Here is a 288358-nt window from a genome sequence, read left to right on the forward strand (position 1 = left end):
AGGAACAAAATAACTATTTGAGTGAAGATGTTACAGCAAAGAGCTCTGAGGCTGAAGATTTATTGCCAGGACTGGTTTGCCGGACAGAGTAAAGATTTATGCTGTGGTTTCTGCCAGCCGTTATCTTGTAAGACTTCTTTCCGTTTGATTTAATTGTGAAATGGCTGCTTTCTGTTTTGTTCGTTTGAATTACGAAGGGGAGTCATAACAGTTTGCTATATTGCAAACTGTCAGGTAATTTTCTTTTTGGAACATATGATGTTCATTTCTGAAAAACCCCTTTCTGCTTCTGCTGAACTTACAGCAATTGTTCTGACAATGTTTTTAGCTTTTTGAATACTGTCAGGAATTGCATATTTATTGGAATCTTTTAAAATATTTTCTAAAAAATCTCGAGAATTATTAATATTAATTTCGTAGTCCATTCCATGCCAAGAGTCCTTCTTTTAAGTAATGCAGTCCATGGTCCAGAAAACCAAAGTTTTCTTGGTGACACCAACCCTTTAGGCAGTGGTTTATTTCTAGATATTATTTCTAGTCCTGCTCAAGCTGGAGACCTTAGAAGAACTTCAGACAAACGGTTTTCCAGACTTTTTAAAAAAGCTTCCAACTTCTCAAGACAAGCGATTCCACTGGTTTATTGTTCTGTCAGAAATTGCTCCTTAGATCTAGGAGAACTAATTATTAATTAATTAGATAACAAGAGAAGAATCAATAGATGGAAACTGTTAGATCTGGGAGGATGGTTCAGAAATGGTGGCAAGACTCAGATAACAACAACAGCTCTTTATTTGTGACTTCAGATCTGAGCAAAGAGTCCCAGCCGCAGCAGCCCCTTATAAAGGGCTGGCTGCAGCTAGGCAGCCAATTAAGGCGATTTGAGTTTGCCGTTCTTGGCAGGGCCAATCGCGGCAGCCCGTTTACTAGCCAATCGGATCTGCGGTCTGCGGTGACCAATCACGATCTGCTATTTGCAGGCCAATCAGAGTTGAAGGCTTTCGAGCCTGCTAGTCCGGAACACCCCTCCCCTCTCGGTTCCGTTTAAGGGGTGGAGTTATATAGTCTCGCAGGTAGGCAGGTCTTCGCACCTGTCTACCTGACTTACGCAATTCCAATTGTCCATGTTCAAATTCGGGTTCAGATGGACTGTTTGCTGGATCTAGCAGGAACGGTGAACCGGTGCCATGGTTGGGGCTCTCCTCTGATGCACCCAGGGTGATAGTGTCCTCAGCTTCATTGCTACTGCTATGGCTCCCCGGGCTCACTGAACCTGCTTGGCTGCTGCTTCTTGGTGAAGTGTACGTCTGCCCAGGTTCAACTACAGCTGGTGAGTATTGCAAGCTATGGTGTGGTGATCTCGGTGTTAGTTCAGAATAAACAGGTGTAGGTTCTATTTCCGGGCTCACGGCTTCCCCTCCCCCCCTGGTGTCAAGGCTGGGGTCAGGGATGGAAGTTGTGGTCAGTCTGGAGGGGAGCTGGTCAATATGGCGTTTCCACGCTCTGCCATCAGTGGTGAGTAGACGGTAGGAGCGGGGACCCGTGACTTGAGTTACTTGAGCAGGAATCCAGAGGAGATCCCCAGAAAATTTTTTTTGCAAATATGAGGTCTCCTACCTTAAAGGCGCGATGCTTGCTGCTGGAACCCAGGGGCTTTTCCAGGGTGTAGGCAGGGTGCAAGTGGTCTAGAGGCGATCTGAGTTTCCTGGCCATCAGGAGTTCAGCTGGGCTCTTGTTAGTCGTGCTGTTAGGTGTGATGTGTTGAAGAAGCGGCATTCTAGTGACTTTATCGTGGATATTACCTTGTTCCATTTTCTGTAGGGTTTTCTTTGTGAACTGAACCATTCGTTCAGCCCTACCATTTGCCGCTGGATCAGCCGGCGATGTGAGTGCGTGTCGGATGCCCCGTTCAGCTAGGTATTGTTCAAAGGCTAAGGCAGTAAATTGGGGCCCATTGTCAGAAACCAGGACATCAGGTAGGCCGTGTGTGGCAAAGAGTCTGTTCAATTTTTTGATGACTGCCTCAGTAGTGGTTGTTTTCATTTTATTGACCTCAAGCCAGTTAGAATACGCATCTACAGTTATTAGGAAAGTGTGGCCTCTAGTAGGTCCCGCAAAGTCAATATGAATGCGTGACCAGGGATCCCTGGGTGTTTCCCATTCTGCTGGTGGAGCTTTTGGTGGGGCTGAGTGGTTTTCCTGGCATCTGTTACACGAGGCGACCCAGGTTTCAATTTGTTTGTCCATACCTGGCCACCAGGCGTAACTTCTTGCCAGCGCTTTCATACGCATGATGCCCGGGTGTCCATCGTGTAGCATTTGCAAGACTTTTTTTTGTAGTTTAGTTGGTATGACAACTCGGTCTCCCCATAAAACGCACCCTCTTTGTGAGAAAAGCTCTGTCTGTTTTTGAATGGCTTAAAGGTTTCCTTGGGTCGTATTCTGGCCATCCCCTCTCCACCCAGCCAAGAACTCATGCCAAACAAGAGTCTCTTTTGATTTCAAAGGCGATGTCCTGGGCCGTTAGTGGAGGTGAGGGAATTGTCTCGATTTGTAGTACTGGGAGCATGGGAGCTGGGTCTTCTTGTGGCTTGGGTAGTGGTGAGCGGCTCAAGGCATCTGCGTGAGGAATAGATTTCCCCGGGCGATATTTTAGTTGATAGTCATAGGCAACTAGGAATTCCGACCATCGCGTCATTCTGGGGGAGAGAATGTGTGGGGTAGGTTTGTCGCCCACCAGAATGCCAAGTAATGGCTTATGATCCGTGATAATAGAAAATGGTCTCCCATATACATATTCATGAAACCTTTTAATCGCAGAGACAATAGCAAGGGCTTCCTTATCTAAGTGGCTATAGTTTCTTTCTGTTTTTGATAGAGTTCTTGAAAAAAATGCAATTGGTGCCTCTGAGCCATTTGGTAGAACGTGGCTCAGGATGGCCCCCACCCCAAATGGTGAGGCATCACAAGTAACAGTCAAGGGGAGTGTCTCGTTATATTGAATTAGCACTGCATCAGAGGTAAGGAGGTCTTTTACTTGCTGGAAGGCATGTTCTTCCCGCCGTCCCCAAATCCAGGAGGCCCTTTTATCGAGTAGTCTATGAAGGGGCTCTGCAACAGTCACCTTCTGGGGTAGGAAAATGTTATAAAAGTTAATAAGTCCCAGAAAGGCTTGGAGGTCAGTTTTGTTTTTAGGTCTTGGGGCATTTTTGATAGCTGCCAATTTCTTTTCTGTAGGGTGGATTCCTTGTTTGTCAAGAAGGTAGCCAAGAAACTCTACCCTTTCTGTGCATAGCTGGCACTTTTCCTTCTTAACCTTGAGGCAGGCATCTTTGAACCTTTGTAGGACTGTTCTGAGGCATTTCTCTAATTGACTTTTTGTTGGGGCTGCTATTAGTACGTCATCAAAATAGGGCACGACCCCTTTTATACCTTGTAATAGTCTCTCCATCAGGCTTTGAGAGATGCCTGGGGCTAGGCTTACTCCAAACTGGAGCCTGTTGCATTTGAATGCACCACAATGTGTGACTATAGTTTGGGCTTCTGCAGTCTCGGAATCAACTGGCAGCTGTTGATACGCTTGGGCCAGATCTAATTTTGCGAATATTCTGCCACCCCCAAGTGAATGCAGGAGATGCTGAATGACTGGTACTGGATAGGCGCTCTGCTGTAGCGCGTGATTGAGGGTGGCCTTGTAGTCACCACAGATTCTCAAGGACCCATCAGGCTTTATGGGGGTGACAATTGGTGTCTCCCATCGGGCATGGTCAATGGGCTCTAACACGCCTTGTGCAATTAATTTGTTCAGTTGCTCATCAATTTTGGGTTTGAGAGCAAAGGGAACTCGGCGTGGCTTTAGGCGAATGGGTGCAATGTCGGGGCGAAGATTAAATGAAATAGGGGACCCCTTGTACTTGCCGAAGTTTTCGCCGAACACTTCTCGGAAATCGTGGACGAGGGCTGCCTCCTAGTCATTGTCTTCAGTATGATGGATGCCAGCCAATCCGATTCCTAATGGCGCGAACCACTGAAGGCCCAATAGACTTGGCCGGTCTCTGTCTATGATGGTGAGTGGTAGAATTGCTTTATGTCTCTTGAAAGAGACCTGGAAATGGCGGGTACCTGCGACTGGAATCCGGTTGCCTTGATAATCTTTCAGTATGAGTCTCTGACCGCTGAGGTCTTGGCGTCGGATGTTGGGAATCAGTTGCTTAAGCGTTTTCCAGGATACCATGGATAGTGAGGACCCAGAGTCGATTTCCATGATGCATGGTTTATTTTCAATGGTGACCTTTACACGGATTTTTTTAGCGTCAAGCGATGAAGTGTGGCCGATGGTGATGGTTTGATGAGTCTCTTCTCGTCTGGGTGTGCTGTTAAACCTTCGGGGTCTGCTGTACTGGTTCCACTGGTTGCTAGGGCAGTCCCTCTGTGTGGTGGAGTTGCCATCATTCCTTTTTGGGCTGCTCCCTCTCCGTCTGGGGCTGGAATTTTTTTGTTTCTGCATACTTTCACAATATGCCCTCGTTTTTCGCAAAAATGACACATGGCGTCTAAGAATCTGCATTCGGATCGTGGATGGTTTCCCCCACATCCGGCGCATTGGTAGTTGGGTTTACGACCCCTCTGGTCTCATTGCTCACATTCTGACCAGAGTCTGTGGACTTCCTCCTCCTCGCTGTCTGAGGATGACTCGACATCTTCATGATGGGTCGTTGATGTGTACTTGTCTGAAGGTTTCCCAGCATCATTGGTGGGTTGGCAGTTGGTTCCGCTGGTTCAGCGCATTCGTGCTGCTGATTTATGAGTGGCTTCAGCTGCGGTGGCGTCTGCTATGGAATCTGCAAGAGAGATGTCTTCCTTGGCCATGATCTTGCTCTGGACAGTTGGATCTCTAAGGCCAAGGACGATTCGGTCTCTCATGGCTTCTTCGAGATTGGCGAAGCCACATAAACCGCCCAGGTTCCTCAGGTCTGCCCAACGCTCTCACCTTCATGCTGGTCCCTCTGATAGAACTCGTGTCTGCGAATGAGAGTTGGCACTGCTGGGGCGTAATGGTTGCGCAGGATGGGAGCGAGGGTGTCCCAATCCATAGTTTTAACTTCAGCTGGTTTCGCTAAGGCTTTAGCCATCTTAAAAACGGCTGGTCCACAATGGGTTAGAAAAACGGGTCGTTTCTTGCTGGGCGTGGCATCTTTGAGGTTGTTGGACTCTAGGAACATTTGAAATCTGTCCATATATGAGTCCCAGTCCTCGCTAGCTGGATCAAATGGGGCGGGTGGTATAGCGCTGCTGGCCATGTTGCCATCGTTGCGCTCTGTCAGCCACGTGCTCCTTCAGCTAGCTCAGTTCTCATAGACTTCGTTGCCTCTGCATCACATCCTCGTCGCCAGTGTTAGATCTGGGGGGATGGTTCAGAAATGGAGGCAAGACTCAGATAACAACAACAGCTCTTTATTAGTGACTTCAGATCTGAGCAAAGAGTCCCAGCCGCAGCAGCCCCTTAAATAAGGCTGGCTGTGGCTAGCCAGCCAATGAAAGCGATTTGAGTTTGCCGCTCTTGGCAGGGCCAATCGCGGCAGCCCATTTATTAGCCAATCGGATCAGTCTGCAGTGACCAATCACGATCTGCTATTCGCGGGCCAATCAGAGTTGCAGGCTTTCGAGCCTGCTAGTCCGGAACAGAAACTAATCAAAGAGAGGAGCAACCTAGAACTAAGGAGAAATTTCCTAACAGTGAGAACAATCAACCAGCCTTGCCTTCATAAGTTGTGGGTGCCCCATTGTTGGAGGTTTTCAAGAAGAGACTAGACAGCCACTTGTCTGAAATGTCTGAGAGAGAATGGCAGAATCTCATGTGGACAAGTAAAGTTTGAAAATGGAAGGTTCCAGCCTTTTAAAAAAGACAAACCAATATGGAATCCTGTAGATTTACAATCTTTTTAGATTCCAGCCTGGATAAACTGTTAATAGACTGACAGAAAGATTTTTCTAGCTCATAACAGCTATAACAGTAACTCTTATTATTACCACAGATTTGGGAGCCTTAGGTTATCAATGGTGTAAACAATCTCCCCCCCACTCATTATTCTTGTTTTCTCTGGAGATATTCTGCATCTGCTAGAGTTGAACTGAATGCATGAAGTTCAAGTGGATTGTGGAGTTTATTTACACCCAATGCCTGTCTCTTAAATTAATGTTGCCCTTCTCCCAAATGCCATCGAGTGCATGTCTGAGTAATCCAATACCTCCATTATTTTTACAGCACTACTATGTCAACAACGTGTGGCCTTTACCCAGACACCCTACTTTCCTTACTATCTTCAACATTTGTAGTACCTTAGCTAAGAGAAAATGGTTAACTTGTAAGTTAGAAGGCTTTATGATTTTGTGCCACATTCAACCCAATCATAAAAATAAAGATCTTTTACGGCTATCAGATTTGGCATGCAAACATCCAGGAGAATAGAACTCAGTGTAAGCGTGTTCATGTTTTTTTCTGTATCTCTATAATAGAATAGCAGAGTTGAAAGGGACCTTGGAGGTCTTCTAGTCCAGCCCTCTGCTCAAGCATGAAACCCAATACCATTTCAGAGAAATGGTTGTCCAATCTCTTCTTAAAACCCTCCATGTCGGAACACCCACAACTTACGGAGGTAGATCATTCTAACTGTCAGGAAATTTCTTCTTAGTTCTAAATTGGATCTCTCCTAGATTAGTTTCCATCCGTTGCTTCTTGTCCTGCCTTCAGGTGCAACTGACACCCTATTCTTTGTGGCAGCCCCTCAGATACTGGAACACGGCTATCAAGTCACTCCTAGTTCTTCTTTTTGTTCAAGTAGACATGCCCAATTCTTGTGATCGTTCTTCATATGTTTTAGCCTACAGTCCCCTAACAATAATTGTTGCTCTTCTCTGCATTCTGTCTCGAGTCTCAATATCTTTTTATAGTGTAGCAACAAAAACTGGGTACAATATTCCAAGCGTACTCTGAGATGCATTAAAAGACAGATGTAAAATACAATTTGCTAAGAAAATTGTAAGAAAAACAAAGAACTGTCAACTGAAGGCACATAACAGAAATGTAAATCCTAATGCAATATTCCTGGTTCAACAATTTATTCACCTTTTGCAGAAATAGAAGATTTCCTGAAACAAAGCTATCCTTCCTTTCAAGGTTTTTGGATTGTTCCAGTTTGGGATTCAAACTTTTTTCAGAGGCAGTTGGAGAGATAAGAGACTTTATTTCATATCCAATCTCTTCCCTCAACTTCACTAGCCTTGGTTTAAAAGCCAAATATTTTTTCTATTTTCAGCAACATTAAAAAGTATAAGTGTTTGATTTTCTGCATGACCTCCAGTCTGGCATGCAATTTACCTTCATAATAGCCCCCTACTCCAGTAGCTAGATTGATTGGGTTATTTTTCTAGGCTAAATGGATTTAAGAATAAATAAGCCAGAAGGACATTACAGTGCCAAATTTAGGGTGCTGAATATGCCTATTCCAAACGTTATTTAAGCACTCAATCATGGAAGTAATAGTTCAAATTTTTAATTTATTTATTATCCAGCATTGAATAATATCCTGTTTTACTGTGAAATGTATCAGTACCCAAAACAATGGTTTGTTTTAAGCATGTTTTCTGGTACAAACTAGAGTAATTTTTGTAGACAAGTAATCCTGATTTTGATCCATTCATCTTTGTTTTAGCTGAAGACAGTTCTGGTCAGCCATTAACAAACTATAGCTGTGAATTGATTACTGATGTTAAACAACTACTGCATTATACCAAAAACAAACAAAGCACATTGTAGTTTAACATATTACGTGACAGAGATAATATATATTTTCAGATGAAGAAATGAAGGATAAAAGTTTTTCAAATGTTAACTAAATTGTGGAGTCCCTGGTGCTGCCTGAGCTTGGTTGTTTGCTTTCAGAGTTCAGTTATCCAATTGGGAACATCATCAATAATATGACAATTGTAGCCCAGGCATCAGAAAAATAAGCAGTAAGGAGTAAGAAGTGAGACTAAGGAGGAAAATCTGCCTGGTCTTTTCTGCTCAAACTTTAAAAATAGAAGCAATCAAGTAGAAGGATGGCAGACAAAGCTAAATAAAGAGAAAAGCAGGAGGGCAGGAACCCAATTTGCACAGAGGCTGTCAAAGTGGTTAAACGTGCTTCTCTATCTCTGCATTCCATATCCAAATTCTTTATTGCTTTGAATGTCCTCCCTTTGAAACTTGAAATTTGTTACTACCAGTGAGACACCCTAACTACTTTCTATTGAGATGTGCAAAGGCGAAATTCAAGACAGCAGCTTGGACTTTGATTGGGCCCGTTTTGACTACCCAAATAGCCCTCCATCAAAACAGGATAGTTCAGGCTGCTAAAATTGAAAGCCCCTAATGCTGGCAGTGAATCTTCCCCTAGCATGAATTCCCTACTGAGAGCTTCTGTAGGGAATAGTCTCAAGCAGTCAGCCATCTATCTCTGAAAATCAGTGTCGGTTAAACAAAATTTTCATTTCATTCTAAAATTTCAACTTATCTCCAAGGTTATGGGATTTTATTTAATTTTTGGTGTAGGATAGTGGTCAGTGATAATAACCTGCGAGACTCTTAGCCATATGTAAGCATTATTATGACTCATGTATTTTAAAGTGAAAGATAACTAATGAGCAACTTACTAACTTTACAAGTGAAACCACATATACAAAATTGGCCTCTTGTATTTTACTGCTGGGTGTGTGAGGTTAGGTTGGGGGCAGTTTGAAAAGTCAGGCTGTGAGTGTGATTAAAGTACAACCCCTTTTTAATGTGTGCCCCTATTTTCTATTTTAGTTTATCTTCTACAAAGATTTTTTTTCTTTTTCAAAAAACTGTTCATTTATCTACTGTGCATACATACAGTACATTTCTCCATTGCTTTGGGTCTTGTGGCCCTTAAACAGTCATTCTCAACCTGATTTCCTCCTGATGAGTTCAAAGATTCTTATAATCTTGCTTCTTTCACACCTGCAGGCTGAAAATGTTAGCTGAACCCATCTGGAGGGCATTGGGTTGGGCAAGGCTAATTTAATCTATAAAAAGGGTTGCTAATGTCCAACTTGCACATTATGCCAGTAAGATTTCAACAAAAATTGTTGTTAGTCATGAAGTCATGTCTGAATCCTGAGAGACTTTAATCACACTGAATCCTTTGTTTTGCTTTAGGTACTCTAATCTTATGCCACTCAGACAGTGGTGGCAGAGGTGGTATACAGCAGGTTCTGACCAGTTCTGGAGAACCGGTAGCGGAAATTTTGAGTAGTTCAGCGAACCAGCAAATACCACCTCTGACTGGAGATTTTACAGTATCCTTCCCCTGCCACGCCCACCAAGCCATACCCACAGAACCGGTAGTAAAAAATTTTTTTCCAGTGTCCCATAAAAATGCGTGCCATCCCCTCTGTAAATCATGGCCTTCTAAAAATAAGATCCTTTTATTCGACAGATTACCCACTCTTTCAACCAAAGTAAGGAGGCTGCACTATAGTATAATTCCCAACTTGGGAGTGCCATACCTCCCTGCTCTTCATATCTTGCGTTGCCTTTAGGTTTGTCCTCGTTTTTTTCCCTTGCCAGATAAATTTGGTAATTATCTTGTTAAGTTCCATGAAGTAATTTTTATGTATTTTTATTGGTATTGTTTGGAATAAGTAAATAAATTTGGGCAGAATATTTATTTTTATAGTGGCAATCCTCCCTAATAAGAAGATTTGCAATTTAACCCATATCTCAAAATCTTTTTTGACTTGCTGTAATAATTTATTACAATTATTTTCCATTAGAGTATTGCATTGAGCCGTCAACCAAATTCCTAAGTATTTAACTTGTTTTTACTATTTGTAATCCCATTATTCTTTCCAATTTTAGTTTTTGTTTTTCTGTTAAATTTTTAATTATTAATTTCATTTTTTCCCTATTAATATTAAGTCCTGCAACTTCCCCAAATTGATCTAACTCTTTCAGTAATTCTTGACCTATTTCAATTGGTTCCTCTATGAAAAATACCATATCATCCGCAAATGACTGGAGTTTATATTCTTCTTTTTTAATTTTTAGTCCTTTTATTCCTGGGTTCTGTCTAATTCGTGTAAGCAATGTTTCGAAAGATAATATGAAGAGCAGCGGGGATAATGGACATCCCTGCCTGACTCCTTTCTCTATTTTTATTGAGTGCGTGTACTCTCCATTAATTATAATATTCGCCTTTTGTGAATCATAAATTGTAGTCACAATGTTTTCAAATTTAGTGCCTAAATTCATATTGTAAATTTGTTGAATTAGGAATTGCCAATTTAGATTGTCAAAGGCCTCCTGTGCATCCAAGAATACAAGGGCTATTTGTTTTTCTGGATGGGCTTTGTATTATTTCAAAACATTTAATACTATTCTTAAATTGTTCCTAATTTGTCTATTAGGAAGAAATCCATTTTGATCTTTATGTATATATTCATTCAATATTTTTTTCAATCTATTTGCTATAATTGTGGTAAGTATTTTATAATCAGGGAAATTGGTCTATAATTTTATATATGTCGTAAATCTGAATCTTCTTTCGGAATCAACGATATCAGTGACTCCTTCCATGAATCCGGCATTCTTGCTGTTAATAGGACCTCATTATATACTTCCACCATGAGAGGTCCTATTTGTCCTATTTTTTTATAAAGTTCCCCTGGTATCCTGTCGGGTCCTGGGGTTTTATTGTTCATTTGGTTTTCTATTGCTGCTTTTAATTCGGGCCATGTAATATCTCTAATTAACATTTCCTTCATCTCCTCCTTGATTATTTTATCTTTAGTAATACCCAAATAGTTTCTTATCATATCCTCATTTACCTCCTTCTTTTTATAAAGATCTTCAAAAAATTTACATGCAATTTCTTTTTTCTGTTCTATCCCTTGTTGGGCATCCCCATTCTCATCTATTAATTGGTAGATCAATCTTTTTTGTTTTTCTTTTTTAAGTTTATAGGCCAACCACCTTCCTGGTTTATTAGCTGGTTCAAAAAATATCTGTCTGGCTGTATTTAACTTTGAAATCATTCCTTCTTGTTCGATTAAATTTAATTTATGTTTAGTTATTATCATCTGTTTTTTCAATTTGCAATCTTTTGGGGTGTTTTGCAGCTGAATTTCTAATTCTTTGATTCTTTGTTCTAATTTATTTTGTTGGGCATATTTTTGTTTATGTCTTTTAGCAGTGTATGATATCGTTGTGCCTCTTATTATTGCCTTCATTGTATCCCAAATATTCTGTTTTGTAGTTGCCTCATTATTATTTTCTTTAAAAAAATAGTCTAATTCCTCGTCAAGTTTATTCATAAATTCTTTCTCTTTAATTAGCTGTGTATTTAAGGTCCACCTTTTCTTTGGTTTCTTCCTGCCTTTTCACACTATCTGAATCAGGTTGTGATCTGCCCATTCGTTTGGTAAAATTTCAATCTCTTTTAATTCATTTACTAATTCACCATTCATCCACACCATATCGATTCGTGTCCATGATTGGTGAGGGTTGGAGTAAAATGTAAATTGCTTTTTCTCGGGGTTTAATTTCCTCCACATGTCTATCAAATTTAGTTCAATCATCATTTCTTCACATGTTTTGGGTAGTTCTCTTTTTTTCTCCTTCTTCAACTCTTAGGTGAAGAGGAAGGGAATTCCACAAAGTTCTTTAGAGATGATTGCAGTTATAATTTGGGGATGGAGGCATCCTTTAAAAACAAGGGGACTTTAGAGGGGATTGCTTAAAATGTTGGACTCCGTTAAAGGATGACTGTAGCTGGAGAGGCATGGCACCCTACTGTCATGTCATCTGAAATCTATCTGACCACAGTGGTACACTAACATTACCATGTGGACCACCAGTTGAGGCTCTTTTGTCTTGCCAAGCTGAACAAAAGAACTTTACAGAATATAATTTTGAAAGGGAGAAAAAAAGGAGAGATAGTATTGAACAGATGTGTACAATATGCATGCAATAGTGTGTTAAACTTCCATGAACCAATATGCAATTATTACTAAAGGGTATCTGGTTTCTAATTAAAAAAAACACACCTGTCTACACCTGATCCACAGAACCAATTTAAGGGGCTAAAAATGGGGAACTTTTCCTCTGCCTCATCCTGGTAGTCCTCTTCACATTGGGGTGCTAATCCTCCCTCCAATTCCAGCTGCCTTTTGTGATCCTTTCCCCACGTATCTTACGTTGACTTGGTGGATGCCTGCTAATCTCTCCCATTTTTGTACACCTGGAGCTTTCCTGGACACCTCCCCTTTTATTCTTTCTTTATTTTATTTGTCAAGCATGTATTAGATAACAGATATAATTAGAAGATGATTATGATTATCTGAATGGGTATGAATTAAAGGGGACATTAGGACAGGAACGGTAGGCACGTTGGTGTGCTTTTGCATGCTCCTTACAGATCTCTTAGGAATGGGGTGAGGTCAACAGTAGACAATCTAAGGTTAAAGTTTTGGGGGTTTGGGGAAGAAAACACAGAGTTAGGTAGTGCATTCCAGGCATTGTTAACTGCGCTGCTGAAGTTGTATTTTCTGCAATTGAGTTTGGACCTTAAGTTTGTATCTATTGTGTGCTCTGTATTGTTGTGGTTGAAGCTGAAGTAGTCATTGACAGGTAAGACATTGTAACAGATAATTTTTTGTACTACACTTAAGTCAGACCAAAGGCGGCATAGTTCTAAGTTGTCTAAGCCCAAAATCCATCCCATCCCTGAAAGGACCTAATGGTAAAGACTGCAATGATGACACTATTAAAGCCAACCTCTTTAACACATACTTTGGCTCAGTATTTGTAAACAGCAATGGATCATGCCCAGTATTTCCTAGTCAAACCACAGACAACTACAATGATCTAATACATATTGATTTTACAGTAGACAATGTTGAAAAAAAGGCATTAAGAGTTGTTAACCTAAACTTACGTAGCTTTTTCTCTGGTAATATTACACTACTAACTAGAGCATACAAAACATTTGTTAGACCACTACTCGAATACAGCTCATCAGTCTGGAACCCACATTACGTATCTGATATTAACACAGTTGAGAAAGTCCAGAAATATTTCACAAGAAGAGTTCTCCACTCCTCTACTCCTTGCAGAATACCTTATGCCACCAGACTTGAAATTCTAGACCTAGAAAACCTTGAATTACGCCATCTTCGGTCCGATCTAAGTATGGTATATAAAATCATACATTGCAAATGTCCTACCTGTCAATGAATACTTCAGCTTCAACCATAACAATACAAGAGCACACAATAGATATAAACACAAGTTTAACTGCACCAGACTTGATTGCAGGAAAAACGACTTTAGCAACAGAGTGGTCAATGTCTGGAATACTCTACCTAACTCGGTGGTTTCTTCCCCAAACCCCAAAAACTGTAACCTTAAACTGTCTACTATTGACCTCACCCCTTTCCTAAGAGGTCTGTAGGGGGCGTGCATAAGTGCACCAACTTGCCTACCGTCCCTGTCCTATTGTTTCTTTTATTTTTCTGATATTATCCATGTATTCATAACTATGACTTTACTTATACCTATTATCTTGTAAGCAATTGACAAACCAAATAAAATAAAATAAATAAAATTTGAAGTCTCGTGGTATAAGGTATTCTGTTGTGAGCAGAAGAGAGGAGGACTCTTCTCGTGAAATATCTTCGAACTCTCTCAATTGTATTAATGTCTGATATGCAGTGTGGATTCCATATGGATGAAGTGTATTCAAGAATTGGTCTAGCAAATGTTTTGTATGCTCTAGTTCAGGGGTCACCAACCTTTTGGACCTCAGAGACCACCAAACTCATAATTTTAGATCCCAGGGACCACTAACTGGTTCTGTGGGTGTGGCCTAATTTGTGGGTGTGGCTTGATGGTCATGTGACTGGCTGGCCTTGTCTTTTATGTAAATATTATAAATATTTATATAAATATTGAATTTTTTATAAAAAAGAGCAACTTTTATCAAAAATCAGGTAAAGCAGGTAGGCAGATTGAGTTGCTCACAGAATCACAGATTCATTCAGAAATCTATCTATCTGCCATTGGCTAGCTCAGTCTGTCACATAAAATTTACTTGCAAGCAAACTCATAAAATTAACTCACAACACACCATGCATGTAAATATTGAATTTTTTATTTTTTAAAAAGAGCAACTTTTATCCAAAATCAGGCAAAGCAGGCAGTTTGAATTGCTCACAGAATCATTCAGTGATCTATCTAGCTGCCATCGGCTAGCTCAGTCTCTCAAATTTGCTTGCTGTCCATCTGCAAGAAATCCAACCATTTCCTGCTTCCTAGATAATCTAAGTCACCCAGCACAGCAGAACAGGTGATGGTCAGAAAAAGGAAAAATAGCAACTTAGCAGACAAGTTTGCCGGGTAAGGAGTGAGTGGGCAGGGAGGGTTTCCACGGGCCATGTGGGCTGAGCAGCCTTGCGTTCCTGTGCAGCCTGGATTAATTGCTTTGGGAGGGTGCTCTGGGGGTGAGATTTTTCTGCGGCCCACCAAAATTTTATCATGGCCCACCAGTGTGCCGCGGCCCACCTGTTGGCAACCGCTGCTCTAGTTAGCAGTGCAATATTACCAGAGAAGAAGCTACACAAAATTAGGTTAACAACTCTTAATGCTTTTTTGGCAATGTTGTTACGGTGGGCTCTGGCACTTAGATAATTAGAGATGAGTAGTCCAATATCCTTGACAGAATGAGGGTTGTCCACAAGGTTGTGTCCATCCAGTTTGTATTTTATGTTCTGTTTTTTTTTGCCAATGTGTAAGACAGAGCATTTTTTGGTTGAAATTTGAAGTTGCCACTTGTTTGATCATTCTGACACATAGTCAAGGTCTTTTTGAAGGGTAGCAGTGTTTTCAGTGGTGTTGAATAGTTTTACATCATCAGCAAAGAGAACACAGTTGCTTTTAATATGATCGCAAAGGTCATTTATGTAAAGTATAAAGAGTGTTGATCCTAAAACTCTGCCTTGGGGGACTCCACTGTTAACAGGTACAGGATTTGATAGTGCACTCCCAATTTTGACCACATTGCCTGTTTGACAGGAATGCAGCTATCCAGTGATGCAGGGGTCCAGCAATGCCATAAGATTTTAGTTTTAGAAGTAGTTTGTCATGTACCACTGAATCAAAGGCTTTACAGAAGTCTATGTAAATTCTGTCTATTTTTTTTGCCCTGATCGAGATATGTAGTCCATATGTTTTTGCAATGTAGGAGTTGAAGATTATAGGATAACTTTTTTCTGAAACCAAATTAGAAAGTAGGTTATTTGTCTCTAAGTAGAGGGTAATTGGTTGGCTAATGATGGATTCCATGACTTTGCAGGTGACACAACATAAAGAAATTGGTCTGCAATTTTCAACTAGGCTGGGGTCTCCCGTTTTGAAAATAGGGATGACTGTGGCTAATGACCATAGGTTGGGCAAAGAACTGGTCCTGAAAAGTTTTTCAAAGATTATGCATATAGTTCTGCTATGTCAGTGGAAAGCTTTCTTAAGAAGTAGGCACATAGTCCAATGGGTAGAGATGGTTTTAGATTGCGTAGTGCCTTTTCAACATTGTGTTCTGTGAAATCGATGTTCATTAGATCATTGTGATTATTTGTGGTATGAGTAGGAAATATTGGGCATGAGCATTGCTATTTACAAAGACTGAGCTGAAGAATGTGTTAAAGAGGTCGACTTTGATTTGACGGTTTCATCATTACAGTCTTTATTGTTAGGTCCTTTTAGGGGTGGGATGGATCTTGCATCTTTAAGTTTGTTGTTTACAAAATTATGGAAGGCACGGATGGATTTCGTGCATAGAAGGTTTTATTCGTTTAATGTGATAATTGGTGCATTCATTCTTTATCTGGTGACATAAGTTTTTGTAGCGGCTTTTAAAGTTAGGTGCGTAGCCAGTTTTGTTTTTTTGCCAAAGGGAAATTTTTTTAGGATTGGAATTTCCTTATTGTTATGGGTAATTTGTTTTTATGGGTAGTTTTTATGGTAATTTTATGGGTAATTTTTATGGTAATTTTATGGGTAACTTGTTGCTTCAAAAGGTCTGTCCGGAAGGTTGCTGTAGCACTAAAGACAAGCTTGTGTGGTATAAAAAGGGGCTGGGGTTGCAGCTGAAACCTAGCAGATGTTAAGAAGAAGAAAGGGAGAGAGACTGAGAGAGGAAGTGAGGGAGAGAAGAGGGAGAACTCTTGTTGCAGCAACAGGTAAGTAACACTCTTGCCTTGCCTGTACTTTAATTCTTCAGACACTGGTCCCGTAAGTTTATTTCTGAAAGGATGGCAAGGCTTGCTTTATTCATTTTCTTTCAAGTGTAGGTGAAGAAGCATTGAGTTTAAAGTTCTGTGGTGCAAATCTCAGCTGACAACTATTAAGAAGAGAAAAACTCAGACCAGGGCAGACCAGGAGGTAGCTTTGAAGGCAATGAAGCAAGTTGCCATCCATGGCATATCTCATTTCTTTCTATCATATCGCAGATAGCAATATTTACAAGGGATCTGATCCACTTTTATTTGCTTCTTTCCCAGCCTAGTGAAGAGTGGTAGGCAAGAGCTTATTCCACATACATAGTTTTTCTTGCTCTTTTTGTAGACAACTTCTTCTCTCTGCTTAATTGTTCAGGAGTTCTGCCTGCATAGACAGTTGCGAAGGCAATATCCTAAGCGGGTTGAATAATTAGAGGACAGAAACTAAAGCCTTCTGAGAAAGATGACATTGTAGTTATGACACTCTTCAAGAATAAAATCCATTTGTGTCTTTCTTTAAAAGTTTTTCTTTACCAATCCTTTCTCCTAGCTTAAAATCCATATTTAAGAATGTATAAGCTCTGGGGATGACAGTTCTATTAATTTTTGATAGACTACTAGAACTGTTGTTCTTTTAAAGTTGTAGCAACGTTTCGGCAGAATCTCATCTGCCATCATCAGGTTTCTGTATTGCATTCGTCTGTGAGTCAGACTTTTACAGTGGTTTCAGTTTTAAATTTGGGGCTAGCCTACTGCTGTACCAGAATGGTTTTTTCTTCATCCTGATTGGTTGGGAGTCTTGGTCTGTGTTTATTGGTCTTGGAGTTTGCTGTGTTCTGCTTGATTGGTGTTTCTAATATCTTCTGTCTGTTTTGTGGCTTTTTTTGTGTCTTGATTGGCTGGCAACATTGTGTTTTAGTGCAGCTTGGCTCCGAGTAAATGGGCGGCTATAATTTGTTAGGAAGCTAGGTTTCATCTGGGTGCCTGGTTGGGGTGTGTTTGAGCTGGAGGTATCAGGGGGGATCTGTTTGTGCACAGGTGCTTGCCTGGTTAGTGGTGTGGAGATTTTTTTGTTTGTGAGTGCAGGCTTCCAAATGATTGACAGTCTGGTGGAATCATCTCTTCTATTCATGCTTTCAGGTCTTTTATCAATCTCTATGGCTTCTCTGATAATTCTGTGGCTGGGGTTTTCTATAGTGGCTAGGATTTTGGTGCCATTGAAGTTGACGCTATGACCTGTGGCCACTTATCCTAACCCTAACCCTAACCCTTAAAGTGGAAAAAAACACTACAGGCTGATCCAACTTTGATGTAATGTCCTTAAAACAAGTCAAAATGAGGCTCAGTAGTGTGTGTGGCCTCCACGTGCCTGTATGACCTCCCTACAATGCCTGGGCATGCTCCTGATGAGGTGGCAGATGGTCTCCTGAGGGATCTCCTCCCACACCTGGGCTAAAGCATCCCCCAACTCCTGGACAGTCTGTGGTGCAATGTGGCGTTGGTGGATGGAGCGAGACATGATGTCCCAGATGTGCTCAATTGGATTCAGGTCTGGGGAAGAGAGATGATTCCAATACTATTTACACCAGGGGTCTCCAACCTTGGTGACTTTAAGCCTGGTGGACTTCAACTCCCAGAATTCTGGGAGTTGAAGTCCACCAGGCTTAAAGTCACCAAGGTTGGAGACCCCTGATTTACACACTTGGCTTTTAGTCTGTTTTGTTTGTTTTTGTATTAATATTTTTATTATTCTATAAGCCACCCAGAATTCCTTAGACAGTGAGATGAATGACAGATAGATTTAATAAATATATATTTTTTTAAATGAGCACCTGCAGGCTGGCCTGCATTTATCAGGAAGCTTGATATATTGCAGGGGCTTCTGAGGAGTGTCATGTATGTTTGTGTGTTATACAAGTTATGATGATGACCACAACCACACAGTCAAAACCATATCTTTTTAACATATAAGAAAAAGGAGTGAGACTTCAATTACACTCTTTATTCTCAATATGATGTCAGCGGAGGTGAAGACAAGCATGATTCATTTTCAAATTCACTTGCTTTTGAAGTTTTGGGCAATGGAAATGACGATGTGAAGTATTCTAAGACAGGGGTCGTCAGCCTTTTGGACCTCAGGGACCACTAAACTCATAATTTTAAATCTCATGGACCACTAATAAAGCTGGCTGGGGAGTTCTGGGAGTTGAAGTCCGCCAGGCTTAAAGTTGCCAAGGTTGGAGACCCTTGGTCTGAATGATGGTCGATATAGTCAAATTTCTGAACTTCACTTAAACACCGATTTTACCAGCTCAGAACCCCTGCCTTTTCAGATTTAGGGAGGAGGAGGAGGACATGTTCTCCGGATACATACAACTACCAGGCTTGCAACCGAAGCCACGCCTGAGTTCCCAGGAAAGTGAAACTGGAGTGGAGAAAGAAAGAGGGAGGAAAAAGCAATGAAGCAGTGTCTCCAGCTGAACTAGCCATGCCTTCTTTGTTGACGCAGGGGTAGGCATTTGGAGAGGATCCCTAACTTGGGCTGAGAGGTAGAGCGTGTGTGTATGTGACCAGATCAATCCAGGCTCAGCGGCGGAGCGAGCACTGGGCTGCTCAACAGTGGTGGCGGCGCTCTCTGGAAGCAAGAATGAAGAAGCAGCAGCAGTGGCAGAGGGTAGGAATTTGCCCACCTGTCCAGCAGCTGTGACACACTGCCTGGGTGCTTTGCACGGTTGTTTTTCCTTATTCCGTCGCCTCGCCCCTTGCGGACAGCTGCTGGTAAAAGCTGGGCTTACCAGCTCTCTCTCTGCCATTCCAAGTTGCCTTCTTCCCTGGGGAGTCATTCCCCCCACACTTTGGTGTCTTTTCTCCTCCCCTTTTCTTTAGGGCTCAATCCTTCCTCTTTTCTGCCATTTCCTTGCTGGCTTCTGGTATGGCAGAAAAATTCTCCACCCCATTTTCCTACCAATTGATCATTATTTGGGATCGCAGGATACCGTCTCCAGCTCCGTTCTCAGGGGGAGGGAGGGGGGGGAAGAGAGAGAGACTTTTGGCTTCATGCAAGGAAAGCAACAGAAACAGCAGAAGTCTTTCTTTTTCTCCCCCAAACTCTGCCAGAAATGAATATTTGCCGGCGCAGCCTCTTGGAGCAGGATGCCTTGCAGGGTCCCAAAAACTCATTTCTGGTGGAGTTTGGGGGAGAGAAAGAAAGACTTTTGCTGCTTTCCTTGCATGCAGCTAAAAGCAGAAGTGGAAAGAAGCAGCCCAGTGGCCAGGCGAGGCATGGGGAAAGTTCCCCCCCTCCCCCCTTCTCCCCTTCCCTCACTACCTCACGTTGTTCACAATGCAAGCAATGCAAGCCTTGTGTTCCCGTGGGCCAGGTGGGTGGCAAGCCTTGTGTTCCCAGGCAGCCTGGATTAATTGCTTTGGAGGGTGTTTTGAGGGTGACATTTCTTTGCAGACCACCAAAATTTTCCCACGGACCACCAGTGGGCTGCAGCCCACCAGTTGGCGACCACTTTTCTAAGATAACATGGAATAGCAGAGGAGCAACCAGGAAAGCTTGGAAAATTATGCTAACTTCAGTGGTGGGATTCAAAATTTTTTACTACTGGTTCTGTGGGTGTGGCAGGGAAAGGATACTGTAAAATCTCCCTTCCCTCCCCACCCCACTAACCTGCTTTCTCCTGTGCAGAGCAACAAAAGAAGACCCAGATGATCAGCTGGGATTCAGGAGGCAGAGAATAGATGGGGGTTGGTGATATTTGCTGGTACTCTGAACTACTCAAAATTTCAGCTACCAGTTCTCCAGAACTGGTCAGAACCTGCTGAATATCACCTCTGGGTAGCAACCTCATTAGTGTACTTTCTGGTAAATGGTTATTTTGACCCTCCTTTGGAAGCCATTAGTGTCCCACAGGGATGGGATCCGACTGGTGTAATTACCGGTTCTGTCCATTAGCATCACACGAGTGCAATTTACAATCCGCTGAGCTGCCCCGACAGCTGAGCAGCGCTGTGTGCAAGTGGGCCAAAACAGCAGCAGACATAGAACCGGTTCTATGTCTGCTGCTCTTTGGAGCAACCAGTTCGACAGAGGTGTACAGAACTGGTAGAAACCCACCCCTGGTGTCCCAGCAAAAGACCAACAGCTTGATGGTCCAGAAATATTGTTAAGCCTGTCTTAAATGAATGCTACAATGCTACAAGAAATGGAGGCATGTACTGACTTTGCAAAGAGAGGACTCCCTTGAGTCAGGTTTGACTTCTGATTGATTACCTAAACACATCTTTGTAGCTGTGGCAGTAATAAGAAAGTGGTTGTCACTGCTGTCTTCTTCCATCGGGTTTTTTTTTTTGATTCCCCAGTCCAGCCTAAACCTGAGTCTTCCTGTAGTCTCTCATCCAAGTATTAACTAAGTATGATGCCACTGTAATGACACTGTTCAAAAAAATAAAGGGAACACAAAAATAAGACATCCTAGATCTGAATGAATGAAATATTCTTATTAAATACTTTGTTCATTACATAGTTGAATGTGCTGACAACAAAATCACACAAAAATTATCAATGGAAATCAAATTTAGCAACCCACGGAGGTCTGGATTTGGAGTTACACTCAAAATTAAAGTGGAAAAAAACACTACAGGCAGATCCAACTTTGATGTAATGTCCTTAAAACAAGTCAAAATGAGGCTCAGTAGTGTGTGTGGCCTCCAAGTGCCTGTATGACCTCCCTACAATGCCTGGGCATGCTCCTGATGAGGTGGCAGATGGTCTCCTAAGGGATCTCCTCCCACACCTGGGCTAAAGCATCCCCCAACTCCTGGACAGTCTGTGGTGCTACATGGCGTTGGTGGATGGAGCAAGACATGATGTCCCAGATGTGCTCAATTGGATTCAGGTCTGAGGAACGGGCAGGCCAGTCCATAGCATCAATGCCTTCGTCTTGCAGGAACTGCTGACACACTCCAGCCACATGAGGTCTAGCATTGTCATGCATTAGGAGGAATCCAGGGCCAACCGCACCAGCATATGGTCTCACAAGGGGTCTGAGGATCTAATCTCGGTACCTAATGGCAGTCAGGCTACCACTGGCAAGTACACGGAGGGCTGTGCGGCCCCCTAAAGAAATGCCACCCCATACCATTACTGACCCACTGCCAAACCGGTCATGCTGGAGGATGTTGCAGGCAGCAGAACATTCTCCACGGTGTCTCCAGACCCTGTCACATCTGTCACATGTGCTCAGTGTGAACCTGCTTTCATCTGTGAAGAGCACAGAGCACCAGTGGTAAATTTGCCAATATTGGTGTTCTTTGGCAAATGCCAAACGTCCTGCATGGTGTTGGGCTGTAAGCATAACCCCCACCTGTGGACGTTGGGCCCTCATACCACCCTCATGGAGTCTGTTTCTGACCATTTGAGCAGCCACATGCACACTTGTGGCCTGCTGGAGGTCATTTTGCAGGGCTCTGGCAGTGCTCCTCCTGTCCCTCCTTGCACAAAGGCAGAGGTAGCGGTCCTGATGCTGGGTTGTTGCCCTCCTACGGCCTCCTCCATGTCTCCTGATGTACTGGCCTGTCTCCTGGTAGTGCCTCCATGCTCTGGACACTACGCTGACAGACACAGCAAACGTTCTTGCCACAGCTCGCATTGATGTGCCATCCTGGATGAGCTGCACTACCTGAGCCACTTGTGTGGGTTGTAGACTCTGTCTCATGCTACCACTAGAGTGAAAGCACTGCCAGCATTCAAAAGTGACCAAACCATCAGCCAGAAAGCATAGGAACTGAGAAGTGGTCTGTGGTTACCACATGTAGAACCACTCCTTTATTGGGGATGTCTCGCTAACTGCCTCTGCTTTCCACCTGTTGTCTATTCCATTTGCACAACAGCATGTGAAATTGATTGTCAATCAGTGTTGCTACCTAAGTGGACAGCTTGATTTCACAGAAGTGTGATTGACTTGGAATTACAGTGTGTTGTTTAAGTGTTCCCTTTATTTTTTTTTTGAGCAGTGTATTTTCAGGTTAGCTAAGTTGGTAAGGTGTAGCGGTCAAGTTGGCTGTCCTTTTTAAAGTGAAATTTGGCAGTTCTTTGTCAAGTCAAATGTTCATGTGCAGAAAGATACTCTTTATTTTCTAGGGAAGGCTCCAGTGGTGGGATTCAAAAATTTTTACCACTGGTTTGGTAGGCATGGTTTGGTGAGCACGCTTTATATGTGTGCACGCACTTTGCGTGCGTGCCTGCACCAAACATGCACTTTGTGCAGATGCAGAGGTGTTCCAACTCACCTCCTGCAAGCCTGCACTCTCTCGGTTGCTTCAGCAGCTGCCGCGCAACACTCTGCTGTGCCTTGCAAAGCAGCTGTGCTTCAAAAGCAGGGGATAAAGGTGAGTATGGGAGCCCAGACGGGTGGGTGGGCCCAACAGCAGAACTGTGGAAGGAACCGGTTCGGTCTCCACTGCTCATCGGCACTACCGGCTCGGCAGAACCGGGTCGAACCAGTAGAATACCATCACTGGAAGATTTCTCATGTGTTCCTCCAGGTTAGCAAAATGAAGCAGCAGCTTGCTGAAAGATAGGAACAAACTCAAGCAGAAGTGAAATTCACACAGAAACAGGTGGTATTCAGCAGGTTCTGACCAGTTCTGGAGAACTGGTAGCGGAAATTTTGAGTAGTTTGGAGGACTGGCAAATACCATCTCTGACTGCCCCTGCCCCCATCTATTGTCTGCCTCCCGAATCCCAGCTGATTGGCTGGGTCTTCTTTTGTTGCTCTGCACAGGAGAACAGAGCTGGAGAGCAGGTTAGTGAGGTGGAGAGGGAATGGAGATTTTACAGTATCCTTCCCCTGCCACCAAGACATGCTCACCAAGCGATGTCCACAGAACCGTAGTAAATTTTTTAAAATCCCACCACTGCACAGAAGACATTCCTGATTCCTGACTCAGTTGCAAATGTTATTTTACTCCAGTAAGAGGAAAAAACAACAACAGAACTCTACCGTCTTAATCTCTGAATTGCATTTAAAACAATAAAGAATTTTGAGTAACTGTAACTGTAAATATTATGGCAAAATATTTAGATGAAGGTTTTTTAGGCTGGTAGGTATCTAGACATAAGATTTGGTGCCCCCAAGGAAATAAAATACAAGACCTAGGACAGTAACATTAAATCTTCCATACAGATAAACTAAGTAGTGTGGCCATTCAGGAAGGATCATATTTCGTTTTCTTTTTCCTTGAATCTCATGCTTTAAATATTTTTAAGCTTTACTCTCTTAATATTTAATATTTATTTGAAAAGAGCACCCAGATAACTTTATTCAAAAATAAACAAACTCTGTCCTTATCTATAAATGACCTTTGGGAAGATCAACAGTGAAACAGCTTCAGCTAATATCTAATGCAATCTGCTCCACCATATAAAATGCATAGTGTGTACCTTAAATACCACAATTACAAAATCTATGCTATTTCAAGCTTTCTAGGATCTACCATAAAAACAGAATGAAATATTATCTAACTTGGAAATGTTCCACCTGTTCCTAGTGCAGAGTCATACTTTACCTTGAAGCAGTGGGCTATATCTCAACAAATGGTTGGGAATTAAATATGCCTAAATATATAAATGCAATTTCAGTGGATAGCAGATTTCAATTATTTATTCAGCAGTATAAATTGCTCAATGGTTGAATTCCCCATTAAATCTTCTGGTAATATCAGCAGGGGTGGGATTCTACCAGTTCGCACCTATTTGTTTGAACTGGTTGTTAACATTCTAAGCCGTTTGGAGAACCGGTTGTTAGAAGAAATTACTGGCCTAACCCTGTAAGGCAGGAAAGAAACATTCTGGTGTTGCTTACAGAAAATGCCACTCTGTTAACCCTTATTACATTCTTGGCAGGACTAGACTTCCTGTCTCTGGAACTTCTCTGGAGTTTTTCTTCCCTACTTTGCTAGTACTTTGCTTGTGTGGAGTGACCATTCAAAGTTACAATGGCACTGAAAAAAGTGACATGACCGTTTTTCACACTTATGACTGTTGCAGCTTCCCCACAGTCATGAGGCCAGGCAAGGAGATGGTGCCTCGATGTGAGTGATATTGAGTTGGCTATGACCAGCCAATAACATGACCACCAAGCCACGTCCACGAACTAAGCCATACCCACAGAACCGGTTGTTAAAAAAATTGAATCCCACCCCTGAATATCAGTATTATCAGAATGAACATTACTTTTAAGATTAATGTATATGCTAAGAGGGATTTCAATATTAATTCCTATTAGTTATCTATGTAATAGATAAGTTAATGAGAAAACCTTTATTGCAGGACCTTTGAATATCCTTGGCCAAACTGAGGTTATTACATGATGATGCAGGTTTTAACATGCTAGTTTTTCAACGATATCATTGGGTCTTCATTTTAACATTTTTTGAACCAGTTGTTTTATGATTATTCCCCTCATTGGGCCTTTTTGGAGAATGAATGTGTAACACTTCTGAAACCTTGACAAGCTTAGGGCCCAGGTGTACTAAACTGGGATCTTTGTTTTAAACTTTAAAAAGTAGTAGGCATTCTTGCTTATTTGTAAGGTTACATTTCATTTCTGAATCACATGAGAAACTGTGGGATAACCCAAATTTGAAAATATAGTATGAAAGATGTTTCACTGGAATGTTTGGGATAACCAAGGGATCAGCACCTTTTAGATCACTTGATTTCTAACAGTTATCTGAGAGACTGAGAATTGAATGTGACTTATCTACAATATTTATTTGGCAATATATGTAAGTAAAGTATGGAGTCTTCGCTGGTTGATTGCCAATGTTTTATTACCCAACGAAGTGGTACCACCTGTGCAAGTATGGGATTTGCTCACAGTTTATAGCCAGTGTTGTTGGGGGTGTGTGTGTGTTGTTTTCTCAGTGTGTCCTTAATTAGTCTGGGAAAATGTGAGCACCCTAGACCAAAACAAACACACACTAGGGAATTCCTAAAGGTTTGGTATTCAGATAAATCATCTATCAATAAGCACATAAAATAAGCCATATTTACACATCATTCAAGAGACAATTAAAAAAGCTAAAAACAAAACAAAAAGGCCAGAATGTATCCTCTCCAGCAACCAACACCCAGATGAAGAAGGGATTAACATCAGACCAGCATCAATAATCAAGCAACCCTATAACAATGAAGTAGCATACAGTAGTCCTTGCAGTGCCTACTCTTGACCTGGCTTAGCTAAAAGGGTTAATATACCCTGGTTAATGAAGCGGTGAACTGGGTAACTTTACTAGCTGTTGTCACTTTTCCAGGTGCAACCATGGCAAATAGTCACATAGAAATCTTCCATAGTCGATGTGATGGCTACTGAAGCAGATCCATAGCTCCATAACAGCAACATATTTTAATGCTATTTCACAATTAACTGAATCCCCACAGTATATCGCCCAATATTACAATTATAAAAGGCTGATCCTGAAAACTTCTTAGTCTTAGGATAAGAAACATCTAGTCCTTTGGATGTTATGACATCCTTCACCACTGACCTGCTGGCTTAGGGTTGTGGGGAGCTATAATTTAGTAGGATATGTTTTTTATCATTTCTAACCTGCTTGTTTAAATGAGTTTTATGCTTAGTCTGCAGAACTATAGATGAAAGACTGCCCCTGGTCCAGATTTTGTCTTCAGTCTACAAATACATCCTTTCCTTATATTTTTAAGGTAGGATTTCCACATCACTGGACGTGATGGCTGAGGCTGATGGAATTTGGAATTTATCTCAAACATGGCAACAGGCCACTTTTTCTTGTTTTTAAGATAGTCAATTAAAACCAGATGACTGAAGAAGAAACTGCCATGTTGCAACAAATAGCACCATCTTCTATATGTTCTTTATCTACATAAGTTCTTCTAACTCAGGAAAAACTTATGGGCTTTTTTAGTAAATAAAAATGATGGCTATTTACAGCCTAGCAGCCCCCCCAAAATCTGTAAGGGTAAATTTGGCTGGTATTCTGGAAAAACTAGAGAGATTAGAAGAGAGCCTTCTAGGAAATGATTGCTCTAAAATCTTAAGCAGAACACAAACTTTTTATAGATGGTAACAGTCAAGAATTGACCTGGGAACTTGTGTATGGGCATTATTATTGGATTCCATCATTACATTTTGGCACAAGCTCAATTTACATTTCTGTATTTGAAATTGAAATTGTTATTATAGGAAATCTGGCAAGTTTGTACCAAATTGCTTTGATGTTTCAGACCAAGAAATAACTTTTCAAGGGATGGAAAATATTTCCTGAGGATCTAAAAATTCACTTTTCTTTATCTTTATCTCTGAGGGAACCTCCAGGCTTTTGGTCACAGAATGAACAGAGTGACATTATAACAGCAATAGACTTATATACTGCTTTATAGTATTTTACAGCCCTCTCTAAGCAGTTTACAGATTCAGCATATTGCCCCCAACAATTTGGGTCCTCATTTTACCCACCTCAGAAAGATGGAAGGCTGAGTCAACCTTAAGCCTGGTGGGATTTGAACTGCCAAATTGTAGGCAGCTGGCTGCAGCAGAAATAGCTTGCAGTACTGCACTCTAACCACTGTGGCAGCCAGGCAGATTTACTGTGTGCAAATATCATAGCAGGCAGGTAAAGCTAACTTGGAATCAGGACTATAGGGGACTGCAGGAGAGGGCATGGAAACAAGCAGTGAAATATGGATTATAATGTTGTGATGCAAATTCTGCTGTCTGTACTTGCAATACTAATATGAAACATCACAATATAGATTTCACAGTTTTTGTGTAATCTTGGTTAGGAATACATTCCCGTTAACAGGGCAATAATTCCTGGTCATCTGCAACTTCTACTCCTTCAGAGAAACCACAAGACTGGAAGGAACATTTTTCTCCATATGGATGATCATCTTTGCAGCAAAAAAAAAAAAAAAAAGCCTCCTATAGTTTTAAAAAGTTGATATTTTTTGCCAAAGCTGAACATTTAACGAGCAGCACATTTCCTGCAGCTCCTCCCTGTGGTTTGCTTTCTCTTTGTTCCTCCCAAACAATATGCGTCAGTGTTTTCTTTTTCATTAGAGTGGAACAGTTTTCTGCACATTTTAAAAATTAGAAAAGGGCAACTAGAGGTCCCACGATTGTATGCAGGCCCTCAATCCTGCTTCCCTCCATTAAATAGCATGTGGAACTTCAACAAATAGTCAGGATGGAACCTGCAGGAGTGCAGCTGTAAAAAGGATGATGGGTTTAAGAAAAGGAGCCGTACGTCTATTGCAACTATCATCTTGGTTTATTTAAAAAACTCCTCTACCTTGCTCAAAACCCTTCCTGCCATTATGAGGTTTGACACATGTTAATGGAAGAAGAGCACTAAATACTCTTAATGTTGCTAAAAGAATACATCTCACGTCTACCAATGCGGCATGGCCTTGTACCAGCAGGTTCTCCAAAAGATTAAGTACACACCTGGGCAGCAAAAATTGCCCTTGCTTTCATTAGAACATTTGAAATGAAGTGTAAAATTTCAGTTATGAGGAGAGGAAAGAAGAGGAAATGAAAAAAGTCCAGGGGAATTACTCTGAACAAGGAAGCACACATATAAATGAGACAGACCCACAGAGAATAAATTCATTTTATGTAATGGATTATCAACACACGCTTTTACCAGAGAGAGGAAACATTCAATTCTTCAACACTATTAAAACAGCTTCTAGAAAAAGGAAGCAAAAGAAATTGCCACCTTTTCCCACAGTCTATAAAAAGCTCTGGGGATGCACTTTGTGGCTTTTGCCATGACTGAATAAAGGTTGAGCACAAAGAAGGGAGAGAAACCAAGTACAAGTGAGTGGACTCTAAGGGAAGTATCCAACCCTCTTGCTTGAAAGGGATGTTGAATGGTGGCTCCCTGGCCCCAGGAGCTCCCTGCAGCTCACAAAGGCAGCATGATAGCATTCAGCATGGCCCAGGAGGATCTGTTGCTCAGCTTCGTCTTGGCATGCAGTCTGGCCCTCAGTAGACACACAGATCCGGGAACTTCATCTCATACACCGGGATGGAGTGGCTCTGAGGCTGGCCATAAGCAGCTGTGATGGTTCCAGAGGGACTAGGAGGGGGTCTGCAATGGAAGGAGACAGGAAGACAGGACAACAAGTGTGTAGGGACAGTCAGGCACAAAACATCTAAGAGCGCAAGAAAAAGAAAACAGCAACTGTCCCAAAAACTAAACTACAGGATAAGGTGGGAAACTTTGTTCCGCCAACTGGGAAGGAAGAGCAAGCAGCAAGAGCAGTAAATAATTATTTGAGGAAAGCTTTCCTATCTATAATCCACATAGATTATGAACCATACCAACCTGCTGGTCAAGGGAAAAGTCTGAAAAGTTGGCTTCTTGGGGCTGTGATCTCTACAATGAAAAAACCTTTGGGGAACTAATGCTTATTTGCAGAAGCTTGAGTACTTGGTGGAACTCATTGCTACTAGAAGCTACAAAGAGCAAAAAAAAAAAGAAGAAATTTTCCTTGAGCTACTTAGTTGCTGTAGGATCCCATAAAAGACAAGTGTTCTTTAGGAAGAAGCCAATTGGTTCAAGAGGACTCCTACAGAGTGATCTAAAGGATCCTTCCTTACTTCAGATCTATTCAGGTCCTTTATTGCCAATCTTGCTGTCTTTACGAACCACTAACACTGCTATTTCTCCTAACAATCTGCTGCCTGGATATCCCTAAAAAGAAAGTTGCGTCACCTTCCCTTACCGTATTGTGATCTCAAAAATCTGGTTGAGCTTGCTTTGTAGTAGAGTTGCCTGCAATAAGAATATCACATTGGTTTTAAGTACTGCCAGGTGGAAAAACAAAGGGTTTTTTTTCATAAGAGTTTGCATCAAGTTTTACTTATTTTTTTATGGCACTATAACAAAATAAATTAAATTAAATACAATTGCACCCCCCAACCTAGAGTGGATCCCTTTTCACGAGTAGCTCTGCAATTCCAGTGGCACTGGTGGTATCCTATTTCAGACTAAGTAGGAGCATTTTGGAGAAATCTTTTATTTTATTCATCTTAGGCATTGTAACTTTTAGGATAGTGGTGATTTATGGCACCAAAATAACAATCCATTGTTATGATCAACAACATGGGCAATTAAAAAAGTTGCAAGTTAAAGATACTCATATACCTTCCAGTTTGAGTATGGAAAAAAGGATCTCCACAAACATTCCTGAGAACTGCAACTCAAAATCTTGGCTGCGCTGAGCACATCAGATCCCATGAAGAATAAAATGTTTATTTAACCAACATCTTGACCTTAACACTAATTTGATGAACAGAGGAAGCTGCTAACACCAGATCAGACACTTAATGTCTCTGGCTAAGAATCTATCTGGAAAGGCAGCAGCTCTTTTGGGTGCCAGACAGCAAGATATTTTTCTCCCCTTTTTTCTCTCAACACAGGTCCACAAGCCACTTTTATGGCAAAATCATCTGCTTTGTGCCTCTTCACCTCCTCAAAATGATGTGTGGTTCTTGGCCATCATAACCCCCATCCAATTAGCTGTAGAGAAAAATGCTGCATTGCCAGGGATTACAGTTTAGTTGCTCTACATAATCAATGCAAAAGAGTTAACACTGAACTATGGGATTCCCCCATTCTAACAATGGGGTTCGACAAGTTGCCTGCTTGTTATGACTTCATTTTCTGACTTCTTTTGTCTCCCTAGACAAAATCCAGCACATTTATCAACAATGCAGCTTGATCAGAAGCTGGAATTTGCTCAGGACCTATTGGCCAATTCACACTCCTCTGGGTACACACACAAAGACATCAAGTGACATATCACTACGTTTTTCCCCCTTGAGTGAGTGTGGCCCATGCGTGATGCATCCTGCCTGTGAGCCTCTAGTGTGATACCACTGGCATAGATTGTCTATGCTAACCTAGCACAAAAAAAACCACTTCCATTCTAGAATACCTAAAACTATTTCAGCTTGTCTTAGCAGTGGACTATAATGGGACTGAGGTGACTTCATGATTGAGGAAACGTGAAGATGTTTCACTTCGGGACATGACCTGTAAAACATTGTTACTGATCTGACCAAGCAAGCAAAATAAGAAAAATAATCTTATTTAGCTTTTATAAAGCTGAATCAACACATAAAGAAGCACAAATGAAACACACTTCTCTTCTATTGCCATGTGGCATGATTTCATTATTCAATCTCCTATTTATTTTCAAGATATTCTATCCTCCGTACAAGGATTAAGTGTCTGATCTGGTGTTAGCAGCTTCCTCTGTTCATCAAATTATGTGAACCAAGGGAAACAATGTAGGCAGGCAGAGCAGGAGAGAAGGGACACAACAGGAAAACCTGATACTTACTCGGGCCCCACAATGAGCTGCAATTTCTTCAAAAGGAGCTTTCTGGAATTTTTCAACCACCTGCCGTCTCCTTTCCCTCTCTTGTTCTTCTACAGCTACGCTGTCGACTAACAAGAAAGCAAGGTAAATTAATGATTGGGGAGGAGTAGGATTAAAATCCTGCCCATTTACGAACTTGAGTTCAGCTTCCTCGCTTAGGCTGAAAGCAGAATTTGTCTTAATTTTTAAAGATTCCTCCAGCTGGTTCAAATTGCCGTGCTATTATTCTGGGAAGCTTATATAGAATAGGAGAAGGATGGAAGGCGTTAGTTAGATTAGAGATTTTCAAAATCCCCCCCCCCCCCAGTCAATCTAGTTTTAGCAGAAATAGTATGCAGAGACTGCCATAAAGAGACTTACCAATTGCTTTCTTGAGGGTTTCATAAGTGATCTCTTCAGCTGGTGCTCTCTTTGGGGGATTGATGGGAAGAACACAACAGGCAATGGTAGAGAAAGAGTATGTTAGAAATTAGGTATGTTAAAATCTGATAGAACTACCTCATCAAATGAATCATCTGTATATTACCCTAAGAATATAAACAAATGATAAATCCCCTTTTCCATATTCTTGTCTGCTTTCCACCCCTCTAGCTAAACCTCTCTTCTAAACAATTCGGCCACTTGCCCCAAACACTCCTCTTTGCTGCATGCCAAACTTCTAGGTGGCCCAAGGCATTGGAGACACTCAGCTATCTTATTAGGGAATCCCTGCTTCATACATTTGGTTAGGATTTGGTAAGCAGTCCATTATTTTCTTGTCTTAAATTGTACTATGGAGGTTTGTTTAATGAACGAAAAGCCTTTGTTTTAAAAGATTTGTTCTCATACTTCTATGTACTGTCTTGTAGCTAAGAACAAAGAAGTATGACAGATTCAGAACAAAAACAGAGGGAGAAGCACAAGATCAATAATGTGAAAGTATATTACCCTCATTTTTACATGCCAGAATAAAAAACATATGGCATTTCATAATTACCCAGAGTGGGCTTCTGACCAGTTTGAAGGAAGGAAAAAAAAATCATTGAGCGTTATCTTGAATGAAAAGTTCTTATCTTCGACCTACCATAAAATCAAAAGCAATGTGGCAGCACCTTTCTGCATCTGATGAAATGAGTTGCAACTCATAAACACTTATGCCTTTTATTAAAATCTGTGAGTCAGAAAAGGTGCTGCCAGACCCCTGATTTATTGCTACTATAAATATGGATTTTCACTTAGATTAACTTTCCATCAAATCACAGAATTGAAAAAGCCATTTAGACCATTCAGCCCAATTTGTTATCTGTGCAAGAATCCTAATTAAAGCATCCACAGCAGGGTATTCAGTTTCTATATGAACACCTTCAACAACTGGTGCTCATCATCTCTTTGGAGAACTGATTCCACTGATCAATTCCTTCTACCACCAGGATTTTTCTCTACTATTCAACTGGAATCTATCTTTCTCTAAATTAAAATGTTTATTCCATATTCTGCATTCTGGGATAATAGAGAATGATCTTGGCCTTTAGTGTGATATCCATAGTTGAACAAAGTTAGTGCATCTTCCCACTGTCATTTTTCTCAAGGATACATATAACCATTTCCCTCAGCACCTCATTGAAAGCATTTCCAGGACTCTGATTCTTCTGGATTAATCATCCACAAAGATAATCAGGGCACTGGAGACTACAACATATGAAGAACAGTTGCAGGAATTGGGTATGTCTAGTTTAATGAAAAGAAGGACTAGCGGTGATATAATAGTAGTGGTTGAAGGGGCTGGTCAGAAGAGGGGGGTCAACCTGGTTTCCAAAGACAGAACAAGAAGCAATGGATGGATCTTAATCAAGGAGAGAACCAACCTACAACTAGGGAGAAATTTCCTGACAATTAGAACAATCGATCAGTGGAACAACTTGCCTCCAGAAGTTGTGGATGTTCCAATACTGGAGATTTTAAAGAAGAAACTGGACACCATTTGCCTGAAATCATAGTGTTTCCTGCTTGAGCTGGGCGTTAGACTAGAAGACTTTCAAGACCCATTCCACCGCTATTATTCTGTTATTCCTTACTACTTCCTCTGTAATTGTACTAGTTGTTTCTGAATATTTCTTAAAACATGTCATTCAGAAAGGGGAAGGGTACTCAACATTGGGTTGAAATAATGAAGAATACAGTGGAACTTTCTTCCTATGATTTAAAAAGGACACTGTAGTTAATGAAGTGTAATTCAATAGCACATCACACTGCTGTTTCAAAAGCCTTTTCAACAGGCACATCACAGTGCTGATTCAAATTCAACTTGTGGTCAACTGTAATATCCAGATCCCTTTACCATATAATATTACTATACTAGATTTATGTAAAATCCAATAGTTTCATCGGGATGACAAAACAAGTGTTGTGATGTTACAAGATAAGATCTGCCTTTATGAATGTGCAGTAATATGGCATACATACACAAAAGGCATGGAGGGCGTCATGATACATGGCAATGCTCATTTTGACTTTTGTGCAACCTCTTAGAATGTCCACCTGAATCCACTTGTGCATTTGAGTTTGAGTGCATTCTTTCCTTAAGGAAGTGAAAAATTCTGTGTGTTTATCAATTAAATTTTATTCAATTCTCTTCCTTAGCCTTTTTAAATAATTTTGAATGTTGTTTCTGTCTTCTGAAATATCAGGCATTCCACCAAGTTTTCACTAATCTACAAACTAAGCAAGTTATTAATGAAACTATGAAGAATACTATAAGAGTAGTGGAAGCCCTGATGAGCAATACAATATTTGAGCAAAGAAATGAACTCAAGATATACTATATTATGTCCACAGTGTTCTCACACTATGAATATTACTTTACAAAAAACTATAATTGACAATGCTTATTGTTATAAGCAATGCATATTCAGGTTAATTTCTTGTAAACACTGCACTTTTTTCAAGATCCTTACAGACTTAATCTCTTATAGACTATGATCTGTTTTAGAGTTTTCCCAGGTTGCTCCTCTGCCAAAGATAGGAACATAGGTCCCTCTTGTAATCATCCTATATTCTCCAGAATTTCCAAAGATAATAAATAGAGATTTACCAACACTGTCTATGTTCCTTTGGTACCTGGGATGCAATTCATATTGCCTTAAAAATTTGAACTTGGAAATGTAATTCAACATAGCATAGACTAGAACACAACAGAACTAACCAATAAACAAATATATGGGATGAAGTAAACAGTTTCCCAATCAAGGTCCTACTACAAATGATCTGTTTTAAAGTGCTCCATTTCTTATTGTTTGGGCAAATTAATCCAATAAACCAGTATATAATGACGTTAGGTCCTTAAAAAACTGCTCCATGGTAGATATAAAATAAAAAAACATCTCAAAAAGTATGATGTTGGGAAGAGAAGCTCAGAATAAAGCAAAGAGAACCTCACAGCACTGGTAACAAGTTCCCAACCACTCATTTCTCATCCAATGGATGCTTGCTGAACCTAGCCAAAAAAGGGTCCATTGAGAATGGCATACCTCTTCTTTCTCGGGGCTATTTCTGGATTCCACTTCAACTTGTAGGGAGATGGTCTCCCCAATACTCCTCCTCTTAGACAGTCTGTCTTCATCTAAAAGGAGAAAGGGAAATAAAATCATTTTCTTTCCCGGCTGGAAAGGTTATGTGTCTAGCATTTTGTAGGGAATTATAAAGTGAGAGGAATTATTTGGCCCTGGTTTCCTTCCTCAAATAGTCCTGTAACAGTGATTGATAAATAAACACATGCTGCCTTAGAGAGGCTGGATTTCTACAACATGCGAAACTCTTAATAGGAGTTAACAAAACACAATTGGTGTGTTTCTTTGAACATCTATATGCAATAGCACAAACCATATTACGACTCAACACAATAGCCCATCTCACACAAGATACTAAGATAATGAATCCCCTTCAATGGGTTGAATCATTTAACCCAATTTTTGCTTAATTTGGCATGTTGCTTGAATCCAATCAAGGAGTTGCATACTGATTTCTCTTAATCCAGCTTCCTAGATCTGCTATCTTTGAGACTGGCTACAGTTGCAGCCAAAATAGTTATAGTGAAGGGGCTGCTATCACTTAAATTGTGGAACGTGCATTTCCAAGACAAAGAGATGTTGCTTTAATTTCCTAGCCCTTTTGCTTGTAATCTTTTAATTCAAAGATACTGTGACATGTTCTTTGTATTACCGAGACCATTCAGAGGACTGTTGAAAGGTGCCATAGTTTTGCATTTCTAATAAATATGTGCTTTACTTTAGGGAATTAGTTATGATTACAAAGTTCTCAATTTTCCTTGAAGTTTTCAAGCATACCTTGCTTTCAGAATGGCTTATCTTTTGGCAAAACCACAACCCCCTGGGGCTATTTCCCCCCAAATCTGAACCAATGTTTACATAAGAACAAGTGTGACTATGCAAAGCAACCATGAACAGTGCTTCTAAACTAGTATGTGCTGGATGAATCCAAAGGGACAATGACTTTTCAATCCTTGCCTATTCTCAGATCTGTGCCCCTCCCAGTCAGATACATATCACACTTTAAAGCAACAACACATAGTTATTGAGGTTGATGGACCATACAACTTTGTTTCACTTTTTTTTCTGTTTGGGTGAGAGACCCACAGGGTTTAGAAAAGTATAAGAGGAAAATTGCAAATGTTCAGTTAAATGTGGGTAAGAAAGAATGGCAATGGGTACCCTGTAAATGTAAGAGTTAAAAATAAAGCAATGTTGCTGTGCAACTCAAATGCTGCACAATAAATAACACTGGATGAAGCAAAATGAACACATTGCATAATTCATCCAAAATTGCTGGTCTGCATAAGTTATTTCTGGTTTTTGCTAGTCCTGAAGTGCTCTATTATACTGTATATAGAAGGAGGAGAGTTTGTTTTCCTTAACTGCAGTTTTTCAAGTAGGCCGCTAATTGAATTCTATGCCTTCAAAAACATTTTCTGGAATGCTTCTAAGTCTTAAGCAGGAAAAGACAACCTTTGTTTTATTGTACTAGCTAAAAAGCCTCTCGTCATCTCTGCAGATGTTGGGCAAATGCAAGGAATTTAATTCAGCTCACTAATTCCATCAAGAAGCCGTGGTTGATAGAGTGGGCTGTGTAAATACACAGATGATTTCTAGACCTGGAGACTAGTCTGGAAATCTAGAAGGCTTGAAGATCTCTAAGGTCCCTTCCAATATTCTTATTCTGTTATTATAGCAGACTTATATACCACTTCACAGTGCATTACAGCCCTCTCTAAGCGGTTTACAGAGTCAGCCTATTGCCCCCAACAATCTGGCTCCTCATTTTACCGACCTTGGAAGGATGCAAGGCTGAGTCGACCTTGAGCCTGGTGGGATTCGAACTGTCAAATTGCAGGCAGCCGGCAGGCATTAGATATAGTCTTTAGTACTGCATTCCAACCACTGTGCCACCGCAGCTCATTATAAGAACTCTGGTTCTTATTCTTGAAGAACCAGAGCTACAGAAAGAAAGCAATCTTCATTGTTGTGTTCTCTGGGCTTCACACAGGTGTGGGTGGGGGTAGAAAGAGGCCACTCCCTGGGTCCCTCCTTTGCAGGTTACCGCAGGGCAATTCTTTCTCTTTTATTCAAAATGTACAGGGACTGGCTGGGTTGAAATGATATGCCAGTCTGACATTTCATTAATTATATGTGCCAATGTTAGGTTGGCCAAGTGAGGCTGTTGAGGTTCTATTCTAATATTTGGAGGTTATGTGGGCCTGGCTGGAAAGGAACTGTCTCTGATTCAGTCCTATCAAGATCAAGTAGCTGAAGATGCCAGGGCCTCTTAGATTTGGAGATAGCAGAAGGCTATTCCTTCAGTGAGTACATTAAAGTCGAGAGGGATAAATGAAACACAATGCTGAGTGCAAAGCCCAGCATTATGAAACACGAAGACCACAATGAAGATCAGTTTGGCTCTTTCAAAAACTTTTAAGCCAAAACACAAACAGAAATTGACTCTAAAAATAATGATAAAATTCTCGATTAGACAAAATATATGACCCATTGCCCTCATACCTGTCAGCTGAGGGATGTAAGGTGTGCTGAGCCTATCTGAATTGTAGCCACTCCCTCCCAGCACTTCGCTGATCTTGCTCTGCCGGAACAGGATCTCGGGGCCAAGGTGATCCAGGTTCCGTGACAGCCTTTGGGTCAAAGCAAGAGAAACAACATGTGACTGTCCCAATGACTCCCCAGGTATCCATATTATGCAGCAATTGGTTTCCAGGGAAGGAAGGACACATGTGAAAAACAGAGCTGAAGGCAAATGATGGAATAATTAAGCTGGTTGAAAAGCCCATTTGTTCAAAGCCAGCATAGCTATTTGAGGAATTCTGGGAGTTAAAGTCCACAAGTCTTAAAGTTGCCAAGTTTGGAGACCTCTGATCTAAACTAAGGTTTCTCAATCTTATTGATGTGGTGCAGACCCTCTCTCAGAATTCCCCCCAGCCACCATGTCAACTCTGGAAGCTGAAGTCCTTTCATCTTAAAACAGCTGAGGTTGAAAAGCACTGATCTAAATTACAGTCGGGATATAATCAACGTATTTTAAGCTAACAACAGCTCTCATACCTGGGCTTCTCTACAAAGACACCTTCAGGGAGCAAGTAGGGAGCCTCCTTTTTCCTCATCTCTATAACCTGGAAAGAAGAAAAATGCAAGATTGTTTTTTTTTTTACCAACTTGGTGTGGTCAGTTCCCATTGTAAAAAAATACCAGATTTTATCTGATCAGATATCAGTATTATATTTGGATGCTCTGTCTGGCAGCACTAATAAGCTCCCCTGCTCTGGGTTGCTCAAGAGCTATGGCCCTGCTAAATATGAGCAGGTATTGTGACATAACCACCAAGTACAACTGCTTCTGATGTCATCAACGTTAGTCTCTAAGGTTTGTCTAAATATTACTGGATGCCATCATTGCTCCAGTGCAAGACTAAGAGATGCACAGAATGAATTAGAATTTGGAGAGCACTGCTATTCAGGAATCTCTTGATTAGTACTACTGGGTTAGCAAATTGAGTTCTCGGGATATCAAATCTGGGAGTCTGGTAACAATTTCCAATAGGCAGTTGTTGATAAAGCCACCTGTATACCCAGTCCTTAATCACATCTAGCTGAAAGTTGATAAAAAGTTGGTCCTTCAGAATCTTTCTTCCATATGAGATAGGCAATGATGCAATGCAATGACAGGAAACCACTTCGTGTGATGATTCTGCATCATAATATATTGAGAAGAGATACAGAAAAAAAGACAATCACGCTTTTCAGGAAATGTTCAGTGAGGCTTTGGGGTGGATGGGTTTAGTCCAGAAATGTCTCTCATACATGTGAGTACTTTGAGGCTGTAGGTTAATTCATCAAACATGGCTGGGCAAGTCCTGTTTGTGGGTTCCCTAAACATCCCACTGGTTTTTACAGGGTATGGAGTGCTGTGACTTCATATTCTTATGACTCTGTGTGTTCCAAGTAACTCCTAGAATTGTCAACCAATCTATTTGGACCAAGCTGAAGGAAATTTCCTGGTAGAAAACAACAACAATGGGTAAAGAAAGGAAAGAAAATCAAAGGTAAGGCCAAGTGGTAGACCTCATGAATATGCTGGCAAAAGGCAGGCACAGTGGTCAGTTGGCTGATCAGGTTCAGGTAGGCAGCTCCAAGGGCATACAGGGCACAGCGGCTGTACAACGGCAGGTTATCCTCGTTCACCTGGGCCAGTTCCTGTCAATAGGACAGCAGCATTGTAGTGAAAGGACAAACAAGCCAACAACCCCCACATTCAACGACAGCCAGACACGTCTTGAGTTTCAGTCTACATTCACTCATCTTGGACATGGAATCCGTATCAGCATCAGAGCCTGAAGGTATATAATCATCCAAATTCCACCAGAGAGAAAGGAAAAAAAATACATTTTTTTTAAAAAAAAACCAAGAGAGTATTAGGAATGGCTTCAGAATTAACTGGCCTAAATCCTGGAGGGTCCGAGAAGAATGGAGGAAAATCTGTTCTAGGAAAAATGCTACCTTTGAAAGGATGGATAAAAATTAGATGGAAGTATTGCATAACACCGCTTTTCATATGACATGCGTATTTAAATTTAATTCTGATTCTACTTATTATTTGGATTGATCTTTCTTTCGGTATCGTTTTTTTAAATTAATTTATCAGAAAAAGATTTTTTGCCTTTAAGGTTGAAGAATTTGAAAGAGTATGGTGAATTTTGGTAACATAAATGATGATAGTCTATAAAGCTTGGTAAGCGCAAACAGAAATATATACTATTTTCCACAGCAAGAAAAAAAGTAGAGATGGTCAAACCGATTGCTTTATTTAAAGAACAGAACACATCTAATTTTGTTTTCATTTGGAAACCACTTCTGGATTTTGTGCTTGTGATGGGATTGATTTCTCTTTCAAAGCAAAGGGGCCGGGTTCCCCAGGTACCCACAGGGGTAGGAGCGGTGCTATAAAATCTATTTCTTTTTTATTACAGGTAGTCCTCATTTAGTGACTGCTCATAGTTATTTTGGTAAAGAAAAAGTAACCTTTTGACCAGTCAGTCCTTGCATTTATGATCCTTGCAAGTCTGTAAAGGAAAGGAAAGTTGAAGTAAGGTCATAAGCCCAGTCATTGTTTCAAATAGTGACTGCTTTGCTTAATTATACTGCCGGTCACAATTGTGGTCACAAAACAAGGAGTTCCTGTAATATATCATTTGTTTTGTTTTGTTTTTACTTTCCAGTAAGGCTAAAGGACTCTGGATCCCTAGCTCACACATGAGGATTAATTAGGGGGAGGACACAAGGAGTCCTCTTCTAGTAGACAAGTTATGACAACACTAAGGAGCTAGGGTGTGTAGACCCAGAAGAGAAGGGTGACTGAGGCCCCTACAAGTCTAGCTCTGTGGGTACAACAGGGGTGAAATTCAACCACCTTGGCCCACCTTGGCAGAGGTGGTAGGGAAGATGTGAATTGGTAAAAAATCCCCCCGGTTGCTCCTGGTTGCTATTACTATTATATTAAGCCACAGAGCTGATAGGGAAAATTTTTGAATTTCACCCCTGGGGTACAGTCATTATTGAGCCTGAACATGCATTAGATTAATGCCTTCCTCAACTTTATTTTAACAGATCAAAATTGCCCCAACTACTCTGATTTATGAATCAAGATTTTCTTTTTTTGAAATTCATATGCTTTTTATTTATGGTTCAAATTAAATTACATTGTAAACATTCAAGAGCATTTTTCAATAATCGTCAGGAGTTGTATAACAGATCCAACTCCTTAGATAAAGTACAGGCAAGAAACTCTTGCAAATTGCTTCTTCAAGGAATCTAATGAATCCAAGAAGGGTTAAAAAATAAAACATACATACTTGACCTCTTCCCACATTGGATGCATTGGATGTTTCTTTTTAAAATTTCCCTACTTTTTTTAAAAAAGGACGCCGTCCAGAGTCATATGGATTCAGGCAGCCTCTAAATTTTATTAAATTGCATTAAATAAATAAATCTCTTACAACCAGGTGGAGTCTAAGTACAATGTGAAGAAGAGTAAATATGGGTGTGTGGCATATGGGAGAGTTACATATTTATTGATTTAAAAGATTTGTATAGCCGCCCATCTTCTAACCAATTCTGAGTGGCTCTCCATCAAAAGTTAAAGCCACATGTAAAACCATATTAAAGCTATAAAACTAAACACACTGAAATATTAAAAACAACAAAAACCTGGTGCCAAGTCAAACTTCTAATGTGCAGTCATTCAATCTTATCCCAGTGCTTAGGAGAAAAGCCAAGTCTTCAAAACCTAATGGAAGGCTAGGAGGATAGAAACCTGATGAACCTCAGGGGGTAGAGTATTCCATAGGTTAGGGGCTGCCACGGAAAAGGTACATTTCTTAATTCCCATCAGATGGTAATATTTCGGGGAAGGACCTAGGAATGTGCCACCCTACCTAGCACCTTGAGTTGCCTGTGGAAAGAAAGTGGAAGCCAGTGTAGCTTGCACAAAAAGGGTTACTTAGGCAAAACTAGGGGTAGCCATTATTGTGTGTGTTGCTTCATGCTGGACCAGCTGAAGTTGCTCGATGGTCTTCAAGGGTAGCTCCATATAGAGTGTACTGCAGTAATCCAAATGGGAATTGACCAAGGCACGAATGACCATGAGCAAAGCCTTCTGGTCCAGGAAAGGATGCAATTGATGCACTAGACATATCTGTGCAAAAGCCTCCGTAGCCATGGCTGCTGCCTGCTCTATTTCTAATTCACTTGTCACGCTGCCATACCAGTTGACTTCCATGCCAAAACTCCCATGTGCAAAAGGAGGAGATGGGGATGGTAATAAGGATCTGCAGTGTATTTTGGAACATACTGTATGTCAGAGAGGACTGTGTACCACTTTGGATTCAAAGGCAAAAAGTTGTTGGGAAATCTCAAGAAAAGGCATATTTATTTAAGGAATTGCAGAGAGGTAATATATTTGTGTCCCTATGACCTCTGAAATGCATTTCACCTTTAGATCCAATAGGCTAAAAAGTATAATAGTTAACAAATTGTAAAACACAGGTTCACCACCTTTTTTGCCCTCCAGATGTGTAAGGCTGAAACCAGGACATGAATTGCAGTTTCAATGTATTTGGCAGGGGAAGCCTTTTTTTTTTTTTTTTGAAGGGAATTCATTATTTTTTGAAGGGAATTCATTATTTAGAATTCATTCATGCCAATTTCTCCAGGAACATACTTAAAGATGTTCAGTCAAAACATGTATCAGAGTTATCAGGACTTATTTTCTTTGCTCGGATTTGTTGCAGCACATCAACAAAAGTCCATTACAACACATGCTGCATTTTTGCAATCAATACAATTGATTAGGGCAAATTAAGGGAAGTCTGGGCAGGAACAAATTGTAAAAGAAATATAAATTGTTTTGCTGATCTCAGTGTCACGGTTAGCATTTGAAGATGAATAGTTTTCATTGTTTAAAAATTCTGGAACAGCTTTTTAACGCTATTAGCACTAGTATTTACACTTATATACTGCTCCAAAGTGTTTTACAGCACTCCCTGAGTGGTTTACAATGTTAGCATATTGCCCCCAATGATCTGGGTCCTCGTTTAATGACCTCAGAAGATGGAAGGTTGAGTCAACCTTGAGCCGGTTAGGATCGAACTCCTGACAGTGGGCAGAGTTAGGCTGCAATACTGCATTCTAACCACTGCACCACCACTCACTATTGCTAGTGAAAGGACTGGCTTCTAACCTATTGCTAATAAATTTCATAGGTATCTCCAAAACAGAGTCACTTTTCAAATCTAAGGTTAGCAGTGACCCTTATAAACTGGTTTGTGATTTTCCACCTGAGATATAATCTTGTCTTCCTTGGAGGTTCCTTTCTATCCTCCCTGCTAGTGAGTTGGAAGATTCTTCAGCCCAGACATACCTGAATGGCCAAAACCAACCGGATGAGGTCCACTACCACCTCTTCATTGGCCAGTTCAATGCTGATGAGTGCCAGTAGACTGTAGACAGCCTCATAGTGAGTACGACCATTATTGTCTTCCTTGCAAGTGAAATACATGTGTCGATACAGCTGCTGGGAGTGCTGTGAACAAATACAATATCGCTTTTTATGAGGAGGTTGCCATTTCATTGAAGTCAATGCTTTTATATTACTGATCAACAAGATACGTTTTTGCATATTTATCATATACTGCTAGCGACTACAACCAATCAACCCCTATTTATTTTTTTTTAGAATAGAATAGAATTATTTTATTGGCCAAGTGTGATTGGACACACAAGGAATTTGTCTTGGGGTAAATGCTCTCAGTGTACACAAAAGAAAAGATACATTCGTCAAGAATCGAGAATCGTTAGGTACAACACTTAACGAAGTGTTTGGCAAGTCCTCAATACCTTTTTCATGAAGACAGTATCTTGACGTGAACATTTGTCCACTTTCAGCTTCAGGATGGAGATATCACTGATAGTGCTGTGCAGAAACAAAAATGATAAAATTAAACAGGTTTGTGTACATGGAAGCAGGCCATAACAAAGGAAGATTGTCCATCTTCCTCCTTTTTAGCAACTCATAGGATATTTCAAGGAGCGGTGGAATTACATTTTTATGTATAATTTTTTCATCAAAGAAAATTTAACCAGAATAGGAACAATATAAATTTTGAAAGATAAAAGGATGAACCGTAGTTATTAAAAGTAAATAAAGTACTAAAAGTAAGAAAAGTAGTTACTGAAAAAAAGAAGAAAGAAATAGAGAAATGAAAGGAATAGAATGAAAAACTTATAAAGAAGTAGCTTCCAGTCTCCTTAATGTGAAAATTCATTTATATTTTACCTTCTCTAATGCTACTTCATTTTTTTTTTCTTTACATAATCTACCCTTTCTAATCATGAATGGTAAAATTACAGCTTTTATCAATTTATCAAAACCGTCAGCAATCAATTTTTATCAATTTATCAAAACTGTTATCAATCAAAGAAAATTTCCAGGAAATTATATCATAAACCTTGTGAAGGAAGGGTACGTATATTTCAAAATAAGTCATAGCCTAAATCCTTCACAAATTTTAATTCAGAACAACAACTGCAAAACAGTTCTGATCAATAGGTAACTGGGATAAATATGTCTGGTGCTCTCCACACCATCATCATCATGTAAGACAACCTGGAAGAATGACAGCATGTAGTCACAATGTTGTTATGTTTATTAATGCGATTACCAATTGACAGCATTGTTCACTTGGCCAATCATGATGAAAAAGCATTCAAGGGAAATTCTACCACTGAGCAATATTAGAGGAAAAGAAAAAAACCTTCGAGTATAAATATTCTTTCCATATATTTCTACTCTTTCTGATACAGCTGCATTTAATCTGTGCATTCAGAATTGCTGAATGAAACTTTGGTTCAAATAAATGCCATGATCATTAGACTTCCTGGAAGGCCATTACAACAGCGAACAGGAAAACATGTAGTTTCTACTTAGGAAGACAGAAGAAGAGCAATATGTATTCACATGGTTTGTAGCAAAAATATCTATAATACTTTCCCATCTCATATAACACCTCCTCTCTAGCACAAGAAAAAAATGGACTGCAAACCTGATTGTCTGGAATTTGTGCTTATTCCCATGGCGGTCAATGAAGCTGATGAGAATCTGCAGAACAAAAAGGCGAATCTCTGCATCCTCCATTAATGTAGCTGATAAGAGTCTGTCCAGGAAGGAGCTGGGAAGGGCTGTGAGCATGTTACTGCACTGGAAACCAGTGGAAACCTGCAGGTTCCATAGAGAGTCTCTCCATTAATCAACACTCAGCAGTTTGTTTGCAATGCACGCAACAATAATGACAGCTAGAGCAGCCAAGATATTGCTAAAACAACATTCTCCCATTCTTCCTGATTTCTTTTTCAAAGTCTTAATTTTTTAGATTTAATTTGTGCTTCAGAGATATAGTGGTTGATTTCACATGTTAAATCTAGGTTAAAATGGCATGGGTTGATTTGTAGTTCAGCATGCAGGATAGAAGTGGTAGGCACAGCAAGTCGTAGAAATACAGCAACTGCCTTCTGTTAACCAGAGTTTAGTTTTTATTGTGTTATTAGACAAGCCATGACTCTTTGGGTCATTGTTTCAGTGATATTTCCTTACTAGATTCCTCGATGCCTTCAACAATGGCAGAGCTTCTAATGTACTGGAAACATTCTTTAAAATTCAGGGAGATAATTCAGAGATGTATTGGAAGTACCTCATGCTGAACTGGGTAGCAGTCAAACATCAAGAATTGACCACAGTAATTATTTTATGACATTTTGTACTATGCTATAAAATGCTTTATGATGATTCTTATGCCATAAGTATTGTATAAAACCCCTGAAATTTCAATTGCATGGGAGTCAGAGGTCCTGGATTTTGGACTTATTCAGTAAGTTAGCTCATTTGAGGTTCCTTGGTTCAAAAGGTTTTGTCCCATGATGCACCGTTTTGCCCAGTTAAAGGTTACAGACACATGAATTTTAGTAGGCCAAAAGGTACATTATTTCCTACACAAATGCGGTATCTATTTTTCTCTGCAAACCTCACATGAAAATGAAACGTCTCTTTCACATACCTGTAGGAGAGATTTTAGCAACATGATCTGCGTCAATCGATTCCTGTTCTCCCTAAAAAAAAAGATTTAAAAAAGATAAACACTCAAGATTGAAGCTGCATGGAAAAAAGACAGCCTACAAAAGTAAAGGCCAACCAAAATTAGGACAAGATAAATGAGAAAATCATCAGCTGGGAATGAAATTGTGTATGAAACATAACCAAAAAGACATAACCTTTTATAAGGATGTATCATTAGGCAGCAAAATAACATTCCTCCAGCCACAGGGTGGGGAAAATCTGAACCTTGCTGCGGTTATGTGGGTGAAGCAAGCAGACGGAGGAAAGGGTCACCAAAGCAGATGTGCTAATGGGAGTGGAGTATGGGGAGGAATGCTGTCATACCAACTGGTCCTTCCCACCAATTTCAATGTTTTGAAAGAACAGGGAGTTTGTACCCTTGATTTCCAGCAGTTCTAGACTAGAGTTTCCTCTAACTCCATGGGTTATAGAAAAGGGGATGTGGGAACGACAGATTGCCTATCATACAGCAAAACATTCTAATAGTTATTGCTACAACTTCTCTCATGTCATATACCTGTGCAAAAAGATTATTACTGCTTCTTCTGACCAATTGTCTATGACCCATTGCCAATTCTTCTTCAACTAATTGCTTTTTACATTATTGAGTAATAGAATCATAAGCACTATGGATAAATTCTGAAAAAGTTAATATTGGTCAGAATCATTTCCCTTACCCTTCCCTCTGCAACCCAACCCCAAGAAAGAAAAACATCTTGACCTAAAGAGCCAGAATGTTCTAATTGGATGGATAAACTATTCACAACATTGATTTCTAATGTGCCAGTAGATATGGGACAAACATTCTACTATGAACTGGCATATCTAAACCAGCTTTTTCATCAAGCTATTCCCACACGAATCTCTTTCAACATCTCCATGTAAGAATCTATTTAGAAATGAGTTGATGCTTACTGTATTTTTTAATGTTTCCTATTCCCCAACCCCAAAGAATTCACAATTCTCTGTCAAGACACATTACACAGAAAGGTGGCCTATGATTAGCCAATAACAGAAATAACTCTTCTGGTCAAAAATTAAATATTTATTTAGGGTTGGAAGATGCAATACTTAATTAACTTTGGTTTAATCCCAGCAATCCAAGCCTGGATAGTAGAATAGACCTGGTTAATAATGATATGGGAAACTATCAAAAAATGCCAGGATTATAGAGTAGACAGGAAAATTGAAAACAATTTTAGAAGAGGGCAAAGATGACCTCTTTCCATATTGCTGCCAAGACAACTATTTGGACATACTGATACATTAGTCAGGAGACAAGTTCAAATTGAAGGAGTCTTTACTTTTATTAGTCTTGTGGGAAATAATCAACAAATGTCCAATAATAATAATCAACTCTCCTGTAATCAATTATCTTCTGCATGTCAGTGCCCACAAGTAGATCAATAATAGCAAGAGCAGCAATAGTTAACTCATCATGCTAACTGTAAAGCCACTCACGTCCCCATAAACCTCCAATACCATCTATCTATACCACTTGCTAGAATGATCTTCCTAAATTCATTTACCCTCTTTACACTGCTTATGACAGCTTTCCAGGTTGTTAAGCAGAACTGATTCCTAGTTTTTGACTTAAATGATATTGACAATCTCTGAATCTGGCCACTGAATTTTCTAGGCAAAATTCCTGCTCTGTTGACTGAATATTAAGTTATCTTCTTCAGAAAATGTTAATAGACATTAATAATCCTGTCTGGGGTGACACAAGAGTAAAGAAAATTGTGTTTTGGCTTAAGATCCAATTAATGGATAGTTCTATGTTTGGCTTATATCCCTTTCTGACTACAATAGAAATTATATAACTTATCATTGTTTCATATTTAGAGAAAGCTAACAAGGATTCATATCAATGTTTCTCAGCCTTGGTCACTTGAAGATGTGAGAGCTTCAACTCAGCAAGGATGGCTGGGGAATTCTGGGAATTGAAATCCAAAAATCTTCATGTGGCCAAGATTGAGAAATGCTGATCTATATGGACTATTGATGAGGTATTGACATCAAGGAGCATCCAGTTATATGAACTAGAAGAGTTAGAGCTAGAAATAAATTCCCTTCCTCAGAAGCCCTCTATTTTTTGATAATCTGATGTAGCCTAGCAGAACTATAGATTCCACAACTCAGAAACAAAATTACTTTTAATAAAAAAATTCCAGATCTTTCAGTGTTGTGGAAAAAAAATACTTTTAAACAGTTCCTTCAAAACTGTGCACTTCCAACTTCTATTTTCTATGTTGCTGCCTTTTTAAAACAGGTGTCTTTAAGTTAAACATGTTGGGTACAGATTATGGGAGTTTAGAAAACATCTTGTATATAAAAATTTTTTCTTGAAATATACATATTTCCTGGCACTTTTCTGTTCAAATAAAGAATTACATAAATAGAGAAACATGAAACATGACTTAGAAATTAATGAGTGACTACTTGGATTACATGTGATGAACAAGGAATTCATTGACAACAATGAAGATGGACAAGGAATTCTGAGATTCTTTGAACAAAATTGTATGCCCTTTAAGACTAAAATATCATCCCATTCAATTTTTGCATTGTGACACTTAAGATGGCAAATTATTATTTAAAAAAATCTTATTTAAATGATCTTGAAAGGAAGAGGAAAAAAAGATAGGAGGATGAAAGTAAAACAACTTGCCCCAAATTGACATCCCCTACAGCAGGGCTGTCAAACTCCTGGCCTGTGGGCCGGATGAATCACGCACTGGCCACGGCCACGCCTGGTTTAGCGAAGGGAAAAAAGTCCCAATACGTCATGTGACGCCACCATGACAATGCAAGTTTGACACCCCTGCCCTACAGTGTTTAATAATACATCTATAGCTATTAAATAGCTCAGTCAATCGCAGTGTGATAATAATGGAATCATAATCCAATATACGTAGAGGGTTCCAAGCTGGGGAAGTCTAGATTGAGGGAAAGGAAATCAAAAGAGAGGAGGAAAAACGAAAAAGAAGGGGGAAAAAAAAGGAGTGAAAAAGAGTGTTGTCCTCACCCAGCTTTGCCCATGTCTACAGGGTGATGCAGAGAAGGAAGCGGAACTTTGCTCATGATAAACAGCATGACCTCCGACCTCTGATAGGTGGGCAGAGTGCTGGCAAAAGAACCTGGGAAAAGACAGAGCAGGAAAAGCATGCAAGATAGTCTAGTAGGGGTGAGGAAAAGGCACAGAGCTGGTGTGGGGACCCAATACAGAAAGGACCAAAAAAAATAAAAATAAATCACCGGCAAGAAAGTATAGATTTTCACCAGGATTTTCTTACCGCCAGGGAAAACCCCCTCCTTATCCTATCGGAAGGAGAAGCCCACAAACCAGATGCCCAAGGAAAAGAGATCAGGTCCTTCTAGGAGTTGCTGCGGAGATACTACTTTCAATTCTTGCTTGGCCGCTATATGAATGTAATGCTGGATGGACAGCAGAGAGCCATACAATGCTGGTTCTTTGGACTGACCTGGATTGCCGGGCTCTTCGTTTTTTAAACGGCTCTTTTCTTGAACTGTGTTTTGTTTAGCAATAAAGACGCAGCAGAAAAATTAAGGCAATCGACTTTTCAACGATAAAGTGCTCTTTTACTAAAACACTTTAATTTATTAATTAAACACACCTCTCAATGGTTTAATTGTACAGGTAGTCCTCGACTTAACAACAGTTTATTTCATGGCCGTTCGAAGTCACAACAGCACTGAAAAAAGCGACTTAGGAACATTGTTTCACACTTATGACCATTGCAGCACCCTCATGGTCATGTGATTTACATTCGGATGTTTGACAACTGACTCACACGTATGAAGGTTGTAGTCAGGGGTGGGATTCAAATGTTTTAACAACCGGTTCTGTGGGCGTGGTTAGATGGGCGTAGCTAGGTGGGCGTAGCTAGGTGGTCATGGCCATGGCTTCTTTTTTTTTTGCAGCAACTGCCCCCCCCCAATTTTTTGGGCCTTCTGGGCCTCAGGGAAGCCTCCTTGTGGGGGGGGGGGATTTTTGCTCCCAGAAGGCTTCCCTGGGGCCCAGGAAGGAAAAAAACGGAGATGGGAGAGGCACACAGTACCCCCCACACTTCATTTTGGGGCCTCCTGGACCTCAGGGAAGCCTCCGGGGGGGGACTTTTACTCCCAGAAGGCTTCCCTGGGGCCCAGGAAGGCAGCCCCTCCTACATTTTTTGCCTTCCTGGGCGAAATAGTAAGACAGAGGGGAATCCCGGCACAGCTGATAGTAGGAACAGCTGATTGTCGGAAGGGGGGGGGAGAAATACCTTAAGGAGTGACTGGGCAGGCAAGAACGCAGTCAGCGATGTCGAGCATGTACGTGATGTTGCACATGTGTGATAAGGACTGACTGGGCGGGGAGAGAAGGGCAGAGAGGGTCAGGGCCAGCCAGGGGCACGATTTGCTGGTTCTCCGAACTGCGTAGAATCATAACAACCAGTTCTATAGAACCGGTCCGAGCCAGTAGAATCCCACCTCTGGTTGTAGCGTCCCAAGGTCACGCGATCCCCTCCTGCAACCTTCTGACAAGCAAAATCGATGGGGAAACCAGATTCCCTTAACAACCATGTCACTAATTTAACAACTGCAATGATTCACTCAACAAATGTGGCAAGGAAAGCCGTAAAATGGGGGCACAACTCACTTAAAAATTTCTCACTTAGCAACATAAATTTTGGGCTTAATTGTGGTCGTAAGCTGAGGACTACCAGTATGAGTATGTATGTATATACTGGTACACATATACATACAAATGTGTGTATTTTTCAGGAAGAAGATAGAGTGAAGGAAACTGAGTGTGAAAAATAAGAGACTGGGACCAATTCTGAAATGGTTCCAGATTTTTCTGCACTCTCTTTTTTAATGAGTCGAGCCTGATGGGCTAGATCAGGGCTGTCAAACTCCCGGCCTGTGGACTGGATGCGTCACCTACTGGCCACACACAAGCCCGGTTTAGCAAAGGGGGGGGGGGAAGTCCTGATATGTCACGTGACGCCGACATGGCAACATGAGTTTGATACCCCTGGGCTAGATGTAAAACTGTGAGGAACTGGTTGAGGTAAGTTAGATCAGACTCTTGGGCAGGATGAATAGGATGCATGGTTAACCTGAAGAATATTAAAGGGCTGAATATTGAGACAGCTTCGAACCTCTCTATCCCCCAAAGAACTGCCTGCTTATAACCCCCCAACCTTCAGGAAACTATTAGAACAGTTCCTTCTTCTCCTTCTCTCTCTGGCAGGTGTTCAGAGATTCCCAAGTCTCTTGCGGCCTCTGCTGGCCATGCAGTGCATAAAAGTGAAGTGTAAAAAAAAAAATATTACCACTTGCTTTCTTTCTAGATTTTAATGTGAGGACACCTATCACATTTGTTACTTAGGACTTAGTGGGAGCTACAGAGCAGCCTTAGAATAGTTTTTAATATGCTCAGTGTTAGAACCAACAGAAAAAGAGCACTATTATAAACAAGCGTGGGGCCCTTTCCCCTCAGTACTAAGAGAGCTGTTCCAATATTGACTCAGCCTTCCATACTTCCACGGTCGGTAAAATGAGAACCCAGATCGTTGGGGGCAATATACTGGCTTCGTACACTGCTTAGGGAAGGCTGTAAAGCACTATGAAACAATATACAAGTCTTAGTGCCATTGCTATTTCCATACCACAAAGATCAGGGAATGCAGGCATTATGGTTTCGTAAGTACCAATCTTCTAAATCTTGTCTAGTACCCATCGTTAAAAGTAGATATGGACGGGTACGTATGGTCCACCAAATATTGCTGTTGTTGTTTCATCAATGACATTTGCTGGGGTTGACAGTAGATACAGTTCTGCAACATTTGGAAGGCCACAAATTTACCCTCCCTTAGCTTTGCCACGACGCAAGAATGAAGGGGGAGGGTTGTAAGCAGCTTCATCAAGTAATCCTTCCACTTAAAAAGTATGATTGACAATGGAAGGTGGGACTGTCATATCAAAGAAAATACATTATTGGCAGAATTGACCTCGCTTGTATGGATTAAAAACTAAGTTTAGCACAGCATTGAAATTAGTTCAGAGCTCTCACTCCCAACTCCAAAGCAATGTTTTCCCTTGTGCTGTGGGAGTCACACCATTTTTGTATTAAAACCACATCAAATTGCTGCTTTAGTATGCGGCATGCAAAGCACGGCCCAGAGAACCATATATGTTCCATACAAAGACCCTATTAAAAATGAAAAGAGAAAGGTAGGTCCTTACCTTCCCCACCAATCTCAAGGCCAGTGGACTGGGCCCAAAAGTTCTGGACTATCTAAGGGTGAAAAAAATCTAAAAAAAAAATACAGAACTTGCCATTGCTTTTCCCCCCCCTCTTTAACTAAAACTCAACTAAGTATTATTGGTGACATCATTTGTGCCCTAGGTTCCCCTTGGAGTTTTATCTTGGAAGGCAGTAAGAACATTCAGACTGAATGTTCCTTGCTTCCAGATCAAACAAACTGCTCTAGAACTGTTTAAATGTCTATTTCTTGTAAAGGTAGCAGAGTTTCATGTGCCATTTCATGCAAATTTCAAGGAATGGTCTTTGTCTGGCAGAAAGTTCTAGCACAAAACCTGGACTAAGCATGTCATCTTAGATACAGTTCATCCTAGACTCATTTAGCCCAGAAAAGTTTGTTTAGATTTACAACAATTACAACAATTTTGAGAAGCCCAATGTCTTCCCCAAGTTGGGCTTCTCAAAATCCTTTTAACTGGAGATGCTGGCTGGGGAATTCTGAGAGATGAAGTCCATATATCTTAAAATGACTAAGGTTGAGAAATACAGTTAGCCCTAAAAAATCCCAAGAGATTATACTGAGTTGTGAGCCATGCAAAAACACAGCGTTTATCCAAATAACAGCCCTACACCCTTTCTTAGAAAGATACTGATTCCACTGCAAGACTAGAACAGTCCCTTTGGGGCTTTAAATGGCTCGTCATGGTTTTTCATTATTTTAATATGGAATTTACTTGGTTTCTGAAGGTACAGGCTGATTGTTTCAAACTGTTTTTTATTGCTAATTATTACTGTGTCGTGAGCAATCAAGGAGGAGGAAAAGGGCTGACTTAATTTTTTTAAAGTAGCTAAACAGAGGCAAATCTAATAAAGCAGTTCACATAGCACAAAAGATTGCAGACTCGACTCTAATTCAGAATTTCTCAATCACGACCAAAGGCCATCCTGTCTGGGGCTAATGAGAGTTAAGGAAAACAATTCTAATTCAACTAAATGACAAGATAAAGAATTAAAGAGGAGTCTAATGAAGGTTCAAGTTTTGCTGTAATGAGAAAAATCAACAGTAGTGAAGGAGTTTGATTAAAAACCTAGATAGATTTGTTTTTCTGAGAATGCTTATAGAAAAATTTGTGCATTTATGCCTCTCTTCCAACACTAAACACACATAACTGACAGATCTGTACTTATTAATAAAAGATGGAACTTTCACATCTGAGCTGTGCTTTGCCAAAATTATACAGTGGAAGGGATCTGTTGAGATTGGTTGAGTTTGGGAGACAATTAATTATATGTAGTTACTAGTTTCCTGTAAATAAACATATAGAAGAATCTGAAATACCAGATTAAAGTACAGGTTTGATGTACTGGCAGTAGTGGTGATCAATCATAACTTTCATCCTTTACAAATAAACAAACAAACAATCCAACAATCCAACAAACAAACAAGCTTCTAGGCTCATGATGTTTGAGAAGCTTCAGAAGAAATCCAGGATCTTAGGTGTTTTGGTGAATACAAGTTCACCATACTGTATGTTTTTCAATCCCTTCTCTCTGAATCAAAGCAAGACATGCAGCATTCAAGAAAAAATTACTGAGATGCTGTTTCTATTTTCCTATCATTGCCTCTTCGCTAAATTACTAAAAAAAATAAAAGAGTTGGCAGGGTTCATTTAAATTTACAAGACTAATGGAAACCTTTGATGGGGAAAAAAGCATTTGCAGTGCTAGATAAAACAAATCGTCCTGTCTTTCCAGTTTCTGAGCAAAAATGGCCCAAAAGCTTAGGGCTACTTAGCATACCTGTGGTCTTGATTATGGCCTCTTGGAACATTCTTTCTTCATGCTCCTTAATGATCTTGGTGCCACCAGCAATGGCACAATCATAGCTACCCGTCAAGGCATAATCGATACTCAGCCGCAGCTGCCTTAGAAGGGTATTGAACACCTCCAGCACAGTTGGTCCTAGAAGCAACGCACAACGTATCTTTGGAAGAAAGAACATTTCCGAGTTTCTGTGCATACTGACTCCAATGCAACAGAACAAAACGTTACAGGCATATTGGATCCCAACAAAAAGAGGATGTTTCTTGCCTAAGGATCTGAATACATCTATATTCCAATTGAACTATCCAGGGTATTTTGATGCAAAAATGTAAATTCCTGGACAGAGTTGATGTTCTCCTTCTAGTTCTCCAATCTTGGCACTTTCACTTATGTTGCCCTATAAATCCCATCACTGTTTTAAAAGGTCCCTATTCTTAAGTAATATGTACTTATTTTCATCTTAAAAATCTAGTTCCTCCATCAGACTGCTTTTACAAGTCTAGTTTTTGGCTACTCTGAAATATCTCCCAAAGAACAATTCTTGATCAATCTTTTTAACTGATCCATCTAGGCTTCTGTTTCCAAATAGGTTGATCCGTACATTAACTATCCTTTTGGGAAATTCAGTTTTTGGAATTTAAGAACTTTTGATTCTTGAAGCGATAAACCTTTTGAAGGTCATTCAGGTGCTTACCAACAGATCCAGAGGCTGCAATGATGGCTGCTTCTGAGAGGACCTCAACTATCCCTGCCCGCACAGTGGCAGCACTTTTGCTGTTGGCATCCAAATGGCTCAGGAGCTGCTGAATCACCAAATGCGAATGCTGTGGCTAGAAAAATAAAAGATAGAGCAGATCCGGAAATAACACTATGAACTCTAAACACTGTAAGAGCAATTTGAGAGATTAACTTTTGGAAGCCAAAAATAAGGGTGCTGAAGTCTTCACGCTCAACATTAGGTAGCAAATATCTCCCTTCTCTCCCTCCCAGGTTAGAATACTTCGCTATTTAATGAGAACAAAAGACCTGTGGTTACAATACCAATGCCAATTGCAGGATATGCACGGAAAGTTCATGTTGAATAACTTTTCCTCCTCCTTTGGCTTGGATGCAGAAAAGGTTTACGTGCCTGAATCAGTATATACATACAGCCTTTTGTCATACCACTTGAACATGGAGGGATATGTGGTCATAGTGCATGATTGGATTAGTTCATGTATCTCATAGTTCATTTTTTTGAACCTAAAAAGTATATGAGAACATTTAAGTCTCATTAAGGAAACAGATTCCATAGTGAATCATGAAAGCTGAACACTTTTTGATTCACCCAGATTGCACTTGTTGTATGAGCTGCATTGGCTCTTAGTTTCCTTCTGGGTGCAATTCAATATGGTAGTTATCATTTTTTAAAAACTACATGGCATGGAGCCAGGTTATTTGCAGAACCGTTTCTCCCTAAAGCATCTGCTCTTCCTATCAGATTGGATAGGTAACAATTTTTCAATGGACAAAACTTGCCTGAAATGCTGCCAAGTAGTGGGAACTTGGAAGTATACATTTGTAGTGGCTGCTGTTCCTTTATGGAACACCCTCACCCCATGATCTGATAGGTGCCCAACCTTTCAGCCTTCTGGAAGGTCATTAAGACCTGGCTTTCTATCCAGACACTAGGGTAGAGTGGAGGTCTTGGGTTAGTTGTTGGGGCATCTCAAGGGGATGAACAAGGCACTGGGTGTTGGTTGTGTTTTCAAGGATTTTTTAAAAAATAGTTCTGGAATTTTATAGTTGTTGTGAGCCATCCAGAGTTGTCTTTTAAAATAGGTGGTCATATCAATCTTAGAAAAAGAAAGAAAGAAAGAAAGAAAGAAAGAAAGAAAGAAAGAAAGAAAGAAAGAAAGAAAGAAAGAAAGAAAGAAAGAAAGAAAGAAAGAAAGAAAGAAAGAGTTGTTTCTACTATGGGTCACACAAAGTTTGGTGTAGTGATTAAAGTGTTGGCCTAGAAACCAGGAGATGGAGAATTCTATCCCATCAAAGCTGGTTCAGTGTCTTTTGGGCCAGTCATTCTCTCTCAATCCAACCCACCTCAAAACATTGCTACTGTGGAGAAAATATTAAGAGAAAAGAGAAGGGAATGTTATGTATGTGAGCACATTAGAATTATTTTCAAATAATAAAGACAGGATAAAAATCAATCAATCAATCAAATAAATAGAATTTAGTTTGCTGGAGTTTATGACCCATCAAGGAAGATTCTGCTCTGAAGTTTAAGTTCATGTCACTTCACCTGGCTGTTGCTGAGGCAGAAACTAAACTTCCTTATACTGTAGGAATAGAAAAATAGAAATGCCCTCTTAATGCAGATCTCACCTGAATGGAGTACATGATGATCTTAAAGCAACGGATTGCAAAGGTATTTGGTTCCCAAAGAGAGTGGTTATCTAAGTGGCTTTTGGGAAATAAGAAGGAAAAAAGAGATACAAATTTAGCAGACTTGATGTAATTGACTAGTCATCTAAATTAGAAAGACATTTCAAAGATCAACAACTTTAAATTAGCAAATGAAACCAAACCTAGCTGTTTTTTTACAATGTAAAAAAAGCCTCTCTTCTATGAAGACAACTTAGAATTTAGCATGTTAAGCCAATAATTGCCGTAGGCCAGTCTGCCTTGGGATCACAGGCAGTTATTTTAATGAAGAAGTTTAAGCTGGAGCCGATTGTGGCTCCAGCTTAAATTTGGTTAGAACCAAAGTTGATTCTAATTAAAGGTCCATTATTTTTCTCACTACAGGGACCACCCAGATGTTTCTGGAGAATGAGTCCACAAGTAGACAATGAAAGACAGTTGACATCCTAAATCATGACCTGGATGAACAAACAATAGGGTCAATCCAGAAAACTATATTATTGGTTTTTTAGTGTTCCCCAAGGTTGGTTGTTTTTTTTGCAAATGTTTCAATCTAAGGCTAAGTTGATGCTGCTCCCTGCGTACCTGGGTGAATTCCTAGAGAATTCCTGAAAACCTGGCATTTTGATGAATCAGCAATCAATAGATAAAGATCATTCTTATCTACATACTATTAAAAACATACACATGAAAGTCAAAGAAAAAAACAAACAGCTGAAATCACATTCTTCCTAGCTATCAACATCCTGATAAATAGGAATAGTTACCAGATAAACAGGCACGGAAGAAAGAATATATGCAGTTCTTGACTTACAACCATTTGTTAAGTGTTAACCATCTGTACAAAGTTACAATGACACTAAAAGAACAAATTTTGCCACCAGTTCTTGCACTTATGATGGTCACAGCATCCCTACTATCATGTGATCAAAATTCAGGTGCTTGGCAACCAGCATGTATTTATGGTTGCAGCATCACTCTTGGGTTATGTGATCACCATTTGTGACCTACCCAACTGGCTTCTGATAAGCAGCGTCAATGGGGGAAACCAGATTTGCTTAACAGCCGCATGATTCACTTAACAACTGAAGTGAGTTGCTTAACAACTGTGACAAAAAGGGTCTTAAAATTGGATAATGCTCACTTAATTACTGCTTTGCTTAGCAACGGAAATTCTGGTCCCAGTTATGATTGTTAAGGTCGAGGATTACCTATATCTTGATCAGGGGTGGGATGCTACCAGTTCTGCCTAGCCCTATAGAACCGGTAGCTCTGAAGAGCAGCAGACACAGAACTGGTTCTGTGTCTGTTGCTGTTTGGCTTACCCACCCACCCGGGTTCTTACTTGTCCTTTATTTCTTGCTTTTTCAACCTCAGCTGCTTTGCGCAGCACAGCTGAGGTTGAAAAAGCAGGAAAAAAGAGGTTTTTCAAATGCTGCGCATTCGCATGCAGCATTTACCAGCTGTCCGGGCGGCACAGCTTATGGTGTATTACACGCACGCACAGCAAAACGTAATCCCCAAACTGGCAGTAACACCAGTTGAATCCCACCCCTGAATGTGATCATTCTCAGGATATATTGGGTAGTGTATGTGTGTCTGGAAGAAGGCCTTTTTAATAGCCACCCAACCCTATGGAGCAGTTAAGATCCCTGAGGTCTTACATTTTAGGGAAGTTTTTCACTGAGTTTTTGAGGCACTGTATCTATCCCCAGTAAGGTTGCTGCTAATTATTCTGCTTGATATTAGATTTTTAAAATTAGTTTTATGCCAATTATGTTTACTATTTGTGATGTCTGCAATTTTATAAGTTGTGACCCTTCTGGAATCTTAGACTGGGGAGGTATATAAATGAAACAGTGAGTGACCGAGAAAATTCATTCAGCGGAGCTTATTTTACTTTATTGTACTATTTTAGTTTGGTTGATCTAGAAATAGGAGCCTTTGGGTCAGAACAGCCCCAGTGCTAGAACAACCCTGAAGCTAACCTGATCGAAGCCATCTTGGAGTTTCAATGTTGCCACACTGGAGTTGAGGGACAGGGAGGGGGGATTTGAGATAGCTGGGACTTTTAGTCAAAGTAAAATACTTTCTCTTAGGAACTAAGGACCTTCTCACACCTGGTCAGAGGAAGGAAGAATAATTTCACCAGGCAACCAGATGGCACCTTGATTGGACCCTGTGACCGATTATTTGGGGAAAGGGAAAAACATTTACTTTTAATTAGGTGAAAACAGTGGGAATCTTCAGAGTTGGTTTTCACCAGATCTGTGCCAATATGATATATCCAATAAAGCTACTCTTTGAGGAATATACCTGCCTCAGAGTTTTGCTTACTATGGGTCTATTACTTGGAACCCTGACACAACTCCTCTGTCACTGGATCAGTTGCTTCCTTATTTAGCATTTGAGAGGAGTAAAAATAGTTGTATTGCAATGGGACTTTAAAAATAATATGTTTAGTTTCTAATTTTAATGCCACAATTCAGTTGTATTAGATGGCTTTTCCTCCTATCCTTGTTTTAATAAGATTTACTCTATACCAGGGGTCTCAAACTCAATTTACCTGGGGGCCGCTGGAGGCAGAGTCTGGGTGAGGCTGGGCCGCATAAGGGATTCCACAGTGGCACTGCAGACGTCATTTCCCCTTGGCTTCTACTTGTCAGCGGCTCCTGGTTTTGCCTTTCCCTTCCCAAGGCAATGCGGGACTGGAGCCGCGTGGAGCTGCGCCGGCGGTAGCAACTCCTGACAGCCCCAGCCGGACACCTGAGCGGAGCCCGGGCGGAACTGCCTGTTGCTGCTGCGGGCGTCTGGCTGCCCAAGTAAAGAACCGCACCAGCTTAGGGCAACTGTGAGGAGCAAGAGGGGAAGCCGGACCATTGGAGAAGCGGAGCAAAGCCGGATATTAGTAGCTGCCTCTTTCGGCGCAGAAAGCTTCCCCCAACCAGCTGGCTGGTCTCCTCCTCCTCGGCCATACAGAACAAACAGGCAGAGGAGGAGGAGAGCAGCTGGCCAGTTGGGAGAGGCTTCTTGTGCTGAGAAAGAGGCAGCTAATGATCTCCGGCTCCGCTCTGCTTCTCCAACATCCGGCGCCGCCCTGTTCTATGTGCTGGCTGCTCGGACTTGCCGGGCCCGAATGTCAGCCACGACGAGGAACGGCGGGCGGGACTTCCTTCAGAGGTCCATTCCCCCTGCGGGCTGCACTTATACTTTCATATCACGGTGGGGGCCACAGGATATCGTCCTGCGGGCCCCAATTGGCCCGCGAGTTTGAGACCCCTGCTCTATACTATCCTAGATACCAATTAGGAGAGAAGGGTTTTAAAGTTGATGATTTGCACTGCAGCTCAAATACTATTAACACTGCTAGAGAACCAATGACTGGATGTAATGCAACATGACAGAAGAGGCTAAAATTGAAGGCCCGTTTATGGCTGAGGAAGTTGTAGGAAGCCACTGTCGTCTTAGCATGTTGGGTGAACCACAGCCATAACAACAGGTCTTAAGATGGTTTATTTTAGAGAGATCCCCCTGCACGTGCGAAGCTGGGATGTAGCCTAATGTGGGAATTAACCTTTTTTGCTTAGACCAATTCACACCCTTGTTACGATTTAAGGGAATAAGATGAGATCACTTTGTGTAATATCCCCATATTTCTTGGGAAAACGCTGGAATAAAAACATACTATTAATGATGGTGATCATCATCATTGTTCTGCCCATGAGTCAATAAGTGTGAGGAAGAAGTAGTTCAATCCACCTGTTTTTTGTAAACATCTCACAGGGGAAACTGAGGCACCTGTAGAACACACAAGGCAAGGGACTTACATGAGGACAGGCTTGATTGCGTTTTTGATATTGCCATAGGCTGCCCGACCCAGGAGCTCCCGCAAACATCGTTCAGCCAGCTCTGCAGGGTTCTCTTTCTCCTTCTCAGCTGTTTGCAAGGGTGAGGGAGAACGGCTAAAGGAAGCAAGGAAAGGAAAAAGAAAAAGCTACAACTTAAATGTCAAACATGCATTTCACAGACAACATGCAAGTAGCATTTTTTTTTTCTAGTTTTGCTTAAAAAGAGACTTGGGGAGTCTGAAGTGCTCATTCCTTTCTCTGCACACGGAATGAAAATTGGAGGCACAAAGATTTTATTAGTGGGAAAGGATTACACGAAATGTTCATTTCTCTGCAGACAATGGCCACAACTTTCCGTATGATCCAATCTCGAGAATCATACAGACGTTTTGATAAGTCACGCAGAGATCAGGCGGACAGCCTCCTCTGGGTCATTGTTGTGTCTCTGTACTAAAATTGATCTAATGAACGCAATCCATATAACAATCTGTGTCAGGACAATGAATCACACCAAAATAGGAATTTAGAAATGTAAAGCGTATCCTTACAAAAAATTCTTAAGTCTCCCTGGCCAGAATTGTGTACTCTGAGCACAATTGCTCTCCAGGATTTCAGTCAAAGCCTCTTCCAAGCCAACCTGCAAATTGTCAAGGGCTGAATGTGGAAATTTCTGCTTTCTAACTAATTAGTCTATTCCTGAATTACTGTGTATTTTCTCCCCTTGGTTTAAAGAAAATCCTAATTATTTACACATTCCTCATAGCATGCCAACTCGTCAGAATGATCCTCTCAAAATTGAGAACATGTTTTGTTCTGGCGGGCTATATGAAAGCCTGGATCACAGCAGGAGAGTTTCCAGTGTTTTAGGAGTCCCATTCTCTCCTTTGCAGACAAAATCATGAGTAATTATGTGGTTAAAATTTGACCATCTACTTCAAAGGTCAGCGCTACATTCCAGGCTTCTGGGAAGGAGTCTTTCAACACAATGCTAGGAAACTATTTGTGGCTTGCAGCCATAGGTTGTCCATCTTACTCTGATACATGTCGGAGTAAGCAGAACTATTTCTATTCCATAAATCTTCTATAACTCTATAACTCCAGGACTTCGATAAAGCAGAATGGTGGGAACTTCAGGATCGATATACAATATATTGTTACACTCTGCAATTTACGGTTTGGAAACACAGAGAAGCCTGCAAATTTGAATCACTTTAATAGAGGGATTAGAATAACTTCTTCAGAAAGATGGTGTCAGGATGAAACTGTGTGTTACCTTGCGGTCTAGAGCAATGGTTCCCAAACTTTTTCAGTCCACTGCCCCTTTGGTGCTACAAACTCATCCTCAATGCCCCCCACCCAGGGGCGGGATTCAAATTTCTGTGGGCATGGCCTAATTTGAGGGTGTGGTTTGCTGGTCACATGATTGGGTGGGCGTGATTTACTGGTCACATGACTGGCTAGGCGTGGCTTGCTGGTCACGTGACTGGGTGAGCGTAGTTTGGTGACTGGCAAACCAAATACAAGTGGTCCTCACTTAATAGCCGTTTGTTCTAATTTATGACTGGTCTCCCCAGAACTACTTGACCTGTTTTTGGAGTTTTGACAGCCATGCACACACATATACACATACTCCCTTCCAACCCTGCTGCAGCAGGTCATTGGACTAGAATCGGCAAAGCATCTCTGATTAGATTCTAGTAGTGAATAAAATCTAATCAGAGATGCTTTGCCAATTCTTGTTGATTTGTTTTATTTGTATTTCTTTATTTTATGTTGCTGAATTGCATTGACATATGTGTCCCTTCTTGTGCACAATCCAGAAGCTTTTGTGATTCTCTGCAGCAAAAATTACTGACCTTTGGCTTTGCTATACTTTTCAAACATGCCGGCACTGCCACGTTCTAGGTGCTGGCCCCAAAGGTCCACCCCATTGAGCTGGGCTGCACTTGAGGAACCTGCCCAAGCAAGTCCGAGCGGAGCAGTGCACCAAATCAATGGGGTGAGCCTGGGAGAGGGAAAGAGAGAGAGAGAGAAAAGAGAAAGAGAGAAGGAAGAAAAGAAAGAAAAGGGAAAGAAAGAAAAAGGGACAAAGAAAGGGGGGCATGGAGGGATGGAGGGGGAGAGAGGGAGGGAGAGAGAGCGAGAGCGAGCGAGCACTGATGCATCAGATCGAAATGAGGCCTAGTTTAGAGGCCCTTTTCCACATTAAAACATTTTTGCCAGCATCTTTGCCAGCACATTGAAACATCTTTGGCTTCTATTAATTAAAGGTTTTGTGGATGAAACATGGCTAAGACTATCAGGAAGCTCTCACATTTGTTGCGTCTTTAAACAGGATCCATTGGACCAGATCTCCACCCTAAGAAATTACTTTTCCCCAATGTATTACAGTGCCAATTCTGAAGAAGGCAAAACCAAAATGTACTGGTAAATTACAAGGAGAACACACACACGCACACACTCCCTTCTAATTGGACTAGAATAGATATCTCATTATCTTTCTCCTCCCTCCTTTATTTCTTTTTCTTTCTGTCCCTTCCTTCCATTCCCCCCTCTTTCTTTGTCCCTTTTTCTTTCTTTCCTTTTTCTCTTTCTTTTCTTCCTTCTCTCTCTCTCTCTCTCTCTTTCCCTCTCTCAGGCTCATCCCATTGACTTTGTGCACCGCTCCGTTGGGACTTGCTTGGGCAGGTGCCTCCGGTGCAAGGGGCTCAATGGGGTGGAACATGGCGGCAGCAGGATGTTTGAAAAGGAGAGCAAAGCCACTCTGGCTTTGCTCTCCTTTCCCAATGCTGCGTTCGGGGGGCGAGCTCATTGCACCAGAGCGTGCAAGTCAATGGGATGACCCTGCAGGACCTTGCCTCGAACGCGGCAGCGGTGGGATTTTTTCTCATCCCTGAATTGTGCCCTGCCGCTCACCTCCAGCGGCCCCCTGCCACCTCTTAGTGCCCCCCTGCCGGACCCCTTGCCTCTCAACACCCCAAGGCATCCCACTGCACCCCAGGGGGCAGTACTGCCCTCTTTGGGAACCACTGGTCTAGAGGAAAGTCAGAATATACACCTACTAAGAGCCATGGTGGCACAGTGGAATACAGTACTGCAGGCTACTTCTGCTGACTGCTAGCTGCCTGCAATTCGGTAGTTCAATTCTGAGCAGCTCAAGGTTGACTCAGCCTTCCATTCTTCCAAGGTTGGTAAAATGAGGACCCAGATTTTGGGGGGCAATATGCTGACTCTGCAAACCTCTTAGAGAGGGCTGTAAAGCACTGTGATGCAATATAAGTCTAGGTGTTATTGCTACTTATCAGATGCATGACATAATCACTTAAATTAGTGGTGTAAACAGAGACAAACATGAAAAAAGGACAAACAGTGCAAGAGACTGTAATAGGAATGTTACAGTTCAAGCAGAAAACAAATGAATCGAAGATTAAATCAGTGCAGAGGTAACCTACATGTTGATGAGCAGATGTTGTTGTGCATGTACCCAAAATGAGAAAAAAAATACTTTCTATAGCGACCAAGCCCTATGAGCTATAGGGCTCATGGTATCAAATTTGGTAGACAAGTCTCTGACGTATTTCCAGTGCTAGATTTTCACAAGTAGCAAAGCCTAATTTTGCAAGAACAACACCAAGAATTCTATGTACCTTTCTGCTTCCTCTGCATGCTGAAGGTTGAAGAGCAATGAAGGCACAATCTTGTCCATATGTTGAGGGTCCCAGATGTTTGCCTGTAACTCATCATTAACTGTTTTCCGAACCACACCCTGTAGTCCTTTGATGCCAGACATTCGGATCCTTTAGGAGTAAAAGACTAATGTTAAGAAGGTAACCAGGAAATGGGGTTTTCCTTCTATTTATATCTCTTTGTAATGCTTGGCTCCTGAAGGGTACCAAACTTGTATATTCTAGAGCCATGGTTCCTAGAGTGCCACACTGAATTCATGGAGGCCCTGTGGGATATTTTACTACGTAATAAACAGAATTAGCTGCAATACCCTAGAGTATCACAGCACATTTTGGGAACTGCTAAGGGCACTGTGAACCAAGGAAGTTTGAAAACTTCACTGCTTGGGAGGTAGGATTTTATTGGTTATTCTCCAGCAATTAGAAGAGAGACTCTTCTAATGGTTTGTAACAAACTTTTTAACAATGGTTTGTAACAAACTTTTTAAAAAGCATTTTGGGCATCAAGAGGCACAGCAAAACAACTGTTGTGGTTCACCGGCAGCCTGTGCAACAGAATCGGACTGTGGGGAAGAACGAGGACCAGTCCAGGAGTCTGGAGAGGACTTGGACAAGGGTCCTGTGTCTGATGCAGAGATGGGGCCAGGATCATCTGGGAGTGGTGTGCTGACTCTGGGGCCTGGCAGCAGCGAGGCAGAGGAACAAGGGGAGCCTGTTCCCAGTGCATGTGTGCGCAGAACTGCTAGAAGGTGAGAGCAGCTGAGACAAAAGGGGAGACTTGGGAGTAAGGCTTGGAGGTGATTGCCCCTCTCATAAGGTATAAAGGAAATGCAAAGATAGAAAAACCTTTGCAGGAAGCAAAGTCATTCGCTCTGTTCGGATTAAACCTTGAAGCTCTATGTGGACTTTGTACTTTGGTTGGTTTTTTTTATAGTTAATTTGGCACTTTAGTTGTTGGCAGCAATTCAAAGGAGAGAAAGGTGGGTGCTTATCTCGAGGGACTGTTTGGGATTCATTACAGGCTGGGAATGAACATAATTCCCAGCGTTGAAATAAAACAAGAGTTGTTTTAACTAAGCTTGTGCTTAATTATGGTCTCAGGAAGCCTTGGTCAGAAAAAAACCCGCTGCTCCTTAGATTTAAATAGTACAAACAACGAAATGGGCAAATTCGGTGCACAAAGATGACTGTAATAGCAGCGGACCAGTTAGAGAATGTCAAAGACCCAGAACATCCCAGTTCAAATCCTTATTTTTCTATAGGCTATACATAATTTAGCTGGCCATTTTAATCTTGGTCCAGAATCCTCTCTTAGCTCAGTGAATTTGATGAAATCATTGTAAGGGGAATAGGAGAGAAAACTATCTATGTTGTTCTGAGGCTTTTGGGTAAAAGAGGGATTTAAAATATACCAATATTTAGAGAAATAATTACTAACAAATATAAAAAACAAACATTAATATTACATTGGTAATACAATATAAGAATAACAAACCTAAGTTGAGCATTATGCGTGTACAATTTGAGTATGAAATTAATGGAATGTGTCACTTTTTTTTACCCATGAAAGAAGAAAGAAAAAAGGGGATGTTTGAAAGTCAAAAGAAGAGAGACAACTCTGTATTTTGTAGTCCATTTTCTTGTACCTGGTTATTTTAGTTATGCCTGCACTGGATGCTTTTGCCCCAGAACATGGTACCTTATGGTAACATCCTGCTTTCCCCCTCAAAATAAGGATAAAAATCTAAGCATCTACTCAAATGAATGATTCATGATAGTGAATTTCATCAGTAAATTTAAAACTCAACTGAAATAACCCTTTCATTAATTTGTTCTGAACCTCCTGCCAAACCAGGTGGCACTGAATTTTAACCCTAATATGAGGGAGGACAACATTTGCCCCAACCCACAATTCCAAAACATGTAGAAAAGTATAAAAATAACAGCATTAATAAGAGGCAACTAGCTGAAGAGTGTTAGTCACTAATTAGGTGACTACATCAAAAGACCACCTGGCATATTATATTGTAAACTACCACCTTCACCCTTAGCCTTGGCTTTTCATTATCCCTCAGCTTCTGAAAAGCTTTTCCAGGCTTCCATATTTGTCAAAGAGCAAAAAGAAACAACTAAAACACATCCTTAGCAGATTAATTGTAGGACACAGTTCACCCTAGGAACAGCAGGGAGCATGACAGTGGGCAGATGTGAAAATAGATCTAAGACAGCAGCAACCCACAGTGCTTGATAGGTGGGGAAAAGGAGGGCAAGAAAACACGAAGTGCTCTTAAAAGGGGCTATGGCTGATGCAGAGCTGGCTGGCAGTAAATAATATGCATCAGATTCTACTAGAGCAGCGGTGTCAAACTCAAGGTCCACAAGCCAGATCCAACCCATGGGGTGCTTAGATCTGGTCCACAGTGCTGACCTGAAAAAGCAAAGGACCGCCCACGGCCCTCCCGAACTTCGTTTTAGCTGGCAGGGAGTTGCAGGAGGCTGTTGCAGCCGAAAACGGAGCTCAGCAGAGCACTTTCGCTGGCAGAGCACTCAGTCCACCACAGGCGCCCCTGAAATGAGTGATGTCGGGGTGGCCACGCCCACCCTGACCATGCCCATCCCAGCCTCCCAAGGTCAAACACAATCCTGATGCGGCCCGCAGTGAAATCAAGCTTGACACCCCTGTGCTAGAGGAAGAATCATCTTCATCAAAAAGGAAGGGGGATTCTCCATTAAATTTGTCCTTTCGGCGACTACAAGTTCCACAAATAAAATGACGATCACATCCAGAATTCTGTTTTATCATTCTTGTGATAGTGTAGGAATGACAAATTGGAAGATTGAGGGGGCCTATTGACTGAAGAGATTCATATTCCTCAGTCGTATTTTTAGCGATTAATCCCACCCATCTCAGCTTACTTGAAAAATCACTACAAATGGCAGACGGATAGGAATACAAGACTCATTAATTAAAAGTGAAGGAACCAGTATAGAAAAGAGCAGAGTGATGAAGATATCACAGCATGCTTGGTATAGCTGAAGGGTGCAAAGTTTGTGCTTCGGTGTTCTTGAGAACAAGATAAATGGAGCAGATTTAAATTACCGTATTTGATTTCAATGTAACATTGCAACTAGTTTTTTATAGAACAGTTTGATAATGGAGTCAAGCTAAGTAGGAAAGTCTAATCAGGAATTCTTCAAATACAGCTTGGATACCATGAGGGGGCATTTTAAGTTTTGAAAAACCTGTATTGAAATGAAAGAGAAAGTTCAACTTAATCAAAGTTGCTCCTTTCAATTTTAAAGTCGTTGATTTAGGAAATGCTCCTGTTATATCTATTCTTTCTGCCTATAAACTAAATTTATGCTGGACACCATCACCAGGAAACAATATATGTACATTTTTACCTTCAAGTTTGGAAAAGCAGATTTATTTATTTCATAGTGTCCTGCACACACAAGCAAACAGGCTTTGAGCCTGCAACAATCTGTGTGACTCAGGGCTGTCAAACTAGTGGCCAATGGGCCAGATGCATCACGCACTGGCCATGCCCATGCCCAGTTTAACAGATAATCAGAGTTGGAAGGGATCTTATAGGTCATCTAGTCCAACCCCTCACCCAAGTGGGAGACCCTACACCATTTCTGACAAATGGCAGTCCAATCTCTTCTTGAAAGACTCAAGTGAAGGTGCTCCCACAACTTCCGAGGGCAAGCTGTTCCATTGGTTGATTGTTCTCACTGTCAGAAAGTTTCTCTTTATTTTCAGGTTAAATCTCTCCTTGTTCAGTTTCCATCCATTATTCCTTGTCTGGCCAACAGGCGCTTTAGAAAATTGCTTGACCCCTTCCTCCCTGTGGCAGCCCCTCAAAAATTGGAAGACCGCTATCATGTCTCCCCTGGTCCAGTTTAGCAAAAGGGGGAAAAGTCCCGATAGATCATGTGACACCACTGTGACAATGTGAGTTTGACACCCCTTGGTCTAACTGATTCAGGAATTTGGTTCTAAGGCCATGGATCTCGTCTTTCTTTGAGGGACTCCATTCTTTCTCCCTCAACTTGCCTTGACAAAGGTTTAACAACATAAGACTTACAACATCCGTATAAATTACTATACTAGGAGTTTGATAGGGAAGTTCAACAGGAGAAAGGTAACACAAGCTTAGGGAAGCTATGTATTTGAAGGGACTATCTGCTTAAATGAACAACTGTCTACTATAGTTTATTGTAACATTACTTCTTGAAGAGTAAGAGGGTAGAAGGAATATAAAGAATGAACATACAGAGCAAGCAAATAGTTTTTTAGTTGAGCTTGAGGTAGTGGGTCTAGTAATTCTAAGTGAAGAATATGTTCTGTACTTAACTACTTGAGAAATGAAGATACAAATGCTTCTCTTGGATGGAGTTTAGAGCAATGTTTCTCAATCTCAGCCATGTTAAGATGTTCAGATGTCAACTTCCCGAATTGCAACCCATCGGAGTTGAAGAACCCAGACAAAGATTTGTGAACTGCAGAAATGAAAGTGTGCTCTGACAGGATCTATTATATCAGTAACAGCAACTGAAATATATAATTTGTTCACCGAAACCAAAACAAAAGAACGAGAGGATGTATGTTAAATTACCTGTCTCTGCTCAAAAATTAAAATCGATGCAACAGAGACCAATTGGTAAAATAAATGGAGAAATGAACTGATATATGTAACTGATATTTACTGTAACTGATATTTGTTTGTTTCCCAACAAAAAGATGTGGATGATGCTTTCCAAAGGAAAACCTCAGAATTTCTAAAATGTATGAATTATTAGTGATACAGGACTATAACTATTATCACATCTATTGAAAAAAAAAAAGCTTCTGCCAAATATGGTTCAAGAAATTCTCAACTTCTCTTGTTCACAAATTTCTCTTTCAGAGGAGGGATGAAAGCAGAAAAGGGTCCACTTTGATGTGTTAAGCTGCTGCCCTAGAAATCAGAAGAAGATAAATTCTGCTGCTCCATTAGGCACGAAGACTGACTGGGTGATTTGGGGCCAGTCATTCTCTTAGTCCAACCTACCTCATATGTGTTTTGGAGAAAATAGGAGGTGGGAATATTAGATATAATACTGCCTTGCTGCCTTGAACTGAACAAAAACAAAGGCAAGACAAAAATCTAATAATAAATGCTGTTTTTGGAAGACAAAAGCACATTATCCTTTCCTGAGAATTGTATTGTTTGAGGGGGTGCAGTGGCAAGTTAACATTTATTTATACCACTAGATGGCGCCTATTGTTCTTTCTTTTTTAAAATAATCCAAAATCTTGAAAATATGATGAGAGTTTGGCCATTTAAAAAAGAAAAAAGGATTTTTCCAAGGTATAACACTGTTTGAAATTATGTACTTTGCTAAATATCTGCATTGACTTACAAAATAAATCTAGAAAGCTACTATGAATGCAAAGTGAATATAAAAAGCTACTGTTCAATTCCACCGATTGAGAGATGGGGTTTTCTGCAATATTCAATTATTAGTTGCTACACATTGATTAGTGTAGCAAGCTACACTTTGCTAAAATGGGGTTAGGTAGTTTGTAGTTTAGCCTCTTGTAGAAATATGGTTGTTATGCTACTGCATTCTATGTTTTATATTACAGTTTGTTTATATTATATAAATTTGGTCATACTGTATAATATTTGATCATATTGTAGCTTGGGTATAAGAGCCAGTTTGGTCTAATGGTTAAGGCATCAGGCTAGAAAGCAGGAGATCATGAGTTCAAGTCTCACCTTAGCTATGAAAGCCAGCAAGATACTTTGGACCAATTGCTATCTCTCAGTTGAATCCACCTTACAGGGTTGTTGTTGTGGGGAACATAGGAGAAGGAAGGAATATTGTGTGTGTTCACTGCCTTGACTTATTTGTAAAAATAATAAAAGTGGGATATAAATAAATATTTATCTGGTTTATATTTACATACAGTACATATATGCCCATCACACTAGCTAATTTGCATTATGCAAAGCACAGAAAGGAAGTAAGAAAAAGTAAGCTTAAAGGCACGGGGAAGGAAAGGAAATTTAAACCAACTATATATCAAACCCACTTATTATAATGGGTTTGATATATAGTTATATATATCAAACTCTACTTCCTTATGCTGCTTCACGTAGGCTATGACAATGTGATAGAAAAAATTGAGAGAATTATCATAAATCATCCTATTTGGTTGGGAATGGATGGAATTGATGAGATCTTCAAAAAAAGAGAGATTTAAGAATGAAAGGCAATGTATACAGTGGTATAAGTCTATGATGGAAGCTAGAATAGCTTGCAAGAAAAGAAGATAATGTATGAAGATAGAGTTGATGGAGTTGTTGTAACTTAGATTTAATTAGATTTTTTCCCTTTTCCTTTTTTCTCTTTCATATTTTAGTATCTTTGGTTATTTCTTATTCTTTCTCTATGTTTGGCTTAATGTTGCTTATCCTGAAAGGGAATAGTATGAAGCTTATCTATGTAAATAGCTGGGCACACCATGAAAAAAAAAAGAAGAATTTTGTGACCTACTTTAAGAACTTAACATGCTGTGTAGAGGTACCACATGGCTTTATCTCCAGAATATGTACAACCTTGTTACTGTATTTATCCATTTCCTGAGTCTGCATAGTACCAGTGAATCATAAAATAAACCTAGGAAGGAAATTTGCACAGCACGCTATGTCCTTCAAAAATCTAATCAAGATCATCAGTAAAACAGCCTAGGATACACTAAGTTTTTATCTGGTTAATTGTGTAGTTAACACCATTACTGGGCTGGGAAGACAAAAGGAGCAGAAAAGCAGAAAAATCAAGACTTTCTTAGGCTGCTAAAGCCACTAGCACCCATTTAGGTCCATATGATACAGAGTAACAGAGTTGGAAGGGACCTTGGAGGTCTTCTAGTTCAGAGGTCTCCAACCGTGGCCATTTTAAGCTTTGCTGGCTGAGGAATTCTGGGAGTTGAAGTCCACAAGTCTTAAAGTGGCCAAGGTTGGAGACCTCTGTTCTAGTTCAACCTATTGCCCAAGCGGGAGATTCTATGCCTTTCCAGACAAATTGCTATCCAATCTCTTCTTAAAAACCCCCAGTAATGGAATGCCCACAACTTCCATTGGTTAATCGTTCTCTCAGGAAATTTCTCCTTAGTTCTAGGTTGGTTCTCTCCTTGATTAGTTTCTATCCACTGTTTCTTGTCCTGCCTTCAGGTGCTTTGGAGAATAGGTTGGTCCCCTCTTCTCTGTGGCAGACCCTGAAATATTGGAAGACTGCTATCATGTTGCCCCAATCCTTCTCTTTGTGAAACTAGCCATACCCAGTTCCTGCAATCGTTCACCATATGAAATGTGTTTGAATATTAGTAGCTCGGGTTGGTAGTTAGGCTGTTGGTTTGAGCTCTGAACTTGGCAATTTAGTTGCGAATGTTTCATCACCATTTGAGGGGACATCATTAGTGCGTTTTGAATTGTTCCTCATACGTTTTAGCCTCCAGCTCCCTAATCATCTTTGTTGCTCTTCTCTGCACTCTAGTTTCTAGAATCTACTTACTTTGTCCGGATTTCCATGTCATCATGGCTGGAGTGGCACATTTCACTGAAACGTGAGACAAAAAAGTCATAGCTCCTGTGATAAGATGGAGTGTCTTCTTCAATGTTTGCAAACTTCACAAACTGGAAAAGAAGAAAGGAGCATCAGAACAGAGGAAAGGAGACATTAAAAATGCTACATTCATAAACCAATCTATTAAAGTCACCAAACAATTGTCTGTCCTTGTGAGGGTTTTAGTTCAATAGTAGTAATCATCATCATAAGCAGAACAGGGGTTGTGGTCAGTAGCATAAACCCACTTTACGCTCATAAAATAGACATACGGTACTAGGGATTTATCTTCAAAATTCAAGTTTACATCGAAAGCTATGTTTAAAAGCTACACAGCAGACTTAAGAGTTTAGGAATAAAATGTGATATTGGGCACAGCTCAGATGAAAGGCAACAGATTACCCCAATTTGAGCTATGCTTTCTAGATTGATGGGATCAAGCAGCTTTTGATCTATGCAGCTCTACATCATCTGAGGCTTTGTGTGATCTCTGGATAAAATTTCTCCTATCTGAGGAGCTTTAGTAGCTCTCAAAGTCTCTTACAGGAGGTCTTCTCCCCAAAATTCACTTAAAGGAGGCAGGGCTAGCAAAGCATTTTGTTATCTGAAGGAAAAGGATGAAATTATCCCTGATTATTTATGGACATTTCGGCTTCTGTTGGCCTTTTTATGGCTAAGAGATACAGTATATAGAATCTTAGTTTTTGTATTGATTATCTTTCCATGAGTTCAGTGGGGAACAGCTGACAAGAGTATGGCAGTTTGTGTCAAGTGTCTGACAGGAAAAAAAAAAAGGTTTTCTTAGTTGGAATTTTGCACCATTTTATATGTAAAGCCGGGGGATCCAACAGGAGAATATCATACTGGGTGATGGATTTGGAGAGAATAGGTGTGAGAACTGAGCTAAAAGTAAAAACAAACAGGTGAATATAAAGAGATGCTGTAAATTATCTGATAAAGACAGGCCTGATGCCACCTAGGAAGTTTCCCATCTTGATGTTGGATTTGAACATGGATCCTGCCTACCTATCCTTTATTCTCATATCACTGTATCACTGTTTTCTTTTTCACTGTTTATTCTATTGTTTCATTACTTTACTACTGTTATGTTTACATTTCTTTTCATTTCTCTTCTCCAAGAGCAGCCCCACAGCGATATAGGTGGAAAATAAATAAAATCTTTCCAATCCCAATCTAATCCTTTACCAGTATACTGTATTAAATTTCCGGTGTAGGGGACAAATAACATTCTATCCTTCTACATGTGACTCTGAAGTTATCAAATCTACTACAAAGAATTGTTGAAGGAATAATATATAGGGGAATTATGTGCTTTTATAGAGTGGAGTGAGATGTAAAAGCATCCACAACCTGGAGCCTCTGCCATAGAAGTCTGATGCATTACTAAACTAAACTAAACTAAACTAAACTCTAAACCCTAAACAACTAAACCATGCAAAAAAGGCTTAAGATTTAAAATAAGGGAAACATTAATTTCAATTTCTGGAATTCTCATGTGTCCCTAAGTCTTACTGAGTTCAGTGGAGTTAATGCCTGAGTTATCTTGAAACCTAAAGTAAGATTTCTTCACTTCCACTGTTCCAAGCTATGAATCATGCAAACTCTCCGGTGAAGAGATCAAAGTGTGTGCATGCATGTTTTCTGGAACGTCTTCATTTTCTATCAAAATAATTTTATGAGCTTCTTCCCATAAAACAGCAGGAACATTTTCTAGTGAATTAATTTTAAATATTGCCTATGCAAAAATGTATGTAGAATGCCATCTAATTTTTGAAATCCTGGTACCTTCTCCAGCTGCAGGAAGTCAAGAGAGAGAAAGAAATTGAAGAAAGTATACTATAGTCTTGAATAATTATATTAGTGCGGTTTTATCATCCAATCTTTCCAGGACATATAAGAACAAAGCAATGGGAGAATTCAATTTGTAGTTTAGCTGCTAGTTTAAGTACAATAAAACATCAATGTTATATCTTTCTTTGGAATAATATTTAAAAATGAGGGGAATTGCATTTATTGGCTGAAAAGTAATAAAGTAGCAAAAGTCTTGAGGAATTTTTTAATTAAAGATTGTTGATATGAATATGAGCAAACTAAGCCCTAGCAGAATATGGTACCTCCATCTATACAAATGTGTTTTAAACGGGAACAGTGAGAGATAGGTATTTAAAACTTTGTCTCTTTCTTTATACTCTTAATCTCTACAAGTAGTCTTTGATTTATAACCATTCATTTAGTGACCTGTCAAAGTTACAATGGCACTGAAAAAAGTGACTTAATATGAGTCCTTGCACTTACAACTGTCACAGTATTGGGAGAGTCACACAATCAAATTTTGGATGCAGGTAGGTGCAGCATCCTGGGGTCATGTGATCCCCACTGATGATCTTCCCATATGACTTGCATTTGACAAGCAAAGGGGTGGGGAAGCTGGATTTGCTTAACGACTGCATGATTCGTTTAACAACTGCAATAATTTGTTGAATAACTTTATTTTAAAAAAAACGGTTGTAGAATTGGGCGCAACTCACTTAGCAACCACTTTCCTTAGCAATAGAAATTCTGCTAGCAATTGTGGTCGTAAGTTGAGGACAACCTGTACCCATATACTCCTATATTATAAAGGTTTTCTCTTTCTACTTACACATAGCGAGCATTTGATTTTTTTGTTTTGTTTTGCTCTTACAATACTTTCGTTTTCGATGTTTTGTTAACTACTCAGTGTGTTTGTAACTCTCTTGATTGACTGTGAATGATTTCTATTTGCATACCTCGACTTAGTTTAGAATTTTAGAATTTTTCTCCAATCCCTAAGGATCCTTGACAAATGTCTGACTTAGGTGGATTGCCAGGCCAATGGTAAAAGCTTGTTCCTTGCTTTATGATAATCATTTGACTCCATTCGAAACTGAATGTTGATTATTTTTCCTCTAGTAGCTGTAAAGGATGAATATAAGCCATAATTTCCATAAAAAGCATTTATAATCTCTACTGGTCCCAGTTCATGATTTGTAGGTGCTATTTCTGCACAGAAAGGGGGCAGTCTTATAGATTATAATGGGACTCTCTTAGGCTGAAGATAAAGGGTTTTGTTATTTTTTAATATCCACCATTCTTCCCTTTTGGGGGTTAACCTGGTGCTAGCATTTTTTTACATAATCAAAAAGCAGTCATATTTTCCATGCCTGCTCATGATATCCATCTTGGCAGATGGCAAAACTCCCTTGCCTCGGGATATCTTGGAATGGGAAATGAATTTAAACGTATAAAGAAAAATATACAAAAAGAATGTGGGTGTACATATGGGACAAGGAGGGCATGACAATTCATAAAGCAGATTTGTTCAGCTCTGAGTATTATGATAAACACTGTCTCTGTTTAGCTCAAGTGACTATTTTTCAAAGCAGGCATCATTCTAAAGGAAGTGCTTTGAAGGGAGAGGAAAACAGGATTTCTTAAAAATTAGGCAGAGAAACCTCGCAGCAGCTGCCATCTTAAAAAGAAAAACCTTTCGTTGAGTGAGCTTGAAGGGAGAATTCATCTTCAATGGAATCAGACAATTGTGCTCCTTCTGAGTAAAAGTGCCAGAAGTTAATAATTTAAAAATAATCTGCATATTAATTGGGGTTCTTTTTTATAATGTTTACATAATCTGTTATTGGTTGAAACGTTAGTATTTACATTTGAGAACCTTTCAAGGAATGATCTTTGCTTGTCTGCATATGATCTAAACTGGCACATAGCTGAGTTTCTGGAATGAATTACTCAATCTCTACACAAACACCTGGGTCTTACAATGACAGTAGTGTAGTCTCTTAAGTCTTCCCCTTGACTTATAGTGCTTCAAAGTCTTTTTGCAAATGACATGGGCAGCAGGGTTAATTCCTAATGTTCTGTATGAAGGTTTTCCATTACCTATATTTATTTTCTTCTTTTCCAACAGAAGGTCCTGGATTAGGGTGGCTGAAGACTTGCATCAGTGAGATGGTTTGAAAATGTGGATGTGGTTAACTGGTTCTTGTTTTTTTTTATTTTTTTCTTTTATAATTATATTTTCTATTCTGTTTGGTTTTTATTATACATTGCCCAGAATCAGTTTGCAGCTGAGTGGTACCTAAACTGATTAGTCGCAGATGATGTTTTACATACAGTAGTGTTCTGTCTCACCTTTCTTCTTTCCAAAAGATGAAAGAGTACAAACTCACACAAACACAGGCAGGCAGGCTGGCTCAAACTTCACAGAGTTAATTCTTTGGAACTAATAATGTCCTTGGCATTCCAACACGCGCTGCCTGCCAAGTCCGAACTGATAATAAGTAAAAAGCTACTCCCAGAGAATTACAAGGCAGACCACAAAACTCATTCACAAAGAAAACCTGAAGCAAGATTAAACTTTGTCCCGTACAAATTCCAGCTGACAACACACCCACTTTTATCCCCTGTGGGGTGTGGCTCAATGATTCAGCTCACTCTCTGACCCTCCCACGCCTCCTACGTTGCTGCTCATGTTTCTCCCTACGATGCTGCTTAGGATCAAGCCAACATTCTTCCTCTTGACTAGCTGTCAGGGGCTGCTCCGATATGCCTTCCTCCTGATTAATCTCAGGCTGTTCCTCTCGGTTGTCTGATGAAACCTGAGGCATTATCAGGGAGGAAGGCATTGCCAGGGAGGAAGGTCCTGGGGAGGAAGGCAGTCCCAGTTCCTCCTCCTCATCTTCCGAGTCCTCTTCCTCTAACAGCACAGGCTCGGGAATCGGAGCCACAACACAGTAGCATGTAATAAATATTTGCCTCTTTCACAGATAATAAGTCTTTTTTATGAATGCAGTTCTTCAGTAACAAACAGCATATTGGGTACATGTACAGACAGAACACATACAGATACATCTTCTTAACCTGTTTTGGTTGTATATTTCTCATCATTGTGACCATTCCCCTTCTAATTTAATAGTACCATGCTAACAAATATTACAGACATTGTATATCATTATGAGTTATTCTGCGTCTCCTGGATACTCTTGTAAATAAATCATAGGGATAAAGGAGAGTGTTCAGGTTGCATGGTTTCTCTATTCACAGAGTGGAACACCTGCCTTTGTTTAGATGGCTGCAAGTGATTCATGTGTCATGGATTCCAAAGTTTGCAGACATCTAATTAAGGTCCAGCTCAAATGCTGTTCAGATCTTCCTGCCTCTACATCACCCACTTTGTCCTTTTACTTTTCTTCTCCCATTTACCCTTATTAAGTTTAAGGCACTGAAATTATGTTATAATGAATTTCTATACTTCTCTTGCCATCTCCTGTCCTTCTCTACTGGGTAGGTCAGAGGCTGTTCATTGCTAATGAATCTTTACAGTTCAAGCAAAAGCACAGGTGTGATGCACACTATCAACTCTTTCTCCAAATCTAACCACTCTTCTTTCAAAGATGCTCTTACCTCTAAATCACTCCAGTTCATTTCTGATACAAACAATTGTTCCCTCCCAAACAGTAAAGTCAGATTAGGAGACATGCATCTGGCCAATCAGATGAGACAGGCTTAATTTTGCAATGAACAGAAGCAGAGACAACTGTCTGCTGCCACACATCAAATCAATTTGTACTGGTTCTCTTTTCATTTCCACCTTCACTGCCTTTCTAGTCAGCTGATGGGGAAGGCAAGACTTCCATATCATTATGCTCTGCCTAACATTCCTTCTGGATATGGTTTCTTCCTTCTGAAACCCTTTTGGCCATTCAAGGAGGTTGCACTAATCTCTGCCCTCCCATATTGGAACTGAGGCCATCAAGATCCTGGTGGGAAATATGCAGCTTTCCTTAGATGAAGGCCTAAACTTGGCTTATCAATGGCATGTACCATACTGTATTCCAAAAAATGGGTGAAACAAAGTTTAAATAATGTTGCCCTTAACAGTTAAGATATTTTCAGAAATCAATAGAATCTCTTAGACAATGATAAAGATTTTTATACAATAAAATTATAGAAAAGTGTGCAATCTCCAAAATCAGCTTACCGAATTGGTGCCAAGGATTTGAAGGTCAGGCTTTTCAGATTCCAACAGCTTGGCCACCATCTTCAAGAAACTTTCCACAAAGAGATTGATGCTCTGGCAGTGGCAGGCCATTAATAGCTGATCCAACGCTTCCATCGCAATACACACATACCTGTGGGTAGGGTGGCATAAAAGTACATCTAAAATAAGAGGTCTCCTTATAGGAACTGAAATCTAAATTATCCAGAAAGTTAAAGTTAGAAAAAGCTGTCTCAGATGGGCAAACTATCCAGTACCCCAGAGCCAAAGTGAAATAAATTTTGAGGGTATGGGACTGAACTTTGATTTTTATTCAACCCTTCTCTTCTTGATGCTCTCCTTCCATTATTCATTCACGACAGAGTCTGGACTCAAATCAGCCAAGGGGATTCATGACTGGCTGAAAATTAAAATCTGGTTTTTCCCAGGTCTTTGGGAAACACAAAGTACAGATGATTTTAATCTGAATTCACAAAATATTTCCCAACCTGTGTTCACCCAGCATGCTTAGGCCAGAAGCTGAACCAGCAGTACCCAACCTCATTAAGCCTGGGCTAGAATACTGTGTAAAACCAGCTGCCAATATAAAAGCAGTTGCCTGACAAATCCAGATCCTGAAACATTTCTGAAGCTTAGTGAATGTGTCTTTTCCCTTACAGGAGGAGAGTCAGAGGTGGTATTCAGCAGGTTCTGACCAGTTCTGAAGAACCGGTAGTGGAAATTTTGAGTAGTTCGGAGAACTGGCAAATACCACCTCTGACTGGCCCCGCCCCCATCTGTTCTCTGCCTCCCTCGTCCCAGCTGATTGGCTGGATCTTTTGTTGCCCGGCACAGAAGAACGGTTGGAAAGCAGGTTAGTGGGATGGGGAGCGAATGGGATTTTGCAGTATTCTTCCCCCACCACGCCCACCAAGCCACATCACACCATGCCCACCAAGCCATGCCCACCGAATCAGTAGTAAAATTGTTTGAATCCCACCACTGAGGAGGCTTTTGGAACACAGCAAGTTGCAACAGGAAGAGAACATATAAATCATGGCTTGGCCCAACCTCATGAAAACAGCAGCAGAGAGGTGAGGATAGGTTAAAACTCCAAAAGGAGATATATACAGAAAAGGGTGAGGTCATTGATTATCTCTTTCAATATTATTGGCAAAGATGCAGGAAGGGAAGGGCACTGCTTTGAGGTTTTTGGGTCTTTTTTCTGAAAAAATATTCCATAAACTGGAATAACCAAACACAAGAGTGTGTAGGTTTCTCCTTTTTCCACAAGAGCGCTTTAGTGCTTTTCACTTTCAGTGGGATTGGGAAAAGGTTCAACTGGAATACAACATACACTGCCACTGTGTATTATTTGGATTGTAGAGTGTCTTAAAGTAGATCACTTCAAGGTTTCTGAACTCAACAGCAAAATGCCAGGTATAACATGTAATGAATACAGTGCATCAGTGTTTCTCTGTGTGTGTAAATGGGGAAAATATCTGCTGCAGCAACATAGCATTGCCAGTTATCTTTTTTAAAAAAAAATAAATTCTAGAAAAAACATTTATTTGACATACATTTAAAACAGACAAATCAACACACACACACACATATAGATTTTACAGCATATATTGAGCATATATTATTTTTTCTTTATCTTTATCATTGACGTGATCTGCCTTGTTACAATAACTCTTTCATTCTTTTAATGCTTTAATTTCTCTATACTGTTTATGATTAAATGCACGTCTTCTGTCATTTCCATAACTTATCCAAACATCAAATATTACCATTTCTTTAACCACTCATATCAAAAGTTCCATATTTCATAATAGTCACTATCCTGTTTATTTTTGGTTAGGCTATCCATCTCAGCGCATTCATGTATTTTTTTAATTACCATATCCTCTGAAGGAATGGAAGACAGTTTCCAGCTTTGTGTGTAGGTTATTATGGCCGCAGTTATGATGTGCAAAATTAAATATTGATATTTTTTCTCCATGTTTGAATCTATCATACTTAGCAGAAAGGTTTCAGGTTCAAGTTTTAAATTTTGTTGTTATATTTAAAATCCAATTTCTTATATTTCTCCAAAATTTCTGAGCACCTGGGCAAGTCCACCACATGTGAAAATATGTTCCTTGTGCATAGTTACATTTCCAACAGTTGGGTGGTAGGTTGGGGAACATCTTAGCTAGTCTCACAGGAGGTAGGTGCCAGCGACGAACCATTTTATATAAGTTTTCTTTATACGAGACTGACATGGTTAATTTGTAATTTGCTTGCCAAATGTGTTCCTACTTATCTAATTCAATACTACGACCCACATTTTTAGCCCAAATTATCATAGATTCTGTGACTGTTTCTTCTTTTAATTTGTAGTCCAAAAGATATTTATATGTTTTACTAATTGTTTTCTTTTCCTCTCCTAGCCATATTTTATCTAATTCTTGTGGGGTCGTATTAAAGCCAAATTGTTCTCTATCTTTTTTTATAATGGGTTTGTATTTGTGCAAAGGGCCACCATGCTATCTGCTTTCCTTGAATTTGTATTTGGTTCCTATTTTTAAGCTCTCCAGTGTCATATAATAAATCTTTATACCTGACAATATTTTCATAATCCAATACATCTGGGTGTGCGACTGCTTCCAATGTAGATAGCCACAATGGAACCTTTGGGTAGTAGTTTTTTTTAATCTTTCTCCAGATATTGAACAACACATTTCTTACGTGGTGCTTTTGGAAATATGAATGTTGTTTAGATTTTCCATCCCACATGAAGGCGTGCCAGCCAAGTTGGAGATCAAAACCTTCTAATACTAATAAACCTTCTATTTTCTAATTTAATCCAATCCTTAAGCCAGTTTACTATAGCAGCATCATAATATAATTCAAAATCTGGAAGGCCAAATCCTCCTTTTTTCTTGGCATCCTGTAATAATTTATATTTCACTCTGGGTTTTTTCCTCTGCCATATAAATTTAGATATACATTTGTTTAATTCTACAAAAAAAATTCTTTTCCAACTTGACTTGCGTTGCCAGTTATCTTAATGCGAATTGGCAAATCAGTCTATTTTTAATCTATAGTACTTTCGCAAATGCTCATCCTAAGTTGTTCCATTTTATTTCTGTAGAAACATAATTCAATGTGTATTTTTATAAACTTGTTTTCTTTCTAAACATGTCTTGAAATAACCTCAATACTGAAGTTTGGGAACCCTGAACTATGCTAAAGTGATTTTGAAGCATAAAAGTTGGCGGATAGTCACATCCTAATTCATGCACTAGTTCGGATGGAAGAATTGGGTGCCCCAGAAGCTGGAAAACATCAATTTCTTCAAGTATATTAATGAAAAGGTACAGAGTCTCTCAAGTGATGCTAAATTCTTAATGACTGCACTCATGAATTTTTTAAAGCAAAGTTATAGAAACAATTTGGTGGAGTTACAGTTTTCTAGTTCTGGTTCTGCTCAACAACCCCAAAATTCATAAATTGTCCTTCAACCTAGTATTAACCTGGGCATCCTTATTAACCTTCCAAGATTAGCTATGCATCTGATTCCACTCTTTTAGCTAGTGTGAAAATAATTCATTGAACAATAAAAATGTCAAGATCTCAAATATGTCAATTACTGTTGTAAATGAAAGGGACCCAGGTTCAGTCTTCAGTATCTCTAAAGAACTGGAGAGAAGATGTTCTCTACCTGCAGATCTGGAGAACTATTGCCAATTAGTGCAGACAGTATTAAGATGGCTCAGTGGTTGACTTATTATAAAAGCTGCTTATTCTTTTTTGTTCTGACTTAATAGCAAGCATTTTTTTAAACTTTTTTTTCTAGATAACCATTCATCATGGATGGTTTAATTTGGATTCTTGCACTGAGCAGAAGTTTGGGCCAGATATCTTAAATTACTCTTTCCAATCCAGTGGCAGTGTTTGTGTGACACTGTACAGAACTGTTTGTTTATTCCTATGATGTATACAGCTAATCAACTCCTAACTCCCAGGAGCTTAACTAAACATAAAAAACTAATTAAACACACAAAGACATACTCCAATAGCAACATAACTGAGGTAAACCACAACATATTCCAGTTCCAGAATATGGAACAAGACAGGCTAATTCAATGATTTTGATCCAGTGCTTGGGGAAAAGCCAGGTTTTCAAGTTTTCATAGGTCAGTAAGATCTGAATCTAGGGATGTGGTGGCTCAGTGGCTAAGACGCTGAGCTTGTCGATCATAAAGGTTGGCAGTTCGGTGGATCGAATCCCTAGCACCACCTAATGGAGTGAGCACCTGTTACTTGTTCTAGCTTCTGCCAACCTAGCAGTTCGAAAGCATGTAAAAATGGAAGTAGAAAAATAGGGACCACCTTGGTGGGAAGGTATCAGCGTTCCATGTGCCTTTGGTGTTTAATCATGCCAGCCACATGACCACAGAGACATCTTAGGACAGTGCTGGCTTTTCGACTTTGTAATGGAGATGAGCACCACCCCCTAAAGCTGGAAATGACTAGCATGTAAGTGCAAGGGGAACCTTTACCTTTTAAAATCTTGGGTGGTATAACTATTCCACAGGCCTGATAGAGGAGACATACTTTCTGGGTCTCATTAGTTAGTGAGGGTGTGTAGTTCTCAGGTGGGATCACCCCTCTCACCCGTCATCGCTAACCTATACATGGAACACTTTGAAACCAACGCTCTAGACAAATCCAAACACAAACCAAACTCTGGCTCAGATATGTAGATGACACTTTTGTAATTTGGCCACCCCGGAAAGACAAACTGGACAACTTCCTCACACATCTTAACAACCTACACCCCAAAATACAATTCACCATGGAAACAGAAACCAACAACCAACTTCCCTTCCTGGACGTCCTAATTTACAAAAAACCCAATGGCTCCCTAGGACACACCATCTACCGGAAAAAAAAACACACCAACCGCTACCTAAATGCATAATCCCATCACCACCCTGCACAGATCAACTCCGTAGCCAAGACCCTCATCTCCAGAACCAAATGCCTAGCTGACAAAGACCACCTGAGAACAGAACTACACACCCTCACTAACGTATTAATTTCCAATGGATTCCAAAAAAACACTATCACCAATCTAATCCGAAAAGAGATACCCTCCAAACACCAAGACATAGAACAAGACAACGGTATCGCACTCCTCCCCTACATCAAAGGCACCACAGACAAAATCAGCAAAATTCTCCACAAACACAATATCAGGACAGCCTTTGGCACTGACCAAAAAATAGCCAACATCTTAAGAAACCCCAAAGACAAGATCCAGCTAGAAAACCAAGGAGTTTATGAAATACCATGCAACAATTGCTCAGCCACATACATTGGACAAACCAACAGGAGAATAAATGCACACATCGCAGAACACAAAAACGCAGTCAGAAAGAAGAAAATACTTCCTCCCTCTTCCAGCACCTTAAAGCCACAGGACATGAAATTAATTTCGAAGGAACCAAATTAATATCCAACACTGAACACTCCAGCAAGAGAATAATCAGGGAAGCCATCGAAAGCCAGAGAAACACCCCCATAACATGAATAAACGGGATGATACCTCCCACCTACCAGACATCTGGAAACTAGCCCTCACCAACAAATGAGTCCCAGCCACAAAACCCAACACCAGACCCAAAACAACACGGGACACCACCGTCAATCCCCCTCATCAGACCCAGGCCCAAACCCATCCTATAAACGAAGAACCACCACCATCCAGAAATCAGACCACAGCTGCTTCGCCAGCTGTCACACCCCCAACCCCAAAACCAAACAAGCTGACACACACCAAGAACACAGACCCAGACCCCAAACTCGAAGCCAAACCAAAACTCAGAATGCTACATCACAGCCACCCGCTCAGGATATCACATCAGAAAACTCAGGAAATTACATCACAAGAACTCAAGAAGTTACAACCCAGCAAACGACCCAGGAAATCACAGCACAAGACCAAGGATACCACAGCAATAAAACTCACAAGGTCATCACACAACCCATTACCCAAGCCGTTACAACACAGGAGGCTAATGGAAAAGAGATCAAAACACAAATGACCCAGGAGATTACAACGCAGGACCCAGGATATCACAACAAAAGAACTCGCAAGGCTATCACACAACCCATTACCCAAGCCGTTAAAACACAGGAGGCTAATGGAAAAAAGATCACTACAAAACATACGACCCAGGAGATTACAGCACAAGATCCAGGATATCTCCATAACAAAACTCACAAGGCCATCACACAGCCCATTATACCAACATCAACTCCATCAACCAATCAAGAGGCAGCAGCGCAGCCAACCAGCACAGCACAGCAGCCCCCACCCCCAGTATTTATAGAGAGACAGCAGCTCCAATCACACACTGCTTGCACTGGCACGAAGCTGAAAGCACCAGCCTGAGGATGGCGAGTGGGACCTCGGCAAAACGTCGCCAAGATACTCTTAATCTTACATGGGAAAAGACCCAAACACACCTAGACGTACGTACCTGTACCCGTGAAAATCTATGAAAACACACACACACACACACACACAAAATCACTAGTACAATTATAACATATGTTATTTTGCCCTTTATTTTTTAATCGATCTTTGTTCTACCCATTCGTACCAGCAGTTCCAGCTGACATAGTACATTGATGTATCTTTTCCTTTTAATGCCAAAGTTAATATGTCCATTTCTACACAATTTGCTATTTTTTTGAATAATCAATTCCTCTGATGGAATATGAGGTTGCTTCCAACATTGTGCAAAGGCCAGTCTGGCCGCTGTCAAAATATGTGTTATTGTATACTTTACTTTTTTGAGATTTGTTTATTAAAGATCCCTAATAGAAAGAATTCTGGTTTAAATTCGATCTGTTCTATTGTCATTTCCTCCAACCATTTTCTAATTTTCTGCCAATATTTTTGTATTTTCTACACAAGACCACCAGATATGGAAGAAAATTCCCTCCTTTTTTTTACATTTCCAGCAATTCGGACTCTTGTTGGGGTGCATTTTCACTAATCTAGAGGGGGGAAGGTGCCACCTGTAAAACATCTTATAGGCATTTTCCTAGTAGGTTGCCAATTTTGTGTTTTTATTATTTCTACTCCAGACCTTCTCCCATTCTATTAAGGTGATACTACATCTTATATTCCTACTCCAGGCTATCATATTCCCTTTGACAATTTCTTCCTCTAATTCTGCCTCTGTAGGTAATTATAAAATTTTGTTATATTTTTTTTGTCTGGGCCTAATAGAATTTTGTCTAGTTGCTGAAGTTTATTATTGATTCCAAATTCTTTCTTATTCTGTTTGTATCTACTCTGTACTTGAAGATATGCCCATCCATCGATTTGTACTCCCTGGTCCTGAAGATCTTGCCACAATTTTAAATTTCCTCGTGCATCCAATAAGTCCTTGTATTTAATCATCTTAATAATATCCAAATTATATGGGTGGATCATTGCTTCCATTGTTGAAATCCAGATTGGTATCTTTAAATAATGTTTTCTCCTTATTTTCTTCCAGTTAGTCAATAACGCATCTCTAATTAAATGTCTGTGAAAGTATTTCTGGGTGGTTTTCCCGATAGCCCTTAGAAAAGCATGCCACCCCCTCTGTAGGTCGTGGCCTTCTAAAACTAATATTCTCTTGTTTGCTAAGTTCACCCATTCCTTCAACCATACTAAGGAGGCCTCACTATAGTACAACTCCCAATTTGGAAGGGCCATCCCTCCCCTGCTCTTCATATCTTGCATTGCCTTTAAATTTATCCTCGGTTTTTTTCCTTTGCCAAATGAATTTTGCGATTATTTTATTAAGTTCTTCAAAATATTTTTTGTGTACTTTAATTGGTATCGTCTGAAATATATAAAGAAATTTTGGAAGAATAGACATTTTAATCATTGCAATCCTGCCTAATAGTGAAAATTGCAGTTTACCCCATGTTTCTAAATCCTTCTTTACCTGTTACAATAGTTTGTCATAATTATTTTCCTTTAGTGTTTCGCAATGTGCTGTCAGCCATATTCTTAAGTATTTAACTTTATCACTTCAAATCCCATGACCTTTTCTAATTCTAACTTCTGTTTTCCTGTTAGATTTTTAGTCATTAATCTTGTTTTCTCTGTATTAATTTTTAATCCTGCAACTACTCCAAATTATTCTAACTCGTTCATCAGTTTTTGTCCTCTTTCAATTGGCTCTTCAATAAAAAAAACATGTCATCTGCAAACGCTTGCAGCTTATATTCTTCTTTCTTAACCTTTAATCCTTTTATGTCTGGATTCTGTTTAATATATGTTAGTAATGTTTCCAATGATAATATGAAGAGCAGGGGTGAGAGTGGGCAACCCTGTCTGACTCCTTTCTCTATTTTTATTGGGCGGGTATATTCTCCATTTATTGTAATGTTCACCAAGAGTGTAGTGCAACAGTCTAATTAGGTAGTGACAAGGGTACGCCGCGTAGGGCCTCCTGATTTAGGAATGTGTACAAACTGGCATAAAAGATTGATTAAAAAAGCTGCCTGGATTCAACCACACATATCATCACTTGGGAAGCGTAAACTACAAAGTCCTAAATCTATTGCATAGGTGACTGTACTTACAACTCCAAGGACCCTGTTCGCTTCTTCATGTACAACAACATTTATCTTCTCCTAAAATCTGAACACCTGTCCATGCTAGATTGTGGCTCAGTCAACTCCAAAGTTTTTCCAAAAAAGGACTGGCAGGGAATCGGAATGATCTGATAATTGCCTAGAATATGCTTTAGAGTAGCCTTGCAGATGTTCTTCCAGCCCCTCCTTTCCCAGGAGGAGCTGGGACACCATAAACAAAGCCACTGAGCAGCCATCTGGAGAAGCAACGTGAGCAGAAAATAATTATATTCGCTGTTCTTAGTTGCTATGAGATAATCCTTAATCAAAATTCTTACCCATACTCCATCAAGTTCACACTTTGTTTTCTTCCCTTTAGAGGGTTCCTTTTTTGGAGAACCAGGGAATTCTCTAGGCTCCAGGGAAAGAGAAAGTTCATATATAATTTTGCCACTGCCCTAAGGTGACAAACAGAACTAACATGTGACTGTTGCTATAAATCAGGGTTACCGTAACTGGCTCCATAGTTACCTTGGTGGCCAAGATGTTCCAACCTCCCTTTGACTCCTTGTGCAGGGAAGGCAGATTAAAGCCCCCCTATACCATGAACCTGGAAAACTCCACTGCCAATCCACATGTGTCATCAGGCATCTTGTGTAGGAAGGTCAGTATTTATTCATCTGATCTCACTTTCCTATGCATATTCCTCAGTTAAATCTGAGAACTAGATGTCTTATTATTGATTTGATTTATATTCTACCTCAGGTGGGGCATTCACACCTTCTAAAAATAAGAATTATCTTGGCTGTGGGCCACAAAAGTTATGCACATGGAATAACATAACAGCACATATTCTTTCATTTAACAAAGCCAAAGGGACCCAAGTTCTGCTCTCTACTGTAATTGACGTCAACAGAAAACACAGAGGTGCCTGCCCCCCCTTGGGGTTCAGTCTGGCCAACAGGAAAAAAATAAATCACCTGTCAGAAGAGAAAACAAGAGCACTTTTAGACTGCGATAACTGACAGTCAGTGTTGCTATTGCAGCAAATGATTGAAACCATGTTAAATCATCCTTGTAGCACTTTAGATGAAGCAGGAAAGAAAGAAAGATGAAGGGAGCAAAAGCCAGAAAAATAGGGCCTTGGCAGAACATGCATCTTGACTGGATATAAAATATTGAGTGGGGGACTTTGCTTAGTTAGGCCTTGACTCCAGTATTCACTTGTAATTATTTTGGTTGAGGATTTCTGGAAGTCCACACAGAAATAGAATTATAATTTAAAAGGGCCTAGCCATGCAACCTATCATACACAACCATCACAGCCTATGAAAAGGATAACTCCTGTACTTATACTTTTCAGAGTCATCTAACAGACTCCAACACTTTCTTGCTTTCACTGTACCATTCAACTCATTGGAATCCATCCAAAATTTCTAAAGCAAGCCCAAAGACTCCTACGCAAAGAAGAAACAAAAGAAGTCATCTACGGCAAACAATACATGACTTGTAACAGCCACAGACAGGCATGAGAGTGTATATCATCTGGCGATCAGAAGAAAATGAAAATTTCTTAATCCCTTAAGAATCTAATTTCTTAATTAGAGGATAAAACCAACCACAATTTCAACTGGGAAACTGTCAATATTTTAGATAAACTGAAATCCAAAAAATGATAATTCCTGGAATCTTGATGCGCTGACAAATCAGCTATTAAAAGACATAGAGAGAACTGATAAATGCCTAAAAAATAAAAATAGGAAACAAACAACCCAGAGTACATCCTCCTCAGCAATCAATATCCAGATAAGCAGGAAACAGCACCAGATAATAGATTGGGGAGAAACAATACTCCAATAAAAGAAGTATCAAAAAAGAGACCACACCTTACCCATGAGTGGCAAGGTAAGCTACCACATATAAACAAGAAACAAACTTCACCTTTCCACACGTTGATGATATTACTTAGCTTGGAAATGAAATGTCTGAAGGACAACAATCGAGCTTTAAAGAACACAAAGAACTTGACTTCTATATTATCTCAAGTGCTTAAATTCTAGACTTCTTCCACTCATCCTTCCAAATAACAAATACTTGGCACACCACCCAGAATCTTGTATAGTGATGGTATGTTTACATAACGGCCATCACTAGCTTGGAAACAGCAGGTTCCTACCTCACCAGCCTCAATCTTTTTACTATGATGTAAATCAGGGGTATCAAACTCAATATCATTGAGGGCCGCATGAGGGGTGTATTTGACCTCGGGGGCCAGATGGGTGTGGTCAGCTTGACATCACTCAAGTTAGGGGGCACCTGTAGTGGCCTGGGCAGGGGGATCCTCCTGCAGTCCTCTGCCAGTGAAGATGGAGCCATGCATGCCCCTCCTGAGCTCCGTTTTTGCTGGCAGAGACACCGCAAGCCAGTCCTTTGCTATTTCTAGGGTGGCCCCGCACCCTGAGGGCCAGATCCGGACCGTGGGTCTTGAGTTTGACACCCCTGATATAAACAGAAAATATGTTGTTCAGCTGAACTCAATACTTGAGAATACACAAACTTTATATAGTAGGAAGAGTGTGGAGTCTTTGGTGCTCTCTGAGTTTGCTTATTTTCTTGCAGACGTTTCATTACCCAACTAGCACTGATGATATTACCTAGGTTGGCTAATAAAACATCTGCAAGAAAATAGGCAAGTTCAGACAACACCAAGGACTCCTCACGTTAGTCCTAAACTACAAATATTCTTCTTTATTAGGAAGGGTGTGGCAAACACAATCTACTGTCTTCTTTCAGGATGATGGTTTTTGACACACATTTAATCTGCAACTCTGCAATTTTTCCCCTTTAAATACTAACCAGATTTGACTGTCTAGTCCAGATAAGGTTTGCCAGGTGCTGCTACCTGTTGTTATCTAAGAGGTAGATTGGACTTAATCTTTTCTCCCAACAACTTAACATCTGCCATTATTAATCTTATTAATAATTTCTTAACCCTCTGATACAAATCTGAAGGCACTAACAGCTCAGCTGAAAAGACTTTGACTTTGAATGATTTTTCTTATTTTGTGCCTTAATGTTGCTTCTTCCTCTTTCCCCTTTTATCTATAGCAGATAAAAGCCATTAATAGTGTGAATTATAAACAGGGATATTTACAAATCTGGATTGGGCTGGTCAGATTAAAAAAGGGATTCCAGCCCAAAACTATTTGCAGATCATGTTCCATCTGTTCATCCAATAATTCTAATTAGAACAGCAGTTTATTCTTGGCAACAACACGCCCACACAAGATACACAGATGTACCTCTTTCCCCCATAAACAGCAACTCCTCAAAAAATAACTGTACTTGTGAAACAAAAGGCAAGTGCTAAGAGAAGGAATACAGATATAGAATTGACTCAGACAGCGGAGTCAAATTGTGGCAAGAAACAAACACTATCACTTTAGGACCAGTTAAGAGACTGAAGCAGCTTTCTGCAGCGTGGTGTCTTCCAAGTTACCCAATCCCATAATCCCCATCGACATTTGGAAAGCATCCTATTATGGAAAAGATATTTAAATCACAAGACTATATTTTGCTCATTTCATGAGGAAAGATATTCAGCCCAGAAAATCACGACAGAGAGCCGTTTTCTGCATCCTAAGCACAAATTCCTCCCAATAAAATCCAATATTCAGCTAATGACTGCTGCAAATCCATGCATAAGTCAGCCTTGGTTGACTAGCAACTGTGAAAAGACTTCATTGAACACATCATTCTGTGAAATACCATGCAACAATACAGTTGTTCTTTCTGTTGTGTTGTGTCTGCCATGAAACACTCATTCTGATCGCTGGGAATGAATTACCGCAGCTCAGGGACAGAGAATGGATGGAGAAAAGAATAGTTTCAATCCCTGGCATCACAAGATAGCAGGAGATGGAATAAAATCTTTTTCTGCTTGGGAATCTAAAGGGATGCAAGCAATTTGTCCAGGCTTGATGTGCCTCATTACTGTATAATGCAGCTTCCTATATCCCAAGCTAGTTGCTAATTTGCCCATTTTTAATTTTTTTAAATTTTTCTAACTGATGCATTTTTAAAAGATGGACCCACTTTTAAAGAAGACAAATAAGGTAATCTGCAGTTCTAGCTATCATCCCTTTCACCCTTTCCTTGCTGTGTCTCAAGAATAAGAAGCCCTGAGAAAATGAATTTTCTCAGATGTCTCACAGTCATACCTAGAATGACCAGCAGGGTTCCCAACACGGAAGTGGGAAACAGAGGGGCAGCTCCCATTGGTGCAGGAAGAACTTGACGGTTCATCTATGAGTATTTTTTTTTATTTTTTTAATTTTGTTTGTCAATTGCTTACAAGATAATATGTATAAGTAAAAACATAGTTATGAATACATGGATACATATAAGAAAAATAAAAAAATAAAAGAATCAATAGGACAGGGACGGTAGGCCCGTTGGTGCACTTATGCACGCCCCCTACAGACCTCTTAGGAAAGGGATGAGGTCAATAGTAGACAGTCTAAGGTTAACGTTTTTGGGGTTTGGGGAAGAAACCACAGAGTCAGGTAGTACATTCTGTTCACTACCCAGGAATTCTTCACCATAGCTGCATTTTACTAGTTCCAAGTGAAACTTAGTGGTGTGGTTTCAAGTTATAGCTGACGCCCAGAATTGCCTGGACAAAGCCTGCGGTTTTCTTTCTTCTTCTTTTTATAAAGTTTTTTTTAATTTTTTTACACATCTCTTCAAGTGAGCAATGTGATTCCAGGTTACAACATTTAAACATAGTCATAATTGCATTTATTGCATCTAATTTCATATCAAATCATTATCTATTCCACTGATCTTTAAGTTCTCACTTCATATTTCAATTCATTAATTCAATATCAAAAACATTTTATCCACTTATGTTTTCAATTCTTTATCCCCTATTTCCATTTTCAGCTTACCATCTATTTTATTTTATATTATTCATTATTATTTTCACTAACTTTCTCAAAGCCGATATATAATAAACAGTCAAAAAAGAATAAAAATAAAATAAAACTAATATATTCAGGATCCACATGGTATTTCCCCCAGTCTACAATAAATCTTATATATATTCCAGAGATATTCATATAACCATTTCATATTTTTCTTTGTTTCCACTTAGCCAAACTTTAGCTATAAAACTGTATTAAATTTTCATTCCCCTCCTTTTTAATCATAGTATAATCTCATTACAAATACTTTCACATTCCAATATAATCCTTTTCTGATTTATCGTATTCTATTTCCTCATATCCTTTATACGTATAATCAATCACATTTTCTATTTCATGTCTAATATAATATGTACACACTAAAGAAAAAGAAAAAGAGAGAGAATTAAGGTTCCTTTTTGTTTCCATTTAGCAAAGATTAACCTATAAAGTTTTATTTAATTTTCATCATACTTTTTGGTCATAATAGCAAAAATTTTTACAGTTTACTATATTCTCCGTTTTTCTAGTATCATTTAGATAATCAATTACATACATACATACACACACACACACACACACACACACACAGGATTTGATAACAATAAAGCCCTCTTAATTTCTCTCACTCTATCTTCATTTTTCTCATATATAATTATATAATAATCTTAAGGTAATTCCCAATAAGTTTTAAACTTCAAATCTCCCCAATCTATATTTCTAATTAAAAAAATGCTAAAATACATTTCCATGTGGCATCCCCCCTTTATAATATATTTAACCCTTATCTCTACATCTCTCGGCCTTATCATTTCTTGTAATTTTAGCCAGCTTTCCTTTTTCTAAATTTTTCCAGTCTTCCCTCTTTACTCCTCTTTTTTCCTCTAGTATTATTTTTATTTTCATCTGACAATCACTTATCCCCCCGCCCACCCTTTCCTGCTCTCTCTTTTGGAATTTCTTTTTGTACAACTTCTTCCTTTGTTTAATCTTGGGAGTATTTTCCCTTTTATTTGTTACAGCTATCATCAATGTCTGAGTTCCTTTTATGTCTTTTGGCAATGTCCCTTGTTCCCTGTGCTCTTCTAAACTGCTTTCCTCTTCCTTTAACTCCTCCTCCTTGAACGTTCTTTGTTCTTCTGCAAACTGCATCGCCATTAATTTTTCTGCCAGTGTGTCCAATAATTCCATTCTTTCTTTTAACATTCCTCTCAGAGTTTGCAGTTGTGACTTGAATCCTTTGCCTGTTTCTTCCATTTTTAATCAGTTGAGTCATTCTTTATTTTATTAAAAGTCAGAGTCTTTTATTTTAGTCCTTGCCAAAAATATCTGTTTGTATTAATTCCTCTTATTAATCCTTCTGTCTCCTTGTCACAATCAACACCAAACAGTCCCAAGGTATTATCTTCATTTGTCCTTTTGCTGCAATCACCCCCTTTTTTAGTGCTTCCGAGGTTCTTATAATATAGTTTTTTATTTCATTTCATTTCTCATTCACACATTTATAAGTCCAGTAATTTTCCATGAAATCATAAGAGGAAAAGAGCCTTTAATCATTAGATGGTGCTCTATATCACTTTCTACTTTTCAAAGTTCTTTTTTCTCTTTTCAATTGTATTAATGCTATTAGCTCTTTTAAATACAGTCAATTCTGGGCAAGTCCAGCATTCTATCCAATGCCTAATTAATGCCAGTTTCTGTATTTTATTTCAAATTTAGTCTCTAATTCCTTTGTAGCCCTTTTATAATCTGGTTTTTTATTTACCCTATATTTTCCTCTCATTTTCCATTAGCTGCTGTCATACTCTTAAATGAGGGCTCTTTCTTTCTGTTTCTTGGGGTTGTCAAAAAAAATCCAAGTTCTTTTGTCTGTTTACATGCTGCTCACCACTTCACTGCTGCAGCACACATTTAAGTCCTGGAAGCTTCCTGTCTTCAGGGCAGCCATTAACACTTCTGCTACCTCCTGTCTTCAAGGGGAGTATATCTAGCCAGGGAGGATGCGGCTCCCCTTGACCCAGCTGGTGGTCTTCCCCTCTTCCCCCACCTCTCTGAGGTGGGTCCAAAATGGATCCGGTCCCGTTAAGACCTACAACAGGATAAGCGTGGATCCAAGCCACGCATGATCACGGTCTTTGGTCCGTCTTCAAGGGAAGTGCCACCGGAAGTCAGCCCTGCGGTTTTCTTGACAATGGTTTTTTTGGAAGTGGTTTACCTACTTCCTAGGACTAAGAATGAGTGAGTGGCCTAAGATCAACCAGCTATCTTTGTGAGTAAGGTGGGACTAGAACTAACAATTTACCTGTTTCTATTTTAAAGCCTTAAGTGAAACTTAATTGAAAAATAATATGCCCAATAGCTTGTCTTCTCTGAGATGAAAATATTGAAGACATATGACAGTGTTCTTAAACTACATGAAAGAAGATAAAACTCTATTTCTTTTCCCAGTCCATGCATGGGCTCGGGAATTCTTTGAAGTTGTCCATATATCTTGCTGAGATTGAAAGAAAATTTGGATTAAAATATAGAAAGTGAGATACTGTAAGGCAAACTTGGTAACAGTAACCGTATTTGAACACTGGAACTAATTACTCAGATAAGTAGTGAGAGGTGTTGAAACAGTGCTAGATAATCATATGCTGAAGACTTTTAAATTAGATTCCTACACTGAGCAGGGTGTCTAAGCAATCTTCTCAAATATATGATTATATGATTCATTACAAAATTTACTGGCTATGACATATCATCATCATTAAAAATTAGTTCATATCATAGTTCTGCTTCTTTCAGGACTGTAGGGTAGTCTTTTTTTAAAAAAAAAAAAAGCAGATAAGGCTAAACAGAAACAAATATTTGAACATGACCCCAAAGCTGAGGGTGATCTTACTGTTGTAACAGCATTTTCCATTTTTCCTTGTTAAGTCAGGTCAATATTTGGTGGAAAGTAGAACAAAACAATGTATGTATGTATGTGTTTATCTGTAGCATTGCTTGATACATTGCTACTGGGTGATCAAACAGTTCTGTCCATTTACAAAATGAAAAGGCTGGATACAAAATTAAATAAAGGGCTTTTATGCAGAGTAATGACAGAGGAACTGGCTTTGCCTACAGGAAAGTTCTAGGTATAAATTTCAATTAGGATACAACAAATCAGTTTCAATGTTTTTCAAACTTTCTGCAACTGTGAACTACTAAATAAGCATTTACAAAATACAAAGATCGTTCCATTTTACAGTCAGCTTTCTCCCTTTATTTTACTCTTTAACTGTGATAGTTTACATTTGGGAGCCAATTAGATGATTATGGTTGGATTTGTGCATGCTTTGTAATTCTGTTTTGAAAAGAGTGAACTAAATCTTGAACCAAAATATTTATTGCATGTTTTTCTTCACCAGTTAAATCATTTTATGTAATTCATGCTACAACAAGAAGTCTTAGCACAAGTTTATTGGTCAAGGATGTTTTGATCCCTGAATACAAGACTAAAATCAAATCAATTTCCAGTCCAATGAAATCTTATATTTTAGTTATTCATAATCCCATTCACATTTTTCTTTTGGGGTTGTTGATTCTCTTCGTTCCATTTTGCATAGGACACATGGGCTCACAGTTGAACTTGAAGCCGTTCCATATTGTCTTATTTTATAAATTTTAGTATACACATTCATACTTGTATGGCTGTCACTTGTACTATCAGTTTTCAGACACTGTTCTATTCTCATAAACCAGTTGACTAATGAAACATTTGGGAAAATGAGGCTGAATATGAATGTGTAGAAGATGTGGTAGATTATTTGGCAATCTCAGGGGAGGGGATGTGAATCTATCACAATCTACCCTTAATCTATGGACTGTGAATGTTGTATGCTGCGAAGTCGCTGGGTGGGAGTTGGGCAATTCGTTTAAAAACAAACAGCTCAGGCCATGGTTTGAGCACTGCTGCCCTAGAGAGATGTTAATAGTTGGCATTCACAAACCTAAGTTAGATGAACTGATAAAATGGCATAGTAGAAACTGGATCTATATATCCAAAACCAGAAACTTATATTTTAATAGGCAGGAAGGATTCATAATGACAAAGAACAGAGGTAAAAAGAAGCATTATTAAAGGCATTTTTGAAAATACACAGCGTCCCTTACCCGTATCGGTGCCTGCCCACATCTCTGATTAGTTTCTCTGACAGGTAAGCTCCAATGCGATCCAGCTTCTCTGGAGCAGAGAGGGCATAGAAGGTCAGCTTCTCCATGTTGGTTTTTACCAGCCCATCCTGAAAGAACATTTCCATGCTAAAACTTAAAAATTAAATTATTAAATATATTAATCCCCTAACCAGCACACATTGTCAGTGCTGCCTGGTTTGGCTTGGTGCCTCAAAGGCATCCTGCCATCAAAGGCTGGAAGGGTGGGGGAAGAAGGATGGAAGGGAATAAAGCTATGTGCATAGATGATAGGAAATAGGGAGTGGGGAATGACAAGTGATAAAGACCAGAGCAGCCCAGATCCAATTTTTAACAGCATCCCAAGGCCAGGCACTCTGAGAAAATATGCAGATTACCCCCATTCTTAAAACATTTTGATTGGAAATGGACTGGTCACAAGGGGAGGTATGAGCTGTGGGAGAACCTTTCTGTATCTTTTGAGCATGGGAAAATTCAGAGTTAGCCTGACTTTATTGCAACCAAAACCTTTTGTAAAAGAACCCCTTGCTTTAACCTAATGGAGTCGAGGGTCTTTTTTCCTAAGGGATCTTTCCTAAGGGTCTTTTTTCCTAAGGGATCAGATTGGGGCAGGTATATATTAATATTAATATTTGTATATATATATATATATTCATATTCCCACATGCAATTTATCCCTCGTTTACCCTCAAAACAATCAACAGTTCAACAGAAGGAAAGACCAAAAGTCAACCAGCAAGTACTCTATGGCCGAGTATAGACTTGGATTTGAATTAGTAGACCCATTAGTACCAATGAACTGCACGGCCAGCTGAATAAAGAGATAAAGACATAGCTTCTCAGTAACCACAGCTTCTTCAAAGCAAAAAGAATTGGGTTACAGTATCACGTGGGTGTATAACTACTGTCCGCATGTGCACTTATACACCCTACAAGCTTTAAAAGAATAGCTCCTCTTTTTTTTTTTTAAAGGGATTTGGCAACTCCCTCAGATCTATTCTTTGTGTATTTTCTGCATTTTAATTCAGAACCAAAGATAGAATATGAAAATAGACAGAGAAATGTGAATATATTTATTTTGTTGTTTCCTTCTGTTTTGCTAATTTTAAGTTTGCAAGTTGTGTGTGTGTGTGTGTGTGTGCATATATCTGTATGTATATAGAATATATGGTCACATGAAATCTCTTATTCTAGAATCAGGTTAACTTTGATTCAATAAGCATATCCACTTCTTGTATACTAGATGGGGACACAATATAAAAGAGCCACCATTCTGAGAAATGTTTCCGTACACATGAAGTCATGTAGTCCCATTTGCTTTGGGGCTTTTGCGTGAAAAGCTGAAGAAGGTAAGTAAAGAAGGACATACCAAAGGTACATGTCATATACATAACATATATAATTCATATGAAATATGAAAATACGGACAGAGAAAAGTTTTCCTCCCGCTACTGTGTTACAACCCACAGTCCTCTGATGAAACTGAATGCATGGAGACTTAAGGCGACTAACAGAAATAATTACTTTTTTATACAACATTACACAAAATATACATAATACATAACCTATTGCAGTCACTGTCATGGAATGTATAGCCATATAAATCATTTAAGTAAAATAGAATAGAATAAAATAAAAATAATTGCAGAATTATCTGCTGTCTGATTTGGTAATGGCCACTTGAATAAATAGTTTTAAAAACTGGTGGAGCCCAGGGAGGTAAGAGAAGGTAAGAGAAGAAGAGGATTGATTTCATGGAGGTAAGATCCAGAAGCTTTAGTTTATTTGGACATGAAGAAAACCTTGGATGTAGTTTCCTGGCAGTTCTCAAAGACTCAGAAAACCCACTATAGTTTTTTTTTTAAAATACGAATTGATAATTGATATTTGTCAATTTTGAGATTGGGTTGATCCTTAACATTTTTGCATGTATTTGTATTTTTCTATTCTTGAATGGGTTACATAATGAAGTCAAATGCCCAGCAAATCACTTACTGAAATGGATAGTCATATAGATTGTATAAATAAATAAATAACTTTTAAAAACCGAAGAGGGGTTAATGGGGGCCATTACTAGAATATATAGAACTGAACATCTGTCTGTGCAGAAGGCTTTTAGTTAAGGTTCACTTACCTCTGGATCCTCTGGGAAGATATTGTCAACAAGTCTTTTGTAACGGGGCCGCAGTGCTCCACAACAGCCACACACACCTGAAACAGAAAGGAAATTAAATCCTCCACTTTACAAAGGACTAGTAGAAATGAGACCTAGATTTGTTTTCAATTAGTTATGCAGATCATTCTCCTTGCAATCATAAAACTACAGAACCTTAGAATTAGTAGGGACCATTTTGACCTTCAAGTCATGCCCTCATTCATTACTGAGATGCACATGAAAGCAAATCTAAACAGAAGAGAATATATGCCACTCAGGGTTGAACTGTGGGGTCCTTGGTACTTTCTGAGCTTGGTTGTTTGCTTGCAGAAGTTTTATAAATTAACTAGATAACATTCATCTGTATGAGGTGAGCTTGGGGTTTCTGACATGACCTCACCCTGCTCCATGGCAGGAACGGGTTTCGAACGATTGTCAGCCCAGCCTTCTAACCTTGCAAGCCATCATGGCCCTTATGTAATAGACTATTACACAGATAAAGATTTATAATTAGATTCAATACTTTTCAAGTTGTTTACTTGAACGTTTGTTTATTCCAGCGAATATATTTTTCAGTCTGCCTTATATTCTTGCTGATGAAATCTTTGTCACAATCTATTACTGCAACCTTTCCAACCTGATACCGTATGTATGGGTTGGCCTACATCTACAAAAATCCCCAAACAGCAGGTACCAAGCTAGAAATGCTATGATTACACATTCTTCTCTGAAAATGCCAATTAAATGATAAGGAGCTGTGCAAGAAAACTATTTAGAGTAGATGACTTAGTTTTTAGCAGCATAACCTGCATACTTACTCAGAAATAAAGGTCTGGTGACTTCAGTGAGATATACTCCCAATGTAAAGATATAATTGATGGGAATCTAATTATTTATGGCTAGGCTCATACAATGTTCTAGTACACTTTTCTTTAATTGTGGTTTATTAACTGGGTTTATACAGCATGTTGTCATAAACCATGGCTTACAAACCACTATAGCTGGATTCACAAAATAAGCAATAATATAACTTATATGCAATTCAGCAACTGATATGGTTAGTTTTATATATGTGTGTGATGTATATGTGTGTGTGTGTGTGTACACACACACACACACACACATATATATATAGAGAGAGATGTAGATAGGTTTTCTGGATACTGTAAGTGGTGGTGGTGGGAGGAACGAACATTTCAATGTGCACAAGTATCTATTTTGTCATTCCATCCTAAACTGACGCAACATAACAATCTAAATGTACAGCATAACAAATCATAGTTTGACCTTATCACCCATTTATACAAAGCAGGGTTGATAGATTAATGTGTTCCTTGCTTCAAACAGATAATATAAATACTATAAACACTTGCAGCCTACAAAGAGGTAATTCATAGAACTCAATATACGTTCCCATTACATTTTTCTGCATCAAGGAGAGTAACAGAAGCTTCACCAGTCAAAAAAGAAAAATAGCTGAGACAGAGTACAAGAAAAAAATGCTTCAGGGAGTTGCTTCACAGTCTTTGCTTATTAGACTTTCCTTTTTTCTTCCTAATTGCAATTACATGCATTTTTTATATAAGACAGTCCAGAATGCTTCCAGGTACAATAATAAAAAGCTTGCCATCTTTCTTCTAAAGCAGCCCCTTTTCACAACATCAACATTAGCATCCTTTCTGTCTTTTCCTTAGGCAATGCTGGAACTTGGATGACATGGAGATGTTTGGGTTTCCCATTCGTTGATACGCTGAGATCCGAACCTCCACAATTCCTCAGGCAACATGTTCAGTGACCTCCATGACTGAAAATGTTGGGAGATGCTGTCTCTAAACATCTAGAAGACATAGGATTGGCTAATATTCCCTAACACTTCTGGAGAGCACCAGGTTGGCAAAGGTAACATTATAACACAGAAATAAAGCAGAAATATCCCCATTATGATTGTGAGAAAAATACTTTGTCCTACATTCTGCAAAAGGGCAAATGAGAGGCTAATGGAAAAAAGATCACTACAAAACAAACGACCCAGGAGATTATAGCACAAGATCCAGGATATCTCCACAACAAAACTCACAAGGCCATCACACAGCCCATTATACCAACATCAACTCCATCAACCAATCAAGAGTGCAGCCAACCAGCCCAGCACACCAGCCCCCCCCCAGTATATATAGAGAGACGGCAGCTCTGATCACACACTGCTTGCACTCGCACGAAGCCGAAAGCACCAGCCTGAGGATGGCGAGTGGGACCTCAGCAAGATATTCTTAACCTTCACCAAGATATTCGTCACCAAGATATTCTTAACCTTACATGGGAAAAGACCCGAACACACCTAGACCTACATACATACATGCACACATACATACATACATATATATGTTCTGTCTTGCCTTTCCTCTTTCCCAAAAGATGAAAGAGTACAAACTTACACAAACACATGCAGGCAAGCTGGCTTGGACTTCACAGAGTTAATTCTTTGGAACTGATAATATTCTTGGCATTCCAACACGTCCTGCCTGCCAAGTCCGAACTGATAGTAAATAAAATTTTACTCACAGAAAATCACCAGGCAGTCCACAAAGAAAATCTGAAGTAAGGTTAAACTTTGTCCCGTATGCTGGCCACCTTGCCTTCTAGTGTGCCATCTTCACCGGGCACAGGTGGTGGATCAACAGCTATGGGACGTCGGAGATATGTTATATTTGCAACTGTCACAAGCTTCCTTGAATGTTGTATGGACAGAAAGGCAGAATACAAACTAAAGCAACAAAGAAACCATAGCAATAGCACTTAAACCTATATATCACTTCATAGTGCTTTACAGCACTCTCTAAGTGGTTTACAGAGTCAGCATGTTGCCCCCCAATAATCTAGATCCTGATTTAATGACTTCGGAAGGATGGAAGGCTGTATCAACCTTGAGCTGGACAGAATCGAACTGATGGCAGTTGGAAGAATTAGCCTGCAATGCTGCATTCTAGCCACTGTGCTACTACTTAAAACCATTTGTTCAGCTACTGTCTGAAATTACGAAATGGATTTATGACCCAGGTGCAAAGTTATGGCACTTGGCACTTTTGATCAAGTGATCAAAATCTTGGCACTTGGCAGCCTGCACACATTACAATTGTAGGAGGATTGATCTATTTATTTGGGGGGGTGGGGAACCCTGCCCAACAACACTCATCAGCAAGTGGAAGTCTCAGCCAACTGCCATTGACTCCAGGGCTTAACTTCTCCAAATCATGTAATGAGACCAGTTGGATGCTAGCATGGAGAATGGCAAGAGCTTGTTCTTCCAATAGTTTAGAAGCCTCACGTGATTTCAAGAAGATGCAATTTGCCAAAGAAGGCTTCCAAAGTATCATGAGAATTGGATGATGGCATGGAATGGCCTTGGGAAGAAGGCCTGGCACAGCCAGGAACTGTCAGTATATTCTACTCTTATTGTTTATCCTAGCATTAATCCTTAGCAGATGTTTTCATTATTTTTAATATAGGGCAGTGTTGGCGAATCTTTTCAGCACCAAGTGCTAAAACAGAAGCACGCACATGTGCGCAGGGGAGACCACCAGGAACTGGAAGAGCAGCTCCCCAGCATGCGTATACATGCACTCCAGAAACAGGAACACCAGCTGGGTGGCGCACATGCACGCACTGGGAAGCTGAGCTTCCAGTTTTCGGTGCACGCATGAGCACGGGCCACCTGCTCTTCCGGTTTCTGGCGCTCCTGCATGTGCAAAGACCAGCTGGCCGGTGCACATGCGTGTGCCAGAAGCCAGAAGAGCAATGGGCGACGGCTGGCGTGCCTGGAGAGATGGCTCTGCGTGCTACTTTTGGCACACATGCCATAGGTTCACTATCACGGATATAGGATGTATATATTCTTTTTTCAAGCAATATAGTTTTTATGTAATAGTTACATAGCTACAGTTAATGTTTCAAAGAAGTGTTAATTGTAATATTTTGGAAGTGTAATAAACATTGTACTGTTTAATAAACATCTTATTGTTTTGAATATTACCCAGAGTCCTATGACAGGGCAGTATAAAACAGAGCAAGTTAATTATGTTTTCAGTGGTCATGGGAAGAAAGGTCATAGACAAGTAAAGCAAGAATTCATTACAAAGAGGTTGCTTTGTATTAAAAAGAAAAGAGTCAGCTATTTGTTTGGAGGCAGAAACCAAAGAGAATAGAAAGTAGAGATATGGCATCATTAAATAGATGACAAAGTGGACAACTGTAGAACCCAAAGGTATAGGTACTCCTCAATGTACAACCTGCAATTGGGTCAGTAATCTTGGTCATTGAGTGAAGAGGTTGTTAACCGAGACATCACACTGATTTCCTCACTCAACAACTGCAAATATGGCATTCTGGCATTAAAAGAGAACTGTGAGTCATTAAGTAGATGAGTTCCTGGTAAAGTATTACAGGAATGCCTCAGGGAGTGGCCTGGTGCAGGCTGCATGCAAGGTGGGAATGCTTCAGCTGGCTCAACCTAGCCCAGCAGTGTTTATGACTGCAGGGGTGCAGCAACCCTCTCACCCCTTCTACTCACCTCTCTCCCCACAATCCATGCCCTTTTGGTCACCCTGCACAACGACATTCAGTGATGTCAGCACAGGGCCTGAGGTCTTCAACAGTCTCAGCCAGCTGCCACTGCCCCCAGCCTTGGACTTCAGCTCTGGTGCCACTGCAGGCAGCCTGGCACTGAGAAATGCTACTTCAATCCCTATACCACAGCTGGCCATGCCAGCACATTTAGCCAAGCCACAATTCCCCTCTGAGCCCTGATCTCCCCAGGAACTGTTGTGGGCCACACACCTTCAGTCTTTTTTCAACCTGCAGTATCCCTTTGAGTAAATCAAAGCTGTTACTTCTAGAACATATACGTACGTCAGTATTATTTAAGGCAACATTATCAAGTATAGAGGAAACTATAAAAGTAATTTCTGTAGCTTCTCATAGCATCACCAGCCATTCTTGAATGAATAAAACACCTGCCTATATTACTGTTATTTTTGCACAATGGTGGCTATTTATTTGACTGTAGAAGATGCTATAAATCGCTAGTGAGGAAATGAAAGATTGGCAGGCAGAAGTACCATCCATCCTTTTTTTCCATGTTACGCCATTACTTGTGTAATTTTACTCCCTCAAGACCCAAGGCTATAAATAATTCTGAGAAAAAGAGTGGTTATTGTGGGGTGGGAGGGTGGAGAAGACACTTCAGTAGGGTTAATGGTTATACGAATGGCTACATTCTTCATTTATTTTGCAACTATACAGCCTCTCACCCTACATCATTGTTAGTCAGCCAAGCATTTGATAATATATAGCTCCATTCTTAATAAATTTTATTAAAAACAAGATTACCATTTTTTTCCCATTTGAAAATACTCTTGTAGAGAACAAACGTTAAAAGTTGTGCATATAACAAGTGTTTTGTTTTCTACCAATATGGTACCAATATGGTAAAGTTTTGGGAAATTTGATTTTTACCACTTACATTCAGAAATTTATGATCATGCATCAAATCATTGATCATGTGTGACCTTGAATGGGTTCTGATCTGTCTTTTTTATTAGCTCTTTTAAATGCAGTCTTTGACAAATTAGCATGTGTCCTTGGCTTGAATGAGACCTTTCCATTTTTATTTCTAACATGTCACCCTACAGGCTTAAGCTCCTATACTTAATGTCAACATTTTTCCTCTGTACATCTCACAGATAACAGATAATCAGAGTTGGAAGGGACCTTGTAGGTCATCTAGTCCAACCCCCCGCCCAAGCAGGAGACCCTACACCAGGGGTGTCCAACCTTTCACCTTCCCTGGGCCACATTAGAAGATGAAAATTTGGTTTGGGCCGCACATAAAATAAAATAACAGTAACGATACCCAATCATCCCAAAAAACCATAGAAAACATAGTTAACATATTAAATTTATTTGGAAATGAAGTTAGTGAGATGTTTTTATTATTTATTATTAATTATTTATTAAAAATTATTTATTTTTTATCACGGTTTTTTTATCAGTTTTTTTATCACAGTTTATTTTCTGGCCAAATTTGGGGGGAGAAAGCTCGCCTGCCTCGCGCCTACCTCTCCTCCTGCAAATGGCCCGGCTGGATGAGGCAGGACTGGAAGGCAGAAGCAGCAACAGCGGCGGTGGAGGCAGAAGCCTTCCCCGCCACCGCTGCTGCTTCTGCCCCCGCCGCCGCTGCCCCCGCTAGTGCTTCTGCCCCCGCGCCGCCGCTGCTTCTGCCCCTGCCACCGCTGCCGCTTCTTCCCCCGCTGCCGCTTCTGCCCCCCCGCCGCTTCTTCCCCCGCCACCGCTGCTGCTTCTGCCGCCGCCTCCACTTCTGCCCCTGCCGCGGGGGCAGCGGCGGCGGGGGCAGAAGCGGTGGCGGGGGCAGAAGCGGCGGTGGGGGCAGAAGCGGCGGCGGCGGGGGCAGAAGCAGCGGCGGGGTGGTGGGGGCAGAAGCAGCAGCGGTGCCGGCGGCGGCAACAGCAAGAGGTGGCGCTCTGACGGCGCCTGCCTTTTGCTGCTTGGCCTGGCGCCCACCTTTTCTCTTGCTGCTTGCCCTGGCGCTCGCCTCGCGCCTGCCTCTCCTCCTCCTCGCTGGCTCTGGCACGATGGTTGGGGTGGGCACTGGGCCGCATTATGAGGCGACCTGGGCCGCATGCGGCCCATGGGCCGCGGGTTGGACAAACCTGCCCTACACCATTTCTGACAGATGGGAGTCCAATCTCTTCTTGAAAATCTCAAGTGATGATGCTTCCACAACTTCCGAGGGCAAACTGTTCCATTGGTTGATCGTTCTCACAGTCAGAAAGTTTCTCCTTATTTCCAGGTTAAATCTCTCCTTGTTCAGTTTCCATCCATTATTCCTTGTCTGACCTTCAGGTGCCTTGGAAAATAGCTTGATCCCCTCCTCTCTGTGGCAGCCCCTCAAATATTGGAAGACTGCTATCATGTCTCCCCTGGTCCTTCTCTTCACTAGACTAGCCAAGCCCAGTTCCTGTAACCATTCTTCATATGTTTTAGTCTTCAGTCCCCTAATCATCCTGGTTGCTCTTCTCTGTAGATTTTTCTAGAGTCTCAACATCTTTTTTCTAGTGTGGTGACCAAAACTGGATGCAGTACTCTAGGTGTAGTCTTACTAAGGCTTTATAGAGTGGTATTAGTACCTCACTTGATCTCGATTGTATCCCTCTGTTAATGCAACTTAGGATTGCATTAGCTTTTTTGGTGGCAGCTGCACATTGCTGGCTCATACTTAGCTGGTTGTCCATTAAGACTCCAAGTTACTCACCCAGTCTATATGTGTATTTTTGGTTTTTCTTGCCTAAGTGTAGGACTTTAATTTTTTCTACATTGAATTTCATTTTGTTAAATATGGCCCAGTGTTCTAGTCTATCAAGTGTTCTTGAAGTCTATCTATAGGATTCCAAGTGCTCAACCATTACCAACTGTAACTGAAAAATATCCAAACTACTGGGATAAACAGATAAACCAACAGAATTTTTCTGATGCCAAAATTAAAGGTGGAGATGCAATACTAGAATGTTATGCTCAATATATTAAAAAAATCCATATCATAAACCCAATCTTCTCTGAATTTAGACATCACTCTATTCAATTTGACTTTTAAAAATATTTTCTTATTCCCAGCATCTTCCAAAATTGCATATGCAGAGAACAGCCCTATATCCATGGAGTACTGTACTTCCAATCCTTCTCATGTTTAATGAGAATCAATCCCTGATTGCTCATCACAGCCTAAACAAAACTTCAAGGTGTTTGAGAAAGCAATCAATATTACAGACATGTTTCTAGTCCCTCTGGCTGAACATAAAGCTTGGAAATAAGAGTTTAGTGCTCTACGTAGTATTTTTCAGTTGCTTTTTTATATATACACATATTTCCTGTCTGCACAAAGAATGACTATTCCAGACATAAGTTTTTGATGCCATAGCAGATCCATAAATAACAAAAAATAATTATATATGATCCATTCAGGCTGCTTGGAAAAATGGAATCTGCATTCCAGTAGAACATGGCAAGAGGGGACCAGAAAAAGAGACAAGGTTTTCCTTTTGTGAAATCAATCAACCCATCCACCCAAAGCTACATAACAATCATTTTTAGATGAATTTAACCTGTAGCAAACATTCACCTCCTGAGCAAGTGTTGGGAGTTATTTTAAACACCTTTCTCCAGCTCTTGCAGCAGCCCAAATTCACACCCGCTTTGAAAGATGATTTAGCAGGTCTTAATTCTCACCTTCCTACTTTTTTTCCAAAGCACAGACAGCAGTAGAAATAGCCTGCAGAGGGAGTTCCTGCCTTGTCAGGCAAAATTCAACTGATTTGGGGTAACGATGCAGTGAAGGAAGCCTCTTTCTCTCTGGAACGGAAGGATCTTTCTCATCAAGGAGAAGCAGCAAGATGGGAAAATGAGAAAAGCCCTTCTGGCCCCTTGCCAGCAACCAAAAGCCGCTAGCAAATTTGCATAATAAGGCCTAGCTTTTTATCTCATTCTTGCCGTGTTCAACACAATTTGCAAACATTATCTAATTAATCTACATAATGTGGGACTCACCTCCCTCCTTCCCTCTCCTGCATGAGAAGCTAAGTATTCCCCTTCTTCTTTTTTTACAGTTTCATGAAATTACCAAACAGGCTCAATCAACAGCAACTAAGATGATCAAAGGCCTGAAGACTGAACCATATGAAGAACGTCTGCAGGTTTTGGGTCTGGCTAGTCTAAAGAAAAGAAGAACTAGGGGGGACATGAGAGCAGTATTTCAGTATTTGAGGGTCTGCCACAAAGAAGAGAGGGTCAAATTATTCTCCAAAGCACCAGAGGGCAGGACAAGAAATAACAGTTGGAAACAAAACAAAGAGAGAAGCAACTGGAATTAAGGAGAAACTTTCTAACAGTGAGGACAATTAACCAGTGGAACAGCTTGCCTCCATCACTGGAGGTTTTATGAAGAGACTGGGCAGTCACTTGTCTGAGATGATATATAGGATCTCCTGCTTGAGCTGGACTAGAAGACCTCCAAGATCCCTCCCAGCTTTATTCTATTCTAAATATAGCCTAAAGAGGTTGTTTTTTTTTAAGAAAAGAGACTGTATTGGGAGATGAGATTCATTACCATCCAATCCAGCATTCCACTTCTAAAGGGACAAGGCAGAGCTTTCTAGAGTCTTCAAAAAGGGACATGGAAGGAGCTATAATTTCTGTTGATTTCCAAAGCAAAAGCTCCACTCTTCACTATTGCCAACAACAGTTCCTGAGGACAGATTCAGAGCTGAAAGTTACTGTACAAAGTTGCCTTCTCTGCAGTCAGAACATTAGTTGATCAATCTTAAGAGTGTTGTCATTAACAGAAGCTTTTCTGGGTTTTCAAACTAAACATCCACTTAGGGTTGAATTTGGGAATTTTTACAGGCAAAACAGCTGTTCAACTTCTTTGCTAACCTCTTTTCCTAATGGGTTGCATTTGATGAACAATTAGAGTTTTGTAGAATCAAGGTGGCATGTCCAAAAAACATCAATATGGCTCCCTTTGTGATCAACTGAAACTATTCATAATCCCAAGGAATGGCTTTACCATGTAATGGTGAAAACAATGGCACCTTCTTTTCAAAGTTGGACTTTGTTCTTTCTGGTGGAAGCAAGGGGAAGGAGAAAGGAAAAAATATGCCTTTCCCAAAAATGCTTTTCCAAAAGGCATTTTTCTTGGGTTTTTTTTTTTTTTCACAAAAATGTTTCACTTCTCATCCAAGAAACCTCTTCAGTTCAGAACTGAAGAAGTTCAGAACTGGAGAAGTTCCTTGGATGAGAAATGAAATGTTTGCAAAGAAGAAACCAAGAAAGTCCAATTGCCTTTTAGAAAAGCACCTTTGGGACAGCCATGAACTGGATGATTGAGAATCTCCATAGGAAAAAATGCCTTGAACCAGTAACTCCCAATCAATCATAAAAAGAAACACAGAAGTTCTCCTGATCCTACAAAGGGAGTTTTTTTTTTAAGGAGGCATTTTTCTCAACCCAAAGACATCAAAACTGGTGGTTATCACTATTACCATCATATTTTACTACGGGGTAAAGTCTATAAATTAATGATATAGTTTGTGTACTTTAATTGTTTTGCCTGTCTTATTTCCAGTAGTAGTATTGGTCAATCACATTCTTAGCCAATGATATGCAAGAAAGCCATAAGTCACACATTCAAGAATCACCTATGCAATACAGGTAGTCTTCAACTTATGGCCACAATTGAGCTCAACATTTCTGTTGCTAAGTGTGACATTTGTGGGTTTTGCCCCATTTTGCGACCTTTCTTGCCACAGTTGTTAAGTGAATCACTGCAGTTTGTTAAGTTAGTAATATGGCTATTAAATGAACCTGACTTTCCCATTGACTATGCTTGTCAGAAGGCTATCCCATGACCCTGGGACACTGCAACCATCAAACAGTTGACAAGTGCCTGAATTTTGATCATGTGGTCTTTATTTCAATGTTATTGTAATTTTGAACAATCACTAAATGAACGGTTGTAAGTTAAGGATTAGCGATCTGGTAGCCATCAGCCACGCTTCCCCTAACTTGCTGCTATCTTTTATATAATTTGAGACAATACCACTCTCAATTTTATCTCACTCTACAAGCTCCATATACAAGAATGATAGCAACAGTCCAACATACAGGCTGATAGTGAAGACTTCCTTAACAAAACATTACAGTTCAGACAACATATCCAGGTAATAATTAGGACAGAGCACTAAAGGTGCTCAAAAGGTAGTTGTTACAATATTACTAGCCATGAAGCAGTCCAGCTGTGCCATCTGTCTAGCTGATCCACACCTTTATAAGCACCAAAGTTTGTTTAATCACAGCCATATACTCCCTCAACATAAGACAACAGGGAAAGACAATCTTTCTGGCTGCTTTGCAGCAGTTTGAAAAACCTGATCTCCTTTAAGACTCCATGAACCAACTCCCTTGGATAACTGATTCTGAGAGCCAAAGAGCAACTATATTTGAATGACTGAAATACACTTCATAGGGGGCTTGATCTATTCTGCAGGCAAAGAGAACTCCTTCCACAGGCTGCAAAGCTCCAACTCCTTTCCCCAAGAACTCAGAGGAGACCTCTCCACCCCACCTTGCAGATGATGTCCCATGATAAAATTATGCAGAAGTGCTAAAGCAAATCTGCTTCTTTAAAAGCAGTTTACTGATACAATGAGTAACACCAGATAAAGTCATTGATGGCAACCAAAATAATAAATTAGAGAGAGAGTAAAAAGGCAGTGCCGGCATACACAGAGAAGTTCCCTCCATCACAAAAAGACCCTCTGTCTGCATATACCATATGTTACCCATCCTCCCCCCCTCCCATTCCCCTACCCCTTGATTTACTTGCAGCCACCATCTGCTGCTCGGACGGGATCATGAAGCCAGCCAGGGATCATAAAGCCAGCCAGCGACAGATAAAATCTCGTCCTTTGTCTTTGTGACAAAGAGTTAAATGAACCCGATAGACAGAGGAACTGCTCCGTCAGCAAGCCCAGCCCACTCTGTGCCCGTGAAATGCTGTACCAAGGACTAGGACCATCTCACTGGCCTTGTGGAAGTCCCTTGCTCTCCAGGCATTGGGGTTAAACAATGCCGCCTTCTGCCTTCGTTATGAGGTTGGGACTGCTCACCGAGGGAGGAATCTCTGGGAACCATTTCCTGGAAAAGGGCATCGCCCACATGTTAGCACTACTGGGACTCATTAAAGACCCTGCTTCATTTTCCTAACAACAAACTTCTTCCTTTTCTCCTCCCTGGACAGGCCCGATTCCCTGAAGGCCAAAGCAGCCAAAACACGGGTGTTAACACTGTAGGATTTTCCTCTGCAAGGAGAAGGTAAATATGGAGATTTATTCTCTCTCTTAAAAGAAAAAGATAACCAGACGCAAGAGTTTTGTATTTTTTTTTTTACCCCTGAACAGAGAGATTTGAGGGATTTAAGAATGGAAGAAGAGAAGGGGATTTAACACGGAACAATGTAGATTCAGTTCTGCTGAAGATGTAAGTGGTAGCCATATCTGCAACACAAAACACTGTTATATCTGCCAACTTAAATGACTTTCAGCAAACAAACATCCATTCCATGTTGGTAGACTGGGGTACATTAGTGGGTGAAGGAGTAGCAGGTAAGAAGTGAGGAACTATAACAGCAGCTGCCAGTGATTTCAACTTTAGAAAGTAGGGAAACCACCAGGCTGTATGATAGGATTGATGGTACAACAACAACAAAGAACTTTTTGCCTTCCCAGTGCTGGTGTACTTTTAAACACAGGCTTCCTATCAGTTGCAACTCCTGATTAATCTAAGAGTATAGTGTTGCAATTGTTTTTTCCTTCCCCCCAGATGTGAAGTATGGAGTGACCTTTCCAGAAAGCTAAGCACAAAGCCACAGACTGTGTTTACCCTTTTGTTGCATAGATATCAGTAGCCTATTCTCAACATTTGCTCAATATTCCCCCTTATATTTTTTTCTGAGGAAATGAAATTCTTCCCCTAGTTACTATTTCCAATATTTTTGAAGAGCCACTGTTTTTAATTGCTGCCAGATGTTACAAAACTGGAATGTTAATATATTTTTTTGTTTCAAACTTAAATTATGACAAATGTTTATCAATGTGTACTTCAGACCCTGGATTTTCACCAATGCAAACAGATACATTTATAGCTTTGAAAAGTCCTTTCTGGGAAATTTCTTGCTGATGCACAGAGTTTTGTGAAACTAAGAGATGGCAAGGGAAAATCAAAGCACTGTTGTGTAAGTTTACAAAAGCTCCACTTCTACTCCTCCAGTCCAACATTTCAGGACTTCTGGCTGAATCCCACCCTCTCTTTTGGAGGAGAAACAGCCTCTTACTATGCGATGCTGTGCTTAAATGCTTTTATCAGGAAAGATGCAGACAGCGTAGCTTCCTCAGAATAAGCAATAAGTCTTTTTCTCCCTCCCTATCTGGATATAGCCATGTATTTCTTACTAACATTTGAAAGCTTTTTCTTGAATATAATTTATTACTAAGATAATCAGCCCCAGCAATATATTTTAACAATAAGCAATAATCAAGTATAAACAGTAACATCTCTCAATTTCTTCCTTGGCTAAACTGTGTATATATACTGTAGGACAGGGATATCAAACTGGTGGCCCGTGGGCCGGATGTGTCATGCGCAGGCCATGCCCACCCCACCTCCGCGAATGGGAAAAACATGGCAAAATGTCACGTGACAGCAACATGATGCTGCAAGTTTGACACCTGTGCTGTAGGAAGAGGCTAACATAGGCTGAACACCTCTTCTTGACTTCTGTCCAGTAGTCAAACTACAACTACTGATGCCAATTGAGCACATCAGCCAACATGGTAGAAACTGTTTAAAACTGTTTCTGATTTTATTTGTTCTCTAAATTTTAGGGGTCTTCACTTCTAGATAAGTATGAGACTCACTTAGCAATGTTGTATTTGCATGGTACCAATTCTGCTTACTAGGGACTCAACCCGTTAGGTTCAAATATCATGCCATACTCTAAACACAAGTTAATCCAGTATAATTTCAACATTATATAACTTATTACGTCCAAACAATTAAATGATACTAAAGCTTAAGTCTTAAGACCAGGATGTCATTCAGACAATGCACTTATTCACCAATATGTTTACTGATGCGCTAAACCCCAGGGCCATTTCAGTTCTCCTCAATACAGACAACCCAAAAGGCAAGAGATTAAAAATAAAGAGAGAAAAGGGAACCAGACCTGCATACAATCGGAGTCCCTTAATCACTCTTCCAGAACATTCATCCACACAAAAGCAAAGACTGAAAAAACAGGTACCTCTGGTCAAGCGCACCGCCTTCCAGCACCATGCCATGCTCACAGCAAAGGGGTCACTAGCTGAGGTCATCACTTGCCCATTTTCAGGAGAAGTGAAGGAGGCACTATGAGTCTCCAGCATGTCCTACTTCTTGCTGTGCTAGATAAGCAAGTGTGAAAAAGCTGGCTGGGGCGAGAGTGGGGTTTTTGTTGTTGTTTTTTGCACCTGCTGGCAATTCTGCCAGCAGAGAGCTCTGTCACCAGGCCAGAGCCTGGTCCATTTGGCAGCAACTGGTGTAAATGAAGCAGCCTTTGCTATGCAAGCAGAATTCTGCTGAGTCACAGAGGTGCTTCTTGAGAGGAAGTTCTGGGTCTCCTGAGGTCAGGAAGGGAGCTGTGGTGTTTCCTCCTAGAAATGAATGGAGGGGGGAACTTGATGGAGGGGGGAATTGAATGGAGTGGGGGACTTGAGCAAAATGATAAATACTGGACCAAGGTGCCTGGCTTCTATGGAAGCCCAACCATGTCATACAAAGTCCTTGAACACTTAAATTTTTTTAGGTAATGCAGGTATGCATTAAGGCTTCCACCAAGTGCAGGGATTAGCTAAAGCGATTCAAATTATGTCGAGCATTTTCCAACTATACAGGAAGATCAACTAGAATTCATAAAAAATGGAAAAGTAGGGCATTTAAATTACCCAATATATGGCAACACTCTAAGAAGGGTGAGAAGCCAGTAGACTACATGTCACTTCCCAGTTTGCAGCTTACAGAGTACCTTGGATTTTTATGGAAGGAAGAGCTTGTGAGCTAAAAGGGGTTTTGCATAATACTTGCACAAGACACAATTTACTGTTTCACCTCTTAAAAAATCAAATTCCTAAAAATCGGTGTGATTTCTTCATTAATTTCAGGAACAAAATTTTACCATTTAAACCCCTCCTCATGTTCCCCCAAACTCCAAAAATGTTAAGCCATCCACTCCAAAGAACATGCAATGTGGCCCCAATCCCCAAGAACAGTAAAAAAAAAAAAAAGAGAGAGAGAGAGAGAGAGAGAGAGAGAGAGAGAGAGAGAGAGAGAGAGAGCAGCCCTTAATTACTGTTTAAGTATTCATGAAACTTACATGTAATGCCTTTCCTCATTCTGCCACAACACAATATAGTGCCTGTTGTCTCTTTTCCCCAGCAAGTAACTCGAGCAATTTAAAGCTTTCTTTAGCCATTCTAGCATCAAAATAGAGCTGTCCCCCACTTAAGGAGGTAATAAGCTATGGAACTTTAACCATGAGAACAATCTGACAAGTTTTACCAACGTTTTGTTGGTGGTACTTCAAGTGACCCCCTAGGACGACAGGCTCACCCCAGTACCAATGGGCAAACTTTTGTGTGCACAATCTTTTCCCCTGTCCTCGAAGAACCACTGCCTGGGGCAGTGGGAGATTCCTCAGGTTCAATGAGATCTCTGAACCAATCTTTGAAATGGAGACCTGGACTAGCCTAAATAAGAACTGACATTAGGAATGTTAGGGTAAGTATCAGGTAAAATAGGGGAAAAATGGGTTTCTCTGCTTTATATGATCTAAGTTCCTATATGGAGCTTATACCATATAGAGCAAAAAGATCCATTTTGTTAGCTATTGCTTGTTAGTTGTTGTTCAGACTGCTTTTAAACAAGAGTTTAACATTATTACAGAAGATCAGTAAACTAATGTTTAACGCTACACAGGTTTAATGAAATTTTGGAAAAGTGTTAAATCTCTATTCAGCAGCAGCTGAAACAACAGTAGATAATGAGAGAGGTTGCTCAGTAGAGCACCATAGAGAAAGATTCAGTTCATACAAATCCCATCCCCATTCTTAGCTGTCAGCTGATGCTTTTTAACAGAGGTTTGGCACTTCTCCAAAAAAGTTCTAAATGAAAACTGGTTTAGTACTCTTCTGCAAAAAACATTAAACCTGTGTTCAAAAGCAGCCTGGCTAATGAGTGCTGTATGAGTCCTGGCTAATGAGTCCATAGTTCAAAGTTGTGGTGGGATTGCACAATGAAACAACAGGAAGCAGGCAATGCAACCTATGCTTGTAAGCTAATTGGGTTGATTCAGGTCAGGGAAGATGGAAGGCAAATTCAGACAGGTAATTAAGCCCATAAATGCAGCTATTTGCCCAACCATTGCTGAATAAATCACAAGTACTGCTATGACTGGCAGATTATTTTCCTGCTGGTTGGTGTTATTAGAAGGTGAATGGTGGGTGGCAGCTTTTCTGCACAAGAAATAAAAATATTATCCTGTGGCTGCAAACCAGACCAGAGACAATACAATATGGCAATGAGAACAGAAAAAACTATAACAATTATCCTTATGCTGGCTTGCAGACAACAGCAGAATGCTTTAACTCAGGGGTGTCAAACTGGCAGCCTGCAAACCGGATGCATCATGCACAGGCCATGCCCACCCCAGCTCCACAAAGGTAAAAAAAATGTTATGATATGTCATGATATGTCACATGATGTGATTGAGTTTGACACCCATGCTTTAACTGAACTGTGGGAAACAGGCTTTGGATTCACCAGATTTTTATCCAGAAGGCCCCAGATTTAATGGCCAACACTACAAGTTTAAATTAAATAAATATCCATCTATGCCAATGAACCTGAGACCTTTCTCTTATACTGGGCTAACCCATTTTTAAACATCCGAGACCACCACTGTTGCATCTAGATTAGAGGGAGCCAATGTTTCACTGGACAGCTCCTTTGATGCTCCCAATTTCATTTGGGTTTTACATTTGAAAAGTCTGCTAATAAAATAAAAAAACCAAACTAAGCGCACTATAATATACCAGTTTCAAGCACCATTTGTCTTTAAAAATATTCAAATAGAGCCCATTAGTTTTCTTATGAAATAAAGCTAGGGGCAGATACAGTCTTTTGCTTAGAGATATGTGCATCTTTCAGAAAAATGACAAAAATAAGTAGTGATAACAGAGAGCATGCCAACGGGAGGAAGATAGTAGAAACAACAGGTAACATTGATAAATTAGTACTTTTGTTTTACTGGGTACTGTTGCAAGGATAGTCTTCAAGGTGTATCAGGTTTTGGTATCTTGGACTCAGTGAACTTCAGTAACCAGGAACAGGTCAGCAGAAGAAAGATATGGATCAGCATTGGGGACAGCACATATCATATTTTTCAGCCAACTCAAGGATGGGAGGATTTTATGATAACTTGATACAGGGGAAAGTGAACTGGTTACCATCTACCCAAAAATCATTTTGCAAAACCGGCCTTGTGTTTTCAAAATTCTAAATAAGCTCACTGCCCCGCCAAAAGAGGGGAGCCTCTGCTTTAAAACGCACAACCAAACAATCAGCTTCGATTTGTATCTCAGACTGACCTTCCCTATGACTCAGCCTTTTTCTGAGGAGGTACTGCAAGAATCAGGTAGAAGAGAGCAGGAAAGATTGCCTAAATAACCTGTTTGTCAGTTGATCTTTTCTTCCTTGGCATTTTTAATTAACAGCAACATTGGGTTGCTAGAGTGGCCTGAAATAAAATTCTATAGAGAAACCTATCTGTGCATAAAATGAAAGAGGGAGGGAGAGATGAAATGCTGATAAGCATGGCAATGCATCATTACAGCAGATCAAGAAATTGTAGTGTTAGAATATTGCCTTGCAAAGCTTGGACAAAGAAAGAGAATGGAAAATAAGAGTAGCCATATCAATAATTCATAAACTGCAGAGTGAGTTTATTCAAAAAGATGCATTAAAGCCTATAAATTTAATAGGAACAAGGGATTATTAATAACATTTAATCAACAATTATGTGTAAAGTTATTCTTTTAAAAAAATAACCACGAGTATTTTGAGACTCAAGTACTGAATGGTTAATCTTTTCCAATCAAGTTAGACTACAGTTCCACACTGTACACAAATGTACTTACCCCTCCATCAGTATACCTTACTCTAATCAAGAGGTAAAACTTTTGTACAGGGAGAAAAATACACTTCCTGTCCAAAATGAGATGGAAAATGACCACTCCCTGCTTCCTTCTGGCAACAATTTAACCGGTACAACATAGTGCTTTCTTTAAGCCAGTAGTGATTCCATAGTAGCAAATGTCTGGGGTGAAAAAGGGTTGTAGGAGAAAATGAAACTAGAATTATTCAGGGGAAAATGGAGGACTTTTGTCGATATGCACTGAAAATATCTATAAAATATATCTTCTTTTGCAATAAATGAAACACATTTTAGAATGTAAAAACATATAGCCAGAAGATTCTTATGTAAAATAATTTACAGTTTTAGAGTATACATCAAATACAATAAAATCCATATCTCCAAAATGATATGCTATAAATACATCTATTGGACATCCAAATGTCTAATGACATTTCAATAAGACAGAGAAGCTACGAAACAAGAATACTAGATGTATTCTTGTAGATTTTGAAGGAAAATGAAATAGAGACGGTGATGTTCTCCCAAGAGCATCATTGTCTATATTTCTTGCTCCTTCAAAATATAGCAAATCCAAGTAAATTAATCCAAGTTTGGGCATGAAGCACAACATGCACAAAGCCTTGAAGCATATCAACTGTACAGAAATGCTATGCCCACATCTGGCAAGGATTTCAGGTTTCAAGGACATGTTAGTTAAGGATTTGGGGAGTTGCACCTTCTGCCTCCTTGCCAATACTAAAGAACTGCCTGCTTAACTAAATATTTGTAGGCCATTAAAACTCTAGGATTGTCTTTCAGACCATTTTCAAAAGGAACCTTATTTTAATTTTTTTATCAGGAATGTTGTTTTTACTGATAATGGTTTTATTTAAACTGAGCTTGATTGCTGGTTTGCTTATTTTTTTTTTTATGGTATATCAATCAAGGTTCCTTCAACAAGGAGATTGGTATACTGCAGTGAAAAAATATGTTAAACATAATCTAGATATTATCAGACTGGGAAACATTGATACCTAGTGCAGTGTCTTAAAGATCTGGAGCTCATTGGTGGCACCTCGAGCATTTGATCAAAGCAGCAGGTGAAATCTACACATTATATCAAATAGCTAAATAGAATCAGTTTTCTTGGTAACAATACAGAGGTTTTAGATTTTCCACTATTTTCTTCTAAAAGTTTTTCCATTTCCATATGTAGCCTGCAGCTTTGGGATTCCCTGGAGATTTCCCATCCAAGTTCTAACCAGACATTATGTTACTTAGCTTCTGAATTCAAATGAGGTCAACCTCCAGGCACTGCCACCTGCCAAGACGCTGCAAGCAGACTGATACCATAAAAACATGAAAAATAGGTGTTTCAGAGTTGGGAAGGTTGATTTAACAGAGGATAATTACAGTAATTCATCTATAACCACTGCCACTTGGGATTGCAACCTTTATTTAGCTGCTTTGATGCCTGCATGAGCCATTACTTTATTATAATAAACACATTAAATGTATTTTTAACTTCTAAATGAGTCTCTGCAGCTCCATTGAACGACAAGGCACAGTCGGCCATTGACAAAACATATTAAGAACCATGGCAGGAGGAGAAAATGTCTGCAGAGACTTTACAAAATGAAGGTATGGGCTCACCTTTGGACTCCAGTGGCTCAGTCTGTGGAACTGAGGTAGAAGCATAGGATCACACTACATTTTGGGATTCCTCTTGTAATAAGAGACTTCCTGGAAATAGGGGATCTACTGAAAGTCCCACATACTGGAATAAGCTGGGCTCCTGTTAAATGAAGAGGGAAACGTCCCAGGACCTTTGCTGGCACCTCCAAGAGCCCACCACTGCTGCCAAGACACACCAATATAGTTTTACTCTACAGCAGGGGTGTCAAATTCAATTTAATTGAGGGCCACATCAGGGTTGTGTTTGACCTTGGGGGGCCAGGGTGAGCGTGGCCGGGGTGGGCTTGGCAAGTTCAACATCACTCGTGCCGAGGGTGCCTGTGTTGGCTTGAGTGCTCTGCCAGCAAAAACGGGCTCCTGAACTCTATTTTCAGCTGCAACGGCCTCCTGTAATTCTCTGCCAGTGAAAATGGAGCTCGGGAGCCCATTTTTGCTGGCAGAGGGACCACGGGCCAATCCTTTGTTGTTTCCAGGGCAGCCCTGCGGACCAGATCTAAGCACCCCATGGGCCAAATCCGGCCGGCAGCCCTTGAGTTTGACACCCCTGCTTTACAGCAACAAAACACTAAGAAGATGGCCAAAATATGAACCATTTTAGAAACCTAAAGAGTTACATAATATAGTGTAGGAATTAAATGTAATCCTTTAGCTACCATCCATACAAGCTGGCCATGGATTAGAGGATGGGGCCATCTTACATCATCCATTTTTCTATGCAGAAAAAAGATGGGGGCTGTCATTTTTCCATGTATGTTATTTTGAATATAATCTTATTAGAGAGAGGGATATATGCTGGAACAACTCATACTTGCATGAAGCATCTCATCTAGAGCAAAAGAGATATGTAACCAGTAAACGCCCCTCCCTTCCTGTTATTTTGAAAGCTCTATTTGAAAAAAATGAACCTTTATTCTGAAAATTGAAGGTGGAAAGTAAAGCAAAAGTAAAACTGAGATAAGTTGGACTGATGCATACGTCTGAACAAAGGTCTGATTTTTTTAAACTAATTGTTAACATATGGCAATAGCATCATGACAAAGAAGGTTAATTTAAAGAATTTGAAAGATACTTTCAGATGAAGAAAAATTTTGTGTAATTAAAATAATCCATATAGCATGAGCTGTTACGAAAGCAGAAGTGTCAGTAAAAGGCAGGTTTTTCAAATGAACAGACAGAAAGACAGGTATGAAGAATATTGCTGTTATCAGTACAGATAGACGGAGTAATAACTTGCCTGAGAAAAACCATTTGACTGCAGGCTTGTGGGGAATAAAAATTATCCCTGGATAAGCAAGCAGAATTTAATCCTTTCCCTCAGCCCATTATCTATAAATGGCAGTTATTAGAGTTAGCTTTTTGAATTTGATAATATTTACTGATTTTTGTGTGTGTGTGTGTGCATTGATATATTGATATCATATTGATATTATGTGTATATTGATATCATATTGATATTATGTATTATTCTGTCAACTTATAAACTGATTCTTGCATTTAATTGAAGAGGCATAAAAGCACCTACAATAAAATGGACCAAATCTGATCAAAGCCTATGTGTGTATTTGTCCAATAAAATGTTGCATATTTTCCAAGTAATTTTTTTCACTTTGTGAGTAAATTTCATGTTTTGAGAATTTTGGCAAACATTTTCCCAAATGGAGACCACAAAAGCCACAGCCAATCAGATCTCCTGATTTATTTCATTTTTCTCTCGCCCTTATTACTTTACAAGTAACTTAAGGCAGAGAACATACATATTTCCCTTTCCTCCTCCTATTTTTTCCCACAAGAAGAACCCTGGCTGAGAGAGAGTGCTGAAGAAGCTTCTTGGATGAGAAGTGAAACATCTTCAAAGACAAACCAGAAAGTCCAACTGCCGCTTGAAAAACCACTTATGGGACAACCATGATCTGGATGACTGAGAATCTCCGTAGATGTCACCAAGCCTGCTTTCATGCCTAAAGTGGAACTAGAATTCTCAAGTCTCCTGGTTTCTAACCAGATCCTTTAACCACTAGACCAAACTGTGTAAATTGTGCAAGGCAGAATATTACAGAATTTTAAAAGCCTGTGAAGTTTCCCTCCATCTCATCTTATACAATTGGTAGTTCACAACCTAGCACAATTGGGATCAGAATGGCCATCGCTAAGTGATATGGTTGTGAGTTGCACCTGATTTTATGATCTTTGGCTTGCTGGAAGCCCCCTGAGAAGGCTGTAAATGGCTATTACATGACCCTAGGAACCATTGTAAAGGTATTCTGATTGCTAAGCACACAAATGTTGATCCCATATGCTACAACAGTCATAAAAGTAAGGACTAATAATAAGTCATTTTTTTCAGCACTGTCATAACTTTGAAAATTTATTAATTGAACAGTCATAAATGACTTTGTGTAAACAAAATCAAGGTGCATACAATCATTTTTTTCCTGTTTCTCAACACTGTGTAATCTCTTTTGTAAGTTCCCCCTTAACACCTCCCTCCTTCCTTCTCCAAGGTCAGCTCCATGGTCCTTTACATCTGGTCAGACTTATTTTCAAACACAGTAGCAAGTTGCAGGTACATAACAATTTTATTTTTCAGGCAAACCTATCAAGTTTAAATAAGGTTTGGTGATATTCTTTTAAATGCAAATGGTCATTTTCCACTTGCCTTTTATTTTTCTAATGAAAAGATTTTAAAAATTAATAGGAATCCAAACAAGGAATCTGACAGGCATGGAGGGAGTGGTCACAGGGGTACTGGTATTTATGGGTCTTTGTCGCCCACCCCCAACCTTCTTATGTGAGCTAAGCAATGTCTCCCAATATGTATGCAGTCTGCTTTTAAAGCCATAAAAATGGCTCATTGGCAGGACTGAATTCTAAAAAAAATCTGTAGAAGATTCAAGCCAAAAGAAAGAATTGTCAAGAATATATGATAAACAGAAAACGGAACTGACAAGTTAGAAAGCATGGCATTTTTACCAATTATTTCAATAACTGTGTCTAGAGAACTGGGACACCAAAACTGGAGAACAAAATGTTCTTTTTTGAAATGAGAAGCTCAACAATTCCCATTTTTCAGCAGCCAAATTCAGCTGGTTTTCCCTTGCCCTTTTTCCAACTGTCTTCAAGAACAAGACTGTAAGAAAACCACTGCCAACTGGAACATAGCTGAAAGTGACATGGAACTGTTGGGACAACGGTTCTCTTGGTAACCCTTGAAAAAAATGACCCCAATGCACTACTGTTAGTACATAAGGGCTCCATCTTGCTATGCAGCACAATGGGCAGCAAACTGTTAAGTTGATGCCTTTGGAGAATTTGGTTTCCTTCTATCTTTATTCTCAATTGCTATTGCTCAATAGGAGCACTCGACCTGCAGAAAGCTTTTATCATCCTTGGAGTATAACAGTCACTTGCTCCAATCCGACAAGAATTGGTGTGGAGAAATAAAAACAGACCCTTGGGTTATCTAAGTACCCTGATGCTATTTACTAGACTGGAAGAATCTGAGAATGACCTGATCCACTTATTGTCAATGTATTTTAGTATGTATGAAGATACACACGTGCCTCAGATAGGCAGATTGAGGGAACAGAGAGTCAGACTATGAGGGAGATGGGTGGCCCCAAAAATGATAAACAAGCTAACAAATAATTCTGGCAATTCCTAAAAAAAAAAAAAGCTTAGGGCAAGGAATTAGAAAGACCCCCCTCTCAATGAGACCCTAGAGAACTGCTGCCAACCAAAGCAAACAACACTAAACTAGATGGACAGTAAAGTGACCAGGCATTCAACATGTTGCCATGATTCTTTATGGTTGGTTTTGAAAAAAAACTAAGCAGGATTTGATCTGAAAGCATTTTGATGGGAAACCATCAGGAAATCCCAGTACTACAAAACACACCAGAATTATTATTTTTTTTAAAAAAATAACATCCTGGAAGTAAACCATGGCATATAACTTACATGTGGCTGCCAAGATGACTAACCTGATTTCTTCATGAAGTCATCCAGAGTCCAGTCTGTTTTGAAACTTTACCTTTTTGGGAATCATAACTGCAGAGATGAGCTTGAACTGCTTCCTGTTTTGATGACTCAAGATCTAAGTCAGTGGTTCCCAAACTTTTTCGGTCCACTGCCCCCTTGGTGCTACAAACTCATCCTCGGTGTCCCCCATCCAGGGGTGGGATTCAAATTTCTGTGGGTGTGGCCTAATTCGAGGGTGTGGTTTGCTGGTCACATGACTGGGTGGGCGTGGCTTGCTGGCCATGTGACTGGGTGGGCGTGGCCAGGTGACTGGTAAACCAAATACAAGTGGTCCTCACTTAATAGACCAGTTGTTTAGCAAGTGTTCTAATTTATGACTGGTGTCCCCAGGGCTACTTGACCAGTTTTTGGGGTTTTGACAGCTTTAGATCAGGGGTCTAAATCCCACCCCTGCCTGTGTGTGTGAGAGAGAGAGGGAGAGAGAGAGAGATTGGATCAGATCTCTCTCTCTCTCTCTCTCTCTCTCTCTCCCACCAGAAAGCCACCGGCAGCCAAAATTCATATTAGTGGTCTCAGGGATTTAAAATTATGAGTTTGGTAGTCCCTGAGGTCCAAAAGTTTGGTGACCCCGATCCAAAGGGATGAGCCTGATAGAGGGAAAGAGAGAGAGAAAATAAAAAGGGAAAGAAAGAAAAAGGGACAAAGAAAGAGAGGGGGATGGAAGGAGGGGACAGAAAGAAAAAGAAATAAAGGAGGGAGAGAGGAGAAAGATAATGAGATATCTATTCTAGTCCAATCACCTGCTCCAGCAGGGTTAGAAGGCAGTGTGTGTGTGTGTGTGTGTGTGTGTGTGTGTGTGTGTGTGTGTGTGTGTGTGTCCTCCTTGTAATTTACCAATACATTTTGGTTTTGCCTTCTTCAGAATTGGCACTGTAATACATTGGGGAAAAGTAATTTTTAGGGTGGAGATCTGGTCCAATGAATCCTGTTTAAAGCCTCAACAAAATGTGAGAGCTTCCTGATAGTCTTGACCATGTTTCATCCACAGAATCTTTAATAGAAGCCAAAGAGGTTTCAATGTGCTGGCAAAGATGTTTCAATGTGGAAAAGGGCCTCAGTCTAAACTAGGCCTCATTCAATCTGATGCATCAGGTCTCTCTCTCTCTCTCTCTCTCCCTCTCTCTCTCTCTCTCCCTCCCTCCCTCTCAAACTGGCTTTGCTCTACTTTCCCGATGTGCCTGCGGGGCCGGCACTTTGAACATGGATGGATGGATGGAAGGATGGATGGATAGAGAGAGCGAGAGACAGATAGACAGACAGACAGGCAGGCAGGCAGGCAGGCAGGCAGGTAGGAAGGCAGGCAGGCAGGCAAACAGACAGACCTTTTGGATGGATGGATGGATGGATGGATGGATGGATGGACAGACAGAATGTGACAGTGGCGGCACTTTGGGAAAGCGGTGGCAGTGGCTTTTCCCAACGTGCTGCCGCATTCGAGGCACCGGTTCTGGAGCATTACTACAGTCAAAAGGTGAAATTGCAGGGCCGGCGCCTCGAATGCCCCCCTGCCGCCACTTAGCGTCCCCAAGAGGGCCGGCAGAGGTAAGCTAGGAGGCGGCAGGGGGGTGTTCGAGTCCTACAGTTTCACCCATTGACTAGCACTGCTCCGGAGCCAGCGCCTCCAATGCAGAAGTGGTGGCACATTACATGCCGCCACGGCTGCGTTCGACGCACTGCCCCCCTGCCGCCTCTTAGCACTCTTCTGCTGGCCCCCTTGGGGATGCTAAGAGGTGGCAGGGGGGGCGTTCGAGGCGCAAGTCCTGCAGGCTTACCCATTGACTGTAGCACCGCTCTGGAGCCGGCGCCTCAATGGGTGAACCTGCAGGGCCGGCTGGCACCTTGAATGCCCCCCTGCCGCCTCTTAGTGCCCCTCTGTTGACCCCCTTGGGGACACTAAGAGGTGGCAGGAGAACAGTGCATTGGACGCTGCCATAGCGGCGGATAACGTGCCACCGCTTCCGCATTGGAGGCGCCGGCTCTGGAGCGGTGCTACAGTCAATGGGTGAACCTGCAGGACCGGCTCCTTGAATGCCCCCCTGCCGCCTCTTAGTGCCCCCAAGGGGGCCAGCAGAGGGGCACTAACGGGTGGCAGGGGAGAGGTGCATCGAAAGCGGCCGTGGCAGCACGTAACGTGCCACCGCTTCCACATTGGAGGCGCTGGCTCTGGAGCGGTGCTACAGTCAATGAGTGAACTCGCAGGGCCGGCGCCTCAAACGCTCCCCTGCCACCTCTTAGCGCCCCCCTGTCAGCCCCCTTGCCTCTTAGCACCCCCCTAAGACATCCCACCGCCCCCAGGGGGCGGTACCACCCACTTTGGGAACCACTGATCTTAGTGTACATTTTCTTTTAAACAGTTTTCAAGACAACATATGTAGGAAACATTTTCAGTGATTCAGGTGTTTCCTTCTATTTCCTAAGGCTTCTATGACAGAGAGAGATTAGTAATCCCTCTTTCCCCCTGAGATCATCACATAGCCAGGCAAGCTTGCAAAAGTTGCCTTCCATGGATTGGGAGCCATAATTTAGTCTGCCAATCTTCTGGAAAGTCATAAATTAATCATCCATTTTGGCATATCAGAAAGGAGTTTGTTTCTTTGGAAAATTCAAAGTGCTGGCATTGAATTTTATAACCCTAAAATGTTATTGGATCTGAAACTCCTAACAACATGTGACCCCTCATCCATTTTATTTGTGATCATGGGACTATCCTTCTCTACTGGCCTATTGCCATTTAAGTTGCAAAGCAAGTGGAAAAGTAGGTATTGCCAGATATCGTTCACTAGACAACACAGTCAATTTTCTATCCTTTTTATTTCAGGCATAAGGGGGAAAATAAATTAGTATAACCTGCATTTTACACATTCTATTAAAGAAAATGCAATTTATTTTCCAGTATTCCTATCATTATTTTTCTTGGCTTGAGACTGCTGGAAAATTACCATAGGTAATTTCCATTTTAAATTTGCATTCAGCATAGTCAATCCTTATGTTCAAATCTCAGCAAGTACACATGTTACTCAGTTAAGCTAGCAAAATGGAACTAAATGTTTATTTATTAAACATCAGCAAATATAAAAATTTAATGGAAAAATGGGTTAAAGGCAGGCAAAAAATAAGGGGAGACAGGAAAGAGAGAGAGAGAGAAATAAACAGGCAAGGAATTATATCTATATATCTATATCTCAAAATGAACTAAATTAAATATGCTAGGAATTGTGTTAATACCTTGATCAATGGTTAATCAAGAATTGCTACACTGCTCTATTACAATTTATGGTCATAAATAATGAAATAAGGTCATTGTTTTTAGAAAAGACAATTCAATCCAATGGGAAATAATAATAGATTTCTGTACAGAATTGCTAGTAATACCAGCAATATTCCTAATGTTCCTGAAATCCACCACTAGGTAAACACATTCATATCAAGCCACCTTTAGAACAGAGCTCTGGAAAAAGGCAAGTTATGGTGGAGAAAGTTTGATACTCAGCCTTCTAGACCAGGGGTCGCCAAACTTTTGGACCTCAGAGACCACCAAACTCATAATTTTAGATCCCAGGGACCACTAACTGGTTCTGTGGGTGTGACCTAATTTTTGGGTGTGGCTTAGTGGTCATGTGACTGGCTGGGCATGGCTTGTATGTAAATATTGTAAATATTTATATAAATATTGATTTTTTTATAAAAAAAGAGCAACATTTACCCAAAATCAGGCAAAGCAGGCAGACAGATTGAGTTGCTCACAGAATAACAGATTCATTCAGATCTATCTATCTGCCATTGGCTAGCTCAGTCTGTCATATAAAATTTGCTTGCAAGCAAACTCACAAAATTAATGCGCGACACACCATTTATGTAAATATTGTATTTTTTATAAAAAAGAGCAACTTTTACCCAAAATCAGGCAAAGCAGGCAGACTGAGTTGCTCACAGAATGATTCAGTGATCTATCTATCTGCCATCGGCCAACTCAGTCTCTCAAATTTGCTTGCTGTGAGTCTACAATGAATTTGCTTGCAAGCAAACCTTCAGTCCCAAGGCAGGTTTGGCTGTACTGAGCCGAAGATCTAAAGACTAGCTAGAAAGCAAGAAATCCAACCATTTCCTGCTTCCTAGCTATCTAAATCTCCCGGCACAGCAGAACAGATGATCGTCGGAAAAAGAAATTTAGCAGGCAAGTTTACTGGGTAAGGAATGAGTGGGCGGGAGGGTTCCCGTGGGCCATGTGGGCAGTGCAGCCTTGTGTTTCTGCGCAGCCTGGATTAATTACTTTGGGGGGGTGCTCTGGGGGTGAGATTTCTCTGCGGCCCACCAAAATTTTCTCATGGCCCACCAGTGGGCCGTGGTCCACCGGTTGGCAACCACTGTTCTAGACTTCATGGCTGCGGTACAATTTGAAAACTTGTGGGAATAGAGGGTAACAATCCCCCTTTGCCAGCCCAAAGTTTGATTATGACTTAACAATCCTGACCAGATTTCTATTCCATAATTTTTCCCAATAGAGTTATTTGATCCATACTATGAAAACCTTCTATTAGATTGTATGTTTCAATCTGCTTCCGAATTCAGTGTCCCAGAAAATTTTGTAGCCAACCTATTCCCTAAGGCTTTATGAAATTGGAAAATACCTAAGTTTATTTTTCTTTGCTCTTTCACATACTAGAAAACAGACATTCAATGCTGTATACATATTTTTAAAAATGGTTCTGGAATCCAAAATTCATTATTTTTTTATAAGGCGAATCTCCCCCTACCCCCAATAATAACCTCTTTACTTTTCCAGAATATTCAGGACATTTTAATATCACTAATTATAGAAACAAACTTTAATTTATGAAAAAAGAGAAAAGAGTAATTATTAAAGAAATGCAGAAAACATTTTAATCTAGAGCTTAGAAGTTAATATGGAACATATATTTATTAGGAACAGAGCATAGTCTCAATGACAACAGCAGAAATTAAGGGCGTTGTGACTTGGAAAAAACATGATCTTGATATGAAAGTTACAGATATACAGCTGAAATGTACTGGGAACTGATAATTATCAGTGTAACTAATGCTAAGTAAGACTGTGAATGTTTCAAATTTGTACAGGAAGAAATATTTCAGCTCATATGGGAGCATAAGTGCAGTGCTGTCCTTGTTTGTGGCTTATTATTGTTATAACTGTGTCTGTTTTTTTATCACACAACTATAATCTTGAAAATAGGCTTGGCTATTTTAATCAACTGCACATAAGTGCTGCGTTCATGTTACTGTATGATCCAAAGAATGTTCAGTGAATCCCAAAGCAGATGGCCTTTACTACTATAAACTAACTCTTAACTATGGCTGTTAGCATAAAGACTAGATTTTCCCATTATTCTGGGTTCGCACATAATGATATGTGAACTCTAGCAGTATAAAGTAGGTTGTTCCCATGTCACTAAATTCTACTAGCTTTTGGTACCAACCAACCTGTGGAATGAAAGCAGCAAAATGTAGGATAGATTTGAGAACTTTATTGTACACTACACTATGTTTGCTACAAGGACACGAGGAGGTTAGGACTCTGCCCATCTGGTTTATTATTAGGTCATATACTCTTTGCTCATCTAAAATAATCTTCTTTGATCAGCAGCATTTTTTCAATATATGGTCATGACCAAACTGACATGCTTTGACACCACCAAAGCAGCAAAGAAACCTCGCTACTCATGTACCATTTCTGTAAAGGGTTATGGAAGAAAATAAAAATAATTTCTTTATTTTAATGTCGAATTTGTTCCTCCCTTTACCATCTAATTGCATTATTTGATTCTATGTAAAGATCCCAGGGACGCAAAGGAAAAATCTAGTCCAAAGCTATGAGACTCTTGCTTACAACTTTCCCTTAAAATAACACTAATGAGAATAAGATTCATGGGTGGATGGTGCTAGAAGATGCTATAAAATATTAGAGGGGATCCTATTATAAAACAACATAACTAAATAACCTATGAACTCAAGGAGATAGACAACTCTCAAGCATCTTTTCTGTTTCCTTTCCTAAGCTCTGTGATTAGCAGAAAACTACATTATTTCCAGCATATTTGAGGATGAAAATAGTGCTACTATACGCCCTAAAAGAAGTTTTAACCCAAGCACCACCAACATACCCTTTTCAAAATACAGAACAACAAAATCCAATCTAAGGTGGGCCCCTTATGTTATATCTTTCCCAACTTACTTCCCTTGAGTTCTTCCCAAAGGATTTCCTGCCATTGATCGAGATTCTAGCCCACCTTAAAACGTAAAGGACTGTGTGCTCCATTATGTTTTCCTGAATAAGCCACAATCGGCTGCATTTATATAAAATGCTTGTGTTGGTTACAAACCAAAACAATTTGGTTGGCACGTGTTAATCCAAACAAACCATAAACAGCACAATACTTGTTTCAAAAAAGCCAAGAAAGAACATGCATGCATGCACACCTATATGATGAGTTCACTTCTAAACAAATACACCAAATACCAACCAAAGTCAAATGATGCAGACAACATTTAGATTACACTTTCACAAATTCCCAATATCTGGCTGACACATGACTTGAAAAGATAAGTGCTGAGTGTTATGTATTCCCATTCTTCTCTCCTCACATTTCTTTTTTAAATCAGTCCTGCATTCTTTTGCCACTCAAGCATCCCTGTACTATTAGAAGTGTTAGAATGCATCAACTTTCTTGGCCCATTTGGTCAGGCAGACTATTAAAAAAAATCCCTGCAACCTCTTTTCACGACAGTGGATGCTTCTATAAAGCCAGCACTCGTCAAAAAGCCACAGGAACCACAGATGCAGTTCTGTGACAGATTTAAAACAGCAGCTACCCTTCTTGAACTCTCATTGGCTGCAAAAGATGTGGAAACTCTAAGAAAAGGAAGCAAGCAAATAAATAAAAGCTGCACTTCAGAAACTTTGATATTAAAATTGGGTAGGCCATGCTCCTATCTCTCCCACGGCAACTACTGAAACAGCCTTCCTAACTTAACTTTCCCTCTTCACTCCCACCCAGTAGTTAATTTCTAAGTACCTAATACAGTACAGTAGCTAATTTCTGGGCTCATGAAAGCTCAGAAATTCTAGTAGCTTCAGCCTCCTCCTCCTCCTGACTCCGGAAAATCATTCAACAACCCACCTGCATGTTACTAGATAATGAGACAAGCTGTCCTTCAAATAATTCCAGGTTGCAAAGAGGGGGAGGCAGTGAATGATGGAAAGCAGATAAACATTGGCAGAACTATTCTCTATTACTCATGCTCTCTTTATTGTTCTCTTGCTTGTTGGATTTCTCCTGCATGTTAAGAGGCACTAAGAATAAGCTCCCTGGCCCCCAAATACGTCAGACATGATCTCCAGTCTGCCCAGATCACCATCAGTTTGTATACTATAGATGCAATTAGTTGATCAAAAGACATGATAGGACGAACCAATCCTTGAGAATTCCTGGAACAAGTTATAGAATTGCATGGTTCCGTGTACCAGTGTTGTGGGAAGTTTGAGGTAAAATTCTGCACCTCTTTTAGAGAAAAACATAAAAAATAAAAACCTGCAACTAGGTTTTTATGAACCAGTGAATGGTCCTGGAGATGAACAGATTATTCAGGACTGAATAAAGCACATCTGTTTTATCCGTGTCCTTTATGTGGGAAGTCAATCAGCCTTAAGAGAGAAAAATGCCTCCAAAATGCTGCCAACTCAAGCATTTTACCCACAAGGTTGGATGATAGCTTTGCAATAAAAGGCAATATCCTAGAATCTGTCAATTCCATTCATGATAATCAATGACTAAAATACTGTCCATATTCAGAGTATTTTCGTATTTTTGAATATCCCTCTCTGAAGCAACCATCTTCTTCTATTTTACTTGAGGTTGATGAGAAACAGTACAGCTTTCTATATGCAAAGGACATATTTTGCCTGTAGATAGATAGATAAAAGCTGCTTACCTCCTTATAACCACATTCTTTGATAAACGACAAAGTTTCTTGTCTGCGTAAAACCCATTTCCATTTTAGGGCAATCATATAGATTCAGGCCTAGGAATATTTCTCTTTTATGTATCCATGACTGTGTACTTGGACTTTAAACCATTATTTAAACTGTCTTTTTCTCATCTTTTATAGATAACTAGTCTCCATTTTTCTTTCAAGTGCAGCAAGTAAGTTAGCAAGTAAGTTGGCAAGCATGCACCACCACTTAAGAAAATGTTCCTCCATTCTCATATCCATCTTAACAAGAGTTAACAAATATGTGTTCTTATAGCTGCGAGAAAGGTGCCTGCATGGTAATCATTCTTGATTCATGCCATTGTTAAGGGATTAAAACAAAACAGGAAAATGGTGAAAAAAATGAATAAATATGCCCCTTAAATTAATGGCCTAAGAATGGCTAATAAAAAATAGTGAGCTTAAATGGGCTCCCAAGAATGGTAGAGGACAGGAAGGCCTGGAGGAACGTTGTCCATGGGGTCGCGATGGGTTGGACATGACTTTGCAACTAACAACAATAACAATAAAATATAGAGGTAGGTGCTTCTGATCCAAATCTAGTTAGCCTCATTAAACATAATGACTTATGACAAGACATTGCTTTCATCAAAATAGAAGTTGCTAAATTCTCCTTTTTATATGCTCAGAGAGCTCCTGCTCTATATAGCTTGGGTCAAATTGCAGAAAACTTTAATTTACTGTCCACCTCCTCTACGTAGGTCTCTACCTGATAAAACTAGCACTTACTCCTTCCATCTAAAAGAGAAAACATGCTCCCAACTGCACTCCTAATCATCTGCATTTTATGATGCAGCACTACCTGAGATGTTCCATCAGGGCTGTTTTCCTTGGACAAATACTTCTGCCAAGTCATCTATAATTGAACGCTGGCCAGCTTTCAGCTGTGCAAACTTGCGTTTAATTAATAGATAGAATGACACTCAGCTCAGTAGCTATATTTTCAAGCTATCTTCTAGGACCCTGTGGGTTCCTCAGTAAGAAATCATAAATGATGAACAAGGATTTTTGCATAAGAAGAAAATCACCATGCAGTTTACTCTTTAATGTGACCTTTATCATATTTGTTCAAAGGAGGACTAATAAAGGGCACTTTGCCAGATAATATAATGGCATAGCAAGTCTGATCAGGGAATGGTGCATGTGTTCAGGGCAAAATGTTTTGCAAAGAATGCAGCTCTTATAAGAGTTTCCAATTTTATTTTAAACAGTTAGCATAGCCAGGAATCAAGTTAGCAGTTAATAAATTGAGCTGGGTAAACAATATGATGCTTAGTAAATTAAAAACATATCAACAAGGAAGTTAAAAGGTCTTCATGCAGCAGAGAAAAATTCTACAAGATGAGTAGCAATCCATCAAAAACTGGACATTTCTTACTGAACAGCTCAGTTACCTCAAGGCAAACGGACCAGGCAGGGTAGGGTCTCTGCTAAAGGCAACACTGAAAAACATGCAAGTAAAGATACAGAACAAGGGTAGCATCATTAAGGTATAGAACAGGGCTCAAAAAAACCCAGGTTCAATTTTTGACTTGATCATAAATCTCATAGCCAGTCACTATTGCTTACTCCAATCTACTTGTTTGAAGGGGACAATCTGAGACACACACCCCTTGAACTCCTGGGGAAAAAAAGCATAAATGCTATAAATACCCAGATTGATCAAAAACAAGTAAAAAGGCATTTATTCCTTGCAACTTCTGCAAATGTCTATTTTGATGCTTTATCAGCATCTGCTGGATACCCTGTTGGTAAAAAGATACAAAAAGCTTTTTTTCGTCTGTGTAAGCACACAGGAAATTTAACTTTTTGAAATTTGACAAACCCACAGCTAGGCATGCCAATTAACACTTTTTATTTTCTTGGATACTAAGGCTTTCTCTTTTCAAATAGATTCTCCATGGTTTGTATACAACCCTTCCTCCGGAAAGGCAGCTGTCTCCCTAAAAATTAATTAGCATCATGTGTTTTCATGATAATCATACATGAAAACTTCCATTATCAAACACGGCACAGTGAGCATCGGGGCATGTCTTTGCCTGTATGGTTTCCCCTCAGCCATTTCTTCACCTCCTCAGGAGAATCACCAGCAAAGGATCATTAAGAATTAGAAATACATCAGAATTCCCACTTTACTGCCTGATCATGGCCACAGAACTCGCCTGGCCACACACAGATTAGCTGTTTACAACTCCTGTGTAGCAAATAAGTGATACTGCCTACTGCAAGAAGCACAATCCATACTGCATATTTTAAATATCTATCTCTAAAGAGTAAGAAAACAAGAGCAAGGACTACCAGTCAGTTCAGTGCTCCTGCAAGAATCACCAGAAACAGACCAAATTTCCATCTTGCTAAGGAAAGCCCAAGACAATGGACACAATGCAAACTGATTATACCCACTCACCCCCCCAAAGAAAAGCTTGCGATACCAGATACCAGCTCACCACTTCTGAAAATTTGGAGCCAGATGCTTTTTGATCACAATGTTCCTCTACCAATTCTTCTTTTGGGGGTTCCTGGTTCAGGCAGGAACCCTGCAAGAACAGTACCTCATCCAGAACAGGAAATGACACAAATGTCCTTTTACCCTCGCTGATGCAAAAAAACAGATGGACACAAATTTAATAATCTCTTGTCACATTCTTAAATCTGGCATGTTCAACACTGAGGATCAACATTAATGGAAGAGGAAGGGATGTAGTGATCTGTTGGACATGAACAGCCCTATAAGTATAAGGATTTGTCTCTTGGGACCCTTGCCAATAGGGTTAAAAAGGGATAAAATGCATGCAAATTTAGAATACTGCCAGAAAAGAGCCAAAAAGAAAGAAGAAACCAAGTCACCGACAAAGCACATACATATTTTGTTTATTGGTGCCTTTCACTAAACAGCTAAGAGCTGTGTAGGAATTTGAAGAGCAAAGAACATTTAATAAATTTGTGCCCAATGATTCTAGCTTTTCTAGAGGAAGCAGAATCTGTGCAGTGCTCACCTGTAAGGTAAACCAGATTTTGGAGAATCCTGATATAGATTTCACAGATTATTTTCTTCTACACGAGTCTTTCTGTCAATGAAACTAAACTGAAGCTGAAATGTTAATCTTAGCATATTGCCTTAACTGAATTTCTGTCTCATAATAGGGGTCCCCAACCCCTGGGCCGTGGATTGGTATCAGTCCACAGTCTTTTAGGAACTGAGCCATGCAAACGGCGGGTAAGCAAGGGAAGCTTCATCTGAACATGCGTGGGATCAAGGTTGTACATAAAACCATCCTCCCTCCCCCTGGGTCCATAGAAGACCAATTTTCTTCCCTGGTGCCAGAAAAGTTGGAGGGCACTGCCTTATAAAATTGGTTTGTAAATCAGATTAGGTTATATTTAAAAATAACCTTTCATATTTTTGTAAGATTTGCCAGCTTATATTTTTATCATGCAGAAATGTCTACTGCAGTATGTGGAAAAATAATAGCCAGCTTTTCTTGTGCAATGACAGGGAATTTTTATTCTCTTCTATAGCTATCTAAAGCTGCTGGTTCATGACACTGAAGAAGAGCCAGTAAATATCACAAAATCCAAACTATATAAATTATAGTTATAAACAAACAAACCAACTACAGTAATTGAATCTGAATTGGAATTACTGTGGAAAAACAGCAATATAATCATGCAGATCTTGAAAACTAGCCAATTTATTATCACATAAGATTTCATGGATGGTACGATATACTGTATTAGATAAACAAAGTGGCTAATGATCTATATTCTATAACATTTACATGAAAATAAACTGCTTAAATTTTAAAATGTACAGGAGTCTTATTTTTGCTGCAATATACTAACATGGCTTTCTTTCTAGAATCCACAAACAAACTTTAGAGCAGGGGTCTTCAAACTTGGCAAGTTTAAGACTTGTGGACTTCAACTCCCATAATTCTTCCTCCAATCATGTTAGCTCAGGAATTCTGGGAGTTGAAGTCCTCCAGGCTTAAAGTGGCCAAGGTTGGAGACCCCTGCTTTAGAGCAATACTGAAAGTGGCCACAGAACAACTCTGCTGGGTTAATAGTGTTTGCAAGGAGGAAACATTTAAAGAGTTTCATTCAGCAGAACCCAGTTAGGTATGTGTTCACAATGGACACACAATCAGGTGTTGACTTCTGGCTTCAGAATCAGGACTGGAATGGGCAAAGCTGCAAATCCCCTCCCACTGAGTGGGTTCAAGGGAATTGTTAAGGGACAAAATAGCTAAGTTTAAGCTTTGAAGATGCGTAAAGTACACACTTCACTTCTCAAACAGAATCCTGATCCTTCAAAGTGGGCTCTATTAGACTACTTCTTGTCATGCCAAGCAGCCTGGTGCCTGAGGTGATGGAGACTCTGCTATGTTTAATGAATCCCTTCCACTACTCACCCCAGTCCTCATGTTGCACCAACTAACAGCGGCAATATAGTATGCATCGCTGGAGAGCTGCTCCATCTATACTGATTCTTGGAGCCTGCTAGTAGTTCTTGCATATTGAGGATGCAGGGAGTGTATGACCACAAGGGAGGGAGAGAGTGGTTGGTACACCACACTTCATTTGCTCACAGTGTGTTCTATATATGCATGCACCTGTAACTTGGATATTCTAAAATGCAGTTATCAAGCTTTTCCTGTACTCAAAACTTTCTACTGAGCTTACTTTCTCCTCCTTGCACCAACATGGTGCCAGCTGCAGATGCAGACTACAATTGCCCAGTAAAACTGCAGCCAGTGCACTACAGCAATCCAGGAGAATTAGATAACACATGGCTTGAACAAGGGACAGGCAGGGAAAAAAGAGAGTAAGGTAAACACTGCCTCTGCAGCAGATCTACCATAGTCATTCCATATCAACTGCAAGCTGTTTGATTTGCTATCAAGGAAGCAAGTTAACAGGATGTCTTAAGACCACAAAAAGAGGCTATAGAGTCTTTGATTCTACTTTGCATCTCTCTGGGCAGCTCTGTGTGTTTGTCATCTATTCTGTTTGGGCTCAAAGCGTCAAGAGAGCTCTGATTTAGGTGCGTGCAGGAGAAATAGAAACAACAGACAGCATTTCTTTCATTTGAAGGAAGCAACTTGGAGAAAGGGTTTCTAATGTTGCTCCAAAGGGGTTCATGAAGGATTCCTTTCTCCGGAAGTGGCTAAGCTGTGTTCAGATTTATGGCTGTAGCTCAAAGAGGGAATTCTCCTACAGGCTAGCCAAACAAACAAAAAATCTTTCCTGACAGAGAAACTTTGCCAAGGTGGGGAGATCAGCTGGCTGGGGAATTCTGGGAGTTGAAGTCCTCCAGGCTTAAAGTTGACAAGGTTGGAGACCCCTGTCATAAAGGACATGTTCCCAGGCAGCAATGTCCAACACATGACATCTCAATTAAGAAGCTGGCTATACCCGTATCTTTTATTTAGCCCAATATTTACTTTAAAAAAAAAAAAATAGAAGGGGAGAGGCAAAGGCTATTTTTTTCCACCTCCCAAGCAGTTTTCAGCCTCCAACTCTGGCCCTTGCTGGAATAAGAAAGAAGTACCCTTATTTGTCTGACCGGCTCTCAGAAATAAAAAGGGACGCTTTTCGAAAGCAGCCGGCTGCAATTTAGAATAATATGAACTTGGCTCCCTGAAACATCACTTGAGACAGTTCCAGGATGAGAAGAAAGTCAGTGCCCGTAAAACCCCAACCAGAAGTCCACCGGTTACCCACAACTCCTAACTTGATTGTACCCTATGGCTATCATTAAGTGTTGTACGTTATGATTCTTGTTTCTTAACGAATGTACCTTTTCTTTATGTATACTGAGAGTATTTACACCAAGACAAATTCCTTGTGTGTCCAATCACACTTGGCCAATAAAGTGTTCTGCTCTGTTCTATTCTATTCTTTTTCTATTTCTATTCTATTCTGTTCTACTCTTTTACTGATTCTATTCTGTTCTGTTCTGTTCTATTCTAACCACGCTCCCCTTTCAAAAGGAGGCAGGGAGCGCCTGGGAAAGGTGGGTGGGTGGGTGAACCCGGTCTCGCAGGCTCTCTGGATTGCTGGTCAAGGAAAGTATCGGACGGGGAAGGGAAATAAATCTCCAGGCACGAGGATGTCTCCGGAGCAAGCGGCTCTCGAAAATACCGTGCAGAAAGGGAGTGCCTGGTTGCCTCCGACCGGGGAAGGAAATGAGGAGGGGAGGGTGGGGAGAACGAAACGGATCCGCGCGGCTCAAATAGCAAGAGGTTATAAAAAGTGGGTGGGTGGGTGGGGGAGAGGGGAAGAAACCTTCCACCGGACCCAGCCAGGGAAATCCAAGCAACCAGTACCGGGGTGGGGGGGTGGGGGGGAAGTGAAAGGAAACGGACGCCCCGTCCTCCCTTACCGTACATGGCTCAGCCGACCCTCCTCCGGCCGCCGGCCAGCTCTCCAAACTCAAGCTCCGCGACGCGCGCTTCCTCTGCCTCTGCGGCGCCTCTGCCGTTCATTCAGCCTTCGCGGCTCAGCCAGCAGTGGGCGGAACCACCAGGGGGCATGAATGAAGCGACAAAGCACGCGCAGGCGGCGGCGGTGGCGGCGGCACAATAGCGGCCCCTTCGCAGGCTGCTGCTAAGGCTCGCTTTGCGCATGAGCAGGGTAGGGTGGTGACCAAGCAGGAGGCGGTCTTTCCCCCCCCCCCTCTAGCTAGACACGCCCCCGAGGACCTCGGGGATTTTTTCGGGGGGGAGGGAGGCGGGCTGACACGCTTAGACTTCTTCCAGCGGGATCCCAAAGGTGCTTTATTTTTATTTTTTTTTAACCCCAAAGAGGCACCTGGACTTGCTGGTTTTTCTTTGAAGACGTTTCGCTTCTCATCCCAGAAGCTTCTGTAGCTCTCAGTGAAGAAGCTTCTTGGATGAGAAGCGAAACGTCTTCAAAGAAAAACAGGCAAGTCCAGGTGCCTCTTGAAAAAAAAAAAACACCTTTGGGACAACCATGTCCTAGATGACTGAGAATCTCCATAGACAACGCACGGGATGTTTTGCTGTGGTGTTGTGGTTAGGGAGAGCCTTCTGTACCATGGTAAGGGGTGATGGAATTTGTAGTCCATAAAGGTTTGGTTGGTTCCTGGATGGGAAGAGTTGGGTTTTTGAGGTTAGAAGCCAAGAAGGGCTACAAGCAAAGGGATTTCAATTGAATCCCCAAGGGATGGTGTTCCGAGTTGCTCCTTCTCTTGCTTTGATTGTTTTTTCTTTTTAAGAAAAATGATTAGTTAGTTAGTTAGTTTTGTTAACTAATGCTAACATTTTCCACCTCAGCAATTCTAAGACACATGGACTGCAAGTTCCAGAATTCTCCAGTCAGCATGCTGGTGGGGGATTTCTGGGAGTTAAAGTCCACATATCTTAAAAATTGAGAAACAATGGATGTCTTTCCCCCCCATTAAGCTCTGTCCTCAACTTGCTTCAAAGCATGCGATACTCATTGCCATTATAATGGAATTCATCCACCTTGCTGCTTGTCTGCTTCTTCTCTTTCCTTCCATTTTCCTAAGCATTATGATGAGTTCAGAGTTTCTGAATCTTTGCATAATATGTCCCAAATGCATACTACAACTTGTGGCTTATGCCATGATTGATTTGTTCTATTATCTATTTGTTTGTCTCCTTGGCTATCCATTAGTATTTTCCTAAGTTTTATCCAACACAAAGTGCAGAATTTAACTTCCAGTACCAGAGGTTCTTATAAGCACAGCATATCTTCTAAGTTATCTTGAATGTTGACCTCCCTATTACACAGAATTTTTGTATATTTTTAAATCTTCTTTGAATCACTTACTGTTGGTCCATTGATTTCTTTTAGCATGCTAATTTGAGGTTCTGGAGATCTTTCAAAAAGCTTTTATTGCTTTTCTGAGGGTTTTTCCATCTCCACTACCTTTACAGATGTTAACATATTAACTGCTTCTTGTCTCTTCTAAGAGAACTCTGAAAAATTCTTAATGTCTTTTCTGAGATATCTGTCTTTCTTGGCTTTGCTTTCACTTGTTTTTTGGACATTTTCCAAACTGTTCTAACATATAATTTATTTTGCTCTATTCATATTGGGCAATCTCTTTTCACATTTGTTCTTTACAACTTATTTGATTTCACTCTGCGGCTTGGGTTCCCTATTAGTGAGATTCAAAGCAGTTCCTTATGTTCTTGAAATTGATGGTTATATGCTCAATATCATATTGGCTTTGTTCTTCCACTTTGGTTGTTCTACAATTAGCCCCTGGCCACATTTGTTATGACTGGGCTCTTTCATCTCTAAGTACTAATAATATAGTCCATTTTATTTTTATGTGCTCTTTTTTGGTGGTGTCCATGTATATAGGCATTGTTTTGGTTGTTTTAAGAATGCACTGGGAATGAAGAAATCATTGGATTGGCAGAAATTGGTAAGTTGTCCTCCTGCTTCATTTCTGTACCCTAGAAATCAATGTTTTTCCTCCTTGCTATTACCAACTTTAAGCTTCCAGTCCAAACACAAGCAACATATCTTGGTTGCATATTTTTCAAGTTTCAGGTTGAACTTGATCATAACGCATGTCAATATCAGTGGCTGGGGTATAAACCTGAATTCTTGTCATATTAAAGATGTGGCCGCAAGAACCTTAATTGATATTTGTTGCTCATTGCACCTAAAGTACCTGCCTTTGCTATATTCTTCCTGACTATGGTAACAATGCCATTTTTATTGGGAATTTGTGTGTGTGTGAGAGAGAGAGAGAAGAGGAGGAAAGGGAGAGGAAGAGGGAGGGAGGAAGAGAAAAACTGAGACCGAGACTAAAATAGTAAACATTAAGATTTTCTTATTGAAAGTTTCCAGTTCCGAGGCTTTTCAATTTGCTGGTACCCAGGATGTCAATGTGTAGTCAATTTACAGTATTTAATGTTGAGCTTTCCCATGTTGATGCTTTTTACATGTTTTCACTATAATTCTGTTTTTGCAGCTTCAGATTTTCCTTGTGGTATTGTCAGCAACTATAAGACCAGACAGATTTAATCTAGAAGCATCCTAAGCACCATTAGTATTCAAAAAAATCCTCAGTTCTTCCTTATCCCACCCGAGGGGGCATGTCCAGCATTGAATTGATAATCACTTTTTTTTGGCTGTCTACATGTTTTTCCTAGTAAAAGATAGGAATAGTTTATCACTGTCTTCTCCTCTGCAGTTTTGAATAGTGTCTTCTTTGTTGTCACTAAAGTGATATCTGTCTCCAGCACCTCCCTGTATTGTGAAATTAAACAATATAAGAACTGCAATGAAATGATAGGAATGATAATACAAGTAATGGTAGGAACCCTCTTTCATTTCTCCATATACATAGAACTTCATCTCACACTTGTCAGCATTTGTAAGGTTAGTGGCTGCTTAATAAAAATCCCCTCTTGCATTTTTCCAACGGCAGTTTCATCTGAAAAGCATGAAACTGTCTTAAGCAAGTGTCAGTCATTGTAGAGAATGTGCCATTAGCATACAGCATCATGTTCATGCACCAGTTGAAATGTTTGCATGTGGCTTGCAAATCAATGGGACAGACCTCCTGAAATATTTCACTTCATGAAATATCCCAAAATATTTTAACTCTGTATTTAACACACATCAAGTATTTTCATCCAGAAATATTTTCATCCAAGCAATAGCCATTGTTTTTGGACAGCCAATGAAGTGGCTGTTCAAAGATCTGATAAAACAGTTGGATTTAAGATTATGCCAGTGGTGAGCGATTATGCCAGTGATGAGTGATAATCACATGTTATTTCCAATTTTCTAACATTATTTCTAAGTACAAATATAACAATACAGTCTTATGTACCGTTGCAGAATTAAGTTTTTTTACCCATCATCTCTAAATGAATCTTGTTTCTTTACATCTTGCTCCACACCATTGAAACTTCTCATCCTTTCCTTCCTCCCTTGCTTCTTCTTCTCCCTGCCCTTTTTACCCCCTTGTCTCTCCACCTCCCTTTCCCTCTTTTGTATTCCCCCTTTCTGTTTTCTAACATTATATCCACTTTTCATCTTATTTTTCTCTTTTTTGTTTGTTGTTTTTTTAAATCTTAAAGTCTCCTTTTTCTTTTCCTCCTTTTCCCTTTCTTCCCCAAGTAAAGTTACTTGTTCATCAAAGATGGCTTCTTCTTTGTCCCAATCATCTTGTTGCACAGTCAGTTTCTCATAGGTGCAAATCGCCATTTCTAAAAATTGAAAAAGAGAGCCAAAAGAGCCCTTCCCTTCTTGTTCCTCTTCTTTGTATTTTTTGAATTCAATTTTCAGTTCATCCACAAGTGATGCCATTGTAAAAAGAAGAATTTTTTTCAAAACAACCACCCAAGTGTTTTTAGTCCTTCAAAGATAATTTCCAAAAGTCCCAAAGTCACCAAACAGTCCAAATAAGCTATTTCTTTTAGCACTTTCTTCTTTCTTCATTTTCTCTTTCTGGGGTTACAGTTTAGTTACAGAAATTCCAGTTAAAATGTATCTTTTAGAAGTCTTGTTAGTATTTAATGATTCTTTAAAGTTCTAGGCAATCTCCTCCTTACTTCCAAATCCTGCTCCAATTCTTTTCATCTCCCTTCCCACTTACAGCAAAAAAAAATTTTTTTTAATGTTCAGAAATCCTTATTATCCCTTTAACGTTTAGTTATCCAGTTTAGTTACCTATTAGTCCAAAGCAGGTTTTTCTGATTTCTTTCTGTTTGCTGTCAACGTTAGGAAGGAGAGTGAAAAAAAGGAACTTTCCCTTTTAACTTTCATCCGCCACTTGTAAGTCTCTGGGAACGATGTATCTTTTGCAAATTTTAAGTTCCAGGGTATTTTCGTTGTTACTTTGCCCTGGTCAGCCAAAAAACTTTCACTTCCTGACTTCCTCCTGCACTTTCTTTCCTGGCTGAGCGCTTCTTTGTGGCGGCCATTTCTGACCACTGCTCATATCGCCTTCGGAAAAGGGGGTTTAGCCAGCTAGGGAGAAGAGGTGCAATCCTCTTGACCCTGCCAGATCCCCCCTATCTTCACCACCTTCTACGGAGGTGGCTTAGCCTTGAAGCTGGATGGCTCAGGGCACTCCAGCGGGGAGCGCAGGCAAAAAATGCACACGATCGCGGATCCTGCCTGCCCCAAAGCGCGCAAACCGGAACTCACAAATAGGACCTCTTATAATGGAAGTTTTTAATGACGGCTTATTGGCAGCCAGGATGCCGGACTCATGGAGGGGGGCATTGATTTTGTTCTGTACAGACATTTGCATACTCGAAATCCGGCAGCCCGGATTGGCTAAAGCGCACGGCCACCGGATTGGCTGAGTGCGCGGCACTGATTGGTCGTTTGGAATCGACCGCGATTGGCTGAGCCGATCGCGGGCGATTCAAAACGACCCGATTGGCCGCAGCACTCGGCAGAAAGTGCTTTTAAGCCGCGCTTCTTCCCCACTTTCCCCACTTGTGCTTTACCCTAATAAATGAGCTGAACCAAGTCACTGACTCGCGTCCTTTGTCCGTATGAGATATACGACACTGGCGACGAGGGTGGGATTTTAAAACAAGTCCCACACCGCACGTGGCCCACGGAACCGCAACCGGCAGCATGGCCAGCGGCAACGTGCCACCCGCTCCCTTCAACCAAGCTACGGAAGATTGGGAATCGTACATAGACCGATTCCTCATGTTCCTAGAGAGCAGCAAACTCAAGGACGCGAACGGGCAGAGGAAAAGGGCCGTCTTCCTCACACACTGCGGGCCCGCAGTGTTTAAAATGGCAAAAGCCCTCGCCAAGCCGCTCAACGTAAAGGCCATGGACTGGGCTGATCTCGAACCGCTGCTGAGGAGCCACTACGCACCCGCCGTGCCCACCCTCATCCGCCGGCACGAATTCTACCGCCGCAATCAGAAGCAAGGGGAGAGCGTCAGCAACTTTGTGGCCGACCTCAGAGACCTCGGGGGCCTGTGCGGGTTCACCGATCTCGATGAAGCCCTGCGGGACCGCGTCATCCTCGGCCTCCGGGACCCCGTCCTGCAGAGCCGGATCATGGCAAAGGGCGACATCTCCCTCGCCGACGCCCTTGCCGAAGCCACCGCAGCAGAAGCGACCCGGAAATCAGCGGCCCGATTGCGGCAAGCCGGCACCGCAGAGCGACCCGCCATGACCGAAGCGACCGCAACCCCCGAGAACCAGTCCGGATTCGACCATCGAGCAGCCGCCTCCACACATCACGGCGATCTCGAATCCCCCTCCGACTCAGAAAATGACGAGGAGGACATCCACCGACTGCAGACGGGACGTGACCGGCGCGAACAACGGAACCGAAAATCAAAGTTCCAATGCGCCGGCTGCAGCGGCGAACACCCGCGGTCGGAATGCCGGTTCTTTGATGCCATATGCCGGCATTGCGACAAGCGGGGCCACATCGCCAAAGTCTGCCGTTTCACACGGAACCACAGCCCCCGCCACCGAGACGGCAGCCCACGGAGGCGCGACAATACCAGACGCGACAACACCCCCCCAAGGAACCGCGACCGGGATAGCGAGAGCCGTTGGAGCCGGGAAGCGAGGAACCGCCGTTTCAACGAAAACCGCCAGCGCGAGGAAACGCACCAGACGGTCATCGTTGGCCATTCCTCCAACTGGGATGGCCGGAAGGTCCACGTGGAGGTCGCCATCGAAGACCGCCCCTGCAAAATGGAAGTCGACTCCGGATCTTACCTATCCATGGTCGCGTGGCGGGAAATTAAGCGGCTAGTACCCTCCATGAAACGGCACGAGCTGGAGAGCCAGAAGCTCATCCTCAAAGACTACCAGGGGAATCGCATCCCCGTGGTAGGGACCGGCACTTCAAGGTCACATTTAAAGGGCGCACCGAAATACTACCCCTAACCATCGCCGAACGAGACCGCCCCAGCCTCCTGGGACTTCAATGGTTCGCGCCGTTGGGACTAGAAGTGACCGGCACCAACCACGTCGCCGAGGCGGACTGGGAGGAGCAGCTCGTGCGCGAGTTCCAAGAGGTCTTCGACGGAAACCTAGGCAAGTACCGGGGCCCCCAATATCGTTCAGCCTTGACCCCACCATTGCCCCTATCCGCCTCAAACCCCGGCGAGTGCCTTTGCCCTCCGCCCCAAAATCGATGAGCAACTAAATAAGCTCATCGAGCAGGAGTCCTCGGGCCAACGGACCATGCCCGATGGGAGACCCCTATAGTCACCCCGATAAAGCCAGATGGGTCGGTGAGAATCTGCGGGGACTATAAGGCCACCCTGAACCGTGCGCTACAACAAAGCGCCTACCCCGTCCCAGTAGTGCAACACCTTCTACACTCACTGGGGGGGGGGGCAGGGTTTTCGCCAAACTCGACCTGGCCCAAGCCTATCAGCAACTGCCGGTCGACGAGGAAACCGCAGAAGCGCAGACTATAGTCACACACCGAGGGGCATTCCGCTGCAAGAGGCTCCAATTCGGAGTCAGTGTAGCCCGGGGGTATTTCAAAGCCTAATGGAGAGGCTCCTCCGGGCATAAAAGGGGTAGTACCCTATTTTGACGACGTGCTGGTAGCCGCGGCCGACCAGAAACAATTGGAGGGCCGCCTAAGGGAAGTACTGCAAAGATTCCAAAGTGCAGGACTAAAAGTTAAGAGGGAGAAATGCCAACTGCGCACGGCACGGGTCGAATTCCTGGGGTACCTACTAGACCAGCACGGAATCCACCCCACCGAGGGCAAAATAAAAGCCGTCAAAGAAGCCCCGAAACCCAGAAACAAAACTGAGTTACAAGCATTCCTGGGGTTGATTAATTTCTACAATGTTTTCCTGCCCCAAAAGGCGACCGTGGCGGAACCGTTGCATAGACTGCTCGACAAGGCAGCCACCTGGACGTGGGGGGCGAGAAGAGGACGCTTTCAACAAAACCAAGGACCTTCTCACATCAGACGCTGTCCTCATCCAGTACAGCGAGACACTCCCCATCACGGTAACGTGCGACGCATCAACCTTCGGCGTAGGGGCCGTCCTCAGCCACACCCTCGCCGACCGGAAAGAAGCACCCATCGCCTTTTTCTCAAGGACCCTTTCAAAACCCGAAAGAAACTACAGCCAATTGGACAAAGAGGCTCTAGCAATCGTCGCAGCCGTAAAGAAATTCCACGAATACCTTTACGGCAGGACCTTCTCCATAATCACGGACCACAAACCGCTGCTGGGAATACTGGCAGGAGACCGGGCCACCCCAATCATACTCTCCCCAAGGATGACAAGGTGGTCCGAATTTCTCGCCGCCTACAATTACCGGCTAATCCACCGCCCCGGTAAGTCAATCCCGCACGCGGATGCCCTCAGCCGCACACCATTGCCCACCCTGGACGCTGACCCAGCACCCACCACATCCACCCTGAGCATCGAGACCTTACCCAACCTACCCGTGACCGCGTCAGACATTGCCCTAGCAACCAATAAAGACAAACGCCTGGCGCAGGTCCTAAGATGGGTGGGAAAAGGGTGGCCGGAGAAGGACGTGGACAACGAGTTCAAAGCTTACCGGAACCGACAAACTGAGCTATCAACGCAGAAAGGCTGTCTACTGTGGGGGGACAGAGTCATAGTCCCAGAAAAATTGCAAAAAGAAGTCCTGAGCATGCTGCACGAAGGGCACCCCGGCATCGTTAGGACGAAAGCCCTGGCCAGAAGTCACGCCTGGTGGCCAGGGATGGACAAGGAGATCGAAGCCTGGGTGGCCTCCTGCAAACAGTGCCAGGAATCAAGACCAAACCCCCCCGCTGCCCCGATCCTGGAATGGGAAACCCCTCGGGGGCCATGGTCCCGGATCCACGTAGATTTCGCGGGACCAACCAGAGGACACACCTTCCTGGTAACCGTAGACGCTTACTCCAACTGGCTGGAGGTAAGCAACATGAAGACAACTACCACAGACGCCGTCATCAGAGAACTCAGCAAGCTCTTCGCAACCCACGGCCTTCCCGATGTCATCGTGTCAGACAACGGCCCCCAGTTCACCGCACTACCCTTCGAGAAATTCTTGGCAGAACGAGGGATCCGACACGCATTAACGGCACCGGCGCACCCGGCGCGAACGGAAGGGCGGAGAAAATGGTCCAATTCACAAAAAGACCATCCAAAAATCGAAACCGGGACATACAAGACAAAATAAACCGGATGCTACTAATTCAGCACATAACCCCGAGCACTACGACGAACAAGAGCCCAGCGGAGCTACTAATGGGGAGGAAATTGCGATCACCGCTCGACCGCTTGCACCCCACATACAACCCGGAAAGACCCCTGACTCCACCAGCAAACGCAGAACATTCGCACCGGGAGACAGGGTCTCACGCAAAAAACCTTACCGGGACCCCCTCTGGATACCGGCAACGATCACCCAAGCAACAGGCCCACACTGCACCGCCTTCAAACTACCGACGGACGAGCGTGGAAACGCCACATCGACCAATTGAGATCAAGAACCACCAGGAAATACAACCGACACGCAAACACCAGACACTGAAAGGAACCGGCAAAACACCAACCAAGAGGGGAGGGAAGGCCCCAAAGAACAAAAAGAACAAACCCACCCAAAAAGAAACCAGCAGTACTCACCACCTGAAGAACCGGAGAGCGACCCACTCGAAGCCTCACCTGGAAGGAGCAACCGAGCCAGCTCAACTGGCCCCGGAAGCCCGGCGGGAGCAGCCAAGCCAGCTCAACCAGCCCGGAAAAGCCGAGCGGGAGCGGCGAAGCCAGCAGCTCGACCAACCCGGGAGACCAGGAGGGAGCCGCGGCGAGAGGCCTGACTCACCCTTCCAGGCGGTTCCATCAACGAGGCGGAGAGCGACAGGAGTCCCACCCGAACCGGCCTACAGCCAGGAGACAACTGACCAGCGCAAGTCCAGTCGGAAAATACGGAGCCCCGCCTACTTACGGGACTACGTCACGTAGGACCAAACCAAGAGGGGAGGGGTGTTCTGTACAGACATTTGCATACTCGAAATCCGGCAGCCCGGATTGGCTAAAGCGCCACGGCCACCGGATTGGCTGAGTGCGCGGCACTGATTGGTCGTTTGGAATCGCCCGCGATCGGCTGAGCCGATCGCGGGCGATTCAAATGACCCGATTGGCCGCAGCACTCGGCAGAAAGTGCTTTTAAGCCGCGCTTCTTCCCCACTTTCCCCACTTGTGCTTTACCCTAATAAATGAGCTGAACCAAGTCACTGACTCGCGTCCTTTGTCCGTATGAGATATACGACAGATTTCACTGATCCCGAAGGAGGATTCGCATCCCCGATATATACATAATTATAGGCCGATTTCACTGTTAAAAACTGATTACAAAATATTCACTTCTATTATAGCAAGTAGACTAAAAAGAATGTTAAATGAGCATATATATGAAGATCAAAATGGATTTCTCCCGACCAGACAAATCAGGAACAACTTAAGAATAGTACTAGATGTCTTAGAATTTTACGAAGCCCACCCCGAAAAACAAATTGCACTTATGTGTTTAGATGCAGAGAAGGCCTTCGATAATTTAAATTGGCAATTTTTAATCCAAAAAATTTATAATATGAATTTAGGCACCAAATTTGAAAATATTATAACAACCATTTATGATACACAACAGGCTAATATAATAAACGGGGAATATACCCACCCAATAAAAATAGAAAAAGGAGTCAGACAGGGCTGCCCACTCTCACCCCTGCTCTTCATATTATCATTAGGAGCATTACTAATGCGAATTAGACAGAACCCAGACATAAAAGGATTAAAGGTTAAGAAAGAAGAATATAAGTTGCAAGCGTTTGTGGAGGATATGATTTTTTTCATTGAGGAACCAATAGAAAGAGGACAAAAATTGATGAATGAATTAGAACAATTTGGAGCAGTAGCAGGACTTAAAATTAATAGGAAGAAAACAAAATTAATGACTAAAAATTTAACAGAAAAACAGAAAATAGAACTAGAAGAAGTTATGGGAATGCAAATGATAAAGAAAGTTAAATACTTAGGAATATGGTTTACAGCACATTGTAAGACACTTAAGGAAAATAATTATGATAAATTGATACACAGATAAAGAAGGATTTAGAAACATGGGGCAAGCTGCAATTTTCACTATTAGGTGGGATTGCTGCTATTAAAATGAATATTCTTCCAAAATTCCTATATATATTTCAGACGATCCCAATCAAAGTACACTTTTTTTTTGAAGAACTTAATAAAATAACTGTAAAATTTCTCTGGCAAGGGAAAAAACCTAGAATAAATTTAAAGGCAATGCAGGATATGAAGAGCAGGGAAGGGCTGGCACTTCCAAATTGGGAGTTGTATTATAGTGCAGCCTCTTTGGTATGGTTGAAGGAATGGGTGAATTTAACAAATAAGAGAATATTATTCTTAGAAGGCCATGATTTGCAAAGGGGGTGCCATGCTTTTTTATGGGATGTCGGGAAACTAGCCAGAAATATTTTCACAGACACCGAATCAGAGACTCATTATTAACTAATTGGAAGAAAATATGGAAAAAACACTATTTAAAAATACCAATTTGGATTTCAACAATGGAGGCGATGATTCACCCAAATAATCTGGATATCACTAAAATGATTAAATATAAGGATCTATTGGATACACAAGGAAATTTGAAATCGCAGCAAGAACTTCAAGAACGGGGACTAAAAATTGATCAGTGGGCATATCTTCAAATTCAAAGTAGATATAAACAGGACAAGAAAGAATTTGGAATTAATAAACTCCAGCAATTAGATAAAATGTTATTAGGATCAGGCAAAAAAATAAATAAATTTATAATTATTTATTAGAAGTAGAATTAGAAGAAGAAATTGTAAAAGGGAACATGATAGCCTGGAGCAGGAATATAGGATGTAGCATCACCATAACAGAATGGTAAAAGGTCTGGGATAGAAATAATAAAATTACAAAATCGGTAGCATACAAAGAAAACGCCTATAAAATGTTTAATAGATGGCACCTTCCTCCTTCGAGATTAGTGAAGATGCACCCCAATATGAGTCCGAATGCTGGAAATGGAAAAAAAAAAAAAAGGGAACTTTTTTCCATATGTGGTGGTCCTGTACAGAAGCTCAAAAATATTGGCAGAAAATTAGAAATTGGCTGGAAGAAATGACAAGAGAACAGATTGAATTCAAACCAGAGTCCTTTCTGTTAGGGATCTTTGATAAAGAAATATCAAAAAAAATGAAATATATAATAATACACATTTTGAGTGGCCAGGTTGGCTTTTGCACAATGTGGGAAGCAGCCTCATGTTCCATCAGAGGAGATGATCATTCAAAAAATTTCAAGTTGTGCAGAAATGGACAAATTAACTTTGGTAGTAAAAAATAAAGATGCTTTAATATACTACAACAGCTGGAACTGCTGGTACAAATGGATAGACCAAAGATAGACTTCACACTAAAAGGCAAAAGAAGATAGGATAAATCCATAGTAATGATACACAGATATATGTAAGGATTAGGTGTGTGTATATGGCATAAAATAAGGATAAAAAAGAGGTCTTACAAACTGTTGAAGATGAGAATGTTTTTAATCGTTTTCTATTTTTTTCTTTCTATTTTCTTCTCCCTTTCTTCTTTTTCTCTCTTTCATTTATGTATGGGTTGTTGGTTTGTTTTAATTGTAAAATCAATAAAATTTATTTTTTTAAAAAGAATTTAAAGAAGCTAAAATAAACAGCAAAAAGCTAAATAAGATTTTGATCTTAGAATGTTATAGGCTCCAGATAAAATTGGAATATTGAAAATTTTACAGTAAGATTTTGGAATGATTCCAAATGAATCATTCTAAATTCAGCATAATTATAGTAATTTAAAACAAAAATATTTCTATCTTCTTATTCCCTACAAAAAAAAAATCCTAAAATCCACCAGCATTTATTTAATTAGAAAAATTGTTGATTGATTCAGATTAAGAGATTATACTGTCCACTCCAGCTTTTGCTAATAATCTGCTGCAGAACTTTTATCCCCAGAAAGAATAGATTTCTCATTTGCCATCAAATTATGTCCACTTTCCCCTAAAAATGGATCTCTGTTATTATTTTGTGCTGCTTTTGTAGCTTATTCCAAAAGGGGGGATGTGGGGAGAATAGGGCAGGGAGGATGGTAGACAGCAACTTCACTAGGGAATTCATCAAGAGCTTAGTAGTAAGGTAGAAAAACGGGTTAATTAAGAGGCAGCTCCATCCTGCAAAAGGGACTTTAGGAGGCACAACTATTTTTATATTGCTATTGGAGAACATCTGTACTAGATGCTTTAAATGTACCAGCAGCATCATTTTCCAGGTGGCCAAAAATAAAATAAGCTACAGCATATTCAAAAGAAATGGGGGAAAACTAGGCGGAGAGATTAAGCTTCTGGTGAGATGATGGTGGTGGAATGCAAATTTGGAAAGAAGTTAAAATACAGCATATGTAAATCTTCAAAGCTTTAATTTAATAACTGTGTTGGGTAGTTCATTCGTTCCATCTTAAGGTTACCCATGTAATACCCAGCACTCTTTAACATTCCTCATAATGTATGTATGTATGTATGTATGTATGTGTGTATGTATTTATTTATTTATTTATTTATTTGTACCCTGTATGCTTTTTTCCTCCCAAATTTCACAGTTTGTCAGTAATTCAAAATGAACTAATTTTCTGCCCATCTCTGACTTTTTTGTTTCTACTCATTATTGCTTTTAATAAAATATCCATTCTTCTGTTTCTCAACCTTAGTAACTTTAAGATATGTGCACTTTATCCTAGAATTCCTCAGCCAGCAATATGAAACATTGTCTTAGATTTTTCAAGACAACCTCACATTGTAGCTTGCAACTTTTCTAAGTTCAAGATTGTGAATAATGCTGGAAAATGGGCATCACTGAGTGTGAAGAGAGGACATTGTACAAAGCACTTCATACATCTTCCTTCTATGCTCCTTCTATGATTTGGCCTTGAAAAAGCGAAATAGCTTGTGTGTGTAAATGAAATAGTGGACAAAGTTGTCAAACATGGAAGGGTCTCCAAAGAAGAAGAGTCTCCCAAGGTGAACAGGCCATGATGGATACCCAAACTAACACCAATCACATCTGCCAACCCACATCGGACCAGTGTGGCAGATTATCATCTATTCCTTCCATATGCCAATACAATCTCAAAAACAGCCCTCATTCTCTGGGGGCCCTAGAGCAACTACCCATGGCAGCAGGAAGACCAGCCCAAAGGCAGAGGGTGCTAAGAATCACCAAGTTAAATTAGGCTGCCTTTGGGCTTTGGACATAGGAACACTCAACATTTGGACAATGAAAATTAATGCTCAACTAGAAGAACTGCTCACTGAACTCAACAACATGCATTGGGATATCTCATTGGATAATGTAAAACATGACAAAAAGGTGAAAATTTAGTTGAAGTTGAAAGGTCTGGGCATTTACACTAGAGATATTGAAGATGGTAGATGTGACAGAGTTGGTTGTCTCATCATCCAAAAGCTGATTTGGCCCTATAAGATAAAGACTAAGAAGCAGACATTATGCAAACCTAAAGCTACTTTTATTACAACAGCCATTATAACAGAATCCTGCAAATCTAAAAGTGCTTCCCTTTCTCTCTTACCTGCCTATGAATTTTTGGGTGGGATATCTGAGGCGTTTTGATAGATTACTTTTTTGATCTAGACCAGAGGTCCCCAAACTTGGCAACTTTAAGTTTGGTGGACTTTAACTCCCAGAATTCTGAGAGTTGAAGTCCACCAGTCTTAAAGTTGCCAAGTTGGGATACCTCTGATCTAAACTCAGGCCTCATTTATGTGATCGTTGTCTTGGTAATCTTCTCTCTGTCCTTCAAGGCCATCTTCCATACTCATTATCCTCCATGCTCACTCACTCATCCTTCTATGCCACTCACTGGCATGGGAAAAAAAGAAAAGTAAACTAATGGAAGAGAGACAGAACATTATAAAACAAATGGCTATTATCTCAAATAAGAACACCGCGTTGTACTAAAATGTTTTGATGCACATTCTAGTTGTGGTTTAATATAGCAGCATCACTTCTAAATTAACAATGCATTTTCCAAGCTGGCAAAATCCCCCTTGTTGCAGCAAATATGCCATTAAGTCTTACTTACCCGAGTTTCATTTGAGTTCACAGTCTCATCACTCTGCCACCTAAAATTGTATATGACTGGCAAGAATAGGATTTATTGTGACGAAAGAGACAATTCATCTCGGTGGAGGGAAGGAGGCACTGGGCTCCCAGGATTACAAACTCAATCCCTCATGCTGACACCATAATTGCAGGCATCTGCAGTGCAGATAGATGGAATGGACATAATTATCAATGTGAGAATGCCTTCTTGTAGCAAGCAAAAAAATGAGAAGGACTATGGCCCCATAATGGAGCACTGCCTTACATGTACATGTCCGGGTTCAATGCTTGGCTTAACCTATCTAAAGGGATCACAGAAGCAAAACTGTCGAGAAAAGAAAATCCATTATGACTTACCCAAGGTCATAGCTGGGAATGGTGGTAATTGACAAATATATCTCCAAAATGTTTATATAATATCTATGAGGTTCTTACTAGAACTTCTATTGTAGATCTACCAGTATCAGTGTATGGGCTGCAAAACTCCAGGTGGGCATTAGCAAAACAATTAAATATCCTGTATCTTTTCCCTACCATTTAGATATCAAATGTTTGCCGTGCAAACATAGTCACCTAACTTTTATGGGCTTTAGTAGGAGCTGTGTAAATCTAAGGGCTATATACAGTGAGAAGAGAGAGAAAAAAATCTAATTTGAAATCATATTAATACTTGAGGACATATCTTATTAATTAAATGTACAATCTTATTCTATCTTAATTTATCCAGGAGTAACTTGACCGAATTACTGATAAATATATTTAGCTAAAACAGCTATCCCTGTTCCTGGTTGTTTGGTAAATGTGTTTTAGAGTTCCTGGCATCTCAGAACAGATTAAAAAGATAACCATGGGGTTCAGTACTGGTTAAAACAGAGGAATGAGCTAGACCAGAAATGTAAAGAGTTTAGGGGGATGGGGCTATAGGCTGTGTGCCAAAATCCCTTTTGAAGTCCACAAAGCAGACTCCCATGATGTGGAGCCAAAGATAAACACCCTTTCCATGAACTGGCTATTCAGTTTGTGGGTGTGGTCCTTAACACGTCATTCAAAGCCTGGTATGGTCTCAAGACCAGCAGGGATTCTGCAACCTTAGCTCAGTGGAGAGTGGTTTCTTGTAGCTCCATCATGTATAAATAGAGTCTAGTCTAGGGCCTCAGTTTAGCTTCAGGATCTCTCCCATCTGTCTTCTTGGCCCTATTTGCATTCCCATTTAAGAGATTTGATTGTCATATCTGCAAAAGGAGCAGGTGGCTTAAGTAGAGCCCTTCTTAATGTTTTGTATTCCTTTTTTAGTTTTGTTTTGATTGTATCTCCTCCTGCAACCATAGGTAAGGTCTTAGTAGAGCATTTGCTATTGGCCACATCACAGAAAAATATGAATACAGTTCAGCCTTGCATCACAGGCCTACAACTCTTTGGTTTCAATTCTAACATAGATGTAAAGTTGCTTGATTTTCTTAAGTGATTTTCTCAGCTTCCCCTTGGCAAGTAGGGATTTGTACTAAGATAATAATAATAATACTATGAACTTATCTTACCAGTTTGTTTACAAGATTTCTTGGCCTCAGCTGTTGGAACACTCTCCAAGAATGTAAATGGGTATTCTTAGAATTCCATGGAAGATACAGCTCAAAAAGGGATGCACTTTTCCAGAAATAGGGAAGCTCACCTCTCTCTGTATGCAGCCTTGGTGGGATTGAAGGAGCTTGATGTTGTTTAGCTATAAGCTGAAACTACCAAGAACCATTACTTGCACAACTGACGACAAGTCAGTAGTTCCCAAAATGCCATTCTTTGCCTATGTTTGCATACAATTTCCATCATTCTGAAATGGCTGTCCCAGAGGATTTCATGGAAATAACTTTTCCATCACCGTGCACCAAAGATTTTTTTTTCACTTGGTATTGAATGGGGAGGAGGGGGAGAAGTGAGATGAACACCTTTTCCTGTTTATTCTTTTCTACAACCTTGAGTGAAGGAGACTACCACTTTTGTCAGCAAAAGAAGAGAAGAAATATTGCCAAGAGAAAGTACTTGGTTCCAGTGGCAGCCTCCTTGTTGAATTAATTAAGCAAATGCCACCTGGTTTTCCAGGTTAAGCCACCAGAGGAGTCCATGCAAATGTAAATAAGTCATTGAGCCAGAAAATGAAGAAAGGGGTGGAAAAGCACAGTGGAATCAATAACAGCAGCAGGGTCTGCTTCTGAGCAGTTGGTGGGGCTGGGATCTGTGGAGCTCGATTTCCTCCAGGCTATTTTTGGTCTTTGTCCTGAATGTGAAACAGCAAGCAAGAGGTGTGCATTTGAGGAGCGGGTGATGCTGGCACAAATGTTCTGAAGCAAGATTAAAATGGAGAAGGTATTGAGTCTGAAGGGCTGTTTCTCAGTGTAAACATTTCACCCTTTACTTCTACCCTCCCCAAATACCAAGAGACTTTGTCAGTAACAGTAATAGCTGCTGCAGCAGTTCCTTTGGGTGGACTGCAGTAGTTTCACATAATTTCTGTGGGCCAAGGACATCTTTAGAAGAAGAAGGCTGTCAGAACTTGGCATCCTTAAATCCTTGAGTAATTATTAGGATGCTTGGTTAGGCTGTTCCAGAGAACAGAGAACAGTGCCAATAGCCTTTCACGGGAGGGGGTGGTGGTGGAATGAAACAGCATAGAATAGCCTCAGGCAGGCAGGCAGGCAGGCAAAAACAAGTAAGTATAGAGAGCAATAAAATAATGATGCTGTCAAATGGAAAAAAGCAGGAGGGGGCTTGTCAAATGAAGTGTAAGGATTTTATTCTTACATATGTGGATGTATGGGTATGAGATAGCACTGTCTTCTTCTGGTTCTGTCTGGAGAAGACAACTTTAAATCAGGGCTGTCCAGCATGAAGTAGCAGAGCATAAACCAAGGAGCTGCAGGTTCTGCAGGACCTTGGAGAGCTCCCATGGAAGGTAGATGTTACAACAGTGGCCCCCAACCTTTTTTGTGCCATGGCCTGGTACCGGCATCACAAAATGATTCGCAGCCCGGTACCGGCATCAGCACGCATGACAAGGCAAGGCGAGCCGAGCGACCGGCCAGCCAGCTGTCCCCCACTTCTCCCCGCCACCTTCAACTCCTCCTTTGTACCTTTTTTGTGCTTAATCTCCTCCACCATTGGGACGGCTCTTCATTCGAAGCCGCCCCTCCTTCAATGAAACTAAGGTGCAAGGATTCCTTCAGGATCCAAACGCCGCTTTCCAACCAGAAAAGCTCACCCAGAAGCACTTTCTCGTCGAAACAAGATGGCGGCGCCCAGCAAACCAGCGGCCCGGTAGAAAATGATCCACGGACCGGGACCGGTCCGTGGCCCGGTGGTTGGGGACCCCTGTGTTACAACACCTGCCCAACTAAATACTGTAAGGTACTGTCTAATCCAGTGGTCGCCAACCGGTGGGCCACAGCCCACTGGTGAACCGTGAGAAAATTTTGGTGGGCCGCAGAGAAATCTCACCCCCAGAGCACCCCCTCAAAGCAATTAATCCAGGCTGTGCAGAAACACAAGTTTGCATTGCCCACATGGTCTGTGGGAACCCTCCCCGCTCACTCACTCCTTACCCGATAAACTTGCCTGCTAAATTGCTATTGTTCCTTTTTCCGACCATCATCTGTTCTGCTGTGCTGGGAGATTTAGATTAGCTAGGAAGCAGGAAATGGTCGCATTTCTTGCTTTCTAGCTAGTCTTTAGATCTTTGGCTCTGCTTTTAAGCACAGCCAAACCTCCCTTAGGACTGAAGGTTCTATTATTCAGTGCAGACTCATAGTAAGCAAATTTGAAAGACTGAGCTAGCTGATGGCAGATAGATTGATCACTGAATGATTCTGTGAGCAACTCAATCTGTCTGCCTGCTTTGCCTGATTTTGGGTAAAAGTTGCTCTTTTTTATAAAAAGTTCAATATTTATATAAATATTTATAATATTTACATACAAGCAATGCCCAGCTGATCACATGACCACCAAGCCACACCCAAAAATTAGGCCATGCCCACAGAATCGGTTAGTAGTCCCTGGGATTTAAAATTATGAGTTTGGTGGTCCCTGATGTTGGCGACCCCTAGTCTAATCTACAGTAAATCTACCTGTTCTGTGAGGACCTCCACAGAGGGTTTACTCGAGAAACTATCATGATGTGATCTTACGGATGCCTGGAATAGAAAGTCATTTCTTTTTCGGCCCCCACTTGGATTATTATCTTCTGGCATTATTTTATTTAAAAGGGCTTTTTTTTGTCTAGATTGGTGACCCTTCATGTATTATTATTGCATCTGGTTTAAATGTCTTTTGAAATTGTTTTCATTGTTGTACACTTTTCTGAATCTTAGGATATCTGAAAGAGACTGATGCTCATCAATGTAATGAAAGTAGCACTAAAGAAGAAAATAGATCCTTTTGTTGCCTCAGCTAAAAGAAGCTAGAATAGATCTTCCTGATGCTTGGGTTTAGGTAAGAGACTGGACGCTTGCCCAAAATGTGGCAAGATTACCAAGAATATATGGCCACAAAGAAAGTCTAGGTCTGATCACTGATCTGAGAATGATCTAGACTACATCAGCACAGTTTTTGACCCAATACAACCTATAAACATTTCCTTCCTAATAAGTCTTTTGAACCTGGCATGATTTTTATGCGAGAGGATTATTAGTTCTATTACAGTAACCAAAATATATATTTTTAGCTAAGCATAGATCCAGAAAAAGTCTGTTCCTTAATGTAAGTGCACATCCATTGCACTGAGATCCTATCTTGCAATTGGTTCCAGCTGGTAGATCAAGAGGTGCTAGTAACAAACAAAACAGATGCTACAAAGCTGCACTTTGCCCATAGAGTCAAGGAGGGCTCACCATTCCAATTAGTTTGGTTGTAACCTTGATTTCCCTCTAGCTGTTATTTATGCCTATCATTCTGAATATATCTGCAGTATAATCCCTTTAGAATTATACAAAGAGTATGCAATTGATATCTTGCCCACCCAGGTTAATGGAGCACACAATGCAGGCCAGTCACGTGGAGTGAACTGTGTCAGGGAGGTGTCCAAAGTGGCACTTGTGAACAGATGTTGTCAATTGCCTTGTCTGACTGACTGCATTGAGCAAGATGCTGATTTGAATTATTAAGCAGAAATTAATGATGACTCAGACATCTGCCTTTCAGGGCTATTGATCAATCAATTAAAACCAGACTTTTGATGAAATCTTTCATCTGATTTCCCTTGAAATTGAGGGAATATAGAGCTAATGAATTCAAATATATACCTGTCCCAAGGCCATGGTCTTTGTCTTCCTTCTAGTTCAAGATGGGTTAGGGAAATAATTAAAAATTGGATACAAATGTCTATGGGTCCTTAAGACCAAAACAATTCCCCTAAAGAATTAAACCCTCCCCTAAAGAACTCCCTAAAGTTTGATGTAAGATGAAAGCAGAGTGTGGTTAGATGAGAAGGTCAGTGATTGAGATCAAATGTGCCAGAGATTTGATTGTGAGATAAAAAGTGAATGCTGTATATCCCAGTAGGCATCTGCCATCTTCGCTTGCAATAATAGAGCGGATAATTGACATAGATTGTCACTGAGGTGATCTGCATGTAAATCTTTATTCAGCCTTAGGTATTGCTGGGTTGTCACTGATTCTCAGATGAATGTAATAATGAAATGGCAAGTTTTTATAATACCCAAACAACATTACTTTGGCAGTGTAAAATCTCACACTGTTGTTGGGCAGATAAAATAAGCCAATTCTTAATGAGCCCAATAAAATAGTTTCTATATTAGTAGCTACTCATCACTGAGAGCTTATAATTACGCTTATAGACCAATGTCTATGGAGATTCTCAGTCATCCAGGTCATGGTTGTCCCAAAAGTACTTTTTCACAAGAGGCAACTGGATTTTCTGGTTTTTCTTTGAAGATGTTTTGCTTCTCATCCAAGCTGAAGAAGCTTCTGGATGAGAAGCCAAATGTCTTCAAAGAAAAACCAGAAAGTCCAGATGCCTCCTGAAAAAAGCACCTTTGGGATTTATAGACCAATATTTCTCGACTTTGACCTATTTTTAGACATATGAATTTCAACTTCTAGATTGCCCTGGTCAGCTCCTCTCTGATTTTTTACAACAGTAAAAATACTTGTGTCATCCAAGTATTTAAAAAAATGCCCCTTCTCTCTGGATAATTTTGTCTCACTGTAATAATGGGTAGGATTAATCTGTCCATGACAGGGAATAATTTTTGAGTGAAACTATTAATAGTAATATTTACATACATTATACTATATACACCCCAAAGTAAGAATACCCTGAGTTTAAGACAATCCCCCCAGAGGAGGATTAATCAGAAAAACCACATTTGTTTCCATTACAGTCCTCTCAGCAACTCTAAAGAGATCTTACTATTTTGAAATTAATTTAACTTTTAAAAACCCTGATCTTCCTTTCCAAAGGATAGATTCTCTCCCCATGGGAATACTTCAGTTGTTTTTCTAACAGGATGTAATTCAAGAATATTATCATCATCCATTTTAAGAAAATAATGTGTACAGTTTTATAACACTTGCTAGGAATGCAACTGAGGTTCTAAGTTCTATCATTGCCATTTTGGCAATATAAGCAAAAGGTCTTCCAAAAATTGAGAAACTGATGAACAAAGAAATTCTGTAAGTTTGAGACCTTTTTGTGTTAGTGTTTAGTGACAGTTTAGTGTTTCTTATTACAGAAGAAGGCTGTCAGAGAATCTGATCCCTAGCTTGATTAATATATTTGTACCTCCAGGCCTTAGCCTGTCCAGGCTGAGGCTTGGACAAATGACAGCCATCTCTTAGATCAAGAATAAGTTCTGGAGGCTTACAAAAGTGAATAGTGTCAGCTAAAAATATTTGCTGCAAGAAGCCAAGTCTAAAAATGTCTCTCTCACTCCTATAGACAACAGCTCAAAACTGATGAGTACAACCTGAACATCCTGAGTCATTTCCATGCTCTCAGCCCATCCTGCATCTTGGATATAGTCCATGCTGAAGCTCTAAAAGATGGAGGACAAAATGCATTTTATTTATTTATGCATCAAATTTAGAAACTGCCCATCCCACTCACAGGAAATCTGGATGGTGTACAACCAAAACATAAATATTATGTAACATATATTATATTAAATATCACCTGCCACAGGGAGGCATAAAATAGGAATAGAATAAAGTTAAAAAGAAGCAACTCAGAAGCAACTCCCCAAGAGGGTTACTTCTGAAAGGGCAGGAGACTGGGGTCCGACCTCACCTCTGGGGGAAGAAGGACAGGGGAAACAGAAGAGATGGCTCTGTCCCCAGACCCCACTAGTCAAAATTCTTTAATTGACAGATCTGATGGAAAAGGCCAATGTAATTAGTTTTAAAAAATGGCTCTGGAGATAGCCTGACCCCATTATAAAATGAACGGAATAGTTTTTAAGTGTTTATTTTATTTTCGATTATGTGCCATCAAGACAATGTTGGCTCGTAATAACCACAAAGATAGATTTTCTCTAGGACCCTCATTCCCAATCTGATCCTTGTACTCGTTGTACTCATTGCTGCTGGTGGTCATCTTTCTTTTCTTTTGTTCTATCATTTTATTTTATCTCACTCCTAGATGCTAAATTAAATTAAAATTTTATCTCAGGCTCACACATATTGTTGTGCCATTTCTGATCATCGCTGCTTTGTACGTGTGTGTGTGTGTGTTTCTGTGTGTGTGTCTGTGGGTATCTGGTGTCTGTCACTTACCAGCATGCCGCACAAAGATTAAATGTCACTCTTGCTTCCCCCCACTCCTGCCAACATTCATTGCAACTAATTAATAAACAGCAAAGGAATCCAAGAACTTTTGATAAGCAAACCGTACAGTGGGAAAAGCCACCAGGAAAGAATTCCTGCAGTGGCAGCATTTCAAATGCAAGCTCAGTTTTAGATGATTCGGTGTCAGAGGTGGTATTCAGCAGGTTCTAACCAGTTCTGGAGAACTGGTAGCAGAAATTTTGAGTAGTTCTGAGAACCGGTAGTGGAAATTTTGAGTAGTTCGGAATACCACCTCTGACTGGACCCGCCCCCATCTAATCTCTGCCTCCTGAGTCCCAGCTGATCGTCTGGGTCTTCTTTTGTTGCCCTGCACAGGAGAACGGAGCTGGAAAGCAGGTTAGTGGGGTGGGAATGGGGATTTTGCACTATCCTTTCCCTGGAATGGGGCGGGAATGGAGATTTTGCAGTATCCTTCCACTGCCATGCCCATCAAACCACACCCACCAAGCTATGCCCACAGAACCGGTAATAAAATATCCCACCACTGATCGATGTCTGCCTTCCTTGTGCCTCTTTCTCCCATCTGCTCCATGTAAAGGACTAGACTCTGGGTAATGCTGCATTGCAGTCAGGGATGCTTGTTTCTGTCTGGATAGGGGGATTTCCCAGTGTCTGCCTTTCCCTTAGAGCCCTTCTCACTCGTCTCCGTGTCTTTTGTTTTCCTAGACATTTGAACACATGGAACAGAAACCCCATGACATCATTGTTGCTTTGATACTATAATCCAAGCAATAGGGAACATATTGTTTTTCCTAGGCTCCTCTGTAGATCTATAGAAACTTTTAGCAAGGAAGAACTCATAGCTCAGCTTCATAGAAACGGAGTAGCAACAGTCCTAACTTTCAATTTAAAAATGTTTTTTTTTTAAAAAAACAAGGAAAGGAAAGGGAGAGGGGAGGGGGAGCAGGGGAGCAGAAGGGAAGCTTTGCAATACCTTAAATAAGGGAGGGGAGGGGAAAATACTTCTCAGCCAGGGCAGCAATCCAAAGTGTGCCCACTGGGAATTGTAAGGGCTAAAGGGAGCACGAGCTCCTAGGTTTGACGGCATTTCATTGATTAAATGGAGGGACATCTGGTCATCTGCAAGCTTAGAAAAACCCAGCCATAGCTGGTCACCAGAAAATATAGCAGCCCAGTAGCCTAGGATGAAATGGCTGCATGAGCCATGGATCAGCCACTGAAGAGGAGAGAGGACATGCCAGTTGTTATAGCCAATCATTGCTGGAGCTGCTATCTGAACCAATGTGCGAGGGGGAAAAACCGCCCCCGCAATGTGAACGGACCTGAGTGGGAACTCCTAGAGTTCCAGGGATATAACACCCCTTCCCCCTAGATGCGAACACGCATAGTCTTTGAGGTAGGCAGGAGGTTTATGCTGGCGCCCAGAACGGCGCAGCTCTGGTGGGTTGTCTGTCAGTTCAGAGTCTGTAGGGGAAGGCAGAATCGGTAGAGTGTCACTAACGCGCCCTTCGGTTCGGGTTGGCTCGGGACTCGTAGGGCTGGTCACTGGGGACGTGCTCCCGTTGACTGGTTCGGACTGGTCAGCCATCTGGACGTCGCTGTCCGTGTCCGGATTCCCTGGAACGGCTGCTGGTGTAAGCAGGTCACTGGGATTGATGCTGATGTGGGGTTGATGCTGAGGCCTCGCTCTGGTTTGTAATTCTGGGTCACTGCTGACGAGGGTGCTGTGACGCCTTCGCAGCTGGTCCAGGTGCCTTCTCCATATTCGGCCATCCTCCAGTCTGACTCGATATGACCTGGGTCCGGTGATGGCCACGATCTCGCCCGGGATCCACAGAGGGTCTCCAGCGAAGTTCCTCGCGAATACGGGTTCATGTAAGATAAAATGTCTAACCCCCGATGTGGAAGCGAGGGGAGAGTCAGGGCAGTAATGTGGGTGAAGTCTGTCCAATACAGTCCTCAGGCGCCTGCCCATCAGGAGCTCAGCTGGGGACTTATTGGTGACTGAGCACGGAGTTGAGTGCTGGCTCATCAGGAAACGCGAGAGTTTGTGGTGCCAGTCATCCTTGCTGAACCTAGCTAGGGCTTCTTTAGTGGTCCTAACGGCTCTTTCAGCCAATCCGTTACTGGCAGGATGAAATGGGGCCGTGAAGATGTGGCGGATGCCCAGGTTGGCAGCGAAACGGCTGAACTTGGCTGATGCGAACTGTGGGCCATTGTCGGAAACAATGGAGTCAGGCAGCCCGTGTGTTACAAACAGGCGAGTTAATACCTTGGTAATCGCTAGTGTGGTGGTCATGGATAGTTGTGCCACATCAATCCATTTAGAGTAGGAGTCCACGACCACTAGGAACATTTTGCCATGCAATGGGCCGGCTAGGTCGATGTGAATTCTGGACCACGGAGCGCTGGCGCTTTCCCACTTAGTAGGGGTGGCAATAGGAGGAGCTGGACGGGATTCCTGGCAGGGATTGCAGGAGCTTACCCATCTGATGATGTCCTCGTCGAGGCCCGGCCACCATACGTAGCTGCGTGCTAATGCCTTCATTCTGACGATGCCAGGGTGCCCCTCGTGCAACGCCTCCAGAACTCGGGTACGCAGTGAGGTCGGGATGACCACTCGAGTGCCCCACAGCAGACAGCCCTGCAAACTGGATAATTCCTGCAGGCGGGTCTTGAAAGGTGTAAATTTGTTTTCAACATCACCGCCCGGCCACCCCCTCCTCACCCAGTCCAGTACCTGGGCGATTGTTTTGTCTGCCTTGGTTTTGGCAGCAATGTCAAGGGCAGTGATGGGGAGGTCCAATTGGGTGACCTCAAAGATAGCGTGGACAGGAGCAGGGTCTTCGGCTGGAGCCGGCAAGGGGCAGCGGCTGAGAGCGTCTGCGTGGGACAATGTTTTATCTGGGCGGTGTATGAGTCTATACGAGTATGCCGCTAGGAAAAGGGTCCATCTCGTCATTCTAGGAGAGAGGACTTGAGGGGTCTGTTTGTCCCCAGCTAGTAGACCCAGGAGAGGCTTATGATCTGTGACCAGCTCGAAAAAGTGGCCAAAGAGAAATTCGTGAAATTTCTTCACTGCTGCAACAGCTGCTAGAGCTTCCTTATCGATCTGGCTATAATTGCGCTCTGTTGCAGAGAGCGTCCTGGAGAAAAAAGCGATGGGAGCCTCGGAGCCATTGGGGAGCCTGTGGCTTAATACTGCCCCAATTCCAAAAGGGGATGCGTCTGCTGCTAGCACTAATGGAAGGTTGGGGTCGAACTGAATAAGGACCGCCTCTGACGTGAGTAGTGATTTGACGGCGCGGCGGAGTCTTCTTTGTGACCCCAGTGCCAAGGCGATTTTTTATCCAACAGTCTGTGCAGGGGTTCTGCCACTGATGCTTTATGGGGCAGGAAGGACGCGTAAAAGTTCAATAGCCCCAAGAAGGCCTGCAGTTCAGTTTTGGAGGTTGGAGTGGGTGCCTTGTGAATTGCCTTAACCTTGGACTCCAGGGGGTGAATGCCTGAGGCGTCAATTTTATAACCCAGAAAGTCCACCTGTCTAGTGGCAATGGCACATTTTTCTTTTTTTAATTTGAGGCCATGCTGTCTGAACCTCTCTAACACTGCTCGAACTCTCTGGAAGAGTTGGGGTCTGTCCCTGGCCGAGACTAAGATGTCGTCGAAGTAGGGTACTACACCAGGGAGGCCCTGCAAAATCCGCTCCATGAGGGATTGAAAAATGCCTGGGGCAACACTTACGCCAAATTGGAGATGCTTGCACCGGAAAGCACCCCTGTGGGTGAAAATGGTCTGGAGTTCCGCTGTTTGGCTGTCAACAGGGAACTGTTGATACGCTTGAGACATGTCCAATTTGGCAAAAATGCTGCCAGGTTCAAAAGTGTGTAATAAATGCTGAATGACGGGCACTGGGTAAGCGCTAACTTGTAAAAACTTATTAATTGTGGTCTTGTAGTCCGAGCAAATTCTCAGGCTACCGTCTTTTTTGAGGGGTGTGACAATGGGCGTCTCCCATTTGGCGAAATCTGTTGGCTCAATGACCCCTTGTTTTAATAGTTTATCCAATTCTGCATCTAGTTTTGGCCGAATAGCGAATGGGACTCTACGCGGTTTTAGCCTGATTGGGACTGCCTGGGGGTCGACTGAGAATGAGATAGGGGTACCGTTATAACACCCCAGCTCATCGCTGAATACATCTGAGTAATCAGCGAATAAGGAGTCAGTGTCAGAGGTTGAGACAGCATGGACCCCTGTTAGCCCTAGGACGAGATGGGGAAACCAATCGAGCCCCAAGAGTGTGGGGAGATTGCCGTTAACTACCACTAGAGGTAGGTGACCTTTGAAAGCTTTAAAATTGACAAGGAACTTGCCTCTGCCGATTACAGGAATGACCTTCCCCTGGTAGTCCTTCAGGCTAAACTGGCACTTCTGGAGCCGGCTTGTTGATAGACTGGGCTGTAGCCTCTTGAGGGTGCTCCACGAGATAATTGAGAGCGCTGACCCTGTGTCAACCTCCATGCGACACGGTTTACCTTCTAACAAAACGGAGAGAGAGATTTTACTAATGGTATGGCAAGTGTGCTTGGCATGGTGGTGAGTGCGACAGTTCAATACTTGCCTCTGAGGTCCGGAATGTGAGAAGGGAGGGTGCCTTTGTGCCGAGTTTTGAGAGGCTTGACAGACTCTCGCGATGTGCCCCCTTTTGTGGCAGATGTTGCAGGTGGCTCTTTTGAATTTGCAGGCGGCCCTCGGATGAGATCCACCACAGGATAGGCACAGGGTGATGTGCTTGGGTGGATTGATGTTTTCTTGCTTGGCTCCTACCTGCGGATGTCTGGCGTTGGTGAGGCGGTGGATGTCGGTTTCATCACTAGGGGCTTCCTCTACTACCACCTCCTCGGAGTGGACTGGAACTGTCGTTAGCTTGGAAGTTGGACCATGGATTTCGGTGGCTGAGTGTGCTGCCAGTTCTGCTGCCAGGGCCTCCTCGATGGCTTGTGCGAGGTTGAGGTCCTTCTTAGCGAGTAGGCGCCTTTGGAGGTGGAGATCCTTGACCCCGCAGACTAGTTGATCGAGGAGCATGTCCTCCAGGTAGGTTCCAAACCCACAATGGAGTGCTGCGGTCCTGAGGGCGGCCATGTACTGGTTGATGGTCTCTTTGTCTGATTGCTTCCTCATACGGAAGGTGAATCGCCTGGCAATCTGTGAAGGTCTGGGAGAATAGTGGTTAGTAAGGATTTCTAACAGTTCAGACCATGGAACGTTTTTTAACTCACGTGGAGCCACGAGTGCTGTGGCAGTGTCAAAGACGATGGCTCCACAGTAGATCAGGAAATATGATTTTTTCCAGTGCTCCCCTGCATCAGCCAGCCCAATTGCGTCGATGTAATGGTTAAAGCGGTTCTTGTATGACTCCCACTTCTCCTCATCCGGTTTGAACGCTGGGAAGACTGGATTGGAATTCATAGTGAGGAAATCGGTTGTACAATCTGTGGAAAAATCTCTCTGGGGTAGCAGCAGAAGGTTTCTAGTGCCTGTGGCAGGCAAGTGATTTCAGCTCTGGAGAGGCTTTTTCACAATCCTCTCTCTCTCTCTGGGCTAAACACGAGGTTAGGCTGCCAGCCGTTGGCAGCGTTTTGAAATTCGCGCCTGCGTGGGCGTCAGTGACTTGACTTACAGCACGCGCTGTACTTTTTAGGTTTGAAATTCAAATGACAGCCGTTTGAATTTCGCGCCTAAAGAAACGAGCGGCTGCGGCTCGCAGCGCTTCACTTTTCCTGTAGCTGGGCTAACAAGCGGCTACAGACGCTTATCACTTTCGTTGCTGGCTGACCGCTTTCTCTGGCTGCGGATCAGCGTTCGCTTCTCGTTGCTTGCTGACCGCTTTCTCTGGCGGCGGATCAGCATTCGCTCTCGTTGCTTGCTGACCGCTCTCTCTGGCTGCGGATCAGCGTTGCTCTTATCGCCGGCCGATCGTTCTCTCTGGCTGCGGATCGGCGGCTAGTGACTCAGCGGTTGCATTGTGCTTCTGGTAGCCATCCCATCCTCGTCGCCAGTGTTAAGTTTGGGTAATGAGAGGCTGGACCAGAGCATTAGTGCAACAAATACTTTATTATAACAATAAAGGACTGACCGCGCTTGCCAAGCCTGGAACTGGCTCGCAGCGATCAGCAACTGGTTGGACCCCGCAGCCTGCTTTTATAGCTGGCTGCTGGGGAGAATCAACCAATGAGCGAGGGGGAAAAACCGCCCCCGCAATGTGAACGGACCTGAGTGGGAACTCCTAGAGTTCCAGGGACATAACACCTATACCATTCTGAACAAATGGCTGCCTAATCTCTTTTTGAAAGCCTCCAGTGAAGCTGTTCTACTGATCAATTGTTTAATCAGGAAATTTGTCCTTAATACTAGGTTGGATCTCTCTTTGATAATCTTCCATCTGTTACTTCTTGTTCTGCCCTCAAGTACTTTGGAAAACAGGTCAATTCCTTCACTCTGACACCCCCTCAAATATCGGAAAATTGCTATCATGTCACCCCTAGTCCTTTTCTTTGTTAGATTAGACATACTCAGTTCCCACAACCATTCATCATATGGTTTAGCCCAGTGCTGGTATTCAATTTTTTTACTACTGGTTCTGTGGGTATGGCTTGGTGGGCATGGCTTGGTTGGCGTGGCAGGGGAAGGATACTGCAAACTCCCCATTCCCTCCCCACCCCACTAACCTGCTTTCCAGCTGTTTTTCTGTGCAGGGCAACCAAAGAAGACCCAGCCAATCAGCTGGGACTCAGGAGGCAGAGAATAGATGGGGTTGGTGGGGCTAGTCAGAGGCAGTATTTGCTGGTTCTACTCAAAATTTCCACTACCAGTTTTCCAGAACCTGTCAGAACCGGCGAAATACCACCTCTGGTTTAGCCTCCAGACACCTAATCATTGATGGGCTAAGTAGAAAGTCTAACTCAGCCCTCTTTGGGGGTGAGAAACGTTTCCAGCTTGTTCCTTGTCTTGATCACAACCTGATAGAGCATTAAATAGTCTACTTTGGATCATAGGGAAACTTTCACAAGCCTAAGGCCTCTCCCTAGGTAACTCCTGTGCAGGAGAAATAAATAGAAATGAACTATTAAGGTCACTGGATTTTTATAAAATCTACTTTTGATGAAAAATGGTATTATTGCTAGGAGTACAATGTGACATTTTATGAAATGTACCTTTATTTATTCTGAAGGGTAAATGTTGCATAATCTTTTATGAAAGCTGCCTTTAGGGGGCCTGTAAACTTTTTTAGCTGGTTTAAATGAATAAAACAAACATTTAAAACCTTGGCTTCTGTCCTGAGCTCACCACAACATAGAATTCTACATATACCTTGGACCACAGATTCCATCCCGTCCAACTACCAAGCTTTGCTAGCTTGGAATATGGGAAGTACAGTCCAATACGTTTTGAGGACATTAGAATGGGCCAGCCTGGTCTAGGTACAGTGAGCTCGAGATTTCAAAGCAGCAGCATTTGGGGTGAAAATCTAAAGACACTGAATGCAATATCACAATTGAAGGCCTAGATTTTTATCTGAGCACAGTTGCTATACCAAAGGCACTAGGTTGCATATTTCGACCTCATCCCCAGCAGATGCCAATGACGTCCAAACCACTTTTATTACCTGGATGAAATATATATTAAAAGAAAACTTAAACAAATCTCTTCTTGAAAGCCTCAACTGATGGCGCTCCCACAACTTCCGAGGGCAAGCTGTTCCATTGGTTGATTGTTCTCACTGTCAGAAAATTTCTCCTTGTTTCCAGGTTAAATCTCTCCTTGTTCAGTTTCCTCAGTTTCACCTATTATTCCTTGTCTGGCCTTCGGGTGCTTTAGAAAATAGCTTGACTCTTTCCTCTCTGTGGCAGCCCCTCAAATATTGGAAGACTGCTATCATGTCTTCCCTGGTCCTTCTCTTTACTAGACTAGCCAAACCCAGTTCCTGCAACCATTCATTGTATGTTTTAGCCTCCAGTCTCCTAATATATTTTTGTTTTCATGAGAAAGGGCCTCAGCAACAATTCAACCATGTGTGGGAAGGCAGGCTGTCCACTGCATTCAAATGTTTATCAGCCTGGCTGGGTTTTATGGGACTTACAGCCTCTGCATTTGGACTGCGCCAGGATTTCAAAGGGCTGTGGAGGCTGCTGAGTCACCAAGAGGAATTATACTAGAAATCTCCCATCGCCCACAAATTGTGAAAATGATTTTTAAAAATAGAGGCAGAACTAGCAAGTGCAAATGATCAGAAAATTGGGACAGTTGGAGCTTCTTGAAAACTCAAGCTGTCTTCTTCATATGGTTATATAATGAGCAACAACACGTTTGTCATGCATTCAGTTTGTACCTTTTTAAAGCTGCAATTCACACTAATGTATTTAATGCCTCTGAAATCATTTCTAGGTAAATGGGCTTGAAGATCATCATGGAAGAAAATTGAATTGTGGAATCCTTGGTGCTTTCTGAGCTGGGTTGTTTTCTTGCAGCTGTTTTGTTACCCGGCTAGGTAACATCTTCAGTGCTTAAAGGGAGCGGGGGTTTGTTGTACTATAAATATTAGCCTGCTCTCTCAGTATTGGTGGGGGTGTTGTTTTCTTCTTGGTAGTTTCTTGATTAGACTATTGTATTCTTTACTACTTGGTTGTTTGTCTGAGTTGGTACTTCCCTGATTAAGATTTTGTTTTCTGCTTGATTGTTTTTCTAGTGTTGTTCCTGGCGCTAATCCTAGATTATTTGGGTGTTGATTGCCTCTTTTGAATAGTGCATAAATGTGATTTATTTCTATGTGCCTATAGATTTGCTTGAGTGCCAATCACTCAGAAGTTTCCTAGAAGTTTTTGGATTTAACTTGATATAGGATGCTCACACACACTTTTGACTGGAAATTGGGAATTACTAGCAGAAAACTAGCCAGCTGGTCTTGCTGTCCTGTTTTTGGCTAACAAGCAAGAAACATCTGAGGCATCTGAGGATCACAGTTTAGGCATATAAGGGAGATGCTTGCACACTAACATTGCTATGAGATAGGACTTGCTATAATTTATCCATCTTCTACAGACAACTCCACTTTAATATGCATGGAACAGGGGTTACTTCCACCGAGTGTGCAACTAAGGAGGAGTGCTTGATGCCAGTTTTGAGATTTACAAATGTCACTTGAAACAAAGAAAAGGCAACATTAAAAAAATACCACCCTCTAATCAGTTTTAGTCACAAATAATGATGGCAGTTGAATGGCAAGTGGTAAAAATGCCATTAGTAGGCCAAAATCAAGGGTTCGCCTATTTAGCTCACCCAGCTATGATGGAGTCATCTACAAAGATACACAGAAGCTTGTGGCAACGAACCAACCTCAGCCACTCTCAAACCTCACTAACTGCAGATTCAAATGGGTTCTAAAATTATTTGGCTTTTATTGCCTGTCCACAAAAGGAGAAAATATCATCTTATATATCTGAATACTGCCGCAACAGAACCTAAATAGAAAAATATCATTAAAAATGCAGCCTACTATAGCATCTAAAGAACTAGCATATTTTCAGTCCGGCTGTATGTAGGCCTGGGAAATCTAGGAAAAATAGATTGATTGTGTCTAGAAAGTTCCTTGTTGCAAAAGATTGATGGAAGCATTTATGTGACTTAGTAATATTAAAGAGCAATAGGTCAGTGTAATATCCCCTCCCCACCATTAGAGAAGAGAAATTATCCAAAGCAGTAAAACAAGATGCAGCACCCAAAACTCTTGTATGACATCCCAAAGTCTTTTCCTAGCCTGATCACCTATTGGTGATATGGTGTACTACATTGTGAGGCAGCAAACATCCATTAACTCTAATATAATCCCTAAAAATAGAGAGAGATTCCAAAAAGGAGGGTAATCGAAATCCTGCTCATGAGCATGATATAGTTTAGGGAATGGTCAGTTAAGAGGCAGCATAACCCCCAGCTGGATATTTGGTAGGCATGAAGGTTGGAATGAACCTTTCCTAGTTTCTCTGGGTTATAAAGAAGAAGATAGGAGAATTGTGCTTTTACATTTGCAAGATTCTATTAAAGTAGCTTTTCAATAAAGTAGAACTTGTATACTTGGTTGGGTTTCCTCTCTGACCTTCTTTGTAAGGCTGATACAATTAGAAGATCCCTTTCTAGGAAATTTATTTTGTTACATTTTATTATATTTTTTTCCACAAAAATCCCTTCCAATGAAATGCTTTAAAAAAAATAAATAAAACAGCAACAACAAAAACCACATTTTTGAAAATCGGCAAAGTACAAGACTATTTGTCATCAGGTGAGATTTGCATATTCAGGAAAGTGAATCTTCAAATAAGACATGTGGATTAACAAAGTTGAAAGACTTTATGAAACGACATAAAACAGTTTAACTTCCCCGACACTTTCTAGTTTTATTGAACTGCAACTCCTATCCCTGAGCCCATGGTCCATGTTGAATGTGTGAGATGAGGATAGTAATCAAACATGTCTGAAGGATGCCAATTTGAAAAGTATTGTGCAAACTTTTCACCTCTTCTTCTATTTTATTTTCTTCCGTTTAACTTTTGTCTGCTGCTATTTTTCCTAGGCTTATAAAACCATGGAATTATGAATCATTTAGCTTGTTGAAACCAGACCCCTGTTCAGTGCAGGAATGCAAATCAAAGCATTTCTGATAGATTTATTTTATTTTATTTTATTTATTTATTTGTTTTTGTCAGTTGTTTACAAGATAATAGGTATAAGTAAAAACATAGTTATGAACACATGGATACATATATTCTCTTTAGGCTTTTGCATAACCACATCCAGTAACTGATTCCAACAGTCTTAATTGATATTACTATTAGAAAGAGGTTTTTTCCCCCTCTAGTATTGTTTATAATACAATTGTAAACTGTTGTGCTGCAAATTATTCCCTCCTAACTGACAAATAGGAAAGAACAGGTCTGGGTCTTTTTCAGAAACATTTGCAGAAGCTCCGTCTCTATTTTGGCAAAGCTGCTATATGCTTCCTAACACCACACCCACATTCCTCCCAACATATGGGACTAGCGTCACCTTCCTGATTCAACTAATGGTTCAATTCTTTCTCTTAAAAAAGTGAACAAAAATGCACATTGTAGCACAATCTGGTGAATGAAGATCTTATCTTAGTCCATAGTTACTATCCTAATATTGTCTACACCCTTTCTCATGCATAATTAACTTATTAGAATCTTTACCGATCCTGAAAATATAGCTTGCTATGAAGAGGAGGAAGAGGAAGAAAGGCAGTATGAGAGGACTTTGACTACAGTTTTATAACTGCAGCATCTTTACTGAATAGATGAGCATCAAAGAAATGCACTGAACTCCTTTGGATTTAATTCTGAGTCAGACATTAATAGGACTGTGTTGTCATGCTGCTGTAGCATTTTCATTATTATTTTAAAGGTTGCAGTTTTTGTGAAAATTCAAAAATACTGGATGAATAATAAACAATAGGTATCATGTTACATTTACAATATCTACCCTAATAGGAGAATCACTGATTCTCATATTAAAAAACATATTTTCCATTGCCTTTAGGACTTTGTAGAGAAACATAAGCTGCTTCACCCCCATTGCCCTCTAAAGAACATACAGTTTAAATTGGACATGCATTTCTTAAGGCTCTAAAATTAATGCCATTTAACACAACATTACTAAAAAAAAATTCAAATAGCAGTTCACAAGGTTATAAACAGAAATAAATAAATGAGCATATTTCAGCTCTGTTTTTGGATGTGTTGCCCTATAGCAATCCACCCTCCCTTTCTTTTTTGCTTACCTGTCATTCTGGAATCTAAGTATCTCTGTTTTCCTGTTGAACTTCAGTCTGACTAGCAGACTTCTGGAGCTCTTGTCAGTGCTGAGAAGGCTTTCTGAGAATAAAACCAGGTAAGTGGATCACTCGGGAAGATCACAGATATGTAAGGAACTGGAGTTGTCCCTTAAAAGATGGCAGAGTTGATGAATATTCCTTTTTCAGGAACACGCTTCAAGATTCACAGCCAGCCTCTCATAAACAGTTCATACCCATCTGCTGCTGTTATTGTGCTCACATCTTCCAGATTATGTTGTTTTATGTTGTTTACCCTCCTGTTATGCTTTCAATAAAAGCTAGAGGATGAGGACCGGGTTGGTGTCCTCCCAAATTCACCTTATTTGGTAGGTAGATCAGAGGATTGTCTCTTGTTTAATTTCCTACTTGTTCTCTGCCCAAAATGCTAAAGTCCCTGTGACTTGCTCACACCCTGACCCTGAATGACTGCTAGCTACCTTGCCATGGGCTCCAGAGTCTGGAGGAGTGTGTGATCCTTTGTAAATCAGATTCCTCCCTCGGCTGTCTGTTTCTACCTTCCTCCTGGGCTGCCCAGAATTGTTTCCATGGACACGGGTAGCAGCTGTCAGTGGCAACAGGGGTCTTGAGGAATCCAGCCATCTATCCAAACATCAAATCCTCCTTCCAGGGCAGTGACTGGATGATGCTGAGCTTGCTCCAGAAGGCAAACTTTCAGTGGTGATCTCCTGCTTTGTTTAAAGGCAATGAAAAAAGGGAAGAAATTGGCACCTAGACACAGAGCAAGTCACTAGAAATTGGAGCAAAGAGTTAATATCTCTTGGGCGATAAGCACCCACAGAAAGTCAAAATTACCTGAACTATGATACTCTCCTCATTTGGAGGGTAGGCCCTAACAGAAATGGACAAAGCAGACAGATCTTCCAAGGAGATTGAATGCAGATTTATTATTAGAACAAGTGATATCTAAGAAATGCTGTCAGCTAATGCTGACCAGTTGTCCCTGCATATGCAAGCATTTGAAAGCTGGCAGCCAAGGCAGGAAGTAAATGACAGAGGGGACATGTTTTGCTTTCCTCTTTAAAAAAAGCAGTCAACTAATCAAGAGGCTAATCAACTCCGAGTATGAATTTCAGATAGTTACTTTTATATTGGATTGGTGGGACAAATGAAGATGAGGAAGATACCACCTACTTAAATTGTTTGCTGAATAGTTCATTTCTGGGTGTGGCAGAATCCAATCTGAGACCATGATCTGGAGATAAGGGTAGCATTCCTAATATGGGGCAGACAGATGAAATTGGAGCTTCAGACTATAGGATCTCCAAATTAACCATTGTACAAATATTAAGTAGATAATCAGCTGAGATTTTGTCTAGTCTCCTTCCTACCTCTCAACCTACTAGAAGCTATCTGAAGAACTGAAAGCTTGCTTTAGGGCCACTAGTAAATCTGTAATGATGAACTTCTTGGTAGCTATTGTGGCAGTTTTAAATTTGTTCTCATGACTGTTATTTTGGCAGAACAATGTTAGATGACCATAGACCATAGACCATCTAGGCATAGCCTCATTTCCAGTTTACCCTGACTGAGAATTTGATTCACCCATTATTTCTGAGGGCAAGGATGCATGAAGTTATCCTCAATCCAACCCTATCTAGAAGTTAACACAAATACTGTTTATGTTTTGTGCCACTACACAAAAAGTTTACTATAGAACCAGAGATTAAATAGTGCAGAATAGACCTGTGTTTGTTTTTGTGTTTTTAATAGATGAAATTGACAAGAATTCTGTCTCTTCTGTTCTAGCCCAACTGACAGGAAAAATGTTTAAAATTCCTTCCTTCCTTCCTTCCTTCCTTCCTTCCTTCCTTCCTTCCTTCCTTCCTTCCTTCCTTCCTTCCTTCCTTCCTTCCTTCCTTCCTTCCTTCCTTCCTTCCTTCCTTCCTTCCTTCCTTCCTTCCTTCCTTCCACAAGAAGCAGAATCTATATATGATAGGAGTTATATTAAATATGATCCAAGCAGAACATCAAACCATCACTCTGGCTAAAAAGATGAATTGGATTGAAATCTGAAAAGGGAGTTGTTAAACTTCATTCCTGGTAGAATGGCTTGCCTTCAGAAATTGTGGGTGGAGGATTTTAAGAAGAGATTGGGTGGCCATTTGTCCGGAATGTTATAGGGTTTCCTGCTTGAGCAGTGGGTTGGACGAGAAGGTCCAAGGTCCCTTCCAACCTTGTTAATCTGGGACAAGCTGCTGAAGGCTGCATTGTGAAAAAACAACAACTATAAATCCCTGGGAGGACTTACACTGGGGTGTAAATCACACACATTTTTAAAAGTAAACCAGAAAAGAAAGAAATGAAAATCACAATGCTGTGGCAATTGCCACAAAGCTTAACTATTTCCATAAACTGAACAAGCATATTAAGTCATCCCATTATAAAAGTAAAGGCTCCCTCAAACCATCCTTGATTCTTTGAGACTGCATGAACTGAGACTGCATATAGTTTTCTTGTAATACAGGGGCTGTTTGCCTTTGTCTTCCTCCAAGAAGTGTTTTCAACTTTCCAATCTAGTCTTTAGCTTTAGTGTTTCCTGGTAATCTCGCATCCAAGAACTAATCAGGTCTGATCCTGCTTGCTAGGGAATTTTAACAAATGTTTAATTTTTTCTTGAAGCTGTTAACAGTTTAAGCTATTTGAAATAATGTAATTTAAATGATTTTAAACTGTCCCAGTAGTTCTATAAACTACTTTAGTGCAGCAGCAGCAGCAGTAATCAGAAACTAGGTAGTATTTCAAGAAAGGCTTTAGAATTAAAAAGAAGAAATAGCTTCAACAAAGCAGGAGCATATCAACTTGCTGAATTAAAAGCCTGAGATAATAAGGAGACACTTGATGCCAGAAACACATATTTTTTTCTCTATCCTGCTAATTCTCAGCTGGAACTGGAAATGCTGAAGGGCTTCATTGGATGATGTAGAGATTTTCAGAGACACTTTAATGAGATGTCCTTCCATCCACTGACAACACAAAAGTACCAGCATACTTGGGTGCTGCCTTCATTGTGAGTCTTCTTATGCTTCAGAAACAAGGCTAGCAACTGAAGCTGTCCCCATAAATTTATCTTGAGACAAATTAAGGAAAGTGATTGGTGAAATCCTCTGGAGTGGGGGTGTCAACCTGTGGCCCATGGGCGACCCAGATGTGTTAAGCACAGGCCCCACCCATCCCAGCTCTGCAAAGGGAAAAAGGTCACGTGACGGGAACATGATGCAGCGAGTTTGACACCCATGCTCTGGTGCTATTAGGAAAAAACAAAAAAAAATTGCTTTTTCTCAGGGACAAGGTGTGTTGTGACAAACGGCTGGTTCTTCTCTTAAAACTAGCTCCCAACCTTGCTGATATCTATATCTCTATGTTCATTTGTATATTTCTGTATTTGTACTTCTGACAGATTGAACTTGCCAAGCGGAAGCGATCACTTCTATTCACATGAAAGGAGGCGGATTTACCAAACAACGCATCCTCCCTCTCCTATCTTATTGTCGAATTGCCTGCCTCCTGCAGATCAGGCACTGGAATGCTTGTGGCCTGCAGGTGTTGGGAGGGGTACAGGGAGGTTTCATTCTGCTTAGTAAAGCAAGAGATTGCTTACTTTACTAGACAGAATACATCCATACAATAAATACTACACACTTTACCTCAGAAAGTGCATATCAGGTGCTTATGGCAGGGAAATGGGGATGGTTACTATCTCGCTTTATTGGGCAGAATGCACTCTCCCCCCTCTAGATCAGGCATTTCAGCAGAATTGAGGTGATGGATAACTGTGCTTTTTGACAGATGTCTAGAAGATGGCTGGTGATATGTAAAAAAAAAAAGGCTGCAAAACAGGAAGGGAGAAGCAGCTTTTAGCTGTCAGTTATTCAATTCTCCTCACTTTTCCTGCTATAGTAATTAGGCAATTGCATTGCTTTGCTCTGCTTGTCACCTTTCTTTCAGACAAGTAAAAGAAGTGGGGAGAACAAGATCTACCCTTAAAATAGCACTTTTTTTTATTCCTGGTCTGGAAAACAAGTGACAGGCAGAATGGAAGAGTGGTTCCTACCTACAATTTAACCCCATTTTCCCATCCTGGTACTCATTTTGGGAGCTGACACAATCCGTCTAAGATTCATGCTGAGAACTCACCAGAACCAGTTTCTTCATGTGGGAATAGCATGCTATATAAATACTACTATAAATGGGTTTAGCAAATATTGCAGACTGAGTCATTGCTGTGGTCAGATTAGCCCTTCCTTAGATTTGAACTCATCTGGCCTGCCCAGACCAATTTTTCAGTAGAAAAGTATATTGATCTACAGAGCAATTTTTCTCTGAGTTTTTGACTGGTTCATTGATTGCAATAATTCATATGTTTGCAATTAATCCTTCTCTATCAGTTTCATTCAGGTTGCTTACCTGTACAGAATTCCATACAGGTAATCTCTTCCATACAAATCACATAGTTTTATTGTGGTCAATTATGGCTTTCAGAGTAGTACCATGGATTGTAAGAAGAACCAGGCCACAAGTCCTGGACAAATAAAGATTGGCCACTGGTTTGAGATGTCTTTTTTGTGAAGAATTGTAAGATTGAAATTCCAAGCATTTTTCTATATAGTCATTTGGGATTGAGTCTGTCTCAGTGACACTTAACATAACATTCTCACAGTCTGGATTCTTAACTACAGTTTGTTGAGTAAACCACAATGGCTAAGTAGATCTCTTTCTGATACTAGCCAAAACTGTAAGCAGCTGTCTCAACATGGAATCAATCTCTCAGTAGTTGAGCTCTGGAAACTTGCAGAGAACTTTGTGTTTGGCTTACAACCTCTTCAAGCAGTCTTCATGTCATTAAAGAAGATGTCATTTAGGATCATTTAAACCACCAATAGGCAACAAGATTGACTAGGGTATGTTTTTAGGATATGCACTGATGTAAGTAAATACTGCAGATGCTAGGTCTCAGTATAGGAAAAACAGCTGGCCTTGGAGTGCCATCTCCTGGATATTCTGAGTTCCTGCTCTCTTTGATGGCTGCTGGAAAAGAAAAATGAATGCAACATAGAAATGGGTGAATCTGTTAATTTGGATTGCTTCATTTTTGCAAATATGTCAAATTCATTTGCCTACCGTCCCTGTCCTATTGTCCCCATTTATTCGTACCTATTTCCTGTATTCTTACTCATGTTTATACTTATATCTATTATCTTGTAAGCGATTGACAAATCAAATAAATAAAATAAAATAAAAATAAATACCTTTTTATTTTTAAGGGAACTATGTACATATTTTAGAGGAGACATCTATTACATGTTGTTGTTGTTTTGCCTAGTGGTGAAGACACCTGCTACTTGGAAAGTTGAGAGTTTAATCCTAAGTAGCAGCAGATGTTTCTGATCTAGTTTGCAAAGCAAAAATATCTGTTGTGAACTTTGTGTGGTATCCGGCCAGTAAACACTCAGCTTCATTCAGTTGCCCTGTTTCTACCAAAAATTAAGGGATTACAGGGTCCTAAAAAGGAAGGGTTTTTCTCCCTGAAATATGGCAATTCTATATATTATGTCCATGAATATATGCAGTTTTGATCAAATCTATCATGTATGATAATTTTTAAAAGGACAGTGAACTTCATGGCAAAATTTGAGGACAAAGAGTTTTGAATGATAATAACATTTGGTTTGTTCTTTAATTAAAAAGGGGAAAATGGCATTATATTGTTGGAAGAAATATCAGAAAACAGATAATCAGAGTTGGAAGGGACCTTGTAGGTCATCTAGTCCAACCCCGTGCCCAAATGGGAGACCCTACACCATTTCTGACAAATGGCAGTCCAATCTCTTCTTGAAAGTCTCAAGTGATGGCGCTCCCACAACTTCCGAGGGCAAGCTGTTCCATTGGTTGATTGTTCTCACTGTCAGAAAGTTTCTCCTTATTTCCAGGTTAAATCCTGTTTCCATCCATTATTCCTTGTCTGACCTACAGGTGCTTTAGAAAATAACTTGACCCCTTTCTCTCTGTGGCAGCCCCTCAAATATTGGAAGACTGCTATCATGTCTCCCCTGGTCCTTCTCTTCACTAGACTAGCCATGCCCAGTTCCTGTAACCATTCTTCATTATGTTTTAGTCTCCAGTCCCCTAATCATCCTGGTTACTCTTCTTTGTATTTTTTCTAGAGTCTCACATCTTTTTTATAATGTGGTGACCAAAACTAGGTGTAGTCTTATTAAGGCTTTATAGAGTGGTATTAGTACCTCACTTGATCTTGATTCTATCCCTCTGTTAATAAAACTTAGGATTGCATTAGCTTTTTTTGGCGGCGGCTACACACTACTGGCTTATATTAGCTGGTTGTCCAAGATCCCCCTCACAGTTACTGCTATTGAGCCTGGTTTCACCCAGTCTATATGTGTCCTTTTGGTTTTTCTTGCCTAAGTGTAGGACTTTACTTTTCTCTACATAGAATTTCATTTTGTTAAATATGACCCAGTGTTCTAGTCTGTCAAGATCCATCTGGATCTTGAGCCTATCTTCTTGGGTGTTAGCTATTCCTGCCAGTTTACTATCTTGCAAATTTGGTAAATTTCCCTTCTAGTCCCTCATCTGTCATTAATGAAGATATTGAAGAGTACTGGGCCTAAGACAGAACCTTGTGGCACTCCATTGCTTACTTCCCTCCATGTAGACTTAGACCCATTAAGGACTACTTGTTGGGTATGGTTTGTCAGCCAGTTGTGAGTCCATCTAGTGGTAGTGCTATCTATTCCACTTTTTTCTAGCTTACTAAGAAGTAGGTTGTGGTCTACTTTATTGAATGCCTTGCTGAAATCTAAATATATTATGTCCACAGTATTTTGCTGGTCTACTAATTTAATCACTATGTTGAAGAATGAAATAAGATTGGTTTGGCATGATCTGTTCTTAACAAACCTTGCTGACTGCTAGTTATTACTTTACTTGTTTCTAGATGTTGGCAGATCTGTTTTTTTATTATCTTTTCCAGTATATTCCTGGGTATTGATGTTAGGTTGATTGGTCTATAGTTTCCTGGGTCTGTTTTTTTCCCCCTTTTTTGAAGATGGGAACCACATCAGCTCTTTTCCAGTCCTCTGGTAGTTCCCCGGTGCTCCAAGATATGGTGCAGTGGTTCTGAGATGACCTCTGCCAGCTCCTTTAAAACTCTGGGATGTAATCCATCAGGCCCCAGCAATATGTTTTCATCAAGATCAGACAGGTGTTCTCTTACTATTTTTTTTTTTTTGCTTATTTTAACTTTTATTTCTGGTCTGTCTTTTACAGTTATGTTTTTGGTGGGTTGAGCAATTTTTTCTTTTTGTGTGAAGACAGATGCAAAGAATGAGTTAAGCAGTTCTGCTTTCTCTCTGTTGCCTGTTACTTCCTTGCCATATTCTCTCTTTAGTGGACCGACTGTTTCCTTGATTTTTTTCTTGTTATTTATATGTTGGAAGAAACTTTTTTAAAATTATCTTTGACTTTTGTTGCAAGTCTTTGTTCGTTCTAAGCCTTTGCTATCCTGACTTCATCTTTGCAGATTCTGGCTATCTGCTGATATTCTGCCTTAGTTGTATGTCGCTCTTTACATTTTTTGTACTTCTCCTTTTTTTTCTTTCAGTTTGCCAGAGAGATCTTTGTGCAGCCATGCTGGTTTCTTCTTGGATTTCTTGTTTTTCTTTCTCAGTGGTATTGTGCTAGTTTGGGCTTCTATGATTGTACTTTTCAGAGTTTCCCAAGATTCTTTAGTTGTTTTCCCCTTTAGGATTTTCATCCTTGGAATCTTTCCCAAGTTCTCTCTGAGTTTATTGAAATCAGCTCTTTTAAAATCCAAGACTCTGGTGTCATTATGTTCTATTGCTTGTGTTTGTGTTATGTTGAATTCTAGTATGACATGGTCATTCTCACCCAAGATTCCTGCAGTTTCAACTCCCTCAATTACTTCTTCTCTGTTTGTAAGAATTAAGTCCAGTATGGCTGTCCCTCTAGTTCTATCCTCTACCTTTTAGACAACAAAGTTGTCAGCTAGATTGGTTAGGAATTTATTTGATTTCTCACTTGGTGCAGAATTAGTTTTCCAATTGGTATCAGGATAATTGAAGTCCTGTATTACTATTGTGTATTTCCTGCATATGTTTGTTGATTGGTTGGCAAAAAGGACATCTATTTTTTATCCATCTGGTTCAGTTCCAAGTTGGGAGAAGACACTGGAAACATGGAGGCTGATTGGAAAGATTGTTTATTGATGAAGCAGAACCAGCAAGCACTTGTGATTCTGGTCAGCTGACCTCATGGAGTTGAGAGTGAGAGGTACTTATACCTTCTCTTGGGCTTTGAACTTGAGCTTCCTGTTCTTGTGCAAGAACATGTATTCTATTGGCTGTTGTAGGGGTCATAGCTGGCTCTGTAGTTGTCTCAGCTCCCAGGTTTGGTTGAAGTTTGGCTGATGCAATTCCTATTGTGGCTAAGGACTAATCCTATCTTTGTTCGGATCTTGCTGCAGGGAATTTGCTTATGAATAGAGCTAGCTATCTCTTTATCTCTTAAATGCTGACATCTGCTTACGGCTATTAAGAAAGATGGGGGCTATTAAGAGTAAGTCTACTTCTTGCCTGTAAAAAGAAGCACGTTTCCAGGGAAATATAATATTCTGCCTTTTTAATATTTCTCAAAATATTTCATTCTTCTAGGAGAGGGATGGGTGCTAACTTTCTACAATATTTAAATGCAAATTACATAATTTTCCCGGCAATCGCTAATCCATGGGACTGTGATAACTGATTCTGCTTTCTACTTCCATATGTTATCCGGAGATTCCAAAAGAGCTTGGTTGGTTTTTATGAATTTGTAAGCAGTTTATGGCCTTGAGTTCTCTTCTGTATGTGTTCATTCTATTATCCCTTTTCCTTGGAGTGATCCAGAGATTATCTACTGGCTAGAAGGGAAATTGAAAAGCTAAAATATTCAAATGCATGTTCTTAATCCTTCTGCTATCTTAATTCATTTTTTTTTCCTTATGAGGTAGTTTACTTTCTGCTCCCATCATTTGTCTGTTTAGTTCACAAGGTCACTCCATCCTCCTTATGTAATACAAATCCAGGACATCTAGTTGGATCCAGGAGTTAGTAGATGGGGCCTGGATCCTTTCTATGGTGCTTCAGGGAATGTAAAGGGAGGACACTTGCTCTTTAGCACTCCCAATTTGTTCAAAGATGCAAAGAAATGAGGCTGAAATATTTGATTTACACACTTTGCGGGCTGCAAAAGAAATGCTGGTGAGCCAAATGTACAGCACTTTTAAAGTAGCTAGTCTTAAGCAATTTGGGATCTTTGTTGCCAGTGGGCACACCAATTATAGATGGTAACAGGATGCATTTCAATGATGATTGCATAGGTTTATTGAGTCAACATTACAAATCAATTGCTCCTTAGTTCATTTCTCAATTCCAGTACAACATAGTACATAGAATAGAGTTGGAAGGGACCTTAGAGGTCCTCTAGTGCAACCCCCTGCTCAAGAAGGAGACCCTATACCAGGGGTGGGATTCAAATTTTTTTAACAACCATTTCTGTGGGCGTGGCTTAATTGGTGGGCGAGGCTTGGTGGTCATGTGACTGGGTGGACATGGCTTGGTGGTCATTGGCCAACTCAATATCACTCACATTGAGGCACGCATCTCCTCGCCTGGCCTCTTGTGACTGTGGGGATGCTACAACAGTCGTAAGTGTGAAAAATGGTCATAAGTCACTTTGTTCAGTGCCATTGTAACTTTGAATGGTCACTCCACACAAGCAAAGTACCAGCAAAGGAGGGGAAAAAAACTCCAGAGAAGTTCCAGAGACAGGAAGTCTAGTCCTGCCAAGAATGTAATAAGGGTTAACAGAGAGGCAGTTTCTGTAAGCGACACCAGAATGTTTCCTTCCTGCCTTCCTTACAGGATTAGGCCAGTAATTTCTTCTAACAACCAGTTCTCCAAACTGCTGAGAATGTTAACAACCGGTTCTAGCAAATAGGTGCGAACTGGTAGAATCTCACCCCTGCCCTATACCATTTCAGACAGATGGCTGTCCTATCTCTTCTTAAAAGCCTCCGGTGATGGAGCATCCACAACTTCTGAAGCCAAGCCATTCCATCAGTTGATAGTTTTCACTTTCTGGAAAATTCTTCTTAGTTCTGGGTTGGATTAGTTTTTGATTAGTTTCCATCCCTTGTTTCTTGTCTTGCCTTTGGGTACTTTAAAAAATAGACCCCCTCTTCTTTGTGACAGCCTTTCAAATATTTAAATACTGCTAACATATCTCCCCTGTTCCTTCTTTTCACTAGTTACCCAATTCCTGCAACCATTCATCCTATGTTTTAGTCTCCAGACTGTCCAGAGAGATCTACTGTCTTCTCAGGGTAAGCAAGGAAGAATCTGAGCCTTGATCAGATTAAAGGAATGTTTCCTAATATTCTCCTGTTGTAGACAGGTTGAATGTTGTATTAGCATTAGATAGTAATGGAGAAGTTAAACACAGAAAAACAGTTCATTTAATCTCATTCATCATTCTTCATCCATACATAGTGTTCATAGTCACTCCCATGACATGTAGTTAAATGTCATTTGCCATTGGAATAATGGGTCACAAGGCTCTATCTGCCTTTGGATTATTTGCAATAGGACTAGGATGGCCAAGCCACCATTTCCTGATAGAGAATTTCAAATGAAAAAAAACTGGAATGAACTAGTTCCCCCTCTTCTCTCTAATTTTTGATGTACAAAACAGAATGGTGCATTTGATTTGACTTCAGATTCCAACTTTCCACAAAGTGTCCATGCATCAGAATGAGTGGTTTTGATTGTTGGGTCATGTTTCTTTTGTGGTCCCAGATGTTCTTTGCTTATCGTTCATACAATAGTGTTGAACTGGAATGGAATATTTTCTCATCCACTTTGCCCTGACTTTTTTCATTAGGCTTGTTTCAAATGAACAGGTCATTCTGACATAACTTTCTGTTAAGCTGATCATTAGCCATGTATTGAATAAGTTCCCATAGATTACTTTTTGCTCAAATAAGATGCTCCTAGATTTAATAAAAGAATATAGGCTTCTGTATTTTGACTCACAATTGTCCATTCTAACATCCCTCAGTCTCACATTTTGCAGCCATGATTTAGTCTTTTGAACATTTTGATTAGCATTTCAATGAAAAATGTAATTACTTACAATATTCTATAGAAAATTGCAGAACATGTTTCACCGAATTTAGGATGTGAAAGAGCAGGCTCAGCTCTTTAATATTCTCTCTCTCTCTCTCTCTCTCTCTCACACACACACACACACACACACATACCTGTATGGTATTTAGGTTTCTTCAAGTATTTTTCCACGTCTTAATATTGTGCTTTTATTATAGTGACGTTTCGGCAGAATCTCATCTGCCATCACAGCTCACCAAAGTTAAAAGGAAGAAGCAGCTGCAATCTCACATCACTCTGAGAAGCAAGAGCTGAAGACAGAAGCCTGAAGATGATGAATGAGACTTCATCGAAACGTTGCCTAGATACTTCGAATCTTACGCAGGAGAAAACCCGAACAACCAAAGATCCACATACAAATACCCGCGAGAACCTCAGAAAACAAATATACATATATACATACATACATACATACATACATATATATATATATATATATATATATATGGATCTTTGGTTGTTCGGGTTTTCTCCCGCGTAAGATTCGAAGTATCTAGGCAATGTTTCGATGAAGTCTCATTCATCATCTTCAGGCTTCTGTCTCCGGCTCTGTGCTTCTCAGAGTAATGGAGATTGCAGCTGCTTCCTCCTTTTAACTGCCAGTGGGGGTGGGACTTGATTGGGTGGGGGCTTGGCTGTGTTCTGATTGGGTGGGGGGGTGTTCTCATTGGTAGGGGTTTTGGCTGTGTTCTGATTGGTTGGGGGGTTAGCCGTGTCCTGATTGGTTGGAGGCGTGTTCTGTTCAGGTGGGGGCTTGGTTGTGCTCAGGTTAGTCTTAGTTGCTGGGGGATTTGAGCTGGAGAGTTGTGATCTTGCTGTTTGGCTTCTAGTTCGTGGTCCTGTTGCATCTTCATAGTGGGTGTCGGTTTGCTTCATGTATGGCTCAGAGGGGTTTGAAGTGGGTAGTGATGCAGCTGCAGTGCAGCTTCTGGTCCATGGTCGTTTCTCATTTTCTGAATGGGTGGGAGTCTGTTTTCTACATGGAAGTGTGGTGGTGGCATCTTGTGTGGCTCTCATGGGTGTGGGTCCGGTGTCCTTCTTCATGTTAGGTACTCGTCTGTTCATGAGGGCGGGTTTCCAAATGGCTGGAAGGCGGGAGGTGTCATCTCATTTGTTCATGCTGTGTGGGCGTTTTTCTATCTCTATGGCTTCTCTGATTATTCTGCTGTTGAAGTGTTCGGTTTTGGCGATAGTTCTGGTATTTTTAAAATCAATTTCATGTCCTGTGGCTTTGAGGTGTTGGACCAGGGAAGAGGTCGTTTCTTCTTTTTTGATTGAATTCTTATGTTCTTCAATGCGTGCACTTATTCTTCTGTTAGTTTGTCCAATGTATGTGGTAGGGCAGGCAGTGCAGGGGATTTCGTATACTCCTTGGTTTTCTAATTCGATTTTGTCTTTGGGGTTTCTTAGGATGGTGGATATTTTTCTGTTTGTGCAGAATGCTGTTTTGATGTTGTGTTTTTGGAGGATCTTGCTAATTTTGTCTGTAGTGCCTTTTATATATGGGAGGAGGGCTTTGCCGTTTTCTTGTTCTCTGTCTTGGATTTTGGTTGGGGTTTCTTCTTATATATATTTTCTGAGGTTCTCGCGGGTATTTGTATGTGGATCTTTGGTTATTCGGGTTTTCTCCCGCATAAGATTGGTAGAATCTAGGCAATGTTTCGATGAAGTCTCATTCATCATCTTCAGGCTTCTGTCTTCGGCTCTGTGCTTCTCAGAGTGATGTGAGCTTGCAGCTGCTTCTTCCTTTTAACTGCTAGTGGGGGTGTGACTTGATTGGGTGGGGGCTTGGCTGTGTTCTGATTGGGTGTGTGTGTGTTCTCATTGGTAGGGGTTTGGGCTGTGTTGTGATTGGTTGGGGGGTTGGCCGTGTTCTGATTGGCTGGAGGCGTGTTCTGTTCAGGTGGGGGCTTGGTTGTGCTCAGGTTAATCTTAGTTGCTGGGGGACTTGAGATGGTGAGCTGTGATCATGTTGTTTGGCTTCGAGTTCGTGGTCGTGCTGCATCTTCATGGTGGGTGTAAGTTTGCTTCATGTATGGCTCGGAGGGGTTTGAAGTGGGTAGTGATGCAGCTGCAGTGCGGCTTCTGGTCCGTGGTCGTGTCTCATCTTCTGTGTGGGTGTGAGTCTGCTTTCTGCGTGGAGGTGTGGTGGCGGCATCTTGTGTGGCCCTCATGGGTGTGGGTCTGGTGTCATTCTTCATGTTAGGTACTCGTCTGTTAATGAGGGCGGGTTTCCAAATGGCTGGTAGGCAGGAGGTGTCATCTCGTTTATTCATGCTGTGTGGGCGTTTTTCTATCTCTATGGCTTCTCTGATTATTCTGCTGTTGAAGTGTTCGGTTTTGGCGATAGTTCTGGTATTTTTAAAGTCAATCTCATGTCCTGTGGCTTTGAGGTGTTGGACCAGGGAAGAGGTCGGTTCTTCTTTTTTAATTGAGTTCTTATGTTCTTCAATGCGTGCACTTATTCTTCTGTTAGTTTGTCCAATGTATGTGGTGGGGCAGGCAGTGCAAGGGATTTCGTATACTCCTTGGTTTTCTAATTCGATTTTGTCTTTGGGGTTTCTTAGGATGGTGGATATTTTTCTGTTTGTGCAGAATGCTGTTTTAATGTTGACATGACCACGGAAACCTAATATAAGAAGAAATGTCTGGCTATTCAGGAGGAGCACAGAAAGTCTCATAACCTGTTCCCCACATGTTCTGGAGAGTGATTGGTGAGTTTTATAGGGTGGTGATAATGAATGGGAGGGGAAAGGAAGTTGGCTAATCATTGCCCTGGAATTGTCTTTCATTAAGAAAAAAAAATCTGTCAGGTGCAGCAACATTGCCTAGCCTCATTACTGAGAAGCAGGAAAGGTTTACTGTGGGGGTTGCAGGCATTACAATGTCTTTCACTCAGGTGAAACACACAGGATTGGCCATGAGGAACAGAATAATAGAGCTGGAAGGGATCTTGGAGGTCTTCTAGTCCAATTCCCTGCTCAAGCAGGAAACCCTATATCATTTCAGACAAATGGTTGTCTAATCTCTTCTTAAAAATCTCCAGTGCTGGTGCACCTAAACTTCTGGAGGCAAGTTGTTCCACTATTTAATTGTTCTAATCATCAGGAGAGTTCTTCTTAGTTTTAACAGATTAACAGATAATCAGAGTTGTAAGGGACCTTGTAGGTCATCTAGTCCAACCCCCCGCCCAAGTGGGAGACCCTACACCATTTCTGACAGATGGCAGTTCAATCTCTTTTGAAAGTCTCAAGGGATGGCGCTCCCGCAACTTCCAAGGGCAAGCTGTTCCATTGGTTGATTGTTCTCACTGTCAGAAAGTTTCTCCTTATTTTCAGGTTGAATCTCTCCTTGTTCAGTTTCCATCCATTATTCCTTGTCTGGCCTACAGGAGCTTTAGAAAATAGCTTGACCCCTTCCTTTCTGTGGCAGCCCCTCAAATATTGGAAGACCTCTATCATGTTTCCCCTGGTCCTTCTCTTTACTAGACTAGCCAAGCCCAGTTCCTGTAACCATTCTTCATATGTTTTAATCTCCAGTCCCCTGATTGTTCTTCTCTGTACTTTTTCTAGAGTCTCAACATCTTTTTTGTAATGTGGTAAACAAAACTGGATGCAGTACTCTAGGTGTGGTCTTACTAAGGCTTTATAGAGTGGTATTAGTTCTAGGTTGGTTCTCTCCTTGATTAGTTTCCATCCATTGCTTCTTGTTCTGCCTTCAAATGCTTTGGAAAATACATTGACCACTTCTTTGTGGCAGCCCCTTAGATATTGGAACACTGCTATCATGTCACCCTAGTCCTTCTTTTCTTTAAACTAGAAATATCCAATCCCTGCAACTGTCCTTTGTATGCTTTAGCCTCCAGTTCCTGATAATCTTGGTTGCTTTTCTCTGCACTCTTTCTAGAGTCTCAACATCTTTTTTTATGATAGTGACCAAAATTGGATGTAATATTCCAAGTATAGTCTTATCAAGGCATTAACATTGCTGTTCTGTTCTGCTCTGTTCTGTTCTAAGAAACAGTCCTTAGTCCATTTTGCTGGGAGTGTCTACATGCTGTAGATATCTAAAAGGCCAGACATCCTTTGCATTACCACCACTTGATTTTAACTAGTGATGTCCTGGATTTAATTTGGAATTTTCCATATATAAAGCAAATGCTGATAAGTTACATCTCCCCTCATGGATTCAACTTGTTAGGACATGTTTTATTTAAACTTATTGAATACATTAAAATTGACTGGTTTTGCACTATACCCTAAATCATAAATTATGGTCTTTTAAACACAGAGGCTAGTATTGCATTAAATAAACCACAAACTGGCTGTGTTTTCATAATGCACTTAACATCCTTACTGAATTTTCTGGGTTTACGCCATACATTGAAATGAACTATTAGTTAGCCAAATGGGTTGGGGTTACAGGACACACTATACCACAAAAATGTAACCTAGGATAATAATTTCCAAGCTAACATATTGTGCAAAGCTGCTAGGTCTTTATTTGACTTGATAGTTTGTGTAAACCAGAATAATATATACAAATAGGAATATAAAGGTCTTCCTCTGAGTCATTTCATCAGCAATATTCCAAACACTTCCCTCCCCAAAGCTCTCCAATCTGACATTTATTTTTATTGGTCATCCTAAGAATATGGTCCACTCATTCCAAAACACATCTCAGGGTTGTTTGGGAGATACCATGATGGTCAATTGTGCAATCAGGCTGAGAACAGTTCTGACCTACAGCCTAATCTGCTTGTCTCTCATAATGCTCTAGGCCTTTTTCTTAAACCAACTTCAAAAATTTCAGTCCATACTGCAGTGGGTTCACAACACAATAAGACTGGAAATAAGACACTGGATAAATTACATTTCATTTCAATATTAAAAGGCAAAGAAACCACTTCAGTTTTTGGAGTGTAGCCCTTGGCAGGATCCTCAAAGACCAAGAGAAGACTTTGAACCAAAACAAAATATGCACCTCTATTATAAAAGATGCATTGTACAAAACTAAGTGTAGGTTGTTAGATTGCTCATTTTTGTCATTTCCCCCTCTTATTCCTCTACCTTGCAAGAGATTTGTCTTGATAAGTAGTAAAGCTGCTTTTTTAACCTGGCTCCCTGCCAGGTGGCAAAACACAAATCCTCTAATAGTATGGTTTAGATACAGTGAGGACACATTCTAATCTAGCTTGCAAATCCTATATACATTTTCATATAGTATTCCTGGCTAACCGCCTAGAAATTAAAATGTTGTGCAGCCCCACTGTAGCAACCTGGCTCTAAAGCTACAACTTTACTCTGGTTGGGTTCACATTTAGGTCAGTTTAAGGCGTTATGGCTATATTTGCACAATATGCTGTAATTTTAACGTTTATAGTTTATTTTGGGGGGCAAGGTTGGTAATTTAATGCGTTGTATGAATCAACCCTTAGGTGTAGTTTATGATTTAGGGTACTGTGCAAACCCAGATCCAGAGTTAATCTTTTATAAAGGGTAAGGCAGATTAACACGCAGCTTAAAATGTATCACTATTATTTGAGTGATTTATTTAGTAAAATAAGAAAATTATGGAAAATGGCTAATCAAAGCAGTTAGTGCTTTAAGGCTAAAAGTTCTTTTCAGGACCTGTTTTATCAAAAAGAGCTCCTAGAAAGTAACCAAGGTTAGCACAACATATATGAGATTTATAAAGGTTGCAGATTTGATGCAATTTGGGGCCCTCTTTTCAAATATTGATCTAATGGTGGCACATTAATTAAAACGGGCTTCTCCAAGCCAGGCATTGTGAGATAGATGTGTGAATTTCAACATGCGGAATTCTTGGCAATGATCGGCAGTTGGAAATTCTAGAAGCTGAAGCCACACATTTGGAAGGGCACCCAGGGCGAGGGAGAATCACATCTTGACATGCAGACCAAATAGAATCAACCTGTTGCTCTTTTGAAACATGGAGCAGCTTAGGTGATTCTTCTACTTGAAGGTGTAACACATTTTCAGAAGCATCTTCAATATGGATTTCAAGGTCTGGTATAAGGCTAGCATGTTTTAACCTGCTTTACAAAGGAATGATTCATCATTGAATCAAATGGAACAACTGCTTTATTTCTGAATATAAGCAAAAGAGCTCCAGTTTTTGTTTTTCCTTTCTCCTTTGGCAGGAGCTAAATTGAAGGTTGGCAACATCACCTCTCTTTTGAGGAACCGAAGCCATCTGTTTTTCTGGCTGATCTTCTGCACCAATTCAATGCAGCATGTCTTTGACTTCTTGTAAACATCACCAGCAGGGCGACCCAGAATTGAATATTATTATGACAATCTACATTTATTCAAGTGGCAAAATTCCCACTGACGTGAATGCCTTTCTGGATCATGGCTTTAGCTTGTTTAGATTCTATCTGATGCCTTGATGTTCTATTTTTAATAAACTCAGAACTGTCAAAAAAGTGAAACAGTGACATAAAATGCAAAAGGGATACAGGCTTTTCATAAGGGGAAGTGGTGATGGTTTGCATATAAGGTCCTTTTTTCACTTTCTGAAATGTCAGGAAGTTGGTTCAAGGTAGAGCTCAACTAAGAAAGGAAATAAGATGTTAGAGATCTAGATTCAATTCCTAGATTCATGCATCACCATCTTCTTTTAATGGCCCCATAATCCCTTGCGGGGTGGAGTCTGGGCAACTGAATGGAGCTGAGTATTTACTGCCCGGATGCCCTTCCTATTGCCAATACGGAGTTATATTCAGCACATATATTCTCAACGTCCCCAGAGAGAAAAATATCTGCCTCTACCTAGGATGGAACTCACAACCTCCTGATTGTGAGGCTCCACCTCTAGGCCAATCCATTCCTAGATTCATGCATCCCACAGTTTATTTAAGCATTTAGAAGAAAAAAACCTCATTTGGCTAGGTTTAGTCTAAATCAAGGAATCTAGGAATTGATTGGCTGCCCTATCAATCTCAGGTGATATGATCTATCAAACATACATCATGCTCCGACTCCTGATAGAGACTGAAAAGATAGGGAATATTTCCTAAAGTAGGAGAAAAGTAAGTTGGGAATGTGGATTTTTAAAATAGCATATTTGTTATAAATCCTTTTTTTTAAATAAAGACCTATGAATGAATGATCTGGTGATGTGAAATGTTTCATGGTATAGCAAGTAGAACTACCATTTCTGATATTTCCATAGACAACTAAATACAGACTTCACCATGTTGCTTTGTCCTTCTTTCAAAGGTTTGTGGTGCTGCTACACTTCGGATTGCAGAAGAGCAAAGCGAGAAGATGACTTCTGTTTTCTTTGACAACCTTTCTTTGTCCACATAGCCAGACAGCTGGACTTCAAAGAGAAACTGCAGAGGGAAGAGCCAGCTCACTTCAGAAATTGTAGAGGGAAAATGTGGGAGGACAGCAATGAGGATACATACGGTTTTCTTGCCAATGAAAGTACACCCCAAAGACCAGGAAGGAAACAGACTGTCTTGGGATGCTGGACAGGGTTACAAATATATTTCTGTAACTCTGACTATTGAAATAAATAAGTTCAGTTGATCATGCATAACGGCTTAAGATGAATGCACAAAATGAATTCTAATATGAATTTTTTTTTACAGGAAAAGCCCCCTTTCACATACAAATACCTTTACTGTTGTTTCTCAAGGAAAAGTGATATTGTTTCCTACATTGGAGCCATCCCAAAGTCTTAGAGGACCATTCCTGTTTAACATAAATGCATCATCAAAATTGGCAAAAATGTACCCGAAACCTTCTCCCAAATGTTGGAAGTGTAATGAAGAAATTGGAACATATTATCACCTGTGGTAGAACTGTAAGAAAGCCCAAATATATTGGCAGAAAATCCAGAAATGGATAGAAGAAATGTGCAAAATTAAAATAGAATTTAAACCCCCAATTTTTCTATTGGGAATGAATGTGGGAGAATATAATAAAGATGTAATATACTTAATAATTCACATCACCCCAGCTGCAAGGTTAGCTTATGCCCAAAGATGGAAAGGCAATAAAGTGCCAGGTGAGATGGAAGTAATTAGGAAAATTTGGATGTGCGCAGAAATGGATAAATTAAGTCAATAATTAAAAAATAAGACTGAATCTGATTACTATAAAATTTGGGAGAAGTTTTACCACTGGTTGAAAAAAGGAAGGAACAAGAATATCAAAGATGACTAAAGCTTATGTATATATGTAAATTTGTATTATTGTCTATATTTATTACTTAATGATGTAAGACAAGTAGGTGTGTCAGGATGTATGCACCATTTTCATTGTTTTTAAATGTCTTTCCTTTTTGTTTGTGTAATAAGAAGTTTAAAAAAAACATAAATGCAAGATATGAGTTCATAGAGGATTGGTTCAAGGTATACGTAGCTCAAAATAAAACCAAAGCCACAACTTCAGAATTCAAACAGCAACACCACCACCAACTCTTCTACTTTTGACCACTGCTGCTATATGTAACGGACTAATGTGAGAATAATCTTGAGGAACATGAGGAAGAGCTTCAAGGCAATGGGCAGATAAATGCATAACATGAAAGCAAGAATGGAATTTGAGAAAGCATCTGACTGGACCGTGCTTAGTTCTCTCTAGGTTAAAAATGCAGGAGAGGGAGTACATTCAGAGTTGCAAACTTCTGTTGCTTTAATAATAAAAAATACATGTTTGAAAATAGTGACACCTCACTGCCGAATCTGGCATTCACCAGCTTCAATTAACCTACACAGACAAGTCCTCCCCAAAAGCAGGGAATTCAAATTACACAGAAAAGGCTCATTTGAAAGGAAGTAGAAGACATTGTATTGAAGTCCTAATCCTTAGTAGGAATGACTATAGCAAAAACTGGCAGGTTCACTTAATGACAATAGTTTCTGCTTGCGCAGAATGGAAATGAAAATTATAAAAGAATATGTGAGCAGACAGGTATAGTTGTGAAAAGCAAAGTAAACAACTCCGAAAGTTTTTTAAAATTTGTTTGAACATTGTGCAAACCATAGCACATATTTTCTACCAGGATTCCTGGTTTTCTATCAGCTAGTTATACTTGCATAATGATAAATAAACATAATGAAAGCATGTGAAGAAATTAGGTGTAATTCATTGCAACTCTTCCCCCCTAAAAAAAACTCCTGTATGAGAGTTGACTCTTCTGAGGAAGAGCTAAAAATATTACAAAAGAAGAAGAACCACAGAATTAGGTTTGCTGTCACAGATGTCCTTGCTGTATGCAATATCTGTGATCTGAAAATTCAGTTCAAGGCCATTCTCAACTGGAAACTTCAGCAGGTTCTGAAATCTGATTTGGTGATTAAAGATCCCTATTCGTTAAATTAAATAAAAAACAGCTCTGGTTTCCCAGTACCGCCCAACAGGGAGTACTACAGAACTCAACCATAATCTGAGATGAGATAAACACAGCTGGGGTCCACCCTATCTGTCTATGCCAGATTTTCCCATATCATGGCACTCTCTAGATCAATGCTTCTCAACCTTGGCAACTTGAAGATGTGTAGACTTCAACTCTGAGAAGACTGATGGCCATGCTGCCTTGGCATTTTAGAATTACATCTCTATATATGGATAATTCAAAATATATGAAAAACAGCAGGTTGTTGAATCTGTACTAGGGACAAATAAAGTAAAATAAAGTGCATGATTCACTGGAAAATTTTCCAGTGCAAGTATTGTCTTTCAAAACTCTGTGTGTCTGCATAAAAAGATTCTAGTGATTTTGGTCTATGATAAACATCAGGGCTGCTTTATACTGATCAGTACCAGGGTGATTTGATCTGACAAGCTTTGCATATTGTGCAAATCCAATTCTTGGTGGTTTATAGTTCATTTGAGCCTGCTCATGGGTTTGTGCATTAACTATGCCAACACACTTTGAGATCATTGGCACAGGATATAGGCTTTGTATTATTTCGTCTACATTTGTGCATTCTATAAAGCCAACGGTCTTCACTTTGATTTTACCTTGTGGGAAGCAAATACATGTTCTGATTATTTTCTGTCACTTAGCTAAATTCTGTATAAAAGATTGATAGCATTTTTCATTCCTTCCTCTGTCCTTTTGTTTTAATCTGCAAAATCCCTTACAAAGAGACTGTGTGTTCTGTTTCTAGGTTTTGTTGGCACTGGCTGCATTCTTTGATAAGCCAATGGCTCCCTGGGAGCTTTCGGATTGCAAATACGGATCTGTAGTTAACTTTTGAAAATAAAAAGCAATTCTAGCTGTCTTTCTTAGTTTGGCCACCAGAGAGTGCATATTTCCACAGGAGTTGCAGCTACAGACATTCCACCTTTCCAAAAACTTTTTAAAACTCCAAACAACTGGAACTTTTTGCAAAGCACAACAATACTTCAGCCTTTGGACCTGCATCTGGTTCAGCAGTGCATATTTTTGCTCCGCTTCCCATTCTTGTTGCCTCTCCATGTGTGGTGAGTGTCCTAGTCACCAGCTTTACTGGAGATGCTGAGTGCTGGATTTTGAGAAAGCATCTGAAGTCCTTTGTCACAAAGGGTGGGGAGGTCTGCAGACAACTCAACAGCACCTCCCCTTCACCTCCAATTGACTATGGAAGGGGCTGCTATATATGCCTAGCCGGCTTTTCCCCTTTCTTCTGGGTTGGAAGAACCTGACAAGAGAAACACTGTGTTTTTACTTCTTCACCATGTCATGTGGCAGGAACTAAGAGGAATCGAGGAGTCAAGTGCCTAAGCTGCCAAGCAATCCTCCTTCAGGTGAGTAGCATATCTTACATCTTGTTATGGAAAGGACTGGAGTGGTAGTGAGATTGTGGTTTGGTTGGGGAGGCAGAAGGGTGTTTCATTAGGATCTTTCCCCTCTTGTGCATAATCATGCTGCAAAGAAGTTCTGGGCCTGGTAATATCATTTTTGTTTTGCCTTGTCTTCATGAGGTAGACCTTGACCTTGACCTCATTCCAATTGCTGAATAAGATGCACTTAAGCCATCCTTATCCTTTTATCCTGATGCCAATTCCCAACCCCCCCCCCCCCCAAATGATACAAGTTTTGCTAGGCTTTTTTCATCATTTCCAAATCAGATGATTTGCAGTGAAAGTAGGATACAAAGTAGGATACAAGTGAAAGTAGGATACAAGTAGGCAGTGAAAGTAGGATACAAGTGCCAATGTATTTTTCTGTCAGTTGAAGAACCAAGATGTGCCTTTCAGATCAGCTGTGGAGAAAAGCCCTTAGTCACTTATTTCCAGCATAGCTCTGGGTTGCCTTTCCCATCCCTTAGCTATTCTTCCCTATCTGTGAAGTGGGAATAATGTTGCCTAACTTCATATGTACAGGGCTGAAGTGGAAAGAAAAAGGGCATTTTGCATTATTCCGTGTCCCCTCTATGGAGGTACGCTGTCTAACCCTATCCTTAACTATGCCCTCCCCTTCCAATCTTCCAGTGGGACACATGAACAGAGCTTAACTTCATTCTTGGAGAATTAAAAAAAAAGAAGAAGAAAAAATCTGCCTCTTGAAATGACTTTTTTTTTCTCATTGCAAAACAAAACATGGAATTTAAATATAGCCCAATATAAATCATGTAAATATTACCATTTAGCTACAGCATCAATCCATCTGTAGAAAATCTCCCATGGGGCAGCAAAAGAGCTTCAAGGAAGATTAAATGACAGTGTCTGATTGCGATGGAGATGCTGACAACTGGAACTGGAGACCAGCGGAGAGGGAAGAAATTAGACATCAAAGGGACTGCAGGTCTAAGAACATACTTGGATGGATATGGTGTTTTAAGTATTAATATTACTTTTTAAAGAAAAATTTTAAACTCCATCCAGCAATTTGTTATAGAATCCGGATTCCATAGTGACAAGAAGCTCAGAAGGGTATGACTAAGTTCACAACAATTGTGATATTTTTAGAATGTAAATATTAAATAATTAGACTTTTAATAATTTATGTTGATTTGGGATTATTTTTGACATCCACCTATGATATTTGATATCACACCTTCTGGTATGGACTAAAATGGAAAGACGTCATTCTGGATCAAATCAGCGAGAAAAGTCTTTACTTATGTTAAGATATGGTTTATTTTATTCATAGTTTGTTAAATACACCCTAATGGCCTAATGTTATTTATTTGATTTGATTTATAAAGCTGCTGATCTCACCCAAGTGACTTTAGGCAGCTAACAGTACTGCGCAATAAATAAAATAAATTCATAAAATACACAATATAAAAATAGAAAATAAAAATAAAACACACAGCAGTTGGTTATACAGTAATCTAGCCTATCATCCACATAGCCAGGAGATGGGCTTTAAACCAATCTCAGGGCTCCAGGTTTGATATTAATCCAAGTTTTCAAAACCTTATGAAAGCCAACAAGGAGAGGGCAAATCAAATTCTCAGGGGGATGATGTTTCAAAGGATGGGTGATCCTACCCTCAAAACTAAGGAAGAACAGAATAGAATAACAGAGTTGGAAGGAACCTTCGAGGTCTGCTAGTCCAACCCCCTGCTGAGTCAGGAAACCCTACACCACTTCAGATAAATGGTTGTCCAACCTCTTCTTAAAAACTTCCAGTGTTAGAGCATCCACAACTTCTAGAGGCAAGTTGTTCCACTGATTAATTGTTCTAACTGTAAGGAAATTTCTTCTTAGTTCTAAGTTGCTTCTCTCCTTGATTAGTTTCCACCCATTGCTTCTTGTCCTGCCCTCAGGTGCTTTGGAGAATAGCTTGACTCCCTTAGTCAAGCTATTGGTGGCATATAAAGCCTTGACTGATATTTAGTATAAGTCACCAAATCCTATTTAAAAAGGCAACTCTTCGCCCTGCATGTCTATGGAGATTTTCAGTCATCCAGTCTCATCTAAGAAGCAAAACGTCTTTGAGGAAAAATGAAGTCCAATTGCCTTTTGAAAAACTACCTTTGGGACTTTGCACTACATGCAATTTCAAGATCATGGTAGAGCACATAACAGGCATGAGGTGGCATTAAAGCACCTTCAACTTCTTCAGGGAACATGGCAGGGCTTCCATTAGCAGACAAGTGGCATGGACGTATAGTCGGCGCCTGCATAAAACGCCTGAAGTAATCTGGATAAGCACATTAAACATCAAGCAGGCAAAGCATAATACGCGCTTCGGAAATCTTCCATGTGATTTGAAATTTGGTGTGGTTTTTGCAATGCCTGCCCTCTTCCCCTTGATCAAAGTGACAGGCTTCCCTCCTGCTCCCCCCCCCCAATTGTTTTTCTCTGGGTGCATTTGCACAGCACAATTCATTTGAATCACTGTTCTGGATTTACATAGTATATTGAGCCACCAATTAAATTAAAATAAATTAAGCAAAGAGGCTCACAATTACCAGCCAGGGCTAGGCATGGGTTTTCCATAATTGGGGTAGCAAAGGAAAATAATCTGAGTCTCCTGCCCCCACCCCCTTTTTTTAGCAAGAAGTCAGGTGACAGTGCACTGAACAGAAGCAGTAAGGGTAAGTTATCATCATCAAGCTGCCAGATTGTCAGATTTGAACGTGGGCTGAAATTAAAAGAAGGCTAGGACTAAAGGAAAGTAGCAAAGTGGCTGTGGAATAAGCCAAGAGGAAAGGTGCAAGAGTCAAGATTTGGCAGCCCTTTATAAAAGGTTGCCAAAAGGTTGTCAGGGCCAGCTGACAACCTGATCAATGTTAACTCCTTGTGCCAAATGCCATACGTCAAAATGTTAAAATTCCAAACTGAAGAGTTTTGTTATTGGGTGAGACTAAAAAGTCTATCTGACCCTGCATTTTCTTTTTCCAACAATAACAGGGGAAATAAAAAAAGAACTCTCAGAACCTGGGCACGGCCAACATTTAACATTTGTGGGATTCATCTTTTGCACTTGGTTAAGTGAGATCAATCTTGTTCATGGGGTCCACCTTGAAAGTGTTGGGCAGGGGAACGGAGAGCTCACATGGGCACGACAAAGAGAAAAAAGAGAGCAAGACTCTGGCATAGCTATAGGAAGCATCAGGATTTTGTCCATTTCCTCTAGATTTGGAAGTTCTTATTTTTATTAAAACTTTCAGGCTTTATCACAATTTTCATGGATCCCTCTCCATAGAATTTAGGCCATCCGTTTTCATCTATGATAGATGGGTTGAGGGCAGTGTGATAGATCAGCGGTTAAGACACTGGACTTGTTGGCTGGAAAGCTGACAACCAGGTGGAAGACCTGAATTCAAAAGCAGTTCAAAAGCATGTAAATGCGAGTAGATAAATGAATACACTTCTGTGGGAAAATAACAGCCCCCAACCCCCTTAAAATTATGGTATATGGCTGACCTTTCATAACTCTGACTCTAGTCTTGCAGAAGGAGTTCCTCCCTCTTTTCTCATCCTCAGTGTTTAGGAGAAGATGACCTTTCTGAGCTGATTTCAGACTTATCCAGCTGGTTTGATCCAAGGTTTGGCAGTGCTCAACTTCTCCCGCTCTCAAAAAAATTTCATCAGTGGTGGAGCTCAGCTTAGCTGAGTTAACCACCTAATGAGCCAGTATGCATCGATAAAGCCCTTTAGAGAAGGCTATTAGGGACTGACTACGTCAAGATTTCATTTGTGCTGTTTTTTTTAACCCATGGCACATAGTGTGCTCTCCCAATTTAGCAAAACAGAACACACAAATAATTTTGATACAATTGTTTATAAACAAACTGCAAAGCAAGGTTGCTTTTTTTGTTTTGGTAGTAAATTGAATTTGAGTTTGATCAGCAGGAGGCTTCTTAGGGATTTCTCCAAACTTGTACCTTCCAGATATGTTAGAATTCAAATCTCATGATTCTCAGCCGGCATAGTAATAATGGGGGAATAATGGAACGTCCACTGATAGAGATAAAGTCAGGGAGGTTTATGTGAAATTTTGAAAAATGAGCGGAGTTAAATATTGATTTGAACAGACCTATCAATTTGGAGGTCTTGCAGCAATGCCTCCTATAATATGATGGTGGGATCAATGTGAAATGACAATGTGATTGTATTACAACTAACTTTAAAAAATGAAAGACCATTAATCAAAGAAAGAGATGGAGGAAGGGGGGTGATAAAGATGAAGATATTAATTACATTTTTTTCTCTAGTCAAGGGCATGGAGGAAAGGAAAGTCTGCGCATTTAATAGACTTACGCTGGAGTTGGGTCAGGAAAGGAGACACAACTGTGTTTTATTCTGTAGGAAATCTCGCATGGTTGTGGGAACTGGTGGAAACAGGAGTCTTTCATTTTATACTGAGCTTTTATATGTGTATAAATAAATTATTCATTGAAAGACTCGTGAATCTTGAGTTACTTCTTAAGAGAACAGAACTGTAGGACATGACTTGGTTGATGCCAAGGGATCTAATTCCAGATCTAAGATCGAAGTCCAGCCCACCTTCAGTTCCATTGACTCTTATCTACTGCCTGGATTTCCTGATTTCCTTGGCTCTTAACATAAACTCTAAGAAGCACCAGACCTTTTGAAATGTTTACTGTTGAAAGTAAGGTGTATTTCTATCACACACAGGTTTTTAGTGGGTGCATAGATAAACATAAGCAGGATAGGATGGAGTGGGAAAGTACAGATAATCTGAAGTGGTAGGGTGTTTTGCATGTAAAGAGGCCCAGAGTTTTCCTACTCTATCAGTTTTGTTTTGAAAACAAGGCTGGGTGTTTCAAACCTGCATATCCAGCAAGCATTTTAGATGAACACCTATTCAACTGCTGATGCTTCTATTCTTGTTTTTGCCTTCCTATGTTGGCCTTCATCCAGTGGTGGGATTCAAATAATTTAACAACCGGTTCGCCCTGGGTCAGGTTAGCTGTCGTGGGAGACGTGGCCCAACCCTGTCCTCCAGCTCCACTGCACATGTGGGATGAGCCTCCTGCAATGGCCAACCTGACCCTGGGCAAACCGGTTGTTAAATTACTGCCCCCGCTATCAAAGTCGATCCTGGGTGCTGCACTGCAATGGAGAAACGGGCAACAGAACGGCTGGCGTGAAGGAAGGAGGATGAGCAGGGCGAAGAAAGAGGGAAAGTGGCTTCCTCCTTCCCTCACACTGGCCGCTCCATTGCCCATTTCTGCATTGCAGTGCATTGCCCGGGATCCACTTTGATAGTGGGGTGAGGGGGTAATTTAACAACGGGTTCATTGAACCGGTTTAAACCGGCTGGATACCACCACTGCCTTTATCTCTTTCTCTTTTCCCTAGTTTTTCACTCTGTATATGTTGTAGAATGCAGAGATCTTGTCTATTCTGTCATGTACAGATACTCCTTGACTTATGATCACAATTGAGCCCAAAATTTATGTTGTTAAATGAGACAGTTAAGTGAAAGTTGCTCCATTTAATGACCTTTCTTGCCACACTTGTTAAATGCATCGCTACTGTTATTAAGTTAGTAACATGGGTGTTAAGTAAATTTGGCTTCCTCATTGACATTGCTTGTCAGAAGTTCACAAAAGGTGATCACAGGATCCTAGGACACTGCAACCGTCATAAATATGAGTCAATTGCCAAGCATCTGAATTCTGATTACATGACCATAAGGATGCTGTAATGGTCATAAATGCTAAAAACGGTCATAAGTCACTTTTTCAGTACCTTTGTAACTTTGAATGGTCACTAAATGAACTGTTGTACATTGAGGATTAGCTGTACTTCTATGTGGTTTGATATGTATTAGTAGTTATACATTAGTCAGTCAGTCATGCAGTAGTATACTAGCTGTGCCAAATGTCACTGATTATGGATCTTCTTTGGGATGCCAACAAGTTATGTTCCAGAGCAGCTGCAAATATTCTCTGATTTTCTGATCCCAAGTGGGGGATCCAGATCTAATCCAGCAGTCTCCACAGAAGTAAATGTTCATTAAATTGAAAGCTGCAAGACACATAAGCACAGGAATAGTCCAGCTGCATCAGATGAAAACTCATCTTAGTCCAATATGTTGATTCTCATTGTGGTCAGATACTTCTGGGGTACTTTCAAGCAGTGGATGGATACATACAGAAGTGGTATTTTGAAGAATGCTACCCCTTCTACCCAAGGGTTACACAGAGTCTTTAAAACAGCCCTTCTCCAAGGAACTCATACAATTCCCTTTTAGGCCACCTATGTTTGTGGCCATCACTCTTATCCCATCATATCTTTTGACAGCAAATCCCTTGAGTTAATTATTTGCTATATCTGCTCTAAATCTCTTTTCAGTTACCTTCACTTGATGCCACTTAAAGTTTTGAGAGTAGAAATAATTCTTCCTGTCTACTTATCATGCCTTATATAAGTTTATACATCTCAATCATATACTCCTGCCCTTTAGACTTTTTTTTCCTAAATAAGAGTTCTAATTTTCTAGCCTGTTCTTGTATAAAAAGGATTAGAACACTTTCAGACTGGATTCACATTGTTTTGGTTGCCCTCTTTATGCTTCTTATGTCTATTAATTCCTGCCACTGCCCCCAGCATTAAGCTAGCAAATTGGAGTGGATGTTGGAGCCTCAATTGATAACGCTTTGATATTCTTCAGTAACATCTCAGAATGTTCAGTGCATGCATGCAAAACATATAACCTAAAGATCAACCGATCTTCACCAGTTTCTCAATGAATTCTTCTATGTTCCTTGCATAGGATGGAGAATAAAGCCATGTATCTGCACACTTTGGGTGAAAGAGAGAATGGATCCATCCTTGAAGAGCCATTTGATGGAAAGAACCTCTCAAAGCTGAACCTCTGTGATGACGGTAAGTCCCAGGAAGCAGTTCTGAGATTCAAAGAGCATTACATCAAGAATCAAGGGAACATGATGATGTGTTGACCAGGAGTGCTAATTTATGCAAATTCTCACATGGACATGCTTGAATTGCACCACTTGAACCAATTCCTGATTAAAGATTAAGAATAGCAATAGAGCAATAGCACTTAAGAGTTATATAATGCTTCACAGAGCTTTCCAGCACTGTCTTAGCAGTTTACACAGAGTCAGCATCCTGCCCCCAGCAATCCTGGTCCTCATTTTATCGACCCCAGAAGGATGGAAGGCTGAGTTAACCTTGAGCCTGGTGAGATTCGGACTGCCAAATTGCAGGCAGACCCACTTTGTTAAATTTCCAGTACTGTTCTCAGCTCAGAAAAATATTGTTCAGCATGCAATGTGTATTTGGGGAGATAAATCGCATTTTAAAATGCATTCTGGGGCAGATTGGAAATTCAGGACAGAAAAGTGGCTTCATGAACTGAACATACATGTTGTGGTATAATTCAAAACCAGGCTGAGCAATGTGTGAAACAAGTTCAGATACATCAGAGCTACGTCCCCAAAAGTAACTTGGTAGAGGACTATTTTGGAGTAGCAGTGAAAGTGGTAGATGAATGTACTATGAGATCTTGTAATCTGAGCATTAAACCTAGACCAGACTTCCCACATAACTGCTGAGGCAGATGGCATGTGGTCCAGCATAAGTGGAAGATGCTAGGTCACTGTGACTCAGACACTAGTTTGTGTAGTTCAATATTTTCTTCTTCCATACCAAGTCTGAATTTTTGATTCACTAACATTAATTATTTTGGCACTGGATCAAGGTATTTAAATTTGGCCAAGCATTTTCATAATTGTATTGTTTCGGTTAGTTTGCAGTTTTCATTGCTTGCAGTCTCTTGTTTCTATATTTGTTTCTTGTTTTATAGTACGATATGTATGAATTTGGATACCAGGATATATTATTCCTAAATGTCAGTAAATAAACATTAAGAAATTCCAGGGACTGAACTTAGCATGCAAATCTAATGAATTTAATACTGGAGTACAACCCTTCCTTACACCATGGGTATACATACTCACCTGTGTACAATAAGGTTTAAATGGCCATTGTGTGAATTTGCCTTTGACACAGTACGCCACCGTATAATGAACCCTTTTCAAAAAACTTCTTGTTAAGCAGCACGGCTTTGCATTCTTGTATCAGGGACCAGCACATTTTTGGCTTAGATCCATCACTGGAAGCTTTCAAGAAGAGACTGGACAGCCATTTGTCTGAAATGGTATAGGGTCTCCTACTTGAGCTAGGAGTTGGACTAGATGGCCTCTGAGGTCCCTTCCAATTCTCTTATTCTATGTTTTTCTATGTTTTCATAGATGGCACCTTATTCAGGATAACAAATATCCCAAAAGAATTTCACTGTGAAATAAATGTGAAATAAAAGGAAAACATTCATTAACACAATGGAAAAACAAGCACACATTGCCAAAACAGTAATACATTTCTGAAACAGTGCTGAAAAAAATATCCGGACTAGTGGGACATTATTGTCTCAGAAACATTGACAATAAAAGACAGAGAAAATGAGTACAAATACACGTCAGAAATTATAATATAAAATGCCTGGTAGCCTTACACAATAGACCATATTGAGAAACTGCGTAAAGATAAAACTCTTTGTCTAGACTCTAGAGTGGTTACAGAAACAAAAACCTGGAACTTTCAATTCCTGTGAATTAGGATCATGCCCAATCTAAACCGGTCATTAAGTGACAAGACATTTTCAAAAAATTCCAAATTGGTATGGATTTAAGCTATGTTTATCTGTTGCCTTGGTAGTGGATCTTCCCTCCCACCTCTCTCAATACAAAGGTTATCCTTTCTATTCTCTACAACAATCTACAACTTTTTCAGACCTCTGAAAAAAAGCTAACCTTTTATGAAACCATTTAATGCTGCTGGCAGATTAGGAATATGCATTGAGTTTTGACCTTCCATTTTAATCATTCCTAAGCCATCTCTTTTTCAAGAAACTGAGAACAAACTGAAGTCAAGCAAGGTGCAGCCAAATTTTCAGTCACTGAAGCTTTCATCCACTCTTATAACCAACTTTAATATATTCAGGTCACTTGCTTGGTCTAAACCATAATGGATTTAGACAAATCACAATTTAGCCCCATGTGAGAATCTGGTTACTAAATTAGATGACTTGGAATAGGTTGCTCAAAGATCATGGGCTATTTCCTAAAATAAGTGAAACTAATTTCCAAGTGCAGAGAATTTTGAATTTCATTATTCCTCAAGAATATGAACAATACATGAAGTAGGGAACAATTTTGACCTTCAAAGGGTGTCACTTCTCAGCAATGAAGTATGAGGAAAATTGTGTGGAGTATCCCAACTGTAGATCTTGCATTCGGTAGCTCTGACCTAAACCATCTGGACTTCTTTAGCGTAAGACCAAGACAATTAAGCTACTTTTATGACTATAAGAGTGATGTATTGTCTGTTGGCACATTTTAGTGTGGACTCTGGAAGGTACCACTTTGACACGAGCAATTTACCACAGCCGAAATTTACCACACATGTTAAGGTTTGTCTTGCTAATAATACTGTACTTGTTAAAAACAATTTTTGTAATTGTGGTTTTTCTGAAAAATAAAATCCAGAAACTTGACATTTTCTTTTTATCTTGATTAGAACTGTTCCAAACTTTTAATTGAGGACATTTTGAGATAGACAAGTGGTTTAAATATTTTTGTGGTAATACTGAAATTTACATGATTCACTTTTTTTCTACGCTTTCTAACAAGTGCAACTTTCTTCGCTGCTGTTTAAATGCTTTTTTAAAAATGAGGATTTTTGCTGTGATCCTAGCCAATTAGGGTTCCTACAGTCTATGCAGCACATCCCTTTGCTATGTAGTCTACCAGATTTGGCTATGTAGTAATTTTAATTATAAGGAAAGCCAGGGCTTTGGCAGTGTAAATTAGGAGAAAATAGGCTGCTGTAAGAACAAATAGCCTGGCATTCAGTAATAGACAATCTTTTTCCTTATTGTGTTTTTATTGGAACATATTAAATAATTAAAAATGATAGTTATCAGAGTGAAGTTCAAAGTCCTACATGATTCAATTCCTAGTCCAGTATGCTGATCTGATGATTTAAGAAGACACTGGACAACTGTTTGTCTGAAATGGTATAAGGTTTCCTGACTGAAGAGGGGGTTGGACTAGAAGATCTCCAAGATCCCATCCAACTCTATTATTCTGTTCTGTTCTGGTAAGTGATTTTCAGCAAGATGCAAAGATATGAACCACATTGACTGATGTGCATTTGGTTTTTCTGGTTATTTTAAACTGAACTCGATAGCTTTCATTTTATGTGTAGATTATGTTGGTATCATTGTTGCTATCTAAGTACCATTTGGTGAAACAACATGCTATAATATTTTAAAAAAACCCACAAAATTTGTCTGACTTTTTGTATTATTTTTGTTGCATACTACACACTATGCTCAGGTATGTCCATAAACCGTTATCTTCTCCCTAGATCAGAAAAAATCCAGACAGGTTGCCAAGTTGCTTCTGATCCTGTTAGTAACTATGAAAGGTTTTGCCATATGCTTTGATGGTTTGTTGGATTTACCTAACAAAAAAATAAGAAGTCCAATTCCTCTTTATTTTCCACTGGAAAATTGAACTGAGGTTAGGTGTGCTGTAATTGTTCTCTCGGTCTTCGTTTCTCCACTGGGCCTCTGTGGGAGGGTGAGAAAGGGATAAGTTTTTTTTTCTCTTTTAAAAAGAAGTCATATATGCCATTAAATTGGGGGTGGTTGAATAGCATCACTATACCATCTGGTTATACATCCAGATTTGGATTTGAAAGGATACTGGGCAAATGAGAGATTTCTTCTTCCCAGAGATCATATATCTATGTTGAAATTTATATAAGAGATTACCTAAGGTCTGCTTCTGTTCTAGAATGGGAACAATAGGTTCCAATTTCATGCTCTCTAAGGGCCTGGTATAAGTATTAATATCAGAAAAACAGATTGTAATTTTCCTCATTATGAAATGTTAGCTCCATCTGTTTGGCCAGTGACAAGACGAAGGCCACAAGTTGACAATAAAACTATGCCAGTAATTAAAGGCATATTGAATCAGAGAAGGGAGAGGCAAGGATGTTACATCATAGCTTAATCACTTCTTTAAAAATCCTTGGTTTTTTTTCTCCAGAGACACAATTTGGATATTGAAAAGAATTATCTTAGTGATTTATTTTAATATTTTGAAATAAACTATGTGTAATATGTTTCTAATTTACTGGGATATGCAACTATGTGAAAATATAACTTGGTTCAGGGTAGTAGGTCAGCTTGAAGCTGTGATTTACCATTAGTTTATGAGATGTAATTATGGCTTAGCATGAAGAAAGGGGCAACTTGGGGACATTAAAAAAGTCAGGATAGTGGCTGAAACTGCACAGTTGAAGCACTTTGTCTTTTTAAACACGTGTACCATCCAAAAAGGAATAGAGCTTTGATAATCAAACAAATGGCAACTTCAAATCTCAACAAATAAATGTTCTGTCTTACATATTGGCAAAAAAAATATATATCAGAAAATAAAATACAAGCTGAATAGTCAAGACCTTGTTGATGATCCAAACTTTGTCAAGGACCTTGGAGTTCTCATCTCTAATGATCTAAGTGCTAGAGCCAAAAAGGCATTAAGAGTTGTTAACCTAATCCTGCATAGCTTTTTCTCCGGTAATATCACTCTACTAACTAGAGCATACAAAACATTTGCTAGACCAATACTTGAATACAGCTCATCAGTCTGGAACCCGCATTACATATCTGATATTAATACAATTGAGAAAGTCCAGAAATATTTTACGAGAAGAGTCGTCCACTCCTCTACTTGTAGCAGAATACCTTATGCCACCAGACTTGAAATTTTAGACATAGGCAACCTAGAACTATGCTGCCTTTGGTTTGATCTAAATATAGTACATAAAATTATATATTGCAGTGTCCTACCTGTCAATGAATACTTCAGCTTCAACCAAAAGAATGCAAGAGCACACAATAGATACAAATTCAAGTTAAACCACACCAAACTTGATTGCAGGAAATACGACTTCAGCAACAGAGTGGTCAGTGTCTGGAACAAACCTGACTCTGTGTTTTTTCCCCAAACCCCCAAAACTTTAGCCTTAGACTGTCTACTATTGACCTCAACCCTTTCCTAAGAGGTCTGTAGGGTTGTACATAAGCGCACCAACGTGCCTACCATCCCTGTCCTATTGTTTCTTTTTTTTCTTATTCATATCCATTTCATGTATTCCTAACTGTGTTTATACTTATACCTGTTATCTAATAATCGCTTGACAAAAATAAATAAATAAAAATAAATAAATAAATAAAATGATGTGGGCACTGTCACCATTTTTGCTTTTTGATCCCCACTGCAGCCATCATGATGAAGAAGAATGGGGCACATACTTTATTTGCAGTTACCTAACTTATTGTGGCTTTGGGGAAAGGGTTGTCCTTCCCAAACAGCTACCAAACCACAGATACACATCGTAAGGTAGGGCCAATGGCCAAACAAGCCATGCAGACTTTGCTCATTTACAAAACTAATTCTGGGTTGCAGAGGTGGTATTCAGCCAGTTCTGACTGGAAATTTTGAATAGTTCGGACAGCCAGTAAATACCATATCTGGTGGGCCCTGCCCCCATCTATTCTCTGCCTCCCGAGTCCCAGCTGATTGGCTGGGTCTTCTTTTGTTGCCCTGCCCAGGAGAATGGAGCTGGAAAGCAGGTTAGTGGAGTGGGGAGGGAATGGAGATTTTGCAGTATATCCTTCCCCTGGAGTGGGGTGGAAATAGGGATTTTACAGTATCCTTCCCCTGCCATGCCCACCAAGCCATGCCCACCAAGCCATGCCCACAGAACTGTAGTAAAAAAATTTGAATGCCACCACTGCTGGGTTGCTTCCAGATTATTAAGCCATTGTTGAAAACCAGCTGTGACTTGGGCCTGTTTCCACTTGCACCTAGTCCTGTCACAAATTTGGACTATGAGCTCTTTGCCAGCCTATAAGTGAAATAGTCCAAAGTTGTTCTTTACTGCATTGCCATTTTTTTTCTTTTTCCAACCCTTTAATCCTTTTATTTGGGGTGGAGTCAAGGCAACTGAATGGAGCTGAGCATTTACTGATTGGAGGCCCTTCCTATGCATGGTACATAGCAGATGTTTTCTCTTTGCACCCATCTGCCACTATTTAGGGTTGAAGTCAATCTTCCAAGTGGGAGGTAAGCATCTTCACTTCTAGGCCACCGCACTGTTCATTGCCATTACCATATTGCTATCTCCATTATTCCAGAGATAGCCAATTTGATGTATTGTAGCGGTTAAGGCACCAGGCTAGAAATTGGGAAATCAACAGTTCTAGTACAAGTAGTATAGAGTTTATATATAAATATTATGTATTTAATAATAATAGTATAAATAAGTATAAAACCAAGCAATCATTTGGCAGATAATTTGTAATTTTATTGATGATGTGAATAAGAATATTTCTAGATGACCAATGTATGCTGTATTGTTACCTAAAATTCTCCACATCTTTGGTAACTTAATTGGTATTTATACTGCTGTGTTGCACTCAGTTCTGTAACAATGCAATGAATAAAAAAAAACAAAATAATGATTCCACAACAGACAACTGAGCATGTTAAAATGCTTTAGCAAATAAAATCCTTTTGACCTGGCACTGAAAAAAGATATTGAATCAACCATACTTCCTTCAGGTGATTTGAGATTTAATTGAAACTTACCGGCAACCAACATAGCGCATGTAGCAAAAGTATGGCATAGGTATATTATGGCATGTATCACTAGTCACTCCGCCACATTTTGGACCATTTTGAGCTTTTGAATGGTCTTCAAGGTTAGCATCTTTGAAATATTGACATAGTCCACACATGAATTGTCCAAGGTATAGGTGACCTCCTAAACGGGCAAAGCTGACACAAGAGATAAATCTGTGCAAAGGCCTTTTTTAACCACAGCTGTCACCTGCTCTTCGGGAAGGAACAGGAATCCAAGAAGTCTTTCAAATTACACACCAACCCTATCTGGGAAAGTATAGTCCTATTCAGAAGTAAAGATGGAGAGTTCTTGTACTATCCATGCACTAACACTCCCAGCTTCTTAGGGTCAAACCTATTCTTCCCCATCCGGCCCCCAACAGACTATAGGCACTGGAACAAGACCTGTTCCTTCCCAAAGCCTAGCTTGAGACTGTGTTTTCTGAGACTGCAACTTTAAGATGCAGGCTGGGGAATTCTGGAAGATGAAGTCCACCCATCTTAAAGTTGCCAAGGTTGAGTAACCTGGCCTAAGAAAGAATTTAGTACAATGGGAATTTGCCTTTCCAAAAGGGATTTTTAGGAATAAAGCAGAAAGAAATATATGATAGGCCTTGTATGCTTAGTACAGAGAGGAATATGGTAGCTGTTTGGTGAGATTTTCCTGAAGGAAGCAACCTCCAGGCCTAACATTTCTCAAATTCTTAAACAGAATAGAATTAAATCTCAAGAATTATGATGAGTGTAGCTGCGGGGAACAAAATTATCTTCACCAAACACTAATACCTAGATTTAAAAGGTGCCACAAAGGCTCAACATGTCATCCTTTCTGTTTAACATCTAGGTGAAACCACTGGTGAAGTCATCCTTAAAGATGGGGTCTTATATCAGTAAGGTTCATCATCAGTTGAGCTGTATCACATCCCTAGTCTGGACATCTTAAAGTTGCAGTCTCAAAAAACACAGTCTCAAGCTAGGCATAGGGATGTCCCCATTACAGCATAATCCCATGTTTTTAGAAACAGGCAGCAGTATCTAGGTCAGAAAGAGATTTCAAAGTTGCCAAATGAGGTGAAAAGTTGCCTTTTGGGAGACTCTCCCATCTATCGTGAGAAATCCAGAGCAGCAGCTGCAATGGTGAATTTATGTAAGGGAAAACCCCCTTCTGGAATGTAGCCAACAAGTCCCAATTAATTTTCAATCTGTTCAAACCAATGCTAAATTCAAATTAGGGCATGGAAGAAAATCCAAATGTCTGTGAAAATCTTCAACAGAGTAAAACCTTTTAACTCGGCTTTCTTCCATCCTAGAAACTTCTATTCCAAAATAATATGTCAATCCAAAGGACAAATGCTATGGTTTCATTTCTAGGGCTTTGTTCTCACATCACTAAAAAAAAAAAAAATCAAATAGACAAATTTGCAGAATTTGGTTAAGGTTGCTCTTAACAATTTTCATTTGTTTTAAAATCTGCTTTTGATTTAGTGTGCCAGCTATCCTTCTTTTCTGACATTCTTCCACTATGCCACCTGAAATGGGTTATGGCTTCAGATTGAGTCAGAAGGACAGAGAAAGCCTGTTTCCCAAAAGAAAACCCATCAGTGTATCGAACAGTATCGATGATCATGAAGCAATTGCATGTTACGTGTCTACTTCAGGGATAGGCATTGCTGAAGATAACATAGGAATTATAATTATATCTGCAATCATATTAGACACAGATTCTTTTTATACCTCTGTTCTCTTCAGCTGGTCAACATGTCATCTCCAAATCTCATCAGGAGCAATCTTTACAGAATAAGAAAGCTAAAACATGTATGTGGGATTCACAACTGCTTGAATGTTTTAAGCACCCCACTTCTTTTTGCTATAAGTTTCCATGTTATCTATCCTTGTTTCATTTTCATTATAAAGTTCTTTACTGATGGCACACACCACTGCAGAACTTTTAAAGTAGTACCAGTAGCTTAGCTATTTATCTTTAGCAAATTCTTGGCTTTTTGCTCAGTGACAAGATCTTGTTGCATTTTCTATATACTTCTCCTTTACATCAATACTGAACCGGTGTCTGTGAATCTCTGCCACATGGTAGCCCTTTTCATTTTGGCATTTTACTGTTTGTATCAGAGGTGGCATTCAGCAGGTTCTGACACTGAATTTCCAGCGGGAATTTTGAGTAGTTTAGAGAACCGGTGGCAGAAATGTTTAGTAGTTCGGAATACCACCTCTGACTGGCCTTGCCCCCATCTATTCTCTGCCTCCCGAGTCCCAGGTGATTGGCAGGGTCTTCTTTGGTTGCCCTGCACAGGAGAACGGAGCTGGAAAGCAAGTTAGTGGGGTGGGGAGGGAATGGGATTTTGCAGTAACCTTCCCCCAAGAGTGGGGAAGGAATGGGGATTTTACATTATCCTTCCCCTCCTTCCCCACCAAGCCACGCCCACAGAACTGGTAGTAAAAATTTTTGAATCCCACCACTGGTTTGTATGCTGTGGAAAGTTTCTTACTATTTGATTTCACTGCCAGCTGCTGTCCTATGGTGTCTCTAGCAGCAGTTTCCACAGAGATAACAATTTCAAATACTTTCCAAAACCTTAATTTTTGTCATGTTTTTGAAAGCTTCAGCATTCCAGAGACAAGCTGATCTCTCAATGCATCACTTAGCCCTTTGCCAAATTCGCAGGGCTGAGATAGCATTTTAAATTAGCTCATATGCTGCAAAAAATCCCCTCCCTCTTTTTTTTTTTTTTTTTCCTTATAAAACTGTGAAATGCTTTCATCTGTACTAAGTATGGTCACAAATGTTCCTGAATTATTGTTTCTAGAACTTCAAAACTGAATTGCAGGGGACTTTATATGGTTAAGCTGCCTTGTTTGCCTCTGTTAATCCTCAACAGGCATCAATTTTCAGCAACTACCGTATTTCCCCATGTATAAGCACCTCCTTTGTATAAGCCACCCCCCCCAATTTTTGGACTGTGAAGTTTTGAAAAAAATATTTTATTAGAGAAACAAGTTATGAAGAAAGAAAATTTACAAAGAAACAAAATTCGACGTCTAGATCTACAACTTCGGTCATGACGCCGAAAGCGGTGCGGGCGACGCTAGCAATCTACGCATCGGAACGAGAGTAGGAACGAAGCATTCAGGCCGATGCCTAGCGTATGCATTTCTATCGCGTACTCGCACTCGTAATCGTATCATCACGTACAATTTTTACAAAAAAGTATAGCATACTGCTGGAAAACCAGTTTATTCCTACTTTATTATTTTATGCATTTTTCACGTATAAAAAGTGTACCTGCTTTGTATATGCCACCCCCCTACTTTTTGGGCTCGAAAATTTTGGAAAAAAGGGGTGGCTTATACATGGGGAAATACGGTATTTAATTGCCTCAAAACATTGTTCAAGTCTCTTGGTACTTACTGTCCAGCCATCCATACCACAATTAAGCATATTCAGATTCTCCTAAAGAACACTGATTGGGGGGAAGTCTGGGAATTGAAGTACACACATCTTAAAGTTGCCATTTGAAAAACACTGCCCTAAGGCTAGCTATCTTCTGTGTTCCTTTTCTCTTTTCTCTGCAATCACTTTAACTTTATTCTTTGTTTTTTTCTTTTGCCTTTTCTTCTTATCCAGAGACAAACTTAGCGCTCATAACTTTTTTCTTAATAATCCCACTTCATTGTCTCTGTTGTGTCTTATCCATTGATCAAACAAAAGTTACTGAAGTCAGGAGCAGTTGCTTCTATTGCTTGCTTTACAGAATATAGCAATAGCACTTAGAATTATATACAGCTTCACGGTACTTAACAGCCCTCCCTATGCAGTTTTACTGAGTTGCCCACAACAATCTGGGTTCTCGTTTTACTGATCTTCTGAGTGAAGCTTAAGCTGGGTAGGGTCGAAGGAATCAAACTCCTGGCAATGTGAGCAGAGTTAGCCTGCAATACTGCATTCTAACCACTGTGCCACCTGGGCTCAAAGAAATATCTTTTAAAGCATTGGCAAGAATTCCAATATGTTGGCCATCCAAAATACCATAATAACAATATAAGATTGCAGGCGTTATATTCACAGATAGGCCTTGACTTATAACCACAACTGGGGCCAGAATTTCCATTGCTGAGCAAGGTGCTTGCCCAATTTCACAAACTTTTTGCCATTTTTGTTAAGCAAAACACTGCAGTTTTTCAGTGGCTCCCCCCCACCCCCTCTTGTCAGAAGCTGGTTGGGAAGGTTACAAATGACAATCCCATAACCCTAGGACATTTCAACCATTCTAAACACATGCATTTTGATCATGTGACCATTGGGGATGCTGAGATGATTGCAGGTCACTTTTTTTCAGTACTGTTGTAGCTTCAAACCATTGCAAAACAAATGGCTTTAGGTAAAAGACTATTGGTCAACAATAATACCAATAACTAATATACTGTTGTATAGGAGCAATTTGGAATGAATTGTTTGGATGGTTAGTTGAATTCACACTGGTCTTTTTTTAAATCAGGGTCAGTGGCCTGTAATGGGGTTTTCTTCTGTGCTATAATGTTGAAAATTGCTTAGAACATTTGCATTAAAAATGTTTTCTTTACCAGATGCATTAACATACTGTTTGTAGATTTGGATTCCTCCGTGAACTGTTACAAATTCAAGCTTTCCTTAAATTTTTCTCTTGTTTATTTTCTTCCCATTTTGAAAGTAAATGTTGCTTCTTTGCAGCATTCTATGGCCAACCTTGGCTCAGGACTTTTGTGTTAGATTCCTGCTATTGGCAATAGGTTTGTAAAAAAATGGTCATGCCAGATACATTTTTTTTTTAAAAAGTATGTTTTGCAAGCATTCTTATTAAATACTACTCTGAGCAATTTTTTCCTTTCTCAACTCTAAAGCCTAGATACTAATATTCTGACCATTCTCCTTGTTGCTGTGTTTATGAGTTGCTGAGAATCACCTGCCAAAGTAATCTCAATGGTTGTTTTTTTTGGTGGAACACAGTTGTACTTCCCCGACAACAAACACAGATCCTAGATGGAAAGCATCTATGGAAATTCCTCATGTCAAAATAGTTACTTACTTCTTATTTTCCCTATTCTATATTAATTCTTTGATTGCAAAATCTATTTCATCAAATAATGTATCTTCACAACAATCCTGAAGCAGAACCAGCAGGATTAAGTAACCTGCATGCATGATGTCTAAAGAGATTCTCAGCCATCCAGGTCACGGTTGTTCCAAAGACGCTTTTTTGAGAGGCAACTGGATTTTCTTTGTTTTTGCTTGAAGATGTTATCTCTAATATATATTTGGGCACAGGAAGAACAAAAAAAAATCTACTTTTCAAATATGTAAGAAAATCAGCCAAGGGGAACAGATTGACATTGTGGCCAAAGGCACAAAGGAAAGCAAACCTGATGGAGCCCAAATGTCCCTGCTTCATTTTAGAATATCTCTATCTAGATTTTCCTATCCAGGTATTCTGTCTGGATACTTTAAAGCAGTGGTTGCCAACCAGTGGGTCGTGGACCACTGGTGGTCTGCGAGAAAATTTTGGGGGTCCGCAGAGAAATGTCACCCCAAAGCACCCCCAAAGCAATTAATCCTGTGCCTGTGAAGGAACACAAGGCTTGCATCGCTTGCATTGTGAACAACATGCAATCGTGAGGGGAGGGAGGAAAGGGTGGAGGGGGGGAACTTGCCTGGCCACTGGGTTGCTTCTTTCTGCTTCATTCTTCTGCTTTTGGCTGCACGCAAGGAAAGAAGCGAAAGTCCTTTTTTCTCTCCCCCAAACTCTGCTAGAAATGAGTCTTTGGGACCCTGCAAGGCATCCTGCTCCAAGCGGCTGCGTCGGCGCGACAAATCTCACAAAGACTCATTTCTGGAGGAGTTTGGGGGAGAGAAAGAAAGATTTCTGCTGCTTCTGCTGTTTTCCTTGCATGAAGCCAAAAGTTTCTCTCTCTTTCTCTCTCTCCCTCTCCCTCCCTCCCTCCCCCTGAGAACAGAGCTGGAGATGGTATCCTGTGATCCCAAATAAAGAATGATAGATCAGTAGGAAAATGAGGTGGGGAATTTTCCTGCAGACTTTTTTTGAGATTTTCCCAGGGTCTCTGGTCCATGGGATTTAAAATTATGAGTTTGGAGGTCCAAAAGGTTGGCGACCCCTGTTTTAAAAAATATCTTAAAGAAGGTTCAGTCTAAAATGACTGGACCACCCCAGAATAAATTATGTTTGCCTTTGTACTTGTGACCAAAACTGGTAAGGAGGCTATGTTTTGCATTGATCTAAATTTGAATCAATTTACACAATGCCAAGAATGGATGACTCATTCATTGTATAACTAGGAGAGATTGGTACATGTCAGCCATGAATCTAATATAGAGCTATTGGCAGATCCCTTTGGAAATAACTTCAAGGAAAAAGAATGCCTTCATTGCCCCACAGGAACTATTCTATTTTATGTGGATGCTATTTGGATTTCATGGGGCTTTGCAATCTTCTGGAGTTTGATGGATTATTTTCCCTAAGGCCAAGGAAAGTTTTGTAAAGCCTACCTCAACCACCCAACTGCAATTGAGCTAGAAGAAACATCTGTTTCACCTCAGAATTCTAGATGACCAGTGTCAAGTCTTTGGCAACTGCTTACAACCCAAAAAGCAAGATTCTCACAGTGTCTCCTTTAACCAGATTAACTGAAAGTGAAAAGAGAATTAGGCTACAGAAATCTTGGTAAATTGGTATGCTTTGTTTGGCATTCATATTATCTTGAAATTTATTCTGCTGGAGCATTTTCTTGCTATCTATCTATCTATCTATCTATCTATCTATCTATCTATCTATCTATCATCTATCATCATCACTATGTAGGTGGCTATGAGTTTTCATGATCTCGCAAACATCCATTCTGTTACTGACCTCTGAGAAGCCAATTGTATCTGGTTTGATCATTAATTTGGAAACGTGCTATCTTGTTCTCAGTGAACCAAAGTTTCTTGACTGACTAGGAAATGCGTGAGAAATTGGATTCCGTATTCTCACACAATCTGTTAAAAATCAAAGTCCCAGTATTAACAGATTATCTGGGACCCTGCTACTCAGGATTCAGAACTGATTATAGGAAGGAAACAGCCTTGGTTGTTCTTTGGGACACGAATGGAGGAATGCAATTACCTGATTCCAATCAGACATCTCAGCAGCTTTCAGTGCCATTAACCCCGTGTCTTGTTGATTCAGCTTCTAGGGCTGGGATTTGCACTGTTTTGCAATATTTCGTCTCCTACAAGAGTTGCTTTAGCTTGGAGTTATAGAGGAACAGTATGTGAGGCCTTGGTGACTCCAGTGGGAGGTACTTCAGGGTTCAGTGTTTTCCCCATGCTATTTAACATCTGTATAAAGCTGGAGGTCAGTTACCATTTTGGAATGTATTACCAATCTGGGGCAAGCCAAAGATACTGGAAAGAAAAGCTTGGACTGGTAACTCAATAGGGCAAAAAAGCACAAATTTACTGCAAGACTGAACTGCTATATATTGGTCCTGATAGTTATTCTGGACAGCATCATGCTTCCCTTGAAGAAGCCCCTCTTCCTGGGTTTAAATAACAGGGAGAGTGTGTGATCAGCATTGTCTTTGCTCATCTTTGGCTGGAGGAAAAATTACGATATTACCTGTACTGAAATACTCTGGCATTGGTAAATCATGCTTTAATCATGCTTTGACTGGGTTACTGTAATGTCCACTACAGGGAACAGCCTTTGGAAAAATTACAACTGGTGACATGGATCCCACAATGGATCAGTTCCACCATTGCAAGCTAACCCCTGTCTTGAAATCACTGCACATACCAATAGGCTTCTAGACTCAATTCAGATAATGATCTATATCAGCAATGCTCAACCTTGGCAGCTTTAAGAGGGGTGGTCTTCAACTTCCAGTGTTCTCCAGACAGCATTGCTTTAAGGTGCATGGATTCAACTTCCAGAATTCCTCAACCAACAGGCTTTAAGATGTCTAGACTTCACCAGAATTCTGGAATTTTTGGAAGCATGCTGGAATTCTGAGAGTTGAAGTCCACAACCTCAAAGTAGCTAAGGTTGAGAAACACTGCTCTGTATAATCTTCATTCTTAAATTGCTTTATTTTTAATCTTATAATTCCATCTTTAATTGATCTATATGGCAGAGGATATGGTTACATTGGACCATGCCTTGCCAAAATTGAATTTGTCTGTCAAAGGAAGCACCTCAGAAAGAGCTGTTAAGAATCTCCACCCCCTTAAATTATAATTCTTTTAGAAAACATTAGTTTCATACATTTCATCTTTGTGAGAAGCATGTTGTCAAACTAGCATTGACCTGTGTCCCATCTGAGTTGGTACCATCCCACAATCCATGGGAGTCTCACAAGGAATCAGTGCTTGGAGTCAGAACATCTACTCTGTATGTAAGAAAACCCAACTTCAGTTTTTGGCATGTTCTGATGAAAAAGATCAGTAGCAGCTAAAGGGAAACACCTTTTACTGTTGGAGAGTTGGCTGCTCAGGTGGCTGTACTGCAGGATGAGCAAAACTTTCCATAGTTCATTCAAAAACTGGAATTATGCAGTTGCTTGTCCTCATCTTGCCAAGAAATTATGGTCCAGGTTGTCAGAATGCTAGTTGTATTCACAATGAATATTATAAAATAGCAAATTTATCACATCCATTATCGCCCTTTTTGTCTTACAGGCCCAGGCAGCAAGAAGAAAGCTTCAGGACCCTGTGGCCATCTAGGATCCTTGACTGCTCTCAAATATGCTGTGGTTGGTCTCTACTTGCTGGTGTTCCTGATCTTTGTGGGACTTTTTATCCTAGCAGGTAAGAATCAGATTTATATTGCAGTGGCTGCCTGTCAAAAAAGAGAGTTCCAAAACTTCTTGCAGAGCAGGAGGGACTTGTCTTTTCACTCCTATCTAGCAAACAGATTGGCATTGGCTAATAAGAGGGCATTTAAGTTACACTTGGTTTAGTGTATAGGAAATTGGAGAAATGGTTGCAGATTCAAATAAATTGTGTAAAAATTGGGTATTTATTACTTATTCATTTTTTTATGCTGCCCCTCTCTCCTATAAAGTGAATCTGGGTGGTTTACAAGTTATAAAATATATAATTAAAGTATTAAAACGTTACAACTACACCATTTATGATTTTAAAGCTATACTGAAACCAGAAACAAGGTATCATAGGAGGTGACTGAGGTCTTATTATCCTGTCAACCACCTCCAGAGGTGAACAATCCCTTGGAGCTCCAGTTTTAATACTCTTCCAGAAGCCAAAAGGGTGGGAGCAGTTATCACAGGTGGTGGTAGAGTGTTCTACAGAGATGGGACCATTGCAGAAAAGGGTCTTCTCCATGAATCTGCCTGCTGCAGTCCCTTAACAGACAGGATATGTAGCAGGCTCTTCCGCTGGCAGGAGTGGGATGGGTTAGTGACATTAGGGCAGGGGTGGGATTCAACTGATGTAATAACTGGTTCAGTGAGCACGCGCCAAATGCATGCATGCACAGCGTTTGAAAATCATCTTCTTCTGCAAGCCCTGTGGGTAACACAGGGCATGCACTGCAATCATCTGTGTCACGCAAAGCAGATGAGGTCGAAAAAGCAGGAAATAAAGAACAGCCTAGAGCCTGGGCGGGTGGGCCGAACAGAAGATCGTTGGAGAGAACTGGTTTCCTCTCAGCTGATCTTCAGAGCTACCGGTTTGGTAGAACTGGCCCGAACCGGTAGAATCCAACCTGTGCATTGAGGGGAGATGTTTCTTTGGATAACTTGGACCCATGCCATGCAGGATTTTAAATGTAGCAACCGACACTTTGAATTGGATCTTGAAGCAAACCTGTAAACAATGCAGCTCAAGCTGTAGTGGTGTTATATGTGCCACTCTAGAGGCTCCCAGGACTACACATTCTACAGCTTCTGAATAGTCTTCAAGAGTAGCCCCATGTAGGGCTCATTGCAGTAATCCAGCCAAGAGATCACTAGGGCATGAGTGACCATGCACAAGGCCTCACGATCCAGGTAAGGGCACAACTGGTGCACTGAGGTTGTGCAAAGGCTCTCCAAGCCACAACTGCCAACTGTTCTTTGAGTGTCCAAGAGGACCCCCAAGTTGTGCACTGATCTATCTGGGGTACTACAACCCCATCAAAAGTTAACAATGATAATAAACATCTGGATCCTGAGGTCCCTTGCATCCACAGTCACCCTGTCTTGCCTGGGTTCAGCTGAATTATTCCATTATAATGTCTCTGCACTTTTAGATCTTCTTTGGGGGATATGATGTTGGGTTGACATGATGAGCTTCATAAGTGAGAAAAACATATCCTTCAGTGTTTCACAGGAACAATATATAATATCCATGTTCCGAAATAATACCCATGTTCTCATCCCGGGGAGCATTACCCAGTTCTCCAGATCTATTCTGTACTCATGTTTGATATTTTCTCTTTATGTTGCCATGCTTCAATTTAGAAGCCAAGAATATACCTAGTGTTTATATTTATTATATATGTGAAAGGAACCACTGTGCTTTGGCTTGATAAGGGGCCCACCAGCACATAAAACAATCTGTGGTTACGCAGAGCATGGTACTTTAAAATCTATATACAGATAAACATGTCCATTGGGAGGGGACATAGTTCTTTGCACAGAACACATTCAGGTGCCTCCAACATAACTGCTCTATAATTGGCTCTTTTGTTTTGTTTCTTCCCTTCCTCCTTAACATAATAATCATATTTGTTTTCATAATTGTATTTTGGAATCCATATTTACTCAAGTCCAATCAATAAATACATTTCCCTTCCCCATTTGAAAGAATTACAGCAGTAGAAATTAAGAGAAAGACCTCCTCTGGTTGCAATTCAGAGAGGTCACTGAGCAAAATTGGCAAATAGACTAGGAACATGTGACACACTATATAACACATTGTTTGCTCAGTCATGGCTAAAACCATAAAGCATAGTTAGCTTCCAAATCACAAGGTCAATGTTCGCGCATTGCTCTGGGCTGAAAAGAAACAGCTCACCTTATGACCTGGGCTTAGCTTCTTATGAAAAGATGAATCTCAAAAAAGATTCCTTGAAAGAAAGCTACATTCTGACAAATAACAAAATCAAACCATCCTACAAACTTTTAAAATAACGGTCCTCAAGCTCTTTGACCCAATTATCCCTTTTTCTGATCTCAGATGATATCATTACACCTACAACTCCCCTTTTACAACTCTCATCCCGTAACTAATTCGGGGCAACTGGGATGGAGCTGAACGTTTACTGGCTGGCTGCCCTTCCTGATGCCATGTGGAGTTTGCAGCAGATTTTTTTTTCTTTGCGCCCGGGGAGAGAAATAACTGCCGCTACTTAGGTGAACTCTCAACCTCCCAAACAGGAGGTGATTAGCTTCAACGCTAGGCCACCATGACACTCATCATTACACCTACAACCCTTCCCAAAATTCTATTTTTTTCTAGCAATGGCACTGGTATTGGCAGACTCAGTGGATCCTCAGAAACAATTACACATTATTCTGTTATCTTCAGTTTAAGAACCACTGGCTTAAAAGCTTTCCATTACAATAACTAGAAAAAACTAGAACCAAATAGACACTGAATCAAAAAGGTAAGAGCAGAAAATAAGGCATGTTGTTTCCAAATATTCCAGTTTGTTTGAATCACGTCCACTTAATCAACATACAGTGAAACTTTTCTGCTCTCCCTTTTTCTCTTCTTGTCACTGCCAAGGAGGATTTGGAGTAGAGGTACAAATAGATAAAGGAGTAAAGAAATAGCTCAGTGGTTTTATCAGACTGGCAAGGATGTCTTGGTTCCAATGTTCAGTCAATAAGCTGAGTGAGATTTGTGGGCGACCACAAACCAACCCCAAGAAATTTAGTGTTGCACCTCTGGATTTGTGGATTGGGAAGCTGCCACTATAACACATTTCCAGAATATTTGGAAAAATGTAAAGTCAAATCTCTCTATTTTTGCTAAGAATATGGACCCTGGTCCCAAAACTTCTGGGAATCTATGTATTATATGATGACCCATTGGAAGAACCAATTTGCAGTTTCATTTATTTCCCCTTTCATGAAATCTTATTCCAAAATGTTGTTAAGGATGCAGAAGCATCTGTTGTTGCCGCTGTTGCATTGGAGCATTAATAGTCAACATTTTGACAAGCACATCACGGTAGAGCCCAAACAGAATTCAGAGTACATATTGTGCACATTCAGTATAAGCTTCCTCCTTCATCTTAGAATAGTTTGCCTCAACCCTAGCATATCAAGAACAGTCATCAGCACAGTGTGAAAGGAAAGTGTTGCTGGCCAAGCTGTATGCCAAAGCAGACCCTTAGATCAAAAATTGGCATCTATAGGTATATGCTGAGGCCAATGTACTAGCAGGATTCATGGATGATTGCAGCATAGTAGCTGACATTTGACATTAAATCTGACAATGAAAAGTTTGATATTTTAATACATAATAATGGGTCGCTGACCTTCCCAACAGGTCCATCCTGTTCTTTCTTTCCTGCCAATATGGGCCACGGATCTTCTGCCATTCCAGAATCTGCTCAATTATGTGAATAAAATTAATAAACAGAATCAGAGAGACAACAGTCAACAGATCATGAGGTGATGGAGAAGCAACCATCTATGAATAAATTCCTCCATGCTAAATCATGGTTTGTTTACTGAATAAGTCATGCAAAGCCATATCTCATGGTTCACAAATGAAAATACTAGGTCCATAGAGTATGCTATGCCATCAAGTTTCTTGGACAAAACTGAACTGATGTGTACCCCAGAGTGCAATGGATTGGAGTCCTATTTCATACCAGCTGAAGACACCATTTTCTGGCCTAGATAAACCATCTATTTACAGCACTGTTCCTTTCATCTCTGCCTTTGCTTCAAGGTTCTTGACTTTCATTCAGGTCAGGTCCAGCCTCTCACCTGCTGTGTAGGGGTTACAACTCACAGTATTTTTCAGTCAGGTTGGAGGATGCCAGGCAATAGCACTTAGACTTATATACCGCTTTATAGTGCTTTACAGCCCTCTCTAAGCAGTTTACAGAATCAGCATATTGCCCCCAGCAATCTGGATCCTCATTTTACCAACCCCAGAAGGATGGAAGGCTGAGTCAACCTTGAATCGGTGAGAACTGAATTGCTGAACTGCTGGCAATCAGCAGTCAACAGAATTAGCCTGCAATAATGCACTCTAACCATTGCACCACCTCTTGATTCAGAGCAGATTGATTCAGGCTGTTTTGACTCCAAAACTCGTAACCAGTGGTGGGTTGCTGGTGGTTCAGACTGGCTCGCCCATACCAGTAGTTCTGACTACCCTCCCCAGTGCTATCCCGTCCTATAAAACTGGCTTGCTCGCCCCACCCCTGCAGCCCAGCTGAGTTCCACGCCTCACCCACTCTACTCACTGTGGCTGCCGTGCATAGGAAATTCCTGTTTTTGCAGCCGCACGAAGGGGATGTGTGCACGCAAATTTTTTGGTTCTGCACTAGGAGAACTGGTTGTTACAGTATGTGCAGCCCACCTCTGCTCTTAACCCATGTAACAGAAATGAAGGTGATAAATATACCTGGATGTCATTTCCTCTATGGGTTGGCTACGAAATGTTCAGACAGGACTAGGACAAAAATTGGAGTTGGTTGGTCATTTCTCCTGCTTCTTTTCTTTCCCACCTTTGCAGGCCAGCGAAGCATTATTGGGTGGCTATGTTGTAGTCAGGTTTCTTGGGCTTATTGGATGACTTTTCATTTGAAGGATTGGTCTCAGGCGTTTGCTTTCTCTTATGGAAACCCACCCCTTGCCTTCCTACATTCTGCCACTTTATATACAATCCACTTATTTCTCCTTTTATTTATTATCCTCTACTGTGAAACTTCATTTGAAATGTCATTGCATTGATTAGCCTTTTCATGAAAACTCTTGGTGTTTTTGAGGAACAATGCCGAGCTGAAAGACAAGATGGCACCATCTTCTACAGACAGATTGGCAACCAAACCTTGTTTTGGTCCTGGCAATTTTTTTCTATAAAATCTGAAGGTGGCAGGACAGATTAAGCGGGGGAAAAACCATTCTTTTCTCCATTTGTTATCTCAGGCAGGTTCCTCACTCTGCCTAACCTACTCTAATTCAATACATGAGCATTCTTAAATATTAATCTAGTTACTCTTACTGTGGGCACAGAGAAAGTGTCCTTATTTAGATGGACCTATGTTTAAAGAGGGAGAAAGGTTTGCTATCTTCTACTTCTATATTTGTAAATGAGAGACCCACCATATGGAAGTCATGTAGGGATATTGTAAGCATTGCCCTAAAGAGCCCATTGAGATGGCCACAGTTGTTTATTTTCTTGGTTTTTTTTTTTTAAATTGTACTATAGATGTTTTAATGCTGGGCTGTTATGTAAACTGCCAGTCGTGAGATTGTAGTAAGGAAAGAAATAAAAAAAACAAACCATGTAGTACATTTGCCTAAACATTTTTTCCATGCGAAGCATATGAAGCAGCTGGTTAATTTGGCAATCTGTTTTCTGTGCATTCAAGATCCGGGAAGCAGCTGTTCAGGGTTGTTGATCAGAGTGGCACTGGATGGGGGTTTAGTGTTAATTCACCAAACTACTCTAATCTGCCACTCAGATTTAATGGCTTCGTTTTCCCTAATGGAGTAATGAGAGGATGAAGGTAAAATGTTCTCTACCTTGTTTCTGCCAAAGGTGGATTTTTTTTCAACATCTGATTGCAATCAGAATCAAGACAGGAACTTTCCCCCTCCTATGAGAGATTATTGTGATGCCAAATTGTTATTTTTGTGTTTGCTTTCCCCTTCTCTCCCATCCCATTATGATTTCTCCCTTGAGGAAGGTAAATGAAATTAAATATGAAAACATCCGCCTACCCACACCTCCCTAAAAATACTTCTTCCAGGGCGGAGGATGAAATTGCAATGTGCCTGGAATAGAAGGCCCCGTTTTCCTAAGAGGAGAAACATGAGCATGAATCACCAACTAAGTCATCACAGTGGATTTATTTAGACTTGCTATTGAAATATGTAGAATTGAAAGAAGAGCTCTTTTATAGCAATGGCTAGACTATTCTGGCATTCTTCTCAATCATCATAGACATACCAGCTGGAACTGATGGGTGTTACATACAATCTCAGACAACTGAAGTTGCAAAAAACCTGGCCTAGATGGTTTGGTCCATTTATCTCAGCATTGTATATCTAGTTTCAAGATTGCAGAGATCTTTCCCACTGCACCAACTTTACAGGCTGGAGGGAGGAGATCCAAACTGAAAAAAAAGTTGACAGTGTGGCCAATTGCAGAAACTAGCTACAACAACTCTGTATTCAAAAATAGCGTTTCAGTGAAGAATTGCATTAGAAAACAGAGGAATGTTCTTTGATAGTTAGCTTATGTGTTTCTCAAAGTCATTTGGTATTGGCCTCTCTGGCCAACAAAATGTAAGACTTGGTGGTATTATGGCCATTCTGAAAGGGAAAACCACACCAAAATTAGGAAACATATGCATTTCAAGACTGTTCCAAAGTGATTCATAGGGTCAGTTGCGATTGATTAGAATCATGTGGTTTGACCCTCAGAATAGATACATGTTATCAAAATTATCCCAGCTGGACAAAGACCTCATCTGAGAGAGCTCAAGTTTCAAGAAGCCTTTATCAAAAGCAGGAAGGAGCTACTTGTCCCAGTAAACCAAGGGTCTTCAAACTTGGCAAGTTTAAGACTTGTGAACTTCAACTCCCAGAACATGACTGGAGGAGGAATTCTGGGAGTTGAAGTCCACAAATCTTAAAGCTGTCAAGTTTGAAGACTCCTGCAGTAAACAGCTTACAAACTACTATACACAATCCCGACACATTGTATAAAGAAAAGATGGAATTTTTGTAAAATAAAATAAAAAAGTTTATACTATACATGATCCCAAACAAAGGAAATCAAGAAGGCTGTTGACATTATGCACTGAAATGAAACTAATCTCTGCATTAAGAAATAGATTCCTTGATCAAAAGTGAGTTACAAATATAAAATATTTGAGTTATCCTTGGCCAAACTCCAGCTGCACTGGGACTGTGTCTCCCAGAGTTCTTATCCAGTTTGGCCACCAACAGGTTGGGGAATGGGAGGACCAAGGCAGAGCATCTTACTAGGAGTAGGGAAAAGATGACCATCAGTTCTCCCTCATTTGATCTAATTGGTTAAATTCATTTCTTTCTGATCTCTAGAGGAGAAACAGAGAATAGGAAGCAGCTGTTGTTACTATGCAAAATAACTTGAGGGGGAAAAATCCTCAGCTTCCTTCTATAGTCCTGACAAGTTTAATTCTTTTGTTTATGAGTGCTCCCTAACCCTTCCCCATTTTACAAGACCAAATTTCACAAGATAGCAGCAGTATCATCTCTCTGTGATTTTAATTAGCCTCTTTCCAGCTCAATGAGGCATTTTGGGAAGGTACTTTCAAGAAACTAACTCTGGACATAAAGAGGGAGCACTCTTGAGCAAAAACCCTTCCTGGAACTGAACATATGGCTTATCTTTTAATAGATTATGTTTATGAAATTCTGACGGCAGAGTGTTCATTGAGGGCTCTGCTTGTGGATTTCCTTCTTCTTTGCCTCTTTTGGACAAGGGAGTAAAGAAGGAAACAATTGTACCATTTTCCCCTTCACTTGAAGGGGAAAATTTCATCACTCTGATTAATTGTACTGTAATTGGTCAATCAGTCAAGACCTATGTATCTCTTTTTCCCTCAAATTGTATTTACAAATTACAAGAAAAATTTTAACAAAACATCTCCATATACTAAAAAAAAACCAACAGAAGTAACAAAACAACCTTTAAGCTTTAAACATCTGTTCATTGTTCTGTTTTTCCATAGATGAACTTGTAAAGAAAAGGTGTCCTCTCTATTTATTATTCCATTAAGGAACATTGAAAAAAACCAATCAAGCTTTTCATCATTCCACTGACAAAGTTGCAAACTACCCCAAATGACTACAGAGGGCAGTGACTGGGATTGGGGACAGAGTAAGCAATTGGAATAGAGTCCGGCAGATCAGTCTTTTGGTAGCAGCAAAAGAGATTTTTTCCTAAATCTCTTCCCTGAGACCAGTGGTCTCATAATCTTTCCAGCTCTGAGAAGGGGGGGGGGGAATGGTTTTCCATGTGTGCAAGTACAGCTTTGCACACTTGTGCGCTTGCCTGCAGCTTCCATGGCCTGGTTCCCAATGGGTCATGGCCCGGTACTGGGCTGCAAACTGGGGGTTGGGGAACCCTGCCTAAGACCCTTCAACCAGAGCTATTAATATTATTCCTGAATCTTCCAAGCATGCACTTTGCTATTGACTCCATATCAGGGGTCTCCAACCTTGGCAACTTTAAATTTTGTGGACTTCAACTCCCAGAGCTGAAGTCTCAGCAAAATTGGCTGAGGATTTCTGGGAGTAAAAGTCCATAAGTCTTAAAGTTGCCAAGGTTGGAGACCCCTGCTCCATATCACTCAACTGGGCCATACTAGGCTCATATAGATGACCTGATATCCATAAATTCCTGAGAGTGATGCTTTTAATTCTGTCTACTATTTGTTTTTTCCTCTCTTTTCTCTAATTTTTGGAAGCTGCATGGACAAGAAGTCCTTGCAATTTTCTTGGCAAGGTTTGCCATTGCCTCCTTCTTAGTGACTGGCCCAAAGTGACCCAGCTGGCTTCTGTTGGAGTCATTCAATATATTTTGGATTATCCACAAAGAAATAGGCAGGGATGGGCTGCTACCGGTTCTCCCCAGTTTAGGCAAACCGGTAGCTAATTTTATCATTTTTAATAACTGGTTCGGTGAACCAGTGAATCCCACCCTGGCTGGCCCCACCCACTCTACCCCCCCCCCCAGGAGTCCCCACGCAGCCTTTTTTGGATGCCAGGTAAGTATAGGGCCTGCATGGAGGCTCAGAGAGGGTGAAAAATGGGCCTTCCAAATGCTCTGGAATGTCAGAAATGGGCCGTTTCTGGCCTCCTCAGGGCCTCCGGAGCCCGGGGAGGCTGTTTTCACCCTCCTGGAGGCTCAAGAAAAGCCTCCAGAGCCTGGGGAGGGCAAAAATGCTCCCCCCCACTATGGTGCAGGAGACTAACTAGGCCACGCCCATCATGGCCATGCCCACTCAGCAACCGGGCAGAGAACCGATTGCTAAAATTTTTGAAGCTCACCCCTGGAAATAGGATGCAATTCTATTTTATTTTATTTTTATTTGTCAATTGCTTACAAGATAATAGGTATAAGTAAAAACATAGTTATGAATACATGGATACATATAAGAAAAATTAAAAAAAATATAATTTTTTAATATTATATATTTATATTATATATGTTTTATTTTATATAAACACAGCAGTGTATAAATAATCCTTGATTAAACGCAATATGAAACACAACACTGAGAATACATGAATTTCTTTCTTAGTACCCATTCCTTTTGTCCCTACTTCTCCCCTGCCAAAAAAGGAGCATGCCAGCAGAATTGGGAGACAGACCATATTTTTGATAGAACCTTTTCCTATTTGTCCTAAACAAAATAGATAGAATTACAAAGCCTTGCATCACCCCCTAACAATGTGGCACACCGTTCATCAGATCAGAATTCATTTCCTAATGTTTTATTATTTAGGTGACCATCCTTCAACACTGTTTGTAATGCTGCAAGAAATAGGGCCTATCTTTTGCTTTAGAAGCAATAACTTGTAAAAACAAAAAGAAAAGCTACAAACAGAGGCACTTCAAAAATAGTTGACACCAAGAAGAGAAGGGGCACCCATTGTCAATCATAACAAAAAATATTTGAAGAATAATATTGCTTTCCAGGAGATTATTTTCGCAGCAGCTGGGGTGAGCCTGCCCATAGTTTGAAACAGCTCTTAGAAAAGCAGCTGTAAAAATGACTGGAGCTTTAAGCGGTACTAGCATATGAACACTTGAGTAACCTTTGAGACACAAAAGTGCGGAGTCTTGTCAGCACTGAAATTCGTTTGAAATTCAGAATTCTACAGAAGAGGCTCATCAACAGACCATGAGTCACCACACTTTGGTGTATCCTTGTACATGGATATTCTAATTTATTACAGCTGTAATCCAAAACTTGTGGGTTGAATACTGTCCAGCTGTTCTCAAGAACTATTGTGTATTTGTGACCATAGAAGAGTTTCACACACCACTTATATAAAATCAACATTTCATATTTATTTTCATTAACTACGCCAACATACGCATGTTCAAAAATAGCTTTGCAAATACATTAGATTGCATTTCATTTCATTTTTATTAGGGCTAATGCTGTACGTTCATGTTATAACTATCGTCAGTGACAGAGAATAAAGTTTAAACGTAATGCTTAAAATTTAAGGGAAGGAAGTAAGTTTTTTTTTTTAACTGTATTAGGCAACTGTTAGGAAATTATTAAATAACATATGACCCCAAATACGGTTATATATAAACAGTGTAAATAGTTATTATTAAACATCCAGCTATGTCATAATCCATTGTTTGGTCTGTCTCCTTTTAGTTAAATGTACTTCTTTCTGCTGATTATTGATTGTTATATAAATCCAGAGGACAGCTATTTGTGCAACATGTTTGGCTTAGATCCTGATCCCACAAGTTAGTTAAGCCAAGGGGCCTCTAATAAATGTCAAGCCAACTGGATCCCAACAGTAGATCAAGCTATTAAAAACAATTCACTGTCGTTATTTTTTAAAAATAAGTTCTTTGCCGCTTCATAAATTTTCATCTGTATATTTGGGTAACTTTTTAAATTTGGTTTATTTTAAAGGAAGCAGTTTCTAAGCAAAATCTGTGAACTCTCACAAACTTGACTGCAGGAAAACAGCTAGTCTGAAATTTCTTCATTTTCTATTTATATTGAGTAATTAAGAGTACATCTTTTCTAATGGGGTAATTTTTCTTCATTACTAATGATAAGGGGGTAGGGCATGTAGAATAATTTCATCCATATCTTAATTAAAATAAGACACAATTATCAAAATTAGCATCTAACTGCTAAGCCCAAAAATGTTAATCGAACTTGACATTGCATAGAAAGAGAACAATATTATATATATATATATATATATATATGCATAATTTTGTATTTGTTTATTTATTTAGTAATATTTATGTAGTGCAGGGGCGTCAAACTCACATTGTCATGGTGTTGTCATGTGTTTTATCATGACATTCCCTCCACTTCGCTAAACTGGGTGTGGGCTTGGCCAGCGTGTGATGCATCTGGTCCACAGTCTCCAAGTTTGACAGCCCTGATGTAATGAATATTAGAGGTGGAGAACCTTTGAGAGCTGTATGAAACAAAATTTCATGTATATTCAAACTGACAATAAAGGCATTCTAAGTCATCTAAGTCTAATAGTTCTGAATATAATTATCTATCTATCTATCTATCTATCTATCTATCTATCTATCTATCTATCTATCTATCTATCTATCTATCTATCTATCTATCTATACACACACACACAGGTATATATACACACAATGCCAAGTGACAGCAGCATCAGGAAGGAGTATGAGAAACTGGAGTAGTACCAGGGCCTGAAGGAGGATGTTCTATGTTCTAAAGTAAGTTCCCAGGGGTAAGTTAGAAGGACAGAGGATTTTCATCAGTAATTTTTTAAAAAATCCCGAGATTCTGGAGTAGAAAGCAATTAAAAAAAGAAAGAACTGGTTCATCTCTATGGCCAGCTGCTCAGAGTTTTGAACAAATGGCTTGTTACAGAAAATAAAAGTTAATGCAGTTTCCCTCCCCCAAATCTGGTAACTTGGAGAAGTATGAACTTCTCTAGCCAATGCTGGCAGGGGAATTGTGGGAGTTGAAGTCCACACGGCTTCAAATTGCAAATTTGAAAAACATGGGTATAAACATACATTCATCCATAAATACGTTAAATTACTAATAGATATTACATCTCTTTATCTTATTCCTTGATCAGTGTTGTTTATCTGCTAATCATTTAATTTATTCTCACATCTATTTCTGCAATCTGCCATTCTTATCACATTATTTTCAATGTATCTTTATATAAAATATTCCATATTTTATCATACTCAAATCAAGAAATGTATCATTATTCCCATACCTATATATCTTTTAGTGATCTGATGAACAGCAAAATTTCTTGTTTTATTGGGATCTTTTATTCTTAGTTGTAAGCCACTTAGAGTTTGATTTAAAATGGGTGGCTATAGAAATCTTTTAAATATATAAATGATCTGGTCTGCACCACACACTCTACCACACATAAACCTGCTTTTAGGGGGAATTTGAGTGCTTTTGAGTCAGTGTTGTTCACAAATTCTGCAGGGTTTTTTGGCAAGCTTTTTTGAGAGTGGCCTCCCACTGTCTACTTCCTGCTGGCTTTGTGCCTAAGGCAGGACTAGAACTTACGATCTCCCTGATTCAAGCCTGATGTTTTAATCGCTATATCAGAGGTAGCATCCAGCAGGTTCTGACCAGTTCTGGTAGCGGAAATTTTGAGTAGTTTGGATCAGCCCAGCTCATCTATTCTCTGCCTCCGGAGTCCCAGATGATTGGCTGGGGCTTCTTTTGTTGCCCCACACAGGGGAGCGGAGCTGGAAGCAGCTTAGTGGGGTGGGGAGGGATTGAAATTTTGCAGCAACATTCTTTCCCTCCAGTTTTTGCGTTTTCTCTTTCTACCTTTCTCTTTATGTAAGAACAGTAAATACATTCTTCTAATTGTTAGGCCCAGCTGTAGTCTTTGCACACGTCTTAAGCAAATCACATAGCTATTCCAAAAACAAAGCATACTCGTATCATAACATTTCTCCATGCTTCCTTTTCAACTTTCTTTCAGCATTCATGTTTTCTTTTTAATCATTTATTCTTGTACACTAATGTTTATCACATTGTTTCAGCTCTTTCTTTAACATACAGTATCACTACTCTTTCTGGAAAAGAAACTTCTTAAAATTATCCTTCCAGCATTGCTTCACCTTTTGTCTAAAATAATTTCAAAGTTTTTGTTTGCAATTCCATCCACTCTACTGGGTGACCTTGTTTAGCCCTTTTTAACCGTTCCAAGAACAATTATTCATTTCCATTAAAATGATCCTGCGTTTCTCTGCCTCTTTCAGTTTCAGCTGTTGATCATATTCTAAGAAACCAATGAACTACTTGACCTGTTTTTGGAGTTTTGACAGCCATGCACACACATATACACATACTCCCTTCCAACCCTGCTGGAGTAGGTCATTGGACTAGAATCGGCAAAGCATCTCTGATTAGATTCCAGTAGTGAATAAAATCTAATCAGAGATGCTTTGCCAATTCTTGTTGATTTGTTTTATGTGTATTTCTTTATTTTATGTTGCTGAATTGCATTGACATGTGTGTCCCTTCTTGTGCACAGCCCAGAAGCTTTTGTGATTCTTTGCAGCAAAAATTACCAACCTATGGCTTTGCTCTACTTTTCAAACGCGCCGGCACTGCCGCATTCTAGGTGCTGGCCCCGCAGGTCCACCCCGTTGAGCCCACGGCACTGGAGGGACCTGCCCAAGCAAGTCCGAGCGGAGCAGTGCACCAAATCAATGGGGTGAGCCTGGGAGAGGGAAAGAGAGAGAAAGAAAAGAGAGAAAGAGAGAAGGAAGAAAAGAAAGAGAAAAGGGAAAGAAAGAAAGAAAAGGGGACAAAGAAAGGGGGGCATGGAGGGACGGAGGGAGAGAGAGAGAGACCTGATGCATCAGATTGAAATGAGGCCTAGTTTAGAGACCCTTTTCCACACTGAAACATCTTTGGCTTCTATTAATTAAAGGTTTTGTGGATGAAACATGGCTAAGACTATCAGGAAGCTCTCACATTTTGTTGTGGCTTTAAACAGGATCCATTGGACCAGATCTCCACCCTAAAAAATTACTTTTCCCCAATGTACCAATTCTGAAGAAGGCAAAACCAAAATGTATTGGTAAATTACAAGGAGAACACAGACACACACACACACACACACACACTCCCTTCTAACCCTGCTGGAGCAGGTGATTGGACTAGAATAGATATCTCATTATCTTTCGCCTCCCTCCCTCCATCCTTCTTTATTTCTTTTTCTTTCTGTCCCTTCCTTCCATCCCCCCTCTTTCTTTGTCCCTTTTTCTTTCTTTCCCTTTTCTCTTTCTCTTCTTCCTTCTCTCTTTCCTCTCTCTTTCCCTCTCTCAGGCTCACCCCATTGACTTCGTGCACCACTCCGTTTGGACTTGCTTGGGCAGATCCCTCCGGTGCAAGGAGCTCAATGGGGTGGAACGCTGCAGTGGCGGAATGTTTGAAAAGGAGAGCAAAGCCACTCTGGCTTTGCTCTCCTATTGCCAACGCTGCGTTCACGACGGCGGCGGGATCTTTGAAAAGGAGTAGCTTTGCTCTTCTTTCCCAATGCTGCGTTCGGGGCAACGCCCGCGGTGGTGGGATGTTTGAAAAGAGGAGCAAAGCAACTCTGGCTTTGCTCTCCTTTCCAAACGCTGCATTCGGGGGCAGAGCTCCTTGCACCAGAGCGTGCAAGTCAATGGGATGGTCCTGCGGGGCCTTGCCTCGAACGCGGCAGCGGCGGGATTTTTTCTCACCTTGAATTGTGCCCTGCCGCTCACCTCCAGCGCGCCCCTACCGCCTCTTAGTGCCCCCCTGCCGGCCCCCTTGCCTCTCCGCGCCCCCCTAAGGCATCCCACCGCCCCCCAGGGGGTGGTACCACCCACTTTGGGAACCACTGCTTTAAAACATTGCAACAAACACTTACATGCAAGATTTTTCTCTTCTGTACTCAGTTTCAGTCATCATTCCACCAGTCTTTTAAATACTTTTATACCCTTAGAGTATTTCTGTGATTCTCTATAACGGGTGTCAAATGTACGGCATCAAGGCATCATCATGTGATGAGACTTTTTTCCTTTTCGCTAAACCGGGTCTGTGGGCATGGCCAGTGTGTGACACACCTTCATTGATTTTCTCAATCTTTCATCATAAACCATAAAATAAATCAGCCTTTTTTTTTACTATTTTTTTCCACTCATATGCATGAATACAACAATATTTTAATCATGTATTTGAAATGCTCTTCCCTAAGTAAATACTTATTAAACCATCACCATTCTCATTCATTACTGAATCAGTGAAAGTCTATTCCTTCTATTCTTTTTTCCACCCACCGTTCATACCATCTATGAGTTCCCCTCCAACTTAGCAATAATTTAGAATGTTACAATTGTAGTACGTCCATTATTAATATGCAAGTATAATATGCAACTATCATCAATTTATTGATTGCTAGTTTCATAGACACCTGCAACAGTTCCTTGCTTTCTGACATATATTTAATCTTTTTGTTTGTAATTAAAGCTACACCTTTGCTCTTTTTCTGTATTCACAACATTCTTTTTGAAATCATGTGTGTTCTCATGTGTTGACTGCAAAACCACTTGTGCGACCTTCTAAAGATTATTATTTAATGATTGTTAAGCTTTTAACAAGGCAATGCAGGCATATGGTACATCCAGAACCCTTTCAAAATAACCTGGTAGCCAAGTATAATTTCCAGTTGGAAAAATAAAAGTAAAAAAAGGGGAAATTGGTTCCTCCATCTAATTTGGGGAGTAGGGACAAGGGAAGAATTCAGAAACAAACATGTTAATCCAAGAAAACATTCCAAACCACAGTGTCGAGGGGAAAACTTCATAATTTCACTCAGCCATTTCAAGATAATTGCCTCCAACTCACTTCTCCCTGGCCAGGAGTTGGCTGTCAGCGTTGGACACTTTTCTCCTAAGCTGTCAATAGTCTATGCTGGTTTAGCCAATCTTGAACACTTTTTTACATCAACAGTTGATGTCTACATTGACAGGCACTGCTAGCCTTAGCTGCTGCCACACATCATAACTAGTAACAGCAGGCAGAATAGAACCTGCAAGAGAAAGATTAACAACCCACAATTCATATATAGGCTTTCAATCCATTTTTTCAGCCCTTCAAAATTATTTGAAATTATGTTCCAAAGGTGCTTTTTCAAAAGGCAACTGGACTTTGTTTTTCCTTGATGATGCTTCATTTCTCATCCAGGAAGCTTCTTCAGTTCTGACTGAATAGTGGATTCTGGGAGGATTTCTATTTCTTGTAGGCATCTGGTTGTTAGCTTGGAACTTAGTTCCAAAAAGGTTTCACACCCATTTGCACTATTCAGGTGTCCCTGAGGGCACAGATAAACCTCCAAGTGGGCTCAATGACTCTCAGAAAGAACACTAACAACCTGATGACTGCAAGGAATATACAGTAAATCCTTCCATCCTTTGCCATTCAGTCAGAACTGGAGAAGCTTCTTGGATGAGAAGCAAAACATCTTCAAGCAAAAACAAAGTCTAGCTGGTTTTTGAAAAAGCACCTTTGAGACAACCATAATCTGGATGACTGAGAATCTCCATTGATATTTGAAATTATATCACTAAAACTCAGTAGCAAAGCACTGAAAAGAGCAGCACAATTTCCAAATTATTTTTACTACTGTCTTAAAAACAATATGTAAACGTTATATACCTTGACAAATCTTTTTTAAAAAAATAAAATTGCATTTCTGTGAAAAAATATCCTAGAAACCATTAGATGCCTGTATGTTCAACATCATCCTGTCGTTGTAATAGGTTGCCAATTTTTTACACTTATGGGCATAACCAGCATGGGTGTCACATAATATTGTGAAGCACTGGTGGTATTCAACAGGTTCTGAGTCAGTTCTGGAGAACCGGTAGCGGAGAACTGGCATATACCACCTCTGCCTGGAGATTTTACAGTATCCTTCCCCTGCCATGCTCACCAAGCCACGGCCACAGAACTGGTAGTAAAACTTTTTGAATCCCACCACTGTTGTGAAGACATTAATAAGAACTGCTTTCTTTAACCCATGTAAAGGATTGCATTGAGATATGTGGAACAGGTGAGTAGCAAATAAATCTAATAGATCAAACAAATAAATTCTAGGATACTTAGAACTTGAGGGAAAATGTTTCCAAACTGGGCACAGAAATGAATTGGTAAAGATGAATCTTGGGATAATAAAGAACCAAAACTCAACATAAACAATTACTTGGGCTTGCCAAGAAATCCATCTACATACAGCTCTATATCAACTTATTAGTCTTCTGGTACTTCTTACAAAGAAGGGAAGATCCCTTCACAAATTCAAAATATCTTTCAACAGATTACAGATTAACAGAGTTGGAAGGGACCTTGTAGGTCATCTAATCCAACCCCCCACCCCACCCCACCCCGCCCAAGCAGGAGATCCAAGCCGGGGCTATGCAAATGTGCTAGATCGTAAACCCGTTATAATAGTTTAGGAACGATGAGAGTTGCAACCTGATAATTCTTAAGGCTGCTAGATTATTGAAATATCATATTTAGAGATATCTTGTTGGTATCTTTCTATTTAAAGGCAACTATTTCCGATGTGTTTGCTAAGTTTCTCTATATCTTCTCAGATGCATTCAGACTTCAGTTACAGAATGTCTCCAATAGAAATCTGAGCTGCAGGGAGAGTTACATTTCTTCTTTAGCCCCTGGTTCGATTACTTGATGCTGGATATCAATGTCACAGTGCCAAATGTTGGAACTTCAAAATGAACCCCCTTTTCTCCCAGCAGGGTCTCAAAAGCTAGAAAGGGTTTTTTTTTATGTTCTTCCTAGAAATAGACTTCATGTCCAATTAAAAAGAAAAAGAAAAAATAGGAAGGTTTATTTTCTTTTTGTCTTCTGTCTAGTCTTATTCCAATAAAGATTCTCAGTTAAACCACCCGTAATTCCAAGACTCTAGTTTTGGGCCAAAGAATGTGGAAAGTGTGAGGCAGTTGGGAGGTTCTGTTTGTGGGCCAAAATAAAGCAGTGCTTCAAAAAACATGCTTGTATCTAAGATGTTGTTCTTGCAAACTTTCTTCTCCTTGCCTGTCCTTTATCTTTGCTTGCCGCAAGATAGATAAAAGGCAAGCTAGAGAAAGAAAGAAAGAAAGAAAGAAAGAAAGAAAGAAAGAAAGAAAGAAAGAAAGAAAGAAAGAAAGAAAGAAAGAAAGAAAGACAGCTATTATGTCTGGATTTGGGCAGAAGTGCCAATACAGAAGAGATTAAATATGATAAATGGATGTGTAAACAACAATTTTATGAAGTGTGCAGCTGGAATACGGATGGGTTTGGCTTGCTAAAGGATTTATTTGTTTGTTTGCAGAATGATGGCTAACTGCCCTGCTCAGATCCAAAATAAATACAATTGTATGTTTTTATTCAAATTGTGAAGGAGGATAATGTTTACAATTTTTCAAGGCATAGGAATTTCATTTGAAAACTGCTCTGCACTGGCCTAGTTCCCGCAACAAACTAAGCTCATTGCTTAGGTTTACGTTTAATGTTTGGTTTTAGCTGAGCATGTTGTGAGAATGCAATCTTTGTAGACCTCTGCATCTATCAATGTCTACTTGCACTGGAAATAGTAAGGACTTGCTTTCTTATTAATTGCTACTGAGTAATTCTACGTGGTGATACCTGGAACTTGGAACACTACATAATGAGCTTTGGTGCCTCTTTGTTTTGTGTGCTGATGCATACAAACTTGCCCTTACCGAATGATTGCATTCAGACAACACAGATAACGTGGTAACTGAATCAATTCATTTTCTGGGTTCTCACACCAAACTATATATAATAACCATTGGGTTGGATTTGCACAGACTTCTAAACCACATACAAACACACAAGCCTACTCAGAGTTCGCTCAGATGAAATCCAGCTACCAGGTCTTTATCAGGCGTGACCTATAACCAACTGGATTGTTGATTTACCTAGGATGCGGCTCTCTCTTTCAGGGGATGTTCAAGCACCACTTCCAGGTTTGCTATCTGAGATTCCTAAACTAAAGATGCAGGGAAGCAAACAGTGACTTTGTGTATGCAAAACACAATCCAGATAGGAAAGAACTACAAATAAAGAAAGCTACCATACACTAATACTACTAGCCTATCCAACTCAGAACACTTTGATTGTCAGAGTCTTCTCCAGACTCTTCTCTGAGTGACAACTTTAGATTCATTGTTAACTAGTGATGTCAAGGATTGAACCTGAAATTGGAGCTGTTGCTCATACAGTTAGTACCATAGTTGTGCCATAACTGAGTAGACAAGAGTATTGGCCTATGTGAACAACCAGGCTCTAATGTCACTTTAGTAGGTTAAGTGATCCTCAGCTAATTTTTGTATTTGCTCGACAGCAGTTGCCTTCCTCGAAGGATCCAATCTGAATCGGTCATGCTGGAGTCCATCTTTAGAGAATTCTGGTGAGAGAGATGTTTCCTGAGGATGGGCTCCACCATGAGTCTAAAAGCTTGGAAGACTAAACCTCTGGTCCTGGTGACCAACCCAGATAGGATACTGCAACGTTATCCTGTGATATGTATATTTAACTTCATTGGCTTTCTTTCAATGCTGATGGAGAGGAATCCAAATGCTGAGAACCTCTGTTTGTTGAGCCCCTAAAGCCATTGCTCCCACTGATTTTCTTTCCCATCTCCCCCCCCCCCCGCCCTCTGATTGCTATTTAAGCTGCTTGAGGACAGTCTAAATCAAGGGTGTCAAACTCAAGGCCTGCAGGCCAGATCCAGCCCATGGGGTGCTTAGACCTGACCCACACGGCTGCCCTGGAAACAGCAAAGGACTGGCCCACAGTGCCTCTACTACTGAAAACGGAGCTTGGGGATGCCGTGCGCTCCCCGCCACCGCTCCATTTTTGCTGGCAGAAGGCTGCAGGAGGCCATTGCGGCCATGCCCCCACCCCGTGAGCTCAAACACAACCCTGATGTGTCCCTCAATAAAGTGAGTTTGACACCCCTGGTCTAAATGAACTTTAGACCCCTGGTCTAAATATTACAGGTGACCTCACCTGTAATATTAAGGAGTATTGGAAGTTCTGTTTCTTAAAAAATGTGAATTGATTTTATAGCTCTTAAACTTGTGATATTTAATAAAAATGTTTCAAATGTAAACATTTCCTGGCATAAGACACATACGTATATGAATTAAATATCATGCTTTGTGTGACGTTTTTATACTGTGCGGAGTAAAATGGAATACAGATACACTCATGAACAAACATGTGAAACTGACATAAATTGCAGAGCATCCATTCCCCCCCCCCATTTTTTTTATAAACAAGGTCCTTTTTTCACAAATTCAATCATCATGCAACTTCCAGACATTCTGGTCTTTTTTTCCAGAATCCAGTTCTTTTGGCTTTCTCACTTCTGTTTCCATTCATATACTTCTGCCTCATAGGGATGGAGAAGAGATCAACTTGATCAACTTTCACATTTTTTGAGTCAATGAATGAATTAAAATGTAGCTGGCTTTGAAAATTAAACTTTCCTAAATATGCTGATGTAAGTGGAATTGCGATAAAAATGAGATGAAGTTGTGTTGGAATTGTGTAAGAATGATAGTGATATGTTGAAGAGCAGGAAGGAAATAAATGTTAAATACTATTGTCCAAGAGAAAAATAAGAAAGAAGTCATAAATGTAATGTTCTGGCAGCTAAAAAGAGCAAAGGAGTATTTTTTAGTTGCTAATAATGTTGAAAATTACTGTAAAATATTTTATAATTTGAAAAATGTGATAATGTGCATTGAATACCAAACAAACAATGAGCACTGGGACAAAATTTTCATGTCAAAATGCATTGAGTACCATATTTGATTAGTTTCAAAGCAGTTTATTACCAAGGTACCAGTGTATGAATTTAAATACTCTGTAAGAATATTTACTGAAATGGGAAAATTGATGTAAAAACTGTTTTAAATGCTGAGAGATAGTGGGAAATACGAAGCTTTGTTTTAAGCAATAAATGTTGAAAGAAGATCTGGGTGTATTTAGGCATGTATTACATTGTACAGTATTTCTACCAGTGTTTGGGGTGGAGTATCATGAGAGGCAGACTGATGATTATACATTGCACCATCAGTCATTCCCTTGTCCCAAAGGTGCATTTTCCAAAAGGCAACTGGACTTTCTTGGATTTTTCCTCGAGAACATTTTGCTTCTCATCCAAGAAGCTTCTTCAGTTGCCTTTTAGAAAAAGTACCTTTGGAACAATGATGATTTGGATGATTGAGACTCTCCATAGACATTCAACCCCTTGCTTTGTGTACAGACCTAATAGAAGAGGACCTAATAAAATATAATAAAGAGGAAATGAGGTTGTTTAACAAATAATGACACTTCTATAGAATTGCAACAAAACAGTGATGAAAGCCTCAAATGCATTTGGCGTAATATAAAAGGAAAAAGAAATAACATTGCCAAAGGTGTATATTACAGGCCTCGCAACCAAACAGAGAAAATAAATGAACTTTTTACTAATCAGATAGCTAAGGTGTGTAGGAAGCACACTATAACAGTAATGGGGGACTTTAACTACCCTGGCATCAATTGGGAAACAAATTCTGCACCTAGTGGAAGATCAAACAGATGCATCAATAGATTGATAGTGTCAGGATAATAAGAAATAATATCCTGCATTGCTTACACTACATTTGGACTAATATGCTCAACTCTAGTAATCCCATTAAAAAAAAAAACAGACACAGGAATTGGAAAGAGTACCCAAAAGAGTAACAAAGGTGATATGGGGCTTGAGGGACATAATCCTTTGAAGAACAGGTGTGTTTAGATCTAGGTGTGTTTAGCCTAAAAAAGAGAGTGCTTAAGTGGAGACATGATAGTAGTTCTCTGATACTTGAAAGGCTGTCACAGGAAAGAGAGGATGTGAATTTACTTTTAGAACATGAAGACAGGGAGAAACAATGGTTAGAGGTTTTACAGAGAGATATCAAAACTCAAAATAAGGAGATATTTTCTGACAGTGGGAAATTTGTATTATTTGCAAATTTAATCAACATTCCTCCCCTCCTTTTGATCCAGTTTAAATACTATTGAAGAATAGGAGCCTAGGGAGTCATTATCATGGGTCTTTGATTATGATTTTCAAGGTAGTTTTGTATCTAATCGATCATCATGCTATTTAACTGACATTTTACTAACTTCTAATCAGCATGTCATAAGGGATTGTCTTAAGTGCTTTGATGAAATCAGGATATGTTACAGTTGTGTGAAAAAATGTAGTCATATGTGAGATATTAAACTATTGAACATGGCAGGTGCAGAAATTTGGCCAGTCTTTCAGACAATACTTTATATAATGTCTCCTTTGGCAGAAATAACAGCTTCTAAGCATTTCCTGTAGCCAGCTAAAAAAAAATCTGTTTAATTTTTTGCTTTTGGAATTTGTTTCTGTTCTTTTTGTAGATGTCTTGGAACTCAAAAATATTTTTAGATCTCCTTGCATGTAGTGCATATTTGAGATCTCTTAGAAGATTCTCAGCTTGGGGAACCAAATATTATTTCAAAAGAAATCGGATATTTTAGCAACATAAGTATCCAAGAGAGCCAGTTTGGTGTAACACTTAAGGCATCAGGCTAGAAAGTGGGAAACTGTGAGTTTTAATCTCACATTAAGCATAAACCCAGCTAGGTGACCTTGGGCCAGTCACTCTCTCTTAGCCCTAGGTAGCCAACAATGGCAAACACTTCTGAAATTATGCCAAGAAAACTATAGGGATTAGCCCCAGGCAGTCATCAACAGTCAACACCGACTTGAAGGCACCAAAAAAAAAAAAAAAAAAAAAAACCAGGACAGAACAAAACAAATCTCCCAATCAACTATGAAGTACTTACCAGAAAGAAATATAAAAGTTTTCTTATTTTGAATGTTAAAACAACTGCATTTAAGGAGTAAGTATACATTCAAACTTGCAGAACTTTTCAGGGTTTTACTGTATCATGTAGAGACAGTGTTAGTTTCAATTCACTTGGGAATTCACTGAAACTTACAATTTAGTTAGGGCATCTTAATTTTTGCATTCAATAGTATGTCAATTATAGCAATAAAAGTTGCCTTTTATAACATAGGAGACAAAGTCACTGTAAGAGAAAGATGAGAACTGTATTTTATAAATGCAGCTGAATTAAGGAGACAGTAAAATGCCAAATTTGTTGAGTTGCCATCCTATTTTAAAATGGTTCTGATTTATCTGTGCATCACTGTGGCTGGGTTCATACAATATTCCAAACCAAAAACACAGTACTGTGTTACTCTCCACTTGTGGTTTACCCACAGTTACCCACCACTTGTGGTTTATTCAACGGATCAAGGTTAAATAAAACAGGACTTCATGCTATGTCTGAACCCAGTTAATGGCTGGGCTCACACATCTTTTGATTTTGGATTAGTTTGCTGTGTAAATCCTACCATTGTGGTTTGCAAATTAATTTATTAATTGAATTTATATAGCCCTCCCCCTGATCTCACAGATATGATTGAACAAATCATAGTTTATGACAGGGTTAGGTAACTGTTGGTCCCCAAATAGCCTCTTGGTCACTTCTGAAACGTCTTCCAGCCATGGAGATTGGGTCGCAAATTTCAGAAATATTTTGAGGTGGGAATATACAAAATGGAAAATCCCTGCCTGCTGTTGGGTATCACATGATTGCACTATTTTGCACCATCATCCTTCCCACCACAGTCCTAGTTCTTTCCAAATGTTCATTGCAACCCTTATTCCCCCAAAGATTGCCCTACTCCTAATTCATGCAAACTTTAGTTAATTTACATAATTATTCTGTTTTACAAATCTTGTTGCTGAACCTAGTTCAGTGTTCTCTTGCAACTATAATGGGATTTGGAGTGACAGAAACAAAAGAAATCTCTATATTTGTTTACTTAGATATTCTGTAAATAATAATGTAAATTTCTAGCACTCTCTAACAGATTATTTTTCCCCTGGGATATTTTATTACCACTAATCCTACAGTTGGATAGTGAACAGTTTGAATTAAACTTTAATCAATGAATTGGACATTTTGCTGTCTCCAAAGAGAAGATAATCTCATTTCTATGTGTGTATGTGCGTGAAAGACTTTTTGATGCAGTAAAACTATAGAAAACAAAAAAAGATTTAAAAAATAAAACAAAACATATAATTATGCCTTCTATCCTTCTTTCTATTGAATAATTGAATGTTCAATTCTGTTCTTTTCCTCTTTTCCTCTTTTGAATAATCATATCCAGATATCACTAGATTTTTTTCTTCTTTCAACAAAATGCCAAAATAAAGTTTCCAATCTTTCAAAAAAGTCTGCACTGATTTTTCTTTTCCAAAACTGATCAGCTTTACCATTTCCTCAAATTCAGGTATTTTTATAATCCACTCTTCCATTGTAAGTATTTTTTAAAAAACTTTTCCATCTTTTTGCATACCAAAATCTTACTGCACCCATGTCTTTTTCTTAAATCCTTTTGGCCTGTCACCAAGCTCAGTCGTTCAAATCTCATTGCCCAGTCTGTTTAGCATAAAAGCCAATCCCAGCCTGAATGCTTGCATACTGCTGATGCATTGTTTATGTGTATGTGAACATCCTCTGTGCATGTGCCCTGCTCTCCCCTAATTTGAACCAAATGTGTTGTGTTAATATCCCCTGCTTTTTCTATAAACAAGCAATTGCATCATCAGAGGCACAGAGCCAGTCAGATTCTAATAATATTTTAAGTAATTATTACTTTATTATTATTTGGTTGAATTTGGCTTCCATCCACAACTTGCACTGTGAAATGTGCAATAAATAATTAAAATTCCCTAGAAATTACAAAGGTGGTGGTGGGGTAAAAACTACATTTGTTTGGCTCTTTGCTATATACGATAAAAAATGTTTCTGTGTATGGCTCAGTTATGGGCAAAGTGTGAGCTATCCATGGAGCAAATAAAGTTTAGTTTCTATTTGTGTTTAACATGCAGCCAGTTTTGGATCTAGATCTTTCTATATTCCTGAGAAAGCTGAAGACCCCAACTATGTCCTTGGTCTTTTCTTTTTCTACCCATTCTTGATTTCGAAAATCAGTCACTACATTTCATATTCTAGTTCTGGCCAGTTGTTGCACACAGAAATCTAGTTGCCTAGAAACTGCATTAGTTCTTCCCAACTTTAAAAAATCTAAGAGAGCCTTTAAAATATTGCCATATTGATTTTCAGATATCATTTTGTTAATTTTGAAATTTGAGTGCCTTTTTTGTTTCTAGTGTGTGATTCCTTTTGCATGAATTAGTTACTTTGCTAAATTTACCTTCGCCTTAAATTAAATGAGGGCGGTGCAGTGGGCTCGTTGTTTAAATTGTTGGGCTTGTTGGCAGGAAAGCTGGCAGCCCAAGTTTGGGACTTGAGCACAATGTGATGGAGTGAGTTCCTACTGTTGCCCCAGCTCCTGCCCAGCTAGCAGTTTGAAAGCATGCAAATGCAAGTAGATAAATACCGGTAGGTACCACTTCGGTGGGAAGGTAAGAGCACTCCATGATATCATGCCGGCCACTTGACCCTGAAAATGTTTTCAGACAGCACTAGCTCAATGGCCTTGAAATGGAGATGAGAACCACCCCCTACAGTCAGCAATGACTACAGGAATAAAATCTGCAGGGACTCCTTTACCTTTATTTTAAATTAAATGATATGACTGTATCCTAAGAAGACTTTCTTGAATCAAAGGGGTGGAATAGATCTGGAAAACATGTGGACTGCAACCAAGATCACCATCAGTTTGGAACAGGTCGCACAGGAGGAAAACTTAATTCACAATTAAAATTTGAATGCTAGTCCGATATTTATTGGCCACAGATTCAGAACAGACCTGCTGCCCTGCCCCCCCGACTCCGCCCCCCCCCCCAAAAAAAGAACAGAACAGAGCAAAGCATAAGTGTCTCATTTGGGTAGAAGGACAGTGCCAACTCAAGGTCTTGGCAACTAAGTGCATTTTTTAATAGGCATGATTAATGTTGTGTGGAATTTGTTCAGTGATGGTTATAAAAGGGAACTAGACAAATTTGTGGCAGGGGTGAGGACTATCAAAACATAATATTTTTAATGTATCTATGGAGGTTCCCCATCTCCCTCTTTACTCCGCCCTGTGTTCAGAAGTAAAATATCAGTAACTAATAGTTGTTAGGAAGCACAAGGGAAAAGTGGGGTTGCTTTTGATCCTGGCTTAAGGGCTTTCAAACTCTTGGTTGGGTCTAGTGGGAGACAGATCTTGAAATACAAAGAGTTTTAGGGCACTGTTAAATTGATAAGTTTAATTTCATACATTCTTTGCTTGGGTTAATATAGTGAATTGCCCTTTTTTGAGCTCACACAATATATTACTCATAAACTAAGAAACACATTAGACCATAACCAGTGTTAAAACTAATCAAACTTAGTACATTTTGAGGACAATACACATCTACAGATGTGGTCTGTGGTTTGAGCAGCCCTCACTTGAAGTAATGTGTAAATTTGCCCAAAATTCGCTTTTCTTATTTTTATTTCATAGGCTTTATAAAGATGACTAACATTCATTGTATACTATAATTCATTGGTTAGCATGTTGTGTAAACCCAGCCAATTGAGGTTTTAGTCTATGTCACAGTTAAGCAAATTATGGCACACAAATTGTATAAACACAGCAAACATTGACAAGATGGACTAATCTTCTGAGTTGGCATAAGGCTACTTTCTAAGTTGCTATATTTACTTGGAAGCAGGAATAAAATATGTTTCATATTACATCTTTGGAATTTTATTTTTCATTAATGGAGACAAAATTCTGTGTTATGATGCCCAAGATGTCCCTCTCTGGGACTGACAATTGCAAGTATTTCAGGTTTTTCCCCTTGCTGTTGGGTGTTGAGGGACCCTCTACAGTTCAGGATAAATATATTATTATGTTCCAGTTTTGTGCTGTTTTTCTTTTTTTTACTGACTAAATTTGCCTGGTGAACGATATAATTTTGTCTTTGTTTTTATTATGTGCTTTTATTTTTAATTGTATCCATATTTATGCTTTGCAACCTACATTGACTTAAATATTGTTTACGTCTGGGTAGAGAAAGTGAGATATAAATATATTCTCTAAAATATTTCTGAATGGGTTACTTCAAAATATATGCTCCAGAATGTAAAGTGGTACTTTCCAACAGCAATACCTGGTTCTAAGGATGCAGTTTTTATTATTTAGATGGATTAAGAAATTGTGTAGTGAATGGAGAAAATAAAACGTAACATAAAGTCACTTGATTCTTAGTGACTACCTAATAGATTTTCCCCATGAAAATTTGTTGCTATCATGGTCCTTCATACCTTCCAACAGTTCATCCATCCCCACTATAACTTGCTGCTGGTTGTACTCTTCTCCTCTTTCCTCCCACCTTTCCCAGCAACAGAGCCTTCTCCAGTTGGTTAGATCTTTGCATAATGTATCCAAAGTCTAAAAACCTGAGCCTGGTCATTTATGCCTTGAATGAAAACCACAAGTTTTACTCCACTCAAGAATAGATGGGCCAAACAGCAAGAAAAAGACTCATGAAGTTGGCTTAAACAAAATAGAAAGAGTCATTTGTCATAGGACAGGCCTTTTCTTGGCAGAACTTGGATAACTGCAGCAGACAGGAATCCTGTAACAGTGGTAACTGGTGCATCGTTGGAAGATATGAAAAAACAGGTTAGGGATGATAGAAAAAAAATCTATATGTCAGAAAGAGTCACATAATCAATCAACAAGTTCCAACCCTCTCTTGGCTCTGTCGCATCTATTCGTACTCACTGTTATGTCTGTCCTAAAGGATGTCTGTAGTGTGTGTTGAGCAAAGTGATTGATAGATCGATTGAATCAGTTTTGCTACCATCCCTCTTCAGCAGGTCACCAGCAATGAGAAACCAGTTCCCAGCACTGCAGTATTATAGCAATAGCACTTAGACTTGTATATCACTTTGCAGCCCTCTCTAAGCGGTTTTACAGAGTCAGCATATTTCCCCCAATAATCAGGGTCCTCATTTTACCCACTTTGGAAGGATAGAAGGCTGACTCAGCCTTAAGCTTGGTGAAATTTGAATTGCCAAATTTAAGGCAGCCGGCAGTCAAAAGAAGTAGCCTACATTACTGCACTCTAACTATTGCGCCACCAAGGCTCATAATGGGGCAAGACTTATTGTGGGACTGCCCAACTAGATTTCTTTTGTACCCCCTTCTTTTACCCAGCTCTGTCAAACTCCAGTTAAATAAAATGTCAAATCAAACCCAAACATATCAGGATCGTGAAACAAGTGGAGTCACAAGCAGTGCTTTTATTTATTTAGGGTTTCTCTCCTCTTCCTCTTCTTCCTCTACACAGTTAACAAATGGCAATTTCTTGGCAGGCAACAGGGTTAGGCTTGTCATGCTGCTATAATGCTGTTTCTATGTTATGCTAAACTAATAGACATTGAACTAAGTATATATAATACAGTACTGCCAGCTAAGCAAATTAATGCTATTGCACAATTCTGATTGATCACCATTTGCATTTAACAGTGGCCCATTGCTTCTGTCTTTTTGTAGAGTAGTGTTTTTCAACTTTGGCAACTTTAAGATGAGTAGACATCAACTCCCAGAACTCCCAACTCTAAAGTAGCCAAGGTTGAAAAACACTGCTGTGTAGGATGCAAAATCCTGTCTTCCCCATACTATATTGTGATATGTAGGCAGTGGTGTGATAGTAAATGCTTGGCCACAGAATGGTTGATTGGCATGCTAGGCACAGTGGTTCGGCTCTGCTCACAGCCAGCTTGCAAATTACAAGAAAATTTACCAATTGATTCCTGTATGTCAGTTCCAGAACACCCCTAAATATAGGCATATGTATTCTGGTGGAACTATTCTCATGGAACAGAATTATTTGGGCTGTTATTGGATGGGCAATGGATGCAGAGGGGATCTCTGTGCTTGGAATGACAACAGTTCTGCTTCTCTTCCATAAATCCAAACGCCATTGCTATATACAAATTTTGATGAAAACTATTGCAAAATAGTGGCAGATTGTCCAGGACCTGGATGGAGGATGCATGGATGTCTACATCTTCAGCAATGACCATTCAGTGACCTTTGACTTTACCCAATGCTAGTTCTCTGACTTTACGTAGATGTTATGAATGGTGAAGTATAACAGGTTTTATCCAACTTGCAGCTGTTGCTGGATGCTGTCAGCATATTGGGGAAAACACTACCTTAGCACCAGTGCAGCTAGAATGACCTCTTCATTCATGGACTGGGGACAAAGACAATGTCATGAGGATATGGTAGGCAGAGCTATTGCCTGGAGTGTTTTCACACAATGGTGAGGGGCAAGAGGAGAAATGTTAAAGAAGAAGGTAGGCCAAAAAAGGGAGGACCTTTTAAAGACTGTGTTAGAAAAGTGGCTTCTTTAGCCAATCCTCTCATTTCATTTTGACATCTTTTTAAATATTTGAAAAAGTACACATACAGGGCTTTTAATCCCCTTTCTTCTAGACTAAACACACTCCATTTCCTCTTACTGTCCTCATATAATTATGTTCATTTCTCTCAAAATATCATTTTTGGATGAATTGAATTTGAAGTTTCTTAAAAAGGTCCACAGATCCACAACTCTGTTTGGCAAGTTCTATTTTCTAAGGGCAAGATCTGAGGGTGTCTTCAGCTTATTTTGGGATGTTGCTATGTTTGACATTGCCAGAGATGTTAGTTATATAGTGATGCCAATGGCAAGGCTTTAACTCAAACAGAAGCTAGACACCACACTGAGCCACTATGAAGTTTGTAAACAAGTTTATGGCTTAGCATTATGTATGAAACAGGTCACTAGGATGAACAAACAATATATAGTTAAAACAAAGCTAGTTTAACGAATCCAAACTCTAGTCTGTTAGTCATTATCTTCCTAAGTTGGTATACTTGATATTTCTCTGCTTTTCAGAATGAAACTTTAATTCCTTCCCTCCATGTAAAAATATCTAACTATAATTGCCAAATTTATTTACTTATTTGGACTTCACTAAGTCTTGTAGATGCTAAGTAACTCACAGAATTTTAAATAAAGAGTTGAAAAAGTCACATTATTCCAATGATACCATTAAACTTCCAGATCCAAAAGTTATTCCAGAAGATAACCCAGCATAAATCTCCTGGCTTAATTTTCTAGTTAGGGACTTCTGATGAGATCCCACCAGAGATATGGCAAGTTCTGCATTTCTAGCTCCAGAAAATTTATAAACTCCAACACATTATTCATGACTTCCATGGAATAAAACTCAAGCTTATTTCTCTAGAATACTCAGAATTCTCAGAAAATTTAAAAAGTAAAAATGCATGGTGCAGTGGTTCGGGGGTCAACATGCTGGGTTGTTGGCTGGAAAGCTGACAGCCTGAATTTGAGACCCAAGTGTCATACAATGGGGTGAGCACCCTTCTTTACCTAGCTCCTGCTCACCTAGCAGTTGGAAAGCATGCAAATGCAAATAGATAAATAGGTACCATTTCGGTGGCAAGGAAACAGTTCTCCATGATGTCATACTGGCTACATGACCATGAAAAAGTCTTTGGACAGCACTAGCTCAATGGCCTTGAAACAGAGATGAGTGCTGCCCCCTGTAGTTGACAACCACTAGTGGAATAAATTTGGCAGGGACTCCTTGTCTTTTATTTCTCTAGGGCAGGGGTGTCAAACTCACAGCTCACAGGGCAGAGTTTGCCTCATATGCTGGCCACTCCCATCCCCATTTAAGTGAGGGGGGGAAAGTCATGATATGTCATGTGATGGCAACATGACAACGCAAGTTTGACACCCCTGCTCCAGGATACCATTTTACAGATATTTGTTTACTTAATCATTTATTTCAGGGCCTCCCAACTCCTTTGGTGGCTTACCTTCCAGGGTTGGTAAAGTGAGGACTCAGATTCTTGGGTGCAAACTGCTGACTCTGTAAACCGCTTAGAGAGAGCTGTAAAGCACTGAGAAGTGATATATAAGTCTAAGTGCTATTGCTATTACAATTTAAAAAGGGCTCTGCAGCCTAAAAGCAAACATCTCAACAAAACAACTCCAGCCAACAGAGTCTCAAGCTACACTCTATCCCAAAGTCTGGGAGAATAGTCTGGCCTATAAAAAATAATTCCATCAGAGTGGGAGATCTGATGATACTTTGGTTACTACACCTGAATGAAAGCAGTAATGGATAATGTAGATCATCAGAACAAAACAGTCTTAAATTTGGGGTTTCTCTCAACGTTCATGTACCCTTTAACCTTTTTTTTTTTTTGGCTAATGATTGGCAGCTCTTGGAGTGCTCTCTGTAGTAATCCTACAAGAGCCGGGGTTAATTACAGCAACATGAGTTCATCTCAATTTAGCAAACAGAAAGCAAAATTGACTATTATAAAATCAGAAAGAGTAGGCAGAATGGCCAGGCAATCTGACAGTTGGATTTTCTTTTCTTTTTTAAGAATGTGAGATGGGTTTTTTTTTTTACCTCTAGGCAGCTAAACCTCAAAGAAACATCCAATTTTCTCTGCTCATTTTATATTCAGATAGCCAGGTCAACCACAGAAATGGGATCAGCCCTAAACTTGGTTAGAAAATTAAACTAGAGAGGAAGAGTTCATGTTTTCTTGGCGTAAAAATGATACATGCAGGGAGAGTGTGTAAAGGAAGAAATCAAGATTTGCTTCTATGGTCGTGAGTTATGTGCACTCAAATGTGTTACGTGGCCCCATGCTCAGCTTCAACTAAATATGTATAGGCTCCAGACAAGGCAGTCTTGCACGGCTTCCCTCTTTGGAGATCTATTAAATAGGTGAAATGGTAGACAAATAGCTTGCTCTAAATTGCTAAAATCAGGCTTTCAATGAAGAAGAGGAATCCCTCTTCTTGTGGAGTAGCTATTACAAACCATTGTTGGATGATCTTACTACTGCTGCTATCACCCCTGTTACAATACACAAAATGGTCATGTGTAATATTAAAGAATAACAGAGTTGGAAGATACCTTGTAGGTCTTCTAGTCAACCCCCCCACCCCCATCCCCGCTTGAGTAGGAAACCCTATACTATTTCAGAAAAATGGTTGAACAATTTCTTTTTAAAAACCACCATTATTGGAGCACCCGCAGGCCAGCCATTCCACTGATCGATTGTTTTCATGGTCAGGAAATTTCTCCTTAATTCTAGGTTGCTTCTTTCCTTGATTAGTTTAGCAATGGATATTGCTTCTTGTTCTACCTTCAGGTGCTTTGGAGCAGTGGTCACCAACAGGTGGTCTGCAGCCCACTGGTGGTCTGCGAGAAAATTTTGGTGGGCTGCAGAGAAATGTCACCTCCAAAGGACCCCCTCTCAAAGCAATTAATCCAGGCTGCGCAGGAACACAAGGCTGCCCCACCCACATGGCCCGCAGGAACCCTCCCCGCCCCACTCACTCCTTACCTGGCAAACTTGCCTGCTAAGTTGCTATTTTTCCTTTTTTTTCTTTTTCTGACCATCAGCTGTTCTGCTGTGCTGGGAGATTTAGATTAGCCAGGAAGCAGGAAATGGTTGGATTTCTTGCTTTCTAGCTAGTCTTTAGATCTTTGGCTCTGCTTTCTTAGGACTGAAGTAATGCAGACTCAGCTAGCCGATGGCAGAAATGTAGATATCTAAGTGAATCTGTGATTCTGTGAGCAACTCAATCTGCCTGCCTGCTTTGCCTGATTTTGGGTAAAAGTTGCTCTTTTTTAAATTAAAAAAATCAATATTTACATACATGGTGTGTTGTGAGTTAATTTTGTGAATTTGATTCCTAGCAAATTTTATGGGTTTGCTTGCAAGCAAATTTTATGTGACAGGCTCAGGTACCCGATCTCACAGATCTCTGAATGAATCTGTGATTCTGTGAGCAACTCAATTTGCCTGCCTGCTTTGTCTGATTTTGGGTAAAAGTTGCTCTTTTTTATAAAAAATTCAATATTTATATAAATATTTATAATATTTACATACAAGCCATGCCCAGCTAGTCACATGACCACCAAACCACACCCACAAATTAGGCTATGCCCACAGAACCAGTTGTTAAGAAATTTGAATCCCACCCCTGCCTGTGTGTGTGTGTGTGAGTGTGAGTGTGAGTGAGAGAGAGGAGGGAGGGAGGGAGATTAGATCAGATATATATATATATATCTCTCTCCCACCAACATCAACAAGCCACCATCAGTCAAAAGTCATATTAGTGGTCCCTGGGATTTAAAATTATGAGTTTGGTGGTCCCTGAGGTCCAAAAGGTTGGCAACCCCTGCTTTGGAGAATAGCTTGACTCCCTCTTCTTTGTGGCAACTCCTGAGATATTGGAACACTGCTCTCATGTCACCCCAACTCCTCCTTTTCATTAAACTAGACATACCCAATTCCTGCAAATGTTCTTTATAGGTTTCCAGCCCACTACCCAGTTTTGTTGCTCTTTCCAGAGTCTCAACATCTTTTTTATAATATGGTGAACAAAACTGGATGCAGTATTCTAAGTGACATCTTACCAAGGCTTTATAAAATGGTATCAATACTTCATGTGATCTTGATTCTATCCCTCTATTAATGCAACCTAGGATACCATTGGCTTTTTTTTTTTGGCAGCGACTGGACACTGCTGGTTCATATTTAAGGGATTTTCCATTAGGACTCCAAGATCCCTCTCTCAGTTACTGCTATTGAGACAGATTTCACTTAATAATGTACCTGTCCTGTACATTTGGTTTTCCTTGTCTAAGTGTAAAACCTTGCTTTCCTCCATATTAAATTTAATTTTGTTGGATAGGGCCTATTGTTCAATTCTATCAAGACCCTTTTGGATCCCAAGCTTGTCTTCTGGGTGTTGGCTATTGCAGCTTAATGCACCTGCAAATTTGACGAGTTACCTTTCTGTTTCCTTATCTAGATCATTTATGAAGATATTAATGAGTACTGGGCCTTGAACTGTTCTTCATATGTTTTAGCCTCCAGTCCCCTAATCACCTATGTTGCTCTTCTCTGCACTCTTTCTAAAGCCTCAACTTCTTTTTCATAACATGGTGATTAAACTGGATACAATATGCCAAGTGTGGCATTCAGCTTATGTGGTTTACCAACACTACCACCCACTCTCGTGCGGGTCAGAGTATCTATCCAGGGTTGTGACAGTGGGATATAGCATAATCAGACCTAATACCAAAGTTTAGTACAACTCTTTTCAAAACAGATCATTCTTTGTTAACAAAGATTCGTACTGATATTCACATATGCTTATACTACAACAGAGGAGGTCTTCTCTCAGGATATGATGGATTTCTTTGGAGGTCAGGGCACGCAGGCTTCAAAAGTGTTTTTTTCCCCCATCCTAGCTCTTGCTTGGAGGTCAGCCATCTGCTTTTCACATTACAGGTCTTTTATTAGCAAATTCTTTAGTGTAGCAGCTTCAGTGTTCTTGTTATCTCCATCATGACAGGCAAGAATCTGCCCACCATTTCTGATGTTTCAGCTTTCCAGTTTCTCCCCACACTTCATCTGCTTTCAGCTTTTTGGTCATGCTCATACTCATTCTTTTGCCTCCTGCACAGTGGTGGGATTCATTTTATTTTTTTACTACCAGTTCTGTGGGCGTGGCTTGGTGGGCGTGGCAGGGGAAAGATAGTGCAAAATCCCATTCCCTCCCCACACCACACACCACACACCTGCTTTCCAGCTCCTTTCTCCTGTGCAGGGCAACAAAAGAAGACCCAGCCAATCAGCTGGGACTCGGGAGGCAGGGAATAGATGGGGGCGGGGCCAGTCAGAGGTGGCATTTGCCGGTTCTCCAAACTACTCAAAATGTCCACTATCAGTTCTCCAGAACTGGTCAAAACCTGCTGAGTACCACCTCTGCTCCTGCAATATTTTCCCACTTAACCTCCGTTCATTTCCCTTAAGTGCTTACAGTGTGTTTGGGCTGTAATCAGAGACTATAGCTGTCCCAGTAATAATAATAAATAAGTAATTATAATAATCAGTTAAGTAAACAAATGGTACCAAGTATGAGATTCACCCCACCAGAGATTTAATAAGATACAACAAGAGAAGCACCCCCCTCCCCAAAACTGATTATCTCTAAATATTTTGGATTTCAGCTCCTCTGTCGATATAATCCATAACTATTTTGCTCAGCTTTTACCAATCCAGATATGTTGGACTTCAGTTCCTGCTGTCCTTAGTTGCTGGAAGACAATAATGGGAGTCCAACTTCTGGGGGAGGCTGAGGGTTTGGGGAAAGCTAATCCAACTAAACTAATATTTGTACCTCAGGGTTGAAATGAAAGGTCCTTGTTGCTCTCTGAGCTTGGTTGTTTCCTTGCAGATGTTTCACTATCCAAATTAGGTGGCATCATCAGTGCTCATAATGCTACTTAGTTTGGGTGTTGAAACATCTGTAAGAAAACAACCAAGCTCAGAGAGCAACAAGACCCCTCAAACCAATATTAGTCTACATGGCACATATAGCATTAATTTAATTGAATGGATCACTAAAATTACACTCCAGAAATTAGGTAGGGACAAAGTTTTAGAAGATTTATTTTAATTAGAATTAAATGCAATGAATTATTTACCTATCATGATTCTATGCTGAAATGGGGTTCGGTAGGTTGCAGTTTTGCATCTTATGGTACCTAGTCATTTTCTTTAAAATCCTATGAATTGGGTCATCATATTAAACCATAATGTAGTTTCCATAACCATAATGTAATATATCCTGTGAATAAATAATTGTGATTTGTTGGCCCTGCTCTAGGATCTAATGTGCGGTGTGAATTTAAGCTATGTATTAAATAATTGCCTCAAAAAAATGTTATGGATAGGCTTTTTATGTTTCATCCAAAGCTTTACAGTTGGGATGGGGGTAAAGAGGAATATGGAGGAGAGGAAACACAGTGCTCAATCTTTATTTTTATGACCCGGTACATTTCAGACTTCATGTTGCTCTTCTTCAGGAACATGAAAAATAAAACATGAAATATTGCGATTATTGTACGTGTTATTAGGAACAGGGATATGTTATCAATTCCCCACCCAAAACCCTTTAGGAACAATCTACTGCAACGTTTATTATAGTTAAACATGCAAGACATCTGAAAAGAATCATTTGTCAAAAACAATATTTTTAAAAAGGTAACAGACAAGTTTATTCTAAAAAGGAGCCCTTAATGCAGCATGTCACATCAATAAAAAATAAAACATCTTTTTCCAATTAAAGGGAGAAGAAAAGCTCATTTTTTTCATTCGGTGATATGGAACAAACTCAAATGTTTACAAGTTTCAGAATAAGAAGATTCCCGCTGCTACAAGTATTTAGCAGCTGTGTTAATCAAATACTTCTTGCAATAAGAAGTTAAAAGACTCTGGCCTGGACTTTGTATGAAAGTATGAATAAGCAAAAGAAAAGTGAGAATCCTGCATTCTCACATCTTAGAAGACATTAACACTCCTTTACTATGTAAACAGCAAAAACAAAATGTCTCTAAATTCCCAGATAATGAGATAGCACAGATTTGTATCAGGGATAGAAAATTCTTCTCCTTACTAAGATGATAGTCATTGTAACTACAACATCCAGTGTAAAAGAAATCTTTCAGTAAGTTAACCATTTATGTTTACTTATCATTTTTGGGTCTGTAAAATGCCACTTGTACTGAGAGCCACAGAAGCATTTTTCCAGACTCAACCTGGCTTTATATCAATTCCATATTCTCAATATGACATATCAATCAACCAATCAATCACTCAGAATAAAGCTGGAAGGAACCTGGATGCAGTATTCCAGGTGTGGTCTTACTAACACTTAATAAAGCAGTACTGATACTTCATGTGATTTTGATTCTATGCCTCTATTTATGCAACCAAGGATTGTATTAGCATTTTTTGGCTGCCTCCGCACAGTGCTGGTTCATGTGATTATCTACTAGGACTCCAAGGTCCTTCTCATAATTTCTGCTTTTGAGCCAAGTTTTGCTTAATTTGTACTTGTACCTTTGGCTTTCCTTGTCTAAGTGTAAAATCTTGCTTTTCTCCACATTAAATTTCATTTTGTTGGATAGGGTCTATTGTTCAAGCCTATTATCCATTTGGATTCTGAGCTTGTCTTCTGGGATGTTGTCTATTCCAGTTTAATGTCATCTGCAAATTTGATGAGTTCCCCTTCAATTCCTTCATCTAAGCCATTTATGAAGATATTGAAGAGTACTGCGTCTAAGAGGGAACCTTGTGGTACTCCACTGCTTACTTACTTCCATATAAATGCAGTACATTAAGTATTACTCATTGAGTATGATTTGTCAGCCAGTTATAAATCCATTTGCTGGTGATTATGTCTATCCCATATTTTTCTAGCTTACCAAGAAGTAGGTTGTGATCTATTTTGTCAAATGCCTTATTGAAATCTAAGTATACTATTTCCACAGAATTCTATCATAATAATTTTAAAAATCTACATTAACCTTAGCTTTATCATATTACAAATATCCATGCCACCCAAATCTTAGACTGTATCCTTCTAACTACAAAAGCTAAGAAATTGCCCCAATGGTAAATATCACTGAATGTATGTGAAATATGAACCATAAAATCCCCTAAATCAGTGGTTTTAGAAATCAAGGTAGTTTGGAGGAACCTTCTTTCATTTTTATCCTGGAAAAGGAATCTGATGATCATGAAAATACACCTCAATTTTTTTTCTCTGCCATTTCTAGAATGTTCAGCTCTGCTCTTATCTCTAACTTCTGCTATCTCCTTTCTATATTTTCTAGTTTCTAGACCTCAGAGATCTCCTGAAGACATGAAAATGCTAATGGAAAATGTGAATCAGTTAAATGAAAGTTTTCAGAATCTTCAGTTGAAAACAGGGAAGCAGTTGCCCTTCAAAGGAGACATCCTGGACCAAATTTGGAGCCTGCAGGACATGCTTCAGAATCATTCTGACTCTCTGCTAATATTGAGCAGCTCACTTCAGAAGCTGGAAGAGGCACTCAGGAGCCTCCAGACCCAGGCAACTCAGGCAGATCAAGTCCTTTCTGGCCTACGGGATAGCCTAAGCCAGCAAAATGACATGGCACAAATGGAAATCTACAAGGTTGCTGTAGAGGGAAATAGTAGCAGTTTGCTTTTGAAGCACCACGAGGACTTACTGTCTAAACTGATGTCTCAAGTGGAGAGCTTGAATGACCAACTGACAGAGGTAGGTGGGCATGTGGGTAGCATGAACCGGACTCTGTCTTATGACGTGGGAATACACCACACCCGTATCCAGGACCTGCAAGTCCTTATCAGCAATGTCTCAGAAGATGCTCGGCAGATGCGCTTTGTCCACCTCGCCATGGAACAGCAGCTCAAACATGAGCTGGCCATTCTGAACAATGTGACCGAGGATCTGAGGCTCAAGGATTGGGAGCACTCCATTGCTTTGAGGGATATCTCGGTGATACGAGGTAAGGAGTCCAGCAGATGCCTACTGGATTCAGATATAATTCAATGTGCTAGTTATCAAATTGAGGGCACTTCATGATTAAGGGCCAGAATACCTATGAGACCATCTTGATTCGCAGTGGCACAGTGGTTACAGTGCAGTACTGCAGGCTACTTTGCTGCTGCCTGCAATTTGGCATCTCACCAGATTCAGCCTTCCTTCCTTCTGAGGTCAGTAAAATGAGGATCCAGATCGTTGGGGTCTGATGCTAATTCTGTAAACCGCTTAGACTGGGCTGCTATTGCTATCTTCTCTGTAAAGAATCTGCGTATCCAGTGAGATCAGGAAGAATGCGCTTACTGAGGGTCTTTTATTTGAAGAGATGTCATCTATAGGGATCACGAGGGTGAGTCTTTTCAGTGATGGCTCCCTTCTTTGGAATACCTATTGTTATTTTGTCCTTGGTGCTATCATAATACATTGGGGGTGTTTATGTGTTGGATGTCTTTTAACCTTACTGGGGCATTCTGTAAGCCCACTTGGAGCCTGAGAGAAGTTAGTAGCTATATGCATATGTATTTTAGAACATAGTAGTAAAGCTACATACAATGCATTCAGCTAATATTTGTACATGCATGAGCCATGGTGATGCACTGATTAGAATGCAGTATTATTGCAGGCTAACTCTGCCAATTGCCAGGATTTCAATCCTGACTGGCTCAAGGTTGATTATTATTACTTTTATTGTCAGAGTACAACATGTATAAAAGAGATTGGCTGAACCTCTCTTCGTGCACACACCCCCCCAACACAACTCACAATGAGGACAGAAGTCCCTAACCCAGTCCCAAACTTATTACACTAAGCATTCCATCCTTCTGAGGTCAATAAAATGAGGACCTAGATTGTTGGGGGCAATATGCTGATTCTGTAAACCACTTAGAGAGGGCTGTAAAGCATTAGGGAGTAGTATATAAATCTAAGTGCTGTTGTTATTGCAACTACTAAGCTCCAGCAATAGAAAGGTAGGATATACATGTTTATAATGAAATATATTTTGAACATTCCAAGTTAATCATGGACCATATTATAGAGGTTTAAATATATTGTCAGAGCTAGCAAAGTCTCATTCCCTGCATGATATATGCACTATTATGGAATCATATCTCCGCAATCCATATGGCTCTCCCCTGATTACATTCTAGCCACTCTCCTATGTTTTGGACAGAATAAAAATTTAGCCCCTTCTGTTTACATTTTCTTTGGTTGTATATTGTTTCTGGGACTGTTCATGATTTTTTTTATTTTTTATTTTTTTAAAAACTTTTAAGTTTAAGGCTTCTAAAGTTATTGGTAGTTGGGCCACCTATACGTTGTATAAATTAATCAATAAATATCTTGTAACTATGGGAGCGCAACATTTCTTAAAATCTGAGACAAGGGAAATAGGGTGAGAACACTGAATAAGTCTGTGTGAGGAGAAAAAGCATTGTTTTTATTCTTATTTGGATTTGTGACATCATTGGGTACTAATAATTGGCTATGTGGTGCCACCAAGAAAATATATTCAGATTAAATATATTGTTCTCACTCATTTCTGGTTGTGACATTATTATGTGACAAAAAGATTCCCCCACCTCCATATTGCCTATATGATGTGAACACAGAAATTCTGTTTCAGTCTACAAGCAAAATTAAATAGAGAAATGTTTCCTTTTCAACTAGCTTCATGCTCACAGTGACTTTGCCACCTAGTGGTGAGACTTCATGTGTTTGTCCTTTTCTTCTAGAACAAAATGTAATTATGAATATTTGACAAAATAGTTCTAGTATTGTTGTTCTGGTCCATGGATTCAGATGCTGATCAAATTCTAAATTAAGCTATGCTTGAAATAACAACAATTTGACTGAACAGTCAAACCCAACAAATGCTCAGTTTGTTATTTATCTGTAATACATTTCCCCCTCACTTTCTTTCCAGTGGCCAATGTTGCATAATATGATTTTGACCAAGGAGTTGACTTTGGGTTTTGACTTGGCATTAATTTCTTAGGGATGGATAAATCATTCTGTCAGCTTCACACATGATCATTCATTCTGTCTCCTTCATATTTGTAGGGCTATTTCCAGATGGTATCAATTTCACACATGTTACCCATAAATCCATTTAATCTAATATCCAGACTACTATGCAATATTTTTAAATGCACAAAAATACATAAATATATATAAAATGGATTTTCTGTCACAGCATGTTTTTATAAATGTATTTCACCCAAATCATTCACATATGGATTATTTTTTCTTTAAATATGGCTTTAAAAAGTTTTGGGTAAAATATTGAAGGTGAGAACTGCACCTAGAGAAGTACAGAATTGCAAGGAAAATTACATTCCAAATTTCATATTAGTCCAGGAGCTAAGGAACAAGTCATTTTTAATCATTAGTTATAAAGAATTAAAATTTTCAAGCACTCTTAGCATCCTGTGCAGCTTTCCATATATTTTCATATTCTTAATATGCGTGCTAGTTTACAATATTTAGAATCCCTAACCAATGTGGCTGTTGTCTATGATTCCTGGTGGATACTACATTGTGAAAAACCATTCTATTTTACTAATTCCCATTCAATTTTTTTAAATTGAATATATACAGGCGATACTGGATACTTTGAAGATATCACACATATGCATAATAAACAGCTGTTGAGTCCTGTTATTTTTCTTGCTTTGTTTGCTTTTGAGCAAGTCAACTTTTCAGTGATCTCAAAATCTCAAAAAATGAAGGTAGAACCTGAAATTTTTCTGTCTGTCTGTCAGACAATCAATCAATCAATCAATCAATCATCTAGGCAAGCAGCAAGTTGGGCAATTGAGTTTACATAATGTAAATTGCACAAGACAAAAACTGTTAATCATTTCCCCTCACACCTAAACTCTAATCCAAATTCCAAACCCCGTGCTTTTGGGTTTTTTTTTTTAAAAAACGAACATTTAACAGATGGTCCTGTTTAAATTGGTTTACAGCAAGAGTGCAGCCCTAGAGCTCTATGTGGCTATAAATTCCTCTTTAGCAGCCTTTGGCTGGCAATGTGATTGCCAAACCTTAATGGTATGTTTTTACATTATTACATGATTACTAATCAGGGGTAGGATTCTACAGGTTTGCACCTATTTGCTAGAACTCGTTGTTAACATTCTAAGCTGTTCAGAGAACCGTTGTTAGAAGAAATTACTGGCCTAATCCTGTAAGGAAGGCAGGAAGGAAACATTCTGGGGTTGCTTACAGAAACTGCCTTTCCATTAACCCTTATTACATTCTTGGCAGGATTAGACTTCCTGTCTCTGGAACTTCTCTGGAGGGTTTTTTTCCCTCCCTTTCTGGTACTTTGCTTGTGTGGAGTTACCATTCAAAGTTACAATGGCACTGAAAAAAGTGACTAATGACCATTTTTCACACTTCCAACAGTTGCAGCATCCCCATAGTCATGAGAGGCCAGGTGAGGAGATGCATGCCTCAATGTGAGTGATGTTGAGTTGGCCACACCCAGCCAGTCACATGACCACCAAGCCACACCCACCAACTAAGCCACACCCACAGAACTGGTTGTTAAAAAATTTGAATCCCACCCCTGGTCCTAATACATGATGAACAGTGTTGTAAAAAGAATGGACGTAGCTACCATAGATAAATCTAGCCATGGTGGCGCGGTGGCTAGAATGCAATACTGCAAGCTAACTCTGCCCACAGCCAGGAGTTCAATCCTGAGGAGCTCAAGGTTAACTCCTTCCGAGGTTGGTAAAATGAGGAGCCAGATTGTTGTGGGCAATATGTTGACTCTGTACGTCACTCAGCTAGAGCTGTAAAGCACCATGGAGTGGTATATATGTCTAAGTACTATTGGCTATTGCTATCTAGTGACTGTTCTGGACCATGGAACACTCCCAAATTATGACTCTGTTTTTTAGTGGAAAAGAATCCCACCATAACATTTCCCCATTTGCTAGCTTCCTATTTTAAAGAGGAGTAGGTTTCAGAAAGCTGAATTCAGTAGAGCTGCAGAAAGCCGGCTATTATTTTAAATACACGACATGCAAGCAGCTGCAGCCACTTCTGTAACTGAAGTAGTGTCTCACAACAGTTGCTCAGTTCTGCTCACCTTGTGGATGGTTTACATCAGGGATATCCAACCTTGGCAACTTTAAGACTTGTGGACTTCAACTCCCAGAATTCCTCAGCCAGCTGGTTTACAGGATTATGGTAAAGCACTCTACTTGGGGCTACCTATGAATATGATTTAGAAACTACTATCAGATAGTAGGTCAGACTGCTTAACAGAATGACACATATTCTTTGAGAGCTGCATTGGTTTCCAGTAAATTTCCAGTTACCTGTCACATGCTAGACATTACCTCTATATATATTTCTCAACTTACAACCATTCTTTTAGTGATTGTCCGAACAACTTGGCAACTGGCATGTATTTATGATGGTTGTAGTGTCCCAGGGGCACATGATTGCCACCTGCAACCTTCTCGGCTAGCTTCCAATAAGTAAAGTCAATGGTCAAAGATGGACTTGCTTAACACAGCAAAAAAAAGGTCATAAAAGTGGGTGCAGTTCATTTAATGACCTCATTGCTTAGCAGTGGAGATGCCAGTCCCAATTGTGGTTGTAAATTGAGGACTATCTGTAAAGCCCTTTAGGGCTCAGATTTACAGTTCTTGTAGAAATCTCTGCTCTGAGTACAACTTGCCAATTTTGTGTACTCTGATTGGAAGAATGTGCTTCTGAGTCCATCTCCCCAGATGGTATGGAAACAAAAACACAGAGACAAGACTTTTCCATGGCTATCATGACCCTGGAATTAAGGAGGATGTAAGATTCCTCTCCTTTTCCACTGGGGACAAGAGTGGTAGTGCTATATATGGTGTTCTGAGAAAGATGTCAATCTTTTACACTGATTATGCTCTATAGATTAATGATGTCATTATGGTTTTATATTGGTTTATCTTTTCATGTTTTCATGTTTTCATTACTGTGACCGCCCTAGATGGCAGCAGAGTTCAAATGCTATAAAAAGATAGAGCAAAAGAGAGTGAACGCTTAAATACAAGCAGGAGCTTAGACAGTATCTTGATATGAGAAACAAGTTACTCCAGGTGAGGATTTTCCAAGTCACAAAGCAAAATGATTGGCTCTTGTCAGTCAGGTGACTAGTACTGCATGCTCCATGGTCCTATTGGAATACAGAGATCAGTCTGTCAGATTTGATCGCATGTTCTTGGATTTTCCTACCTTCTTCTTGTTTCCCTGAATGACTAGAACCTGGACCTTAGCCCTCCCCTGCCTCAGGCTGCTAAATATATAATTCTAAATATCTGATTCTGACCCTCTTAAACCAGGAGTGGGGAACGATGGCCCTTTGTGGACTTCAATTCCATGCTGGCTCAGGAATTCTGAGAGTTGATGTCCATAAGTCATAAAGGGGCCATAGTTCCCCTCTCTGCCTTAATCCAAGTGTTGTTTTAACCTCCTAAAATACAACATCCTCTGCACTGTATGTTTATTTATTCCACAGGCTAAAATTCCAGAGCACCAAAAAGGATCACAGGGGCTAGGAATGGGAATGTTAGGCCAAATCATCAGGGAGAGGTCAAGTTATAAAAAGAAAGAGTAGCTGTTTAGTTATTACATGAGAAGAGAGCATTGGGGCTAAAGCTTGATAGAATATGATAGAAATGGATTAGCATTGGAGAGGAAGGTGAGCGGATGCTCCAGATGGCTGAACTATTAAAATAACGCAGGTGATAAGAGCCTCTGGTACTCAGTTGAAGTTCATTCATGAGTCTGATTGCCCCGTATTTGAGAACCCCCAAATATGGCTGATGGTTTGACATACCCCAATGTTTTTTTCCCCACATTCTAGGGCCACCAGGACCTAAAGGGGATCAAGGCAATGAAGGAATAGAAGGTGAACCTGGCCGGCCTGGTATGCCTGGACTGCAAGGTAGCGTATTCTTATTAAAGGGGAGGTTTCTTTTTCTGTCCTTATTTTTCTTTGCATTAGTTGTATAATACTACAGAGACCATGCATAATGTGTAATAGAATCTTCATCAGTTTTTTAAAAGTGCATTCTGCAATTCTTCTGCGAAAATGTAGTGGTGTAGGGTTTCCTGCCTAAGCAGGGGGTTGGACTAGAAGACCTCCAAGGTCCCTTCCATTCCATTCCATTCAGTGTTTATGTGAATCCTGTGCTGTTACTGAGTGACTATAGCAGAGACCCAGAAAGCCCAAACTCTCTCAATCCTTGTGATTGTATCCAGGAAACCCTAAAAAGAAAAAGAAAAACCTCCCTAAGCATTGTCTGCTAAAAGAGGATAATAAGGATAATATTATCCTAAAAGAGGATAATAAGGTGACTGGAAAGATCCCTCTTTGCTCAAGATCCTAAGACCTGCTCTTATTCCAGGTAGACTTCATAAGGTTCAATGGACAGAGAGTCTGGTCTGATTAAAAAGCTGTTTCCTGGGCAAATTAGGTGCCATTGAAATTTGAGTTTTTAAAAATCCTGCTATTATACAATTGTAATAGAATGTATCATGCACATTTGGTCTTGGAGCAAATTTTTCTCTCTGCTCCCTGCTTTAATTTGATTATATGAAATTCCTCTTGATTGCATGCAATTCCTCTTCATGTTTTTATTTTAGCAAACAATAGACATTTAAAAGATTATTGTGGCATTTATGGACCATCCTCAGTTTATATTTGGCACTGGATTGTTAGCAACTAATTCTTAGATGCACTTCAGGGAAGTGAGAGAGATGCTTGGTGCTTGAAGGGGAGGTGGAATTAGGAGGGTGGGGTTTATTTTGTGGGTTCTTAGTGACCCTCTGTCGGTTTCATGAACCACTTCTCCCCTCTTTCCAAACCAATGTTTGTAAAGGGAAATTAAATTAAATCCCTGAAAAAGAATTGCAAGCTAAATAGAAACTTATGTTATACATATTGCTAAAGTTCTGGCCAAAGCACCAGGTCATTATTAACTGCTCACAACTGGCTTACATTTCTGCCCCGGCAGAATTAAGACAGAAAGGCTGTGGAGAAACAGTTGCCTTGAGATATATGGGAGCAGTCCTTTCACCATGATCAACCACTATTTTAAAGCAGAGGACTGTCCAGGGTTTAAGAAGCCGTCTTACCTGGGGAATCCTAAGGAGGATTTCTCCAGCTCTTCTGGTAATCCCTTTGTTGAAAGAAAATTAAATTCAGAAATAATTATTCCTGCACTTCTTGTTGAACTCCTTTTAATTATCAAGGTGATCTGGAAGCAGCCAAAAAAACAGAAGAAAATATTTCGCAAATGAAGACAACACAATATTGAGATAGCTTAACAAAATAACAATGTTGGAAGTGACATTGGAGGTCTTCTAGGAGTCCAATCTCCTCTTCAAGCAGAAGATCCTATAGCAGTGGAGGCTAACCTTTTGGGGCTCCCGTGCCGATAACTGTGTGCGCGCTTGCCTGCTCGTGCTCCTGTACCATCACCCAGAAGGCAATGCACACGGGACACCCATGCCTCCTGTGCATGCACATGCGACCCACGCAACTCATGCTTCTGCACATGCATACATAACTGCGCAATCTGCTCTGTGCACTTCTGCACATGCGCACGCGACCCCCACACGCACGCCACATGCTTCTGCGCATGTACAAGTATCTCCTGCATGCCGCCGCGCCCCCGCACATGCGCACCAATCAGCTGTCGGGTGGGTGCCGTGTGCGCATGCACAGTAGACTTTTTCTGGGTGAGTGCTCACATGCCAGCAATAATGGCTCTGCATGCCACTTTTGGCACACGTGCCATAGGTTTGCCACCACGTTCCTATAGCAATTCAGATGAATGGTTGCCCTGTTTCTTCTTAAAAATCTTCAATAATAAAGCATCCACAACTTCTGAAGGCAAGCCATTCCGTTGATTAATTATTCTAATTTAAATATCAACTTAAACATTTTTTCATAACATACAAACTTGGTACTTGAACATTCCTGAACACACAAAGGTGGTTCCCCAAAGTTAACACATAAACACACAAAAGGGAGGAAGATATGTTCACTCAGCAAAGATAAGGATATTTCCACCAGAGCTGCATCTCCTCCAGTATAAACATTTCAAAGGGCACATTCGCACATCACACAAAGAAGCACCTTTCATATATATATATATATATATATATATATATATATATATATATATATATATATATATATATATATATATATATATATATATATATGTAGATCTTTGGTTGTTCGGGTTTTCTCCCGCGTAAGATTTGAAGTATCTAGGCAACGTTTCGATGAAGTCTCATTCATCATCTTCAGGCTTCTGTCTCCAGCTCTGTGCTTCTCAGAGTAATGGAGATTGCAGCTGCTTCCTCCTTTTAACTGCCAGTGGGGGTGGAACTTGATTGGGTGGGGGCTTGGCTGTGTTCTGATTGGGTGGGGGTGTTCTCATTGGTAGGGGTTTGGCTGTGTTCTGATTGGTTGGGGGTTAGCCGTGTTCTGATTGGTTGGAGGCGTGTTCTGTTCAGGAGGGGGCTTGGTTGTGCTCAGGTTAGTTTTAGTTGCTGGGGATTTGAGCTGGAGAGTTGTGATCTTGCTGTTTGGCTTCTAGTTCGTGGTCCTGCTGCATCTTCATAGTGGGTGTTGGTTTGCTTCATGTATGGCTCAGAGGGGTTTGAAGTGGGTAGTGATGCAGCTGCAGTGCAGCTTCTGGTCCATGGTCGTTTCTCATTTTCTGAATGGGTGGGAGTCTGTTTTCTACATGGAAGTGTGGTGGTGGCATCTTGTGTGGCTCTCATGGGTGTGGGTCCAGTGTCCTTCTTCATGTTAGGTACTCGTCTGTTCATGAGGGCGGGTTTCCAAATGGCTGGAAGGCGGGAGGTGTCATCTCGTTTGTTCATGCTGTGTGGGCGTTTTTCTATCTCTATGGCTTCTCTGATTATTCTGCTGTTGAAGTGTTCGGTTTTGGCGATAGTTCTGGTATTTTTAAAATCAATTTCATGTCCTGTGGCTTTGAGGTGTTGGACCAGGGAAGAGGTCGTTTCTTCTTTTTTGATTGAGTTCTTATGTTCTTCAATGCGTGCGCTTATTCTTCTGTTAGTTTGTCCAATGTATGTGTTAGGGCAGGCTGTGCAGGGGATTTCGTATACTCCTTGGTTTTCTAATTCGATTTTGTCTTTGGGGTTTCTTAGGATGGTGAGAGGGAGAAAACCCGAACAACCAAAGATCTACATATAAATACCCGCGAGAACCTCAGAAAACAAATATATATATATATATATATATATATATATGTGTGTGTGTGTGTGTGTGTGTGTGTGTGTGTGTGTGTGTGTGTGTGTATGTATGTATGTATGTATATGTATATGTATATGTATATGTATATGTATATGTATATGTATATGTGTGGTATTCAGCTTTGTTCGGATTTTCCACGTCATTATAGTTGTGCTTTTAAAGTTGTAGCAACATTTCGGCAGAATCTCATCTGCCATCATCAGGCTACTGTATAGTGTCCATCTGTGAGTCAGACTTCACAGATGAACACTATACAGAAGCCTGATGATGGCAGATGAGATTCTGCCGAAACGTTGCTACAACTTTAAAAGCACAACTACAATGACGTGGGAAAATACCCGAACAAAGCTGAATACCATATAGATAGATAGATAGATAGATAGACATAGACATAGACATAGACATAGACATAGACATAGATATAGATATAGATATAGATGTATAGTATATATATGTTTTCGTAGATTTTCATGGGTACAGGTATGTAGGTCCAGGTGTGTTCGGGTCCTTTTTCATGTAAGATTAAGAGTATCTTGGCGCTGTTTCGGTGAGGTCCCACTTGCCATCCTCAGGCTGGTGCTTTTGTCTTCATGCCAGTGCAAGCAGTGTGTGATTGGAGCTGCCGTCCCTCTATAAATACTGGTGGTGCAGTGTGCTGGGCTGGTCGGCTGTGTTGCTGCCTCTTGATTGGTTGATGGAGTTGATGTTGGTATAATGGGCTCTGTGATGGCTTTGTGAGTTTTGTTGTGGAGATATCCTGGATCTTGTGCTGTAATCTCCTGGGTCATTTGTTTTGTAGTGATCTTTTTTCCGTTCGCCTCTCGTGTTTTAACGGCTTGGGTAATGGGTTGTGTGATGGGCTTGCGAGTTCTTTTGTTGTGGTATCCTGGGTCCTGCTTTGTAATCTCCTGGGTTGTTTGTGTTTTGATCTCTTTTCCATTAGCCTCCTGTGTAGTAACGGCTATGTTCTGATTGATTGGGGGGTTGGCTGTGTTCTGATTGGCTGGGGGTGTGTTCTGTTCAGGTGGGGGCTTGGTTGTGCAGAACACACCCCCAGCCAATGAGAACACAGCCAACCCCCCAACCAATCAGAACACAGCCAAACCCCCAACCAATGAGAACACACCCCCACCCAATCAGAACACAGCCAAGCCCCCACCCAATCAAGTCACACCCCCACTAGCAGTTAAAAAGAAGAAGCAGCTGCAAGCTCATATTACTCCGAGAAGCACAAAGTCGAAGACACAAGCCTGAAGATGATGAATGAGACTTCATCGAAACGTTGCCTAGATATTTCCAATTTTACGTAGGAGAAAACCCAAATAACCAAAGATCCACATACAAATACCCGCAAAACCCTCAGAAAACACACACACACACACACACACACATATATACATATATACGTATATAACCAACCTCAAGATAAATATGACCCACATGTGGTTTGCTTGTGCTGCCCAGATCTCACCTTCTAAGTACCTGATAGGCTGGTGGTAAATCAGTACTCCTGTTGACTGATAAGAGGCCTATCTCCCAGGCTTCAATCACTCTCTTGGCTGTTTTTGTGCCTGCTTATCCAACAATCTTAGTAGCTGCAAAATGGAATGTGTGTCCTTGTTCATTGCAGTGTGAGGCTACCAATGAGTTTGGGTCTCCATGCAGGGGATTCAGTAGATTACATTGGAAGTATTTCCCACCTCCAACTAATTACTAACCAAGCCTATTTAGTGCAGTTAGTAGTTCCACAGTTAGGAGAGACACATGGCATGCAGGCTAGGCTGCTAATTTTTGTTATTGTTTGTAAAGTATAATGCATGCTTTTCTTTTTTAAAGCAAACTCTACAAATGTCTGAGACTTGTCCTGCTTGTTTTTTTAAATCTTGAATGTAGGGTATCCTGGTGAAAGAGGACAACGAGGGCCAAAAGGGGACAAAGGAGATACTGGCCAGCGTGGGCTACCTGGCCTCCGGGGAATGACAGGTATTGTATTTGCTGTTTGTTGATGTTCTGATAACAAAACTGGATACAAAATCACTATAATCCACCCAAAGAAGTGTTTGTTCAAATTTCATAATTGGTCTTCCCTGCAAAACTCTAGGTCAGGGGTGTCAAACTCCCAGCTCGCGGGCTGGATGCGTCACACACTGGCCACGCCCACGCCTGGTTTAGCAAAGGGAAAAACAGACCTGATAGGTCATGTGACACTGCTGTGATGACGCAAGCTTGACACTCCTGCTTTAGGTGAAGAAAGCTGTTGATTTCTGATTCAGATAAAAACTATGCCTGCTGTTCTCCTTTTATTATTTCTGTAGCTATTGGAATTTGATGTTCAAATCTGGCAGCGAATTGAATTCCTGGTTGTAATTTTGTGAGAGTTTTGATTAATTAAATTAGCATGATCTGTCCAAAAATATTACATTTGATTACATGATAGAAATTAGGAACAACATAGTTTGCTAAGTTATTGGAAGCTAAATATTAAATACCAGACAAAAATGTTCATGTACAGCAAGCATATCCCAATGTCATGAACTTAATCTACAGAGAACTGGGGATGGGCTAGCTCTGTTTACAAGTGATTGTTGATTCTTATCTCATAGTGCATAGAAACATGTATACAGGAAGTGCATTTTTACAAATCTCTTAGAGCTAGAATATAGATTCAGAATAAAAATATCTTCCTGAAGCTCAGCTGTTTCACATCTGAACTGCTAGAAGAATTTGTCCTTTACCTACTTATGGATTAAATGTCAGGTTTTTTTCTGATATGTTATTGGAAAGGAGTTTGATGTATTGTGTAAATAATGATGTATGACGCAGAAGTCACAGCTTCTCTACCATTTCTGCTGAAATTTCATATGAATCCCCCACCATTTCAGAAGTCTTTCCTCCTTACTGGTTAGACTGCATCTTGATCTAGCCTAGCCAAGTGTCCATGTTCCGGATGCCATGATACAAAACCTTGGAGACAAAACTAGGAGAATATTTATTTAAGTATCTGTACCCTCCCTTTATTATTTTTTATAAATAACTCAAAGTGGTGAACATATCCAACACTCCTTCTTCTTTCTATTTTCCTCACAAAAAACAACTCGTCGTGAGGTGAGTTGGGCTGAGAGAGAGTGACTGGCCCAAGATCAGCTAACTGGCTTTCATTGCTAAGATGGGACTTGAACTCACAATCAGCCACATTCTTCTACCTGGTGCCTTAACCACTACACCAAATGGGAAAACAGGCAACATTTCTCTAAGTTTCTGACTGGCAATCAAGGGGTTGGTGCTTTTTATTTAAGTAATTGGCATTTCGTTGCTATGGTTAAGTTCATGGCTTTCACATCTTTCTTGGAGGGGATCACTCCCCTTTGCTTCCCCCTCTCCTCTGTCCATTGGTGATTGCCAGCAAGCAATTTGATAGGTGACTTGTGCAAAAACATAAGATCAGAGTCAATTTTCTTTTGATATGAGCCAAGCAATTCCCTTTTAACCGCGTAATTAAATGCATATTTTGGGTTTTTTTGTTTCTTTTTCCTGAGCCAAGTGGGTGGCATGGGCCACAAAAACACTTTAGACATTTTAGTGGTGTTGAAGGCCAGATCCTATAAAAATGTAAGAAACATCTTGCTGGATCAGACCAAAATGGCTTCACCCAGCTCAGCTTTCTGCTTCCAACATCAACCTGTCAGAAGCTTCTGAAGAAAAAAAAAAAAACCACATACAGGCTGGGCAAAGTTGTAGCCTCTGATTTACTTGGAGGTTTCAAGTCCTACTCTTTTAAGCTAAATCATGGCTCTCGTGTAGCACTTTAAAACAGCAGTAGGAGAAGAAAAGGTAAGATTGATCATCTCCCTAACCCCCTCCTCTATCTTTTAAGCCCTTCATTAAGGTGATGGCAGCGCAGCGTCCTTACTCCCCTTTTGTTTACAGCATCTGGAATCCCATAAAATTCAATCTGGGTACTGCAAACTGATAAATCTGGGGGATGGAAGAATGAACAAATGGGCAGAAGGAAAACAGTTTGAGAGGATGTTTTAAAGATTTTTAAGATGGCATGTTAGCGGTGAACTCCTAAGCTAGGGAAAAGAAAGACCATCTGGCTTGGCTCGGTTCCCAGGATATAAGTCTGAATTCCCTACATAAAAATTTCCTGATCGGTCCCCATTGCAGCTATTTAGGTACACAAAAACAGCTAAACCTATATATGTGTGGGTACGTGCCAAATCAAACCACATGTTTAAAAATAAAACCAGCCCTTGAAATTCAACTTCTTATCAGCACAATCTCTTGGAAGATAAAGCCAGCGAAGGAGTTTTGTTTGTGATCAGAGCTGGACTTGCAGATGCTGGATTTAACACATTCAATTTTGTTGAAACTTGGAAAGGTGGAAGCATTTTCTAAAATGAAAACTGCAGCATTCTTGAGCAGTATTTGTTGGCTCAAGAATGCTATGAGTGCCCCCACTGAAAAAAAAAAGAGAACTTAAAAGGAATCCTACAGTTGGTTTAGGCCAAAGGTGCACCTAATCAACTATTCTGTTTCCCATCTAGCCAATCAGATGACTGTGAGGAGATTCTAGGCTAGTTTGGGAGTGGGGGGCAAGCTTCTCTCCTACTGCTTCTCCCCGGCAATTAATATAATGAAGCATGGAAATAACTCAATCATCATGATAAGTAGCATTTGATTGTGTGTTCTTCCTCCTCTTCCTCTGTGAGTTTGTATAATCTTTCAGAGTTCAAGCATACGAGCTATATGAATTAGCATTTCCAATTGCCTCTTTGGATGACCTCTTGATTCTAGCATTACAAGAAAAAGAAAAAAAATATCCTACTCACTTACTGTACTTCACATCTTGCATCAATTTGCACACACCTGTGCAAGTAACATTTTGCCTGTTATAGTATTATCTTTTATAGGGTTATTGAAGAGCAACAAAGATGATTAGGGGACTGGAGGCTAAAACATATGAAAAATGGTTGCAGAAACTGGGTATGTCTAGCCTAATGAAAAGAAGAACTAGGAGAGACATGATAGTAGTGTTCCAATATCTTAGTGGCTGCCATAAAGAAGAGGTGGTCAACGTATTCTCCAAAGCACCTGAAGACAGGACAAGAAGCAATGAGTGGAAACCAATCAAGGAGAGAAGCAATGTAGAACTAAGGAGAAATTTCCTGACAGTTAGAACAATTAATAAGTGGAATAACTTGCATCCAGAAGTCATGAATGCTCCAACACTGAAAGTTTTTAAGAAGAGATTGAACAACCATTTGTTTGAAACGGTATAGGCTAGGCTTCTTGCCTAAACAAGGGGTTGGACTAGAAGACCCCTCAGAATCCCTTCCAACTCTGTTATTCTGTTATGTATTGTTCTTCCTTATTTTCTAAACTAAAAAACTAAAATCTACATCCTTTCCTCATAGAGGAATTAATCAACTCTGTAACCATTTTGGGCTGATCTTTTTTTCCCCCTTACTGAAATAATTTTGTTCAGAAACATATTTTTGCATGCCTGCTCACTGTTTACCATCAAGAGCAAGGGAGAAAAATTGCACAGCTGTTCTTTCTTGGAATAGGATTCCACAAAATTACTGCTACCAACCACGTGGTCCATTGAATCCAGTATCATTCAATTTGCTTGACAGCTGTTCCTACAGATCTTTGGAGATCTAATATTTTTAGATATTCATATCTAATATGAAATTCTCAGTTTGGATAACTTAGAACTGTGTTGCTTGCAGACAGACCTAGGTATTAGATACAAAATTATACGCAGTAATGTTTTACCTGTAAATGACTTTTTCTGTTTTAATCGCAATAATATGCATGCGAATAACTGCTTTAAACTCAGTGTAAATCATTCTAAACTTGACTGTAAAAATATGATTTCTGTAATAAAGTGTCAAAGTCTGGAATGCCCTATCTAATTCAGTTGTCTCAGCTACAAATTTTCAGTTTCAGTCACAAACTGACTTTCGTGGACCTTACTTCATACTTAAGTGCAGGGGTGGAATTCTATGGGTTTGGACTGGTTCGGGTGAACTGGATGTTAAATTTAAACCGACCGGCTGGTCACAACCATCCCTCCCCTGCCCTCCCAGGAGTCTCCATGCGGCCCATTTTCAATGGGAGGAGGCTCTGGGAGGGGGAAAAATAGGCCTTCTGGAAGTCTGAAAATGGGCCTGTTTCCAGCTTCTGGAGGGCCTCCAGAGCCCAGGAGAGCCCATTTTCACCCTCCCAGAGGCCCGAGGGAAGCCTCCGGACCCTTGGGAAGGCAAAAAACAGTCCTCTTGGAAGTAGTGGAAGTCATGAAACAGGCCGATTTCCAGCTTCCGGAAGGCCTCCAGAGGCCCAAGGGAAGCCTCTGGACCCTTGGGAAGGTAAAAAAAAGGTCCTCCCAGAAGTTCCAGGAGGCCATGCCCACCATGTCCACGCCCACCCAGCAACTGGGCAGCGAACCAGTTGCTGGGATTTTAGAATCCTACCCTGCTTAAGGGGGCATGTGTAAGCACACTAACATGCCATTCGTCCCTGTCATTTTATTTTTATTCTCTTGTTCTTTGTTTTTGTTTGACAAATTCCAATAAATAATGTTGCATTTGGAAAAGACTGACCTGAAGTCTCCACTCTGGTCCGTGTTTCCAGTGGGAACACAGACCGTTCCTATTGGCTGATGCCATTGACAGCTGACTATAAAAGGGAGCTGTCAAAAGGCATCAGCTGTTGCCCACCAGCTGGCTGCCTTGTTAGCACGGCAGCCGCGGCAACCCTTTATTGTTCCAATAAAGTAAAAAGCTGAAGTTTGCTCTGTGTTCACCTCAGTTATTCTGCCGCTCCACAACACTGGCGCTGAAGGCGGGATCCATATAAGAAGCAACCGAGCAAAGAATCGCTGAGCGAAGTCACTACAAAAAGAGCCGAAGCCACTACTGAGCTGTATGTTACTTTAAGAGCTTACTGTCACTATTCACGAGCACGAATTTCAACCTTCCTCAGAAGATCTGGCACCGCTGAGTCGAGATGACTTCGAACCCTGGGAACCACCTTTCAGACCGACAGCAGAAACATGGGAGTCCTACAGAAACCGATTTGATTGTTTCCTAGATGCCATAGACCTCGCTGACATTTCTGACCATAGGAAAAAGTCCTACTTTTTAAGTTTTTGCGGAGCCACAGTGTTTGACACTGCTACGCCATTGTTGGCTCTGCGTTCAATTAAGACTGTTCCATGGGAAGAATTGCAGGAAATTCACTCTAACTACTATTCCCCTAAGCCATCCCGAATTGCCAAGCATCATGCTTTTAGAAGACGGATTCAGGCTGAGGGAGAGACTATTAGTGGTTACATGGCTGCCCTATGAACAGCTGCCTTGCACTGTGGGCTTAGAGACTATCTGGAGGACATGCTATTAGACCAACTAGTTTGTGAAGTCAGGGATTTAAGGCTACAAAGGCATCTATTGGCTAAAGGGGATTTAACCGTTAAATTAAGAATTGAAGAATCTCAAGCTGCTGAACTGTCAGGACTTTCAGCAGCAGATATTCAGGGAAATCCAATTAGCCAGAGCAGCTCAGCCATCCATTACGATGAAGCCTCCACAGAAGAAGGCTATGAAGAGGCTAGTGATGTAAATCGCCTCAGGCAGCCCAAAATCAGTCAAAGGGAAAACAGGTCAATCCCCAATCAACCTCCACAGTCTCAGCCCATCTGTCTAAGCTGTGGGGAAACTACCTCAGGGCACCCTGCAAGTTCAAGAATGCCATTTGTCTAAAATGCCAGTGAAAGGGGTCATTTAGCCAGGATCTGTCAAGCAGGAAAGACATTTGCCCCAAAGCCTCAGACAACTCAGCATTTCCAAAAACAAATTGAAGACTGTTTCACCTGTTATCAAGCCAAGCTGACTAACAAAGGCTCTAACAAAATCAGTGTTTTTGTTTCTGTAGAAGGGAAACCTTGCAGGATGGAGGTAAACACTGGCTCAGCATTGTCCATCACCTCATGGAGCATGACTGAAATGACTGCTTCCCAGAATGGCTAAGAAGACGCTTCAAGGCTGCAACTTAACTCGACATGACTACCAAGGCAGAACCATCCCAGTCATCAGAAAAGGCAAGTTTTTTATTCAATTTCAAAATTTTAAAGGTCACTTGCCTTTAGTGGTAGTGGATGGTGCCCTCCCAAGCCTGTTGGGGTTAGACTGGTTCCCTGCCCTTGGCCTCTATATAAGTGGAATCCACTCTATTGCAAATGCTGAGGTGGATGCCTTGTTTAATGACTATGCTGATGTGTTCAGCGAGGGCCTGGGCTGTTACTCGGGAACCCCAATATCTTTCAACTTGGACCCTCTGGCAGTCCCAATCTGTTTAAAGCCTCAAAGGATATCTTTTGCAATCCGCCCCGAACTTGACATGGAGCTAGACAAATTAATTAAACAGGATATATTAGAGCCTGTGGACTTTGCAAAATGGGAAACCCCAATAGTGACACCCCTGAAGAAAGATGGCAGTTTAAGAATCTGCACGGATTATAAGAGCTCTTTGAATAAATATTTACAAATCAGCGCTTATCCAGTCCCAGTTATCTAGCACCTACTGCATTCTTTTGAGCCAGGAACCATTTTCGTGAAACTAGACATGTCACAGGCCCATCAACAGTTCCCTGTTGATGACACAGCTGCTGAACTACAAACTATTGTAACGCACAGGGGCACTTTAAATGTAGGCGCCTCCAATTTGGCGTAAGTGTGGCCACAGGAATTTTCCAATCATTAATGGAAAGACTACTTCAAGGATTACCTGGCGTAATAACTTATTTCGATGACATTTTAATATCTGCCCCTGACAAGCCTCAGTTACTGCAAAGAGTCCAAGGAGTCCTTGATTGTTTCAGAAAGTATGGTCTTAAGTTAAAAAAAGAGAAATGCATTATTGCTACCCCACACATCGAATTTTTGGGATACAGAATTGATGCCTCTGGTATTCACCCAATCGAATCCAAAGTAAGGGCTATTCACGAGGCACCCACACCAACTAACAAAACCGAACTCCAGGCTTTTTAAGGACTTCTTAGGCTTCCATTGCAGAACCTCTGCATAGACTCTTGGACAAGCAATCCTCGTGGCATTGGGGACCTAAGGAAGCCCATGCTTTCCATGCAGTCAAATCATTGCTTACATCTGATGCTGTTCTGATTCAATTTAATGAAAATTTACCTTTAGTCTTAGTAGCAGATGCATCACCTTTTGGCATAGGAGCCATTTTAAGTCAAAGATTGCCTAATGGTTCTGAGGCACCCATTGCCTTTTCTCCAGAACTTTTTCCCCAGCTGAGCACAACTACAGTCAAATTGACAAGGAGGCTTTGGCTGCAGTTGCTTCTGTCAAAAAATTCCATGCGTTTCTATATGGACACCATTTCGAGTTAGTTACGGATCATAAGCCTTTGATAGGTCTTCTGTCAGATGATAGACAAACTCCTCAGATTTTGTCTCCAAGAATGACCAGGTGGACTTTATTTCTGGCTGCCTATTCCTATACACTGGTTCATAGAGCTGGCAAGAGTCTCAGCCATGCTGATGCCCTTAGCTGCTGCTCCCTGACTGTTCCAGTTGAGGATCCTGCACCAACTAATGCTGTGTTCCTGATCAATGATCTCAAGCTTCCCATCACCACCTTTAATATTTCTACCCACTCTGCCAGGGACAAGTTAATTGCCCAAGTCCTTGACTGGGTGGGAAGGGGGTGGCCTGCAGTTCCTTATTCCCCCAAATTCGTACCCTTCAAAACTCACCAGCAAGAATTGTCTTCTTTGCAAGGCTGTTTACTTTGGGGAACTAGGATAATTATCCCTTCCAAGTTGCAGACCTCAGTTTTAAAAGGTAATTCCCTGTTAGGAGAATGAGCGCATACAGGGAGTCGTATTTGAGAGTAGTGTTTGAATAATACACATACAGCACACAGATACACTGTACAGTAAATGTAGGTTTTTACTTCCAGACAGTTTAAAGCAAAGGTCAAGATAAGCAGTCCAAAAGTCATTCACAGGTAAAATCAGTCAGTTTTCATCCAGGGATAATCCAAATATCAAAGTCCAGTGTCAAAAACAGTTCAGTATCAGACTTACATTAAATCCAGTAATATCAGTCAATTAGAAGAAATGGAGCAACGGTAATACTTTCCAACAGAAGGAAACAGAGATAGAGTCACACTCTCTTCTGAGATTAAGACTAAACAATCCAGGTTTCTGGCTCCATCTTATGGCTGTTTGAGAAACCACACCCAATTGCATGCTCTTGCATTCCCTTAAAGTTATAGTACTAAAATGTTTATCCTGGTTTTTATTTCTAACTCAAATACCTGTTGGGTGACTTATATTCCTAACAGTCCTGCATGAAGGGCATCCTGGCATTGTTGGGATGAAGGCCCTAGCTTGCAATTATGTATGGTGGCCGGGCATGGATGCTCAGATTACGAGCTGGGTGAATGCTTGTCAGCCATGCCAAATTACCAGACCTGCTCCACCCACATCTACTCCAGGCAGTTGGGAAGATCTGGGACCCCTTGGTCCCGGGTGCATATTGATCTGGCTGGCCCCTTTCACGGGCGTACATTCTTGGTGATGGTTGATTATTTTTCTATATGGGTAGAGCTGACCTTGATGACCACCACAACTTCAGAAGCTATCACTAAGGCTCTATCGAGGATATTCGTTACCCATGGCCTCCCTGACACTATCGTTTCTGATAATGGCCCCCAGTTTGCTTCCTGTGAATTTGAGGTCTTCTGAGCTAACCTGGGAATCAGGCATGCACTTACAGCTCCTTTGCACCCTGCCAGTAATGGTCTGGCTGAAAGGGCAGTCAGATCTGCTAAGGAGGTCCTGGAAAGGCTTGGGCCCATAAATTGGCATCCTAGGCTCACTAAGTATCTTCTAACCCAGCACACAACTCCCTGTGCCATGACAAATAGGTCTTCGGCTAAACTTCTCATGGGTAGACGTCTGAGGACTACTTTAGACAGACCTCATCCATATTACGCCCCCAGTCAGACCCCTAGGTTCAATAGCCAGACAAGGAAGTTTGCTGAGAGTGACCAGGTCTATGCCAGGAACTATGCGGGGCATCCTTTGTGGATGCCTGGGTGGATTGTGGCAGTAACCAGTCCTAAGTCTTACAGGGTCCAATTGCAAGACAGTCGCATTTGGCACCACCAACTTAGAAGGCATTGGAGTTCATCTACAGATGGCCCTCAGGATGTTCCTGCTGCAGAGAAACCACCGGCGCCCGAAGAAACTCCTCGTGAATCCGACAGTGATGCAAGCCTACCTCAGCAGTCATCGGTCCCTCACCTAGAGCCGCCTGAAGTTGAGATGCCAGCTTCGTCATCGCCAGAAAATGCCCGACAAGTGGAGGAGTTCCATCGAGCAGCAGCTTCATCGGAGCCTAGAAGATCTGGCCGCCTGTGCAAGCACCCGAGTTACCTAAAGGACTATGCATGCTCCATTCTGAGGAAAGGAGTGTTGTGTTCAGAAAAGACTGAGCTGAAGTCTCCACTCAGGTCGGTGTTTCCAGTGGGAACACGGACTGTTCCTATTGGCTGATGCCATTGACAGCTGACTATAAAAGGGAGCTGTCGAACAGCATCAGCTGTTGCCCGCCAGCTGGCTGCCTTGTTAGCATGGCAGCCACAGCAACCTATTATTGTTCCAATAAAGTAAAAAGCTGAAGTTTGCTCTGCGTTCGCCTCAGTTATTCCGCCGCTCCACAACAAACAAACAAACAAATAAATGTTGCTGCTTTGCATTTTTGTATAATAAAGAAATGCAACTGCTAGGTCTTTATTTTTACCATATTTTGCTGTTTAAAAACAGCTGTTTACTAAATAAAATATTCCAATAAATAAGATGATTTTACATCTTTTGGAAATAAGCAAGAGAGGTGAATGGCTTCCCTTAAAAAGGTGAGATTGCCATGCATAGTATCTCTGTGAGCACTGAGTTCATCCGGATCTGAATCTGCTTAGCATAATTCCTCTTTGCAGAATGCTGCCCTGAGAATAAACCATAGATGTCAATCCGAAAAATTGAATAGGGACATTTAGAGTTCAAGTCCAATTCTGCACTGCATAGGAATCCCAATTAAAGTATTCCAGATGGATGTTTGCAGTAATACAGATCTATTATTCCATGCCCTATTTTCTATGAGGCTGATTCATCTGTGACTCTCTCTTTCCTTTCAAATTCTTGGAGAATGTCAACAGGTCTTTTGTCTAGTTTTCTCAAGGCAAAATGCTTCACATTCCTGCAATCTCTCTTCATAAGTCTAAGTTTTTGATGCTTTTCGGTATCCTCCTTGCCGTCCCCTAAATCTGTTTCATTGTACTTAACTTGCTTAACATTGTTAACATTGCTTAACTTGTACTTAACATTGTTCCTTTCACATCACAGGGCCTGCAGTTTTGCATTTTGCCGACCACTTTGGGCAAAATGTCCAGTCTGCAGCGTCGTTGGGACATATATGCCTATGGTTTCTATGTCTTAGAATAAGATTCTATATTCAACCAGGATGATTAGGGGACTGGAGACTACAACATATGAAGAATGGTTGCAGGAACTGGGCATGGTTAATCTAGTGAAGAGAAGGACCAGGGGAGACATGATCGCAGTCTTCCAATATTTGAGGGGCTGCCACAGAGAGAAAGGGGTCAAGCTGTTTGCTAAAGCACCTGTAGGCCAGACAAGAAATAATGGATGGAAACTGAACAAGGAGAGATTTAACCTGGAAATAAGGAGAAACTTTCTGACAGTGAGAACAATCAACCAATGGAATAGCTTGCCCTCAGAATTTGTGGGAGCGCCATCACTTGAGACCTTCAAGAAGAGATTGGACTGCCATCTGTCAGAAATGGTGTAGGTTCTCCTGCTTGGGCCTTCCAATTCTGTTTATCTGTTATCTGTCTGTAGAAGCCACTATATTTGGAAGTGAAACAAGGAAATTCTTTGAATTCAGGAATAAAATAAAAGTTAAAATTAAGAGAATTATAGGGGTGCATTCAGATTGAATGTGCTTCCCAGCAGCCAGAAAAGGTCTTTCAATTTCCCTTCTCCCAGACACGATTTTGTAATCACACAATATAATTATGTGGCTTGTTTTTAGAGAACCTCAGGATGGAAATATAGGTATGTCCTGAACTTTATTGGTAATTTGGGAAACATGATCAATTTGGTTTTTATTTTGGTTTCAGTCCCTCCTTATAAAATAAAAAGATTAGCAAATAACTCACATCCAATTAAGGTGATTTAGATAAAATTTCCTGAGTATTTTACATGCTCAGCATTGCTTTTGAAAAAAAAAAAAAAACCAATTACTTTCAAAGACCTGGATGACTGAAAATCTTCATAGACATTTACTTTGAATGACATATACTTGGGAAAATAATTGTTGCTAGCCCTTGATTTTTTTTTTAATGCTATTTTGATTGTTCTTAATCTGTCTTCAGGGGATAGAAAGAGAGATAAAAATTTAGGGAAATGAAAGAACCCTGCAGACTGCTGGCCCCTCTGCCAATGCAAGCAGACACGGGTAACACCCCAAGGCCAAGATAAACTTTATTAATAGTAATAAGGGAATCCAGCTGGGTTGTTCATAACACTTTTCCCAGGCCCAGGAATGTCAAGCTGGGCAAATGAAGACATGGGTTCAAAGAAGATCTTATCTTTTGCTATTAAACTCAGATTTCAGATTCATGGTATTTACTAGATATTTGTGTGTGTATGTGTGTGTTTTAAAAAATCACACATGTCACTATTTAACTTGTTTAACTTGTTTTTCTTATGGAAGTAGAGAGATAAGTGTTGGCTTTGCTACATGTGACTGTTATGGATTTTCACTGCTGCTGTTGCGTCTTTCTGTTCCCCCGAAGTTGGGCAAACCTTTTTTTTTTTGGATAAAATACATTTGTGGGCATCTGTGGAGCTTGTATAGTATAAAATGCATGCTGGAGAGAGAGGGAGGCTTTTTGTGGCAAAATTATTCCACTTCATATATGTATATGTATATTTATATCTATATATCTACCTATCTATCTATAATATGTGTGTGTGTGTGTATACACACACATACAAACACACACATATACGTGTGTGTATGTATGTATATGTGTTTATAGTGTGTGTTTGTATATATACATATTTATTTTATTTTGATTTATTTTGATTTGTCGCTTACAAGATGGTAGGTATAAGTATATACATAGTTATGAATACATGAAATGGGTATATATAAGAAAAATAAAAGAAACAATAGGACAGGGATGGTAGGCACGTTGGTGCACTTATGCACACCCCCTACAGACCTCTTAGGAAAGGGGTGAGGTCAACAGTAGACAGTCTAAGGTTAAAGTTTTTGGGGTTTGGGGAAGAAACCACAGAGTCAGGTAGAGTATTCCAGACAATGACCACTCTGTGGCTGAAGTCATATTTCCTGCAATCAAGTTTAGTGCAGTTAACCTTGAGTTTGTATCTATCGTGTGTTCTTGTGTTGTTATGGTTGAAGCTGAAGTATTCATTGTCAGGTAAGTCATTGCAATGTATGATTTTATATACCATACTTAGATCAGACCGAAGACGGAGTAATTCAAGGTTTTCTAGGTCTAGAATTTCAAGTCTGGTGGCATAAGGTATTCTACAGTGAGTAGAGCAGTGGAGAACTCTTCTTGTGAAATATTTCTGGACTTTTTCAACTGTACTAATATCAGATACGTAATGTGGGTTCCAGACTGATGAGCTGTATTCAAGTATTGGTCTAGCAAATGTTTTGTATGCTCTAGTTAGTAGTGTGATATTACCAGAGAAAAAGCTTTGTAGGATTAGGTTAACAACTCTTAACGCCTTTTTGGCTATGTAGTTACAGTGGACTCTAGCACTTAGATCATTAGAGATGAGTATTCCAAGGTCATTTACAGAACTTGGATCATCACCAAGGTCTTGACTATTCAGCTTGTATTTTATTTTCTCATTTTCTTTGCCAATATGTAAGATAGAGCATTTATTTGTTGAGATTTGAAGTTGCCATTTGTTTGACCATTCTGATATATAGTCAAGACACACACACACAAATGTGTGTGTGTGTGTGTTTACAAACTATTACAAATTATTCTAAAAGTATGAGTTCCAGGTATACTTGCAATTACAGATGGGAGGCGGTGGGAAGGGCCTATCATGTATGCAAGGGCTAAATTGATTAATGATATATAAAGGCAGAGATCTCTGTAATGGTAGCTTAATACTCTGACAATGTCAGCAGAGAGAATTCTATCTGTTCATTCACTCTGGTTCACTTTTAGCAAAGCGTATGTATTGACTATGTAATGCTGCAAACTGGACAATTGGGATGTAAAAGATATTTCAGCACACAAAAGGGGCAAGGCATGGGAAGCGTTTCAAAAGGGCATTTCTCCCTAGTTTTCTGGAGAATAAAAGGAGAGGACGGAGAAAATACTTTGTCTTGCAGGATTATGTTGATAGAACTTTACGATAAAATTAGCGTTAGAGCTCATGGTTGTGCATCTTTACCTGAACTCCTGAATCTCAAAGGGCTAACAGAGTAGATTTAAACTTGTTCATAGCATCTAGAATGAACGCTTAAGGTCCAGAATAATAAGTTTATATGTTCCAATATGAGATCTGCATTTCTGAGCTGTCTAGTCTTATGATAGAAAAAAGGAGAAGAAAGGAAATAATCTCTGCAATCTGTAGGAAGCAGACAGAAAGAAACAAAACCAAAGTGCATAAATCTCTCAACCAGGAAATACAGGGCTGAGATTAAGGTAGAAAATAGGGAGTTGCTTGTTTGCTAACTCTACCCCTACATAGAGTAAAATAGAATAAAAATAAAATAAAAATGATAAAAAATTGACATTTTGGAAGGGGCGTCTCCAATACAGCTATGCCTGGGTTCTAGTTATCATGCCTTGGGTTTTGTATATTTAATGTGGAGGGTTATTTTTAAAGCTAACAATCAAGTTTTTTCTAGACACTTTAGGAGATGCAGAAATAGAAAGGTGTGGCTTTATTTTTTTTGCCTCCCTTCCAACCTTCTTTTGGTGCTTTACCAGTTCTGTATTAAACTGTACAGCCTGATCTTGTCAGAGAACCCCATCTGGTCATTTTCATAATGCTTGAGTTAGTTCCTACAGGCACTAGAAAATGGCTGGGTTTCAGCCTCTGTGCTTCTATCAATAGTGTGTATCTTCTTCTGGCAACGTCCCATAAATAAAATAATATAACTGTTATATGCATTATGCCCAGCCATGATCTATCTTAAAAGCAGACTGGTGAAAACAACAGTCTCTGGCGTTTGAAGGGAAAATAATGCTTTTTAAAAAGTTTTTTTTTAAGTTAAAAAAAGATGGAAAGTTAATATGCTATGCTATAAAAATGCCTAAGTCTCTAAACCATGGATCCCATAGGCATTCTCAGAAAATAGAAATAATGCTGGGATGCAGCCCACCTATTGAAAAACAGTAAACCAAACAGAGAACTGGGAAAATCTGAGAGCAATTTTTATCAATTTTCCTTTCTATAGTAGAATGGTCATAATTTTTGTGAGATTGTCCATGATATGCAAATCATTCAGGTATGCTCATATATAGGTAATCTGTTTGCCTAATCAAGGTCTAGTCATTTTATATGCTCATCTAAAGGGGTCCAGCATGGCATACAGCATGCCCTACATTAAAACGGTGATTTTTAGTTAATTGGAAAGATTGTACAGTACTAGGATGCTGATGGTGATGCAATTGCTAGAGTTCCAATTCACTCTTTGTACATGTACGTACAGATGTGTGTGTTTATGTGAGTGCATGGTATTGTCATGCCCCTGTTGGAATCTGATTCTGAGGGAGAGGTGGATCAGCTGACAGGGAGTGGGAGTGTGGCTCCAGTGGCTGTAGAGGAAATTGGGGAAGGGCACAGTCTGGCTGGGCATTCAGAGGAAGACCCAGGCTCACCCCCTCTTCATCCTAGGGCATGCAGGGAGGAATGGATAAGGGAGCAACGTGGGTTACGGGGGAGAAAAAAGGTCCTGATTCCCTTCATTAGCTGCAGCTGGGAAAACAGGATAAAAAGGGTGTTTGCGCACAGCTCCTTGCTGGAAGCAAAGCGTGAATTATTTTGGTTTGTCAAATCTTATCTGAGTTCTGGCATCCTCCCAACTCTGTGTGTTTCGTTATCTTTTGAAGTCTTCAATTCCTTATCCTGCCCTGTCTCATTAATTGCTGGTTTGTGTTGGTTTTTATTTATAATTTATATATACTTTGGGTTTTGGACGGAATTTCTTCCCTTTAAAAGCTGTTTTTGGGAGAGTTTTTTTCTCCAGCCAATGATAACTGGACATTGGAGGCCAAGTTGAAGGACTTTACCTATTTTTGTACCTTTGTTGCTTTTGTGCCACACCCTGGGTCATCACAGGTATGCCTAAATGGTAGTGTAATAAACTGATTTCCCATATGCAAGCATGCAGGCACATTCAACATCAGCTAAGACACAATTCTCTTATCACTGGATATGAAATTAACTATACTTTTTAGCTGTATTAAATCTTCAAAGTTGAATATAAAAAAACCCTTTACCATATGGTATTGAACATGCCCACTAAAATTGTATTTCTTGCAAGTGAGTAACAGCAGTTTGACATTGGAACTATTACTAGAAAAATGCTGGGCTCCCCTCTGTTGGGAGCATTAGAATAGAGCTATGTTGGGATATAGGAATTCTGAGAAGTGTCAACCCATTTGGAAGACATCAAGTTTACACAGAAACTTTTAGTTTAAAATAAAGTTTGATACCCCACCCCCACCCCCACCCCCTGTTTGTCTTTCACCCTGATAGTTTTCTGGAAGTACTTACAATTTTGGCAGTTTTCCCTGGGCCTGGTTTAGGGTGCTTATAAATTTTGTTCAGTATTATGGTTATATGGATCCATAAGCTTTTCTTTTTATTGTTTTCTGTTTAATTTTTAATGTAAGTCACCCAGATTTGTTCTGAAATCAGGTGACCTCTAAATCTTCTAATAACAAAACAACAAAAATAATGTTGGAGGGTGGGAATGGAGAAGGACGAGGCCAGACTCACATATGCAGCTAACAAGCATATAAAGTCCGCTTATTGCTTCATAAGCAATAAACATCATTAGTGCATAGTGAATTTACAAGAATTTTAGGGCCAAGCATTTATGCGTATCTATCTGTCTATGGTTATGTGGCATAAATATGTACACTAATAAACCAAACTATGCAATTTGCAAACAGATCTTAACTAAAAGATGTAAATTTCTACTTTATAGTACAAAATGCTTAGCTGGTTGTTTGTATCCCCTCCCACACCTACTTATCTTCAGTACAGAATGCTAACAACTTTTCTCCTTAATGCACACCTGCAAAGTTATCCAGCCCTGAATCTCTTGCTTTGCCACCATCTATTTTTCTTTCTGTTTGTCTTGCAGGTTCCTTCTTTGGCTTCAGCTGCCACAAGTTCCTTCTCAGTTTTTCTCCTTTGCCAAAGATGGTTTGACTCTTGGCTCTCCCAGCCAACCTCCCTTATGCTTCATGCCCTGTCACTCCAACAGCATCTGCCAAGCCTAGAAGAAGACATTCCATTCATTCATCCTCATTACCTGCTCTAGCTTCTTTTATTCTTTTTTATTTCAAAACCCCAGTGCCAGTCTGCAGATAATTGTAAGGGATTTAAACTTTATTTTCTTTTCATCTGTAACTGTCCACATTCCTGAAACTTAGGATGGCTTGCAACTGCATGCAGGCATTGACATCTACTTATGCTGCAGAGGGATTGATGAGAAAGTGTAGGTTGCAGATGGGCTGATGTGCACACCTCCCAAATCTCAATTGTGTTGTGTGGAGATTCGCATCCTGCATGCTGATTGGTTGATCGGACTTGCTGTTGGGAGGCAGGGGATGCAGTCAAATGACAAAAGGGAGCAGATAGAGGGTTTAAATATAAATGCAGCAGCTATGCAACTGTCTCTGAATGACAGATTCATAAGTTCCCTGACATGCAGTGATGCAGAAGTCTTCTCCAGGCTTAAGCTATGTAGTGACAGAGTGCTATAGAGAGAGTGAAAAAATGACTTTGGCAATTGTGCATAGTATTTTTCTGTTTCAGGATAGTCATCTTTATAATAATAATTGATAAAAAAGACTAGAATAGTGATAGGCACTTGGATGCACTCTCAAAACACCCCGAGCACCATCAACATTGACAAAATCACCCTGTCAATGTCACAGCTTAATCCTGTGACAATACTTTAACATGACCATACAACATGTGCCTATCCCAGATCCTTGGGAAGGACTCAGTAGCTGGGCAAAAATGTCTAAATATACAGCTGCCTGTGCAACCCACAATAATAAATGAAACAGATAGGCAACACTACCTTTACTGCTTTTAAAGATCAAATTCCATTGGGCATGGATCCGGTACAGCGTTTCAAAGGAAGCGTGTGACATTCTTGATCATACACATGCATTGAAAGCTTTTGAATGAAGCAATTATGACCCGATTAATGATGTATCATGTCTTTCATAGGTCAGAGGCAACTGGACTGATGAATTTGGGATGCTATTATGGGGCACATGCAAACCATTTACTGTTTGTTGGCCCTAATAAATAAGCTGCAACTGAGCCCTGAGCCCAGAAAATTTGACAAAGATTTCTTTTTTAGCTTTTTATCCAACTATGCATGTCGCACATAAAAAATGGATGCAATTAGGGTAACAAATGGGTTATTCATTCAACATTTTTGTTTTCAATATATCAATAAGGACAGCAGGTTAGGAGACTGGCAGGTCTAATTAATATAGCACAGTTCTTCCATGACAGCTTCAATGATTGGGGGCCCACCAAGAGCATTGCGGTCTTTTAAGTGGATTGTCATTGGGGCATCAAAATGTCTGAGAGCCATATGGTCCTGATGCTGATTTCTAAATTTATAACTTTCCCCATGATACTTTTTTCTTCTATTTTCAGGTGAGCGGGGCCCAAAGGGAGAGAAAGGCGAGAAGGGAGACCAAGCTGGAGAAATAGGTGCCGTATACCTTAAATTTCACATATATATATATTTTTGCCTTAGATTTTCACTGTATAGGTTAGTCCTCAATTTACAACCACAATTGGGGCCAGGATTTGCTAAGCAAGGTGATTGTTAAGACACGCTAAGTCACACCCAATTTTACAACTTTTATGCCGTAGTTGTTACGTTAATCATGCAAATCTGGCTTCCCCCACTGACTTGCTTGTTGGAAGTTGGGCCAACTTTTAACCTCGGCAAATTTCTGTGTGTAACATAATGAAGAATGCTAATAAAAATTGTAGTGTTATGATGGGTTCTATGATATTATAACCACACATTTTAGAAACCTAGCTGTAGAAAGAATGGAGAAAAATGCTTTCCCCATACATAGAACACAAAATAGGAAAGGAAAATATTTGAGTACCATTAAACAACAGATCTGTTTCTTGTTCCTTGCTCAGCACTGAACCATTTGCTAAGCATTCCATATAATCTTATGCATGCTTTATTTTCATCCAAAACCACTTTAAATCTCATTCAGCAACCAACTTTTATCTTCTCTTTTGTGGAAAACAATCCATAAGTTAAGCCCATTTATTTTGTTATACGCTTTCACTAAATTAACCAGTAAATAAATTTTATTACATTCATATGTTTCTCAACGAACAAAATTTGATCTGTATACTCATTGCCCAGTGCAAAGCTGGACTGCACCTCCTAGATTTGATTGCTATTATAACTTGTAATCTTCAAAGATAATTCTACTTAATACTTTCCCAGCTACATTTAACAAAGTAATCCCTGTCTAGTCTTCCATACACTTTTATTACTTTTCTCTGTTACCAATAATGGCCTTCTTCCAGTAGTCCAGCACAGATGCAGGCTTCATTAAACAAATTACATAGCTGCTTCTTAAAAAAATTATATGCATTATTCTAATGTTATTTCATTTATAACTCCTATTCCTGCAGTTTTGCCATTTTTAACATAGCCACAGCATTTATGCCATCCTTTTCAACATATTTGTTGAATATTTATAGGATTCTTTTCCATTGTACTCTTTAACATCATTATCATCACCATACTAATCTCTAAAATATTCTTTCCAGGACTGTCTCTCTTCAATTTCAGATTATTTCATCACTTATTTTTAATTCCATTCTTTCTGGTGAATGTTCCTTATTTAGCCTTTTTCACCCACTTACAAAACAATTTTTATTTTATAATAGTTCTGAATTTTCTCTTCCTCTTAACCTTAATGTTGCTCTTTTTAATTATGTTCTTCGCAATTATCTTCTCCTCCCTAGATACATTGTGTATTTGAAAAAAATTATCTTCTCCTAAATACATACACAGCAGTCACCATTCTCATTCATTCTTATATCTCTAAATGTCCCAATCAGTTTTTCTGACCTTTGTGATCTCATTCCCATTCAGGTCACCTAACAGAATATTTTTTCAACATTCATTCTGAGCATAGAACAATTTTTCCTTGAAGTTAATCTCTGTTACATTATTTTTTGTACACCAACCATACCCACGTATGTGAGATGGTTGATTATATAAATGTGATAAATAAAACCACAGCACACAATTAATCACCAATCTATGAATTCCTACATTTGTACATACCTGTAAAAGCCTCGATGACACAAATTTATACTTTCTGACATGCAGTTTAGCCCTTTCAATCATAACTAAAGATATATATTCACTTTCCCACAGGTATTTATCATTCCATACCACAAAGATTGGACCATATCTGATTAAATCTATTAAATTCTTCCCCTTTCTATTTGTTTAGCAGAAAGACAATTTATCACTCTCCATTCATTCATAAATTCATTCATAATACTCTTTACCATATGTTTTCTTACAATCAAAGTCCAACATTTCATATACCATGATTGTTACTATACATTTACTTACTATAAATGTAAGGATTGAAGCTGGTGAAGCAAGAATATCTCATTCTCATAAGCCACTGTGTAAATAAGTAGATGGCGGACAGTTTCAAGATTGATAAAAGAACACTTCCTGATTGAAAAAAAGGGAGGAAGAGACCCAAGAATTGAACCTTGGAACTAATGAATATTTACATACAATACATTATATAATGCCACAATCATAGTAATATGAAAAGAATGGATTGATTGATTGATTGATTGATTGATCAAATCATTTTTGATACCTAGCTATCACATAGATTAGGTTTTCTTTAGGGTTGTGGTACAGAAAGATAAATGTTTAACATCCAATAATAATAATAGTCCTTAGACTTATATACTGCTTCACAGTGCTTTACAGCCCTCTTTAAGCAGTTTACAGAATCAGCCTGTAGCCCCCAAGGATCTGGATCTTCATTTCACTTACCTCGGAAGGATGAGTCAACCTTGAGCCAGTCAGGATCGAACTGCCATACTGCTGGCACTTGGCAGTCAGCAGAATTAGTCTGCAATACTGCATTCTAACTACTGTACCACCTTGGCTCTTTTAATAATAATTAAAATCTAGATAAAAACCAACAATTTAAAATAAAGCAACACATAAAAAGAATTTCCCCAACACTCCTAAACTCCTAGGATTTATATTAGATTTTTGAATTCATAAGTGGGGGTGGGTGGGGAGGAGACTATTTCTTCAGTAAAGCATTTTCTTTTTAAAAAAAAAAATATTATGCAATTTTCTTTGTTATATATAAAATTTCCATATCTACAATGGCAGTGTATTGTACAGTACAGTAAAGCATTTTCTGATCATGGCTCTTACTGGACGAATTGCAATTGCTACTATTGTGTGGTGGTGTGGCAAGATATCTGAAGTTTCTTCTCATGGTCACAGGCTCTCATTATGTATTTTTGCTTGTTCTCTTCTCTCCTCCACATCCAGTTGGATCCCAAAACCACATAGAACAATAGCATGGTCCTTCTCTTGAGCTTTGTTTTTTTCAAGTCAGATCCACTGAGCCACCAGAGAGGAACAGCAGTCCAAAACTGAAGTGATATACACATTCTTATGTGGCTAAAAAGGGATTGAATTGGAGTTTGGAGTTCAGTTTTTTTAATGGACTTGTCTGCTCTAGTCCAAAGGGCAGGATCAAAACCAGTGGGTTAAAACTAGAAGGAGAGAGGTTCAGACTACACATCAGGAGAAACTTCCTGACTGTATATGGTGTTTGCCAATGGAACAAACTTCTGCATTAAGTGGGGAATTTTGCGTTGCTGGAAGTCTTCAAGTGACAGGTGGAGGGTCATCAGTGACAGGTGATATTGGTGGATCTTCCAATGGGTTGAAGGTTCAAAACAAAGCAGTGGTGGGATCAATTTTTTTTTACTAGCAGTTCTGTGGGTGTGGCATGGTGGGTGTGGCTTGGTGGGCATGGCAGGGGAAGGATACTGCAAAATCCCATTCCCTCCCCACCCCCCCACCCTGCTTTCCAGCTCTGTTCTCCTGTGCAGGGCAACAAAAGAAGACCCAGATGATCAGCTAGGTCTCAGGAGGCAGAGAATAGATGGGGGTGGGGCCAGTCAGAGGTGGGATTTGCCGGTTCTCCGAACTACTCAAAATTTCCGCTACCGGTTCTCCAGAACTGGTCAGAACCTGCTGAATACCATCTCTGCTCTAAAGTCCCTTCCAACTTGATGGTTCTGTAGTTTTATGATACTCTATATAGATAGATGTTCCTCCATGTACAGGTAGTCATCGACTTATGATTACAACTGAATCCCAAATTTATGTTGTTAAGTGAGATATTTGTTAAGTGATCTTTGCCCCATTTTACACAAAAGGAGCATCTGTGGTGCAGCAGTTAGAGTGCAGTACTGCAAGCTACTTCTGCTGACTGCCGGCTTCCTGCAATTTGGTAGTTCAAATCCCACCAGGCTCAAGGTTGACTCAGCCTTCCATCCTTCCGAGGTGGGTAAATTGAGGAGCCAGATTGTTGGGGGCAATAGGCTGACCCTGTAAACCGCTTAGAGAGGGCTGTAAAGCACTGTGAAGCGGTATATAAGTCTAAGTGCTATGTGCTAATTGTTAAGTGAACCACTGCAGTTGCTAAGTTAGTAATGTGATTGTTAAGTGAATCAGGCCTCCCCATTGACTTTGCTCGTCAGTAGGTCACAAAAGGTGATCACATGACCCTGAGATATAGCAACGGCCATAAATATGAACCATTGGCCGGGGCTGAATTTTGATCACATGATAATACGGACGCTGCAAAGGTTGTAACTGTGAAAAATGGTCATACGTGACTTTTTTCAGTGGCGTTGTAACTTTGGACAATCACTTAGTGAACTGTTGTAAGTTGAGAACTATCTGTATACACATTCAGACGTATCTCTTTCACATGCATATTTTATATATTGTTTTTATTTTGAAAAAAAGCCAAGGTAGAAATTAGTTTTTTTAAAAAAATACTAAATACAAAATAGCAATAGCACTTAGACTTACATACTGCTTCACAGTGCTTTACAGCCCTCTCTAGGTGGTTTTACAGAGTCAGCCTAATGCCCCCAACAATCTGGATCCTCATTTTACTGACCTCGGAAAGATGGAAGGCTGAGTCAACTTTGAGCCTGGCAAAAGGAGGCTTATTGACAAATAAACACACATAGACATAGACAGTCACACACACATTCCTCAGGAATTTCAATTCTGGCATTCTAGACTGTCCATTTCCTGGGCCTAGTTGACTGGAATGAAAAATGTATTTTTTTCGTGGGTGGAGGTTAGGCTGGGAAAATGGAAAGCACTGCTACTTCTGTACAGGGATAAATCTTCCACTTCCCTCACAAACACATGGTCTCAATTATCCAAGCCAACGCTCTCTTTGTACAGCTGCAGCAGTTTGAGATATTGTTTCTTTAAGCGCTGTTTAAGTATTTTCCTTATATTTCTCCCCTGGGAAAAGAAATCTGGGTTGTAATAGGCTTTATGCAAACAAATATATATATAAAAATAACAGAATCCATGGGGAATCTCTTGGAATACACAGAAAGAGGTGGATTAGTGCACTCACTTGTGCAATAAAATGGTTGCTTCCAGGGGGCAATGAGATAGAATGCCAGGAACAGCAGTTACTGCTATACATTTCTAAGTATGAAAAGAAGCCCATTTTCACTTTTAAAAGGACTAAAAAGTTGGAGAAATTAAGTGAGTATGAAAGGAGACTCGGCCTCATCTCGTCTTTGTGTCCCATTTCAATCTTCTCCTGTACCCAGGAGAGATGCAAACATAAGTAGTCCTCACTTAACAATTACTCATTCTGAGAGAGTTCAAACTTATGACAGTACTGAAGAGGGGCTACTTACAACTGGTCCTTGAAGCTCCACCTGTCATGTGATCATGAAGGTGCATCACACCTGACTAGGCATTTCACCATCCTGCAGTCTATGTGATTGCCATTTGCAACTTTCACTGCCGATTTCCCACAAGAAAAGTCAGTGGAGAAACTCCACTGTGTGTACATTGAAGTTGCCACTCTATACTGCAGTAGCGAGGCTACACTTGAAATACTACATCCAGTTCTGGTTGCCATGATACAAAAAACAAGAAAAAAAGATGAGGCACTAGAAAGAGTGCAGGGAAGAGCAGCAAAATTGATAAGGGATGCGGAGGCTAAACCATATAATGAATATATGTGATCATCATCATTGTCTTCTTTTAATGACCCCATAATCCTTTGTGAGGTGGAGTCTGGGCAACTGAATGGAGCTGAGTGTTTACTGGCTGGATGCCCTTCCAGTTGCCAATGCGGAGTTTTATTCAGCAGATATATTCTCATTGTGTCCAGAGAGAGAAATATGTACCTCTACCTAGGTTTGAACTCACAGCCTCCTGATTGTCAGGTGAGAGCCCCACCTCTAGGCCACCGCACCACTCAGTGAACATATGTGATGAACATTTTAAAGAAAACCTAGGCAGAACTTCAATTACACATGACCACATTCTGATTTTTTTTTTACCGCACCCTATGGACCTCCCTGATATGACCCATAGCCATCATAAAATATCTGCAATTACATAGTTTTTACTTAGGCAATTTGTGTATTCTATACTGCGTACATACTGAGCCTTTTTTTTAAAGTACACACTTTTGCATGTGTGTAAACATTAAACAATAGATCATTAGGTCTTTGGAGCCAATCTAAGCTTGATGTAACTGCAAGGGATCATGGGATTGGGTTGTGGGCTTGTAGGTGTAACTTTGACAGACAGTCAAACACATCCATGAATAAAGACAGACATCTGTTAACAATTCCCAGTTCATGCCTCCACTAAACTAGTACTTGAGCTGCACTTCTAGGAATAGTCAGGTTTAGGGA

At 40.3% G+C, this 288358-nt stretch overlaps 2 protein-coding genes across 8 annotated transcripts in view; one reads left to right on the top strand and one right to left on the bottom strand.

Annotated features, from left to right (window-relative positions):
* Positions 1-27972: 27972 nt before the first annotated feature.
* EFR3B (EFR3 homolog B) lies at positions 27973-169806 on the bottom strand. 7 transcript variants are annotated; one of them, XM_087929407.1, is made up of 23 exons: positions 169089-169806; positions 96598-96674; positions 94425-94552; positions 76684-76834; positions 70599-70720; positions 62994-63143; positions 59326-59460; positions 55460-55538; positions 53787-53922; positions 53069-53230; positions 48023-48134; positions 44936-44987; positions 43928-44100; positions 42723-42798; positions 42247-42408; positions 38394-38525; positions 37378-37445; positions 36823-36950; positions 34279-34370; positions 31133-31181; positions 30734-30840; positions 29111-29160; positions 27973-28473 (listed from the first exon to the last, which is right to left on the bottom strand). In XM_087929407.1, exons 1-23 carry the CDS (start codon positions 169093-169095, stop codon positions 28368-28370), a joined length of 2454 nt encoding a protein of 817 aa, XP_087785533.1. In that variant the 5' UTR covers positions 169096-169806; the 3' UTR covers positions 27973-28367. The 7 variants fall into 7 exon arrangements, with proteins under 7 accessions (XP_087785533.1, XP_026571758.1, XP_087785547.1 ...); XM_026715973.2 differs by lacking the exon at positions 169089-169806 and adding an exon at positions 134616-134812; XM_087929421.1 differs by lacking the exon at positions 169089-169806 and adding an exon at positions 134621-134713.
* Positions 169807-190728: 20922 nt separating this feature from the next.
* Positions 190729-288358, top strand: part of SCARA5 (scavenger receptor class A member 5) — a 116574-nt gene continuing 18944 nt past the window's right edge. Inside the window, exons 1-7 of the mRNA XM_026715948.2 lie at positions 190729-191169; positions 198068-198180; positions 213799-213927; positions 251939-252616; positions 258524-258604; positions 263852-263941; positions 281993-282049. Coding sequence (XP_026571733.1) covers positions 198069-198180; positions 213799-213927; positions 251939-252616; positions 258524-258604; positions 263852-263941; positions 281993-282049 — 1147 coding nt within the window. The 5' untranslated portion in view covers positions 190729-191169; position 198068. The remainder of the gene's footprint in view (positions 191170-198067; positions 198181-213798; positions 213928-251938; positions 252617-258523; positions 258605-263851; positions 263942-281992; positions 282050-288358) is intronic.

This window comes from Pseudonaja textilis, chromosome 1 (assembly GCF_049901715.1).
Source record: "Pseudonaja textilis isolate UNSWEBS1 chromosome 1, rPseTex1.2, whole genome shotgun sequence".
NCBI classification, from domain to species: Eukaryota; Metazoa; Chordata; class Lepidosauria; order Squamata; family Elapidae; genus Pseudonaja; species Pseudonaja textilis.

Excerpts from the sequence above, each read along its gene's own strand:
- EFR3B (XM_087929398.1), bottom strand. The coding sequence starts at position 108,100 with ATGATCCCGTCCGAGCAGCAGATGGTGGCTGCAA. Across the intron at positions 70,721-76,683 it reads AAATCCTTGGCACCAATTCG|TTTGTGAAGTTTGCAAACAT; the intron begins GTAAGCTGATTT and ends CTTCTTTTCCAG. Across the intron at positions 37,446-38,393 it reads TTTGCCAGCATATTCATGAG|GTTATAGAGATGAGGAAAAA; the intron begins GTCTACCACTTG and ends TCTTCTTTCCAG.